Source organism: Argiope bruennichi, chromosome 11 (genome assembly GCF_947563725.1).
Source record: "Argiope bruennichi chromosome 11, qqArgBrue1.1, whole genome shotgun sequence".
Lineage (NCBI taxonomy): Eukaryota > Metazoa > Arthropoda > Arachnida > Araneae > Araneidae > Argiope > Argiope bruennichi.
This window is the reverse complement of record NC_079161.1, coordinates 33,685,048-33,973,405: the sequence shown is the minus strand read 5'-3', so window position 1 is coordinate 33,973,405 and position 288,358 is coordinate 33,685,048. Positions and strand designations below refer to the sequence as shown.

Genomic DNA, 288,358 nt, shown 5'->3' with positions numbered 1-288,358 from the left:
CATAAAAAATCTGTAATACAATTTTCTGCCTACACGTTAATGAATACAATGTCTAATTATTTGACAGATTATTTTAAAATTCTTCAGCAATAAAATGATAATAAGATAATAGTCTATTATTTTACAAGTAAACACATTAAAACAAATTTGTAAAGAAATAATTCAATAAATTATGAGGGATAAAAGCTCTCAAAACTCTTTTAAAATTAAAGTGATATGGAAAGGAGGAAGGAATATGAAAAGAAAATGTGAAAAACAAACGTTTGAACTTTAATTATACAGAAGCCGCTAATGCACCCATTACCTAGTTAAAATGCCGAAAACTTGATTCTGCACTCTAACGGAGCAAATAGAACCTCTATAACGATGAGAAGGACTGATCATCAATCATATGAATGCAGTCATTCTAGATGGCTGTACGATTTCGGATTTCTTGTCTTGGTGAGTGAGGCGCTGCGATCGCTTATCGTGCAGTACCTGAGTGAAACCTATGATTCTTTTCCTTTGAGTTTCAAACATGAAGACAGAGCCTTAATTTTCTTGGCACTAATGGAAACATGTAACACTATATTTTACGTTGATTGTAGCGTCATTTTTATTGGAAAATACAAATTCAACGGATTGTACGTCACTCTTGACGCACGTAAATGGAATAAATTCCTGCTCTTATAGCAACGATGTAAACACTACTATGCTGTTCTTTCATCCCAATTTTAGAAAAGATTATCTTTAATGGGTTAATTTCTTATGTATCAAATAATTATTTTTTAAATTTTGCTGAACCTTAAGAAAAGAAAAACTTTTCGTATTTGAGTTTTTTAAAGATTTCCAAAGAAATTGCGATGTTTTTATTCCGGCATTGTGAATGTTATTTTAAGCCGAAGAGCATGAATTCGCATCTTCGTAATACCAATCTTTTATGAATTTCTTCAGATTTAAATTTTCGTAAAATCTGCCTCATTTGTCAAGGAATAAGTTTTTTTTAATAGATTTTTATATGTTTTTTAAAACAGTGGACGAATCATTTTTCTGTAAATTTTATTATTTCATGTTTTGTAAATGAAATGTAAAGTGACACACTATCCACAAAAATAGCTAAAAATCATTGTTTTCCACATGTTAAATATGTTATGTATGTTTATTTGTGTGTCTATTCATTAAGATATTCGAAACGATTATAAAATATAACCAGAAGCAGCCGCAGTGCGCCACCTGTGGGATTGCAAATCAATTAATTATTCCTCTATGATTATTATTAAACGTTCATTACGCATATACCAACCGTCGTTGTTGCATAGAAGAAACGGGTCAAGTCTTCCGTCTCGCCCGAAATCCGTTTACAGAAAAAATTTATATTTCTATCGCCTTCACAAACAGAAATTAATTTGAAATTATATTTCACGCAGATTGAAATGAGATTCCAAGTAAGAATTAGCAAAAAAATATATCATACTGACGTGATGGAAATGGAACAAATTCACGTAATTCTGACTTACTTTTCCATTTTTTTTAATACATTAATAAAATTTCAAACATCTTATAAAGTATTAATTTAAGTTTACGGTCATTTGATTAAATTTGCTTATTTTATGTATAGCATGAATATTTTAATTTTTATCTAAAAAAATTTACAAGTTAAAGATTAATAAAACTTTAAGAAGTGTTGTTAAAATGGAATTGAAAGTAATATAAAGACGATGTTATACTCATAGTATTATTTCTTAAGTATCAGAAGTAATATATGTGATACCGCTAAATAAACATAAAATTAGCCAGAATGTAGAGATTCTTCATTAGTTCATTCTATTCCTTTTCAGAACAAACATTTTGCATTATAAAATATTTTGCATAGGATAGCTATGCGTATTTAATACTCATTGCATACAAAAATGTATAGAGCACATAAAATGGCAACAATTTTAATGCCATCAAATTTCATTTCCAAGTAACTTTATAAAATTAAAAAAGGAAGTAAACCCGGATTTTTTTTCTCGATCATTACTGCTTTTATTGGTGAATTTTTTTTCAATTGTAAGGATTTACGACAAAAATCTTTATTAGCTGAAAAAAATTCAGCACCACTTTGAAAATTCTTTGCACAAATGTTAGTATTTATTGGAATCTGTGGTGTATGGCTAACGGCTGGTTGACGGCGGTGTGGTTCTGGTTGGGGTCTTTGACCGCTTTAAAACGGCAATTCTCTTCGACTGCTTTGTGCAGCAACTCTCCGTGTCCTGTAGGTAACCCATGACACCCCTGCGGTGACTGGGTCAACAGGCTTCTGTACGCTCTACGCGGGCGAAGCCGATATCCCAAGACAATATTATAACTCTGATTATATCCCCCATATTCAATCAGAACCACTAAACGCAAAAAAACTCAAAAGCTCGGTGATCATACTGAAGCTGATCGGAAATCATCCTGAAGCTCAGTGATCCCAAAACTCTAAAGGCCTGTAAAGCCCTCCCAATAAAACCATTGAACCTGTAGCCGCCGTCAACCGGCTTTTTTGCAACAGAAAAATTAGAATTCTTTTTAGAAAATAACCGTGACTGCTTAACGTTTTAAATCGAAGTGTGATATTGTAAGTTTGAGGTTCTAAAAAAATTTACAGATGTTATTTTGAAAAACATATTATTCAATTAAATTTTTCATTAAACTTTATAGAACTATTATAAAAACACATATTCCTTTACCATTAATTCTGAATCATTTTCGTTTGCTATTTCTGGCAAACGAAAGTACTTAATTACAATAATAACTTAAAAGCTGAAAGTAATTTATCTGTTTCTGTAGACACAAAGGGGAAATAATGTAATTACCAAAACTAAATAATTAAGTAAATAAATCGAATTTCAGATTTCGACGACGTCTATGCTTCTAAGCATTCGAATCTGATAAACGCATTTTAGGTATCATGTTTGTCTACCTGCGAAGACGTTACTTCGAAAACGTTTAGAAGAGCTGAGATAAAATTTGGCACAGAGAAGGAGGGGACAGAAGTTTCACTTCAGCTTTTGGTTAACGATCGCAGCGCCGCCTCATCCCCACAATTCTAAGAGAACTACAAAAGACAACACGGTGACATCTCGTGTGTGACATATTGGATTTCCTCGAGTTGGTTATTCTATTGTTCTTTTTCTCGTCTCTGTGACCCTGCGTTCTCATTGCTCCTGAGATTATCTTTTATATTTTGCCTAGATATAATTTTGTATATATACTCTTTTCTGTTTGTGTGTGTTTTATATTTTTCAGGATTGCTATGGATGTGAACACCGCTGATGCCTGTCCGAAAATTAGATCCTTCATTATGTGAAACTCATGGACAAGTTTTATTCGGAATTAATTCCTCCAGATGAGGACAGTTATGATTTCTTAGGCAATTTGTATATTTATTTACATGATATGTATGTGCGAGGTAACTTTCGTTTTTTGCTTTTTTTCCAGCCAGTACATAATGTTCATCCTATGGATTAATATCTGAACTCGTATAACTGTATTTTACAATTTGGTGAAATGTGATGTTTGTTGATTGTAAATGCTTTATGTTATATTTTCCGAATACAAAAAAATGGCTCTCAGCCCTAAAACGAATCTCAGCTTAAGGCTCTCAGCCTAACATAAGGTACATCTTAAGGAATGCCAGAGTGTATAACAATCATTTCTCTGCTCCCTTTTTGTTCCATGTCAAAAATTATTAGTAGATAAAGTCAAAATCTTAGATAATCACGCATTTTTTTTTTGTTTACATTTGAAAGAATATGATTACGTTACATCTGGGTTAAACTGGCCAGTAAATGATGTATTTCAATATTTTGTAAAATTACATGAATTTTGCATGACTAACTTCCATTTATTTTATGAAAAGGAATGTATAAATAAAAAAATGTGCTGGTGTTTCGCGCAAAATATACATGAACTATATTAATAATCATGAAGAGCACAAAGAGAAAGTGTAATTATTTTTTCATTCTTTTTTTGTTAGGATGATGATAACACATAAAGTAAAAATGATGAACTGTGATTTAAAACCCAATTTAATTACATAAAAAAGGTGAAATATTTGTGACACTTTTTGGAATGGTCCTTATTTGCAATATTTTATTAAATATGTATGCTCAATAAATTAGTTTTATAGCATTTTAAGTCTGACATTTATTATAACAGTTTGGTGCAAAGCTAAATAACATTTTTTCCCTATGGCTACAAAAAATGATAGTTAACTATACAAATGAATTTGCTTTACTCTAATTACATTCCGTAAATTTTTATATTTTTAAAAATTGCATGAGAAATTAGGAAAAATGAATTTATTACTTCAATATATTCTGAATAGATAGTACAAAGTAAAATTGATTTTACTAAAAAAGTAGTTTCCTGAGATTAATTTATTATAAATTATATTTCAACAAAAAAAATTTTGAGATAAGAATAAAAGGAATTCATTCCAAAAATACTTTACACTTCTTAAATTGTTTATCCTCGTATTTTGAAATATTTATACTCTACGAAAGGGATTATTATTTTCCGTTTATATATAAAAAATAAATATGATTTAAAATAAACTTAATACTTTTTAAATGAAATTTCCACATGCTTTAAATTATTAGTTCTCTACAAAAAGTGAATCTCAAATAGTGAGGAATGGTTGCTGGATTGGAATTTTTTGATTATAGTCATGCAGTGAATTATTCACACAGATGAAGGAGAAGTAAAACCAGCTTAAGATTTCAGTCTGTCGATATCTAACAATAAAGTACATCCAATCTGTTGTACTGATCTCCAATCTGTTGAAAATTCCTTATATTGATGATTAAATAGTAAATTAAAATTAACAATGCATAAAAAAAATTAAGGCTGCTCCTAAATTTCATAATTGTCGAAACATGATAAAAATTTAGAAGAATAACGATAGCAATTGCAAAAACTTTTCACATCGTTGCCATGGAGAAAGGCAACCTTTCCTGCCATTTTGGTGTCACGATGGCGTAGCCGATTAGTTCAATTGCGGGAAGTTAGTGGCGCTACTGTCTGGGGGAAGCGCAGTGTTAAAAAAGTTGTCATTAGCGTCTATGAGATTGACACCTAAATTTCTCCTTCTCTGTGGAATTTGGTATGTGGACGTAGTACCAAATTTCTTTATTACTGTAAAATTTTGAACGGAATCCTTTCTTGTTAAATCTGTCTAGTCGGCTGTCCAAATAAAAGGAAAACACGATACTTGCAAAACATAAAGACAAAATTTGTTATGCACAGTTGGCACGTAGAGTGTAGATTCGATTAAATTTTGAAATAAACAAGTCAAATTTCGTTTGCACGCAAAGGAGAAAAGTATATATAAAAAAAATTCAAACAATTAGGTAAACGAAATTTCATGCACAATTTCAATAACTGAAGTGTATATTCGAATAAAATTTTGCTTCATATCCATCAAAAGATTAATCGTCTTTCGTTCTGTAGCTCTCTTCTGTGTAAATGCGATAATTAAATAAAATAAATACTTAAATGAATGAAATTCAGTATGTGGTTTTGTTCCTAAAATTGTAGTTCTGCCTCAGAGCTTGGTTTTAATTTTTAAAAAATTTCAAAAAATATAATCTGTTCTCTTTAATATATTAAGTAGCACAAAACTCTTATGTGCCTAACCGTGGAACTAGAAATCTGAGCTTAAAATCTGAAACTTGAAAATTCGTGATGTATTTGCATGGTTACTTGTAAATTTCATCTTACGTAATTATGAAATAACACATTTTTCACGTGATTATTCTTTCGAAATATATAAATGAAATTTTGAACAGCTTATGCATCATTAAAAAAAACTGTTGAAAGTAAAAATACATAAAAAAAAGTTTTAATTCCTGTAATCAAAATTAACAATTACGAATAGCAGAAAAAAATTCAGTTATTTCCTTCAAGCAGCAATGTTTCAAATTTTATCAATAAAATCTGCAAGTTAAAAAAATAATTAAAAACAAAATTGAAATCTGCTATCGCAAATTTCAAATTATCATGTGAGAACATTATTTTTTAAGTCACGTGGTATCAGTCCGACAGAAAAACGTCATGTTATCTATCACCTGGCTCATATTTCACAATCACCAACATTTAAAAAAGTTCGATGGTTCAATTGAGTTCTAAAAATTTTTTCTCGAGGCCAGAATTATTTTTTTTCATGAAAAATCCGTTTCAACCGGTTTTAAACAATCACATGACTATCAGATTACGCAAGGTGCTGATATTTAAGGGACGATTTATTATTATTATTATTTTCATCTCACAATCATTCTAGCTCCAATTTTTTTTTTTTTTTTTTTTTTTTTTCGAGGCCAGAAATATATTTTTTTCCTCCAAAATTCCGGCATAAACTGGTTTGAAATGATAACGTGATTACTGCGTTGCGCAATCATCGAATTTTAGAAGAGCGATAATTTTTTTTCATCTCAAAATCGCTTGAGCTCCAATACATGTTTTTCAGCTAGAAAAATGGAAAATTAAATATATATATATAGCTTTTGATATCTGGCCTTGCTGTTTTGTGTTCATTCCCATTTTGTTCTCTGGACATTCTCGGTCAATAACTTCTTAGGACTCTGCCTTTTGTTGGCCAGACAGGCGAATCGAGTACATGGCGGATATTGGAGCCAAGTTGTAACTTTTTATTGGCCATAAGTCTCCAAATGTGACAACTTGCTTTATTATTTTCGAAGAACCCTAACCTCGAAAAATGGATGTCTCAAAAGCGACAAATCACCAATTTTCTTTGGAGGTCTCAAAAACCTCCAAGCAAGACAGCGTCATATTCTCACATGATAAAATGCTTATACAATACTATCATCATATTTACAATATAATTATAAATGTATATTTTTTATTTACAGCAATATCTCTATATGAATAAATAATCTTTATCGAATATTAATATTGCTATTTGAAAATTCTTTACCTTGAACATATAACAATAAAAATTAATATAATATTAAAAATAATTCTTTTCAAATAAAATAGCTAAATTTCTATTCATATTTCAAATGAACATTGATATAATGCATAAAAAATCTGTAATACAATTTTCTGCCTACACGTTAATGAATACAATGTCTAATTATTTGACAGATTATTTTAAAATTCTTCAGCAATAAAATGATAATAAGATAATAGTCTATTATTTTACAAGTAAACACATTAAAACAAATTTGTAAAGAAATAATTCAATAAATTATGAGGGATAAAAGCTCTCAAAACTCTTTTAAAATTAAAGTGATATGGAAAGGAGGAAGGAATATGAAAAGAAAATGTGAAAAACAAACGTTTGAACTTTAATTATACAGAAGCCGCTAATGCACCCATTACCTAGTTAAAATGCCGAAAACTTGATTCTGCACTCTAACGGAGCAAATAGAACCTCTATAACGATGAGAAGGACTGATCATCAATCATATGAATGCAGTCATTCTAGATGGCTGTACGATTTCGGATTTCTTGTCTTGGTGAGTGAGGCGCTGCGATCGCTTATCGTGCAGTACCTGAGTGAAACCTATGATTCTTTTCCTTTGAGTTTCAAACATGAAGACAGAGCCTTAATTTTCTTGGCACTAATGGAAACATGTAACACTATATTTTACGTTGATTGTAGCGTCATTTTTATTGGAAAATACAAATTCAACGGATTGTACGTCACTCTTGACGCACGTAAATGGAATAAATTCCTGCTCTTATAGCAACGATGTAAACACTACTATGCTGTTCTTTCATCCCAATTTTAGAAAAGATTATCTTTAATGGGTTAATTTCTTATGTATCAAATAATTATTTTTTAAATTTTGCTGAACCTTAAGAAAAGAAAAACTTTTCGTATTTGAGTTTTTTAAAGATTTCCAAAGAAATTGCGATGTTTTTATTCCGGCATTGTGAATGTTATTTTAAGCCGAAGAGCATGAATTCGCATCTTCGTAATACCAATCTTTTATGAATTTCTTCAGATTTAAATTTTCGTAAAATCTGCCTCATTTGTCAAGGAATAAGTTTTTTTTAATAGATTTTTATATGTTTTTTAAAACAGTGGACGAATCATTTTTCTGTAAATTTTATTATTTCATGCTTTGTAAATGAAATGTAAAGTGACACACTATCCACAAAAATAGCTAAAAATCATTGTTTTCCACATGTTAAATATGTTATGTATGTTTATTTGTGTGTCTATTCATTAAGATATTCGAAACGATTATAAAATATAACCAGAAGCAGCCGCAGTGCGCCACCTGTGGGATTGCAAATCAATTAATTATTCCTCTATGATTATTATTAAACGTTCATTACGCATATACCAACCGTCGTTGTTGCATAGAAGAAACGGGTCAAGTCTTCCGTCTCGCCCGAAATCCGTTTACAGAAAAAATTTATATTTCTATCGCCTTCACAAACAGAAATTAATTTGAAATTATATTTCACGCAGATTGAAATGAGATTCCAAGTAAGAATTAGCAAAAAAATATATCATACTGACGTGATGGAAATGGAACAAATTCACGTAATTCTGACTTACTTTTCCATTTTTTTTAATACATTAATAAAATTTCAAACATCTTATAAAGTATTAATTTAAGTTTACGGTCATTTGATTAAATTTGCTTATTTTATGTATAGCATGAATATTTTAATTTTTATCTAAAAAAATTTACAAGTTAAAGATTAATAAAACTTTAAGAAGTGTTGTTAAAATGGAATTGAAAGTAATATAAAGACGATGTTATACTCATAGTATTATTTCTTAAGTATCAGAAGTAATATATGTGATACCGCTAAATAAACATAAAATTAGCCAGAATGTAGAGATTCTTCATTAGTTCATTCTATTCCTTTTCAGAACAAACATTTTGCATTATAAAATATTTTGCATAGGATAGCTATGCGTATTTAATACTCATTGCATACAAAAATGTATAGAGCACATAAAATGGCAACAATTTTAATGCCATCAAATTTCATTTCCAAGTAACTTTATAAAATTAAAAAAGGAAGTAAACCCGGATTTTTTTTCTCGATCATTACTGCTTTTATTGGTGAATTTTTTTTCAATTGTAAGGATTTACGACAAAAATCTTTATTAGCTGAAAAAAATTCAGCACCACTTTGAAAATTCTTTGCACAAATGTTAGTATTTATTGGAATCTGTGGTGTATGGCTAACGGCTGGTTGACGGCGGTGTGGTTCTGGTTGGGGTCTTTGACCGCTTTAAAACGGCAATTCTCTTCGACTGCTTTGTGCAGCAACTCTCCGTGTCCTGTAGGTAACCCATGACACCCCTGCGGTGACTGGGTCAACAGGCTTCTGTACGCTCTACGCGGGCGAAGCCGATATCCCAAGACAATATTATAACTCTGATTATATCCCCCATATTCAATCAGAACCACTAAACGCAAAAAAACTCAAAAGCTCGGTGATCATACTGAAGCTGATCGGAAATCATCCTGAAGCTCAGTGATCCCAAAACTCTAAAGGCCTGTAAAGCCCTCCCAATAAAACCATTGAACCTGTAGCCGCCGTCAACCGGCTTTTTTGCAACAGAAAAATTAGAATTCTTTTTAGAAAATAACCGTGACTGCTTAACGTTTTAAATCGAAGTGTGATATTGTAAGTTTGAGGTTCTAAAAAAATTTACAGATGTTATTTTGAAAAACATATTATTCAATTAAATTTTTCATTAAACTTTATAGAACTATTATAAAAACACATATTCCTTTACCATTAATTCTGAATCATTTTCGTTTGCTATTTCTGGCAAACGAAAGTACTTAATTACAATAATAACTTAAAAGCTGAAAGTAATTTATCTGTTTCTGTAGACACAAAGGGGAAATAATGTAATTACCAAAACTAAATAATTAAGTAAATAAATCGAATTTCAGATTTCGACGACGTCTATGCTTCTAAGCATTCGAATCTGATAAACGCATTTTAGGTATCATGTTTGTCTACCTGCGAAGACGTTACTTCGAAAACGTTTAGAAGAGCTGAGATAAAATTTGGCACAGAGAAGGAGGGGACAGAAGTTTCACTTCAGCTTTTGGTTAACGATCGCAGCGCCGCCTCATCCCCACAATTCTAAGAGAACTACAAAAGACAACACGGTGACATCTCGTGTGTGACATATTGGATTTCCTCGAGTTGGTTATTCTATTGTTCTTTTTCTCGTCTCTGTGACCCTGCGTTCTCATTGCTCCTGAGATTATCTTTTATATTTTGCCTAGATATAATTTTGTATATATACTCTTTTCTGTTTGTGTGTGTTTTATATTTTTCAGGATTGCTATGGATGTGAACACCGCTGATGCCTGTCCGAAAATTAGATCCTTCATTATGTGAAACTCATGGACAAGTTTTATTCGGAATTAATTCCTCCAGATGAGGACAGTTATGATTTCTTAGGCAATTTGTATATTTATTTACATGATATGTATGTGCGAGGTAACTTTCGTTTTTTGCTTTTTTTCCAGCCAGTACATAATGTTCATCCTATGGATTAATATCTGAACTCGTATAACTGTATTCTACAATTTGGTGAAATGTGATGTTTGTTGATTGTAAATGCTTTATGTTATATTTTCCGAATACAAAAAAATGGCTCTCAGCCCTAAAACGAATCTCAGCTTAAGGCTCTCAGCCTAACATAAGGTACATCTTAAGGAATGCCAGAGTGTATAACAATCATTTCTCTGCTCCCTTTTTGTTCCATGTCAAAAATTATTAGTAGATAAAGTCAAAATCTTAGATAATCACGCATTTTTTTTTTGTTTACATTTGAAAGAATATGATTACGTTACATCTGGGTTAAACTGGCCAGTAAATGATGTATTTCAATATTTTGTAAAATTACATGAATTTTGCATGACTAACTTCCATTTATTTTATGAAAAGGAATGTATAAATAAAAAAATGTGCTGGTGTTTCGCGCAAAATATACATGAACTATATTAATAATCATGAAGAGCACAAAGAGAAAGTGTAATTATTTTTTCATTCTTTTTTTGTTAGGATGATGATAACACATAAAGTAAAAATGATGAACTGTGATTTAAAACCCAATTTAATTACATAAAAAAGGTGAAATATTTGTGACACTTTTTGGAATGGTCCTTATTTGCAATATTTTATTAAATATGTATGCTCAATAAATTAGTTTTATAGCATTTTAAGTCTGACATTTATTATAACAGTTTGGTGCAAAGCTAAATAACATTTTTTCCCTATGGCTACAAAAAATGATAGTTAACTATACAAATGAATTTGCTTTACTCTAATTACATTCCGTAAATTTTTATATTTTTAAAAATTGCATGAGAAATTAGGAAAAATGAATTTATTACTTCAATATATTCTGAATAGATAGTACAAAGTAAAATTGATTTTACTAAAAAAGTAGTTTCCTGAGATTAATTTATTATAAATTATATTTCAACAAAAAAAATTTTGAGATAAGAATAAAAGGAATTCATTCCAAAAATACTTTACACTTCTTAAATTGTTTATCCTCGTATTTTGAAATATTTATACTCTACGAAAGGGATTATTATTTTCCGTTTATATATAAAAAATAAATATGATTTAAAATAAACTTAATACTTTTTAAATGAAATTTCCACATGCTTTAAATTATTAGTTCTCTACAAAAAGTGAATCTCAAATAGTGAGGAATGGTTGCTGGATTGGAATTTTTTGATTATAGTCATGCAGTGAATTATTCACACAGATGAAGGAGAAGTAAAACCAGCTTAAGATTTCAGTCTGTCGATATCTAACAATAAAGTACATCCAATCTGTTGTACTGATCTCCAATCTGTTGAAAATTCCTTATATTGATGATTAAATAGTAAATTAAAATTAACAATGCATAAAAAAAATTAAGGCTGCTCCTAAATTTCATAATTGTCGAAACATGATAAAAATTTAGAAGAATAACGATAGCAATTGCAAAAACTTTTCACATCGTTGCCATGGAGAAAGGCAACCTTTCCTGCCATTTTGGTGTCACGATGGCGTAGCCGATTAGTTCAATTGCGGGAAGTTAGTGGCGCTACTGTCTGGGGGAAGCGCAGTGTTAAAAAAGTTGTCATTAGCGTCTATGAGATTGACACCTAAATTTCTCCTTCTCTGTGGAATTTGGTATGTGGACGTAGTACCAAATTTCTTTATTACTGTAAAATTTTGAACGGAATCCTTTCTTGTTAAATCTGTCTAGTCGGCTGTCCAAATAAAAGGAAAACACGATACTTGCAAAACATAAAGACAAAATTTGTTATGCACAGTTGGCACGTAGAGTGTAGATTCGATTAAATTTTGAAATAAACAAGTCAAATTTCGTTTGCACGCAAAGGAGAAAAATATATATAAAAAAAATTCAAACAATTAGGTAAACGAAATTTCATGCACAATTTCAATAACTGAAGTGTATATTCGAATAAAATTTTGCTTCATATCCATCAAAAGATTAATCGTCTTTCGTTCTGTAGCTCTCTTCTGTGTAAATGCGATAATTAAATAAAATAAATACTTAAATGAATGAAATTCAGTATGTGGTTTTGTTCCTAAAATTGTAGTTCTGCCTCAGAGCTTGGTTTTAATTTTTAAAAAATTTCAAAAAATATAATCTGTTCTCTTTAATATATTAAGTAGCACAAAACTCTTATGTGCCTAACCGTGGAACTAGAAATCTGAGCTTAAAATCTGAAACTTGAAAATTCGTGATGTATTTGCATGGTTACTTGTAAATTTCATCTTACGTAATTATGAAATAACACATTTTTCACGTGATTATTCTTTCGAAATATATAAATGAAATTTTGAACAGCTTATGCATCATTAAAAAAAACTGTTGAAAGTAAAAATACATAAAAAAAAGTTTTAATTCCTGTAATCAAAATTAACAATTACGAATAGCAGAAAAAAATTCAGTTATTTCCTTCAAGCAGCAATGTTTCAAATTTTATCAATAAAATCTGCAAGTTAAAAAAATAATTAAAAACAAAATTGAAATCTGCTATCGCAAATTTCAAATTATCATGTGAGAACATTATTTTTTAAGTCACGTGGTATCAGTCCGACAGAAAAACGTCATGTTATCTATCACCTGGCTCATATTTCACAATCACCAACATTTAAAAAAGTTCGATGGTTCAATTGAGTTCTAAAAATTTTTTCTCGAGGCCAGAATTATTTTTTTTCATGAAAAATCCGTTTCAACCGGTTTTAAACAATCACATGACTATCAGATTACGCAAGGTGCTGATATTTAAGGGACGATTTATTATTATTATTATTTTCATCTCACAATCATTCTAGCTCCAATTTTTTTTTTTTTTTTTTTTTTTTCGAGGCCAGAAATATATTTTTTTCCTCCAAAATTCCGGCATAAACTGGTTTGAAATGATAACGTGATTACTGCGTTGCGCAATCATCGAATTTTAGAAGAGCGATAATTTTTTTTCATCTCAAAATCGCTTGAGCTCCAATACATGTTTTTCAGCTAGAAAAATGGAAAATTAAATATATATATATAGCTTTTGATATCTGGCCTTGCTGTTTTGTGTTCATTCCCATTTTGTTCTCTGGACATTCTCGGTCAATAACTTCTTAGGACTCTGCCTTTTGTTGGCCAGACAGGCGAATCGAGTACATGGCGGATATTGGAGCCAAGTTGTAACTTTTTATTGGCCATAAGTCTCCAAATGTGACAACTTGCTTTATTATTTTCGAAGAACCCTAACCTCGAAAAATGGATGTCTCAAAAGCGACAAATCACCAATTTTCTTTGGAGGTCTCAAAAACCTCCAAGCAAGACAGCGTCATATTCTCACATGATAAAATGCTTATACAATACTATCATCATATATACAATATAATTATAAATGTATAGAGATATTACAGCAATATCTCTATATGAATAAATAATCTTTATCGAATATTAATATTGCTATTTGAAAATTCTTTACCTTGAACATATAACAATAAAAATTAATATAATATTAAAAATAATTCTTTTCAAATAAAATAGCTAAATTTCTATTCATATTTCAAATGAACATTGATATAATGCATAAAAAATCTGTAATACAATTTTCTGCCTACACGTTAATGAATACAATGTCTAATTATTTGACAGATTATTTTAAAATTCTTCAGCAATAAAATGATAATAAGATAATAGTCTATTATTTTACAAGTAAACACATTAAAACAAATTTGTAAAGAAATAATTCAATAAATTATGAGGGATAAAAGCTCTCAAAACTCTTTTAAAATTAAAGTGATATGGAAAGGAGGAAGGAATATGAAAAGAAAATGTGAAAAACAAACGTTTGAACTTTAATTATACAGAAGCCGCTAATGCACCCATTACCTAGTTAAAATGCCGAAAACTTGATTCTGCACTCTAACGGAGCAAATAGAACCTCTATAACGATGAGAAGGACTGATCATCAATCATATGAATGCAGTCATTCTAGATGGCTGTACGATTTCGGATTTCTTGTCTTGGTGAGTGAGGCGCTGCGATCGCTTATCGTGCAGTACCTGAGTGAAACCTATGATTCTTTTCCTTTGAGTTTCAAACATGAAGACAGAGCCTTAATTTTCTTGGCACTAATGGAAACATGTAACACTATATTTTACGTTGATTGTAGCGTCATTTTTATTGGAAAATACAAATTCAACGGATTGTACGTCACTCTTGACGCACGTAAATGGAATAAATTCCTGCTCTTATAGCAACGATGTAAACACTACTATGCTGTTCTTTCATCCCAATTTTAGAAAAGATTATCTTTAATGGGTTAATTTCTTATGTATCAAATAATTATTTTTTAAATTTTGCTGAACCTTAAGAAAAGAAAAACTTTTCGTATTTGAGTTTTTTAAAGATTTCCAAAGAAATTGCGATGTTTTTATTCCGGCATTGTGAATGTTATTTTAAGCCGAAGAGCATGAATTCGCATCTTCGTAATACCAATCTTTTATGAATTTCTTCAGATTTAAATTTTCGTAAAATCTGCCTCATTTGTCAAGGAATAAGTTTTTTTTAATAGATTTTTATATGTTTTTTAAAACAGTGGACGAATCATTTTTCTGTAAATTTTATTATTTCATGTTTTGTAAATGAAATGTAAAGTGACACACTATCCACAAAAATAGCTAAAAATCATTGTTTTCCACATGTTAAATATGTTATGTATGTTTATTTGTGTGTCTATTCATTAAGATATTCGAAACGATTATAAAATATAACCAGAAGCAGCCGCAGTGCGCCACCTGTGGGATTGCAAATCAATTAATTATTCCTCTATGATTATTATTAAACGTTCATTACGCATATACCAACCGTCGTTGTTGCATAGAAGAAACGGGTCAAGTCTTCCGTCTCGCCCGAAATCCGTTTACAGAAAAAATTTATATTTCTATCGCCTTCACAAACAGAAATTAATTTGAAATTATATTTCACGCAGATTGAAATGAGATTCCAAGTAAGAATTAGCAAAAAAATATATCATACTGACGTGATGGAAATGGAACAAATTCACGTAATTCTGACTTACTTTTCCATTTTTTTTAATACATTAATAAAATTTCAAACATCTTATAAAGTATTAATTTAAGTTTACGGTCATTTGATTAAATTTGCTTATTTTATGTATAGCATGAATATTTTAATTTTTATCTAAAAAAATTTACAAGTTAAAGATTAATAAAACTTTAAGAAGTGTTGTTAAAATGGAATTGAAAGTAATATAAAGACGATGTTATACTCATAGTATTATTTCTTAAGTATCAGAAGTAATATATGTGATACCGCTAAATAAACATAAAATTAGCCAGAATGTAGAGATTCTTCATTAGTTCATTCTATTCCTTTTCAGAACAAACATTTTGCATTATAAAATATTTTGCATAGGATAGCTATGCGTATTTAATACTCATTGCATACAAAAATGTATAGAGCACATAAAATGGCAACAATTTTAATGCCATCAAATTTCATTTCCAAGTAACTTTATAAAATTAAAAAAGGAAGTAAACCCGGATTTTTTTTCTCGATCATTACTGCTTTTATTGGTGAATTTTTTTTCAATTGTAAGGATTTACGACAAAAATCTTTATTAGCTGAAAAAAATTCAGCACCACTTTGAAAATTCTTTGCACAAATGTTAGTATTTATTGGAATCTGTGGTGTATGACTAACGGCTGGTTGACGGCGGTGTGGTTCTGGTTGGGGTCTTTGACCGCTTTAAAACGGCAATTCTCTTCGACTGCTTTGTGCAGCAACTCTCCGTGTCCTGTAGGTAACCCATGACACCCCTGCGGTGACTGGGTCAACAGGCTTCTGTACGCTCTACGCGGGCGAAGCCGATATCCCAAGACAATATTATAACTCTGATTATATCCCCCATATTCAATCAGAACCACTAAACGCAAAAAAACTCAAAAGCTCGGTGATCATACTGAAGCTGATCGGAAATCATCCTGAAGCTCAGTGATCCCAAAACTCTAAAGGCCTGTAAAGCCCTCCCAATAAAACCATTGAACCTGTAGCCGCCGTCAACCGGCTTTTTTGCAACAGAAAAATTAGAATTCTTTTTAGAAAATAACCGTGACTGCTTAACGTTTTAAATCGAAGTGTGATATTGTAAGTTTGAGGTTCTAAAAAAATTTACAGATGTTATTTTGAAAAACATATTATTCAATTAAATTTTTCATTAAACTTTATAGAACTATTATAAAAACACATATTCCTTTACCATTAATTCTGAATCATTTTCGTTTGCTATTTCTGGCAAACGAAAGTACTTAATTACAATAATAACTTAAAAGCTGAAAGTAATTTATCTGTTTCTGTAGACACAAAGGGGAAATAATGTAATTACCAAAACTAAATAATTAAGTAAATAAATCGAATTTCAGATTTCGACGACGTCTATGCTTCTAAGCATTCGAATCTGATAAACGCATTTTAGGTATCATGTTTGTCTACCTGCGAAGACGTTACTTCGAAAACGTTTAGAAGAGCTGAGATAAAATTTGGCACAGAGAAGGAGGGGACAGAAGTTTCACTTCAGCTTTTGGTTAACGATCGCAGCGCCGCCTCATCCCCACAATTCTAAGAGAACTACAAAAGACAACACGGTGACATCTCGTGTGTGACATATTGGATTTCCTCGAGTTGGTTATTCTATTGTTCTTTTTCTCGTCTCTGTGACCCTGCGTTCTCATTGCTCCTGAGATTATCTTTTATATTTTGCCTAGATATAATTTTGTATATATACTCTTTTCTGTTTGTGTGTGTTTTATATTTTTCAGGATTGCTATGGATGTGAACACCGCTGATGCCTGTCCGAAAATTAGATCCTTCATTATGTGAAACTCATGGACAAGTTTTATTCGGAATTAATTCCTCCAGATGAGGACAGTTATGATTTCTTAGGCAATTTGTATATTTATTTACATGATATGTATGTGCGAGGTAACTTTCGTTTTTTGCTTTTTTTCCAGCCAGTACATAATGTTCATCCTATGGATTAATATCTGAACTCGTATAACTGTATTTTACAATTTGGTGAAATGTGATGTTTGTTGATTGTAAATGCTTTATGTTATATTTTCCGAATACAAAAAAATGGCTCTCAGCCCTAAAACGAATCTCAGCTTAAGGCTCTCAGCCTAACATAAGGTACATCTTAAGGAATGCCAGAGTGTATAACAATCATTTCTCTGCTCCCTTTTTGTTCCATGTCAAAAATTATTAGTAGATAAAGTCAAAATCTTAGATAATCACGCATTTTTTTTTTGTTTACATTTGAAAGAATATGATTACGTTACATCTGGGTTAAACTGGCCAGTAAATGATGTATTTCAATATTTTGTAAAATTACATGAATTTTGCATGACTAACTTCCATTTATTTTATGAAAAGGAATGTATAAATAAAAAAATGTGCTGGTGTTTCGCGCAAAATATACATGAACTATATTAATAATCATGAAGAGCACAAAGAGAAAGTGTAATTATTTTTTCATTCTTTTTTTGTTAGGATGATGATAACACATAAAGTAAAAATGATGAACTGTGATTTAAAACCCAATTTAATTACATAAAAAAGGTGAAATATTTGTGACACTTTTTGGAATGGTCCTTATTTGCAATATTTTATTAAATATGTATGCTCAATAAATTAGTTTTATAGCATTTTAAGTCTGACATTTATTATAACAGTTTGGTGCAAAGCTAAATAACATTTTTTCCCTATGGCTACAAAAAATGATAGTTAACTATACAAATGAATTTGCTTTACTCTAATTACATTCCGTAAATTTTTATATTTTTAAAAATTGCATGAGAAATTAGGAAAAATGAATTTATTACTTCAATATATTCTGAATAGATAGTACAAAGTAAAATTGATTTTACTAAAAAAGTATTTTCCTGAGATTAATTTATTATAAATTATATTTCAACAAAAAAAATTTTGAGATAAGAATAAAAGGAATTCATTCCAAAAATACTTTACACTTCTTAAATTGTTTATCCTCGTATTTTGAAATATTTATACTCTACGAAAGGGATTATTATTTTCCGTTTATATATAAAAAATAAATATGATTTAAAATAAACTTAATACTTTTTAAATGAAATTTCCACATGCTTTAAATTATTAGTTCTCTACAAAAAGTGAATCTCAAATAGTGAGGAATGGTTGCTGGATTGGAATTTTTTGATTATAGTCATGCAGTGAATTATTCACACAGATGAAGGAGAAGTAAAACCAGCTTAAGATTTCAGTCTGTCGATATCTAACAATAAAGTACATCCAATCTGTTGTACTGATCTCCAATCTGTTGAAAATTCCTTATATTGATGATTAAATAGTAAATTAAAATTAACAATGCATAAAAAAAATTAAGGCTGCTCCTAAATTTCATAATTGTCGAAACATGATAAAAATTTAGAAGAATAACGATAGCAATTGCAAAAACTTTTCACATCGTTGCCATGGAGAAAGGCAACCTTTCCTGCCATTTTGGTGTCACGATGGCGTAGCCGATTAGTTCAATTGCGGGAAGTTAGTGGCGCTACTGTCTGGGGGAAGCGCAGTGTTAAAAAAGTTGTCATTAGCGTCTATGAGATTGACACCTAAATTTCTCCTTCTCTGTGGAATTTGGTATGTGGACGTAGTACCAAATTTCTTTATTACTGTAAAATTTTGAACGGAATCCTTTCTTGTTAAATCTGTCTAGTCGGCTGTCCAAATAAAAGGAAAACACGATACTTGCAAAACATAAAGACAAAATTTGTTATGCACAGTTGGCACGTAGAGTGTAGATTCGATTAAATTTTGAAATAAACAAGTCAAATTTCGTTTGCACGCAAAGGAGAAAAGTATATATAAAAAAAATTCAAACAATTAGGTAAACGAAATTTCATGCACAATTTCAATAACTGAAGTGTATATTCGAATAAAATTTTGCTTCATATCCATCAAAAGATTAATCGTCTTTCGTTCTGTAGCTCTCTTCTGTGTAAATGCGATAATTAAATAAAATAAATACTTAAATGAATGAAATTCAGTATGTGGTTTTGTTCCTAAAATTGTAGTTCTGCCTCAGAGCTTGGTTTTAATTTTTAAAAAATTTCAAAAAATATAATCTGTTCTCTTTAATATATTAAGTAGCACAAAACTCTTATGTGCCTAACCGTGGAACTAGAAATCTGAGCTTAAAATCTGAAACTTGAAAATTCGTGATGTATTTGCATGGTTACTTGTAAATTTCATCTTACGTAATTATGAAATAACACATTTTTCACGTGATTATTCTTTCGAAATATATAAATGAAATTTTGAACAGCTTATGCATCATTAAAAAAAACTGTTGAAAGTAAAAATACATAAAAAAAAGTTTTAATTCCTGTAATCAAAATTAACAATTACGAATAGCAGAAAAAAATTCAGTTATTTCCTTCAAGCAGCAATGTTTCAAATTTTATCAATAAAATCTGCAAGTTAAAAAAATAATTAAAAACAAAATTGAAATCTGCTATCGCAAATTTCAAATTATCATGTGAGAACATTATTTTTTAAGTCACGTGGTATCAGTCCGACAGAAAAACGTCATGTTATCTATCACCTGGCTCATATTTCACAATCACCAACATTTAAAAAAGTTCGATGGTTCAATTGAGTTCTAAAAATTTTTTCTCGAGGCCAGAATTATTTTTTTTCATGAAAAATCCGTTTCAACCGGTTTTAAACAATCACATGACTATCAGATTACGCAAGGTGCTGATATTTAAGGGACGATTTATTATTATTATTATTTTCATCTCACAATCATTCTAGCTCCAAATTTTTTTTTTTTTTTTTTTTTTTCGAGGCCAGAAATATATTTTTTTCCTCCAAAATTCCGGCATAAACTGGTTTGAAATGATAACGTGATTACTGCGTTGCGCAATCATCGAATTTTAGAAGAGCGATAATTTTTTTTCATCTCAAAATCGCTTGAGCTCCAATACATGTTTTTCAGCTAGAAAAATGGAAAATTAAATATATATATATAGCTTTTGATATCTGGCCTTGCTGTTTTGTGTTCATTCCCATTTTGTTCTCTGGACATTCTCGGTCAATAACTTCTTAGGACTCTGCCTTTTGTTGGCCAGACAGGCGAATCGAGTACATGGCGGATATTGGAGCCAAGTTGTAACTTTTTATTGGCCATAAGTCTCCAAATGTGACAACTTGCTTTATTATTTTCGAAGAACCCTAACCTCGAAAAATGGATGTCTCAAAAGCGACAAATCACCAATTTTCTTTGGAGGTCTCAAAAACCTCCAAGCAAGACAGCGTCATATTCTCACATGATAAAATGCTTATACAATACTATCATCATATTTACAATATAATTATAAATGTATATTTTTTATTTACAGCAATATCTCTATATGAATAAATAATCTTTATCGAATATTAATATTGCTATTTGAAAATTCTTTACCTTGAACATATAACAATAAAAATTAATATAATATTAAAAATAATTCTTTTCAAATAAAATAGCTAAATTTCTATTCATATTTCAAATGAACATTGATATAATGCATAAAAAATCTGTAATACAATTTTCTGCCTACACGTTAATGAATACAATGTCTAATTATTTGACAGATTATTTTAAAATTCTTCAGCAATAAAATGATAATAAGATAATAGTCTATTATTTTACAAGTAAACACATTAAAACAAATTTGTAAAGAAATAATTCAATAAATTATGAGGGATAAAAGCTCTCAAAACTCTTTTAAAATTAAAGTGATATGGAAAGGAGGAAGGAATATGAAAAGAAAATGTGAAAAACAAACGTTTGAACTTTAATTATACAGAAGCCGCTAATGCACCCATTACCTAGTTAAAATGCCGAAAACTTGATTCTGCACTCTAACGGAGCAAATAGAACCTCTATAACGATGAGAAGGACTGATCATCAATCATATGAATGCAGTCATTCTAGATGGCTGTACGATTTCGGATTTCTTGTCTTGGTGAGTGAGGCGCTGCGATCGCTTATCGTGCAGTACCTGAGTGAAACCTATGATTCTTTTCCTTTGAGTTTCAAACATGAAGACAGAGCCTTAATTTTCTTGGCACTAATGGAAACATGTAACACTATATTTTACGTTGATTGTAGCGTCATTTTTATTGGAAAATACAAATTCAACGGATTGTACGTCACTCTTGACGCACGTAAATGGAATAAATTCCTGCTCTTATAGCAACGATGTAAACACTACTATGCTGTTCTTTCATCCCAATTTTAGAAAAGATTATCTTTAATGGGTTAATTTCTTATGTATCAAATAATTATTTTTTAAATTTTGCTGAACCTTAAGAAAAGAAAAACTTTTCGTATTTGAGTTTTTTAAAGATTTCCAAAGAAATTGCGATGTTTTTATTCCGGCATTGTGAATGTTATTTTAAGCCGAAGAGCATGAATTCGCATCTTCGTAATACCAATCTTTTATGAATTTCTTCAGATTTAAATTTTCGTAAAATCTGCCTCATTTGTCAAGGAATAAGTTTTTTTTAATAGATTTTTATATGTTTTTTAAAACAGTGGACGAATCATTTTTCTGTAAATTTTATTATTTCATGTTTTGTAAATGAAATGTAAAGTGACACACTATCCACAAAAATAGCTAAAAATCATTGTTTTCCACATGTTAAATATGTATGTTTATTTGTGTGTCTATTCATTAAGATATTCGAAACGATTATAAAATATAACCAGAAGCAGCCGCAGTGCGCCACCTGTGGGATTGCAAATCAATTAATTATTCCTCTATGATTATTATTAAACGTTCATTACGCATATACCAACCGTCGTTGTTGCATAGAAGAAACGGGTCAAGTCTTCCGTCTCGCCCGAAATCCGTTTACAGAAAAAATTTATATTTCTATCGCCTTCACAAACAGAAATTAATTTGAAATTATATTTCACGCAGATTGAAATGAGATTCCAAGTAAGAATTAGCAAAAAAATATATCATACTGACGTGATGGAAATGGAACAAATTCACGTAATTCTGACTTACTTTTCCATTTTTTTTAATACATTAATAAAATTTCAAACATCTTATAAAGTATTAATTTAAGTTTACGGTCATTTGATTAAATTTGCTTATTTTATGTATAGCATGAATATTTTAATTTTTATCTAAAAAAATTTACAAGTTAAAGATTAATAAAACTTTAAGAAGTGTTGTTAAAATGGAATTGAAAGTAATATAAAGACGATGTTATACTCATAGTATTATTTCTTAAGTATCAGAAGTAATATATGTGATACCGCTAAATAAACATAAAATTAGCCAGAATGTAGAGATTCTTCATTAGTTCATTCTATTCCTTTTCAGAACAAACATTTTGCATTATAAAATATTTTGCATAGGATAGCTATGCGTATTTAATACTCATTGCATACAAAAATGTATAGAGCACATAAAATGGCAACAATTTTAATGCCATCAAATTTCATTTCCAAGTAACTTTATAAAATTAAAAAAGGAAGTAAACCCGGATTTTTTTTCTCGATCATTACTGCTTTTATTGGTGAATTTTTTTTCAATTGTAAGGATTTACGACAAAAATCTTTATTAGCTGAAAAAAATTCAGCACCACTTTGAAAATTCTTTGCACAAATGTTAGTATTTATTGGAATCTGTGGTGTATGACTAACGGCTGGTTGACGGCGGTGTGGTTCTGGTTGGGGTCTTTGACCGCTTTAAAACGGCAATTCTCTTCGACTGCTTTGTGCAGCAACTCTCCGTGTCCTGTAGGTAACCCATGACACCCCTGCGGTGACTGGGTCAACAGGCTTCTGTACGCTCTACGCGGGCGAAGCCGATATCCCAAGACAATATTATAACTCTGATTATATCCCCCATATTCAATCAGAACCACTAAACGCAAAAAAACTCAAAAGCTCGGTGATCATACTGAAGCTGATCGGAAATCATCCTGAAGCTCAGTGATCCCAAAACTCTAAAGGCCTGTAAAGCCCTCCCAATAAAACCATTGAACCTGTAGCCGCCGTCAACCGGCTTTTTTGCAACAGAAAAATTAGAATTCTTTTTAGAAAATAACCGTGACTGCTTAACGTTTTAAATCGAAGTGTGATATTGTAAGTTTGAGGTTCTAAAAAAATTTACAGATGTTATTTTGAAAAACATATTATTCAATTAAATTTTTCATTAAACTTTATAGAACTATTATAAAAACACATATTCCTTTACCATTAATTCTGAATCATTTTCGTTTGCTATTTCTGGCAAACGAAAGTACTTAATTACAATAATAACTTAAAAGCTGAAAGTAATTTATCTGTTTCTGTAGACACAAAGGGGAAATAATGTAATTACCAAAACTAAATAATTAAGTAAATAAATCGAATTTCAGATTTCGACGACGTCTATGCTTCTAAGCATTCGAATCTGATAAACGCATTTTAGGTATCATGTTTGTCTACCTGCGAAGACGTTACTTCGAAAACGTTTAGAAGAGCTGAGATAAAATTTGGCACAGAGAAGGAGGGGACAGAAGTTTCACTTCAGCTTTTGGTTAACGATCGCAGCGCCGCCTCATCCCCACAATTCTAAGAGAACTACAAAAGACAACACGGTGACATCTCGTGTGTGACATATTGGATTTCCTCGAGTTGGTTATTCTATTGTTCTTTTTCTCGTCTCTGTGACCCTGCGTTCTCATTGCTCCTGAGATTATCTTTTATATTTTGCCTAGATATAATTTTGTATATATACTCTTTTCTGTTTGTGTGTGTTTTATATTTTTCAGGATTGCTATGGATGTGAACACCGCTGATGCCTGTCCGAAAATTAGATCCTTCATTATGTGAAACTCATGGACAAGTTTTATTCGGAATTAATTCCTCCAGATGAGGACAGTTATGATTTCTTAGGCAATTTGTATATTTATTTACATGATATGTATGTGCGAGGTAACTTTCGTTTTTTGCTTTTTTTCCAGCCAGTACATAATGTTCATCCTATGGATTAATATCTGAACTCGTATAACTGTATTCTACAATTTGGTGAAATGTGATGTTTGTTGATTGTAAATGCTTTATGTTATATTTTCCGAATACAAAAAAATGGCTCTCAGCCCTAAAACGAATCTCAGCTTAAGGCTCTCAGCCTAACATAAGGTACATCTTAAGGAATGCCAGAGTGTATAACAATCATTTCTCTGCTCCCTTTTTGTTCCATGTCAAAAATTATTAGTAGATAAAGTCAAAATCTTAGATAATCACGCATTTTTTTTTTTGTTTACATTTGAAAGAATATGATTACGTTACATCTGGGTTAAACTGGCCAGTAAATGATGTATTTCAATATTTTGTAAAATTACATGAATTTTGCATGACTAACTTCCATTTATTTTATGAAAAGGAATGTATAAATAAAAAAATGTGCTGGTGTTTCGCGCAAAATATACATGAACTATATTAATAATCATGAAGAGCACAAAGAGAAAGTGTAATTATTTTTTCATTCTTTTTTTGTTAGGATGATGATAACACATAAAGTAAAAATGATGAACTGTGATTTAAAACCCAATTTAATTACATAAAAAAGGTGAAATATTTGTGACACTTTTTGGAATGGTCCTTATTTGCAATATTTTATTAAATATGTATGCTCAATAAATTAGTTTTATAGCATTTTAAGTCTGACATTTATTATAACAGTTTGGTGCAAAGCTAAATAACATTTTTTCCCTATGGCTACAAAAAATGATAGTTAACTATACAAATGAATTTGCTTTACTCTAATTACATTCCGTAAATTTTTATATTTTTAAAAATTGCATGAGAAATTAGGAAAAATGAATTTATTACTTCAATATATTCTGAATAGATAGTACAAAGTAAAATTGATTTTACTAAAAAAGTAGTTTCCTGAGATTAATTTATTATAAATTATATTTCAACAAAAAAAATTTTGAGATAAGAATAAAAGGAATTCATTCCAAAAATACTTTACACTTCTTAAATTGTTTATCCTCGTATTTTGAAATATTTATACTCTACGAAAGGGATTATTATTTTCCGTTTATATATAAAAAATAAATATGATTTAAAATAAACTTAATACTTTTTAAATGAAATTTCCACATGCTTTAAATTATTAGTTCTCTACAAAAAGTGAATCTCAAATAGTGAGGAATGGTTGCTGGATTGGAATTTTTTGATTATAGTCATGCAGTGAATTATTCACACAGATGAAGGAGAAGTAAAACCAGCTTAAGATTTCAGTCTGTCGATATCTAACAATAAAGTACATCCAATCTGTTGTACTGATCTCCAATCTGTTGAAAATTCCTTATATTGATGATTAAATAGTAAATTAAAATTAACAATGCATAAAAAAAATTAAGGCTGCTCCTAAATTTCATAATTGTCGAAACATGATAAAAATTTAGAAGAATAACGATAGCAATTGCAAAAACTTTTCACATCGTTGCCATGGAGAAAGGCAACCTTTCCTGCCATTTTGGTGTCACGATGGCGTAGCCGATTAGTTCAATTGCGGGAAGTTAGTGGCGCTACTGTCTGGGGGAAGCGCAGTGTTAAAAAAGTTGTCATTAGCGTCTATGAGATTGATACCTAAATTTCTCCTTCTCTGTGGAATTTGGTATGTGGACGTAGTACCAAATTTCTTTATTACTGTAAAATTTTGAACGGAATCCTTTCTTGTTAAATCTGTCTAGTCGGCTGTCCAAATAAAAGGAAAACACGATACTTGCAAAACATAAAGACAAAATTTGTTATGCACAGTTGGCACGTAGAGTGTAGATTCGATTAAATTTTGAAATAAACAAGTCAAATTTCGTTTGCACGCAAAGGAGAAAAATATATATAAAAAAAATTCAAACAATTAGGTAAACGAAATTTCATGCACAATTTCAATAACTGAAGTGTATATTCGAATAAAATTTTGCTTCATATCCATCAAAAGATTAATCGTCTTTCGTTCTGTAGCTCTCTTCTGTGTAAATGCGATAATTAAATAAAATAAATACTTAAATGAATGAAATTCAGTATGTGGTTTTGTTCCTAAAATTGTAGTTCTGCCTCAGAGCTTGGTTTTAATTTTTAAAAAATTTCAAAAAATATAATCTGTTCTCTTTAATATATTAAGTAGCACAAAACTCTTATGTGCCTAACCGTGGAACTAGAAATCTGAGCTTAAAATCTGAAACTTGAAAATTCGTGATGTATTTGCATGGTTACTTGTAAATTTCATCTTACGTAATTATGAAATAACACATTTTTCACGTGATTATTCTTTCGAAATATATAAATGAAATTTTGAACAGCTTATGCATCATTAAAAAAAACTGTTGAAAGTAAAAATACATAAAAAAAAGTTTTAATTCCTGTAATCAAAATTAACAATTACGAATAGCAGAAAAAAATTCAGTTATTTCCTTCAAGCAGCAATGTTTCAAATTTTATCAATAAAATCTGCAAGTTAAAAAAATAATTAAAAACAAAATTGAAATCTGCTATCGCAAATTTCAAATTATCATGTGAGAACATTATTTTTTAAGTCACGTGGTATCAGTCCGACAGAAAAACGTCATGTTATCTATCACCTGGCTCATATTTCACAATCACCAACATTTAAAAAAGTTCGATGGTTCAATTGAGTTCTAAAAATTTTTTCTCGAGGCCAGAATTATTTTTTTTCATGAAAAATCCGTTTCAACCGGTTTTAAACAATCACATGACTATCAGATTACGCAAGGTGCTGATATTTAAGGGACGATTTATTATTATTATTATTTTCATCTCACAATCATTCTAGCTCCAAATTTTTTTTTTTTTTTTTTTTTTTTTCGAGGCCAGAAATATATTTTTTTCCTCCAAAATTCCGGCATAAACTGGTTTGAAATGATAACGTGATTACTGCGTTGCGCAATCATCGAATTTTAGAAGAGCGATAATTTTTTTTCATCTCAAAATCGCTTGAGCTCCAATACATGTTTTTCAGCTAGAAAAATGGAAAATTAAATATATATATATAGCTTTTGATATCTGGCCTTGCTGTTTTGTGTTCATTCCCATTTTGTTCTCTGGACATTCTCGGTCAATAACTTCTTAGGACTCTGCCTTTTGTTGGCCAGACAGGCGAATCGAGTACATGGCGGATATTGGAGCCAAGTTGTAACTTTTTATTGGCCATAAGTCTCCAAATGTGACAACTTGCTTTATTATTTTCGAAGAACCCTAACCTCGAAAAATGGATGTCTCAAAAGCGACAAATCACCAATTTTCTTTGGAGGTCTCAAAAACCTCCAAGCAAGACAGCGTCATATTCTCACATGATAAAATGCTTATACAATACTATCATCATATTTACAATATAATTATAAATGTATATTTTTTATTTACAGCAATATCTCTATATGAATAAATAATCTTTATCGAATATTAATATTGCTATTTGAAAATTCTTTACCTTGAACATATAACAATAAAAATTAATATAATATTAAAAATAATTCTTTTCAAATAAAATAGCTAAATTTCTATTCATATTTCAAATGAACATTGATATAATGCATAAAAAATCTGTAATACAATTTTCTGCCTACACGTTAATGAATACAATGTCTAATTATTTGACAGATTATTTTAAAATTCTTCAGCAATAAAATGATAATAAGATAATAGTCTATTATTTTACAAGTAAACACATTAAAACAAATTTGTAAAGAAATAATTCAATAAATTATGAGGGATAAAAGCTCTCAAAACTCTTTTAAAATTAAAGTGATATGGAAAGGAGGAAGGAATATGAAAAGAAAATGTGAAAAACAAACGTTTGAACTTTAATTATACAGAAGCCGCTAATGCACCCATTACCTAGTTAAAATGCCGAAAACTTGATTCTGCACTCTAACGGAGCAAATAGAACCTCTATAACGATGAGAAGGACTGATCATCAATCATATGAATGCAGTCATTCTAGATGGCTGTACGATTTCGGATTTCTTGTCTTGGTGAGTGAGGCGCTGCGATCGCTTATCGTGCAGTACCTGAGTGAAACCTATGATTCTTTTCCTTTGAGTTTCAAACATGAAGACAGAGCCTTAATTTTCTTGGCACTAATGGAAACATGTAACACTATATTTTACGTTGATTGTAGCGTCATTTTTATTGGAAAATACAAATTCAACGGATTGTACGTCACTCTTGACGCACGTAAATGGAATAAATTCCTGCTCTTATAGCAACGATGTAAACACTACTATGCTGTTCTTTCATCCCAATTTTAGAAAAGATTATCTTTAATGGGTTAATTTCTTATGTATCAAATAATTATTTTTTAAATTTTGCTGAACCTTAAGAAAAGAAAAACTTTTCGTATTTGAGTTTTTTAAAGATTTCCAAAGAAATTGCGATGTTTTTATTCCGGCATTGTGAATGTTATTTTAAGCCGAAGAGCATGAATTCGCATCTTCGTAATACCAATCTTTTATGAATTTCTTCAGATTTAAATTTTCGTAAAATCTGCCTCATTTGTCAAGGAATAAGTTTTTTTTAATAGATTTTTATATGTTTTTTAAAACAGTGGACGAATCATTTTTCTGTAAATTTTATTATTTCATGTTTTGTAAATGAAATGTAAAGTGACACACTATCCACAAAAATAGCTAAAAATCATTGTTTTCCACATGTTAAATATGTATGTTTATTTGTGTGTCTATTCATTAAGATATTCGAAACGATTATAAAATATAACCAGAAGCAGCCGCAGTGCGCCACCTGTGGGATTGCAAATCAATTAATTATTCCTCTATGATTATTATTAAACGTTCACTACGCATATACCAACCGTCGTTGTTGCATAGAAGAAACGGGTCAAGTCTTCCGTCTCGCCCGAAATCCGTTTACAGAAAAAATTTATATTTCTATCGCCTTCACAAACAGAAATTAATTTGAAATTATATTTCACGCAGATTGAAATGAGATTCCAAGTAAGAATTAGCAAAAAAATATATCATACTGACGTGATGGAAATGGAACAAATTCACGTAATTCTGACTTACTTTTCCATTTTTTTTAATACATTAATAAAATTTCAAACATCTTATAAAGTATTAATTTAAGTTTACGGTCATTTGATTAAATTTGCTTATTTTATGTATAGCATGAATATTTTAATTTTTATCTAAAAAAATTTACAAGTTAAAGATTAATAAAACTTTAAGAAGTGTTGTTAAAATGGAATTGAAAGTAATATAAAGACGATGTTATACTCATAGTATTATTTCTTAAGTATCAGAAGTAATATATGTGATACCGCTAAATAAACATAAAATTAGCCAGAATGTAGAGATTCTTCATTAGTTCATTCTATTCCTTTTCAGAACAAACATTTTGCATTATAAAATATTTTGCATAGGATAGCTATGCGTATTTAATACTCATTGCATACAAAAATGTATAGAGCACATAAAATGGCAACAATTTTAATGCCATCAAATTTCATTTCCAAGTAACTTTATAAAATTAAAAAAGGAAGTAAACCCGGATTTTTTTTCTCGATCATTACTGCTTTTATTGGTGAATTTTTTTTCAATTGTAAGGATTTACGACAAAAATCTTTATTAGCTGAAAAAAATTCAGCACCACTTTGAAAATTCTTTGCACAAATGTTAGTATTTATTGGAATCTGTGGTGTATGGCTAACGGCTGGTTGACGGCGGTGTGGTTCTGGTTGGGGTCTTTGACCGCTTTAAAACGGCAATTCTCTTCGACTGCTTTGTGCAGCAACTCTCCGTGTCCTGTAGGTAACCCATGACACCCCTGCGGTGACTGGGTCAACAGGCTTCTGTACGCTCTACGCGGGCGAAGCCGATATCCCAAGACAATATTATAACTCTGATTATATCCCCCATATTCAATCAGAACCACTAAACGCAAAAAAACTCAAAAGCTCGGTGATCATACTGAAGCTGATCGGAAATCATCCTGAAGCTCAGTGATCCCAAAACTCTAAAGGCCTGTAAAGCCCTCCCAATAAAACCATTGAACCTGTAGCCGCCGTCAACCGGCTTTTTTGCAACAGAAAAATTAGAATTCTTTTTAGAAAATAACCGTGACTGCTTAACGTTTTAAATCGAAGTGTGATATTGTAAGTTTGAGGTTCTAAAAAAATTTACAGATGTTATTTTGAAAAACATATTATTCAATTAAATTTTTCATTAAACTTTATAGAACTATTATAAAAACACATATTCCTTTACCATTAATTCTGAATCATTTTCGTTTGCTATTTCTGGCAAACGAAAGTACTTAATTACAATAATAACTTAAAAGCTGAAAGTAATTTATCTGTTTCTGTAGACACAAAGGGGAAATAATGTAATTACCAAAACTAAATAATTAAGTAAATAAATCGAATTTCAGATTTCGACGACGTCTATGCTTCTAAGCATTCGAATCTGATAAACGCATTTTAGGTATCATGTTTGTCTACCTGCGAAGACGTTACTTCGAAAACGTTTAGAAGAGCTGAGATAAAATTTGGCACAGAGAAGGAGGGGACAGAAGTTTCACTTCAGCTTTTGGTTAACGATCGCAGCGCCGCCTCATCCCCACAATTCTAAGAGAACTACAAAAGACAACACGGTGACATCTCGTGTGTGACATATTGGATTTCCTCGAGTTGGTTATTCTATTGTTCTTTTTCTCGTCTCTGTGACCCTGCGTTCTCATTGCTCCTGAGATTATCTTTTATATTTTGCCTAGATATAATTTTGTATATATACTCTTTTCTGTTTGTGTGTGTTTTATATTTTTCAGGATTGCTATGGATGTGAACACCGCTGATGCCTGTCCGAAAATTAGATCCTTCATTATGTGAAACTCATGGACAAGTTTTATTCGGAATTAATTCCTCCAGATGAGGACAGTTATGATTTCTTAGGCAATTTGTATATTTATTTACATGATATGTATGTGCGAGGTAACTTTCGTTTTTTGCTTTTTTTCCAGCCAGTACATAATGTTCATCCTATGGATTAATATCTGAACTCGTATAACTGTATTCTACAATTTGGTGAAATGTGATGTTTGTTGATTGTAAATGCTTTATGTTATATTTTCCGAATACAAAAAAATGGCTCTCAGCCCTAAAACGAATCTCAGCTTAAGGCTCTCAGCCTAACATAAGGTACATCTTAAGGAATGCCAGAGTGTATAACAATCATTTCTCTGCTCCCTTTTTGTTCCATGTCAAAAATTATTAGTAGATAAAGTCAAAATCTTAGATAATCACGCATTTTTTTTTTTTGTTTACATTTGAAAGAATATGATTACGTTACATCTGGGTTAAACTGGCCAGTAAATGATGTATTTCAATATTTTGTAAAATTACATGAATTTTGCATGACTAACTTCCATTTATTTTATGAAAAGGAATGTATAAATAAAAAAATGTGCTGGTGTTTCGCGCAAAATATACATGAACTATATTAATAATCATGAAGAGCACAAAGAGAAAGTGTAATTATTTTTTCATTCTTTTTTTGTTAGGATGATGATAACACATAAAGTAAAAATGATGAACTGTGATTTAAAACCCAATTTAATTACATAAAAAAGGTGAAATATTTGTGACACTTTTTGGAATGGTCCTTATTTGCAATATTTTATTAAATATGTATGCTCAATAAATTAGTTTTATAGCATTTTAAGTCTGACATTTATTATAACAGTTTGGTGCAAAGCTAAATAACATTTTTTCCCTATGGCTACAAAAAATGATAGTTAACTATACAAATGAATTTGCTTTACTCTAATTACATTCCGTAAATTTTTATATTTTTAAAAATTGCATGAGAAATTAGGAAAAATGAATTTATTACTTCAATATATTCTGAATAGATAGTACAAAGTAAAATTGATTTTACTAAAAAAGTAGTTTCCTGAGATTAATTTATTATAAATTATATTTCAACAAAAAAAATTTTGAGATAAGAATAAAAGGAATTCATTCCAAAAATACTTTACACTTCTTAAATTGTTTATCCTCGTATTTTGAAATATTTATACTCTACGAAAGGGATTATTATTTTCCGTTTATATATAAAAAATAAATATGATTTAAAATAAACTTAATACTTTTTAAATGAAATTTCCACATGCTTTAAATTATTAGTTCTCTACAAAAAGTGAATCTCAAATAGTGAGGAATGGTTGCTGGATTGGAATTTTTTGATTATAGTCATGCAGTGAATTATTCACACAGATGAAGGAGAAGTAAAACCAGCTTAAGATTTCAGTCTGTCGATATCTAACAATAAAGTACATCCAATCTGTTGTACTGATCTCCAATCTGTTGAAAATTCCTTATATTGATGATTAAATAGTAAATTAAAATTAACAATGCATAAAAAAAATTAAGGCTGCTCCTAAATTTCATAATTGTCGAAACATGATAAAAATTTAGAAGAATAACGATAGCAATTGCAAAAACTTTTCACATCGTTGCCATGGAGAAAGGCAACCTTTCCTGCCATTTTGGTGTCACGATGGCGTAGCCGATTAGTTCAATTGCGGGAAGTTAGTGGCGCTACTGTCTGGGGGAAGCGCAGTGTTAAAAAAGTTGTCATTAGCGTCTATGAGATTGACACCTAAATTTCTCCTTCTCTGTGGAATTTGGTATGTGGACGTAGTACCAAATTTCTTTATTACTGTAAAATTTTGAACGGAATCCTTTCTTGTTAAATCTGTCTAGTCGGCTGTCCAAATAAAAGGAAAACACGATACTTGCAAAACATAAAGACAAAATTTGTTATGCACAGTTGGCACGTAGAGTGTAGATTCGATTAAATTTTGAAATAAACAAGTCAAATTTCGTTTGCACGCAAAGGAGAAAAGTATATATAAAAAAAATTCAAACAATTAGGTAAACGAAATTTCATGCACAATTTCAATAACTGAAGTGTATATTCGAATAAAATTTTGCTTCATATCCATCAAAAGATTAATCGTCTTTCGTTCTGTAGCTCTCTTCTGTGTAAATGCGATAATTAAATAAAATAAATACTTAAATGAATGAAATTCAGTATGTGGTTTTGTTCCTAAAATTGTAGTTCTGCCTCAGAGCTTGGTTTTAATTTTTAAAAAATTTCAAAAAATATAATCTGTTCTCTTTAATATATTAAGTAGCACAAAACTCTTATGTGCCTAACCGTGGAACTAGAAATCTGAGCTTAAAATCTGAAACTTGAAAATTCGTGATGTATTTGCATGGTTACTTGTAAATTTCATCTTACGTAATTATGAAATAACACATTTTTCACGTGATTATTCTTTCGAAATATATAAATGAAATTTTGAACAGCTTATGCATCATTAAAAAAAACTGTTGAAAGTAAAAATACATAAAAAAAAGTTTTAATTCCTGTAATCAAAATTAACAATTACGAATAGCAGAAAAAAATTCAGTTATTTCCTTCAAGCAGCAATGTTTCAAATTTTATCAATAAAATCTGCAAGTTAAAAAAATAATTAAAAACAAAATTGAAATCTGCTATCGCAAATTTCAAATTATCATGTGAGAACATTATTTTTTAAGTCACGTGGTATCAGTCCGACAGAAAAACGTCATGTTATCTATCACCTGGCTCATATTTCACAATCACCAACATTTAAAAAAAGTTCGATGGTTCAATTGAGTTCTAAAAATTTTTTCTCGAGGCCAGAATTATTTTTTTTCATGAAAAATCCGTTTCAACCGGTTTTAAACAATCACATGACTATCAGATTACGCAAGGTGCTGATATTTAAGGGACGATTTATTATTATTATTATTTTCATCTCACAATCATTCTAGCTCCAAATTTTTTTTTTTTTTTTTTTTTTTTCGAGGCCAGAAATATATTTTTTTCCTCCAAAATTCCGGCATAAACTGGTTTGAAATGATAACGTGATTACTGCGTTGCGCAATCATCGAATTTTAGAAGAGCGATAATTTTTTTTCATCTCAAAATCGCTTGAGCTCCAATACATGTTTTTCAGCTAGAAAAATGGAAAATTAAATATATATATATAGCTTTTGATATCTGGCCTTGCTGTTTTGTGTTCATTCCCATTTTGTTCTCTGGACATTCTCGGTCAATAACTTCTTAGGACTCTGCCTTTTGTTGGCCAGACAGGCGAATCGAGTACATGGCGGATATTGGAGCCAAGTTGTAACTTTTTATTGGCCATAAGTCTCCAAATGTGACAACTTGCTTTATTATTTTCGAAGAACCCTAACCTCGAAAAATGGATGTCTCAAAAGCGACAAATCACCAATTTTCTTTGGAGGTCTCAAAAACCTCCAAGCAAGACAGCGTCATATTCTCACATGATAAAATGCTTATACAATACTATCATCATATTTACAATATAATTATAAATGTATATTTTTTATTTACAGCAATATCTCTATATGAATAAATAATCTTTATCGAATATTAATATTGCTATTTGAAAATTCTTTACCTTGAACATATAACAATAAAAATTAATATAATATTAAAAATAATTCTTTTCAAATAAAATAGCTAAATTTCTATTCATATTTCAAATGAACATTGATATAATGCATAAAAAATCTGTAATACAATTTTCTGCCTACACGTTAATGAATACAATGTCTAATTATTTGACAGATTATTTTAAAATTCTTCAGCAATAAAATGATAATAAGATAATAGTCTATTATTTTACAAGTAAACACATTAAAACAAATTTGTAAAGAAATAATTCAATAAATTATGAGGGATAAAAGCTCTCAAAACTCTTTTAAAATTAAAGTGATATGGAAAGGAGGAAGGAATATGAAAAGAAAATGTGAAAAACAAACGTTTGAACTTTAATTATACAGAAGCCGCTAATGCACCCATTACCTAGTTAAAATGCCGAAAACTTGATTCTGCACTCTAACGGAGCAAATAGAACCTCTATAACGATGAGAAGGACTGATCATCAATCATATGAATGCAGTCATTCTAGATGGCTGTACGATTTCGGATTTCTTGTCTTGGTGAGTGAGGCGCTGCGATCGCTTATCGTGCAGTACCTGAGTGAAACCTATGATTCTTTTCCTTTGAGTTTCAAACATGAAGACAGAGCCTTAATTTTCTTGGCACTAATGGAAACATGTAACACTATATTTTACGTTGATTGTAGCGTCATTTTTATTGGAAAATACAAATTCAACGGATTGTACGTCACTCTTGACGCACGTAAATGGAATAAATTCCTGCTCTTATAGCAACGATGTAAACACTACTATGCTGTTCTTTCATCCCAATTTTAGAAAAGATTATCTTTAATGGGTTAATTTCTTATGTATCAAATAATTATTTTTTAAATTTTGCTGAACCTTAAGAAAAGAAAAACTTTTCGTATTTGAGTTTTTTAAAGATTTCCAAAGAAATTGCGATGTTTTTATTCCGGCATTGTGAATGTTATTTTAAGCCGAAGAGCATGAATTCGCATCTTCGTAATACCAATCTTTTATGAATTTCTTCAGATTTAAATTTTCGTAAAATCTGCCTCATTTGTCAAGGAATAAGTTTTTTTTTAATAGATTTTTATATGTTTTTTAAAACAGTGGACGAATCATTTTTCTGTAAATTTTATTATTTCATGTTTTGTAAATGAAATGTAAAGTGACACACTATCCACAAAAATAGCTAAAAATCATTGTTTTCCACATGTTAAATATGTTATGTATGTTTATTTGTGTGTCTATTCATTAAGATATTCGAAACGATTATAAAATATAACCAGAAGCAGCCGCAGTGCGCCACCTGTGGGATTGCAAATCAATTAATTATTCCTCTATGATTATTATTAAACGTTCATTACGCATATACCAACCGTCGTTGTTGCATAGAAGAAACGGGTCAAGTCTTCCGTCTCGCCCGAAATCCGTTTACAGAAAAAATTTATATTTCTATCGCCTTCACAAACAGAAATTAATTTGAAATTATATTTCACGCAGATTGAAATGAGATTCCAAGTAAGAATTAGCAAAAAAATATATCATACTGACGTGATGGAAATGGAACAAATTCACGTAATTCTGACTTACTTTTCCATTTTTTTTAATACATTAATAAAATTTCAAACATCTTATAAAGTATTAATTTAAGTTTACGGTCATTTGATTAAATTTGCTTATTTTATGTATAGCATGAATATTTTAATTTTTATCTAAAAAAATTTACAAGTTAAAGATTAATAAAACTTTAAGAAGTGTTGTTAAAATGGAATTGAAAGTAATATAAAGACGATGTTATACTCATAGTATTATTTCTTAAGTATCAGAAGTAATATATGTGATACCGCTAAATAAACATAAAATTAGCCAGAATGTAGAGATTCTTCATTAGTTCATTCTATTCCTTTTCAGAACAAACATTTTGCATTATAAAATATTTTGCATAGGATAGCTATGCGTATTTAATACTCATTGCATACAAAAATGTATAGAGCACATAAAATGGCAACAATTTTAATGCCATCAAATTTCATTTCCAAGTAACTTTATAAAATTAAAAAAGGAAGTAAACCCGGATTTTTTTTCTCGATCATTACTGCTTTTATTGGTGAATTTTTTTTCAATTGTAAGGATTTACGACAAAAATCTTTATTAGCTGAAAAAAATTCAGCACCACTTTGAAAATTCTTTGCACAAATGTTAGTATTTATTGGAATCTGTGGTGTATGGCTAACGGCTGGTTGACGGCGGTGTGGTTCTGGTTGGGGTCTTTGACCGCTTTAAAACGGCAATTCTCTTCGACTGCTTTGTGCAGCAACTCTCCGTGTCCTGTAGGTAACCCATGACACCCCTGCGGTGACTGGGTCAACAGGCTTCTGTACGCTCTACGCGGGCGAAGCCGATATCCCAAGACAATATTATAACTCTGATTATATCCCCCATATTCAATCAGAACCACTAAACGCAAAAAAACTCAAAAGCTCGGTGATCATACTGAAGCTGATCGGAAATCATCCTGAAGCTCAGTGATCCCAAAACTCTAAAGGCCTGTAAAGCCCTCCCAATAAAACCATTGAACCTGTAGCCGCCGTCAACCGGCTTTTTTGCAACAGAAAAATTAGAATTCTTTTTAGAAAATAACCGTGACTGCTTAACGTTTTAAATCGAAGTGTGATATTGTAAGTTTGAGGTTCTAAAAAAATTTACAGATGTTATTTTGAAAAACATATTATTCAATTAAATTTTTCATTAAACTTTATAGAACTATTATAAAAACACATATTCCTTTACCATTAATTCTGAATCATTTTCGTTTGCTATTTCTGGCAAACGAAAGTACTTAATTACAATAATAACTTAAAAGCTGAAAGTAATTTATCTGTTTCTGTAGACACAAAGGGGAAATAATGTAATTACCAAAACTAAATAATTAAGTAAATAAATCGAATTTCAGATTTCGACGACGTCTATGCTTCTAAGCATTCGAATCTGATAAACGCATTTTAGGTATCATGTTTGTCTACCTGCGAAGACGTTACTTCGAAAACGTTTAGAAGAGCTGAGATAAAATTTGGCACAGAGAAGGAGGGGACAGAAGTTTCACTTCAGCTTTTGGTTAACGATCGCAGCGCCGCCTCATCCCCACAATTCTAAGAGAACTACAAAAGACAACACGGTGACATCTCGTGTGTGACATATTGGATTTCCTCGAGTTGGTTATTCTATTGTTCTTTTTCTCGTCTCTGTGACCCTGCGTTCTCATTGCTCCTGAGATTATCTTTTATATTTTGCCTAGATATAATTTTGTATATATACTCTTTTCTGTTTGTGTGTGTTTTATATTTTTCAGGATTGCTATGGATGTGAACACCGCTGATGCCTGTCCGAAAATTAGATCCTTCATTATGTGAAACTCATGGACAAGTTTTATTCGGAATTAATTCCTCCAGATGAGGACAGTTATGATTTCTTAGGCAATTTGTATATTTATTTACATGATATGTATGTGCGAGGTAACTTTCGTTTTTTGCTTTTTTTCCAGCCAGTACATAATGTTCATCCTATGGATTAATATCTGAACTCGTATAACTGTATTCTACAATTTGGTGAAATGTGATGTTTGTTGATTGTAAATGCTTTATGTTATATTTTCCGAATACAAAAAAATGGCTCTCAGCCCTAAAACGAATCTCAGCTTAAGGCTCTCAGCCTAACATAAGGTACATCTTAAGGAATGCCAGAGTGTATAACAATCATTTCTCTGCTCCCTTTTTGTTCCATGTCAAAAATTATTAGTAGATAAAGTCAAAATCTTAGATAATCACGCATTTTTTTTTTTTGTTTACATTTGAAAGAATATGATTACGTTACATCTGGGTTAAACTGGCCAGTAAATGATGTATTTCAATATTTTGTAAAATTACATGAATTTTGCATGACTAACTTCCATTTATTTTATGAAAAGGAATGTATAAATAAAAAAATGTGCTGGTGTTTCGCGCAAAATATACATGAACTATATTAATAATCATGAAGAGCACAAAGAGAAAGTGTAATTATTTTTTCATTCTTTTTTTGTTAGGATGATGATAACACATAAAGTAAAAATGATGAACTGTGATTTAAAACCCAATTTAATTACATAAAAAAGGTGAAATATTTGTGACACTTTTTGGAATGGTCCTTATTTGCAATATTTTATTAAATATGTATGCTCAATAAATTAGTTTTATAGCATTTTAAGTCTGACATTTATTATAACAGTTTGGTGCAAAGCTAAATAACATTTTTTCCCTATGGCTACAAAAAATGATAGTTAACTATACAAATGAATTTGCTTTACTCTAATTACATTCCGTAAATTTTTATATTTTTAAAAATTGCATGAGAAATTAGGAAAAATGAATTTATTACTTCAATATATTCTGAATAGATAGTACAAAGTAAAATTGATTTTACTAAAAAAGTAGTTTCCTGAGATTAATTTATTATAAATTATATTTCAACAAAAAAAATTTTGAGATAAGAATAAAAGGAATTCATTCCAAAAATACTTTACACTTCTTAAATTGTTTATCCTCGTATTTTGAAATATTTATACTCTACGAAAGGGATTATTATTTTCCGTTTATATATAAAAAATAAATATGATTTAAAATAAACTTAATACTTTTTAAATGAAATTTCCACATGCTTTAAATTATTAGTTCTCTACAAAAAGTGAATCTCAAATAGTGAGGAATGGTTGCTGGATTGGAATTTTTTGATTATAGTCATGCAGTGAATTATTCACACAGATGAAGGAGAAGTAAAACCAGCTTAAGATTTCAGTCTGTCGATATCTAACAATAAAGTACATCCAATCTGTTGTACTGATCTCCAATCTGTTGAAAATTCCTTATATTGATGATTAAATAGTAAATTAAAATTAACAATGCATAAAAAAAATTAAGGCTGCTCCTAAATTTCATAATTGTCGAAACATGATAAAAATTTAGAAGAATAACGATAGCAATTGCAAAAACTTTTCACATCGTTGCCATGGAGAAAGGCAACCTTTCCTGCCATTTTGGTGTCACGATGGCGTAGCCGATTAGTTCAATTGCGGGAAGTTAGTGGCGCTACTGTCTGGGGGAAGCGCAGTGTTAAAAAAGTTGTCATTAGCGTCTATGAGATTGACACCTAAATTTCTCCTTCTCTGTGGAATTTGGTATGTGGACGTAGTACCAAATTTCTTTATTACTGTAAAATTTTGAACGGAATCCTTTCTTGTTAAATCTGTCTAGTCGGCTGTCCAAATAAAAGGAAAACACGATACTTGCAAAACATAAAGACAAAATTTGTTATGCACAGTTGGCACGTAGAGTGTAGATTCGATTAAATTTTGAAATAAACAAGTCAAATTTCGTTTGCACGCAAAGGAGAAAAATATATATAAAAAAAATTCAAACAATTAGGTAAACGAAATTTCATGCACAATTTCAATAACTGAAGTGTATATTCGAATAAAATTTTGCTTCATATCCATCAAAAGATTAATCGTCTTTCGTTCTGTAGCTCTCTTCTGTGTAAATGCGATAATTAAATAAAATAAATACTTAAATGAATGAAATTCAGTATGTGGTTTTGTTCCTAAAATTGTAGTTCTGCCTCAGAGCTTGGTTTTAATTTTTAAAAAATTTCAAAAAATATAATCTGTTCTCTTTAATATATTAAGTAGCACAAAACTCTTATGTGCCTAACCGTGGAACTAGAAATCTGAGCTTAAAATCTGAAACTTGAAAATTCGTGATGTATTTGCATGGTTACTTGTAAATTTCATCTTACGTAATTATGAAATAACACATTTTTCACGTGATTATTCTTTCGAAATATATAAATGAAATTTTGAACAGCTTATGCATCATTAAAAAAAACTGTTGAAAGTAAAAATACATAAAAAAAAGTTTTAATTCCTGTAATCAAAATTAACAATTACGAATAGCAGAAAAAAATTCAGTTATTTCCTTCAAGCAGCAATGTTTCAAATTTTATCAATAAAATCTGCAAGTTAAAAAAATAATTAAAAACAAAATTGAAATCTGCTATCGCAAATTTCAAATTATCATGTGAGAACATTATTTTTTAAGTCACGTGGTATCAGTCCGACAGAAAAACGTCATGTTATCTATCACCTGGCTCATATTTCACAATCACCAACATTTAAAAAAAGTTCGATGGTTCAATTGAGTTCTAAAAATTTTTTCTCGAGGCCAGAATTATTTTTTTTCATGAAAAATCCGTTTCAACCGGTTTTAAACAATCACATGACTATCAGATTACGCAAGGTGCTGATATTTAAGGGACGATTTATTATTATTATTATTTTCATCTCACAATCATTCTAGCTCCAAATTTTTTTTTTTTTTTTTTTTTTTTCGAGGCCAGAAATATATTTTTTTCCTCCAAAATTCCGGCATAAACTGGTTTGAAATGATAACGTGATTACTGCGTTGCGCAATCATCGAATTTTAGAAGAGCGATAATTTTTTTTCATCTCAAAATCGCTTGAGCTCCAATACATGTTTTTCAGCTAGAAAAATGGAAAATTAAATATATATATATAGCTTTTGATATCTGGCCTTGCTGTTTTGTGTTCATTCCCATTTTGTTCTCTGGACATTCTCGGTCAATAACTTCTTAGGACTCTGCCTTTTGTTGGCCAGACAGGCGAATCGAGTACATGGCGGATATTGGAGCCAAGTTGTAACTTTTTATTGGCCATAAGTCTCCAAATGTGACAACTTGCTTTATTATTTTCGAAGAACCCTAACCTCGAAAAATGGATGTCTCAAAAGCGACAAATCACCAATTTTCTTTGGAGGTCTCAAAAACCTCCAAGCAAGACAGCGTCATATTCTCACATGATAAAATGCTTATACAATACTATCATCATATTTACAATATAATTATAAATGTATATTTTTTATTTACAGCAATATCTCTATATGAATAAATAATCTTTATCGAATATTAATATTGCTATTTGAAAATTCTTTACCTTGAACATATAACAATAAAAATTAATATAATATTAAAAATAATTCTTTTCAAATAAAATAGCTAAATTTCTATTCATATTTCAAATGAACATTGATATAATGCATAAAAAATCTGTAATACAATTTTCTGCCTACACGTTAATGAATACAATGTCTAATTATTTGACAGATTATTTTAAAATTCTTCAGCAATAAAATGATAATAAGATAATAGTCTATTATTTTACAAGTAAACACATTAAAACAAATTTGTAAAGAAATAATTCAATAAATTATGAGGGATAAAAGCTCTCAAAACTCTTTTAAAATTAAAGTGATATGGAAAGGAGGAAGGAATATGAAAAGAAAATGTGAAAAACAAACGTTTGAACTTTAATTATACAGAAGCCGCTAATGCACCCATTACCTAGTTAAAATGCCGAAAACTTGATTCTGCACTCTAACGGAGCAAATAGAACCTCTATAACGATGAGAAGGACTGATCATCAATCATATGAATGCAGTCATTCTAGATGGCTGTACGATTTCGGATTTCTTGTCTTGGTGAGTGAGGCGCTGCGATCGCTTATCGTGCAGTACCTGAGTGAAACCTATGATTCTTTTCCTTTGAGTTTCAAACATGAAGACAGAGCCTTAATTTTCTTGGCACTAATGGAAACATGTAACACTATATTTTACGTTGATTGTAGCGTCATTTTTATTGGAAAATACAAATTCAACGGATTGTACGTCACTCTTGACGCACGTAAATGGAATAAATTCCTGCTCTTATAGCAACGATGTAAACACTACTATGCTGTTCTTTCATCCCAATTTTAGAAAAGATTATCTTTAATGGGTTAATTTCTTATGTATCAAATAATTATTTTTTAAATTTTGCTGAACCTTAAGAAAAGAAAAACTTTTCGTATTTGAGTTTTTTAAAGATTTCCAAAGAAATTGCGATGTTTTTATTCCGGCATTGTGAATGTTATTTTAAGCCGAAGAGCATGAATTCGCATCTTCGTAATACCAATCTTTTATGAATTTCTTCAGATTTAAATTTTCGTAAAATCTGCCTCATTTGTCAAGGAATAAGTTTTTTTTTAATAGATTTTTATATGTTTTTTAAAACAGTGGACGAATCATTTTTCTGTAAATTTTATTATTTCATGTTTTGTAAATGAAATGTAAAGTGACACACTATCCACAAAAATAGCTAAAAATCATTGTTTTCCACATGTTAAATATGTTATGTATGTTTATTTGTGTGTCTATTCATTAAGATATTCGAAACGATTATAAAATATAACCAGAAGCAGCCGCAGTGCGCCACCTGTGGGATTGCAAATCAATTAATTATTCCTCTATGATTATTATTAAACGTTCATTACGCATATACCAACCGTCGTTGTTGCATAGAAGAAACGGGTCAAGTCTTCCGTCTCGCCCGAAATCCGTTTACAGAAAAAATTTATATTTCTATCGCCTTCACAAACAGAAATTAATTTGAAATTATATTTCACGCAGATTGAAATGAGATTCCAAGTAAGAATTAGCAAAAAAATATATCATACTGACGTGATGGAAATGGAACAAATTCACGTAATTCTGACTTACTTTTCCATTTTTTTTAATACATTAATAAAATTTCAAACATCTTATAAAGTATTAATTTAAGTTTACGGTCATTTGATTAAATTTGCTTATTTTATGTATAGCATGAATATTTTAATTTTTATCTAAAAAAATTTACAAGTTAAAGATTAATAAAACTTTAAGAAGTGTTGTTAAAATGGAATTGAAAGTAATATAAAGACGATGTTATACTCATAGTATTATTTCTTAAGTATCAGAAGTAATATATGTGATACCGCTAAATAAACATAAAATTAGCCAGAATGTAGAGATTCTTCATTAGTTCATTCTATTCCTTTTCAGAACAAACATTTTGCATTATAAAATATTTTGCATAGGATAGCTATGCGTATTTAATACTCATTGCATACAAAAATGTATAGAGCACATAAAATGGCAACAATTTTAATGCCATCAAATTTCATTTCCAAGTAACTTTATAAAATTAAAAAAGGAAGTAAACCCGGATTTTTTTTCTCGATCATTACTGCTTTTATTGGTGAATTTTTTTTCAATTGTAAGGATTTACGACAAAAATCTTTATTAGCTGAAAAAAATTCAGCACCACTTTGAAAATTCTTTGCACAAATGTTAGTATTTATTGGAATCTGTGGTGTATGGCTAACGGCTGGTTGACGGCGGTGTGGTTCTGGTTGGGGTCTTTGACCGCTTTAAAACGGCAATTCTCTTCGACTGCTTTGTGCAGCAACTCTCCGTGTCCTGTAGGTAACCCATGACACCCCTGCGGTGACTGGGTCAACAGGCTTCTGTACGCTCTACGCGGGCGAAGCCGATATCCCAAGACAATATTATAACTCTGATTATATCCCCCATATTCAATCAGAACCACTAAACGCAAAAAAACTCAAAAGCTCGGTGATCATACTGAAGCTGATCGGAAATCATCCTGAAGCTCAGTGATCCCAAAACTCTAAAGGCCTGTAAAAGCAATCCCAATAAAACCATTGAACCTGTAGCCGCCGTCAACCGGCTTTTTTGCAACAGAAAAATTAGAATTCTTTTTAGAAAATAACCGTGACTGCTTAACGTTTTAAATCGAAGTGTGATATTGTAAGTTTGAGGTTCTAAAAAAATTTACAGATGTTATTTTGAAAAACATATTATTCAATTAAATTTTTCATTAAACTTTATAGAACTATTATAAAAACACATATTCCTTTACCATTAATTCTGAATCATTTTCGTTTGCTATTTCTGGCAAACGAAAGTACTTAATTACAATAATAACTTAAAAGCTGAAAGTAATTTATCTGTTTCTGTAGACACAAAGGGGAAATAATGTAATTACCAAAACTAAATAATTAAGTAAATAAATCGAATTTCAGATTTCGACGACGTCTATGCTTCTAAGCATTCGAATCTGATAAACGCATTTTAGGTATCATGTTTGTCTACCTGCGAAGACGTTACTTCGAAAACGTTTAGAAGAGCTGAGATAAAATTTGGCACAGAGAAGGAGGGGACAGAAGTTTCACTTCAGCTTTTGGTTAACGATCGCAGCGCCGCCTCATCCCCACAATTCTAAGAGAACTACAAAAGACAACACGGTGACATCTCGTGTGTGACATATTGGATTTCCTCGAGTTGGTTATTCTATTGTTCTTTTTCTCGTCTCTGTGACCCTGCGTTCTCATTGCTCCTGAGATTATCTTTTATATTTTGCCTAGATATAATTTTGTATATATACTCTTTTCTGTTTGTGTGTGTTTTATATTTTTCAGGATTGCTATGGATGTGAACACCGCTGATGCCTGTCCGAAAATTAGATCCTTCATTATGTGAAACTCATGGACAAGTTTTATTCGGAATTAATTCCTCCAGATGAGGACAGTTATGATTTCTTAGGCAATTTGTATATTTATTTACATGATATGTATGTGCGAGGTAACTTTCGTTTTTTGCTTTTTTTCCAGCCAGTACATAATGTTCATCCTATGGATTAATATCTGAACTCGTATAACTGTATTCTACAATTTGGTGAAATGTGATGTTTGTTGATTGTAAATGCTTTATGTTATATTTTCCGAATACAAAAAAATGGCTCTCAGCCCTAAAACGAATCTCAGCTTAAGGCTCTCAGCCTAACATAAGGTACATCTTAAGGAATGCCAGAGTGTATAACAATCATTTCTCTGCTCCCTTTTTGTTCCATGTCAAAAATTATTAGTAGATAAAGTCAAAATCTTAGATAATCACGCATTTTTTTTTTTGTTTACATTTGAAAGAATATGATTACGTTACATCTGGGTTAAACTGGCCAGTAAATGATGTATTTCAATATTTTGTAAAATTACATGAATTTTGCATGACTAACTTCCATTTATTTTATGAAAAGGAATGTATAAATAAAAAAATGTGCTGGTGTTTCGCGCAAAATATACATGAACTATATTAATAATCATGAAGAGCACAAAGAGAAAGTGTAATTATTTTTTCATTCTTTTTTTGTTAGGATGATGATAACACATAAAGTAAAAATGATGAACTGTGATTTAAAACCCAATTTAATTACATAAAAAAGGTGAAATATTTGTGACACTTTTTGGAATGGTCCTTATTTGCAATATTTTATTAAATATGTATGCTCAATAAATTAGTTTTATAGCATTTTAAGTCTGACATTTATTATAACAGTTTGGTGCAAAGCTAAATAACATTTTTTCCCTATGGCTACAAAAAATGATAGTTAACTATACAAATGAATTTGCTTTACTCTAATTACATTCCGTAAATTTTTATATTTTTAAAAATTGCATGAGAAATTAGGAAAAATGAATTTATTACTTCAATATATTCTGAATAGATAGTACAAAGTAAAATTGATTTTACTAAAAAAGTAGTTTCCTGAGATTAATTTATTATAAATTATATTTCAACAAAAAAAATTTTGAGATAAGAATAAAAGGAATTCATTCCAAAAATACTTTACACTTCTTAAATTGTTTATCCTCGTATTTTGAAATATTTATACTCTACGAAAGGGATTATTATTTTCCGTTTATATATAAAAAATAAATATGATTTAAAATAAACTTAATACTTTTTAAATGAAATTTCCACATGCTTTAAATTATTAGTTCTCTACAAAAAGTGAATCTCAAATAGTGAGGAATGGTTGCTGGATTGGAATTTTTTGATTATAGTCATGCAGTGAATTATTCACACAGATGAAGGAGAAGTAAAACCAGCTTAAGATTTCAGTCTGTCGATATCTAACAATAAAGTACATCCAATCTGTTGTACTGATCTCCAATCTGTTGAAAATTCCTTATATTGATGATTAAATAGTAAATTAAAATTAACAATGCATAAAAAAAATTAAGGCTGCTCCTAAATTTCATAATTGTCGAAACATGATAAAAATTTAGAAGAATAACGATAGCAATTGCAAAAACTTTTCACATCGTTGCCATGGAGAAAGGCAACCTTTCCTGCCATTTTGGTGTCACGATGGCGTAGCCGATTAGTTCAATTGCGGGAAGTTAGTGGCGCTACTGTCTGGGGGAAGCGCAGTGTTAAAAAAGTTGTCATTAGCGTCTATGAGATTGACACCTAAATTTCTCCTTCTCTGTGGAATTTGGTATGTGGACGTAGTACCAAATTTCTTTATTACTGTAAAATTTTGAACGGAATCCTTTCTTGTTAAATCTGTCTAGTCGGCTGTCCAAATAAAAGGAAAACACGATACTTGCAAAACATAAAGACAAAATTTGTTATGCACAGTTGGCACGTAGAGTGTAGATTCGATTAAATTTTGAAATAAACAAGTCAAATTTCGTTTGCACGCAAAGGAGAAAAGTATATATAAAAAAAATTCAAACAATTAGGTAAACGAAATTTCATGCACAATTTCAATAACTGAAGTGTATATTCGAATAAAATTTTGCTTCATATCCATCAAAAGATTAATCGTCTTTCGTTCTGTAGCTCTCTTCTGTGTAAATGCGATAATTAAATAAAATAAATACTTAAATGAATGAAATTCAGTATGTGGTTTTGTTCCTAAAATTGTAGTTCTGCCTCAGAGCTTGGTTTTAATTTTTAAAAAATTTCAAAAAATATAATCTGTTCTCTTTAATATATTAAGTAGCACAAAACTCTTATGTGCCTAACCGTGGAACTAGAAATCTGAGCTTAAAATCTGAAACTTGAAAATTCGTGATGTATTTGCATGGTTACTTGTAAATTTCATCTTACGTAATTATGAAATAACACATTTTTCACGTGATTATTCTTTCGAAATATATAAATGAAATTTTGAACAGCTTATGCATCATTAAAAAAAACTGTTGAAAGTAAAAATACATAAAAAAAAGTTTTAATTCCTGTAATCAAAATTAACAATTACGAATAGCAGAAAAAAATTCAGTTATTTCCTTCAAGCAGCAATGTTTCAAATTTTATCAATAAAATCTGCAAGTTAAAAAAATAATTAAAAACAAAATTGAAATCTGCTATCGCAAATTTCAAATTATCATGTGAGAACATTATTTTTTAAGTCACGTGGTATCAGTCCGACAGAAAAACGTCATGTTATCTATCACCTGGCTCATATTTCACAATCACCAACATTTAAAAAAGTTCGATGGTTCAATTGAGTTCTAAAAATTTTTTCTCGAGGCCAGAATTATTTTTTTTCATGAAAAATCCGTTTCAACCGGTTTTAAACAATCACATGACTATCAGATTACGCAAGGTGCTGATATTTAAGGGACGATTTATTATTATTATTATTTTCATCTCACAATCATTCTAGCTCCAAATTTTTTTTTTTTTTTTTTTTTTTTTTTTCGAGGCCAGAAATATATTTTTTTCCTCCAAAATTCCGGCATAAACTGGTTTGAAATGATAACGTGATTACTGCGTTGCGCAATCATCGAATTTTAGAAGAGCGATAATTTTTTTTCATCTCAAAATCGCTTGAGCTCCAATACATGTTTTTCAGCTAGAAAAATGGAAAATTAAATATATATATATAGCTTTTGATATCTGGCCTTGCTGTTTTGTGTTCATTCCCATTTTGTTCTCTGGACATTCTCGGTCAATAACTTCTTAGGACTCTGCCTTTTGTTGGCCAGACAGGCGAATCGAGTACATGGCGGATATTGGAGCCAAGTTGTAACTTTTTATTGGCCATAAGTCTCCAAATGTGACAACTTGCTTTATTATTTTCGAAGAACCCTAACCTCGAAAAATGGATGTCTCAAAAGCGACAAATCACCAATTTTCTTTGGAGGTCTCAAAAACCTCCAAGCAAGACAGCGTCATATTCTCACATGATAAAATGCTTATACAATACTATCATCATATTTACAATATAATTATAAATGTATATTTTTTATTTACAGCAATATCTCTATATGAATAAATAATCTTTATCGAATATTAATATTGCTATTTGAAAATTCTTTACCTTGAACATATAACAATAAAAATTAATATAATATTAAAAATAATTCTTTTCAAATAAAATAGCTAAATTTCTATTCATATTTCAAATGAACATTGATATAATGCATAAAAAATCTGTAATACAATTTTCTGCCTACACGTTAATGAATACAATGTCTAATTATTTGACAGATTATTTTAAAATTCTTCAGCAATAAAATGATAATAAGATAATAGTCTATTATTTTACAAGTAAACACATTAAAACAAATTTGTAAAGAAATAATTCAATAAATTATGAGGGATAAAAGCTCTCAAAACTCTTTTAAAATTAAAGTGATATGGAAAGGAGGAAGGAATATGAAAAGAAAATGTGAAAAACAAACGTTTGAACTTTAATTATACAGAAGCCGCTAATGCACCCATTACCTAGTTGAAATGCCGAAAACTTGATTCTGCACTCTAACGGAGCAAATAGAACCTCTATAACGATGAGAAGGACTGATCATCAATCATATGAATGCAGTCATTCTAGATGGCTGTACGATTTCGGATTTCTTGTCTTGGTGAGTGAGGCGCTGCGATCGCTTATCGTGCAGTACCTGAGTGAAACCTATGATTCTTTTCCTTTGAGTTTCAAACATGAAGACAGAGCCTTAATTTTCTTGGCACTAATGGAAACATGTAACACTATATTTTACGTTGATTGTAGCGTCATTTTTATTGGAAAATACAAATTCAACGGATTGTACGTCACTCTTGACGCACGTAAATGGAATAAATTCCTGCTCTTATAGCAACGATGTAAACACTACTATGCTGTTCTTTCATCCCAATTTTAGAAAAGATTATCTTTAATGGGTTAATTTCTTATGTATCAAATAATTATTTTTTAAATTTTGCTGAACCTTAAGAAAAGAAAAACTTTTCGTATTTGAGTTTTTTAAAGATTTCCAAAGAAATTGCGATGTTTTTATTCCGGCATTGTGAATGTTATTTTAAGCCGAAGAGCATGAATTCGCATCTTCGTAATACCAATCTTTTATGAATTTCTTCAGATTTAAATTTTCGTAAAATCTGCCTCATTTGTCAAGGAATAAGTTTTTTTTTAATAGATTTTTATATGTTTTTTAAAACAGTGGACGAATCATTTTTCTGTAAATTTTATTATTTCATGTTTTGTAAATGAAATGTAAAGTGACACACTATCCACAAAAATAGCTAAAAATCATTGTTTTCCACATGTTAAATATGTTATGTATGTTTATTTGTGTGTCTATTCATTAAGATATTCGAAACGATTATAAAATATAACCAGAAGCAGCCGCAGTGCGCCACCTGTGGGATTGCAAATCAATTAATTATTCCTCTATGATTATTATTAAACGTTCATTACGCATATACCAACCGTCGTTGTTGCATAGAAGAAACGGGTCAAGTCTTCCGTCTCGCCCGAAATCCGTTTACAGAAAAAATTTATATTTCTATCGCCTTCACAAACAGAAATTAATTTGAAATTATATTTCACGCAGATTGAAATGAGATTCCAAGTAAGAATTAGCAAAAAAATATATCATACTGACGTGATGGAAATGGAACAAATTCACGTAATTCTGACTTACTTTTCCATTTTTTTTAATACATTAATAAAATTTCAAACATCTTATAAAGTATTAATTTAAGTTTACGGTCATTTGATTAAATTTGCTTATTTTATGTATAGCATGAATATTTTAATTTTTATCTAAAAAAATTTACAAGTTAAAGATTAATAAAACTTTAAGAAGTGTTGTTAAAATGGAATTGAAAGTAATATAAAGACGATGTTATACTCATAGTATTATTTCTTAAGTATCAGAAGTAATATATGTGATACCGCTAAATAAACATAAAATTAGCCAGAATGTAGAGATTCTTCATTAGTTCATTCTATTCCTTTTCAGAACAAACATTTTGCATTATAAAATATTTTGCATAGGATAGCTATGCGTATTTAATACTCATTGCATACAAAAATGTATAGAGCACATAAAATGGCAACAATTTTAATGCCATCAAATTTCATTTCCAAGTAACTTTATAAAATTAAAAAAGGAAGTAAACCCGGATTTTTTTTCTCGATCATTACTGCTTTTATTGGTGAATTTTTTTTCAATTGTAAGGATTTACGACAAAAATCTTTATTAGCTGAAAAAAATTCAGCACCACTTTGAAAATTCTTTGCACAAATGTTAGTATTTATTGGAATCTGTGGTGTATGGCTAACGGCTGGTTGACGGCGGTGTGGTTCTGGTTGGGGTCTTTGACCGCTTTAAAACGGCAATTCTCTTCGACTGCTTTGTGCAGCAACTCTCCGTGTCCTGTAGGTAACCCATGACACCCCTGCGGTGACTGGGTCAACAGGCTTCTGTACGCTCTACGCGGGCGAAGCCGATATCCCAAGACAATATTATAACTCTGATTATATCCCCCATATTCAATCAGAACCACTAAACGCAAAAAAACTCAAAAGCTCGGTGATCATACTGAAGCTGATCGGAAATCATCCTGAAGCTCAGTGATCCCAAAACTCTAAAGGCCTGTAAAGCCCTCCCAATAAAACCATTGAACCTGTAGCCGCCGTCAACCGGCTTTTTTGCAACAGAAAAATTAGAATTCTTTTTAGAAAATAACCGTGACTGCTTAACGTTTTAAATCGAAGTGTGATATTGTAAGTTTGAGGTTCTAAAAAAATTTACAGATGTTATTTTGAAAAACATATTATTCAATTAAATTTTTCATTAAACTTTATAGAACTATTATAAAAACACATATTCCTTTACCATTAATTCTGAATCATTTTCGTTTGCTATTTCTGGCAAACGAAAGTACTTAATTACAATAATAACTTAAAAGCTGAAAGTAATTTATCTGTTTCTGTAGACACAAAGGGGAAATAATGTAATTACCAAAACTAAATAATTAAGTAAATAAATCGAATTTCAGATTTCGACGACGTCTATGCTTCTAAGCATTCGAATCTGATAAACGCATTTTAGGTATCATGTTTGTCTACCTGCGAAGACGTTACTTCGAAAACGTTTAGAAGAGCTGAGATAAAATTTGGCACAGAGAAGGAGGGGACAGAAGTTTCACTTCAGCTTTTGGTTAACGATCGCAGCGCCGCCTCATCCCCACAATTCTAAGAGAACTACAAAAGACAACACGGTGACATCTCGTGTGTGACATATTGGATTTCCTCGAGTTGGTTATTCTATTGTTCTTTTTCTCGTCTCTGTGACCCTGCGTTCTCATTGCTCCTGAGATTATCTTTTATATTTTGCCTAGATATAATTTTGTATATATACTCTTTTCTGTTTGTGTGTGTTTTATATTTTTCAGGATTGCTATGGATGTGAACACCGCTGATGCCTGTCCGAAAATTAGATCCTTCATTATGTGAAACTCATGGACAAGTTTTATTCGGAATTAATTCCTCCAGATGAGGACAGTTATGATTTCTTAGGCAATTTGTATATTTATTTACATGATATGTATGTGCGAGGTAACTTTCGTTTTTTGCTTTTTTTCCAGCCAGTACATAATGTTCATCCTATGGATTAATATCTGAACTCGTATAACTGTATTTTACAATTTGGTGAAATGTGATGTTTGTTGATTGTAAATGCTTTATGTTATATTTTCCGAATACAAAAAAATGGCTCTCAGCCCTAAAACGAATCTCAGCTTAAGGCTCTCAGCCTAACATAAGGTACATCTTAAGGAATGCCAGAGTGTATAACAATCATTTCTCTGCTCCCTTTTTGTTCCATGTCAAAAATTATTAGTAGATAAAGTCAAAATCTTAGATAATCACGCATTTTTTTTTTGTTTACATTTGAAAGAATATGATTACGTTACATCTGGGTTAAACTGGCCAGTAAATGATGTATTTCAATATTTTGTAAAATTACATGAATTTTGCATGACTAACTTCCATTTATTTTATGAAAAGGAATGTATAAATAAAAAAATGTGCTGGTGTTTCGCGCAAAATATACATGAACTATATTAATAATCATGAAGAGCACAAAGAGAAAGTGTAATTATTTTTTCATTCTTTTTTTGTTAGGATGATGATAACACATAAAGTAAAAATGATGAACTGTGATTTAAAACCCAATTTAATTACATAAAAAAGGTGAAATATTTGTGACACTTTTTGGAATGGTCCTTATTTGCAATATTTTATTAAATATGTATGCTCAATAAATTAGTTTTATAGCATTTTAAGTCTGACATTTATTATAACAGTTTGGTGCAAAGCTAAATAACATTTTTTCCCTATGGCTACAAAAAATGATAGTTAACTATACAAATGAATTTGCTTTACTCTAATTACATTCCGTAAATTTTTATATTTTTAAAAATTGCATGAGAAATTAGGAAAAATGAATTTATTACTTCAATATATTCTGAATAGATAGTACAAAGTAAAATTGATTTTACTAAAAAAGTAGTTTCCTGAGATTAATTTATTATAAATTATATTTCAACAAAAAAAATTTTGAGATAAGAATAAAAGGAATTCATTCCAAAAATACTTTACACTTCTTAAATTGTTTATCCTCGTATTTTGAAATATTTATACTCTACGAAAGGGATTATTATTTTCCGTTTATATATAAAAAATAAATATGATTTAAAATAAACTTAATACTTTTTAAATGAAATTTCCACATGCTTTAAATTATTAGTTCTCTACAAAAAGTGAATCTCAAATAGTGAGGAATGGTTGCTGGATTGGAATTTTTTGATTATAGTCATGCAGTGAATTATTCACACAGATGAAGGAGAAGTAAAACCAGCTTAAGATTTCAGTCTGTCGATATCTAACAATAAAGTACATCCAATCTGTTGTACTGATCTCCAATCTGTTGAAAATTCCTTATATTGATGATTAAATAGTAAATTAAAATTAACAATGCATAAAAAAAATTAAGGCTGCTCCTAAATTTCATAATTGTCGAAACATGATAAAAATTTAGAAGAATAACGATAGCAATTGCAAAAACTTTTCACATCGTTGCCATGGAGAAAGGCAACCTTTCCTGGCATTTTGGTGTCACGATGGCGTAGCCGATTAGTTCAATTGCGGGAAGTTAGTGGCGCTACTGTCTGGGGGAAGCGCAGTGTTAAAAAAGTTGTCATTAGCGTCTATGAGATTGACACCTAAATTTCTCCTTCTCTGTGGAATTTGGTATGTGGACGTAGTACCAAATTTCTTTATTACTGTAAAATTTTGAACGGAATCCTTTCTTGTTAAATCTGTCTAGTCGGCTGTCCAAATAAAAGGAAAACACGATACTTGCAAAACATAAAGACAAAATTTGTTATGCACAGTTGGCACGTAGAGTGTAGATTCGATTAAATTTTGAAATAAACAAGTCAAATTTCGTTTGCACGCAAAGGAGAAAAATATATATAAAAAAAATTCAAACAATTAGGTAAACGAAATTTCATGCACAATTTCAATAACTGAAGTGTATATTCGAATAAAATTTTGCTTCATATCCATCAAAAGATTAATCGTCTTTCGTTCTGTAGCTCTCTTCTGTGTAAATGCGATAATTAAATAAAATAAATACTTAAATGAATGAAATTCAGTATGTGGTTTTGTTCCTAAAATTGTAGTTCTGCCTCAGAGCTTGGTTTTAATTTTTAAAAAATTTCAAAAAATATAATCTGTTCTCTTTAATATATTAAGTAGCACAAAACTCTTATGTGCCTAACCGTGGAACTAGAAATCTGAGCTTAAAATCTGAAACTTGAAAATTCGTGATGTATTTGCATGGTTACTTGTAAATTTCATCTTACGTAATTATGAAATAACACATTTTTCACGTGATTATTCTTTCGAAATATATAAATGAAATTTTGAACAGCTTATGCATCATTAAAAAAAACTGTTGAAAGTAAAAATACATAAAAAAAAGTTTTAATTCCTGTAATCAAAATTAACAATTACGAATAGCAGAAAAAAATTCAGTTATTTCCTTCAAGCAGCAATGTTTCAAATTTTATCAATAAAATCTGCAAGTTAAAAAAATAATTAAAAACAAAATTGAAATCTGCTATCGCAAATTTCAAATTATCATGTGAGAACATTATTTTTTAAGTCACGTGGTATCAGTCCGACAGAAAAACGTCATGTTATCTATCACCTGGCTCATATTTCACAATCACCAACATTTAAAAAAGTTCGATGGTTCAATTGAGTTCTAAAAATTTTTTCTCGAGGCCAGAATTATTTTTTTTCATGAAAAATCCGTTTCAACCGGTTTTAAACAATCACATGACTATCAGATTACGCAAGGTGCTGATATTTAAGGGACGATTTATTATTATTATTATTTTCATCTCACAATCATTCTAGCTCCAAATTTTTTTTTTTTTTTTTTTTTTTTTTTCGAGGCCAGAAATATATTTTTTTCCTCCAAAATTCCGGCATAAACTGGTTTGAAATGATAACGTGATTACTGCGTTGCGCAATCATCGAATTTTAGAAGAGCGATAATTTTTTTTCATCTCAAAATCGCTTGAGCTCCAATACATGTTTTTCAGCTAGAAAAATGGAAAATTAAATATATATATATAGCTTTTGATATCTGGCCTTGCTGTTTTGTGTTCATTCCCATTTTGTTCTCTGGACATTCTCGGTCAATAACTTCTTAGGACTCTGCCTTTTGTTGGCCAGACAGGCGAATCGAGTACATGGCGGATATTGGAGCCAAGTTGTAACTTTTTATTGGCCATAAGTCTCCAAATGTGACAACTTGCTTTATTATTTTCGAAGAACCCTAACCTCGAAAAATGGATGTCTCAAAAGCGACAAATCACCAATTTTCTTTGGAGGTCTCAAAAACCTCCAAGCAAGACAGCGTCATATTCTCACATGATAAAATGCTTATACAATACTATCATCATATTTACAATATAATTATAAATGTATATTTTTTATTTACAGCAATATCTCTATATGAATAAATAATCTTTATCGAATATTAATATTGCTATTTGAAAATTCTTTACCTTGAACATATAACAATAAAAATTAATATAATATTAAAAATAATTCTTTTCAAATAAAATAGCTAAATTTCTATTCATATTTCAAATGAACATTGATATAATGCATAAAAAATCTGTAATACAATTTTCTGCCTACACGTTAATGAATACAATGTCTAATTATTTGACAGATTATTTTAAAATTCTTCAGCAATAAAATGATAATAAGATAATAGTCTATTATTTTACAAGTAAACACATTAAAACAAATTTGTAAAGAAATAATTCAATAAATTATGAGGGATAAAAGCTCTCAAAACTCTTTTAAAATTAAAGTGATATGGAAAGGAGGAAGGAATATGAAAAGAAAATGTGAAAAACAAACGTTTGAACTTTAATTATACAGAAGCCGCTAATGCACCCATTACCTAGTTAAAATGCCGAAAACTTGATTCTGCACTCTAACGGAGCAAATAGAACCTCTATAACGATGAGAAGGACTGATCATCAATCATATGAATGCAGTCATTCTAGATGGCTGTACGATTTCGGATTTCTTGTCTTGGTGAGTGAGGCGCTGCGATCGCTTATCGTGCAGTACCTGAGTGAAACCTATGATTCTTTTCCTTTGAGTTTCAAACATGAAGACAGAGCCTTAATTTTCTTGGCACTAATGGAAACATGTAACACTATATTTTACGTTGATTGTAGCGTCATTTTTATTGGAAAATACAAATTCAACGGATTGTACGTCACTCTTGACGCACGTAAATGGAATAAATTCCTGCTCTTATAGCAACGATGTAAACACTACTATGCTGTTCTTTCATCCCAATTTTAGAAAAGATTATCTTTAATGGGTTAATTTCTTATGTATCAAATAATTATTTTTTAAATTTTGCTGAACCTTAAGAAAAGAAAAACTTTTCGTATTTGAGTTTTTTAAAGATTTCCAAAGAAATTGCGATGTTTTTATTCCGGCATTGTGAATGTTATTTTAAGCCGAAGAGCATGAATTCGCATCTTCGTAATACCAATCTTTTATGAATTTCTTCAGATTTAAATTTTCGTAAAATCTGCCTCATTTGTCAAGGAATAAGTTTTTTTTAATAGATTTTTATATGTTTTTTAAAACAGTGGACGAATCATTTTTCTGTAAATTTTATTATTTCATGTTTTGTAAATGAAATGTAAAGTGACACACTATCCACAAAAATAGCTAAAAATCATTGTTTTCCACATGTTAAATATGTTATGTATGTTTATTTGTGTGTCTATTCATTAAGATATTCGAAACGATTATAAAATATAACCAGAAGCAGCCGCAGTGCGCCACCTGTGAGATTGCAAATCAATTAATTATTCCTCTATGATTATTATTAAACGTTGATTACGCATATACCAACCGTCGTTGTTGCATAGAAGAAACGGGTCAAGTCTTCCGTCTCGCCCGAAATCCGTTTACAGAAAAAATTTATATTTCTATCGCCTTCACAAACAGAAATTAATTTGAAATTATATTTCACGCAGATTGAAATGAGATTCCAAGTAAGAATTAGCAAAAAAATATATCATACTGACGTGATGGAAATGGAACAAATTCACGTAATTCTGACTTACTTTTCCATTTTTTTTAATACATTAATAAAATTTCAAACATCTTATAAAGTATTAATTTAAGTTTACGGTCATTTGATTAAATTTGCTTATTTTATGTATAGCATGAATATTTTAATTTTTATCTAAAAAAATTTACAAGTTAAAGATTAATAAAACTTTAAGAAGTGTTGTTAAAATGGAATTGAAAGTAATATAAAGACGATGTTATACTCATAGTATTATTTCTTAAGTATCAGAAGTAATATATGTGATACCGCTAAATAAACATAAAATTAGCCAGAATGTAGAGATTCTTCATTAGTTCATTCTATTCCTTTTCAGAACATACATTTTGCATTATAAAATATTTTGCATAGGATAGCTATGCGTATTTAATACTCATTGCATACAAAAATGTATAGAGCACATAAAATGGCAACAATTTTAATGCCATCAAATTTCATTTCCAAGTAACTTTATAAAATTAAAAAAGGAAGTAAACCCGGATTTTTTTTCTCGATCATTACTGCTTTTATTGGTGAATTTTTTTTCAATTGTAAGGATTTACGACAAAAATCTTTATTAGCTGAAAAAAATTCAGCACCACTTTGAAAATTCTTTGCACAAATGTTAGTATTTATTGGAATCTGTGGTGTATGGCTAACGGCTGGTTGACGGCGGTGTGGTTCTGGTTGGGGTCTTTGACCGCTTTAAAACGGCAATTCTCTTCGACTGCTTTGTGCAGCAACTCTCCGTGTCCTGTAGGTAACCCATGACACCCCTGCGGTGACTGGGTCAACAGGCTTCTGTACGCTCTACGCGGGCGAAGCCGATATCCCAAGACAATATTATAACTCTGATTATATCCCCCATATTCAATCAGAACCACTAAACGCAAAAAAACTCAAAAGCTCGGTGATCATACTGAAGCTGATCGGAAATCATCCTGAAGCTCAGTGATCCCAAAACTCTAAAGGCCTGTAAAGCCCTCCCAATAAAACCATTGAACCTGTAGCCGCCGTCAACCGGCTTTTTTGCAACAGAAAAATTAGAATTCTTTTTAGAAAATAACCGTGACTGCTTAACGTTTTAAATCGAAGTGTGATATTGTAAGTTTGAGGTTCTAAAAAAATTTACAGATGTTATTTTGAAAAACATATTATTCAATTAAATTTTTCATTAAACTTTATAGAACTATTATAAAAACACATATTCCTTTACCATTAATTCTGAATCATTTTCGTTTGCTATTTCTGGCAAACGAAAGTACTTAATTACAATAATAACTTAAAAGCTGAAAGTAATTTATCTGTTTCTGTAGACACAAAGGGGAAATAATGTAATTACCAAAACTAAATAATTAAGTAAATAAATCGAATTTCAGATTTCGACGACGTCTATGCTTCTAAGCATTCGAATCTGATAAACGCATTTTAGGTATCATGTTTGTCTACCTGCGAAGACGTTACTTCGAAAACGTTTAGAAGAGCTGAGATAAAATTTGGCACAGAGAAGGAGGGGACAGAAGTTTCACTTCAGCTTTTGGTTAACGATCGCAGCGCCGCCTCATCCCCACAATTCTAAGAGAACTACAAAAGACAACACGGTGACATCTCGTGTGTGACATATTGGATTTCCTCGAGTTGGTTATTCTATTGTTCTTTTTCTCGTCTCTGTGACCCTGCGTTCTCATTGCTCCTGAGATTATCTTTTATATTTTGCCTAGATATAATTTTGTATATATACTCTTTTCTGTTTGTGTGTGTTTTATATTTTTCAGGATTGCTATGGATGTGAACACCGCTGATGCCTGTCCGAAAATTAGATCCTTCATTATGTGAAACTCATGGACAAGTTTTATTCGGAATTAATTCCTCCAGATGAGGACAGTTATGATTTCTTAGGCAATTTGTATATTTATTTACATGATATGTATGTGCGAGGTAACTTTCGTTTTTTGCTTTTTTTCCAGCCAGTACATAATGTTCATCCTATGGATTAATATCTGAACTCGTATAACTGTATTCTACAATTTGGTGAAATGTGATGTTTGTTGATTGTAAATGCTTTATGTTATATTTTCCGAATACAAAAAAATGGCTCTCAGCCCTAAAACGAATCTCAGCTTAAGGCTCTCAGCCTAACATAAGGTACATCTTAAGGAATGCCAGAGTGTATAACAATCATTTCTCTGCTCCCTTTTTGTTCCATGTCAAAAATTATTAGTAGATAAAGTCAAAATCTTAGATAATCACGCATTTTTTTTTTTTTGTTTACATTTGAAAGAATATGATTACGTTACATCTGGGTTAAACTGGCCAGTAAATGATGTATTTCAATATTTTGTAAAATTACATGAATTTTGCATGACTAACTTCCATTTATTTTATGAAAAGGAATGTATAAATAAAAAAATGTGCTGGTGTTTCGCGCAAAATATACATGAACTATATTAATAATCATGAAGAGCACAAAGAGAAAGTGTAATTATTTTTTCATTCTTTTTTTGTTAGGATGATGATAACACATAAAGTAAAAATGATGAACTGTGATTTAAAACCCAATTTAATTACATAAAAAAGGTGAAATATTTGTGACACTTTTTGGAATGGTCCTTATTTGCAATATTTTATTAAATATGTATGCTCAATAAATTAGTTTTATAGCATTTTAAGTCTGACATTTATTATAACAGTTTGGTGCAAAGCTAAATAACATTTTTTCCCTATGGCTACAAAAAATGATAGTTAACTATACAAATGAATTTGCTTTACTCTAATTACATTCCGTAAATTTTTATATTTTTAAAAATTGCATGAGAAATTAGGAAAAATGAATTTATTACTTCAATATATTCTGAATAGATAGTACAAAGTAAAATTGATTTTACTAAAAAAGTAGTTTCCTGAGATTAATTTATTATAAATTATATTTCAACAAAAAAAATTTTGAGATAAGAATAAAAGGAATTCATTCCAAAAATACTTTACACTTCTTAAATTGTTTATCCTCGTATTTTGAAATATTTATACTCTACGAAAGGGATTATTATTTTCCGTTTATATATAAAAAATAAATATGATTTAAAATAAACTTAATACTTTTTAAATGAAATTTCCACATGCTTTAAATTATTAGTTCTCTACAAAAAGTGAATCTCAAATAGTGAGGAATGGTTGCTGGATTGGAATTTTTTGATTATAGTCATGCAGTGAATTATTCACACAGATGAAGGAGAAGTAAAACCAGCTTAAGATTTCAGTCTGTCGATATCTAACAATAAAGTACATCCAATCTGTTGTACTGATCTCCAATCTGTTGAAAATTCCTTATATTGATGATTAAATAGTAAATTAAAATTAACAATGCATAAAAAAAATTAAGGCTGCTCCTAAATTTCATAATTGTCGAAACATGATAAAAATTTAGAAGAATAACGATAGCAATTGCAAAAACTTTTCACATCGTTGCCATGGAGAAAGGCAACCTTTCCTGCCATTTTGGTGTCACGATGGCGTAGCCGATTAGTTCAATTGCGGGAAGTTAGTGGCGCTACTGTCTGGGGGAAGCGCAGTGTTAAAAAAGTTGTCATTAGCGTCTATGAGATTGACACCTAAATTTCTCCTTCTCTGTGGAATTTGGTATGTGGACGTAGTACCAAATTTCTTTATTACTGTAAAATTTTGAACGGAATCCTTTCTTGTTAAATCTGTCTAGTCGGCTGTCCAAATAAAAGGAAAACACGATACTTGCAAAACATAAAGACAAAATTTGTTATGCACAGTTGGCACGTAGAGTGTAGATTCGATTAAATTTTGAAATAAACAAGTCAAATTTCGTTTGCACGCAAAGGAGAAAAGTATATATAAAAAAAATTCAAACAATTAGGTAAACGAAATTTCATGCACAATTTCAATAACTGAAGTGTATATTCGAATAAAATTTTGCTTCATATCCATCAAAAGATTAATCGTCTTTCGTTCTGTAGCTCTCTTCTGTGTAAATGCGATAATTAAATAAAATAAATACTTAAATGAATGAAATTCAGTATGTGGTTTTGTTCCTAAAATTGTAGTTCTGCCTCAGAGCTTGGTTTTAATTTTTAAAAAATTTCAAAAAATATAATCTGTTCTCTTTAATATATTAAGTAGCACAAAACTCTTATGTGCCTAACCGTGGAACTAGAAATCTGAGCATAAAATCTGAAACTTGAAAATTCGTGATGTATTTGCATGGTTACTTGTAAATTTCATCTTACGTAATTATGAAATAACACATTTTTCACGTGATTATTCTTTCGAAATATATAAATGAAATTTTGAACAGCTTATGCATCATTAAAAAAAACTGTTGAAAGTAAAAATACTTAAAAAAAAGTTTTAATTCCTGTAATCAAAATTAACAATTACGAATAGCAGAAAAAAATTCAGTTATTTCCTTCAAGCAGCAATGTTTCAAATTTTATCAATAAAATCTGCAAGTTAAAAAAATAATTAAAAACAAAATTGAAATCTGCTATCGCAAATTTCAAATTATCATGTGAGAACATTATTTTTTAAGTCACGTGGTATCAGTCCGACAGAAAAACGTCATGTTATCTATCACCTGGCTCATATTTCACAATCACCAACATTTAAAAAAGTTCGATGGTTCAATTGAGTTCTAAAAATTTTTTCTCGAGGCCAGAATTATTTTTTTTCATGAAAAATCCGTTTCAACCGGTTTTAAACAATCACATGACTATCAGATTACGCAAGGTGCTGATATTTAAGGGACGATTTATTATTATTATTATTTTCATCTCACAATCATTCTAGCTCCAAATTTTTTTTTTTTTTTTTTTTTTTTCGAGGCCAGAAATATATTTTTTTCCTCCAAAATTCCGGCATAAACTGGTTTGAAATGATAACGTGATTACTGCGTTGCGCAATCATCGAATTTTAGAAGAGCGATAATTTTTTTTCATCTCAAAATCGCTTGAGCTCCAATACATGTTTTTCAGCTAGAAAAATGGAAAATTAAATATATATATATAGCTTTTGATATCTGGCCTTGCTGTTTTGTGTTCATTCCCATTTTGTTCTCTGGACATTCTCGGTCAATAACTTCTTAGGACTCTGCCTTTTGTTGGCCAGACAGGCGAATCGAGTACATGGCGGATATTGGAGCCAAGTTGTAACTTTTTATTGGCCATAAGTCTCCAAATGTGACAACTTGCTTTATTATTTTCGAAGAACCCTAACCTCGAAAAATGGATGTCTCAAAAGCGACAAATCACCAATTTTCTTTGGAGGTCTCAAAAACCTCCAAGCAAGACAGCGTCATATTCTCACATGATAAAATGCTTATACAATACTATCATCATATTTACAATATAATTATAAATGTATATTTTTTATTTACAGCAATATCTCTATATGAATAAATAATCTTTATCGAATATTAATATTGCTATTTGAAAATTCTTTACCTTGAACATATAACAATAAAAATTAATATAATATTAAAAATAATTCTTTTCAAATAAAATAGCTAAATTTCTATTCATATTTCAAATGAACATTGATATAATGCATAAAAAATCTGTAATACAATTTTCTGCCTACACGTTAATGAATACAATGTCTAATTATTTGACAGATTATTTTAAAATTCTTCAGCAATAAAATGATAATAAGATAATAGTCTATTATTTTACAAGTAAACACATTAAAACAAATTTGTAAAGAAATAATTCAATAAATTATGAGGGATAAAAGCTCTCAAAACTCTTTTAAAATTAAAGTGATATGGAAAGGAGGAAGGAATATGAAAAGAAAATGTGAAAAACAAACGTTTGAACTTTAATTATACAGAAGCCGCTAATGCACCCATTACCTAGTTAAAATGCCGAAAACTTGATTCTGCACTCTAACGGAGCAAATAGAACCTCTATAACGATGAGAAGGACTGATCATCAATCATATGAATGCAGTCATTCTAGATGGCTGTACGATTTCGGATTTCTTGTCTTGGTGAGTGAGGCGCTGCGATCGCTTATCGTGCAGTACCTGAGTGAAACCTATGATTCTTTTCCTTTGAGTTTCAAACATGAAGACAGAGCCTTAATTTTCTTGGCACTAATGGAAACATGTAACACTATATTTTACGTTGATTGTAGCGTCATTTTTATTGGAAAATACAAATTCAACGGATTGTACGTCACTCTTGACGCACGTAAATGGAATAAATTCCTGCTCTTATAGCAACGATGTAAACACTACTATGCTGTTCTTTCATCCCAATTTTAGAAAAGATTATCTTTAATGGGTTAATTTCTTATGTATCAAATAATTATTTTTTAAATTTTGCTGAACCTTAAGAAAAGAAAAACTTTTCGTATTTGAGTTTTTTAAAGATTTCCAAAGAAATTGCGATGTTTTTATTCCGGCATTGTGAATGTTATTTTAAGCCGAAGAGCATGAATTCGCATCTTCGTAATACCAATCTTTTATGAATTTCTTCAGATTTAAATTTTCGTAAAATCTGCCTCATTTGTCAAGGAATAAGTTTTTTTTAAATAGATTTTTATATGTTTTTTAAAACAGTGGACGAATCATTTTTCTGTAAATTTTATTATTTCATGTTTTGTAAATGAAATGTAAAGTGACACACTATCCACAAAAATAGCTAAAAATCATTGTTTTCCACATGTTAAATATGTTATGTATGTTTATTTGTGTGTCTATTCATTAAGATATTCGAAACGATTATAAAATATAACCAGAAGCAGCCGCAGTGCGCCACCTGTGGGATTGCAAATCAATTAATTATTCCTCTATGATTATTATTAAACGTTCATTACGCATATACCAACCGTCGTTGTTGCATAGAAGAAACGGGTCAAGTCTTCCGTCTCGCCCAAAATCCGTTTACAGAAAAAATTTATATTTCTATCGCCTTCACAAACAGAAATTAATTTGAAATTATATTTCACGCAGATTGAAATGAGATTCCAAGTAAGAATTAGCAAAAAAATATATCATACTGACGTGATGGAAATGGAACAAATTCACGTAATTCTGACTTACTTTTCCATTTTTTTAATACATTAATAAAATTTCAAACATCTTATAAAGTATTAATTTAAGTTTACGGTCATTTGATTAAATTTGCTTATTTTATGTATAGCATGAATATTTTAATTTTTATCTAAAAAAATTTACAAGTTAAAGATTAATAAAACTTTAAGAAGTGTTGTTAAAATGGAATTGAAAGTAATATAAAGACGATGTTATACTCATAGTATTATTTCTTAAGTATCAGAAGTAATATATGTGATACCGCTAAATAAACATAAAATTAGCCAGAATGTAGAGATTCTTCATTAGTTCATTCTATTCCTTTTCAGAACATACATTTTGCATTATAAAATATTTTGCATAGGATAGCTATGCGTATTTAATACTCATTGCATACAAAAATGTATAGAGCACATAAAATGGCAACAATTTTAATGCCATCAAATTTCATTTCCAAGTAACTTTATAAAATTAAAAAAGGAAGTAAACCCGGATTTTTTTTCTCGATCATTACTGCTTTTATTGGTGAATTTTTTTTCAATTGTAAGGATTTACGACAAAAATCTTTATTAGCTGAAAAAAATTCAGCACCACTTTGAAAATTCTTTGCACAAATGTTAGTATTTATTGGAATCTGTGGTGTATGGCTAACGGCTGGTTGACGGCGGTGTGGTTCTGGTTGGGGTCTTTGACCGCTTTAAAACGGCAATTCTCTTCGACTGCTTTGTGCAGCAACTCTCCGTGTCCTGTAGGTAACCCATGACACCCCTGCGGTGACTGGGTCAACAGGCTTCTGTACGCTCTACGCGGGCGAAGCCGATATCCCAAGACAATATTATAACTCTGATTATATCCCCCATATTCAATCAGAACCACTAAACGCAAAAAAACTCAAAAGCTCGGTGATCATACTGAAGCTGATCGGAAATCATCCTGAAGCTCAGTGATCCCAAAACTCTAAAGGCCTGTAAAGCCCTCCCAATAAAACCATTGAACCTGTAGCCGCCGTCAACCGGCTTTTTTGCAACAGAAAAATTAGAATTCTTTTTAGAAAATAACCGTGACTGCTTAACGTTTTAAATCGAAGTGTGATATTGTAAGTTTGAGGTTCTAAAAAAATTTACAGATGTTATTTTGAAAAACATATTATTCAATTAAATTTTTCATTAAACTTTATAGAACTATTATAAAAACACATATTCCTTTACCATTAATTCTGAATCATTTTCGTTTGCTATTTCTGGCAAACGAAAGTACTTAATTACAATAATAACTTAAAAGCTGAAAGTAATTTATCTGTTTCTGTAGACACAAAGGGGAAATAATGTAATTACCAAAACTAAATAATTAAGTAAATAAATCGAATTTCAGATTTCGACGACGTCTATGCTTCTAAGCATTCGAATCTGATAAACGCATTTTAGGTATCATGTTTGTCTACCTGCGAAGACGTTACTTCGAAAACGTTTAGAAGAGCTGAGATAAAATTTGGCACAGAGAAGGAGGGGACAGAAGTTTCACTTCAGCTTTTGGTTAACGATCGCAGCGCCGCCTCATCCCCACAATTCTAAGAGAACTACAAAAGACAACACGGTGACATCTCGTGTGTGACATATTGGATTTCCTCGAGTTGGTTATTCTATTGTTCTTTTTCTCGTCTCTGTGACCCTGCGTTCTCATTGCTCCTGAGATTATCTTTTATATTTTGCCTAGATATAATTTTGTATATATACTCTTTTCTGTTTGTGTGTGTTTTATATTTTTCAGGATTGCTATGGATGTGAACACCGCTGATGCCTGTCCGAAAATTAGATCCTTCATTATGTGAAACTCATGGACAAGTTTTATTCGGAATTAATTCCTCCAGATGAGGACAGTTATGATTTCTTAGGCAATTTGTATATTTATTTACATGATATGTATGTGCGAGGTAACTTTCGTTTTTTGCTTTTTTTCCAGCCAGTACATAATGTTCATCCTATGGATTAATATCTGAACTCGTATAACTGTATTTTACAATTTGGTGAAATGTGATGTTTGTTGATTGTAAATGCTTTATGTTATATTTTCCGAATACAAAAAAATGGCTCTCAGCCCTAAAACGAATCTCAGCTTAAGGCTCTCAGCCTAACATAAGGTACATCTTAAGGAATGCCAGAGTGTATAACAATCATTTCTCTGCTCCCTTTTTGTTCCATGTCAAAAATTATTAGTAGATAAAGTCAAAATCTTAGATAATCACGCTTTTTTTTTTGTTTACATTTGAAAGAATATGATTACGTTACATCTGGGTTAAACTGGCCAGTAAATGATGTATTTCAATATTTTGTAAAATTACATGAATTTTGCATGACTAACTCCCATTTATTTTATGAAAAGGAATGTATAAATAAAAAAATGTGCTGGTGTTTCGCGCAAAATATACATGAACTATATTAATAATCATGAAGAGCACAAAGAGAAAGTGTAATTATTTTTTCATTCTTTTTTTGTTAGGATGATGATAACACATAAAGTAAAAATGATGAACTGTGATTTAAAACCCAATTTAATTACATAAAAAAGGTGAAATATTTGTGACACTTTTTGGAATGGTCCTTATTTGCAATATTTTATTAAATATGTATGCTCAATAAATTAGTTTTATAGCATTTTAAGTCTGACATTTATTATAACAGTTTGGTGCAAAGCTAAATAACATTTTTTCCCTATGGCTACAAAAAATGATAGTTAACTATACAAATGAATTTGCTTTACTCTAATTACATTCCGTAAATTTTTATATTTTTAAAAATTGCATGAGAAATTAGGAAAAATGAATTTATTACTTCAATATATTCTGAATAGATAGTACAAAGTAAAATTGATTTTACTAAAAAAGTAGTTTCCTGAGATTAATTTATTATAAATTATATTTCAACAAAAAAAATTTTGAGATAAGAATAAAAGGAATTCATTCCAAAAATACTTTACACTTCTTAAATTGTTTATCCTCGTATTTTGAAATATTTATACTCTACGAAAGGGATTATTATTTTCCGTTTATATATAAAAAATAAATATGATTTAAAATAAACTTAATACTTTTTAAATGAAATTTCCACATGCTTTAAATTATTAGTTCTCTACAAAAAGTGAATCTCAAATAGTGAGGAATGGTTGCTGGATTGGAATTTTTTGATTATAGTCATGCAGTGAATTATTCACACAGATGAAGGAGAAGTAAAACCAGCTTAAGATTTCAGTCTGTCGATATCTAACAATAAAGTACATCCAATCTGTTGTACTGATCTCCAATCTGTTGAAAATTCCTTATATTGATGATTAAATAGTAAATTAAAATTAACAATGCATAAAAAAAATTAAGGCTGCTCCTAAATTTCATAATTGTCGAAACATGATAAAAATTTAGAAGAATAACGATAGCAATTGCAAAAACTTTTCACATCGTTGCCATGGAGAAAGGCAACCTTTCCTGCCATTTTGGTGTCACGATGGCGTAGCCGATTAGTTCAATTGCGGGAAGTTAGTGGCGCTACTGTCTGGGGGAAGCGCAGTGTTAAAAAAGTTGTCATTAGCGTCTATGAGATTGACACCTAAATTTCTCCTTCTCTGTGGAATTTGGTATGTGGACGTAGTACCAAATTTCTTTATTACTGTAAAATTTTGAACGGAATCCTTTCTTGTTAAATCTGTCTAGTCGGCTGTCCAAATAAAAGGAAAACACGATACTTGCAAAACATAAAGACAAAATTTGTTATGCACAGTTGGCACGTAGAGTGTAGATTCGATTAAATTTTGAAATAAACAAGTCAAATTTCGTTTGCACGCAAAGGAGAAAAGTATATATAAAAAAAATTCAAACAATTAGGTAAACGAAATTTCATGCACAATTTCAATAACTGAAGTGTATATTCGAATAAAATTTTGCTTCATATCCATCAAAAGATTAATCGTCTTTCGTTCTGTAGCTCTCTTCTGTGTAAATGCGATAATTAAATAAAATAAATACTTAAATGAATGAAATTCAGTATGTGGTTTTGTTCCTAAAATTGTAGTTCTGCCTCAGAGCTTGGTTTTAATTTTTAAAAAATTTCAAAAAATATAATCTGTTCTCTTTAATATATTAAGTAGCACAAAACTCTTATGTGCCTAACCGTGGAACTAGAAATCTGAGCTTAAAATCTGAAACTTGAAAATTCGTGATGTATTTGCATGGTTACTTGTAAATTTCATCTTACGTAATTATGAAATAACACATTTTCACGTGATTATTCTTTCGAAATATATAAATGAAATTATGAACAGCTTATGCATCATTAAAAAAACTGTTGAAAGTAAAAATAGATAAAAAAAGTTTTAATTCCTGTAATAAAAATTAACAATTACGAATAGCAGATAAAATTTACTTATTTCCTTCAAGCATGAATTTTTCAAATTTTATTTGTAAAATTTACAATTTAAAATATGATTAATAAAAATGTAAAAATATCTCCTTAAAAAGGAATACCAATAAATACAAAGAATATACTCTCTTTCAATTATTTCTAAAACATTAGAAATAATAGGTTACAATAAATGAAAGTAACTTCTATCGAAGTGAAGAAATTATTCATTAGGTCATTTTCAGAACAGACTATTGGTGACATAAAACTTTTAACGAAAGATAAAGCAAAATATTTATTAGTATACTCATTCAAGAAATCACAACAAGTGACCAATTAACGTTATAAAGCAACATTGTTGAGATAGACAATATTGTTACGAATCTGTGATGCGGCTTCCCAGCATAGTTGGTTCCATAGGAGGTCCCAGAGCTTGGCGACAAACTTGGCGACCATTTGGCCACGAATTTGGCGACTTTTGCGCCAAAATAGATTATACACGAAACATCGAGAATTTCCCCGGCCGTCCAGTAGGAACGGAGATACGCCTCGAACGTTCCTGATTGGTTGAGAGGCTTCTAGCCCCGCCTCCTAAGACATATAAAAGGAGCTGCAGCTGCCGGGGAGGAGTGGTGAATTGAGTAGTCGAAAAGTTGGCGGAATCGATACTAAAGAACTGGCCTTCCAGAGAAAAGTGGAGCAGAGACGGAGTGAAGCTAGTGCTAACTAAGCTGTGCGCTACTGTCTGCAGTAGAGTCTTGTTATATGTTGCTGTGTACGCTGTTGTTTCTGCACGTCTCGGCTGAAGATAATCGTCTTCTGTGCTGTATATAGTTGTCGTCTTTGTGCTGGCCTGTGTGCCTTCGTGTAAATAAACGTCGTTGTTTTATTTTCTACTGCCGCCTGGTGATTAAGCGTTCTTCACACCATATAACTTCCACTGTCCAAACGAATCCCGGAAATTTCGTAACATTATTTAAAACATGCAGTAAGTATTTCTTACAGGAAAAGTGGTAAATATTTAAATACTTTAAAAATTAACTATTGATTAATCTATTGCTCAAAATTAAAAAAAGAATTAAGTATTTACTGAAATTTTATTTCCCTCACCCAAATATAATTAAATTTAAGATTGTCCTAAATTTTAACTATTAAAATCACGTAATTCTGAAACAACGTATTTCTGACTTTTCCATTTCTTTAATACATTAATAAAATTTCGAACATCTTATAAAGTATTAAAAAATACCCGTGAATACATATACATCAAAATATGTCGATTTAATCAATAAAAAATTAACTTTACGGTTATTTGATTAAATTTGCTTTTTTATATAGCATGAATATTTTAATTTATATCTAAAATATTTAAAAAAATCTACAATAATAACATTGAATTTTTATCCTGTCTTAAGTATTTATACATCCACAGTGTTTATTAATTTCACTGAATATAATAATTTCAAAAGATGTTTCAGGGATTTAAACATTGAATTCCGCTAACCAGAATGTCCAAATTGGAACCATTTACAGGGTTGTTTCATAAAGGACACCTCAAGTGGAAAAAACAGAAGTGCGGTATAATGAAGAGAGAAAGATCTAGAATTTGTTATACTTCTCTTTACAGAAAGGGCTCCAAGATTGATTAATAAATTGAGAAAAAGGAGCCCTATAATTATCCATCGAGTTCTTTAATTAATTGACGAGTTTTATTAGCTTTTAAATATCTAGTATCTAATTCTTTAGCGCAGTTTCATTCAACTAAATTATTTTGTGGGCTTTTCTTCAAGTGAATAATCAGCATACATTATTTTTGGCGCAGTGAAAGCAAAGGTGAAAACAATTTAGTGAAACTTTGTGAGTTTTTTTTTAAACATCGCCATCTTTTATCATCAAATTCCAGCTTTCTTCCAAAAACTTTAATTCTCCATACTATCTTAAATAATAATTTTTAAAAAAATTATTCAAACAAACTCAATTGAAATTTAACTGAAATTATGCAATGAATACGGATTCACTTTACACAATAATTTCAGATACAACTTACACAATGCTTTTGGATTCGTTTTAAGAATACGTAATGTACTTCAATCGATGAAGTAATTCCGAATGACACTACGTATTGATGTTTTCCTAAATGGTATCGTAATCTTTAGAGTGTGTTGGTATTTATTATGTCTATGATATAAAGTGATTACGCGAAATAATGTAAACGCAGATGCTGGAAAAAGCGGCAAAAGATTGTTTAAAAAAGAATTGAAAACTAAAACTAGAATGGAGAATCTTTTTTCTGGATTCGATAAACTAAAGTTTCTGTTTCTGTGATTTGTACTAATTATCTTCAGAGTCAAAAAATACGAAGTTTTTTTTCAAGCGAACGACTCGTTCGTGTGTTAGGTTCAGCAAATAGTGCTTCTTTACAACTAGAGCAAAAACATACAGAATCGAAATAGAAGTTTTATTCACATAGACAATAAACGAAACTCGTTCCATGTTGCATTATTTTCACTATAGCGCCATCATTCTTTGAAAATGGATTGAGCACGAAATGTATCATTCTTGGAACGAGGAAAAGAAACGAATCGCTGCTCTGATTATAAAGATATAAGAAGTAAACAGTATTTTTATTTAACTTCCCGAAGAATATTATTAAAATTGAAAACTGATGATATACTGTATTTATAATCTTAAACTCTGCAATTCTAAAATATTTTTTTTCTTTCAAAATTGTTGCTCTCTTTAACACGAAAAAAAATTTCGAGCATTTTGTAAATAAATAAATAAAAACCCTGACAAAATGTGGAATAAAAATATTTTGAAATCGGTAACTAAATATTAGTTAATATAATCATTAGATCAACTTTATTTATTTTATTCATTTTAAAAGAGCATGAAAAATCACCAAAATAAAAAAAAAATTGCATAAAAAAATATTTTGAAAATGGAATTGGAATCATTATAGAGATGTTCTTTTCATTGTATTATTTTTCAAATATTAGAAGCTATATAAAAATTTAAATAACTGTAACATTAACCAGACTCAAGAGATTCTTCCTTATTTCACTCCATTCTGTTTCATGTTAGACAATTTGTAATATAAATTGTTTTATGGAAAATATAGTTAAGATTTTTTTGGTACTAATTGGAGTACTACTATGTTATGAATAAAAAAATACAGTAGCAACTTTCATGTTATAAAATTTCATTTGAAATTGATTCCACAAAATTAAAATAATCGAAAAACAGTATCCTACTATCCAAGTATTTACAATGTAATTCTTAATGTTTGTATTACATCAACAGCAAAATAAAAATAGTGTAAGAAAAGTATATAATTCTATCTTGGTTTTCATCATACAATATATATACCTTGTTTATCTTTTATAAATGTTTATATTAATATAGAATTTGAATCCGATCTTCATTATGTTGATTAAATTTTTTGTTATCTTGAAAATATTTTAATAAAAACAAGGATAATAATATAAATCATTTTTCCGCATTAACAATCAAATATATAGGGATGACGAATATTTTACGAGCGGTTATTATGTAACCAATATCAAAAAGTCACAAATACAAGTGATCAATACTTTTCAAAGAAGGGTGTGATTCAAATCCTTGATACGATCTTACTAGTGGTATTTCGATTACAGGTTTTGGATCACGATAGAAAGTAACAATCGATAGGATATCACTGAAATTTACCGGAGCGGTGACTTCACTGGAAAGTAACAATCGATACGATCTGTCCAATGGAAGCTCTAGAACATAACAGAAAAGGAGAAATCTGTGAACGGATTGAAAAGTGAACGGACCGGTTATTGGAATCATCGTATCACTGAAATTTATCAGAGCGGTGACTTTACTTGAAAGTGTGAAGTCACCGCTAAACTTCATGAGAGTAACCGGTCTTACTGGTATTCGTATGTGTTGATGCACTGTTCCATACAAATCGTTCTTAATTGCTTGTGATTTGACTTTGCATATATTCCATTTACAGCTGGCGCCATCTATTGGTAGAATATAGAACTAAAGTAAACAATTTAAAGAAATGACATTTATATTTAATTCAAATTTTTCGAGAAGTGGTTTACTCCAATACAGAAATTAAATACATAGTTTTGAAAAAAATCATATTTAAGAAGTAAGCTGAAATAGATAAATTAATTCAATCACACGTTACTTAAATTAGTAAATTAAGTATTAATTACAATTAATAAATTTTATATTTAATATTAAATAATAATTTTAAATTAATAATATGATTGAAATAACAGATATCTGGAACAAATATTTAAAAATAACAATAGCAAAATTATTTGTTATTCAAAAAATTGTGGAATATGCATTTCTACAAATATATATTGACATTTTTTTAAATCATTTTTTTTACCAATACGCAAGAAATCTACGAAATTTTTGAGGGGATAATGAATTCTGCGATAATTTACATAAATTTTTTAAAAATTTCCCAGCACCGTAATAATAATAAAGTGGAAGTTCAAAAAATGTTGAAAGAAAAAATATATTAATTTAAATATTTTTTTACTTATGATTTCAAAAGCACTTTAACATTATCATCCTCATCTCGAAGTGTTTTGAAAGAAGATATGTACGACAGATTTAAGCAAATGCCAACGCCTTCCTTTTTGAAATACTAGTCATCTTTACTTAAAGATGAATCCCATCAAAATCAAAAATGAATTAAATATGTAATAAGGCGCTCTACTAAATATCGGGATGCTTACAGGTTAAAAATGTTTCATGCCCACTACATATCCGTAATCTTTTCTTTCAAATTTAACGATCATGTCACTATAATTGTTCACGGAGTAGGAAATATATGATTGCCCTATACTGCTCACGGAATTCGAACTACAGTACTTACTTATCATTCGCACACTTCTTTTCAACACTCTGGTATACAGCTATTAAATAACATCAAATGTATACTGTTCCAGTAACAAAGAAATATTTAAAATTTATTTTTCTTTCTCTAAAATAGTGGTCTATTTAGTAGGACGTTAAAGATGAATATGTTACCTCGTCATATCACATGACATACATGAAAATATTCTCTTGTTCGATTTAGATCATAGTTTTCTAGACTCTAAGAGCATTATGGAATAAGAATTGAGAACTAGAACAACAATGGAGAATATTTTGTTTTCGATTTCTTTAAATCTAATGCCTTTATTCTTATATTCAATGACACAGGGTGCAAAATTTCTTGAGGAGAAAAATTGGCTTGTGTGCTACAACTTTTAAATAGCACTACTTTGAAAAAGAGTAAATCAGTAGATAATGGAAGCAGAGATTTTATTCACGGATATTGAACATAGTAAAATGTTTACATGACAGCAAAGCTGGGATAGTAAAATATCAGAATCTTAAAAATTACTTCCATATCCGAGTAAACTTCTAAAATGTTAAAAGAGATTTCCGGCCAACGATTGAAAAAGTCTTTGTACGCCTATTTGTTTAAGAATTGAATATTCCTCATTATTTCCATCAATGCTCTCGCCGTGATACAAAATCGTCATTTGACGATCAGATGATTTTTATATAAAGTGTGATTTCCTTTCTTATCAAAATTAAATATATTTTATTAGTTGATAGAAAGGTGTAAAATATTGAAAAAAGTAGAATATTTAGTGTTCTTATTAGATTACTTAAGTTACAGGATTGCGATTGTTAATGAATCACATTTTGTCTTTCTTCTAAAATATAATGATCAATGACTACTAACGTTATAGAGGTTCATTGCAGTTCATTGGCCAGCCGGCGCCTTCAGCTGCATTGATGGAAAAGTTTTGACTTGAGATAAGTGAAATTCCGGAGAGTGCAGAAAAACAGGTGCTATGTGGAAAGCAGAATTAATTTATTTTAAAATGCCTAAAGTAAAAAAAAAAAAAAATTAAAATAGAAAAATTTTAAAAAATAAATAAGTGCTTGGAAAGATTTACTATAGAAATGATCGATTAAGTGATAAACTTTATGAAGAGTTTTTAAAACTTGATTTATGGACGTGTAAATAATGCATATTTATGAGTTTTTAAGCAAAATGTAAGCATTCATTCTATAGTTGAAATACTTTATATTTCATGGGCTATAAAGATTTTAAATAACAATGATAAAAACTGCTATATATTTATAAATGCCAATCAAATATAGTTACCAAACTTTTCTTTTAATATTGAAAAGCATTTTTCGAAAAATTAAAACGAAAGCCAGCTAATTTTTATTTTATATTCTGTTGATTGGAATGTATATGTGTTCACCAAACTGCGAATTAACTTCCAGGTCAAACCACAGTTGCGTGTTGATTCTTGCCAGTCATTCGTATTCTAAATAGCTAGTTCAATGACACACGTTTTGCCAAAGCCACCATTAGGTGGCGCTGAATTTACCCATTTCATTCTGAGATTTATCTATTATGAGTGAATGTAATGTAATAATGTCACTCATAATTTATCTATTATGAGTGAATAAATTTTCATTTAAATTTATAAAGAATATTTGATCATGTCTTTTAGAAATGCGTAATTGCATTTTTTCAAATTAAAGTACAAAAATTCGCATTCATACAAAGCATAAAGTTTAAAAACAAATTAATTTAATGTTTTGCTATATTTTAAAACGTAAATTTATAATGAAAATAACAAATGCCTTACAATTCATTTAGAATAAGAATCTTTTCCCCTACTTTAAATGAAGCTGCTTTTTTACAGATAAACAAATTAAATTTCACAGTTTTTACTCTTTATTGAATTTTTAGATAGCATATATGTACAGTATATTTTTGTTCATAGTAACTTTCGTTCCGAAAGGCTATCCCAAATGTTCAGCAATCTATTCAGCTCCAGTTGCTTACTTTGCATTCCAGTAGAAAGTTTATTTATCTCATATCCGATTTTTAAAAAAAATCGATTTCTTAAATCTCTATTTTTATCTCAGTAGTACAGGATGCAACAACAGAGGGCGCTTATTCCAGCCCAAATCCTTCAGCATTGGAAATGGCGATCGTTAATTTTTCTCTCAAAATATCCCTGTTCTTGTACCTCGGGAGTACTAGCTGATTGAAACAGGTGTGAGAAATGGGCAACCTAGAAGTAAAAAGAATTTTGAATTTGTCAACAAAAACAAGATTTTGATAAACAGCTGATTTTTAAAACATATTTTATACAGCAGGTAACGGATACACATTATTCAAGAATGATACTCGTCACTCGAAATGGTTGTTAAATAACAATGTTTCAAAACAGACTTTTAAAGGAAGCTTGGTGTTCCAACCTATATCTCATGATATTCATATACTAATTAGTTGCTGTGATTAGTAGCTAATTTTAAATGCTTTGTTAGGCAAGCAATTAAGTATGCAAAATATATGCCTTCTAAATCCACTTACTGAATTTCGATTTTTAATAAAAAAATAAGTATACGTATCTAAGTGCTAAGGTTTAGAGAATTTTAATTCCATTTCTTCTTTTCATTGATTTTAAGCTGACTGTCTTAAAATCATTGGTTGAATTGTACTTTAGTGTGTCCCCGCGTTTGTCGCCAATATAAGAATTCGACGAAACGATCTTACAGTAACCCAAATGCTATTTTGTTTACTACTTTTTACAATGGTTGAGTTGTAAATGAACTACAACTATTTTATCAAAAATGTTAAATAAAAAATAAAATATCGACTAAAGATTTAGTTTAGTTTTGTATTATAATTAAAAGTTTTTTTACTGCAAATAAGATACTGCAATGCTATTTTTAATGTGAATACGAACAGAAAATGTTTATTCTTTTGCCATTCTTAACTGGCGGCATGCGCTTGAAGAAATCGTCTAAATTCTTACTTTAAAAATCCTCTGCAATCCTTCAAAATGGATGAAGGGTGAGGGGAATATATATATATATATATATATATATATATATATATATATATATATATATATATATATATATATATATATATATATATATATATATATATATATATATATATATATATATATATATATATATATATATATATATATATATATATATATATATATATATATATATATATATATATATATATATATATATATATAGATTACGAGTAGATGAAGTTGGGAAAAGGATGCTTTGCATGGAGAATGTTTTGATTGCTTCTTCCTCTGTTGTTTCTTTGATTATTTACTGTTCCTGTTCTTCACACAGTCCATATACTCAATGTGCTAGTGTTATGACTTGGAATACCACTTTCGTTTTCGTAATCGGAATTTGATGAGGCTATTTACATAATGATGATAGAAACGTATCAGAGTATTTACAGATGAAGTAGACTGAAATTGATCAAACGATCCGTACATCAAAAAGGTCAAAATAACGTATCGTACAAAATTCTGTACTTGAAGCAAGCAAAACATATTCTACTTAAATCAAAACAGGGTTGACAGATTTCAAGCTGGAATAAAATGCAACGCAAATTCTAAAATGAAAATAACAGGAAATATAAAACTTATTAGGAGTGGAAAGTGGATACCCACGAGTCCCCCAGTTTACCCAAAATGGGTGTAAAACCACCAGAGGGGAAACGGGAAGATCCACCCCAGCCCACCGGAGATCCCGCGGGCCAAACCAGCTCAACGGACAGATTTATTTGGTTCAAAGAAAATTACAAACATTGCCCCGACATGGGCAGTATTTAATTACATGAACTGATTAACATATAGTGGTTTTTGGTAATTCACATGGCTCTACCCATCAATTGGGGAGATTAGACAATTGCCCTGTCGGGGCCAGCAGAACTGACGAACACAAAAAGCAAAACTGGCAAAACAAAAAAGCAGAACTGACAAAAGAAAAATAAAAGCAGAACCGACAAAATAAAATAAAAGCAGAACTGACAAAAGAAAAATAAAAGCAGAACTGACACAGCAATAGCAGAACTGACAAAGCAAAAGCAAACTTATAGCTCAAATAGACTAACAACAGTTACTAACACTTTTATGCACATGGGCAGTGGAGGAGGAGGAAGGCCCATCGGGCTCTTTTACTAACCAGATGGATGGATAAATGAATGAGTGATATTTTAAGTATTGCAATTAAGTTTACTTAGGTTGTTTGATTAATAATATTATTTTATACTGTTTTTAATATGTTTGATGCTTCTATTAGGTGGATAAGAAGAGAGGTATTGTATTGTTTGATTTTTTTATTACGTTATTAATTATTTCCTCCCCCCTAACTTCATCTCATTACATTTCATCGTACCATCGGAACCCCGGGTTTATATTATTCTTACTGTTTTTGATCTTTTTTTTCTAGGTGTGGAAGGGGACCGAACCAGCAAGGAGTCGGGGATCCCAAACTGCAGGTATAAGTGTAATTTTTTCTAATTTATTAATTATTAATATAATTTAATTAATATCCAACCCGCCACCCGGTCGGCAGTAGTAGCCAAACCGGGGGGCCTATTTTTTAAAAAATTTTACTGTCCCGTGTCCCGATGGACTTTGAAAAAGATGGCAGACTGAGACGAAGTCCAGTCAGAGGGTGGGATCCAGGCATCAACTTCTCCAACACGGCCATGCAGACTGTTGACATTACAACTGCAAAACGCAACACACAAAAATACGAAAAACACATCAAAATGGACAACACACATTAAAATCACATAGAAACACATCAAAAGTGGACAGGACAAAACACACTAAATAGAAAACGTACTTTAAAAACCCATACAGAAGATTAAAATATTCCCAAAATAAAAACTTACAAGATAAAAACCTATAAAAAAAGAGGGGAGATCAATTAGTGTGGTGCTGCCTCGTAGCTATCTCATTTTACTGACCTAGACAGTTGCGATTAAACTATTTATCTTGATGAAAATAAATGTTGTTACTTGTGGAGAGCGGCGTGTAAATATGTAAAAACCTATAAAATATTCTAAAAAACTTCCATGTAAATGTCATTGATTAAAAATATATATCATTAAAATAAAGTGAATGGTATGAATCTATTATACAATGAGTGTGGGGTGAGATATTTAAAAACAGATGAATTAGTAGTCCAATAAATAAGATTTTCCAGTAAAATACATACAAAGTTCAATTTTAAAATAAAAACATAATATTCGTCAAAAACAGCTAGCGAAATCATACTATGTTCCCGCTCCCGCTGCTAGCAAAGCCGTAGGATGTGTTTTTTTAAGTAAAAAAATTTTGCCCGGTGCCTTCTTCAGATGCCTAAGGTATTGCTTGCTCTAAATTTTTCTCTCTACACAACAGACCGGCGCAGCCGGTTTGCAAACCTTCTTTATTTCAAAATTGTTAAGATAAGCAGCGATAGTGATCCTAAAATTAATTAATTAATAAATAAATAACTCGGGAAAAAACTATGCTTATCAGTAAAGATCATCATTTTAATGCAGAAAGTGATAACTGTAACTGTTTGCAAAATTGTTTATTTTGTCCCCCACCTTTATTGGCGACGTGGCATCCTTGACGCAGCAAAGGGCACACTAAACTACCATTTTACCAAGTCATTATATGAAGGAATGCGATACCAGCTGTATCCTGTTTAGTTTGACGATTTAGCAGAATGAGTGATGAATATCCAAATGAGTGACGGAATAAATATTTGTCATAACATTGTCATATTTATTAAAAATTATTTATTAAATTTTCACCTGGGCTGTAACGCGTGTTAAATATTCTTACAAAAACGTTCATAAAATCATTGATAGTACTATTCGGCAAAAAGTACTTGTTAAAATTATGACAGAAATTAAAAGAATAAACAAAGAATTATGAAATTTGTTAACTTGCTCTATAATTATAGAATTTACAACAGTGTAATAAGTTTTAGTGGTAAATATAGTTCTTTGTGTTTTCGTACAGAATACTACAAATAATTAAAAATAATTAATACTATAAATAATTAATAAATACTATAAATAATTCCTTTAATAAATAATTTTGAAAATTTATGCAAGTAATAAGAAAGCAAATGCCACTTGTGCAGTGTAATAAATTTAATATGAAATAGGCAGGATAACATTTCAGAAATAAATTTACAAAAAAGCAGTTTTTACTTAAAATTTTAATTCCATTCTGTTTTCAATTCTTGTCTGTGTGCAAAGAAGGCTGAACAGTTTCATGAGCGATTGGGCTGTTCTTCACTTGGATAATCTAGAAGGTTTTTATATGAAATTTTCAAATGCTTCAGATTTTTGTTTGGTGGGTATGACATTATTTCTCATGAATTATTGTGCATCTATCATCACACGATGTTTCATTATATAGAATTCGAATTATTATTGCGAGATAATGATAGAAATAGTTTATGTTCATGAGGTTAGTGCAATGCACTTTTGATTAATTTCAGTTACAGCTTTTACTGCTATAAGCAAACACAGCAGAAACGCATAAGTTCCATAGGAGATGAATAAAAAGAAGGGGGAGAGAGTGGAAGATATCAGACAAGAAAAAAAAAAGACAAGAAATTATACAAAATACCTACATTTATCGTGAATATAAGGATTTTAACAACGCCAGTAACAGATTTCATAGAAAAAAGTTTATCATGATGATCTGGGTGGAATGAACCATTTAGTCGTTTTGTAAAGGAAATTGTAATTAGCATTGCTGTGAGCAAATAGGAAGTGACAATGAATGAGCAAATTCGATAATCTAAAAAGTGTGCAGAACAACTTTGTTCTATGGTCATTGTCTTTCATTATTCTTTTAGGGGTGAAAAAAAAATACAAGAGTTTATCTACCACTAATAATTTACTAAGACGTAAATATTTATAATATTGTACTAGCATGGCGAGCAACAACACTGTAGCATAGCCCAACTCCTAATTACCGTGGGTTCCGGCTCCGGTTATTTACACCGCTAAGCTCATGGAATATTTGTATTTTCTCTATGAGAGTTTGCATATGGGAAAACACGGCGGATGTGCAAATGCTGGTAGTGTGTCTATTCGGTGAGGGACGCCACGTTCTTAGTCCTAAACGAATAGTTCTTAGTCTTCTGATGAACTAGGGCATATTTGTAATGAGATTAAATTTGAATTACGTGTTTCTTGTAGCTGTTATCATCCCCCAGACAGGAGGTACATGAGTGAACATTGGCCTGATAAATATAGAAGCACCTTCTTTTTTATTGACAATATGGAATACTTATCTATCAAAGGTAAATTGAAATAAATTCTTTTTACAAAACTTTTTTTTTCGGTATATAATATATGCACTGAAAATATGAGCTTATTGTCCAGTTCCATACTAAGACATTTAATGCGAGATGCTTTTTAATAGGATTTCCAAACAAAATAAGAGAGTTTATAATTCATCTATTATGACTTTTTTAGAAAAAAAATGAAAAAGAAAGCCTTGATTTTATCAGATTTCTCAAAAATTTTGAAAATTCTAACAATTTTTCAATACGATTTAAAACCTTTTGTAATATTATTAGAACAAATGTTTCTATATTTCCTAATCCCAAAACAGCTGTATCATCTGAATAGAGGCAAGTAGGAAGGCATTTAGAAAATTCATGAACTGAAATAAAATAAAGAAGGGGGCCCAGAAAACTATCATGAAACGCTCCTACGCATATGTGCTGAATTTCAAATACAGTACACTCGCTAGTATCCAGTTCGCGACTATCCAGCCTAGTTTTCGTTTATCATAATTAAATAAAAGCAAGGCGTTGCATTGACAACATTGCCAAGGAATTAGAAGGGATGCTAATGGAAAGAAGGAATGGAAGAATTAGAAGGAATTAGAAGAAATGCTAAGTAATGCTACGTTCCTCCAACGTGTCGTCTGCAAAATGCAAGTTGTGACAAGAAAAGAGTAGCGTTTTGCTCATTGTTTATTGCTTAATAAGTGTGTAACGGACCTCACTTGTTGCCGGTGTTCCTGATTATACCTGTACAGTACTCGTAAATTGTTCTTGGGGTATGCATAATATTTTTTTTTAGTGTACCACAGTGAAGGTTACAAAATTTATGTTAAAATGTGAATGGTTTATATCCTTTAACCTACTTTTTCTCTAATAAATTCTTGAAACGTGTAGTACAGTATATAAACTATCAGTATAGAGCCATCTATTTTAATTCGACACGTTACCGGCAACTGCTTCTATGATTCACCGGGAAGCTGCCGCGTTCACATTCTACGTGGCTTGAAATAAAGGGAAGACCTGGTACTCAATAAGAAGTGAGAAAATACGTATTTTAACAGTGAGTCATTGTATAAAAATTTTGTCTTCAGATATTAGTTGGCCAAGAAAAGAGTTCATAGAACTCCGGCCTATCCGGATTTTTTATTATCCGGCCTGTTCTTTCATCACATTAGGCCAGATACTCAGGAGTGTACTGTAGCTTTCTTTTAAGACAGGCCTTTATTGTTTTGAATGAAAATTTGCACCTAAAAATTTTTGATTAGTTTGAAGACAAACTAAAGTCAAACTTCAGTCTACGAAATGCAAGATATTATGAATAAATCAACTTTCATTGATTTTATTTACATAAATCGAACAGTTTCATAAAAGTACACTGCAATCCACGATTATGGCATTGATTATATACACTGCAAGAATAATTCTGTTTTGCTGGTGATACAATACTTACATATCAGTATTGTGATTAAGGGCAGAGATTTTAAATGTCATCTCTCCCATTCCTCCAACAGGAACTCTGTCACTTCCAGTTGTAAATCTTAGGAACTGTTTTTGCAAATCAGGGCTATAACTTTTCAGAATTTCCCAAAACTCTCTGAAAGAAATTACTTAAAAATTAACGTTGTGAAAACTAAATAGTTAAAAAAATAAATAAACAACAATTATCACAGTTTAAGTTTGTAGAGATCAGTAAATAAAAAATAATGAACACACAGAAAAAATACTATTTCACTTCCAAAAACTAGATGAATAAAATAAAATTAATAAAACAAGTAAATTTCTAAATAAATCTACATTTTTATTGTACAGATAGCTTACATGAAAGGATGATTGCAATAAATCGATTTTTTTTCCTAACACCACTTATTATCAAAACCATGTACATCTAAGAATGGAAACAGAATTTCCTGATTATATATTAACTAAATTTTGTTTATCCTATTATTTTTCCATGAGAAATCTGTTCATGACATATTGTCTTACTGAATTTTAAAGTTTGTACGATTTTATATATGCAGATAATCCTTTTTGAACGTTTTAGACGCATAATATTTTAACATTCATTATTACTCTCAAATGGTTTGTTTTGTTTCCATATGAACAATACCAGAACAAAGCCCTTCCTTTTCCCTCTATTGTGTCATTACAGCAGCATAAAAGTTTAGTATCGTAATCCAGTATTGTTTTGCCTCTTTCGTCGACACTCCTCACCACAGAGTATATGTGTTTTCCCATTTACAGAGCAAAAGAATAGACTCGCCTACTATGTTTGAGAAGTAACAATATCCTTGTAGATATTTCAAAAACCAAGTGGTAGTCAATGCTATTATGCAACTTGTTGCTGACTATATTTTACATTAGACATTGGGTCAACGGAAGAAGAAGCAATTGCTTATGAATAACTACTCAAGTTACAGGAAGATATGTCGAACAGAAACTTTTTTTTCATGTTACTGACTTTTCATATTTATCTTGTGTTCTCAATGTAGCAAGTGCTGATGAAGACGGAAAAGCTGTTTAACCTTTTTGATTGACTTTTAATCAAACTTTTAAATTTAACTTTTAATTAAGAAAAAGTAAAATAAAATTTTGTGAAAATCTTTATTAATGAGCATCCACTGGCCAAGAAGTGACTTCGTGGAAACAGTTTCAAACGATTTTTACATCATGCATACCCTTCCTTACAGCTTATAAAAAATATCATCAGAAATTTACTTAATGATGGGCTCTTCTTCGTGGAAGCCATCATACACGGTGACTTTCCTTAACTCGTCCATATCGAGAGTTGGACAACCGCAAACAAGCATTTCCACTTCTTCAGGACGAAGCATCTAAAAAAATTAATATTGAGTAAAATTCCTCGACATTTAGTACTGTTTGGTTTAGTACGTATCACAAGTATCTTTAATTAACTATCCTTCCCAATTTATTAATGCAGGGGAGTCACTTCCTGCAGCTGGTTTACATAACCCTATTTCATTAGGATTAAATCCTAGTTCTCACGTTCATATTGTATTATGGACAACTATTTAATCTCACCTACGTGCTATCTGGAATATCGTGGGATTAGTTGACATGATTAATCTTCGAATGACTATGAAAATAAAGATCATATGCTTACTTTGGTAAAATCCTAGATGGGCCCACTCTTGGCGACTTATTTGAAATCTCGCCAAGTTGACTACTAATAGAATATTTCTTATTAATATTAATTTTCAACTGAAAAACGATACTTAAAGGCCAGATATAATAATAATATTTTTTTAAAATTTAAATTTTTTAAATAATTAATAAAATTTTTCAAATTTTTAAAAATAATTTATAATTATAATTAATACTATAATAATAATAATCTATAATATAATATAATAATAATATATAATAATAATAATAATTAATTAATAATAATTAAAAAATTTAAGATTCTATAAGATTCTAGACAGTTCTCCATAATCCGTGTACACATTGGTTGCCACATTGGCGACGTTATTGCCACTGGTTTGGCGAGAATTCAAAAAGACGCCAAGAGGTGGGCTGTGCAAGGATCCACCCCTTATTTTTAGTGTTCCATTCCATATTGACTGCATCTATTATTCTATTTGGTGTATATTTTTCCGAAAGTATGTATACATTTTGTATATGGGGCCACTTTTAAGTTTCTTTCACTTTTTTTCCTTTCCTTTCAGATTAATTTTAGAACTTTTTCGAATTAACATGATACGTGTACGCCACCCATTGGTGAAAAAATAAACTAAAGAAAAATTGATGCTTAAGTTAACTGTATTACATGCAACAGTACCAACATGACATGGATCGATTTAATTTTAAATAAATGAACGAATAAAAATTCGGTAAAACTTCAGACAATGAGCTAGTTTGGAATACGATTTGGGAATTAGTGATATCTTAGAATAAGTACGAGCGTAATAAGCCTTTCTAAAAACAAATATATCCCATTTAGTAAATGCGTTTTATAAAATAAATTGGCTAATTACAACTATTGCATTAGCATTTGAAACTATGAAAAAACATTTTTTTTAAATTGACACGATTCAGAAATTGGATGGTGATTATATTGGTATAACTTTTTAGGATTTTAAAATGGTGTAAAAAGTTTTTTTTTTGGACATGATTCCGGAATGATGTCATAATCGCAATTAAATTAAATTATGGAAACTTTAAAAAGTATTTCTTTACTCCAAATTAAATATTTAACAAATTCGAGAATTCCAGTTAAACGGCTTGGTCTGTAGTCTTTTATTGTCTGTAGAGAGAAAATCTAACTGGTTGTTATTGTTTTCAACAACTCATAAATTTGTCTTTTGATACTTTGTAACTAAAAATTTTTTAGCATCATGACCGATGAAGTTAAATGCAATTTTGAAACTGACCTCTAATATGTGATATTTTCTTTAGATACATTTGTCACGAAATTAAGACTTTATCAGTAACTACCACTATTTTTGGTTTAGGACTTCAAAAAATTATACACATGCAAAAAACGCAAAACAGTCGAGTGGGACTTCAATATACAGGGTGTTACCGAATTCGACCGACACATTCAAAGAGGTGGTAGTAGGCATCAGGTGGATAAAGAATCCCCATACAGCATGGGGTCCCAAACGACATTTAGGGGGTGAAATTGCGAAAATATAAGAAGTCGACAAACTTTTGGAAACTGTTAAAAATTAATAAAAAATAAAAAAAGGTGTTTCAACTATGAATTTTTTTTAAGTGAAAGCACATGCGTAAAGGCTATTTTCATGTAAGTAACATGCTGATTTGATGAAACAAGGGAGTCGTAAATTATTGAAAACAAAAAAGTGGTTTAGCACCCTTATCAGCAAAAATATTAAAACTTTAAGAAAAATAGAAGCTTGAAAATATAAGGAATTTTACTCTCTTTGATTTGATATAAGTCTGTAGTGTGAAAACTGAGGAGATTTTAAGATATTCACGAAAAACTAAAATGTTTGCCAGGAAACATCGCTGCAACATCGATAACGATGTTTCAGCGAATTCAGAATTAATAGTTGATAAGTTTCATTCGCAAACAACATGTCAAATTTCACAAATGCCGAATATGCGGATATGCATTTAATTTACGACCGAGCGGATGGTAATGGACGGCTAGCACAAAGAATATACCAATAGCAATATCCAAGTAGGCGTTGTCCACACCACAGCACCTTTGCAAATATTAATAGACGGTTGCGGGAGACAGGATCCTTCAAAATAACGAGGTCAAATGTGGGACCCCTTCGCGCCTTAAACATTGAGCAATTTTTATAAAAGTTTCTCATCGTCTCCTTTCTTATGTTAAAATGTCTGTGCTGTAAAATGTATGCTGTATCTGTATTCCAGCAAATAAATTTTCAACGTCATTTGAGACTTTATATTTCTTTGAAAATTCTTATCGCCTTGTTGCCTACTATTACTCCTCAGAATTTTTCGATAGAATTTTGCAGCACCTTCTGTAAACATCGGTGCCGATGTTGCAGCGATGTTTCCCGGCAAACATTCTATTTTTTCTTGAATATCTTAAAACTTCCTCAGTTTTCACACTACAGACTTATATCAAATTAAAGAGTATAAAATTCCTTATATTTTCAAGCTTTTATTTTTCTTAAAGTTTTAATATTTTTGCAACTTAGAGTTCTAAACTACTTTTTCGTTTTCAATAATTTATGACCCCCTGGTTCAACAAACCAGCATGTTACTTACATGAAAAATAGCCTTTAAAAATGTGCATACACTTTAAAAAAATTCATGGTTGAAACACCATTTGTTATTTTTTTATTAATTTTTTATAGTTTCCAAAGGTTTGCTGACTCCCCATATTTTTGCAATTTTCACCCCTAAACGACGTTTGGGACACCATGTTGTATGGGGATTCTTTATCCTCTTGAAACCTACTATCACCCCTCTGAATGTGTCAGTCGAATTCGGCAACCCCCTGTATAACGCTTATTATTCTTTATTCTTTAGAGGCAATTTAAATATAAGTAGATAAAATTCTAACAGTTCCTACTTGACAGCCCATTTTGGCTTTAGTAACATTGTAAAGACACATTAATTAGAATTTAAAAGATCCAAAAATATTTCCCATTGCAATTAGCAAGTAATCATTATTAATTCGATGATTAAGTGACCGATATAAAATGCATCTGTTTTATAATTTAATCTTAGAGCTTAGATGCGAAAGTGAAGAGATACTTACAATAAGAGCGTTTGATGCACATACGCTGTGAAATCCGAGATAAAACGCTTTGAAAGGTTGATATATGGCCTTGTTTAGAATAAGCTCCGTATACAACTGTACATATTCTGAAAAATAAAATGTCGAAAATATTTTTATATTAAACTTTCTTGGCGTTTGAATGTTGAATGCAAAATAAAACTTTCTTGTTTTGATGATTAAATTTATTATGTACTTCCATATAATTCGATTTGCTTTTTGACTTGTAATCATGTTTTCTCTGTCTTCTTGATATACAGAAGCTTTATATAGCCCTGAACCTTTTATAGTAATAAGAAAATTAATGCCAAGTTAATGCAAAGTTAAACGTTATACTCCTAGAGACAACAGAGTAAAATTGATATAAAATCAACGTTAAACTTTAAAAAGAAGTAACATCCCTAGATACCTTGCCTGTTTTCATTTGTTACAGGAATATTTTCCCCATCCGCCTTCAACACGTGAGTTTTCACACCGCCGAATTCTTCAACAGACACCTGAAAATAAAATAAATTGAATATTTTATCCATCGAGCTCTTCACAGAACACTTTACTTTATTTTGCGAGTCGAAATAAATATTTTCCGTAATTCTTCTAAACATCACATTCGCAATACTTAGCATATAAGTTTTCAACTCTAAAATAGAATGACAGGCCAAAAAAAATCATTAATTTAAAATTTTATATATCAAGTTTACATACTGATAGTGAGTTTAATTATATACTAAATAATGCATCTTATTTTGATATATAAGAAAGAAAGAAATGTTATTAAAAATATGATTTTATATTATATATGTGTATGAACCGACACACATGTAATTGTATTTCCATTTTTCTGAATCATAACAGTCGCTTTTTGAGAAATAAAATTTAACAGTTATATTTTAAGTGATTTTGCACTTACACTTACTTATAATCAGTTTTTATTTGAATAATGCACTTATATTCACTTACTTAGTTGTATTTACATGCAAACATTCACTTAACAGTTGCATCCAATTTTACTTAGACATACGTCCAATTTTTCATTTGAATAATTTTATTTTATTTAAAGTAAAACTCAAATGTCCTTAGTAAAATTTCTTGTTTATATATTTAAAATATTAAATTTCCTTATTATACATTTGTTTAAGTATTTTTTTTCTATGGAAGAACGCATTGTCCCACATCACACGGATTCCTGTGGGAAAAGAAATGTTTCGCTTAACGATTGTTTTGCTTTACGAGTAAGATTCGGAAACAAAGTATGCTCATGCGATGTTCCACTGTATTGTTTCGCTCCGTTCAAACTACATTAATTTAAAGACCTATGTATACTATCCTCTTTTCCTGCCCATGAATGTTATTAGTACACAAAAGTGGTTAATTGGTGATGAAGTTTCTAACTGTAAACTGAAATAGAATCTCCGAACTAGGTTGACAGTTTAAGTAACGAATCAAATGCAAATATTTTGATGTTGCAGCGTTAGTCAGTTTTTCGTTTCGCAAACGAGGCCTAATTTTAAAACAATAATAGGCGAAATTACGAGGCCTAATTTTAAAACAATAATAGGCGAAATTACGAGGCCTAATTTTAAAACAATAATAGGCGAAATTGCGAGGCCTAATTTTAAAACAATAATAGGCGAAATTACGAGGCCTAATTTTAAAACCATAATAGGCGAAATTGCGAGACCTAATTTTAAAACAATAATAGGCGAAATTACGAGGCCAAATTTTAAAATAATAATAAGCGAAATTTGCCGATTATCAACGCAAAGAAATTCTTAAAGCTCAGTTTGAAAAAACAACCATTTCATTTATTTTTATGAGTACATGAACACGTTTCCAGATACAGGTTATTATTTTGTGAGCAGATAATTAAAACGATTACGATAAAAATAGTATATGGATACGCAACGGTTTGCGTTTAATGAATCAAATCATCCATTAAACATCATGCAAAGTATTCAAGGAGTGGCATATGAAGAATCTTGCAGTCTTTTTTCATATTAGGAAACTTTTATGCTTTTTTTGTATTGTATTTAAACTCTATGCCATTGTTAAAATCCTAATTATTCTGTGACTCCCTCCTGGATTATTGGGATTGAAGTTCACGGTGCATGAATTTTAGTATTCGTCTAGGAATTTTGGCAACATTCCAAAATGAGTGTATGAAATTGTTTTCGTGCTTTAACCCTTTTTAGGGCCGTGGGAAGTATGTTTCCCACCAAATTTATCAATCTTTGTATGAAATTATGTAGGTTGGCATAAGTTCTGACAAATTTTTTTAGAAAGACAGAAACTTAGATGCTTCAGTTCTTTATTTCACACAAAATGATGTGTCTTGATTTGTTACTTAATTAATAATTCACCAAATTAATTAATGAATCAAATTAAATTTATCTAATAAGCTAAATGAATCCCTTTTCTTATTCTAATTTCAAGCCTGAAAATATTTTAACATAATATTACCAGAAAAAAATGGCCCTTTAAAGGGTTAAAGCACTTATTGACTGGGGTACAGGCACACAATAAAAACGAACGTTTCGGTGTGTCAGAATCAGTAGCATTTAATGTGTAAGTAACAAAAAATTTCTCTCAGAACACTATTTCCTCGAATAGGAAAAAGTATAAGTGATGCCCTGCCAAAAAACACCGATTTCACTATTTTTCTTGTTCTTTTCCAGGATGCGACTTTAGAAGTAGTTTCATTGTCGCGACTTTAACAAATATATCTATTACAAATATATAATTCATATCATTGCCACGAGGCGTAATTAAAAAAATATATATTTAAACAAAAATAATTCAAAAGTTTCTAAAAAGTTTATAATATTAAATGAAACAACTCAACTTATATTGAAATGATTTTTGTAACGTAAAAGAAGATTTATGTTTTATGTAAATGGCAATAGTGTGAATAAACAAATGAAATGGATGTCAAATTTGTTTGGTTGTGATTTATTTTAACTGATTTGTTTTATTATAATTTGGACAAACCATTCATCTTTATATAAAATTCTATATGGCCCACTTACACTTTTAACTTGTTTGTGGGGATCTAGTTAACTTTCATGCTTTTCCGAATCAATGAAAATCACAGAATAATACGTTATACAAGAATTTAAATTGAATTAAACGATGATGAATTTATAAAATAATTAATCTGATAAGTAAAATTTAAATTTATATAAGTGGCAAGTTTGGCATGCTTGTTCTACTTCATTCAATGTTATAGAAAAGCCTGTCATACTACAAGTTTTTGAAATTAAAATTAACTTAAAGTTTGCAAATATTATCAGAATAAATTTATCATCATCAGTCTTTTTAAGATGGCTCCTTATGTAAAATTACCAATCAAGGTAATTTCTTTCGTTTTTCGAAAAGCTGATGTAAATCATTAAGAATTCTTTATGCTATGGTATATTTTTAGATAACTTCTTAAACGTTTAAGTAATTTTATCTTATTTCTCGTATTGATATTACTTTCAAATACCTCCAATGATAAAAAAAAAATTTGATAATAGTTGCTTGATAATAGTAGTTGATAAATTTCTTGACAATAGTTCTAATTAATATCTTAAAAATCATTGAAACTTTCGTAGATAAAATTAATATTAACGGATATTTAAAGGGTAACTTTGGCATGAATGTCTTGTCTGATTCTTCTATTGTTTTCTATTCTGGTCGTATTGTCACCTGATTCTACTTGAAACAAAGCATTATAAAAAGATAATTCATTTGATTTTTCTACAATTTGCAGGTCTTTGAATAAAAATATTTGTTTTAATTACCTGAAAATTCATGCAGAAGTCTTCTTCAACATTTCCCTCGTAAGAAAGAAGTTCTCGAAGTCCAACTGCAACATCCTAAAAATAAAATTTGAGATTGTTTATTATATTTAATATTACATATTTGACATTTCATTGACATTTTTAGTTCTTCGGATTGTTTATCATTCATTCATAAAAAAAGGCATTTTTAAAAAAAATATTAATAATCTTAAAGAGTGGTGTAGTTTTACAAGTGAATTCATTCTTAATCCAGTTTTTTTCACTTTTCAAAGGCTTAAAAGGTGTTGTGTCATAGATGCACTTTACTGCAAACTCTAAGCGGCAAACAATTTCAGCCTTATGTGAATTTTTGGGGAATCTTGTGTTTCGGGCACGATGGCGCAACAGTTTGTATTGCCCTATGTCGAGAAACTGCTTCTTACCCACTTTGTAGGCGATTAGATAATTTCGAGACATTTTACGACCGCGTGGCCTTCTAGTTGTCTAGTTTAGTTTTAGTTATATTAAAGTTCCATTATAAAGCAACACTAGAACTATTTTGGGACGAACCTCATAATTTTGAACCCCGGTCAGATGACGAGGACGACACCTGAGCTGACTCCCACCCTCTCCACACCGCATGAGAGGGAGGACGTTTGGCCCTGAGGGATTTAGTGTGCAACAGCCGAGATCTGACCACCAGGCCACCGTTGCCCTGTTGTAGTTGTCTAGATTTGAATCCCTATGACTTCCGATTATAGGGATTCCTAAAAGATTGTGTCTATACAGAAAGTATACGGATTATGTCCGAATTAAAAGCAAGAATAAAACATTCTGTTGCTGAAAATCCTCAATAATTTTTTTGGGCTGCCTGCTATTGAACAAGCTAGAACACTCTTTGAATATGAAATTAGAGCACGCTGAATAAATGATGTATATGATAAATGATTTTGTAGATTTGTATTTGAAATTTATGTTTTTAATCGAAGTTGATTAACGATTTTTATTACAAATTTCTTTTTCTTATATATATATATATATATATATATATATATATATATATATATATATATATATATATATATATATATATATATATATATATATATACACATTCTCTTTGCAATTTTCGTTTAAAGCACAGTAGCAGATGATGACAAGCCTATTGCAATGGAAGATACTCACTGGCATGACTTCTGCAAGGTCATCGATGCCGAACTTCCAGACACCTACATTGGCATGTTGCAAATTCTGGGGGACCACTGGAGGGCTCAGCAACTTTTTGTAACAGGCAGTCGGGAAGTGCAAATCTAGAATGATGGAATTGTACACAGCCAAGCCCATCAGCTGGGGGAAACGGGATGTTAAGGTATGTGTGTTTTCTCCAATTTTGAATTTGCTATGGATATATTTTATCACAGTCACGTAAAATTCTTTTAAAAATTTCTACTTAGTTGTACAAAGATTTAAAGAAATGTAAGTAATATGGTTATCTTTGTGTCTATGTGTATAAGAACTCTTGATGCGTTATGGAATGAAATCTGATATGATAACACCAAATGAAATATGGAAATGTCTTTTTGGACTCCATTGCATATTTAGTAAAATAGATAAATTACGACAATCAAATATTATGTGTTGTATATGTCAGAACCAGACAGTAGAGGGCGACTGGAAGACATTTGATTGAACATAAACAAGCAGAACGAGTAAGAGTCTGGAGAAAGTTATATATATGCACGCGTTCTGATTAGTAGCGCAAGATGTCCAATATTGGCATGTGAAACTGTGTATTATACTCTGGGCTATCTGTCATTGAATGATAAACATAGTTCTGGTACCATAATGATATATACCCTAGTTAATAATAATTCTAATTTACATGTACTATGTGCATGTGTATGTGCTCTGCCCCATTAACTTGCCTTTCTTGTAGTAATAAACCTTTTTGGACTAATAAGAGTACTTATTGTCTCCACCCGTAATACTGTAGAGCAAAAGAGTAAAAGAAAGATGATATATGTGATTTTAGTTTTATCATGTGATTATGGCCTCATGCAAATCGATATCTAATTTGAAGTAAAATTATCACATGCTTACAAAACACCACGTTGGTTATGCTTTATTTGATCAGCACTTCTCTCTAAATTCATGAGTTAAAGATTCATTTTCATTCAGTTTTGTACTTTATAGTTCTTTAAGAGGGATAATTTGGGAAAGACAGGAGATAGAATTCTGACTTATCTTAAATCCATAGGGTTAAATTTTCTTTCTGTTCCTTATTTCCTTTGATCAACATTTCTCGCCAAGCTATTCATCTAATCAACATTTCTCATGATAAAATGTTTGGCATCTTCTAGACACTCCAAGAGAGATAATTTAGAAAACACATAAAGTAAAATTCTTATTTAAGTTAAATTTGTGGGGCTAAATTTCCTTCCTGAGAAGTTTGAGTGTAATCCAGCCTACTTTTGTGTTTCGTATACAGGGAAAAGTCAGGAAACTTTCACAAGTCAGCCAGTCTACAACGAGAATTCCTTGTTGTAATGCACAAACATTTACCTATTTTTTATATAAAATCCAAACATTTTTAATACGTTAGATATACAAAAGGATTCCTTTTTATACAATAATTTAAATAACTTTTATTGATTTTTTTCATTGATTACTATGTTGTGATCATATTTATCAGCTTATAAAAGATCTTAAACCAAATGCAATTCGTCATTCTTTGAAATTTCTTTCAACTCTTCATTGTGTTACAAGAAATATTTACATATCTTGTATCATAAAAATGTATGCACATTGTCCGTTTTAAATTTAGATTAGAAATAATAGAAAGGATACAACGCCTATGAGATTGTATTCCCTCAAATTGCCTGCCTGTGTGGTGCTGAACCAATAGCATCTGGACTTGTTATGGTACACAAACATACCTATAAATGAAAAAAACAAAACAAATTTGAGCATAAACATTTTTTCATAACACATATTTGAGTGTAGTAAGTTAAAAAGGAAGATGTTATGTGAAAATATTGATCGTTAATCGAAAACTCGGTGAAATTGTTGATTTAGGGATAAATCTGTTAGGACACAGTTATTGAAATAAAGTTAATGAAGTTACAGTTTTTTTGATTTGCCACTTCTAATTAATTTACCTGAAACATTGGGTGCATTACTCCTGTTTCTTTTTATCTTGCAACACTAAACTCGATTCTAAAACATGTTCGATATACTTTGATTTTTGAATAAAAATTATAATAATCACTGGGAAATTTAAGAGAAAAACATGTTTATGAGAGATTACAAATGCTTTATTCATATATTATGATTGCGTTAACTATTATAATGTTGAGTAATGTTTAATAGAAACTTCTCACCGTAGTCTGGGTCGAATATTTGTTTAATAAGCAGAAGAAACCACTCTTTGGTGAGTCCTCCCATGTCCAGGCCTGGCTCTCCAACAAAAGTCACCTTCAGTTTCTTTTTCAAGTCAGACTGCTTCCTTGCTATCTATGGAGGTCAAAATTTTGAAAACGACTTTATTATCGCCAATGTGATTTTTTTTTAAAACTTGAATAATGCATTTTACTTTCCAAAGGATTTGTATTGCTATCATTTTTCAAAACATGCTTTAACTACTTAATTTATTTATCAAAACATTCTTTAAATATATTCCTGTACGATATATATATATATATTTTTGCACTATTTAAAGTTGTTAGTCGCAATTACTGTCTATAGAAATTTTAATGTATATAAATATTCGTATAAGTCTTCGCCTGCACTGAGGACTGATGGAATGTTCTATTAGTCCAAATGACACAAGAATTGGAACTTCATAAAACGAGCTAACGATTTTTAAATAAAAAATAATACAACATTTCATCACCACTTGCCACTCTAATGAATATTTGTAAAAGTTACTGTAAAGATTTAATCCATTAGCGCAAGCTTTATATATATATATATATATATATATATATATATATATATATATATATATATATATATATATATATATATATATATATATATATATATATATATATATATATATATATATATATAACAAGTGTGGAGCAGTGGGTACAGTGACTCATTTATATATTTCTAAATTTTAAAACAGCTTTCCTTTTGCACATTTTTAGTGAATTGTTTTGTCTATGACCATATCATACTTTTACCTTTTTGAAAGTCTAAATATTTTTGAATGTGTGCTGTAAAAATTGTTTTGTAATTATTTTTGATGATTTTTAAATATATTTTTAAGTCTGTTTGATGGTGCGTGACATGCCCCGGACAACGTTGTGCGGGTACTGTTAATATATATATATATATATAAGACCTTATTTTTGGTATATATTGTTGCTATAGAGATCCAAATCCTTTTCGCCAATGGGCATAACGTGATACCATCATGCGCCCCTGGTTCCTATAACATTGAGTATCTACCCAGTAAGATGAGTACAAAATGGAAAGGAAAAAAGGGGAATAAAAAAGAAAGGAAGATACGAAAAACCATCCACGAGATCTTCACAAAGTATCCCATCGAAATCACATCCTGGATACCTATATTTAATGTTTTAGCAAAGTAACAATTAAATGAAAGGAACAAAAAGACAGAAAAACAAGTGGTGAAGATAGGTTGAACTTACACAAAAACATTAATATTCAAAGACCAACCATTTTTGAGGCTATTTGTGGGGAAACTAAATTGACCAATTAAAGAAAGAAAGAAAAAAAATCCCCCCCCCTCTTAAAAAGCCTACAAAAAATTGATGAATAACATTGTAAACAAACATCTATAGGACATATATAAACATATTAATAAATATTTCATTTAAAATTGAAATCTGTAGCCATTTAATGGACAGTAGTGTCATGATGCGTCCATAAATTTTTCGATTCCAGAACAACGCTGATGATGCATTAGAAAAGCAGTGATCACTCAAGAGTGTATTTTCTCACTTATTCGGCATCTTCAACACTTGCAACAGTCCCATTTCATAGATGAACGGAATATCAACTGTTATTTCACTATGGCTAGACAAAATCTCCACCCAGATCACACCTGATACTTCAAATCATGGTGTTTGTTAAAAGGCCAAATTTATCATGAAATTACTGAGTCTGTTTAGTTATTCGAATTTTCATTTTATTTATTTTTTATTAAATAAAAGGCAAGCTCATTTATTAAAGAACATATTTAAACTTCATAAAGTTTGAAATAATAGTATATTTCCCACAGACCTCTCAACAGCAGTTAATATTTCAAAATTCCAAGGAGAAATGTGTGCGCCTGTGAAGTCGAATTTTGCTCGGCACGTTGAAGCAAATGAAGTTCAATGCATCTTCTTTTGTACTTCATTATTAACGTAAAATCAGGACATGAAAACATAACTAAATACGCAATTTTAGAATTTCCCATTATGAACATTGGATGATACTACAAACTACCATTTAAGCAAAAACTAACCTCAGACAACTTAGAAATAGATATTTATATATGCAATATAAACGATTAAAAATAGTGGTAAGTATAAAATATAAAAAATTTATAATACGATTTTGTTACAAATAATAGTAAGAATTTTATGCATTAAAAGTAGTGGTAAGGATGGTGTGCAGCCACAAAACTCTTTTATGTTGTCATAGGCATGCATTGGCGAAAATTCAGACGTTTCATTTATGACAGCTGAAACCACAAAAATTTTAACACCAAGTTCCTGATCATATTCAGCACGACTTCCATTCACAGATGATGTCTTTTGCATGATTCCTCAGAAAAAAAGAGCAGGTAAGGCAATTGGAGTAAAGAACATTTGATGAAAATGCATTGACTGACCTGTATGGTTAAATGAAGGTTGTGTATTGAAGGAAATTATGCCCTTATTTAGACACATTCTATCATCCAGTGAAACACAGGTAATTATTTTTAAAACATCTTGTGTAAAGCTTCAAATAATATGAATTTTAGCCTTTACATTTCCATACCTCATTGAGAGAATCTGAAACCAGATGCGACCTTCTGACGTTTAGATTCAGGAAAAAGACGTCGATGTCTGGAGCTTGTTGATGAAGCGCTCGGCTCATCAGGCTGCGCTACAAGCAAACAACGGGCTATTAGAAGCATCCATCAGAAAATAATTTTTGAAATTTTTTTTATTAAAAAAACATAATGTAAAAAAGTAATGATTTTTTTTTGGTACTTTCAACCAAAGATTGTGCCCTAACGTCATATTATAAAATATTAGGTAAATTTTTTTTTGCAGAAAATTTTATCACTTTTTTGCCTTTTACGATAAAATATTAATGGAAATTATAAAAAGATGTTTCGGTCCTGAATATCTGAACGATACTAAAAGGTTTTTTGGTTTATCAAAACTGATATTTGGAGTTTAAATTAAAAATCAAATTTCCTTTGCTATTGTATTGTATATTTCTTGAACATAACAGAAGAGTTTATAAACAATATAGGAAACATTTTTAAATTCTAAAATTTTCTAATTAAAAGATATTTTCCAAGCTTGATTTTATTTGTAATACTCAGATCTCGCACTGTTTCCGAATTCAATACTGCAGATACTCAGTTATCGAAAAGATATTAGACCATACGACTGCCAGCTTAGAAACAATGTCAGATTGGCATTAAGAGAATGTGTGAGAGCAAAGCCTATATTTTCTTTGTATAATATTACGATAGATAGCAAATTTAACAAAATTAACAATAGTATATTGGAAATTTTATGAAATATAGTTCAAAATTCTTTTCTAATCTTGTGTTAATGATATATCAAACTATTGTGGTCAACGCAGAAAGAATGAGCAAGTGTTCTTGACATTGGTACTCCTTTATTGCATAAATTAATCACAATTGCAATTCAAAATCCTATTGCTTATGTCTGATCAAAGTCACTGGAATCTATATTTTGTGACTTATTTTATTTTAATTCTCCCCATACACAGTCCCTTCTTATAGCATTGTACGTTATTAAATTGAATATTGAATTATTAACTATACAGAAATTTCAAAAATTGTTCAATCTGTTTATAGAAATAAAACATTTATTGGTTTAGTACAACAACGTTCCGCTTGATGAACGTGTAACCTTCCTCATGAGCATCACTCATCCTCATGTTAGTGTGATGAAAATTTCGGTGATTACAGGACCAACTCAAGTTTTAGCCTAGTCATCAAATTGATATTGCAAGGTATGTGGCTAATCTCTAACCTCGAACTAATTATAGAATTTGCCTCTAAGTTCAATTCAAAGAATAAATTATAATATGAAGTTCGTCTATCGGTTTTAACCCTTATGTTCATTTTGTATAGTATTCCATACATACAACTTTATAAAAATATATTACCACTATAAAATAATTTTTAAATTAATTTTATGAAATATATGGCATTTCTAGTTATTATTTAGTTTTGCCATCTACAGGAGATAGCTTCCCTGGAAGCGGGCTCTCCTTCAACCACCACCACTCATTCTAGATATTATTATAAAATACACATGCCTAATTGTTTGTTCTTACACATTTTTATATATGCATATCTATATACATTTTTTTTTTTTTTTTTTGCTTTTCTTCAAAAAAGCAATCTTGCCACGATAAGGGTTAATTTGTATGACACTTTTTCTCTTTTTCAGTTCCGACTTAAAATTTCTTACACATGATTGTTGATTTTGAGTGATAATTTCACATGCATCGAAAATTGGTATGACAATGCCTTGTAAGAATACAAAGCAAACATTAAAAGTTAACATGAAATGTTTTAGCAACTTAAAAGTTCAACGTAATATTTACTTAACACTCTTACTTATTTTAAATTGAAATAAAAATGCAATTAATTTACTTCAATTTTAAACAAAATCAACTTTTAATTTCACCAAGTCTTTATCTTCCCTTTGCATGATTATCAGTTTTGAGTGGAATTTTTACATTATTACATATTGCTGCAAATGCAGTATACGTTATAAAATGTGCACTTTTTTGATTAAATAAAAAAATATTTACCTCAAAGTCTGCAAAAATTAGGCGAATATATCAAAATGAGGGTAAAAAAAATATTATCATTTTTTTAATATAATTTTCATAGATTTTTAACACATTGCTAACAATAAAGGATTTTACTGTTATAAAATCAATTTTTTACTAATTTTTTTTTTCGAAATTAGCGATTTGGAAATTAACATCTGGACATTCTAATACAGAAATAAACTGTTTATTGGTATTGTTTTATTTAATAAATATAATAATAACATATATAAACATAATAATAATTTCACTGAGAAATGTGATTTAAAACTGTGTGACTTTCACCTCTTCCTTGAATTGATTAGGCCTAGAAGAATAGGTCTAGAAACGTGGTCAATCGATATGAAAAATGCCTGGATTTTCCCGACGATTATGTGTTCGTAGTAGACATGTTCGTTCATAACTTTTGGAAATAAATTCTTTTTGTTCTCTATTCTTTTTATGATCCATCAGAACTTTAAAAAAGGCCCTTCTATAATTAATTGATAAAGGAAATTACCCCCAATACAAACATTCTGCATTCCATGCTAATTATACTTTTATTTTTAGAATAACAAATGTATCTCTGTCTTTGAGTTCCAAAATCTTACCGAAATTTTGCACTGTATGTATATGTTAGACCCGATTTTTAATATACACAATAAATCATTATAATCTTAATATACACAATTCTTATTGAATTTTTATTCAATTATTTTCTAACTCAAGGATAGAATAATTCTCACAACAAACTCACTCTGGCATTGAGAATCATCTGATATGTTAGATCTAATTCTTAATATGCACAATAAATCATTATAATCTTAATATACACAATACATTTTTATTCAATTATTTTCTGACTCAAGGATAGGATAATGCTGACAACAAACTCACTCTTGCGTTGAGAATCATCTGCTGTTCAGAATCTCGTTGCAGAATCATCTTCTTGGCTACTATGCTCAAAATAAAAGGATATTGACAGTAGGAGAATCTGTAAATAATGACATTTAGATTATACATAATACAGGGTTAATATTATAAAATTAATATCAAAAGCAATACATTAGAATAATAGTTATAAAAGGCAAGCATGTTGATATTTTAGTCCATAAAGATGACTTTTTAGTTAATCATTATTTTAATATAAAAGGGAGAGTAAAGAGAAAATAAAAACTTTATATGAAGTTTTTTCCCCCTTACTCGCCTTCCTTTATTGTGTTTTTTTAATATATTTTATTGTGTTTTTCCTTGCTTCTTTTACTGCATTTTTCTTTGTTTTTTTTTATTATGCACTTCTCTTATTGTTAACTTATTTTAAATGTGTTTTTTTCTTTGGAAGAAATAATACTCTTTCTCGTATGTACACGAATATCGACTATTTTACATCAGTTAGTTGAATCAGAATTCCTATGTTATAATAAAGTTATTTTTACTACATTATTTGAAGTTTTTCACCCTTACTCGCCTTCTTTTATTGTGTCTTTTAATATATTTTATTGTGTTCTTCCTTGTGTCTTTTACTGCATTTTTCTTTGTTTCTTTTATTATGATCTTCTTTTATTGTTACCTTATTTTAAATGTGTTTTTTTTCTTTGGAAGAAATAATATTCTTTCTTGTATCTAGACGAATATCGACTATTTTACATCAATAAGTTGAATCGGAACTCCTATTTTATAATAAAGTTATTTTATTTACATAAAATGATTCTTTATTACTCATTATGGTATGATTGAAATGTAGTATCGAATTCAGAAATATTTATTCTGCATGCTAAATATTCCTATACATCAGACTACTATTGACACGATAACTGGACCATTCCAGATACAGATGTTTTCTTATACTTTTAAAATCAAGTTTCTATAATTTAATTTCCTCCTTTAATGCATTTTGTATTTCTGAAGTTAGATTAAAGCTAAAATGTCTATGAATCATATAATTTTTTGTCGTTTAAAAATTAAATAAAATTACGTATATTTGAAGTTAAATCTATTAGTGCATGCTTTGGTTTGTAAAAGAAGAAAAGAAATGTAAAAAAATTGCTTTAATAAGATTTGTTCTTTTTATCATATAATCAATTCAGTTTTTTTTTCTGCGTTAAAAAATAATTTATTTGCATCTATTTTCTTTTTGTTAGAAAAATTAGATGAATATTAAACTAATACACTATAAATTTCTGTAGAATCCATTGTTCTAAAAATTTGATTGCACCTAAAGCAATTGCAAAGGTTTAAGCAATCATTAATTGCTTAACCTTTGTTGTAACTTGCTTGGATTATATAACTCAGAAGAGTTTATCTGAAAATTTAATGTCAAGGCATCTTTTTCCTTATGATATAAAGAATGACGAATCCATTCCTGAGTGCATATTTATCCTTTATGAGTGGAACTTTCTATTTATTCCACAGGGAAAATAATCAGGTTTATTCCATACCATTGTTGCATCGCCTGAGGGCACCTAAAAAATTACCGATAAGTTCCCGACATGATGGTTGGTTCTCGTCTGGTGGTTATAATAATGACCGATGACAGGATGTACCTTCAACAGAAAGAATTGTACCGTGGCCGGTGATGACCCTTAGGATTCAACCATAGTTACCGCCAATATTACTGAGATGTCCTGATCATTCAATATATCCACATGCCTTCTAATGGGACGGGGTAGCTTTAATATGACTTATCCATAACGTTTATTTATTTTTTATTTTTTTATCATAATATAAATCAAATATTATGATAAAGGCAGTAGTTTCTCAACGAAGAAAATAAATGAACGGAGATAAGCTGTCAATTATCAGATGCATTAACACAACATAATTACATTTATTTAATATTATTAAAATAAAAATATATTTGGCATTTTATGTATGAATTGGTATGTACTGACTTAACCCTTTCGGGACGGGGGGCCTCTATCCTAGATGCACACACGGGATGGAGCGTACGCGAAAGGAATCATCCTACAGGACGGGGGTTTTGCGTCGCTAAGCCTAATATGGAAAAAAAAAATCGCAAAAAGTAAAGTTTAAGTCCTAAGGTCGTCATTTTTTCTACCTTTTTAGATTATTAGTTGATTACTACATAACTGACTACAATAGTACAGAATACTACAGAACTGACGGTAAAACCCAAAAAGACTAGCTCCGGTTGCATAGTAATAACAAATTAAGAAGAACAGAATTCGGAGTGAGATCAGGAAGGCGAATGATTCTATCAAGCGGAAAGTTTAACAACCCAACTCTGTTTGTTTACATTACTCTTCCCTCCGCCCCCTCAACAGCTGAGGAGTAAAATATCAAAGGCTGAACCTAAGCAAATTGGTCAGGATACTAAAAGTATATTCATTTCAAAGGTAATGGACACAGGGAGCCATCTAGTGGCGTTTAAAAATTGTTCCAGCTTAAAATGCACATATGCATAACCGTCCCATGAGTTCGATTTCTAGAAATGCACGGATGGTACGCCTGGCTATGAGAGACTTTCGCTGGTGATGCATATATGACACGCCCATCGCGAAAGGGTTAATTGAAGCTAAGAGACGTTCTAGTAATTTTTAAGCAGCGTTTCTCATTTCTTAGTTGACAAATCGCCACTGTATTTACAAATATATTTGAAAAGAAATGTTTTCTATGAAATTCATATTTGTCTAAGAGTATGAGCAACATAGAATATATAAAAATATGTTTTAAAATAGTTATCGATGTAAGTTTCATGCGTTGTAGAATCAAAGCGGCAGTCTTCAAAAGGAAACGGATTATCAAAGATGTAAAGAAAAATGGAATGATATATTCTAACAATTGTTTCAGATTATCGCATAATTCATACTACATATTGTCAATGGGCTCAAAAGAAACTGGATAATTTTATATGATAACAATCAATGAAATAAAAAAAATGGAATGGTAAATCTCGTCATTTGCATATAAAAACCTAGTAAATCTAGCGAATAATCTAAAAAACAAACAAACTGCGGTATGCTATACCACAATTTATACAACAAAAAAAAATTGTAATTATTACTCGCTTCTTAAAAGTGAGCCCTAGAAAAAAATCCAGTTGTGAGATATTCCTGTAGCAGATATGGGATAAAAACAGCAACTGAATTCCTAAAATTGAGCCAAAAATAAGATAAGGAGCAACAGAATTCTTTCTGCTACAAATATAATAAATAGAAACGGAATTCATCTATGCATCAAATAATGGAAGTGAAAGCCTTCAGATTTGCCTCTTATTGTGCAAATTTGTTGAGGCATAGCGCATTTTATGCAATAAAATAATAGATAATTCTTACTTATGATTTTTTGTCGGATTTTGCCACCTGTAGTATTCTGCCATAAGATTGATATGATCGAGGGCGCTGTTGTAAAATTCTGTATAGGGTATCAGATTTGGGGAGTTCTTGCTATTTGCTGTGTCTGCAAACGTAAACGAGATATTTGAAGAGCTAAACTGATACAAATTCAAAGGCATTTATGTAGCAAGAAGGCATGAATTTGTAAGCAGGTTACTAACTTATTAGAGCAAGAACTCTTGTGGCACTCGGTATCCACCATCGACTTTTGCTGATAGATGGCAGCTTGTGACCGTTCGCTGGAGGGAATTCTCGAATAGTTATAAACTGCAAGATCCTCTTTACAAGTTGTCTTAGTCTTTCTGGATCCGTCCTGGAAGAAAGCAGTGATACTCACATGTTCGTATTTTTACCACTTTGTACGGCACATTAAATAATGAAATAGTTTTTAATATAATCATTAATCAAAGGGGACACTCTCCCATTGTGATTACGGAAAGATTCCTTGAGAAAGTAAACTCAAAACTGCATTACATTCTTTAATTGATCAAAAATATGATACAATAAAGTCATATCAATAAAGGGTGAAATTTTTATTTAAGTGAAACAGACATTAAAACATTCATTTATGCAAATGCTAAGGATTTTTGAAAATAACTTTTAAATTAAACATTGTTTTGCTACCATAATTTCACTAATAGCAAATAATTTTTCATAAACGATGTAAATAAAGTAATTTTCATAAAATCATGCTTAAATTTAAAAAAAAATTTGAAAATCTGATAGAGAACTAGTTATAACTGAAGAATTCAGAGCTTTAGAATTAGTTACCCTTTTTCTTAAGTATGCAACTTATATATATTATATCTACTATTTAATTCTATCCTATGAAGTGAATTTACAAAATTTAATTTATATTTATGCTTGATATTATTCTTGAAATGTATAAATTGGGATTTTAGCAACAATGTCGGTCATCCCCTAATGCCGAAGAATCACAATTAATAGAGTAGAGTTACAGTGATCGAAGAGAAATTCGATGATGACGCTTATGAAACGCATTTTTTTTAACATAATTTTAAGAGACGAAATTTATTGGTCATTTTAGTCATTAAGAATGCTTCTGGGAAATATCCAGTAAATATTTCTGTACAAAATGTCATGCACATGATGCTTTAGTAGAGAATTGCTTATTCTGCTCGTGTTCGCTGCTAGAGGTTTCTTAATTTTTTTTTCAAGTGAAAACAAAGATGGACCTATTTCTCCTGAAAATCTTGAAAGAAGGAATAATCATATCCTGGATTTAAATCTCTCGAACTACCTCCAATAATCTACTGTTTATTATAGTACCCTGACTTATAAACTGGACTAAATATACTAGGCCAAAGGGAATGAAACTTCTTTAGGAAGAATACAATGGAAATCAAACCATTAGCATTAAAATATTACTTTTAGAAATGAGCACTAGTCCTGAACTTGGATATTTTAATAATTTTATTTGTTTCAATGTGTGGTGTTTACATTGAACAAATCAATGACAGGTAGTGGTTTGCTTAGAAGATAATCTTTGGCCTTTAGTGAGGCAATAAGAAATTAAAGAATACTTCACAAGTTTAAATTCCTTTCGATATGATTCCACCTTACACTCCTACGCTTATTAAAAGGCGGAAGAGCTCAGGTGAAGAGAGCAGGTAAGTGCACAGATTTCATTAAAGAGCTTGAGGCAAAAGTCCGCTTGCGGTTATCATTATCAAAAATATTGCATGATTCGAAAAAGTCAGGCCAGGAAGACACATTGCAGCATTCAACATTGCAACTTCAATGAAAAGCTCCTTGCTGAAAGTCACCAACGTTTCATTCCTATAAAATTTAGCACGTCAGTGTTTTTTATTTCCCGGATGTTTTAGAATGTGACGATTTCTTTTTCAAGTGACAAGTAACAAACGTGTGAATGTTTATTCAAGAGTAATTATATCCTAAAGTATTAATGACTTTTAGATTCCATCCTCTAAATTTAGTTTCCCATTAGAGACGATCCTCGAGTACATAACTTTCTTGATTTCGTGTGCACTATTGTCTTTTCTCGTTCATCCCTTCTTTTTTTTAAAAATAAATCTGTATAAAAATACATTTTAGTAAGAAGAAATTCAACAGGTAGCCCGTCGTACATAACAAGATCCTAATGAATTTGTATTGCACCATATACACTCTATACTCAAGTCTACATAAAATCTACATGTACAATCTATATTGATTTTAATAAAAGAATTAATAAAATATTTAAATGTGATAAAAACCTAAATTTCAAAGATAATTTGGTGACTAAAGAGCTGCTTACATCACATTCAGATTCAAATAAAGTAGATGTTAAATTCTTTTTCTTACCTTGCAAACCAATTGATGAGCAACTGGTGATCGCCGCTACTGAGGGCGACAAGTCTGCGGAATAGGTGAGCAAATACCGTGTAGGATGACTGATTACTAAACAAGGGATTCTAAAAAAGAAATAAGTTATCTATCGGAATGCTGTAAATCTCTCTACAAATTTTTATGAGGACTTCAAATATCTTTGAAAAATAATCAACAATTGCGGATTCTACAAAACAAAAAGTTAATAAATCTAAGTAAAAGTTAATTAAGTAATTCTAAAAAAACAGAAAAATAAGTTAGTGATTATTTTCTCTAATATAAAATCTGACATAAAATTTTCAAGGCACAGAAATCAGATTAATTTATTTACCCAAGTAGATACTAGGAATGTATGTGTTCAATGACACATAAGATACAAATTTATTTTTACATTATATCAATGAATTAATAAATGATTTATTTAAATTAGAGGAAGACTTAATACTGAAAGAAATGTTAAAATACTATTAATAAAAGGAGTATTTTATTCTTTAAGTATGGAAATATAACCATAATATCTGCATAAAGAATGCTACTAAATGGAGTAAATTTATGTTTGTTGTTGTTGTCGTGTGAAAAGTGCAATAAAAAATAAGAAAAAAAAACGGGAGAGGGGGGGGGGGACAATTAGATTGGGCCGAAAGCATGCAGAACAGCCCTGGTCACATCTTCAGCTTTAGTGGAATAAAGAATATCCCTGTGTAGTCAATGTCTATTTTGAAGAGGGCTGAAATAATAGAACGGCCTCTAAAAAAATGTTGGGGATCCTATGTTTGTTAATCAATAAATAATGAAAAGTATAGAATGCCCTGAAAATGTATACATATTTTGAGAGGCATATAAATCAATATCAATAAAATGCACTAATCTTTTACGATACATAATGTAACAGAATTCATATCAAAGATCCTCAATAAATTAACATGGGATATGTATTACCTAAAAATGTATCTTGATGGATATTGGGATTTTGGAATTTATGTTATGATTAATAGAAAAGCCGATTAATCATTTGTTAATAATTAATCATTTTACTGGTTATTATTAGTAATTAGCAATTAATCATACTAACCGCAACCTATATATATTATTACAGCTAAGTGATAACATTAAAATCTCCTCTGCCCCATTCTTACAGAGGGATATACTCCTTTTGAGATGTCACCTATGATATAACATTTATTCCTCAAAATTAGAAGTAGTTGAATAGTTGAAAGCTGCTATCAACAGAGAATGCGTCCAGATATTAATTGATATATTTAGTGACATTTTAATCTAACAGCCTTTTCAGTCGTGCCTATTCAATAAATTCAAAGACAATGCATCTAGATATTAATTAAAATATTTAGTGATATTTATAATCTGATAGTTTTATCCGTTTCGCCTGCTTAATAGATAAAAATGCAATGAACTCAGATGCCAATTAATATACTTAAGGACCTTTGTAATTTAACGCTTCATTACTTGTATCCAATAGACAGGATTTTCATCAATTCAGATAAAAGAAAAAAAATTCTTTGTTTAGTTTAATTTGAGTTATGGGACTTTGTTATATATGTTTAAAGCTTTAATTATTCAAAGTGTACTTTTATGTTTTAGGGGTGCATTGTTTTGCAAAAAATAAATTTAAAAAAATTCTGTAAAAGAAAGTAATACTCACATGTAATAGAGCAAATAATGCTTTTGTTTCATCTTTAGCTTTTAGCCTGGAACATAAATATCAGCTCATAATCATTATAAAAATGAAAACTTAACACTTATTTCACATGTTTTTAGTCCAGAAGTTTTTTATGGAAAGGATGAATAACATTAATAATTTACTTTTGAATTAATTAAATTTAGTGAATTTACAGTTACATTTGAATTTTATAATTGAGATTTTGGATACTTTAGAGATTTTTTAGAGCACCTTAATTGATACCTATCGAAAATAACAAATTCGTGTATCCAGTTTTAATCAAAATATTTAAACAAGATGCTCCCAGAGCAAAATTATTAAAATCAGTAGGAACGTAAGAATATGGAGTAACTACCAGTAGAAATGTAATTACACAAATTTGTTTATATATATACAAGGAACTTCTATTAATATTTTTATTATTTTACTCCTTGTTAAGAGAAAACTCCAGAGTTCTCAAATAAGCATGTTTATTGCTCGGGGTATTTACAGAAGTGAGCCAAGTTCAAGAAACAGTACGTAATAATGAAATGAAATGAAAGTGAATACACACAGCACCATCTACTCCTTAGACACTGTAATGCATAATTTATTACTTTAATTAACATTGGTATATCTCTATGAAAGAGTCATAGTGAATGCATGCAGCGCCACCTACTCCTTAGGCACTGTAATTCGTAACAATACGGAATTCATAATCAATATTCCACAAATTATTAATTTAAGTAGCATTCGTATATTTCTATGGAAGTCATAGTGAATACATGCAGCGCCACCTACTCCTTAGACACTGTAGTTCGTAACAATACGGAACTCATAATAAAAATTCAATAATTTAATTAGCATTGGTATATCTTTGAAAGTCATAGTGAATGTATGCAGCGCCACCTACTCCTTAGACACTGTAATTCGTAACAATACAGAACTCATGATCAATATTCCATAAATTATAAATTTAAGTAGCATTCGTATATCTCTATGGAAGTCATAGTGAATACATGCAGCGCCACCTACTCCTTAGACACTGTAGTTCGTAACAATACGGAACTCATAATAAAAATTCAATAATTTAATTAGCATTGGTATATCTTTGAAAGTCATAGTGAATGTATGCAGCGCAACCTACTCCTTAGACACTGTAATTCGTAACAATACAGAACTCATGATCAATATTCCATAAATTATAAATTTAAGTAGCATTCGTATATCTCTATGGAAGTCATAGTGAATACATGCAGCGCTACCTACTCCTTGGACACTGTAATTCGTAACAATACGGAACTCATAATCAAAATTCCATAAATTATTAATTTAATTAGAACTGGCATATCTTTATGAAAGTCAGTGAATATATGCAGCGCCACCTACTCCTTAGACACTAATTTATAACAATATGGAATTCATAATCAAAATTCCATAAATTATTAATTTAATTAGCACTGGTATATCTATGAAAGTCATAGTGAATGCATGCAGCGTCACCTACTCATTAGACACTGTAATTCATAACAATATGAAGCTCATAATCAATATTCCATAAATTATTAATTTAAGTAGCATTCGTATATTTCTACGAAAGAGTAATCATATATTAGTAATTTTATGCGCTATACAGAAATACTCACCTGACGTTGTTTGCTAAAACAGCACCAATGGTTGCCTTGAGCGCCGCTTTTGTCACATAAGTAGGCTTCAGAATAAAAAAAGTTAATTTTTTTTTAATTATAAAAAAATGCATATATCAAAAATGGCAAAAACATTAGGTTTCAAAGTATGTTCATAAAAACTATATTATAAATAATTAATACTTTATAGGTGACATGACTGAGATATCCCTCCTTATATAGTGAAATTATCGTTTTTCAAGTTACACAAGAGCAAATTTGAGATAGACTTTATAATTTTGAACCACAGTCAGCGTTATGACAGAAACGTTATCGCACTCTTTAAAGTTCGACAGCATTTTAATATGAGAAATGTCGATCAACGGCGACAATTTTAACGTGAATCAGGCTCGCAAACACAGCAAATCTTTAATATAATTGACTCACGAACTTAAAATTAATAATCAAGACCATAGCGGGCCTTGATATCTTTGGTATTTTGAAACAAATGCAAAAATTATATTTAATAAGAGCTCATTTTTGTTAAGAAATACAAATAAGTGTAAGTCAATTTTTCCTTTCTTTTTATCAGGTAATTATGTTATATTGACTCCTCGTTTTGATACAACGTGAGGTCTGTTTTGGGACAAATCTCGTAATTTAGAACTATGAGCAAACGCCAAGAATGACTTCAGGGGATGTACTTTCCTTTTTCAACTATCTACGTCATATATGCAAGATACTGAGCTAGAATGTACATCAGATTTAAATTGAAGTAGGCCCACAAGCGTATCTAATATTATCGGTAGAATCGAATTTCAAAGCTGGAATTCTCCGATTCTGATGCCTAGATCATACACAAAGCAATCGTAATTCCTTACTTTTTATAGGTATTAAGAGCAATAAAACTGACAAAAGAAAAAAATATCATTAGTAAGAAGATAAATGATTAATTTACAAGTTCTAACCTTAACTGAGATAAAACTATTTGGTGCACGTTACAGGAAATCACTAGAATTAAATTTTTAATTATGTATTTATATAAATTAAGAAGTGAAGCAATATCCCGTTGGTTTTTAAAATCACTATCTCTGAAAAGCTGATTCATCATAGGTAGTACTAAATTGTTGTAGGGTACGTAACGAATAAAATTATTTTTTTTAAATAATTTATTAGAAATTATTAAAATTATTTATTATTATTAAAATTTTATTAAAATTAAGCAATAAAGTTAATTTTTTAGTAATTTATTTAGATTACTGCTATAAATTATTAAAAATTTATTACAATTTACTAATAAAATTGATTTTTTAATAATTTATTAATTTGTTAGAGAACTATTAATTCGAATTTTCGTCCAGTTGTAGTATTATAAACAGACGCATTACCGTATCTGCTAGATTGTCATAGGCTTCGTAGAGAAAATCCATCCTTAATTCTGGATCTTCTGCTTTGGCACCTTCCGAATCGGGATTTATCTGCCTCAGGAAAAACATAATCTTTATAAGATTTAAATATTCTGCAATATTTTAGAAAATATACACACATAATATATTTTTTTTTCTAAATCTGATATTATCCTATACCGAATTACCATATTCGAGCTTAGCAGGCTTAAAAGCAAAATGCAAGCTACATGAGGTTTGCACTTGGAGTATAATTAATAAATTAAAGAACTAAAGCACGTGCTTATAAATATTACAGAAGCTTTTACAAGTTTTTGGAAGGATGAATTTTGAATGCCATTATCAAGAAAATTGTACAATTTTGAATATAATCTAATATATAAAAATGAATTTTTGTTTGTTCGTATTCTATGCGCTACCGTACCGTTTACCCGATTGTGATAAAAGTTTGCCAACTTATTGCTTTGAACCTAGAAAATCCACGTTTTCCATATAGCCATTTGTATAACGGAATATTTCAGTCCACGTAAATTTAAACTCCAAGGATGGAAGAAAGAAAAATTTCAAGTGTAGAATGGACTTAAAAATTCTATATGCTGTGAAGTTATTTACAATAGTTCCTTATTATTTGTAGAAAGATCGGGGGAAACACACACAGTGTGATTTTATTTCATGGAATAATAAAATAAATATTTAAAAGATGTATATAATTGTAGCTATTTGAACTTAATTTCCAGACAATTTCAATTTATTTAATTCTTTCTCGGGTTTTTTTTTTCTTTCTTCTTTTAGACATTATACGATATCTCCAGGACGTTCGATCTATTGAAAGCCTTGAAACATAGTGAAAATATTGAAACAAAATTATAGAATATTTTGTGTTGTTGGAGTAAACATTTTATTCGATTTGTGCGCATTAACTTTTGTGCATTCTCTATTATCAGTTTATCATTATAAGTTAATAGATAACAATAAAATAAACGCAAAACAAGCCACTCTAAAAAGAATTGATGAATTAAGGCCAATTGGAAAAATAATTTTGAAACCAATACATGAACAATATAACTTTTAACTATTTGACTTGCATTTTCTATATTGGTAAGGAAATAGTAATCTATGTTACCCATAAATTTAATATGACAGAAATCGTTTTCAGTCCCGGATGCACTGCCTGATGCACAATATTGTACAATCTTGTGCAATATTATATGTTATTAATTAATATTCCACAATACTATACAATATTCCGAATATTGATCAATGTCATATAATACTGCACAGTATTTGTGTGCCACTGGTGTTTAGGACAGAGAAAAAACGCAAAGTATCAAAAACGTTGTATCTTAATGATAACTGAAATTAGAAAGAAAAACTTGAAATTTTGAACATGGTCAGAATCATTAACACTTACCTTAAATGTGGCACATATGTCTAGGAGAGAACCGAAAGTGGTCTCGTAAAATTCCTGCAGTCTCATGTAGTCACCAGTTATCTTGGCTTCTTCTATATCTTCCCTAAAATAGACAAAAAAGAAATTAAAGGCTTAAATCATTATGAGAACTTCATCTTTGAGACTTCTTAGAAGCTGCTAGGTAAAGGCGTGGTATGACTGATAAACTTAAATAGGAAGAAAAGGTCATAGTTTGTTTTTCTACACTCATGTCCATAAATTAAGGATAATGCAAGTTCAGAAAAAGAAAGTCGGAGTCAGAGAAAAAGAAAAAAGAGTCAGAAGCAAAACAAATTTCACTTATTTGTAAAGCCTATTTATTAAACGAAAGATAAAGAGCAAAAAAGATGCTATGTTTGATATCATTAATAAAAATTGCAATTTTTTGCTACCTGGAGCAAAAAAAAAAAAAAAAAAAAAAAAATTACAAAAACCAATATTACATGGTTGGTATGATGGTTAATACATAGTATGTCTCCCAGACGATGAAATACAGTCCGTACAGGCATGCTGAGTATCAAATTATCGATCTGATCTTAGAGGATATTACACCACCATCAAGCAATGCGCACTGAAATTCCGGTAGACATGTAGGAGGTGGTTGACGGGCTGCAACTCGTCGGCCAAGCATATCCCACACATGCTGTACTGGATTCAAATCCCGTGAGAATGCTGGCTAGTCCATACGGGTGAAATTCTCCGATCGAAGGCATTCGTTTACGCTGTTTCCACGGTGAGGACGGGTGTTGTCATCCATAAACACAAATTCTGCGTCCATGGCACCCTGAAACAAACGTACATGTTGTTCCAAAATGACGTCCCGATAGATTTGGCCCGTCATGGTTCCAATTTGAAAATGCAGCTCAGTTCTGGAACCCAGAATAATCCCCCCCCAAACGAGCAATCCTTCACCACCGTAACGGTGTCGTTCAATGATGTTCTCTTGGTGGCAACGGGTACCTGGCACTCTCCATATGAAAGTCCGTATGAAAGAATCAGACTGCAAGCTAAAACTGGACTCGTAGGAAAACATCTCACAAGCTCACTGTTGAGGTGTCCACAATGCATGCTCTCTACTCCAGAATAACCACAGACGACAATGAGCTGCAGTAAGTGGAACACATCTGACAGGCCTACAAGCATATAGACCAATCTGCGCTAAGCGTCTGCCTTGAAACTGTCGTACCAGTGGCTGAAGAGAGCTGACGAGACATGTTGATGCTGTGCTCCGTCTGTTTCTTTTGGCAGTAACTGCCAAATACCGGTCCTCATTCGGTATTGTAACTCGGGGGCGACCTGTGCTGTACCGTCTACTCTCATTACCATAGAATCGTTGCCAAAGCCTGGAGATAACACTCTAGGCAAATTTACACTCTGAGCAAACAAAATTAGACTCCCAAATTGACCTTATATGCTCCAAAGTTTGGCGTTACAAAATATGAACCATTATCTTGTTATTATGAGTCCTTGATTCATGAGTATACGACGCAAAATGGTACAAGAGCCACAACCAAGAAATTAATTCATTACTTATTGATATTCAAAATGGCATTAAATAACATTCTAGAGATGGAGAGAGAAAATTTCCTTCTCATTTAATATAAAAGCTACAGTTAAACCATTGTACTAAAATCTGAAGCTCAGAGGTTTGTAATTTAAACTTATATCTGAAAACATTACGTTTATTGTATTTATCTTTCTGTCTTATACATCTATTTAGTATTAAATTAATTAATTATTAAGGAGGAAAATAACTAAATGGTATTATATTTTAACTTGGCCACTCTATTACAAATTTGTCAATTATTTCAAATCAAATAAAGTAATGGGAAAAGTCTTTCATTTTTTTTTCTCTAACGCTCTGAGAGCGATGAGCTTATGTATGCATTTTTGAGCTTACGTATGCAACACAATAAACGACTATTAAGAGATTCATACAGATTTACATTCAGGTAAGTAATAAGAACGTAAAAATTTCACAACATTTTATTTGTCAGACTGACGAATATTTGTAAATAAAACCAGGAAATAAAAGGACGATGATGAGGCGAATTTTATTGATATGATTGATGATGAATGAATCTTATTTACATTTTAAAAAGGATATCTGAAGTGGATTTTTTTGTTTGCGATTTTTAAAAATTCAATCCCGGTGTCGCACCAAGCATGAAGCTAAAAAGTTTCTTGATATATAAGAAAGCTTTCAGTTTATCTAGTGTGATACAGGATGTGACTAGTTAAGGATCCCATTCTCAAAGCGGCTTACTATGATTGCAAGAGACACATTTGAAATTTCTTATATTGTTGGTACACTCTTAATATCAAAAGATGCCGTATCCCTAATAAGTAAGATAGCTGCTAATAGAAATATTAAAGTGTAAATGCCATTATTAAAGATAATAGCTGTTTTAAGATAAATCCAACTTTCACTTTATGAAAATTAATTTTTAACCTTTATGGCTCGTGTTTGCTATGTTTCTTTCAAAGGTTACAAAGAATTTCCTAGAGCTGTCAGCGCAGGTTTTTATAAAGGAGAAATATATCAACGTCCCTCGAGTTCCCTCTATCCTTAAAGTGACCTACTGTCTCTATTTGACCTGACATCTTATATGCGTTCCGAATTGTTTTTAGTTTGAAAAAAGGTACATATTACAGTTTTACTAAATGCAGGAGCAAAATCTAATGCTTTCATTTATAAATTGAAATCATTACAAAAATGAAAAGATGAGACAGTTTTGACAGGCAAAATTGTCTTATCAATGTCGCTGCCTCATTTTTGTTTTATAGAAATCTTAATAACCTTTAATAAATTTAAAGAAAATGAGCGATGACAAGTGTCTGTCCAATGGTTTGAAACATGATCGTAAATTTCCCGATCATGGTACCCTTTTTAATGCCCAATTTTAGCAGCTTTGCACTTTTGACATAAGAAAATTATATGAAAAAAGTATGTACCTGAGTTGCCGGAGGGAGGTCTCTTTAGTAGGATAAAGAATGAGCGTTGATTCGAGATCCTCCAACATGGGACTCTTGGTGGAAGGTGAAAGAAGGGGGCTGCGTCCTCCAGGAGCCACATAAGCTTCCCTCCGAGCCTCTCCCCTCAGAGTGACCAGTTGTCCTTCTCCACCCTGGCTAATGGGTGGCAGAGAGACATAAACAGGAGTGGACTCAGGAGAGGTCGGTGGTAACAAGAGACCTGTGATGTAAGTGTGAATGACGCCAAGGGTGTCTGTGATGAGAGGACCAAATCCAGTGACTTGGACAATCTGCCTACTGCCAGCGTCTTCCTGAAAAAAAAAAGAACTTAGGTTTAAGTAAAGAGTGTCGTTTTGATCTACAGTAAAAGACATACCAGATGATGCACTGAAAAGTAATGAAATTAATATATTGTTATGAAAATTCAGGGTTCTTTGCGATTTGTTGGTTGACGTAGAAACAGAATCTACAATCCTTTAGTAACGAACGACGACTTTTAATAAACACGAAAAAAAGAATACACAGATGACAAACACACATAACATAACATAACGCCATCCTGTGCCCCCGGTACCTATAACACTAAGTTATCTAACCAGTTGGATGAGCACAAGATGGAAGGAAAAAAAAAAAAAAAAAGAAAGAAAGAAAATGTTGGTAGAAAGAAAGAGACGACAGACCATCCAGGGTTCTCCAGAGAGAATCCCAACGGTGTCAAATCCTACACGACTGTATTTAATTTTTTGGTGACGTAATAACCGAATAGAGGGGACAAGGATACTTAAACAAATGGTCACTATGGGCTCAACTTACAGGGAAACGAGATTACTAACTGAAAAAACTGATAAATTACATTGAGAACATCTATATCATATGTATAAGCATATAAATTATCACTGAAAGGTCAGAAATCTGTAACGTCCTTCTGAGTCCTGTGGTTTTGATTTCCCTCGTCAGAACTGCACTTTTGAGGGACTTTTGAAGTTATAATTTCGGCTGATTTTGATAAGTGGCATTTTGGTCTCAGCTATTGTGTTGTCTTGAAGAGGTCTTGGTATTTATGAATATGGTTTACTATGGAGTGGATCTTGCCGCGTGAAAGGGTATTCGATGCAACTCTCCTGTACCATTCTTCCTCGAGACTTGTTTCTGGCTTCCTCATGTGCCATGAGAGAGTTAGTAGGCATTCGGTGGCATAGTGAATTGGGGATCCTATCTCCCCACAGCTACAATAAGGAGAGTTGGCCAGGTGGAATCTGTGTAGGTATGTCGTGAATGGGCCGTGTCCAGTGAAGAAAAGGACATCCGCTCTGTTCCAGTTGGTCGCGTAGAGAGAAACTTTCGGTATTATGTTGAATGTGGAGCGGCCTGTTTCGCCTTCTTCCCATTCCTTTTGCCATCTTGTCATCATATCGGTTTGGAGGATGTTCTTCAGATGACATCTTGGAAGCTTCATTACATTCCGATCTTGATTAGCATTAGCCGCTGTTTTGGCTAGTTTGTCCGCCGCTTCATTCCCTTCATAGCCTACATGTGCCTTGATCCATGAAATTTTAATGTGAGGATTTGCAAGAAGAAGGGTGAATGTATCTCTTGCTAATTGGCTATTAGATTTTGGTGAACTTGAGGCTTGTATACTTGCTTTATTGTCGACGTAAATTGTGATGGGATCTGATGTAGGAAGAGAAGTTGCGTATTTGACTGCTCTATTGAGTGCTAGTAATTCAGCTTGGAAGACCGTATTTTCTTTCAATAGGCTGGTTGACCACTGGTGTATAACCACTGCATCCTGCACAACACAAAATGCAGCCCCAACTCCTGCTGAGGTCTTTGATCCATCGGTATAGATCCCGAGTATTAAATTCTGAGATCCACCATCCTCCAACGAAATTTGATGTGCTTGGAGATGTTTGGAAGGATGTGACGTCCATCCCGTAGCTCTGTGTTCATATTCGTATGAGCTGATGTGTGGCATATCATGTACGATTCCACGAAGTCTATACAGTTCAGTCATTCTTGCCATCATCTGAAGCTGCAGATGAAGTGGTGGCAAGCCAAGGATAACCTGAAGTGCTGCGGTAGGCGTGGTCTTGTATGCTCCCGTAATTGCTAGCAGAAAGCCTCTTTGGATGGAAGAGAGCTTTCTTGCTAATCTAACCGTTGGGTGGAGGCACCAAACTCCTGCTCCGTGTGCAAGCATCCTTTCAATGACTGTCTTGTACAAAATTTTTCTGTGTCGAAGTGTTATTCCCCAGGATTTGCCAGCTATTTTGAGAAAATTGAATTGTTGTTGTTGCGCTTTCAATGCTAAATGCTTGAGGTGGGTATTCCAATTCAATTTATCATCAATATGGACACCTAGGTATTTAATGGCGTGAGTCTGCTTTATTCTTTCTCTCTGCCAATAGATTCTGGGTCCTGCTACCCATTTACTAAACAGAATAAAGTTGGATTTCTCCGTGGACACTTCTAGATTGTTTATGTCAGCCCAGGATACGAATTGTGCTATTGATTCTTGAGTATTTTGTCTTAGATTTTCTTTTGTTTTGGCTTTAATGACCAGAACAAAATCATCGGCGAATGCTTGGATAGTTGTATGGGCAGGCCAGATTTTACTAAGCAGATCGTTCGCCACCAAGTTCCACAGAGCTGGACCACTGCACGATCCTTGGGGGCAGCCTTGCTTCTGTTCTCTTATGGCCCAGCCTTCTTGAGTGTTGAGGATTATTTTTCTGGCATGTAGCAAGTTTTCAAAGATGTTTCTTAAATTTTGGGGACATTGGAGTTTATCTAGATATTTAACTATTGAATGGTGTTGGATATTATCAAATGCCCCTTTGATGTCCACTGAAAGTACCAGAATATTGTCTTTTTCCCTTTTTTCATCATAAATTTTTTCTACAAGCTTTTTAAGAGCAGCATCTATAGATTTTCCTTCACGGAATCCAAACTGGTTATTGTTGATGAGTTTATTTGATTCTAGAAAATAAATAAGACGTTGTGTGAGTAATTTTTCTAGAACTTTTCCTATAGTAGGTAAGAGAGCTATTGGTCTGTATGACGTGGCTAGTTTAGGGTCTCTTCCAGTTTTTTGAAATAGGATGATATTGCTTATTTTAAATGGATCCGGGAATTTTTCTAGTGAAAGACATTTATTAAAATATTCTTTGAAGAGTGTTGGAAAATTTTTGTTTATTGTTTTCAGAATTAGATTATCGATACCGTCATATCCTGGTGCTTTTCCATGAGGGAGATTATCAATGACCTGTGCTATTTCTTTTTCAGTGAAAGGGCAATCATTAGGGGTGGTGGTGATTTCATGTGTTAAAGATGGGGTTGAATTTGGGAATGGAAAAATTTGTTCTAATATATCCTGGGCTATTTTTTGGTGTCCTCCTTCTGGACTGATATTGTTCAAGACTGTTAGTTGAGATGGATGAATTGTTTTCCTAAAGGCAGCTTTGAAATGTTTCCCATATGGATTTGCAGCTTCAGTGCAAAGATCTTTCCAACCATCATTTTTGGCTCTCTTGACTTTCTTCATATATTTTTTGGCTTCTGTCTTCCACTGCAAATATTTTTCTGATCTTTCCTCCGAACTTGATCTTTGGGCCCTTCGCCTCAATGCCTTAATTCTTTTCTTTTCTATTTCTAATTTGCCTGTCCACCAAGTTGGGTTTTCGGTCAATGGCTGTTTCTTTATTTTAAATGTTTTATTGCAGGCTTGAATTATTGTTGCTTGAAGAAGGGAGGTAAATTCATTTAGTTCTTGTTGGGTATTGCAGTTCTTGATTATGTTAATTAGTTTTTCGACATGAAACTGAAACTGCTTCTGGAATTTATTATGGTTTCCATGGAGGGTTTTAAACCTATTGAAAATGTGGCTAGTAATTATTGTTCTTATTGTTGTCTGAATAAATTGGTGATCACTAAACGATGGTTCTTCGAGAACTTCCCAAGAGGCTACCTTTGTGATCATTTCCTGCGAACAGAATGTCAAATCGGGCCAACCCACATCTGTATTTCTCGTGAAGGTAGGTGGGGCATCTGACGAATTGTTGATATAAAGGTTATTAGCCAGTAGGAAATCCATTATTGCAACACCTCTGGTGTTGGTGCGATGATATCCCCAAAGAGGATTGTGACCATTCAGATCGGCTCCTACAAGGAAGTTTTCATTTGGTAGCATTCTTATAATATCCTGGATCTCTTGTAAAGTTTCATTGATATCCGCTATTGGAGATGACAAACACACAGCCGAGACGAACACAAGTAAAACACAGCAGCACATTACAACAAACAGTAGTTCACAAGTAGTAATCGGTATTAATAACAAACACAAAACACAAAGCGTCCATACAGAATTCAGCAGGAGGAGGGAATCCACGTAGCTCTCTCCAAACGCCTGCAAATCTCGACTGTCTCCTCGATTTAGCTGTATCCAACTGCCGAAACATCACTACACGACTGTTACTCCACACACGACTCGATGCTGCTTCTACAATAAACACTAGGACTCGGCACACAACTCAATTCAACAATCGCTTGAGCTCCATTCAACATAACATAACGCCATCCTGTGCCCCCGGTGCCTATAACACTAAGTTATCTAACCAGTTGGATGAGCACAAGATGGAAGGTGGGAAAAAAAGAAGATAAAAAGAAAGAGACGACAGACCATCCAGGGTTCTCCAGAGAGAATCACATTGGTGTCAAATCCTACATGACTATATTCAATTTTTTGCTGATGTAATAACTGGATAGAGGGGAAAAGAATACTTAAACAAATGGTGACTTTGAGTTGAACTTACAGGGAAATGAGATTACTAACTGAAAAATTGATAAATTACATTGAGAATATCTGTATGACATATATTAGCATATAAGTAATCACTAAAGAGTCAGAAATCTGTGGCGTCCGTCTGCATCCTGTGGTTTTGATTTCCTTCGCGAGAACTGCACTTTTGAGGGACTTTTGAAGTTATAATTTCGGCTGATTTTGACATGTGGCATTTTGGTCTCAGCTAATGTGTAGTCTTGAATAGGTCTTGGTATTTGTGAATATGGTTTACTATGGAGTGGATCTTGCCACGTGAAAGGGTATTCGATGCAACTGTCCTGTACCATTCTTCTTCGAGACTTGTTTCTGGCTTTCTCATGTGCCATGACAAAGTCAGTAGGCATTCGGTGGCATAGTGAATTGGGGATCCTATCTCCCCACAGCTACAGTAAGGAGAGTTGGCCAGATGGAATCTGTGTAGGTATGTCGGGAATGGACCAGCTCCATTCAACACCTGCATTTCACTAGACTGATCCAACGACATCGCTATTGACTCTTTCCATGAGTCTGTAGACGACTCAATACACGACTGTCTTCGGCTTGAGACTCCCAAATACTGTCTTCGGCCAATTATAGTTCCCGAAGCTGGCCAAAGAAAGTTCTGGAACAATCAGGCATGTCTCGATTCCTATTGGCTCTATCACCAAAATAGAAAATTCTGGAAGAATCCTGGATTATCTGTTTTGCTACCAAAGTCGTCAAACTCATCTCCAAGTCGTCAAGTTTATCGCGAAGCCCTGAGATCACTGATTCAACAAAGCATCCAACAAAGCTGATCGTACAACGGTCTTTACAGTAATATAACGGTCTTATAGATTTGTAACATTATAATAAAACGGAAAAAGAAAGATACTTTTATAGCAGAAATAGAATTAAAAAAATCTTTGCCATAAAGACGTTCTACATATTACGACGTCGGAAGTATTCGCCGTGTATCCATCTTCTTCGAAATACCTTTATCCGTGCTGGCAATAATACTCCTTATTTGAATTTCTCAAAACAAGTTTCTTTAAATATTGATGGCATAATTTGGAATGATCCCTGAAACTATTCTTGCTGTAGCAATGGATGAGTACGATGCCCTTCTTACTATTTTCTTGATGCTAGTATTAATGTTCTTTATTTTAAATCTTGTGGCAATTTTTTTAATTGTTTGTTTCATTAGTTTAGATGATTCCTACATCAGTTGTTATTAAACATTGAAAGAAAAAGTCTCTTAGATATCAAAAGACTGAGCGATAAGCAACATCCGCCACTAGATCTGCGTAGTTTCTCTAATTATTTCTTCTTAGCAACGTTGAAATCCCCGCAAAAGGTGGAAGTAATTCTTTTGTCCTACCCCTGAAACTTTAAAGTGTAAACCTGTTAAGCCTCGTCCGCATGGCCTGTGCGCGCCTTGAGTCCGGCGCATTTTGCTGCTCCCCCCCCCCTCACTTGTGGTTTTCTGGGATTATTTGATATATGTTCATTTTACCGACAAGCTCTCGGTAGATTTCCGTAGGTGAAAGTGGTCCTACAATGGGTCAGATGGCGAATTTACAACCGCATCCGTAAAGGCAACAGCTCATGGGAACGGAGCTTTACTCAGACTTGACGCATTCGGTAAGTATAGCAATCAGAATGCTGAAGGTAGGAGGGTTAAAACACAAATATTTGGCATTCTTTAGTATCGGTTCTATGCTAATGACATTGTGCCTTTCTCAAATAAATTTTGAAATCGGTTTACTAACGTTTTGATGGGAGGACTTTGGAGAATTTTTTACTAAGTTGTATCCCTTTTTATTAACACAGCCCATTCATGCTTCTAACATCAAGTTTTCGTCAAATATTATACCATCAGTACTAAATTGTTGCAGTTATGGTTCATAATCCTATTACTTTTAGCCAAATCCTTTTAGTTTCTTTTCAGCAAATTTGGTTTATACTGCTTGTTTGCTTCGATGTCTAGAGTTACTTTTCACTAAAGTTGCAACCATCTAACGAAACATCTAAAAAAGCAATTAAATTGTTAATTATTACATGTTCTTTCTCTATAAAGCATGCGAATATATTTGCTGTATTTTGCAGATAGTGTAATTTTTTTATTTGAAAAAAATAGATTCTTGAGAATAAATGAGTAACAAATTACCGATGATTGAAACACTCTAATAAAATATCCAATTAGGAACATTAGATTTTTAATTTTATTATAAGTTGCGAAAAATTTCATCTTGAAAGAAATACCTGAATTATTAAGAGTAATATTCCATAAAATTCATGAACCATTTCTTTTAACATATAATTCTCATAGGTGGTTCATTCTATTATTTGTCACTTATTTCATTTAAACGTGTGCCCGAATATGGGTTGTTTATTCTCCTGAAAATAGTTTATATGAATCTTTATTTCACTACTCATCTTATATTAGAAAGCAATAATAAAATATATAACGTACAGCGTTATAAAACGCAGAAAAATAACTTTAACTAGTGGAAGGGGTCTCCCAAAATCTTTCTCGCTTATTCTCTAAAGACGGTGTTATTCCAGCGATTCCATTCTTGCATGGTATTGGCGTTCAATAATTACGAAGTATAGCTTTTGCCGCGAATTTAGCATTTTTATTGAAGCTATCGTGTGACCCTTGATGAGTTTTTTTGGCGATTAATCTATGGCATACGTTAATAGTACCCAAAAATCAAATTTATATTTTAAACGCATGGTTCCAAACCGATTAAAACAAAAATATGACACAAAACTACATTTGTAGCCTCAAAATCATATACCAAATTTGATATATTTAAGTCATTGCATTTTGGAGTTATCGCGGATATTTGAAAGTACAGATCGACAGATGGTCAGCCCCTTGCCAGGTTTGGCTCAAAACTTTGAAATGTGTCTATGCTATAGACGATAAATAAGTGTACCGAATTTCGTTTTGTAGTTATCGTATTAAATTATATTAGAACAACAGAACAGAAAAACTTCTTCAGAAAGGAGTTTGTCAATATTTGATAGAAATCTATAAATTTGGTATAACAACTATAAACCAAATTTTAGCCGCATAGATCAAAGCGTTTTTGTTACCTGTCAAGAGATAGACCGACAGAGATTTTTTAGGAAGATCTAAAACATGTAGATTCGTCAAAATCTCAAGTCTGAATTTTTTTAACGATTATATTTGTAATACTTTCCCTATATACGTATACAAGGCAGTAATATATACAAGGCAGTAAAAAAATAAAGCAATATTGGATTTAAAAGGCTAACAGCTATTTTCGTTTTGTTGTGTTAAAAATGCTACAATATTCCCATTGATATATATACAATATTCATATGTTGATACAATAATACATTATATATAATATATTCATATGTTGATACCCATTGATATACTACAATATTCATTGTTGCAATTTTTGATATTTTCTTGGTAGTAATAGTATTTGTTCAAATAAATACAAGTATAAAAAATTCATATAATTTCATAATATGCATGTGCAAAATTTTGAATGACGCTTTTCTTTCTTTGAATGTCCTGTAATTCACAAACAAAAGTTTATCTCCATTTAAGAGGGCCTACCTTTAATACTTCAGTTCTTTTTTTTAAATCTCTGATTAATAATTCTCTCTGACGAAAAATATGTTGTGTTTTGTAGAATGTTGGATTTAAATATTGAAATTTTTCTTAACAAACTGTCAGCGAACAAATCTGTTGATATTATTACAAAATGAAGCATAAACTTGACTTTTTTGTCACATTTAAAACATGTTTTAGCAAAAACTATTAAATTCTCTAAGCACATAAAGACTTCGCTTCATTTTTTTTTTGCCGTTTATTTGTAGAATTTATCATTAAAGGTGATATAGACCACTGTGGCTGCGCAACATCGTTACCACTACTTTTAATGCAAGCATTCTTAGCATTATTTTATAACGAAATCAAATTTAACAATTTGTGTTTTAAATTTACCACTATTTTTAAACATTTATGTTTTATATATACATATCGATTGAAATGTATTGTGTTGACTTGCGCTGCTAGAATGGTATATATTAGATAGCTGCTCATCTAACCAAAATTTTCTTGCGCAATACTTCGCATGTATTATCTTAGATATTTGTTATGGATGGATACTAATAAACACATGTGCAATAAGGCCTCCTTTCTTCTGCATGAATTTATGACACTCGTTCTACACCTAGAGCTCCAAAAATGCACAGTTCTTTTTTTTCTTCATATCTGTGAATCCCTCATATCAGCATTTTACGCTTTAAAGTACAGAGATGAAAACCGAGTATGCATTTTGGATGCCGATTTTCAAAGACCGAAATTTGACACGAAATCATAATTTGTTACATTTCATTACTCTATCTTCTCTTTTGAATAATAGATGGCGATGCCTGATTGGGTACGCATCCCATGGTGCATTGTGATTATTATGATAATGAGATGCCATACTTTTCTGAAAGGTGTGCGAGTGTTAATGTTTTGTCTTGTCTTTCGTGTTTGTTTTGTGTAAAAATATGATCATTAAAGAAATGTCCCTGAAAACATACGTTCTCTTGATTTCCACTGCACGGATCATAATGATCTTCATTCCACCACAAATTTTTGAATCAAGATTATGAGTCAAATTCGATCAATCAAATTCTTTGAGTTACTGAATTATCGTGAGAGTGTACAGGCTTGTAGACAGTCAGCCCGAGGATGGATTTGGTTAAAAATTTGATCAAATCTACGCTGAAGATGTTAAAAAATATAGCACCAAATTTTATCCATCTATGCCATTACGTTTCAAAATATCAGTTGACTTGTACTTGAACTGTTCAACAAATATCTTGTGAATGGATTTCGTTTAAAATTTGATTCTATACTACAAATTTTGAGCAAATATCCACCAAATTTTATCACCTAAACGTGTTTCTGAGATATCGTGTTTACGGATGGTCAAGATGATAGACAGGTATAATTCCAAAAACGATCTTTCCTAAATCTAAAGGTTAAATCTGAAATACTAAAATCTAAAAGGCTACAATTTGTCAAAAATTTGAATTGGAATTTTTCAACAATTACACTAATTTCTCTTTAAATATTTAGTACGCGAAAAAGTAAAAAAGAATGAAAAAGTTATATATATATGTGTGTGTTCAAACCTCAAAATAATAATAAAAAAATACAAAAAAAATCACACACACAAAGCATAATTAAAGTTAAAAATAGCACAAAAACTGGATACATAGATAAAACAAGAAAGGAACTAAAAAAAACGTGCTGTGTACTTAATGCTAAAAAATGTCAAACATCTAAAAAAAAATACATTGCATATTAAAATATGAAATTATAATGAAAATAATAATGAAAAAATACTGCGGGAATATATTATAATAAAATTTGATAGAAAAAAAAATAGTAAAAAAATTGATGAAGTTGTTGGCTTTTTAATTAACTATGGGACATAACTTGCTATACATTCATCGAATTATTCTTTATAATTTTATTCTTTGAAATTATGTTATCTGTCACTTTCTAACCAAAATCAAACAAGTGTGATTTAAAATTTTAACTTAGTGAATTAGGACAACTGTGATTGATACACAATATTTTCCTCAGATCTCAACAGAAAAAAAAATCCGCACATTGCACGTTTTACCTTTTCTTCAGAAAAATAATTTTATAGAGGTTTAATTAATATTGTGTCTTTTATCAAAAAAGTACATGAAATACACAAATGATACATTGCAGGTTACAATTACAGAGTAAGAAGACTTGATGGAGAGAATAATTGATTTGCATGTTTCATAAGTTCCTTTCAAAGAATTTCTTTTTTGAATCTGTAAAAAGACTTTATGGGCACTCCACACTGTAATTCTATGGAATTCATTTCTTTAAAGAAAGTATCCATGTATAATAATTTGGTTTGAAATAATGATCTATGGAAAATATACTATGCTCGTTTTTGGAAAGTATTTTACTCAATAAAATTTTGGAGAAGATATAATGTCCCTGAAAAAGTTTCAATCACAAATTGTTTTTCTAAATGTATTTTAGTTCGAATGCAAATTTAGTTTATGTCAAAAGTATTTCTTTAAACAAAAAATTCGAAAAGTATTACTAAAATATATATTTTTTATTGATCAAGAAACAAATCATTTCCTAAATGAACCTCATGAGCTGACAGTCTTCAAATCAGATATATATTAGCATATAAAAATAATGATCATATTTAAAACATTTACAATTCACTTGTTTATTTATTTTCGTTATTCATGGCGCATGCGCAGTTTTGCAATGAATGCAGTTCTGTTTTTCTAGGGGGAAAACATTCTGGGAATCAAAGGCTACAGTTTACCATGACGAAGGACGTTGCCAAGGGTAACAGCGACTAAATAAAAGCTTCCTAGGGAGCATTTGAACACAAATCTGTTGTCCGACACCTTATTTTTAGTAGTTTTTCCAAGTATTGGCATACGCTGCTTTGTTGCAAAATCAATAAAAGTTTGACAGTTGTTTATCCCTACTGGAAACATTTATCATTGCAAAAATGCTTCTAAATACGTTGCCACAAAGGGCGTTTGAACATACTGATGGCTTTGGAAATTTAATAAAACTTAGAAATCGTTTCGTAAAATATTTTTTTTTATGAATCGGCAGTAAAAAAAGCAACTTAGTTTTCAAAATTTTCTTTAAAATAAAGAATATTCCTTTCACTTTTGTTGCAATAATACAGATCTTTTAATGAAAGATTTTTTAATATGTAAATATAAAACTCCTTCGAATATATATATATATATATATATATATATATATATATATATATATATATATATATATATATATATATATATATATATATATATATATATATATATATATATATATATATATATATATATATATATATATATATATCACTGTGTTTTTTTATCTTAATGAAAAAACTAAATCTAATTTTTTTTAGAATTTTAAATAGAAAGTATATTATACCTATCTTGAAAACCGTAAACTATCTTTTTAATTCCCACAAAATATCTGCACCCTGAAATTTAAGGCTTTTTGAACTGCTATGAAATTTCTCGTCAAACTGCACAAAGTTTTCTCTGCATATACATTTGGATTGTTTTATTTGATATTTTATTTAATCTGACGTGCTTCATATTTGTTTATGTGTAGTTCTGAAGCGAATTTTTCGCTCATTTCCTTATGTACCAAAGTTCTGGATTTTTTTTGCAACTGTATTCACAATAACAATATAATAGTTGAATATTTTCAAACTTAATTATCAATTAATCGATTACTTCCCAAAAAATTGACTTTATATGAGTGACATTTTAATAATGAAATATGAAGTGCATTAAAGACAAAAACATAGAAAAGAACAAAGGTGAAAAGTTTCTAAAAACAGGCTTTTATTATTATAATAAAAAGCAGGAAAATACGTATTAAAAAAGATTCTACAAAATTAAATATTAAACATATCAAACACTGAAAGCAATAATATAAAGAAAATTTGCTAAAATAAATATTGTATATAACTAAATTCTAAAAATTCCTCATAAATTGAAAAATAATGTAAACACGAATAAAATTCCATTTTACTTAGAATATTATTTTTATCATCTAACATTTAAAAAAATTTCTTTTGGTATTCATGCGTTTGATAAATAAAAATTTAAGCTTTTTATTCTGCTAATAAAAATTCGTATTAAAACTATTTATTTCTTGTTAAAATTGGAGACGTCTAACTATTTCCTAAAAAACGCATAAAATAATTTGATTACAAAAACACTTTTAGCAATTATTTTGTAATTATTATTCCTTTGAATTTTCCTCTTCATCCTATTGTCTAAAATATTAAAAACAAAGTCAAAATCGTGGAAATGTAAATGTGACCAATATTTTTTAGAAAATCGAATTTATTTTTGCACAAATGAGTTCAATAAATTGAAAATTAATAAAATTTTATTACCAATTATTATTTAGAATTTTTTATGTCACTAATCTCCATGCTGCCGTTCCGGCCCCATGACCAAAAGAAAGTGAAATGAGGAGATAGGAGTAGTTGCGTAGAAGTCGAGTGGAAGATGCCGGTGAATATATATTTTTATAGGAGCTCCAAAGTTCAAACTCCAAGATATGAATTTTAAATTTGAATCTTAACCATACCTATGTAAATAGTCATTCCTTTCTCGAGATAATATCATAAATTAATTTTGTTAAACCAAATGCAATTGCCTGTGTCAAGACTCACGGCAAGGATACTAAAGAAGGTTAAGAAAATAATTTCTATTTGAAGGGTGTCATCAAGTAGCCAAGTTCGTAAAATAATCTTATCTATAAGCAACTGCAAGGTTTATGTGAAAAGTCCATGCAAAAACTAAACAAACATAATTTTTTTCTATTATGCTTCCTTATAATTGGAAAAAGATTATGTTTGTAGCGGTTACTTAATTCTACTGTCTTCTCTTTTGATACAACAGATGGCGTTACCTGATGAACATCAAATTACATTTCCCATGATCCTTCTTGGGAGGGATTATTAGAATTATTATTAGAATGTATTCTAAGTGAGTGTTATGTATTTTTGTGTTCGTGTTTGTTTTGTCTTGTGAAATGTGGAACTCAGAAAATAAATAACTGTTCATGAAAATCTTTTATTATTTTCATTTACCTCATGATGAAGTTATAAAGAATCTAGTTTCTCAGCATGATTTCTTTTTTTGTGTGTGGTAAAATAAGCGAAACAATACTTATTTGTGAACATAGTCCGTGCAAGGTTAAATATAAATTAGAAAGTTGGTAAGTTTCGTCCAACTTTTCAAAGTGGGTTCCGGAAATCGGTTGTCTCATTCGATGAAACTTATTTCTTTCATAATGGAAGAGTTAGTAATTCGAAAGAACAAAATTGGGAGAAAAAGTTGGATGCCGAAAAACTTGGTAATGCAAATGACGTAATTTTGCACTCACAACTGCAGAAATGCGAGCCATTGTATAATCAAAATGAAAAATGCTCCCCCCCCCATTTCCTTATTTCAATGATCAAGTGAAGAAGCACACTATTGTCCGATAATCATTTTACTATTTTCGAAAAATGACTCTGGTAACATTTTTTGTTTATTCTTTTTTGACTTTTAATGCTGAAACAACACACTATCCTTGCAGTTAACTGAATAAATACAATTTATTTAGCTTTGCACCATTCATATACAAACACTTCTAGAACATAAAGCAACAACTTACCCCCTTGACTAACTATTACTCCCCTGAGATAACTGTCGCGCCCGAGATATCCGAGAATGATGTCATATAGATCAAAACTATAACTTTGTTATTACTTGCATGGCAACATGACGGTTGTAACGGAAATTTCGTTGTAAATAAACTTGGAGTCGTTCTACGCTACGTCTTAGTGTGTGCTGTATATGATTATCAGAAATTATTATATGTTTTATATACAGCAGCACGCAATAATAACATAACTAAGAAATTGTATTCACATTTATTCTCTTCAACGAATAAAAAAAAATTCTATCAAATTCATACTATGAGAGTGGTAAATCAAAAATTTCCATTTATGCATCTTCTTTGGTAATATGATTATTTGCAATTATATTATTATGTTATGAATTACTGTGTCAAAGGAATGGATGATGCTGTATTTACTTTTATTACTTTCTCTCATACGAAGTATAGAGAAAGTATAGTAATTGTCAAAAAATTCGAATCGAGATTTTGATGAATCTCTACATTCCAGACCTCTCTTTCAATTACATTTTTGAAAAATGTCCATTCTGTCTGTCTGTGATAAGGGTAACTCATAAACATTTTCAGTTAGACGGTTGAAATTCGGTATACAATCTTAAAAACAAATTCAAAGATTTCTATGAAATTTTGAGTAAAATCTGTTCAGAAGAAGTTCTGCCTGTCTGGTTGTTTGAATATTAATTAACATGATTATTACAAAATGAAGACAGCTAAATGGATAAAATTTGGCTCACGCATACATCTATAATGAAGACGTCTATCACATTTTGACCCAAATCTAATGAATGGCTGACTGCCTGTTAATGTATTTTCAAAAACATATAAACGAGATAGCTCAATAATGAATGAGTTAAATATATTTAAATTGGTATGGTATTTTGTAAATAGCTTTTCCGAAATTTTTTGTTTCAATCAATTGGTAAAAACGCATCTGAAATAAGTTTCTATTTTTGAATGTTATTAGCCGCATGCCAAGGATTGATTGCTCAAAAAATTTGCTAAGGATCAGATAAAAAATTCAGTAAAAATGCTAAATTCACGCCAAAGATTATTTCGAAACTATTGCACGCCAATACCATGTAAGGCGTTCTCTAGCATAATACCTATACTAGCGAGTGTGAGAGAAAGTTTTGGGGTGACACTTCCGCTAATTTCTATATTGCTTATACAAATAAATAGCATTGTCACTTTTATTTCCATTCTTGTATATTGTTCACTAATGTACTCAGTGAACATGCTTGTTTCAGAACTCTGAAGTTTTTTCTTTGTCAGGAATATCATAATATGCAGGCTAGTTACAGGATGTGACTCCCCTACAGCAAAACATAACTAACTACAAATACTTTCATACCGAAACTTTGAATCTTTACAAAAGAATCCATTTGTGATCTCTTTATTCAATGACTAAACCTGCATAGCTTTTATTTCCAAATGGTTATAAAACGCACAAACAATCATATTTATTGAGACTCTATCTGAATTTCATTTTTTTCAGTCGTTTCTCCACTTAAAATACTTTTATGATGTGGTTTCGTAAGACAAAATCACAACCAGACTGACTCCATTGATTTCCGTACTAAAGAGTAAAATATGCAGTTCTATTTACATAGATGTTGCCATTCTTAAAAAAGGAAACTTAATTTCTTGCTCGACAAAACTTAATTTAGGCTTTGTGCCAGTGGCACTTGTGACATTATTGGAACATTGAAAAATCAGCATTTTCTTCAAAGATTCTCACGTGACTACAATATTAAAATTGCATGAAATATCAATGCTGCATAATTGATTAGTCAAAAAGTTGCGATGACTGCAGTAACATTAGCAAATGTTCGTAGAATATCCGTCATGGAAAGTCAATGTGATAATTAATCTCTTATGGAACCCAAATTACAACAAAAGCGCCTGTACCTTACTACAATATTAAAATTGCATAAAATATCAATACTGCATAATTGACTAGCAAAAAAAAAAAAAAAAAACGATGACTTCAGCAACATTAGCAAATATTCTTATACTATCCGTCATGGAAAGTCAATGTGATAGTTAATCTCTTATGGAGCCCTAATTACAACAAAAGTGTTTGTACCTTACTGCAATATTAAAATTGCATAAATTGTCAATACTGCATAATTGACTAGCTACAAAAATACGATGACTTCAGCAACATAAGCAAATATTCTTATACTATCCGTCATGGAAAGTCCATGTGATAATCAATCTCTTATGGAACCCTAATTACAACAAAAGTGTTTGTACCTTACTGCAATATTAAAATTGCATAAATTGTCAATACTGCGTAATTGACTAGCTACAAAAGTACGATGACTTCAGCAACATTAGCAAATATTCTTATACTATCCGTCATGGAAAGTCCATGTGATAATTAATCTCTTATGGAACCCTAATTACAAAAAAAGTGTTTGTACCTTACTACAATATTGAAATTGCAAAAAATATCAATACTGCATAATTAACTAGTTACAAAAGTTCGATGAATTCAGCAACATTTTCAAATATTTTTATACTATCCGTCATGGAAAGTCAATGCGATAATCAGTCTCTTATGGAATCGAAATTACCACAAAAGCGTCTATACCTTATCTGGCAAACATTTCCAAATCTTTAACTACAAGACCGTCGAATTTTCTATTAAACATTATTCCTAATATCTCTTTTAAAAAAGACAAATTTTGACTTCAATTCTGAAACGTTTCAAAAACAACCACTGTAAAGTCAAAACGTGTCGACTCGAAAACTTTGTCATTTTCTTGGCTGATTCACTGGAGAAAGAGTGAATCACGTCGCCAACTGTTTTCGTGTCCGGCCGTTCACATGCAGAGCACGTGAGTCCAATCCATCAAGGTGACGCTCCATTTCACCGGAGTCATTACGGATTGGGATTTCATTTCTTCGAAAAACACAAGAAAAAGAAGAAATAACATTTTCCTCCGAACACGAGGGTTTTTATCGAAATGAAATTGCCTCCGTGCCACTAACATGGTTTCTGGCACTCGTCTTTTATAGGGCTATCGATCCGACGTGACGAGCACGGACAAAAGACACGTCACTCAATTTAAACGCTAGTTCTAGATCTTTCTTCTGTCGAGGGTCGGTTTTATCACATTCGCCGTGAAGAGATGGTCGATAACTGCAGTGTTCAATTCATTTATAATCTTCGGTCATCTGAGGCTCTCATTTTTGAAGATTTTTTTTCTTAATGAATCTGATACAATGAATTTTGAGTGTATTTTATTTAGTTATTTCTGTGGCTTAAGAATGAGAGAGATTTGCTACTTTTAAAGTTCTTTTGTAATCTTTCCTAATTAATAAATAAATAATTGTTCAATTAATGGCTCCCTCCAAAACCAAATCACACTGGACATGGTGTATTTTCTGTACACCAAAGCCGTTTCTTTGACCAAAGTTCGACTTGTCGGTGTGGCGCCGAAGAAAGCTCTATAAATCACGTGATCAACGCCTGTGCACTATGGTGAGAACGCAGACTCAAATGGTCAAGAAATTGGATATCTCTTGACGTCGAAGAACTCTTAAAAATTCCAGTCATTAAATCTTCTATTGAGGACGTTTTGTCAAAGCTCTTGTCTTTAGTTCTCTTCACATGTAAATACTTAACGTACATTTAATGCATTTTTAATGTTACCACAATTTCATATGTAAAGTAAATTGCAATTTTTTTTCTGTTCTTTTTTTCTTCTTTTTCTCTAGAGGGTCCTTTGTTATTTGGAAGTGTTTAATATCATCAAGTGTCGTTTGTTAATATCATCAAGTGTGGTTTGATGGGGTTGCTCTTCGACGGCTTCTCGCTCGGTCGGGGTATTGCTTGCATGTGCTAGTATTAATGCTTTACAAGGGGACTATTGATCTCAGAATTCCAAAATTTGGCAGGTATATGCTTTAAAAAGAGGTAATGTGCATCTTCTTGGGGTGAGGGTTTTAATTAAACCATTAATTAGACTCTAACTGGAATTTTGGCGGCTTTTTTTTCAGAAACTTTAAAACAAACAGCAAACGTCCGAGTATTCCGGTCTAATGTGGAGGAAGGGCAGGCCGGATAACAAAATATCCGGATAGTCCGGAGTTCTATGAACTCATTTCTTTGTCCACCAATATCAGAATATAAAGTTTTTATATCAAAACCTACTGTTATAATACGTATTTTCTTACTTATTATCTAGTATTCATGTTTTTTTACTTTTATTTCATTTCCTCTAGCTGGTGCAACACACCACTTTCAATTTCTGCTCGATTTTTTCTCCAGTCACCCACTGTTCTTTTCCCAGTTCCTAAACCAAAAGCTATATTTTTTGCTGTTACACCAAGGTCTAGTCGCTATATAGAGTGTGTAATTTCTAATCCACAGTCACTACAACTTTTTCCTCGTTTATTATCATTTTGAAATCTTCGCTGTGGTACATTTAAAAATGCATTAAGCATGCCCCAAGAAAAATTTACGAATACTGTACGTACAGGGCAGTTATAATCAGGAACAGCTGCAACAATTGAGGTCCGCTACACACTGACGAAGGAATGACGCAATGTTGCCAATGCAAGCCTTGTCTTTCTAATTTAATTACAATAAAAGAAAACTTGGTCAGATAGTCGCGAACCGGATACTCGAGAGTGTACTGCATTAAACGATTTTTTTAAACAAACAACAATCTTAAAATCCAGAGAATTATTTTTCCAGTAACATTAAAATGGGATTTTTATTTTCTAATACTTAAATTTCTATTTCTTTAATATTTAATTTTTTCAAAAAATTGGCATCAACAAATTTATCCAAATTTATCGCTTCATTATATCATTCAATCACACCTTTTTATTGTTGAACTTATTAGATTAAATTACTTTCTTTCAAGCTGTTTATTTATTTATTTGTCCCATAAGTGCTTTGTTTATTTTCTTAAAAGAACGTTTCTTAGTAAAATTTTGTAAGTTTTTAATTCTGAAATTAATACCGTCGTAATAAATGGAAGGATAGCCCTCTAGCGGCGATAGAGAGAAATAAATAGTCAACTGCTAACTGTCGGAAATGGAGCGTCGTTAGGATTCATATGATTTTATATCTTAATTGTGTTGTATCTTTGTGACTGTAGCTCATTAGAAATTAAATATATTTTGTTTGATCTAGTCAGATCGGTCATTCTTAAATCACTCAGTCACACCGTTAAGGTTGATAAGAAGTAACAAACAATAAAAGGAAGACTCATAATTCATGCATTTTGGAACACAACTGTTACATAGTATTATATATTTCTTGCATAACTCTTTCAATTTTTTTGGTTTACATTCTGATTTTAGTTAACTGATATTTCATTGCATTTATAAATAAAATTTCTTTGAGATATTAATATAACTATTAAGCATAGCCAGTACACACAATTTAAGTTTTATAATTGCGTTTCTTTAAAAAGCTGCTTCCATCAGGGGTGCCTCAGAGAAGGGATGAGAAGTTTCCGATATGATGGTTGGTTCTCGCCACTCAGGTGGGTAGAGAAATGATGGGGGTCGACTACCTCTTATAGATGACAGAACGCATTTCCCACGGAAAGGGTTGTACCGTGGCCGGTGATAACCCATTGGATTTAAACACGATTCCCGCTAGTGTGCAGGCGCGGTGGTCCGGTCATTTAGTTTTTTTTTTGTGTGTGTCTTAGTTGCGGGTCCGAGTGGCCTTTTCTGGTTCTCTAATCAGGTGTTTATTCGTTGCATTTCATATCAATTGTATTTTAGCATTCAATTCAGAAATTTCACTCATAACTTCAAGTTATAGAAATTCCTGATTTTAGATTCAAAAGTAACATGAACACAAAAAAGAATATCCACAAGCTTCCTTAAATTCTATGGATTCAATATTAATTACAGTGTAGAGTTTGAATACTTGGTGGAAAAGCACAAACAGTGCAAAACACTGAATTGATTTGAAATACCATCAAAATTCATGGGCACTAAATTGGTCATTACAGGCAACTAATTTAGCAGAAAGCAATATTGTTAATAAGATTTTATTTTTATTGGTTTTGATTTTCGCATTCATAAGATCATTCGAATTCAAGTATCTCAGAATACTGCAACATCTGAATTTCTCCCACAAAATTAAAAACAAAAAAATCTATATTTCGCTTTTTCTTTTCAAAAATAAAGAATTTTGAGAAGAAAAAATTTTGAATTTTTGAAAGGAAGAATCATTTTCTTAAGCACATGTCCATAAAGGGGTGATATATATATATATATATATATATATATATATATATATATATATATATATATATATATTCTGATTTCCTGATGGTTATTGAACAAATATATTTGATTAGTCTTACACTTGAGATGCAAATATATTCTTATCAGTTTCTTATCTCTAGCACAGATATGTTGATTTCCAAAATCAGTTTCTGACATACACATGAATTGAACGTATGATATCTATTATGCATGGATGGATTTAACATGCGTTATTTGATGTGCTAATATGGATTTCGCGCACATCCAGTTGGATTTGAGATAAGATTTGCAGTAAATGTGGTATTAAAGAACTGATGAACTAATTAAGAATGATATGAAGCAAAGATAAATCATAGCGAGTAAAACTGCGAAAAGTAATAAAGTACTGCAGCAATTTCCTAGTTGTCATGAATAACAATCATTATATATTTTATAGAAAAAAAGCATAAATATCAGATCAATTTGTTTAATTAAATTAAACAAAATGTAATCGCAATTAATATATTAATAATCATCACTTAATAAGCCACTTTTCAATTTTGCAATGAGAAAAGAAAACTAAACTTTTCATATCAAGTAATATATATTTCATTTCAAGTAATATATTAGAGATTTTTTTTCGCATTCGACATTTAATTTTTTTTCCATGCAAAAAAATCAGATCAAGGCATTTTTGTGCTTTAAGTTTTTATCGAATTATATAAATTTTTTTTACTTAAATTGAAGTTTTATTTTTTCCATAATGAGCTTAATAAACTTTTTCATGCATAACTTTTACTTATATTATCATTTAGAACTTTCAGATTTTTCGAAACTCCTAGGCAATAAGGAGTACAAACATGTTATATGAAGCATTGAAGTAAGATCAAAAATTGTCGCACAATAATCTACACCAACTTTCAATCAATCAATTCTTATAATCTAATTATTCTAATGCTCATATATCTCTACATAGTTTGAAAACAATAATTGAATTTTAAAATGGCCTCTTATTATAAAAGTGCGAAAAATCAGATAATTATTGCATATTTTGAGTATTATACATTTCTTATTGTATACGATTAATGTGAAAAAACGTACACTTTTAATATACTGTTTTTCATCCATTTAAATTGCTTTAAAAAATTTGAAATAGAAATAAATCCTTGTTCTAAAATCGACGAGTCTTTAATAAGTGCAGTTCACCTACATTCTTTATTAAGATCATCGACTTTTTCATAATGTGCTTGCACTTTCATACTAATAAAAAATAAATTATGAATTCAGAATGCATAGTCCTAACAAAGAAATTCTATTTTGTGCATACCTTAATCGTCGCGTTCATATATTTTAATTTAAAATGGCAGAAATAAGTTGAATAAAGGTAGTTTCTTAAATCGAAAGAATACCGAAATTCACTCTGCTTAGACGAATGCTACATTCATCACTGCCTTTTGTTTTCCGTGTACACTAACATGCACATGCACGACAAAAGTTGAACAATCCGATTAATCGAGGAATCTATAAAGCGACAAAGCAAGATCTTTATATAATGATTATTTGTATATTATAAGTGGATTTGAATGTAAGACTATTGAATGTAAGACTATGATTAACTGTCAGGTGCACAAATGCCTCGGATGAAAGACAATCGTACGCCTTCCAGCAGTCAGACATTACTGTGGAACCCGGAAGAACCCATTCTTTCAGTACCGAAATCAAAGTTTCACTTGTTCGATCCGGTACCACAGCCATTTGTTCGAATCCTTTTCAACAAATCCAAAAACCCATGCACCCTCAACCCTCTTTCCCTTATTATACTTTCGTTTCCCAAATTTTGATTCGTCAATCTCAACAATTTTATCCGGCCCCCCAAGTGTAACACTTTCATTCACAAGCAAGCAAACACATACCTCCCTACAAAAACTCATCCAGTCTGTCGTGGTTTGCCTGGCGATATCGGCCTCTTCCATAATAAATGAATGGGTACAACCCTTCACCCACATGGCCGTTGCCAATAAAACCGTCGACAGATCCATCCGAGAATTTTCAAACCATGAATTAGCCCGAATACTTAATTTGCAATAATGCCCTTCCCTTCTACAAACCCAATTAACCCCATCCCCCCGATCTTTCCTTTCTGTTAAAACCATATCCTGCCCGCATTCACCACACTTCTGTCCATCAGCAATTAAACCCATTTTCATGCACCATTCAACTCACGCTTTCGCTCCTAAACGTTCTAAATCGAAAAAAACCCCTCAATTTAAGGGATTCCTCATTTGTCACATTCATACCAGCCATTTTACACCACAAGAAAAATCGAAGAAAGTAAGAAAAAAAAATAGTTTACAAGACTTAGAGAGCAGAAGAAATCAGAATAAATCCAATCTTCGGAAAGATTTCCCACGAAAAGCTGCCAACACAAGAGAAATCGAAGAAAGTAATGAAAAAATACGTTACAAGACTTGAGGAGCAGTAGAAATTAAAAATTCCCCGCGAAAAGCTGCACTCATACCTAATTGGTTGATATTCAAAGTCAATTCATACCTGATTAGTTGATAATGACATCACCCCATTCTCTTCACAGGGTTGCCATACATTGGAAGCGTAGTGGGGTTGCCATATTGGCAACTTTAGATTGAAAATTTGGCGCCAGACTTGGCGGTACCCGTCTCTAGGATTTAGCCTTTACTTTTGATTAAAAAATCTTAAGAACCGCAGGGAATTTTAAAAAAATAATGAATTTTAAAGTTATAAAAGTTTATTTTTTTTAAAGTTATGTCGAGTTTTGTGTACTGCCCTGTATTACAACGGAAAATTTAAAATTTGTCATAAATCATATATTATAATCAAAATATTTAATAGGAGTTGTGATAAAAGACAACGATAGCTATTTTACGAAATTGCGAATTAAATGAAATTACGAATCTAGCAACACGACATTACTACACGATATCAATCATACTGGCGTTTCGAACAAATTTGTCTTAGCACATTGCTCAATATTATTAATTTTTTTTTCAAATTTTGTTCTTTTAAGAATGTATTATTTTGATTTAAGGTTCCTCTCTAATAATATAAAATAATACCAAAGTCGATAAAAGTTCTACCTTATCACAGGAATTAGAGCAGGTAGTACAGGACATTGAATTCATAAACTGAATAACAGCCATAAACAAAAATGGTAAATTCAGAATTGAAAGTAATAGATTACAGGTCAATGAGCTCCAGTTCTTGATTTCAAACTTGTCGCTATTTGGAGCCGAAAATGAAGGTTTCTGGAACTACTGGAATTTTGGCAATACGAACTTGGCGATACTTGACATTAAGAACAAAATACATTGTTCTTCTATAAGCGCCTTTGTCTGTCACTGAAACTTTAAAAACGTAAGAGACAGAACTAAAGCCAGTTAATAGCCGTGTGAATTCGCTTTCTGGAGTTTTCACTGCGTGCCTTTTGCTGTTGTGACTGTTTAATAACGAATTGCTGCACGCTACTATTGAATTCCGCAAACTCTGATTCGCCTTCGTTATTTTGCGCTTGTTATCTGTATTTGATATTTTGGTCTAAAATAAAGTGTCTATCCGTTGTTGAGCCTATTGAGCTCTTCATATTAACACACACAGAACGGATATTCCGAAATAATATATATAATCTCTCTGTGTTCGCGGGATTTCTTCGTTTTGGAATGGCTACTTATCTCAAATCTGACCACATTATTATGGATAATATCCCTAGAGCTTATTTAGGACTCACGGGTAATACATTAGGAATATATTTAGTTCTCTGAATCGACTTAAAAATACGTCGTTTAGCTCTTATATTGTCAGTTTTAATTTTTGCTTTCTTTAAAATTGCTAGATCATTTAAATACATGAATCGTTGAGTGCAAAAGCCGAATTCCCTGCTCCATTTCTTTTATTTTCTCATATGCGAAGTATATAGAAAATACTGTAATCGACAAAAAAAATTCGAATTCAAAATTTTGGTGAATGTCCATGTTTCAGATCTCCCTGAGTTCTAAAAACGTATTGCCAGCATTATGCTCATGTGCCTGCCCATCCGTTTGTATGTGACAACGATAACTCTAAAACACTTCGGGCCAGGTGAGAAAATTTTGTTATATGGATTTCAGACAGAATTTGTAGATTTCTGACAAAGTTTGAATGAAATCCGTTTAGAGGAAGTCTGTCCATCTGGCTGTTTGCGCACAAGTTAACTTAATAACTTTATAATTTAAAGAGACAGATATATAAAATTTGGCATGCAAGTTTAGCATCGAATATTTGAAATTCCTGTCAAATTTTGAACCATATCTGCCTATGCATGTAAACGCAACAAATTCATAAACTTCTTAATATAAATCAATAAAATTCATTATGTAGTCTTGTGACTACAGCTGTCGATCCATGTCAAAATGTCGCTACAATCTATCGGGAAAAAGGCGTCAAAAATACGCTTTCTTCGATAGATTCAGCTAAAATGCTAGATTCATTCTAAAAATCTATATTTCATAACTATTGATCGCCATTTCCAGACAATACGTTCATTGCCTTGCCTAATATTCACAATTTCATGCTGGAGGAGGAAGAAATTTGTTGAGTGTTTGCGAGAAAGTTTGTTGGAAATCAGATCCGTTAATTTATGAACCTGTTCGAAAAAAGTAGATCTTAACATTGAATGTAAGATATGCCTTTCCTTTTTTTTAAACTTTGAACGAATAAAAGAACAGTTCTTTACCAATAAGGCCGCGGTGGCTTGGTGGTAAGGTCTCGGCTTCCAAACCAGAGGGTTTCAGGTTCATGACCCGATTCCACCGAAGAACCGTCGTGTAAGGGGGTCAGTTGCACGTTAAATCCGTCATGACCAAACGTCCTCCCGCTGGTGTGGTGTGGAGATGGGGTGCCAGCTCAGGTGCCGTCCTCGTCATCTGACCGAGATTCAAAATTACGAGGTCCGTCCCAAAATAGCTCTAGTGTTGCTTCAAACGGGACGTTAATATAACCAAACCAATTCTTTACCAAATTTTGAATTTCATCGAATTTTCGATACACATTTAGAACTGTTCTTCACATTGATTGAAATTGTCTTTAAGCTTTGATGGACATTTTCTGTTATTCGTAGGTGAAATATGATAACTAATTTCTTCTCCATTTTGTTATCCATAAAAAATGACACATGGAAACAGTATAATAAAATTATGTTTTTAAAAAATCCTACTGCAGTTGTAATATTGCCCCATTTCATTTAAGAAAGCATGCTTACCTCATCTGAGGATCGGACGCTTCCTCGCAGGAAAAATTCTGGCTGAGATCTCGGAGGGTTGTTTCCCTGAAACACAAACCACAGATTATCTTTTTGTCTTAATACGATTAAACAATAAACATTGTATATTGCAATACTTGAAACAATGTATATTTCACGTTATGTTTTTAACGATATGCAAGATAGTTATAATATTTTTTTTGTTTTTGTTTTTTTGCATGTAAAGCATGTGAAATCATTGCAAGCTTCAAAAAATTCAGACATGAACTTGTGATGAATAGCATATAAGCCAGTTAACAACTACGCTACACGAGCATCTGCTTCTGTATCCTGGTCATGTTACTGGACTGCGAGCCATAAGATCTTAGGTTCTATCCCTCGCTCCTCGCAAATCCGTCCCATTGGTGACCCGGACGTGATTTGAACACGCAATCTTCTGATCTGGAAGTCAGACTCACTTGACGCAGCAACCACTCACTCACACACGATCGCCATAACGCTTGGCGCTACTCAACTGGGTGCAGGCCTATTAGACAATAGCTAAAATGCATCATCATTCAACAGTCATATCGTTCGTCTCACCTCCGACTCATTAGAGGGAGAGTCTGTGGTGAATAGCTTATAAGCCAGTTAACAACTACGCTACACGAGCATATGCTTTTGTATGCTGGTTATATTACTCGACTGCGAACCACAAGGTCCCAGGTTCTATCAATCGCTCATCGCAAATCCGTCACAAACTATAAGACGAATTTCCACATTTTGATCTTTTTTCAAGCAGGTCAGTTGTGGAATTATCTCTATATATGTTGAAACAGTAATTTAAAATCGCAAAGAGCTGGAGGGATGGAATTTGATATTCGTTTCTCACACCAAAACATCATTGTCACGTTTTCGATACTGTGCTTTGACGAAAGAGGACTTTTTAATTTTATTACTATGAATATTATTATCATTATTAAATACGCAGCTTACTTATTTTCGCTATAATTTAAAATAAACTAAGGTCATTTCATGTTTACAGAGATTGCTCATGCTCGCTTGAATAAAATTCGTTTTGAATTAAATAATCATTTACTTCTTTCATTTATTATATTTACACCTATTCGAGTTCCATGTAATATGTTACAAATGATTTTTAAGTTCTGTGTTTATGCACGTATTGTCTTTTCACTCAGTATAAACACTACATATTTTCGGAGTTAAAAAAAGATATCAGAGATAAAGCATCACGATGAACAAACTAACATTATTAAAGAAATAAATTATTATTTTCAAGACAACGTAAAATTTTTTTGATGTGAGACCCATTTCAAAAAACATCACATGTGCAGATAGGTATGTGACGTCATCACGCCAAGTCGCCACACACACACACACATGTAAACTTATTATTATTGTTTTGTTCCGTTCACTTGAAGACAAAGTGCTAGTTATTTATGATAATTTTTCTCAAAATAAACTAATTGGAATTTTGGTAAAGAAACTGACCACAGGATTTATCAACCTGCATGCATATAATTGTAACTGCTCATTATGAGGAGTTTGGCCATTCCGCTCGTAACTATTTCTATCTTAAAAGACAATTTTGTAAAGTGAAGTTTCATAAAGGTTGAAAGAGATGCGTGTTTTTTTTTAAATATATAACATTGTTTTGATGAGTTATCCATGTGAAATTTATCCCTTTGCAAAGTCCACACATTGGTGAGACGTAAAAACTTGAAGAATGGTATGCCAACCGGTTCATGTGTTAACCTCGACAACAAAAGGAACAGCCGCAAAATAGCCCCCAGATATCTTAAGAGGGACTCTAATTTAACAAAATTAAAATAACTAATGTTTTATCTCTTCACGAATTAAAAATTAGTAAAATTTTAAATCAAGAAATTGAATAATGTTTTTTTTAAAGTACACATTTATACTAAAAGGAAAAGTAGGGTTGATTTTTTTAAAATTTCAATTACTTTGTTTAGGCTTCTATACATTATACATTATTTTACAAATTATGAAATTTAGGACTCGTTTTTTTCTCATATTCTTTAGTAGAAGGCCCTCAAAATATCTTCTCAAAATTAATTTAATGAATCAATCAACTAGTGATTAGAATATGAAAATATGTAGTTACCGAGAATAGAAAGGAAAAGAGCAAGAGATTTTCCGAACTCCGACACAGTCAGAAAACAAAATGATTGCAAAATTTCATCTTTATGAATATGAAATAAATGAAGTTAAATACAAGAGTACAAATGTAAATTTCTTTGGATATTTATATCTGTGACCTTTCGTTGTGATCTCAAAATAAGATATTTGCTCTGATCATAAGGAAGTGATCTGTAACAACCACAAAATTTAATCGAATCTTATATCCAATTACAGTTTAATCGATGTGAAAATTTTCAACTGTATTTATGATAATATTTTTAAATAAACAATGAACGGTTTTCTCTCATTTCGATGTCATTCTTGCAGCCATATTTCAGACTTTCAACGATTTTTTTAGTCAAGCCTAATTCCCATTAATTTTTTACTCAAGCCTAACCCATTAAGATATCCAACATGATGTAGAAATCTATTTGTTAAAAATAGTCCTTTTTCTGGGAAAATGAACGAACAAAATTTGGCAACAATATTTTAAGATATTATTACGAAAAAAATCAAATGTTCGATTCAGTGGGTTATAACGAAATAATCCATCAGACTTAATGACGCTTTTTTCAACACGAACAGACAAAAAATACACAGCTGAAACGTACACAAGAGCAATACTTGCAGTAAACAACAGCACATAAGCATAAAATCAATAGTAATTAAGCATAATAGAATGAAGCGCTTAGGAGGAATTCTCAGGAAAGAGGATTCGCACGACTATTGATGTTTCTCAAATCGTCAATAACTCTCAATTGATTACTCGCTTGAGCAAAACTCTTTGTCAACCATTGGCTGACTGCATCTCTGTCTCCCAATTTCTTATAATTTCCATGACAGTGCAAAGAAGCTTCTAAAAAGATAAACATAATCGCATCCTAATGGAACTACCAACTTGGATTCTAGTTGCACCTTGAATCTTCTATTTCCCGCCAAAAGCTCGAAATTCATTGCCAAATCGCAAAATTCTTGCTTATATTGTCGCGAAGGCGGTAGGGAAAAATCTTTGATAAGCAATATTACTACTTCGAAATAATGTGCAATAATTGTTTTCTGTTTGGAAGTGAAAGAAAGTTGAGGCGACAACTTTTCTGCAGGTTTCAACAGCTAATCATTTTTTATGCATTCTTACGGTTTCTTTTTCACTTTCTCATATACGTAGTATTCAAAAAATATAGTAATCGTCAAAAAATTAGAACTCAAGATTTTGACATATCTCCTCATTTAAGACCTTCTTGAGTTCGAAAAATACATTTTTTTTTTTTTTGAAAAATGTTCGTCTTTCTATTAGTGATAACTGAAAAATGCTTTGATATAGACGAAGAAATTTGGTGCACCAAATTTATAGGTACACAAATTGTATCTACGATTCTACAATTTTTAGGTGCACAAAATCTACAATTTTTTGGTACACAAATTTGTAGATATCTATCAAATTTTGAGAAAAATTCGCTCTGAGGAAATCTGTCTGTCTGACTTTTGGAATATAATTTAACATGATAACTTCCAAATGAAAAGAGTTATATGGATAAAATTCAATACACAGAATCGATATCTACAGTCTAGACACCTTTCAAATTTTGAGACAAATCCAATTAGGGATAGACCGTCTATCAGGGTGTACTTCCAGAAATACTTATCTTTTATTGCCAAATTGTAATTTTCTTAATAATTAAACTACCAATTAAGTATTTTTTTCATGTTATCATACAAAATAAACACACAAATATTCGCTTTCTTTTTACGCTTCTAGAAATTGTAACAAAGTAGGAGGCAATGAATCAACGTGACTGACGAAGTGAACCTGTTGTGTAATAAGCTAATAATAGAACATTCCTTTTTTTCACTCTCTGCATGCTATTATTATCAAGTCCAAACAGAAGCATAAGCGTTATTGAACTATCCATCAACCTTTAGTAATCAAACAAATGGCATATACTACCTCCCCCAATGCGCAATGTCTCCAAATACTAATAAATCTTTCATTTTATTTTATTTTTTTGGCGAGAACTCGGCACATCATGTCAAGGTAATCAAAAACACTCTACAGTACTCATTTGGATTTAATTCGTCCGATTGCTCATAACTATTTCTCAATCATAACTATATATGCTGTTAGTTTTGGAGAAAATGTGGTTTATTTCGATGGTTCTAAGCTATTTTCATGAGAGTTGAAATAGTTTTACTTTATCACTCGCGAATAAATTCACCCAAGTGTTTATTTATTTGTATATGAAGTTATGTAAGAGTGAAAAAACAAACAAATAATATAAAAAAATTAATTAAATTTCTACTTACGTCAGCAAAGAAAAGTTTTATTTTAGTTGCTTTTTATTAAATAATTATCAAAAAAATTATTGATTTTCTCAAGAATTGAACTCGCATTCTTCACCTTCACGTGAAAAAATACTGAAATCCTACACATTTAATCGATTGAGCTACTTACTACCTATTGATTTCAATTTGCATTAAAAACTACTAAAACTCTATTTAAAGTATTAAAAATTAATTAAATTTAATTAATGAATTAATATTTGAAAAATCTGTATAAACATCAAGTGTTATCCCTGACAAGTTTAAGAAAATGTATTTAAACTTGAGTGGATGAATAAAAAGTATTTTATTAACGATTGAAAATTTGAACAAGATATATAAATATACAGGGTGTTCATTAATTATTGTCGGGGTTTCCGTACCTCATAACTTTCGAATAAAAAATATTACGCAAAAACCCATTACGTATTCGTAAATTACAACTCAAAGAATTTTATTAATGATATTAAAGTGTAAAGCTTGCACAATTTGCACTTTGTAGGTATTCAGCTGAAGGCGATTCTTTGAGTTGTAATTTACGTATTCATAATTCTTTGAGTTGTAATTTACGAATACATAATCGCCCTCAACTGAATTATTTGAGTTATAATTTACGTATTCATAATTCTTTGAGATGTAATTTACGAATACATAATCGCCTTCAACTGAATTATTTGAGTTGTAATTTACGTATTCATAATTCTTTGAGATGTAATTTACGAATACATAATCGCCTTCAACTGAATTATTTGAGTTGTAATTTACGCATTCATAATTCTTTGAGTTGTAATTTACGAATACATAATCACCTTCAACTGAATGCCTACAAAGTGCAAATTGTGCAAGCTTTACACTTTAATATCATTAATAAAATTCTTTGAGTTGTAATTTACGAATACGTAATCGGTTTTTGCGTAATATTTTTTATTCGAAAGTTATGAGGTACGAAAACCCCGCCAATAGTTAATGAACACCCTGTATATAGAGAGAGTGTGAACTAATAGTAGGAATTGAAAAATAAAAAAGAGTCTTGAACTTCTGATGAATCTTCTCGTTTTCAGACTTTGAATCTGAACCGACGGGAGTCATCTCCCCAAAATTTTCCCGCACATTCTTCAAAAAAAGTTCTTACCCTCTCCCCTTCCACTGAATAAAATTGGGGACCTTGGGTAATGCCACGATTACCTTACATGCCATTGACGAAAGAGAATTGCGAAATATAGATCGTTAATGTGGATCTAGGTTTTTAGGGGAACTGCTGCGAGATTGTGTATTTTGCAGCTCAATTGGCCACAAAATTTGACATTAAATACAATCGCGGTCACAAGATAATATATCGATTTTTATTGATTTTAGACATTGCGTTTATGAGTTGTTGCATTTTACACGCATGCGAAAGAGCAGACCGATAGGCGGTCATCCGTTTAACGAATTAGGTTCAAAATTTGTATCTATATTGTAAAATAAGTATCTATATTTTAGATGTTAAACCTGGTGTCCCATTTTATCTACCAAACCTTTCGCATTTAGTAATTATTGAAATCACTCGAACTCAAACACCCATACAGACAAACTTATTGCAAATGGATTTGGTTCAAAATTTCATTAAAATCTACAAATTTAGTGATAACTTCATATACCAAATTTCAGATGTCTACCTCAAAGCGTTTTTGAGTTAGATGGCTCACAGACAGTGTCAAACTAACATAGTGTTACTGAATAACATAGTGTCAAACTGACTACCATAGTGTCAAAAATGTGCTCTTCGAACTCTAGAAGCTCTGAAACGCAAAGATTCGTCAAAATCTCTAATTCACATATTTTCGTTGATTGCATTACTTGCTCTATACTATGTATACAACAAAAGTAAAAACAGAGTGATCTAGGCTTGAATGCTGGCATGTGGTTTTCATGCCAGAATTGAAGATTTATATCGAATTTTATACTCAATTCAACTAAGTAAAGTCTGTCTATTCTTTCGTCCGTGGTGATGCGAGCAAGATAATTCAAAAATGAAAAGAGCTACATGGATGAAATTTAGCAAATCCTTTTACATCTAGCATTTTTAATAGTACATAAAAGTGTGGTCCAAATTCGTCATAGGAATAAATGTCTGACAAGGTCTGTCTATTTTTCTTCATACAAAAATTATACTGAATTTAGTGCATGGTCTTGACACCAATACTTTAGATCTAAGTCAAATTTTGATTTCAATCAAATGAAAAAACCCACATAAAAGTGCAAATTTAATTTTTTTTCTTTTTGCTATATTAAAAATCGTAAAATACGCTGTATCTAATTGTTAAACAAGAAAATTCGTGGAAAAATCATTCGTGTTAGTTTGTTTTATAAATTTTCTGCTACCATCTACAGTTCTTTAATTATCTAGCAAATAATTTTACTTTTCTGTTTCTTTGTTAATGAAGAAGTGATACAATATATCTACTCTGCAGAACTTTAATTCCCCGATTTGCTATTTCTTCCTTTCCGAAAATTAGATGCTAAATTTTCAAATACCCATCCATTTATTTATTAATTTCGCAGTGTATGAAAAAGTTCAAAAATGAACTCGATGAAGATATATGATTGGTGTGAGTATACGAGCAAATGCTCCATGTAATTTTGTTGTATCCAACTGCTTCTCTAACCAAAGTAAATAGATACATAAGAAGCATTAAAACTGAAAAGAAAACTGTGTAAAAATTTTTTAATTACCGAGAAAAGCAATAAAAAAAGAGGAAAAAACATGCAGAGATAATAATTAATTTGAGAGATAGAGATTTTAACAAGATTTCAACTTACAATTATTAAAATAATTTTTCCTGAAATTTTTGTACCACAACAGCAAATTTATAACAATTTCGTTTAGTTAGTTCATTATGTTATTGAGGAATCATGTTACCACGCTCAAGGGCAGTCAAGTTAAAAGCGTCTTATTAACGGATAAATATACAGTTTGACGAAGATCTGCATGATATTATATGCTATAAAGGGATCATCTGAACTATTCTTCTTCAAAGTCATGACTCTCACGTGCACTTAAAAAGACAGATCAATAGATAATCAATCTTTTGAGGAATATGGCACAAAATCGGAAGCTTATCCACAATTCTACAAACAAAATGTTTAGCGGAATTTTGTACATTTGGCTTGTTGCCTCATCGAATTATCGTATTCACAAACTTAAACAAAGCGCAGAGAAACTTTCTTTTGACTCTCTTTCTTTAAAACTTTTAACTTTTTCATTCAGAATTTGTCACAAACCTACAGTTGTGGAAGGGCCGGGTTAGCCTGGTTGATAGGGCAATTTCGTTGGGTTCGTCCCTTGGGTTGCGAGTTCGAGCTCCGCTGGCCAAAGACTCTCCGTGTGTGTGGCGGATGGCGTATACATAAACTGGCCATAGTCACAAAGTCCTCCTTGTCGAGAGTACTACGTCTGGAGTTACTTGATAAGGAGTGCTCGTTCTCTGATTTAGGTCTAAATTACGATCTGTGAAGGAAGTGCATGAATGAAGTCAGCCCCATAAAAAGGGGTGTGACGTGTGTGTAGCTAAGTCACACTCTTAACCCTAGATGGCGCTACTGAAAAAAAAGAGGCGCACCCTTGGCTTATAATCACTGACTTCTAAAATCAGTGGGGCTTGTCTCTGACAAGTGCCATTAGAAACAACAACAACAACACAGTTATGGTGAAGTGACGATCAAACAAATTCTTCCATGTCTAGTCGGTTATTCCTTAAACTATCGCAGTCAGGCGCAATTCCAAAAATAGTATTTTTAGACACAGGGAGATCTAAAATGTGGACTTTGGCTAAGATATAAGAGTAAAACTTTTCAGCAATTTCAGTATGTTCTCTTTATGTGATTCTTATCCAGGTACATAAAAATAATAGGAGGGAAGTGAAGATGGGAAAAAAGAAAAAGAAAAAATAGAACCACACAAAAAAGTATTGTGAACTGTACTGTCTGTAAATATATAGTTATTTAACACACAAATTTACTAAAACAGTAATTTTCGAGTGAAACAGTCAGTGCGTCAAACGTAAAAATAAATGTTCCTCAATTAATAAATAAACTGTAAGTGATTCTAATAAAGTAGTAGCAATTATAATTAAAGTTTTCTAATAAATTTTAGGGTAATTTTTAAATATATAAAATATACAAAATTGATAAATAAATAGCATACATAAATTTGGATACAAAAATAGCTCAATAAAACTTCGGACATTTTTTAAAAAAATATTAACAATTAAATTTAATATTTTTTTAAAATTATTTTAATGGAAGAAATGTTTTATTGCCTTCTGTAGCCGTAAATCCCTTGTAAGAATTAAAGATTTTAAACAATTATTTACATATGGCTGTTTAGGACAGAAAATATGCGATTTTATGACTACTAAGAACAATTCAGAATTAAGAATTAATAATTAATTTTCAGCTGCAATAAATCAAAATAAATTAGTATTACAGATATTATTTCTATAAATTTTTGAAATATTCAAACATGAATCTCTTGTAGAACAATTTTAATTAAGAAACTCAAAAGACGAAAGAAAAATTCATATATAAAAGTTTTTAAAGTAACCACATGTAACTATATCTCTGTGAAATTGTTTAAGTATCTGGATTTGAACTTCTAGCCGAAAAATGCTAATAATAATAACTGAAAACTAAAAGGACCATATAAAATTTCAAATTTATTATTTCAGTAATAGGGATAGAATTTATAGTACAAGGACAGTTATGTTTGGAAAATTCAAGAGACACGGCAAAAATTGTATTATCAACAAAGGTGAAATAAAAACTTTCGAATAAGTTCTATTCTATTTCTGTATAAATTCTTTAAATATCATGACATGAATTTCTAGCAAAACAATGCTAATTATGTTAAGTGGAAACTGAAAAGGCCAGAGAAAAATTCGAATTTATTATCTTAGCAATTTGGCTGGAATTTTTATCAGTACAAGTCCAGCTACTTTTGATAAGTTCAAAGGACACGAGAAAAATTCGAATTACTAACCAATTCAAAATAAAAACTTCCGAATAACTCAGTTTCTGTTGTATTTCTTTATAGATTCTTTAAGCGCCATGGCCTGAACTTCTAGTAAAACAATGCTAGGTATTTAATTGAAAATTGAAAAAACCAGGGAAATTTCGAGTTGCTGACGAATTGTAGTTTTTCGATCGACGAATATAAATACGCTGTCTAATTATTAAAATTCCTAATATATGCGAGCAATTATTTTTGGAAAATTGCAGGGACCAGAGAAATATTAAAATTTCCAACAAATTGGAATTTAAAATTATAGAATTATTCAAGTTATATCGAAGGATTTCAAATTTCGATGCTTCTAAACTGAAAATTTAAAAAAAAGAAAAAGATATTAACTTACATTGTCAACCAGCTGCGGCAGTCTTACAGGATCCCCAGAATTCCGCCTTCTCAAAGTAACATCGTTGTCTGCTGCTCTGTTGTAAAAACTCCCACAAAAGGGGCACATGGAGCGGGCCCGAGAGGGCACAATGCTGATGCGGCATGAGGGGCACGTGATCGAGGGGCCCCGTGGCTCATCCATATCAGAAGCGCCCCAGCACTGGACGAAGAACTGAAAGCAGCGAGCGGCGACCTTCGTCGCCTTGGCAACAACGCGACCACAACAAAGAGCGAAAAAGGGCGCGAATGAAAATTTAATTCGACATTCATTCGGGTGCAGTCGGCCAAATCGGAGGTGTCCCGAATCTGGTCGGCGTAACGCGAACGCGCTGCATTATTTATTGAGTTCGACCTTTTTGTTATTTTTCTCATCTCGGATTTCATGTCTAAAATCGCCACCGTTATATTGTTTACTCCTGAAAGATATCTTTTGTTAAATTCTAAAATTTTAAAAGTATGCTTTATTGTCGTTTTTTTTTTTTTTTTTTTTTTTTTTTTTTAATGAGCGGAAACCAGAAAGCGAAGGGAGGTCTCCGTTGATCGGAGTTTTAATGGAAATGGAATTTCACTCTCATCTTTCCAATTACTTCTGTAATTTAGCATTCAGATTTCCTTAGGGCTTGGGACTTACTTTTGTCTGCTTTTGCTTTTGGTTTGGAAACTTGAGCGAATTTTTTTCATTCTTCCATTTTCATTGTTTCTGATGGTGGTTGACAGGGTCTTGCATTCTCTCCAAGCTACGAAGTAACCTTTTTCTCTGCAGTTTACACAAATTGACCCTTCTATCATTTCTTTTACTTGTAACGCGCCTGCCATTGCATTTAATGTATCTTGGCATCATATGGCAATTAATGACCGAGTCATATATAGTTAGGGTCATAGTCTTATTCGTGCTCTGATTTTTATATCAATTTTTTACTCGCTATTTGTGATGGAATGAAGATGATTATGATCCATGCAGTGGAAGAAAGAGGACGCATGTTTTCGGGAAAATTTGTTTAATGATCACATTTTGCACAAAACAAACACAAACACGGAACAGCATGTCACCTCATTATAATTACAATGGCAATGCGCTATGGGATGCGTACCTAATCAGGCATCGTAATTATTATCGTAATCTATTATCCAAAAGAGAAGATGGAGAAATGCAACTGCTACATATTGATGTTTTTCTTGATCATTTCTGATCAACTAACAGATGATAAAAATCAAAAGAAATGACTGAAAATAAAGGCAAGTGGGGAAAAATTGATTTAGTAACTTGCAAAAGATGAATTTAGAATTTAAATTCTATACAAAACAATTTTTAATGATTCTTAATTTCCTCACTGGTCTCCCTGTCAAATCTCCGAAGAAGTAAAACTTCTTTCATAGGATCATCCGTGAATTGGCATTAAGAAATCTTTTAATTCACAAGGAAAATGATTAATTAATAGCCAATAAATCAAAACAATTTGGACGCTCTTCTTTTAAATGAGTTAAATATTCAAGAAATCACCTCAAAAAATTTGAAAACAAGGCTTGCAGATGCAGGAATGTATACCAATTCTTAAAATCTTTTCTAGAACCGTGACTAATTTTAAACATTCTTGAAAATCTAGTACATTATATTAGAAGTGAAAATGATGTTTTTTCACTGTGCATAGATTCACCTCTTCCCAAAATATATTGTATGTCCTCATCCAAAATCACACACACACAATATATATATATATATATATATATATATATATATATATATATATAACCAATCTAAAGTAAGAAAAAGTTTGAAAACGAAACTAAAATGAAAACGAAACAAAACAGTTTCGAAATCGCAACTAAAATTTATTACCTATTTAAACTAAAACCAAAAAAGAACTTCATAGTATTTAGAGAGCGCAATTGCAGCTACTTCTAAAACACAGATGAATTGATACAAAAGTATTAGAATCAAGTTAATAGGAAAAAAAAAATTAAACCAAAAAATTATAAAAAATATAAAAAAAGAATCCGGCCTGAAGACTTTTTCAAGGGTCACCCTCAGGCAGGGATTCAAAGAAAGGGATTTTTTCTGTGAGGAAAAACAGACATTGTCTAAAAATGATTCCTCGTGACCCGAAAATCCCCTGAAATTATGCTCAAGAGATATACCATTTTAACAGAAAGGAAATATAAAACAACAAATAAGAAGAAATTAACCACAACAAAGTAAAAAAACAATAACAAAAATAACAATAAAAACAAAAAATAGCACTAAAATTAAAAATTAAAAACGAAAAGGCCAGTACATACCATTAACAGTCAAGAAAACTTTAAACTATTGATTGTGATTCCCTGTTTTTAAAAAACTAGCGGTAAATTATGTAAACAGATGTAGGCTCCCAGCGCCATCTATTGAATAATCCAATATGCAAGGAAAGTTCTATTTTTATTTAAGCCAAAGGATTAATCCCAAACCATACCTTGTTTAATTAAAAAATTGACATTACAGTAATTTCTAGGAAATTCATTTTTAATTAAATTTTTAAGGAGGTTGTTTGATGCTTCAATATAAGAATTTTTATTATTGCAAACCCTTTTGATCCTGTTAACTTGTGAGAAAATTAGATTTTTGAAAATTTTAGAGTTTAGATTGGAATGGTAGTTACATAGTTTTGTTATTTTAAAGTTGAAATCATCCCTTTTATCGTATATACCAACTATTGTTTTATCATTAGCAATTTCGATTTTTAAATCCAGAAAGGTAGGGGAACATATTATTCTCTCTAAATGTAGTACGTTAAAAGGCAGCAAAATTTAACAAATTGCATCAAAGAATTATAAACTAGTTTCACTCTCTTTGATAATTTGGCAATTTATTAAATTTAGTATTTTGCTAAATAGTATCATAATTTCATAAAACGAAAAAGGAACCCATTACTAAATATAACTAATCCGTGTTACAAGATGCAGAATCAAGAAGCTAAATAATAATTAGCTGCTTGTTGCATTTTTATTTCGTTTTCCTAAGAAAGAATAATCTTTTTTCATGTATTGTTTATTTAAAAACTCAAACCAAATAAAAACTTGGTTTGAACTTGAATAAACTTTGAAATATAAATTTCCTTTCATATAGAAATTAAATGTAAACTTGCGACTACGTATAAAACGATAATAAATAATTAATAAGAAATAAAATTATTACTCTAACCGATTTTCAGCAATGGAAGAAAATTTAATTCCAACTTTAGCTTTCGATGCAAAATAGTAAATAAAACTGTGGCGACATCTATATGCAGGAAGTGGTAATTTTTTATCAGAATCTTTTAGTGGAATTGCTTAAAAAAATAAATAAATAATATAATGCAACACTTTTGAAATTTTATCGTTGATTTTAATCGACGTCAAAGCAGCCGAATTATTAAAATGTCTTAAGATTCTAATTTTAAATATATTATAAATAATTCGGGTAATTTGCGTAATTTCACATAGATGGTGGCGCCATCTCATTTGTCTCTTTAAATGGGATATAAGCTAAATTTTTTCCAGATCATGTATCTTTTTATAATATTTGTAAAAATTATTCCCTCCACGAAACACATCTATATTTATAATTAAAACTATTTTAGAAAAATTTAGAAACAGTTCATTATTTAAATAGAGGAAAAAGTACTATAAATTAGTGTTGTAAATAACTTTAAAAAACGATAACATTCCTTGAGATATATATTTTTTAAAAAATGTGTAGAATTATGTACGAAATTAGAACAAAGCTAACATGACGAAATTGCAAACAATATGTAGGGGCAGTTTAAGAATATGCTTCAAAAAATATTTAGCAATGAAAGTTAAAATCCAAACAGTTTTTTACATGGTTAGAATATAAATGGTAGAAAAAATTATTAAGTCAGATAACGAAAATCGATCCATGCCGTGCAGCATTTTAATGCAAACGTTTAAATGCATCAGTAAAATAAATACTCAAATTACTGTTCTTTTACGAATTAAATTTGAGAAAGCTGACCAAAAAGTTTTAAACATAATAAAGTTATTAGTCTTGTTCAGCTAAGTAAAACACTTAGTCAAAAGCAGAGATATTATTAGTGTCGGAAACTAACCCATTTATTTTGTAATCAACATTTAATGATACAACAATTGGCTTGATTCTTGATTTTGTATTCCATATACATCTTGACGGACTCGAAGCATAAACCTACACAGTGCTTGCTGCCTTTGACACATTATAACGAGAGCGGGATATGGTCCAAACACATGAAACTCGTCGCCAAATACTAGCATCCGGAATCACACAGATGTTTCTTCGCTGCATTTGTATACTATATCAAGAAATCAGCATCAGCAACGTAAAGTATCTTAAATATATATAAACTTAATAGCTTAAAAAGTGGAAATTATTGATTTTCATTTTCTTATTTTTTAATAATAATGCTGAATGTAACATTGCTTCAACAAAACATAGAGAAATAAAGTTATTCAGAAAATGATTAATAAAGGTTTTGTAGTAGTTGCATTACTCTATCTTCTCTTTTGGATAATAGAAGGCAGTGTCTGATTAAATACGCATCCCACAGTGCCTTGCGATTGTTATTATAATGGGATGAGATGCTGTTCTGTTAAGGTGCGTGCGTTAACGTACGTCTTTCATATTTGTTTTGTGATAAAAAAAGAAACGTTCCCGCAAACATGGATCCTCTTACTTCCAATGCGCGGATAGTAATGATTTTCATTCCATCACAAGTTTTAAATAAAGATAAATTCAATTAGCAATCGCATTTCTTCATTAAGTGGGAATGGTGGAATTTCTGGAGCACCCGCCTTGCGTAGCAAGGCTATCTCCAAGATCTTGGTTAATAAGAAGCCTGGCGTCATATAATGCCCTGAACTTTGAGCATAACCGATGGGTTAATTAAGTGGGTAATTTTCTTACAAATTTAAATCTGAAGGAACATAGGACAGATTGGTACTACAAAATTACTATTTTGCGCTTTGAGGCTTAAGATTGATTAAAAAACTCACTTAAGAAAGTAAACTTTTTCCCCCAAGAAAACTATCACATAAAAGTAATTATTAGATATACTGCAAATGAATCATATCAGGATATTTTTTTAAAAATTTTCATAATGACTGTAATAACTGTATGTTCTAATGTATAGACCTGTAAATAGCTGGAGATATTTTATCAAAAAAAATGACGGATAAGCAAGCAATAAATAATCAGTATATCAGAGTATTTCGCAATAACTAACATATAGGAAAAACAACAAAAGGATAGTAATATTTGCATATTTTCATTTTCTTTTGTTCGCTAAGCAATAAAAAAATGTAGTGTCATTTCAAAGAAAATGTTGCATATTTTGCACTTCTTAATTGTGTTCGTATGATAACATTGATAAGAGTTTTTTATAATTAGCTTTAACCATATTGTTTTAAAAAACAATTTATTTTCATTGAATAAATCAATTTGTCGGATGAAAAACTCATAGTTGACATATTGTTAAAAGAACATATATCTCTCATGTGAATCATTTTTATAAGACTGGTCTCTATTTTTCTTTTTTTATTCTGAAGTACTTGCATTTGTATTTACCTCGTATTATTTTGTTTATCATAAATTGATTCTTTAATAATATAGTAAATTTTTTTCCTTATTTTCTATCACAGTAATTTTCTGTCACGTTCACAGAACACATTAACTCACATGTCCTAATTGTACTTATTATACTTGTAAGAATCTAATTATGTTCAAAGACATATCAAGAAAGAAATAGTTTTCCCTGATAACCCGTCCAAAAGTTTTCGGATAATAATGTAGAATACGAAATTGTTCGAAGTTATTCTTATTTATATTTAAGTAAAACTACAGGAATATCGAACAAATATAAAGAAAAAAATTAACAGTAACTAACATTGTTTTTAAATTTCCTCCAGATCTAATTAGATCGGCAGGGACATCAACAGTTATTAATATTCCTAGCTGAGTTTGTCGATATTTTTGATATCTATATTTTTTTTACTGGAATTTCTTTCCTGAATTAACTACATTAAACTACATAAGTGCAAATGTTGAGGTGTATTTCGGATAATCAGCTCAACTTTAACCAGTTAAATTGTTGTTATGCCTTTTTTTCCAGAATAAAAAATACAATTCGATGGGACTGCGCATGGCAAGAAGAAAATCTTGCTCCTTATAGTAGCTCTAATAATACACCACTCAAATTCACTTGCACCTAATGGTGTTTCCATTCTTAGTCACATTTGATACACGTTTAATCAATGCTGGCATTTTAATATGGTGATGCTTTCAGTCTTGCATTCTTCATGTAAACTGTTTGATGTAAAAATCATTATCAAATCAATCACCATATTCAAACTATTGTCATGCATTTTTTTCTAGTAAAAAAATACAAATCAGCGTGACTGCACATGGCAAGAAAAAATCTAGCTCCTTTTAATAGCTCTAATAATCCACCACTCAAATTTTTTACTTGCATATAATGGTATTTCCAGACTTTTGTCAAATTAGATATACATTTAATCAATGCTTGCATTTTTAAATGATAATGCTTTCAGGCTTGCATTCTTCTTGTTAACTGCTTGATGTAAAAATCAATACAAGTGCGCGAGCATACAGTCATGGCCTGTAGTAAGGCGGAAAATTGCCACAGCTGCACTTCTAGGAAAATCTCGGATCAACTGTGTGTTCTCAAGCAGTCAGGCCCATAGATTACCTGCAGAGTCACATAGTGCTTCTCTCTGCTTTATCCTGGAGGCATATCTTCTTTTAATCAGGAGTCTGACTGAATGAAATGAGAGGCTTTTTAAAGGTCACTGGAGGACTGTTGCTCCTCTTTAGGTCAATAAGTCGGCACCCTCTTTCCCAGGAATCATTTATTGAATACTGCACAATGCTCCTCAAAGCAACAATTCTCGAAAACTGTTAGAAACGAAAGATGAAATAAAGGATAATAAAAAGAGCTTTATTAAAATGTGTATATTTAATTAAAACTATTATGAGAAACAAGCGAAAAAGAATAAAAACAGTTCACGGTTCTACTAAACTACCACAATACTTCGCATAGAAGCAAAGCATTTAAAAACCTGTCTGAAAGGGAAGAGGAAAGAAATGATGAAGTGAAGTGATATAGCCATAATCTAATTAAATATGTAATTTTTAATATAAAATTTTGTGGTGTTATAAAGGCACGTATTCGTTCTTTGTAAATTTTATCAAGTTGAATTGCCTATAGCGCATAGCCTGCTACGTTCTAATATGGCTTTATCAACTTTTATTCTAAATTTATACTACAAACAAGTGATTTTAAATTATTGGCTCTCTATGTGATATATTATCTTCCTTTAGTATCATATTTTTTATTTCTGTATATAGTTTTTAGTTTTCTTGTATGGCAACATTGTGCATTAATTTCTGTTTGGAATTCTAGTAGTTTGAGTAAAATGGCAGACATTACTTCATATGTTTTGAGATCATCGTATCTGCAGATTAATAATATCGACCTCTATTTTCTGTTATAAAAGTAAAATATAAGATGTGAGCACGTAACATAGTCATTTTACATCCTGAAATTGTAAGATGATATAAAAACTTTTTCAGCAAAAATGTCTGACATAAACGCCAAATCTGCAGATAGTCTGGAGATGTAGAGTCAAGAGAAAAAAACTCCTAGCGACTTAATCTTACAGTTCTGTCTTCCGTCGTATATGTAAACTAACAGTTCTATTTTAAACATAATAAAGTCTGTTAGACGATTTTGAAAATAAAATGCGTACAAGGGATTATCTGCATATTTAAAGTAGCGTAAACTTTATATATGTTTTTATAAATAAACATTAAATAAAGTTTTTAAAGACAACAACTATTTCTGAAGAGAAAACTAGCTTCTTAATTGAAAAATTACCAGGACGTGCACCATACACGATGGTTCTTCAGTGGAATTGGGTCTCGAACCTGAAACTCTGCAGTTTCGAAGCCGAGGCTCCTCGCAGAATAATGAGAAAGATTTGGGAGGGGGGGGGGGAGATTATTTAACAATTAGTCATCTAAGATGATTTAACGATTAATCTTCTAATTGCAATAAAAAGAATTTGTCAAACTTACCAAAGCTGGAAATATTGCCTTTGATAAAGCTTCTGAGACATTTAGTTATGAAGCTGTCACCAAATCAGGGATTATTCAAAGCTTGAATAATAATATAGATGGAATAAGGATTCCAAAATGTGTATGTGTGTGTGCTTGTCATTTAAAATAATTCTTTAGATATCATGAATCATGTGTTGGAAACTTTACAAAAGGTTTCGTATGCATAATGTAAATGCATTAATCTACTATAGATACTAGCTGCACATATTTGTATAGGCCAAATCCTGTTCTCAGTACGATGCAAAATGATAATTAATGATAATTTTTTGATATTACATCTGAAATCTTTTTTAGACTATTCAAAATTTGAAAAGTAATATAAATAGAATAAGGTTGTCAAAATGGTTTTCTTTTTTGTCATTCAAAATAATTTTTTAGATATTGTGCACCATGTTTTAGGAATCGGGTAAAAAGTTTCATTTACAGCGTGTAAATGAATTCATTTACTTTTGATACTGGCTGTACGTATTTGTGGGGCTCAAAGCTTGTTTTCAGTATATCACAAAGTGATAATAATACATTTATTTTAGGTTTTCATTGAAGTCCTTTTTGGACTATTTAAAATTTGAATATAGATAGAATATATATATTGTCATTCAAAATAATTCTCTAGATATTGTGCACCATGTGTTAGGAACTGGGAAAAAAAGTTTCATTTACAGAGTGTAAATGAGCTTTTGATACTAGCTGTACATATTTGTAGCTTATTTTCAGTATGTCACAGAATGATAATTATAATTTTTTTTTAGGCTTTTATTGAAATCCTTTTTAGACTATTTAAAATTTGAATATAGATAGAATAAATATTTCAAATTTGATTTTTTTATCATTCAAAATAATTTTCTAGATATTGCGCACCATGTGTTAGGAATTGGGCAAAAAGCTTCATTTGCAAAGTGTAAATAAATTCATTTACTCTAGATACTAGCTGTACGCATTTGTCCCCAGTAGCACACATATATTGTACAATATTATATGATATTTAACAATATTCTCAATATTGTATAACACTGTGAAATATTGAATGATATAATATGTTATTGTACAATATTATTTAGCATTTTATGCCATCAGGAGTGTGGATCAAGACTTGTTTTCAGTATGTCACAGAGTGATAATTAATAATACATTTTTTGATGTTATTATTGAAGTTTTTTAAGACTATTTAAAACTTGAATTGTAATATAAATGGAATAAGGATTCCAAAATTATTTAAAATAATTCTCTAGAAATAATAAATGCTGTGTTCAGGAATTGTACAAATAATTTCTGATACGCAAAAGTAGTATCTTGAATTCATTTACTCTAGATACCAGTTGTGCGTACTTATATAAATCAAAACTTGCTGTCCGTACATAGCAGAATGATAATTAATAATAATTTTTTAACATATTATAATTGAAATCTTTTTATAGAATTATAGAAAGATTGTCAAAATAGGTATGATTGATCTACAGAAAGTGAAGAGAAGAGCAAGGGTAGTATTATCTTTTATTAATTAAAAAAGTAAACTGAAAAAAATCCTCAAATACTTATATCTTTTAAAAATAAATTAAAATGTCATCTCATGTTTTTCTTCAAACAAATATCAAAATTCATAAATATTAAATTTTAATTTTAAAAGACCATTTTTTTTTTTTTTTTTTTTTTTAGAATTGAAGTGATTTCTTTAGACAGATTTCGCTATGTCAAGAAAAAATAGGCATAGCCTAAATTATTAGGGTATCCCAAAAGTTTCTTTCTCATCGCGCTCGAATAGCCTTATCTGGCTCTGCTTGTGCAAACATGCTGACTTATCTATTAGTCGTCTATGCCATCGGTTTCAGTCGTATCAGAGATCTTTTACAGTACTTTTCGTTTGTGCCAGGACTACACCTGAAAAAAGTTCTTTTGCTCGTTTGGTCGAATTGGGAAGGCATAATTTTCTATGAGCTCTTTTCTCAAGGTAAAAAAATACATTCTACGAAATACTGTCAGCAACTGGATCAATTAAAAGCTGCCATAGCAAAAAAAAAAAAAAAAAAAAAAAAAAAAAAAACGCCCATAATGAATGAACCGACAAGGCGATGTTTTTCATCATGACAATGCGAGACCACATATTGCATTAGTCGTAAGAGAGAAGTTCTTATAGTTTGATTGGACTGTTCTACCGCATCCTGCATACTCTCCAGATCTCGCTCCATCTGATTAATACTTCTATCTGTCCTTAAAAAATTCTCTTCGCGATAAGCGCTTTAAATTCATCAGGGAATAAAAGCGCACCTGGAGGATTATTTCTTTCCCAAAACACAACGATTTTGGATAGAAGGCATACTGAGGCTTCCAGAGAGATGGAAGAAGGTAATACAGCAAAAGGGTTCTTCTATAACAAAATAAATAATATCTTAAACAGTAAATATTTTGTATTCATTTCATATTAGAAATAGGAAACTTAAGGGACGCCCTAATATTATTTTGTTGCTAGGAAAAACTGTCTTTAGTGACTTTAAAACGTCTCATACTAATACATTTTATCCGCTTTTCCTCAGGCCTCTTCTGTTTGCGTAGAATAAAACCATCCTCAAATATCTCTATTGGCTGCAAAAAGATTACCAATATATACAAAAAAAAAAAAAAAAAAAAAAAAGCACTCCACCTATAGAGGGGGAAAAAAATCCCCAACCTTAGCCAACTTTATTCTGAATTGCTCTCATCTTTTCAGCGCCAACTGTTAAAATAAAAAAAAAATCAAGAAAAGAACATACTCAGAGGCAGAAAAAGTTAGTTTATCTGAGAGAAAAGAAACGAAGAAAAAAAAGTTTCTCAGTGAAAAGAAAGGGAATCATCCAATTGACTCTGGGTGACGTCACCACCCCTTGATGGGTGAAGTCACCGCTATCCAACTCCGACAGTCGGAAGAGTCATGTTGTTAGGGAAAGGAAGGACACTCCGATTTCTCTGCGCAATCGCACTGCTTGCCGTACACAAGGGGGCAACAGGTAAGTCCATTGATGACGCTTGATCCGGATGAGTTCATTTTCCCGATTGGTTGATTCCAGAAGTTAGTTGAAGTTAAGGTCTTCATATTTTATAGAGTCCAGTTTTAATCTGAATCAAAATTTCTGCAGTTGAATTGACAATAGAATTCATAATCTATATTTTACTGTTTTATAATTGATTTTAAAATTTCATTTTGCTATGTTAACTAATTTAAAAATTTAATAATTTGAAATGATCTTAGTTACAGTTTTAACTTTGAGTTTTTATTTATTGGCTAGGTAAAATTGATTTTCTTTCTTCAAATTCGGCACTGCCAGTTCTATAGAAAAAATTCGATTTTTCCAAAAATTCAAATTAAATTATAAAAAGAATAATAATAAAAATTCCTAATAGTAAATAGGAATTTTTAATCAATATATCTTACCCGAAGATTTCTTTTTAATATGTAATACATGTAAAAAATAGTACATAATTAATAAATAAACAGAAAGTAATTTTAATAAATATTAATGTAACAACAATTTTTACTAAATTTCAAAATAATTTTAAGATTAATATTCCTAATAAATGAGTGATTTTAAGGAAAAGTATTTAAAAGTTTTTAGAAAGTTAAATATTTTTAAATGCTTTTATTTTTTTGGGCACCTTGTGTAGTTGTAAAATTCTGGATTAAATTAGACTTTAAAAATTATTTATTTTTCATCACTGACTAAAAATGAAATTAATTAAAGGAAAAAAAATCAGAATTCAAATTAATTTTCACAATTTTCAGTTTTAACTTAGAATTAATCAAAACGAATTGGAATCCCAGATTACGTTTTATAATGATCTTAGTCGAAAATTTCAGGAATCAGAGGAAAATTAGAATTAATAAGGAATTCGAATTTGAAACATTCGAATAAAATTCTATCGTACAGACTTCTTTGATGTTTATGTTATGTTATTGTGTTCCTTTAATTATTTGCTTCCAAATCTGAACTTTATTATTCTAGCTGTTATTACGCAAACAAAATTGCAATTAATTTTCATACTGACACATTAACAAAAATTTAGACCTATGAAACAAAAGGCGTGATTAAATATGTAGCAAAATTACTCAGATAAATAATACGGACTAGAATCGATTCGGAAAATTAATGGAATGAAAGTTTATTTCTTATAAGGGGGAGGGGAGGAATTTGATTATAATTTATTAATTCAATGACTATTATGTTATTATGACTAAAAATATCATTATTTACATTTTGTATACTTAATACTTTTTGGAAATATAATTTCTTGAACATATCAATCAAAGTTTCAACTAGCTTTAAACGTTTTAGAAGAAGAAAAAAATTTGATTATTTAAAAACGATTTATCTCTACATCTATTTGAAAGAGAATACATTAACTGAAAACAAAACAAAAAAAAGCAGCGACATGATTGATATTAAATGGAGCTAAGCATTATCATTAGATCCGTACCTAATTCTCCAAATAATAAGCTGTATGAGCGATATAATCGTATAAGCTGGTCTCGTGGATATTAACTCCATCAGAGACAAATATCCTCTTGCTGGAGTAGGTGCAGAAACTTGGAGAGGTTGATATCAGCTCAGGCTTCATCCTCGTCATCTAACCACGGTTCAAAATTGCGATATCCGTGGAAAAATAGTCCTAGTGTTACTTCAAAAGAAATTCGTTAATATAACTTAATTTTTTTTTTAAAAAAACTTATTAGCTAATTTCGATTATATTTTATACACTCAAATATTTTATGCCGATAATTTTTGTTACAATTTAACTTTGTCTTTCTGCCTATCAGGGAATTACTCCATAGGTTTCGTAGATTAGATGACTTTGTTTTTTCTTCCATTTTTTAAGGGTCGCAATGGCCTGGTGGTAGGGTCTCGGCTCGTGAGCCGTAGGGTTTCAGGTTCGAGACTCGATTACACCGAAGAAGTGTCGTATAAGGGGGCCCGTTGAACGTTAAAGCCGTCAGGGCCAAACGTTATGCCGCTGGTGTAGCGTAGTGTCAAGAGGGGGGTGCCAGCTCAGGCGACTACCTCATCATTTGACGGTGGTTCAACATTACGATGTCTACTTTAGAATTTCTGTCATAGATTAAGATAAAGTCCAGTAGATATTTCAGCATAAAAAAAATATATTAATAAAAAAAATTTATATTTCATCTTGAAATAAGTTCTTTTTATTGTAAAATGTTTTTCGATATATCAAATCCAGTGCGATTACTAATTTTTCTATATTTCTTTGAATTGTCTAGCCAAAGAAAATTGGATAAACTATGCTTGTATTTAATTAATTATAATTACCTACTTTTAAGTATAGCATTTTCATCTTGCATTAACTAATGTATGCCTTTCTCACATGATTTCAATAATTTGGTGCCACAGATAATTTTAATTTTACCCCAAAGTTTTATGTGCCTCTTTTTCCTTTTTAGTGTATAAAATATAGGGAAAGTATTATAAACAAACTTGAGTTATTGAAGAAATTCCCCGTTTGAGCAACCCTATGTTTGAAAGACACATTTTTGGCATTATGCCTGTCTGGCTCGGTCTATTTGTATATCTGACTTTATGTGAACACGATGACTCAGAAACGCTAGACAGGTGAAATTTGGTAATGATCTTTACATCAAATTGCAAATTTTGGGCGAAATGCATTAAAAAAAATCAGTCCGTCCAGCTGTAAAAACAAACAAACTTAACACAATAATTACAAAATGAAAAGAGCTGGATGGATAAAATTTTATCAACAAATTTATTATCTCAAGCGCAGATATCTTTCGAAATTTGGAGCCAAATCAGTAAAAGGGGTGACCGTCTGTCGATCTATACTTTCAGAAGCATGTAAATGCCATAACTAAAACGCGCAACATCTCAAATATATATAAAAGAATTTATATGTGATTTTGTGCCTACAATTGTAGTTTTGTGCCAAATTGTGGTTTCAATCGGTTGGGGGGAAAATGCTTCTAAAACCCCAATTAGATTTTCGGATATTGTTAACCACATGTCAGGAATACATCGCCAAAAAATATCCACTGAACTAATGATAGATTCAGTAAAAATGCCAAATTTACGCCAAAGATCAATCTTTTTAACTATTTTTGGGCAAGGGCAAGCAAGTCGTTGGCAGCCTTACCGAAGGATTACAATTTTATGCGGAGGGAATAGCTTCTTTATTGGAGCGTATGCGAGAAAGATTTGGTAGACTTCTCCCACTGGTTTTGGTCTCATTTCCGAAATACAAAATTTAAAACAAATTATATAAGAAGAAGGTATCATATTGTTAAAATAAATGGGCAAATATCATATATGGTTTCTGAGGATAAAACGGCCAGTGTTACTATTAGGATCATTTGGCGGTTTCAAAATTAATTTTAATTTTTAACTATCTATCGTGAAAGGGGAATTAAGAATATTATATATCAGTTTGGCGAGTTTAATAAATAACCTTTCCAGTCGGTGAGAAAATCCATGCTTGCTTTTTTCCTTTACCCTTTTTCAGTCATTTTAATCTCATACGTTCATCGTTTCTTTCATATAGATATCAAAGTGAAGAAAAACAATCTGTTACAGTATCTCATAGAATTCTCGGTGCTCTTTAATAACATGGATAGATTTTCTCAAAACTTTTATAGTTCTTGCATGAATAGAAAGAGATTTCATAAAACTAGTTGTTGTGATACAAGGTTACTAATGGCCGCATTACTTTGAGGATCGTCTTCCTTCAAGATTTATTAGTTTTTTTACTTTCTCGTACGCAAAGAGAAAATATTGTAATCATCATAAAATCCATCCTCGAGATTTTAATGGAACTCCATGTTTCACATCTAACCGAGTCCAAAAAACACATTTTTGGAGTTACGCCTATCAGTCTTTGAACTCAATAACGTAGAAATTCCTTGAATGACATGTGTGAAATTTGGTATCTAAAACAAAATTGTAGATTTTTATCAACATTTCAAAGCAATCCATCCATTCAAGGATGTGTATTTGTCCAGCAAACCGAATATAACGCAATAACTGCAAAAGGAAGGGGTTTAAATAAAAAAGCACAGGTGTACCATCTAAAATATAAATATATATTAAATTTATAACCCAGGGGTTGTCCATCTGTCGATCTCTACTTTAAGAGGCATACAAATCCGATAACTCAAAAAAGTAAAGACTTAAATGTATGGAATCTGGCATGCCCATTTTTGACTAAAATTGTTGCTTTGTGGCAAGTTTTGATTTTAGTCGGTTGGAAGAAGAACGTTCAATATATATATTCAGTTTTCTTACTTGTGTAATAAACGCATCTCAGCGAATAATCATCAAGAACATCCGCCATGGCTCTCTCGTAACTATTGTTCACCAATGATATTCGGTTAATAGTGTGTGCGATGAAGTTTAGGAAAGACCACTTCAGTTGGCTTGGATTACTATTAATTGCATTATAGGTTGGGTTCAAAAAATTTATTACAGTTTCTTTTGGATATTTTTGAAACTTTTTTTTCAGAGAGTATCCGAGAAATTTTCGGGAGAATGCTGCTTTCCTGTGCTGATTTTTATTAAATTATTATTCTGTACTATCTCATTATATTACAGATGAAGTTTCAAAAAATTTGTGACAACCTTTTGGATATTTTGTGATTTTTTAAAATTTGCATTCGAATTAATTTTAGTGATATAAATAAAAATCATCAAAAATCAAAATGAAATGTTGAAATCATGAAATCATGTTCGTTTATCATGGCATTCTATACTTAGTTGAAATAAAATACAATAATATTGGAATTTTCAAGAAAATTTGGAAAGTAGCCGAATCACTTTCATTGAATATTATCATCACAAATTTCTGTTTGAAATAAGAGGAACCATATTGTAATTAGAACCAAAAGCCATACCATTAATGATAAATTTTTAACATATTATAATTGAAATCCTTTTATAGAATTATAGAAAAAAATATTAAAATAGGTATTATTGATATACAGAAAGTGAAGAGAAGATCAAGGGTAGTATTATCTTTTATTAATTAAAAAAGCAAACTGAAAAAAATCCTCAAATACTTACATCTTTTAAAAATAAATTAAAATTTCATACCAATGAACCATATTGAAAACAATTTCATAGATTACAACAAGTATAACTTACTTTCAAACAAAGACAGGAAAGGAAATTTGAACATAATAAAGAATGAAACTTAAAGCTCCGTTTGTGTATGAAATAATGGCTCTATGTGATTTCCCTTGGTCACATGGGCAGCATCATTAGTATAATCCATTCCTCTACAATGCTGTGGTGGATTCCCAAATAAGCAGCCAGGCTGAGAGGAGACCACCAACAGGTTGATTAAAAAACTTTATTTTCCAAGTTATTGAATTAATAAATTTATATTAAAAATTATATATTATTATATTATTTATATTTTATTATTATAAAATTATATTTAAAAATACATATTCTGTTAATGATAAAATATTATGATAATATTACGATTTTTTCAAGTATAATTGGTCAGGATATTATATGTTTCATTGCATTCGCTAATTTATTATAATATTTGTAAACATCGAACCTCAGCTGTAATAATATTGTGTATAAACGTGGATATTTCGTAGTATGATCAAATTGGATAAATAAAAAAATAAAAAAATATTTAATCATTAACTTAATAAAAATATTAACATAAAATAAATCAATTAATCAATCAAAATATAATGAATGTAAAACTAAATCTTTATTTTATAGAAAAAGAGAACTTCCGTAATGCTTACTGATTAAAGCCATAAAATTCCTAACTCAGCCTAAATATCTAAATAAAATTTTACTCTTAATAATGGCAACAACAACATGTGCATTATAATTGTATTTGCAGCTGTTCAAAAAGTATTTGTATAAAGGTAGTTACTTAAATAATGGAAAGCAATGTTGTCAAATTTACTGAGGAAACATTTTAAAAATTTTATTACAATAAAGGAAAAAAGTACAAAAATAAAAATAATATCGCATAAAAGTCAAATTTTTGAGTTTCAATAATAATATTTTTCGAAAATAATTTCAATTAATTTTTAATTAAGAACCTAATATAAAGAATATAAAATAATATTAGAAACAAAAAAATTAAATATAATATAATTAGCATCAAAGATAATAAAATTAATATAAATAGTTTAGCAAATATTCACTACCCAAGAAATAACTTCCTGTCAAATTTGGCATCTCTAAGCCCAATAATCTGCTCTATAGAGTGTTTCGCTTACTTTTCATTCTTATATGCGGCATGACAAAATTTGCAACTTTTATGACAATCTATAAGCTTTATCCTATTAAAATATTTTTGGAATTATTTCCGTCAGTCTGTGAACACAATGACTTAAAAGAGGGAAATGTTAAGTGAATAAACTTTGGTATGTAATCTTTACAACAAAAGTTAAGAAGTTTTATAATGATTGTACAAGAAGAAACTCTTTACAAGAAGGCGTTCTATCCATTTGTCTTAAAGCAAGTGAATGCGCTAATTTAAAAGCAGAAACTCGAATGATTAAAATTTGGCATATAGCATTGTCACCAAAATTGTAATTCTTTGTCTAATTCCAGACCAAGTTCATTGTCTGTCGCTCATTCGCGTGTTTGTGAATATGATAATACAAAAAAAGAAACACGATAGACAAATTAAATCCGATATGTGTATTCAGTACTTCATCTTCATTTATTCAATCATGGAAGCACGCCAGCGGGTATGGTCTCCCTAAACCTTTCTCGTATACTCTCTAATAAAGGTGTTATTCCAGAGAACGCCTTGCCTGGTCCTGGCGTACAATAGCTACGAAATATTCATCTTTGGATCTTGAATTCAGCATTCTTACTGAATCAATTGTGTGATGCTTGGCGAGTTATTTGGCGATTAATACCTGGCAGGAAGTTAATAATACCCGAAAATCGAATCTGTGTTTTCGATGAGTTTTTCCCAACTGATTGAAATAAAAATTTGACACAAAATCAGGCATCAAATTTGATATATTTAAGTCATTGCGACTTTGAGATGTCCTGTTTACATGTTTCTAAAAGTACAGACCGACAGACGGTCAATCCTTCGACGGATTTGACTCAAAATCTGATAAGTATCTAGACTATAAATGTTAATTCTGTGCATCCAATTTTATCCATCTATGACACTTCGCTTTGTAGTTATCGGGTTCAATTATATTCGAACAGCCGGACAGACAGACTTCCTTGAAGCGGATTTTGCTCAAAATTTGATAGAAATCTGCAAATTTGGTATAAAGACCGTTTACTAAATTTCATCCGTCGAGATCAAATCATTTTTGAGTTATCTTTGTTACAGACAGACGGACATTTTTCAAAAATGTGCTTTTCGAAGTAAGGAAGATCTAAAATGAGGAGATTCATTAAATTCTCGAGCTCGAATTTTTTTGACGATTATTATACTTTTTTTATACTTTACGAGAAAGTAAAAAAAAACGCAAATCCTTATTTTTATATTTTGAATTACATATAAAACACTTTTTTTTGGGGGGGGGATGTATACGGATAAGTTGAGGGGAGTAAAACCTTCTGATTTAAAGAAATATAGATTGACAATATATATATATAGACAAATTAAAAATATAAGAAAGGGTAAACGAAATAGTATGGTCCAACAGAATAAGTTGTATAATGTAATTACGACGCTTTTTTCCCTTAAAGATTCTGAGCATTCCAACATAGCTCTAATGATGATAGCTCCAGGATTCGTCGAATCATTCCATGAGCATTGCAGCCACATTTTATCTAAAAATTAATTTACTGCACTGATTCACAGTGTCGGTAAATTCTTACACAGGCGCGTTTCCTTTGCGCCATAATGTCACAAATAAAAGTTGAATGAAATCTTTCCGAATTAAAGAAAAAGTGCAAGAAATTTGGCAAGTTTCCAAACGTCTTCGAAATGCGGAAGTAGCTCTTCTTCACACTTAGTCAACTGTTTTGTTTACATTTTATAGCATATCACTTCGGTTTCTTGTTAAGTACAGGCATCCTATATAAAGAGTATGTGTGTACATGCCGCAATTGTTGCCAATAAATTTGACAGAAAATATAAATACAAACTGTGGATAAAAAGACTGAATATACATAGACAGTGGAATGAGAATTCAACTTTATTTCATTTAGTTTAGGATATTAATGGGTTATATATTTATTCGATTGGCCGCCTTGATTACTTACAGATTGGCCGCCTTTGATAATTATATAGATCGCTGAGAATATTGGTAGGGCATAATTTCAACTAAATCTCTTATGCATAACTTCATATTCACGATTCTTTCAACAATTATTTATAATTGTTTTCCATAATAATAGAAAATATAAAAGGGGATAAAATATTTTTTAAAAAAATTCAAAGAACTTTGTTGGTTTTATATATTTCAAATTTTTAAAAAAGAATGATAATCAAATTTCGCTCAATTTTTCTTTAACAGAAACTTCAAATGATAGCACATGTATCCTTGAGGTAGTGATCGACTCGTTAACACAAAGGTGGAAAACAAAAAGAAATGACGAAAAATACAATTGGAAATAAGAGTTTAAAAATTTTGTTATTTCAAAAATTTGATATACGTTCTAAGGAGTGCAGGACAGATAAATTCAGGATACTCAAAAATAATTTTCACAATGGCGGAAAGCACAATCAAGAAATGAAGGAATAAAATGTCGAAAGTTATTGGAAGTCTTTTATTTTATAAAGTTCTTATAAAAGATAAAAGTTATGCAAGCCTACTTATTGATTAGCAATGAATCGATGTTCAAGCTTACATACTGACTATAGATTATCAAGAATTTAGTGTTAAATAAAATATTTGAATTATTTTATAAACACAAAATTTGCGGAAAGAACAATTCGTTTATATATTAACAGTAGATATCGCAATGAGATACAGGCATTACATTATACTTGTCATTTAAGCCTAATTTTTAATCTTAGTTTGAATTAAGCCAAATTTAAATTAGTTAATCAAATTTTTCATGAAATCCGCCTAATGCATTAAAATTTTCTTCTGTTATTTTAGTTGGCTATAAGTTAAATAATGCGAAATTGTTTCATTGCTGTTTTACTTGTCAAAGAACAAAACTAATAATATTTTAAAAATGAAATAAAGTGCAAAATAAAAAACAAATGTTATGAAATTATTTCCAGTTGCTTAATACTTAGTTAATTTAAATCTTTAAGGCTATTACTAAAAACTTCTTTGAGCGAATAGGTGGTTGGATAAAGGGGTGGTGGTGACAGTACGGGATATTCAAAAATAAAAAAGATTAATTAAAGCAACATAAAAAAAAGAAATAATAGTTGAGACTTACTGTTCTATATGATTAAGTTTTTAGCATCAGTGTGATATGTGTACAGGGGAACACTGTTGTTGAATTGCCTTTATTGGTTTGATTTTTTCTCCTTTGATTCTATTCAAAAGTATTTTTACCCCTTTACTAATTAATGGGATACTATTTGAACCAAATGAGAAAATTTCTGTTTGAATTCAACGTATAATGATTGAGCTAGAATCTAAAATCAAGCGCCATAGCAATAGGCAATGCCATGTTTTTTTTCCCTAATTGAAACAAAATCGAAATCTACACTATTTTTGCTAAAACTAAAAAAAAAAGAGAAAATTTAAAAAAAAGTTTATTATGATAAAAAGTATGAATTTTAATTTTTATAAAATAATCTAAAACATAGCAGTTCCATTTTGTTATCTTTCAAAAAATTCAGGAAAGAAGAAATACCCATATATTGCAACTCGTTAAATGATATTTCAATAAAATTGCTGCAGTTATTACCACATATTTCAATTATTTGAAAAGAAAAGGGATCTTTTAGTAAAAAAAAATATTTCAAATTAATAATTACCGCCTTCAACATTGGTCGCAATTAATAATTGTGACCAACTGTTCATCCATGGAATTAATAGCAATAATTTAATTATGTCAGCTATCTTTGATAAACTACATCATACCAAACAAAATTATTTCAAAACGTGCATTATAACATAAAGCATTCTGATTGATTTGCTATTGTTGCAAAGTTGTAAAATTAATTGGCAAATAATAATTAAATGACAAAATCGGTCTAGTTGTTAAAGCTGTAATTCATGTCAAGGTTTTTATCTTACAATACCTGTAGGAGAGACCAGATGATAATTGACGACCTATCTCATTATAAGATGTTCCACATGAAATAAATGTTAGCGAAATCGGTACAAAGGTTAGGTTAGGGCCTCTAATGGGTTTTTTCCCCTCCATACAGAATGAATAGGGAAATAGTTCTTTAGAGATTTCATTCGAAAATGAGATGGGTGAAGATCAGGTAATCATTGATGATTTATCTAGGAGTAATATGCTTTCATATGAAATGAAAATTTTCAAAATCGGTGCTACAGTTGGGATTAGGAAACTCTGTTGTAATTTTTTTCTTTATAAATAAGGCTGAATGCAATAGGCCTTTTAAAATATCTCTCGAGAGAATGGACAGAATGGACAGGAAAGGGGCAGGTAACCATTCATTTCATGTTTAGGGGTCATATGCTTCCATCTGATATAAAATTTGTCGATGTTGGTACTGAATTTGGGAATTGAGAACCTGTGATTTTTTTGGCCCATAAATAATGTTCAACGAAATCGTATTTTTTGAGCTTTCTTTGGGGAATAGATAATGATGGGGGTAGGTAATCATTAATGATATATCTATGTTTTCATACGACATCGAAATTGTCAAAATCGGCGCCGTAGTTGAGATTGGGGAACTCTGTTGTGATCCCCTCCCCCCCATAAATGATGCTCAATGAAACATAGTTTTTGAGAATTCTCTGGAAAAAAGCATTAGCATAGGATTATGCGTCCGCATAGGATGTAAGAATTGAAAAAATTGACCTAATTGTTTGAGCTGAGGGATTCATTCTTTGTTTCTTTAAATCATTTTAAATAAGCAGATCATCATCATAATAATAATATAGTCTAAGAATGAAAAAGCAGCTCGTAACCAAAATAGTTACGAAATCTTATTGAAAGATAAATCTATACCTTTACACCGTATAGTTAAGTTAGTAATTTGTCGCATATTAAAGCAAGATTGGATAGTACGTGCTGTCGTTAATACATAGTTTTGGAGCGGTCCCTTAAATGATTCTCTAACGAGTTTTTAATGAATTTCAATTGAGTCATTAAAGGTTAATTTCTTAAAGGAATAGAAGTTCTCGGGATGACGACACACCTACAACATAAGATTCAGATGAATACAATCAAGATGACAGAAAACAAACACAGGAAGTTTGAACAATTTTACATCTTTCACTAGAGAGTTTCCTACCTGGCCGGAAACAGAAGACTGATTGGACTGTTGGCAGACGCATCTGATTCATCGGTTCATCTGACATCCCTCGGGTTATAACAACGATGACGGAATAGGCTTTAAATCAAGCGGCTTTTTGTGTAATATTGTGGGCGAAAAAATTTTTTCCCTCTAGAAGAATTTTTTTGGCCAAGGAAGTACTTTCAAAGCAGTAAGAAAAATAAATATGCACGGGTTTTCTAAGGAATCCATCAATTGTTAGAGCTCAAATATCTACGAATCTGTCTTTTGCACGTCGCTCATCAGTACGTCGTTTATAATTCAGATTCATTTTTATTTATTTCGATGTGTCATAAATTTATTTTAAAAAGTATGCTGTCAGACTTCACTTAACATTTCGGCAGAAATTTTTTTAAAGAATATAAATTCAATTCACCGAGATTTAAGAGAAATCCAATATAAAATAAAGTAGATGCATCTGCTTCAGATCTTACAACAGCTATGACTGAAAAAAAAAAAAGCCCCCCCCCCCCTAAAAAAAGCAAATAATAATAATAGTTTAAACTATCGTTTACCCTTGATTCATATTCCTTTCTATTTATTTAAATGAATAAAATTTAAAAAGAAGTTGATGTTTTTCCACTTAAAATTTTAACAAAATTTTTTTAAGGATATAGATTTAATTCATAATACTTTAACAAAATTTCAATCTATACTTATAATAAAACTCATTGAGTGTATGTATTGGCGGTCTACAGGCCAGACCGTTCTACCTACAGCTACCAAATTTGGTACATATATACCTAGGAAGTAGGGAATATGAAACTAGGAGCGAGTTTTTTTTGAATTATTAATTATAATTTTAATTAATTAAAAATTAAGCGAAATGTCCGCGTTTTTTCGCGATAACTTCCGAAAATACTATCGAACAAACATGATTTTTACATCAAGATACAGATTTTTTAAAAAAAAATTAGATTTTCAATGATACCAATGATTTAACATATAATTTCAATTTCTATTTTTAATAAATTTTTTAAAAAAAATATTTTAGCCACCTATTTCAACAATTTATTTTGTGCAAAATAAAATTTGATCTGCACGATCATAGGGAAAAAAAGCTTTTATCAACGCGTTGCCATCACATTGATAAAAATTCAAACTAAAAACAAAAAGTTAACTGTTATTGGAAATTAAACAAGAAAATGTTAATTTTCAGCACATGTCTGCACGAAATGAAATATATTTTCTAAAAACTAAATGCAAGGAACATTTTTCTAACTTTTTTACAGTATCTGTATTATTAATTCAATAAATGAGTTTTATTTAAGGCAAACATGTTAATATATACAGGATATCCACTCTAATCAGGGCCCAATAGCTACTTGGTAAACCTGTAATAAAAGACATTTCTGATAACAAAACGATCTAAATGAAGTAAATAATTATATTTTTTACTTAATTTGAGTCAATAGATGAACTGATGAATTAGGACTTTTAAATTTTACATATATCCGCTGCTCGGTGAATCATATTTAACAAAATATTCTGAAGACGCTAATATTTTAAATCAAAAGAGTTACATTCCAATCAACTAAATCAATCACAAAAATGATTGAATTACGAAAATCTGAATATTACTATTTTATAAAAACTGATGATTTTAGATCACTTTATAGACCGTGTCAAAGATGATTATGTCAATCATCTCCCAGTGTTTCTCAAGAGTGATGGGCTAAAGATTATGAAAATGTTAATTATTCTAAAATTGTAATATTTAAGCTTCAAAACTCGACTAGATTTGATAGCAGAAGATAGAAATGTTTATTTAATTTTTTAAAACTTAGAGTGCCAAGGGTATTTCGCAGAATATAATTCCTTAGGATCAAAGGAATGTCTAAACAATTAAATTTCAGCATTTTTTGAAGTATATTTATAGACCGAAACAAGCTAAAATATTATGATTGATGCCATTTAAATCTTTTTGAAAATAAAACTAAAAACTGAATTTTAAGATAAATTAGAGAGATTTTTGTTGAATAATTCTTTGAGATATTATATAAATTATAAAAATTATTCTGTAACTGCATATAAAATTTCAGTGTCGACTGACTCTGATTTCAATTATCATATTTTTAAAAAACACGTTTGGTATTAGTAAAAAATGCTTTTATATTAATTTCAGTTTAACATTTACATTTTAATTTAAACTTCAAACTTTACGGGCAAAAGGCAAAAAGTACAGAGATACGTAGTGAAATGAACAGAAAGGTTTAAGGCCTACATAATAGAATGACTGAATTATATGGCCATTAAATTTGAAGTTTAAAAGTAATTTGTTGAAGAAGTTGTTAAGAGAGCAAGTGGTGTAAAATATTTAATTGAAACTTTTAGCAACCATTATTTTGGCGAACTGGTTATTCGCCAAAGACGGCTAGTATAAAATATAGTTGATGCATCATCTTCAGTTGTCATAGCTTATTTTCATTAAAAATACACAAGTTCAAAAAATTTCAAAGCTATAGAATATCTGGAAATAAGGAAACACCGATTACAAAATTTTGTCTTTTAGATAATTTTTACTTAGATAAAATAGTATTAAATGACGCTTGATTTATAACTTTTTCATCATGGCAGTTAGGACGTGATTGCCAGATGAGCTTATATAGAAGATGCATTTACCACATTTTCTATTGGATTTTTATTAAATCATTGAAAAATCAATTTATACTTTTAAAAAGTTTGCTTTCAGAAGTTTGTTACAAATTATCAAATACATTTTTTTAAATTAAACATTAAAATAAATAAAAATGAACCAATATAAATGATAAAAACGACGTTACACAGTTTTCATCAATTCTATTATATTTCAGATGACAACTGAAGATGATGCATCGAGTTTTTTTATTTAAAATATTAGCGTCTTCAGAATATTTTGTTAAATATGATTCACTGGGCAGAGGATATTTGTAAAAATGTAAAAGTCCCAATTCATCAGAGCATTTATTGACTTAAATTACATAAAAATATAATTATTTACTTCATTTAGATCGTTTTATCAGAAATATGTCTTTTATTACAGGTTTACCAAGTAGCTATTGGGCCCTGATTAGAGTGGATATCCTGTATATATTAAATCCATGTTTGCCTTAAATAAAACTCGTATATTGAATTAATAATACAGATACTGTAAAGAAAGTTAAAAAAATTTTCCTTGCATTTATTTTTTGAAAAATATATTTCATTTCATGCAGACATGTGCTGAAAATAAATATTTTCTAATTTAATTTCCAATAACAGTTAACTTATTTTTTTTAGTTTGAATTTTTATCAATGCGATGGAAACACGTTGATAAAAGCTATTTTTTTTCCTTTGGTCATGCAGACGTCTTTTTTCAAATTAACTATTGTTGTAATGGTACCTATTTTTTAAAATCACATTATAATTCACTAACAAAGCTTCGTACCCTGTAAATACGTTCTTTTGAATGACTTATTTTTGTATACTTATTCTTGTTTTACTTACTTTCTGACAATTATTGTTTGCTCATATACTTATTCTTGTTTTATTGACTTACTTATAATTATTCTTTGTATGACTTATTCTTGTTTTACTGACTTACTTATAATTAATCATTGTATGACTTATTCTTGAATACTTTTTCTTGTTTTACTAACATTTATAATTATTCTTTGCATGCCTTATTCTTGTATACTTATTCTTGTTTTACTAATATTTATAATTATTCTTTGCATGACTTATTCTTGTGTGCTTATTCTTGTTTTACTGACTTGCTTATAATTATTCTTTGCGTGACTTATTCTTGTTTTACTGATTTATTTATAATTATTCATTGCAGGACTTATTCTTAACAATTTGATCAAAATTTAAAATTTATTAAATCATTTTAGGAATGTTTAGTGTATTAAATTCAATGGAATATAGAGATGTAAACTCGCTACAAAAATATTGGCTGTAATATAAATGTTTATAATAATAAATAAGGTTTCTTTTAAATACTTGTCAAACTGATTGATTGTGGAAGAGATAGATGTTTATTACGTAGTCTATATTACAGTATTAATTTTCTGACAAATTTAAGAAAACAGAATAAGCGACATAAATTCGAGTTTACAAATTTTTGTATAACTTTTAATTTTTTATAACATAACTCTGATTGAAAGAGCCCGTCCCACTTTCCCATTGAGTAAACAAACATAGCAAACGACTTTTCCATCTGCAGTTATGAAACCATGCGGCAGAAGGAGGAATTCCTCTCAACTCATCATCTGATTATCCCTCTATTTGAAGCGGAAACTGTCATCTTCAGAGGAGTATCCAAATGGAACTTGCTGTAAAAAGAAAAGGGTTGCTCAATTTTTTTCCCCTCTGCTTTTTCAGCTCTGACTTGCTTAAAATAGTCTCAAATATTTGGGACCGATGCCTCCTTTTCTTTTCTTAACTCTTCTTCTTTGCGACTTCTTCTTTTTTTCTGTTTTAGTTTTTTTTTTTTTTTGCTTAATTCAGCAGTTGATTTATTACCTTTCCTTGTTCATCTAAGTTTACATATGTAAGTTTACACGGAAGATACCAGACATAGTTGCAGTTTGTTGCCCTATTTGTTTTCATTTTATTTTTTATAAAATTACTTCCCTGTGAAAAATTTTGGTACATGACGTCATGGAGAACTGAAATATAAAATTAAATTTTGGAAATTTTTATTTTTTAAAGGAGCGTCATAATAAAAAATACACCTTTTTCAGCTTTTATTAAAATGATAAAGTTTATAGTTAGTGCATTAAATTTCCGAAGCAGACGATTTTAAAGAAAATAAAAATTTAGGTTGCACAGAATATTTTTAATATAGTACACTCCCGAGTATCCGGCATAATATGGCAGAATGGCAGGCCGGGTAACAAAAAAGCCGGATAGGCTGGAGTTCCATGAACTCATTTCTTTAAAAAAAACCAATACCAAAAGACAGAGTTTTTTATACCAAAATTTAGTGTTACAACATGTATTTTCTTATCGAGCACTAAATCCTCCATTTATCTCAAGCCATGTAGAATGCGAAGGCGACCGCTGTCCGGTGAATCGTAGAAGTTGTTGTCGGTAACGTGTCAAATTAAAATAGGAAGCTCTGTATTGGTAGTTTTTATCTGTTTATATATTGCACTGCCCGTTTCAAGAATTTATAGGATAAAAAGTAATTTGAAGAATATAAACTGTTCACATTTTAACATAAATTCTGTAATGCCTAATTTAAATGCTGGAAAAATAAACAAAATATTAATGTTAATGGTAGATCTAATTCTTAAGAAAATTGAATAAAATTAATTTTATTTTTCACTGATACTAGGACATGAAAAGGTAACCCTATGATAAGAGTCAAAACTTACAGTTTTTAGTTTTTGAAAAATCAGGCCTGATAATACGAAAGCCGGATACTTGAGAGTATATTGTATAAAAATGAGGAAAAAAATGCCCATTTCAGTTATTTGAGATAAAATATTAATTAAAATGTGAATAAATATAATCACACCTAATTTATATTATCTCAATATTCCTCAAATTCATAATAACAATTAAATATCACCTTCAGACAATAATTATTACCTCTTCATGTTTTCCATATTGAATATAAGAAATAGACTTTAGATTTTAGATATAAAGAACTTTATATAAGCAGCACTAATACATTTATAAATTTATAATCATTATAAAATACATTTATATGTATTATATTCATATATGTATTACATTACTATTAAATTTTTAGTATCATTTTTAATAACTTTGAAGGTGAGGTACATACAATATTCAGCTTCAAAATTTTGTCATTTTTGTTTGAATTGAATTAATACTGCTTTATTATTTCTTCGAATCAAAATGATGTTGCCATATCAGTTCTTGAATAAGAATGATAGTGTCTTATCATTTGATTAAATAGTAATGAATCTATGATATCGTTTGCTCGAATCAAAAGATTATACTTTATTGCCATTTACTTGAATGTAAATAATTTTGTAATATTGTTTACTTGAATCTAAATCTATGACACCGGTTGCTTGAATCAAAAATAAATATACTTTATTGACATTTACTTGAATGTAAATGATTTATAATAAGGAGTTTATGGGGTTTTTGCTTGAATCAAAGTGGAGCTTATATAGAAAATTAGGCTAAGATTCTACTTTTTTAATGCATTGACAGGTAATCCTTGCTCTTTTTATTGCATCGCTTTGCTTTAGTCCTGTACACGCCAATAGCGGTAGCACAAGTCACAAGAGTTGTGCAACGAAATTATTTTTAAAGCGGAAGATATTACAATATTTGGATGGCAATGAAAACTATTACTGTTTTTAAACTCTTTAGAACGATAAATGTTAATGAAAAAGAACAACTACATTATTTTAATGATGTAAAAGTAAAAATAATACAATCCTGCTTAAAAGTATTCGAAATTTTATCCCGAAATAGTTATTTCCTTTATTTTAATAATCCTAAATCGTTCTTTATCATTTCAATGCATATAAAAAGCTCCTTATTACATGGTATGACACTAAAAAGTATTGGATAAAATATTTTAACGATACTAACTGAATAGACAAAGATTTAATAAGAGTATAAATCAAACTGTATCACAAAATAGCAAAATATATCGATAAAAATTAAAATATGAGCAATTATTTTAAATCTCAACAAAAAAAAAACCCTATTACTCAAGAATATTTTGATAACTAATCGATTTTAATTTCGACGTATTATTAAAAAATATTTTTTTAGGGCAATATGACCAAGAATGAAAATTACATTCGGTTATAAAATTTACGATAAAAATTGAACAAATAAATATCTTTAAATAGATATCTTAGAAACGCTATTGCAATAAAGATACTATATTTTTATCGTTGCTCGATTAGTTTTTAAAAAATTGGAATTTCTTTATGACTTTTAAATATTTAAAACTCAATTATTACTTATAAATAAAATAATCTCATAAAATGATTATGAAATATCCTTATTACTAGGCCTATATTATTATTTTGTACAGTTTAATAATCGTTCACATTAAAATTACTTATTAAAAGGCAATATGTTCAAAGATCAGAATTACTTTTGATTATATATCTTACGATAAGTATTTAACAAATAAATATCTATAAATAGCTTTTCTGGAAAGCTATTGCAATAAAATTTATTATTATTGTTCGAATAATTAAAAAAAGTTGGAATTTTTACAATTTTTAAGTGAGCAGATTATTTTGAAAGTGGGGCAAGTCCATTTTTGAAAAAAATGGAGATGATGGAAGTTATAGATAAAACTTGTTATGATCTTTTTATGCGTAAACAATTTAAAGTCAAATAAAAAAATAGATTCTAGTATTTTGGAGATGGAAATTTTAGCTCTTAATAGTATTGAAAATCTGTTTATTTTGAAAGTGGTGCAAGTCCATCTTAGATTGAAATTATTTCTGACAGAATATATTACGGCAAAATTTAGCTCCGGTTGCTCTATGGTGAAGCAAATGTGGCAGTTTGATATCATGTCTGAGATCTAGGGTGTTTCTATCTATCTATCTTTGAGAATGAAAATGGATGGTTGTACAATGTTTAATAAATAATAAAAACTATATCATAATTTGGCTTTTCGATCATAATATGTTTACTTCCAACACCGATTGTTCAGTCCAGTGACAACGAAATAATTTCATTGAAATTCTTAATAAAACTGAATTGTTTTTTGTTATGTTATATTTTCTACAAAAATATTCTTTATTTTGTTTCACTTTTTATCAAATGATTAAATATTTATAAAAATTTGAATAGTATTTTGTTTTTATTATTAAAAAAAGACTGACGTAACTGAAATATTTCCAAATTAAATGAACGTTTACAATAATTCATTAATTTTGAAAGTTTGGCAAGTCCATTAAGTTATAATAAAACTCTTATTTTTTTTAGTCATCACTGTAAACACTATTGGATTATAAACTTACATTATTTGGTACCACAAATTATTTACATTATTTGGAACAAAAAATATATATCTTAATACTTACCAATGTTTTTAAATTTATTGAAATGCAAACCTTTAAATATCTCACAATAACAAAAAATGGACTTGCCCAATTTTCAAAATAAATGGCTCAAATATCTTAAGCTCATTTTTACTTAAAATTATAAATAAAATAAGGTCATAAACGATTATAAAATGTTATTAATAGTTGCATAGTTTAATAATAATGTTTTTCATTATAGCTTCAATTATACATCGGTTTCTAAATAACGAATACATCGTTTTCGTTAGTTCATGTTAAGAAAATATCCCTTAAATAATAATTAAAGAGGGATTTTCTTGTGTCAAATATTTTCCAAGAGTTAAAATCTCATGTACATTAGTGATTTTAGTTCTAAGTTGTTGCAAAAGAAACCATCTTAATAAATTTATATATCCTTATATCATTCTATTGCTATCAAAATTTTGCAACATAATGTTTTTCCCATTCTCTGGAGGGATACTTTCTTATCTAAATGGATGCATTAGATGCTATTCTAAGTTTCCTAAGCGCAACCGATGAGTTGAGTTGGATGTTGTTTCAAGTTTCCTAAGCGCAAGCCGATGATTTGCAGAACATAGACGTCAGTCGCGAGTGAAAGATTAAAAGAGAGAGAGAGAAAAAAGTAAAATAGAATTAATCCTCGTGTCAATTGAAGTCAATTGGTCGTTCATTGTGCTTAGAAGGGTAGGAACGACATTTCTGAGCCGGAGTTTGGCATTCTGACAGGAAAAAGTTTGTTCGTTTTTCTCCACGCCTTTTCTGATTTCGAAAGAGCTGGAACTGATTGGAATGATTCCTTTTTTTCACCTCGTAAGGTCGATTTCATTTATTCAAACTAATGTACGTCAGGGAGAATATCATCGTGCATGGATGAAATCGTGATATTTTGGATGCATTCATAGCCTTTTATACTTTTACTTATATCAAATATACAAAGTGAAAGTAGTATGATCTGCTGAAAATTTGCCTTCGTAATTCCCACGTTTCCAAGAAAAATATATTTAGAATTATGTATATCAATAGTTCAAAAAAATTGCTCTCGGCAAGCTGGAGAGCAAAGGCAGATAGATTTCTTTACATCTGAATTACCATCTGGCAACATAAATTATTAATATTAGAAACAGTAAAAAATTAGAGACCGAAAATCACTTTTCAATTCACTTTTTTAGGGACTGAAAATCACTTTTCATAACTTCTAAGATATTGCAGTTATCGGAAAACATTATGTACAAATGTTGTTCATCTTAATGAGAAGCTAATTTAGCTAATTGAATTTATTTTTCTATCTTCAATATTAAAAATGTTATAGCGAAATTAAAATTTGAACCCACCACCATTTCCACTCCCTTTGAGCTAGATGGGCCATTTGCGAACTCCGAGATTTTTACATTTCTGATAACATATTCCAAGTCATTTAAAATCAAAGCAAAATTACTCTAGTTATTCTGTTCAGAAAATAACAAACAACATCGGTAAAGAACTGACGAAATTTTCTCGGATTCTTGTAATGAGAACATTTATATAGGTAGTCTTCCTATAGGAATCTAACTAAAACACAACAAGGTACTGAATGAAATTTGATATGTGGACTTTATAATAATATTGAATATATTTTTTTGAAATTTTTACCAAATTTGTAAACGTTTGTTTATCTATAAATCCACATTTGCACAGAAAAACAAACAGCTATAATTATAGTGGAAAATCTAACGACTTAGAGCAACCAGAGGGAATAGTCTCCTTTAAACTTTCTCTCATTCTAATGAATTTCTCATGCCAAATATCACCTTGTATGACACTGACGTACAGTATCTACGAAATATTAATTATTGTCATGAATTTAGCATTTTTACTGAATCTATCGTGTCATCTTTGGCGAGTGTTTTGGTGATTTATCTCTGGTATACTGTTAATAGCAATCGAAAATCGAATTTCAGCTTTAGTTACATATTTCTCAATCAATTAAATCAAAAAGTTGACACAAGATTGCACTTGTAGTCACAAAATCCAATATCTAATTTGATATATTCAAGTCACTGCGTTTTTGAATTGTCGCAATTACATGCTTTTGAAAGTACAGACAAATAGACAGTCAACCTTTTGTTGGATTCAGCTCAAACATTGTTAAGTGTCTGCACTATAAATTTTATCTATCTAGTGTACCAAATTTTATCCATCTAGCTCTCTTCATTTTGCAGTTATCGCGTTAACTTATATTCGAACAGCCGGACAGATAGATTTCCTCTGAATAGATTTTACTCAAAACTTAGAAAAATATGAAAATTTGGTGTAAAGACCGTATATTGAATGTCAGTCAGCTAGTTATTGTCAAAGTGTTTTTGGGTTATCTTTATCACAGACAGTCAGACGGACATTTTCTGGAAATGTGTTTTTCGAACTCAGGGAGGTCTAGAACGCGGAGATTTGTGAAAATCTCGAGTTCGAATTTTTCGATGATTACTGTACTTTTTCTATACTATGTATATGAGAAGTGAAAAAGAGGTATGTGATCTTGAAATAAAATTGTACCTATTTTTAATACTTATTTGTACGTATTTTTAATTTGAAATAAAATTGTGCATTATTTTTTAAAAATAGTGATGGGGTATCCACCTATATTATGTGAAGAAAAAAAGGCTAAGAAAGACCCAGCGAAAATCTGCCAATTTGAAAAGAAAAAGCTGATTGTGCAACTGCTACATTGACCATCTGGAGGTTCTATACTTTCAGAAACATGTAAACGCGATAAATAAAAAACGCAATTACTTAAATACATCAACATTAGTAAGAGATTTTGCGACGCCATGCCATGTAAGACAACTTTGAACATGTGCCAACATGCCATGTAAGACAACAGGGAGGACAAGTTTATGAGAGAGTATGTTTAGGGAGATTCGGCGAGAAAGTTTAGGGAGACCACAGCCACTGGGTTTTTTTAGAGATTTTTTTAAAGACAGGAACCATAATGTAATTAAAGTTACAATAGCAATTTGAAGTCAGTTCTTTTTTCTTAAACTAAAGAAGCCTTCTGATTTATGTACTAAATTCGGCGGATTTGTTTCAGAGAAAATGATGGGGATGATATAGTCAACCTAATTTCGACTTGGGCATTGGTCCATAATTACTTGGAGAAGGCATTTAATTTATATTATTGTTTAACAACAATAAAAAAAGATTTGCTTTTATATAGAAGCTATCGTACAGGAGGATTGGAATCAGCATGAACTGAGATTGTGGCACCATCTATAGTCAGCTTTATCCAATCAAACAGAACATATTATCTGTTTCATATTTTTAATCGTCAAATTCAAACAGAGCAAAAGATGTATGTGAGCTGGTCATCCCAGGTAATGACTTGGATTTCTAGGCCATAGCATCTTGGACGGAGTTCTTAGTTTAAGATATAATTTTTTAAATTTTTGTCTAACTATAACAAAAATAAAAACAATTTTATAAGAAATGTACTTTGACAACAGAAACGATCATACAAGTAAGACTGTGATACCATCTGATGTCGATTATTTACACTGAAACCAAAAAAGATTTTTAATGTTTCTTCTGATTTATATCTTTGCCTGAAATTTATATCACCTTCACATATGACATCATAACTTTTACCACCAATAAAGGTAATTGTTTTAATGAAGAAATCGAGGAAAGAATTTAACCTTTTAATGACGTTAGGTAATAATCAGAAATTTCCTTTTCACACAGGAAAATAGTCTTAGTAATTTTCGCCATTCAAAAATCCAATTCATTCGCAAAAAGTGTAATAAAAGATATTGTAAGGAATGCCTTCGAGGACTAAATGATATCGATTCTAGTGAATATTATTAAGCATTGTTTAAGTAATCGTTTTTTGACAAGTTAAACGATTGTATGTCAATTAGTAAAATATTTCTTAAGTATATTTTACAATTTTCACAAAAAAAAAGAAAAAAAAAGGCCTATTCTTTATACTATTAGGTGTACAACTACTCTTCTGCCATTTTAGAAAGATAACTGCAGCGGTAAATGTTGGTGGAAATAAGCAGATCAAAACTCTCACATTGTAAACTTGGAGTCATGGCAACATAAAGAACGAATGTTTGTTTGCATCATAAATTTATTCTAAATCAAAGTTGTCATTTTTTACAAAGCTAAGCAAAGAAACAGCGCTTTAATGAAATCATGATGATACAGAATGTTACCTTCAGTCACAAGTGTTTTGATTTACATTCGCATTCGCTAGTTACGATCCCACGTAAAAGAGAGTTATGTCCATAGTCATCAAATGCTACACCTTGAAGCACTAGACCATAACTCCCTGGGTAGCGTTCATATTTTAAGTTACTGATTGAGATATAATTACATAACACAAGCAAAGGACAGATTCAAAGCAAAGAAATCATGATAATAATTACAGAATGTTAACTTCAGCCTTTTAGACAAGTTTTTGATTCATGTTCGCATTCGCTAGATACGATCCAATGTAAAAGAGAATTATGCATCTAGTCATCAAATGCAACAACTTGAAGCACTAGACCATAACTCCTTGGGTAGCATTCATAGTTTAAGTTACTGATTGAGATACCATTACATAACACAAGCAAAAAACAGATTCAAAGCAAAGAAACCATGTTGATAAATACAGGATATTACCTTCAGTCTTTTAGAAAAGTGCTTGATTCATGTTCGCATTCGCCAGATACGATCCAATATAAAAGAGAGTAATGTTTCTAGTCATCAAATGCTACACCTTGAAGCACTAGACCATAACTCCCTGGGTAGCGTTCATATTTTAAGTTACTGATTGAGATATAATTACATAACACAAGCAAAGGACAGATTCAAAGCAAAGAAATCATGATAATAATTACAGAATGTTAACTTCAGCCTTTTAGACAAGTTTTTGATTCATGTTCGCATTCGCTAGATACGATCCAATGTAAAAGAGAATTATGCATCTAGTCATCAAATGCAACAACTTGAAGCACTAGACCATAACTCCTTGGGTAGCATTCATAGTTTAAGTTACTGATTGAGATACCATTACATAACACAAGCAAAACAGATTCAAAGCAAAGAAACCATGTTGATAAATACAGGATATTACCTTCAGTCTTTTAGAAAAGTGCTTGATTCATGTTCGCATTCGCCAGATACGATCCAATATAAAAGAGAGTAATGTGTCTAGTCATCAAATGCTACACCTTGAAGCACTAGACCATAACTCCCTGGGTAGCGGGCATATTTTAAGTTACTGATTGAGATATAATTACATAACACAAGCAAAGGACAGATTCAAAGCAAAGAAATCATGATAATAATTACAGAATGTTAACTTCAGCCTTTTAGACAAGTTTTTGATTCATGTTCGCATTCGCTAGATACGATCCAATGTAAAAGAGAATTATGCATCTAGTCATCAAAGGCCACAACTTGAAGTACTATACCATAACTCCTTGGGTAGCATTCATAGTTTAAGTTACTGATTGAGATACCATTACATAACACAAGCAAAAAAAACCGATTCAAAGCAAAGAAACCATGATGATAATTACAGGATATTACCTTCAGTCTTTTAGAAAAGTGTTTGATTCATGTTCGCATTCGCCAGATACGATCCAATATAAAAGAGAGTGATGCGTCTAGTCATCAAATTCTACACCTTGAAGCACTAGACCATAACTCCCTGGGCAGTATTCATATTTTAAGTTACTGATTGAGATATAATTACATAACACAAGCAAAGGAGAGATTCAAAGCAAAGAAATCATGATAATAATTACAGAATGTTAACTTCAGCCTTTTAGACAAGTTTTTGATTCATGTTCGCATTCGCTAGATACGATCTAATGTAAAAGAGAATTATGCATCTAGTCATCAAATGCAACAACTTGAAGCACTAGACCATAACTCCTTGGGTAGCATTCATAGTTTAAGTTACTGATTGAGATACCATTACATAACACAAGCAAAAAACAGATTCAAAGCAAAGAAACCATGATGATAATTACAGGATATTACCTTCAGTCTTTTAGAAAAGTGTTTGATTCATGTTCGCATTCGCCAGATACGATCCAATATAAAAGAGAGTGATGCGTCTAGTCATCAAATTCTACACCTTGAAGCACTAGACCATAACTCCCTGGGTAGCGTTCATATTTTAAGTTACTGATTGAGATATAATTACATAACACAAGCAAAGGACAGATTCAAAGCAAAGAAATCATGATGATAATTATAGAATGTTACCTTCAGTCACTAGTGTATTGATTTACATTCGCATTCGCCAGGTACGATCCCATGCAAAAGAGAGTTATGTCTATAGCAATCAAACCCAATGACTTGAAGCTCTAGACCACAACTCCCTGGGTAGCAATCTTAGTTTAAGTTACTGATTGAGATACCATTACATAACCCAAGCAAAGGACAGATTCAAAGTAAAGAAACAGCGCGTTAAAAAAACCATAATGATAATTACAGAATATTACCTTCAGTCTTTTAGACAAGTGTTTGATTCATGTTCGCATTCGCCAGATACGATCCAGTGTAAAAGAGAGTGGCGTGTCTAGTCATCAAATGCTACAACTTGAAGCACTAGACCATAACTCCCTGGGTAGCATTCATATTTTAAGTTACTGATTGATATACCATTACATAACACAAGCAAAGGACAGATTCAAAGTAAAGAAATCATGATGATAATTATAGAATGTTACCTTCAATCATTATTGTTTGATTTACATTCGCATTTGCCAGGTACGATCCCATGCAAAAGAGTTTTATGTCTATAGTGATCAAATCCAATGATTTGGAGCACTAGACCATAACTCCATGGGTAGCATTCTTAGTTTAAGTTACTAATTGAGATACCATTACATAACACAAGCAAAGTACAGATCCAAAGCAAAGAAACAGCGCGTTAAAGAAACCATGATGATAATTACAGAACATTACCTTCAGTCTTTTAGACAAGTGTTTGATTCATGTTCGCATTCGCCAGATACGATCCAGTGTAAAAGAGAGTGGCGTGTCTAGTCATCAAATGCTACAACTTGAAGCACTAGACCATAACTCCCTGGGTAGCATTCATATTTTAAGTTACTGATTGATATACCATTACATAACACAAGCAAAGGACAGATTCAAAGTAAAGAAATCATGATGATAATTATAGAATGTTACCTTCAATAATTATTGTTTTGATTTACATTCGCATTTGCCAGGTACGATCCCATGCAAAGACTTTTATGTCTATAGTGATCAAATCCGATGATTTGGAGCACTAGACCATAACTCCACGGGTAGCATTCTTAGTTTAAGTTACTGATTGAGATACCATTACATAACACAAGCAAAGTACAGATCCAAAGCAAAGAAACAGCGCGTTAAAGAAACCATGATGATAATTACAGAATATTACCTTCGGTCTTTTAGACAAGTGTTTGATTCATGTTCGCATTCGCCAGATACGATCCAATGTAAAAGAGAGTGGCGTGTCTAGTCATCAAATGCTACAACTCGAAGCACTAGACCGTAACTCCCTGGGTAGCATTCATAGTTTAAACTACTGACCGAGAAACCATTATTTAACACAAATGAAAGACAGAATCTACATCAATAAAAAACTTTCTTCGAGAAAATAAGCCAACTGGTTAATAAGATCACGATTCCATCTTAAATCACACATGTTTATAAGATCACGATTCTATCTTAAATCGCAATGAATAGTTCAAAACAACTATCTTTCCACTCGCAATATTTGATCCAGTGCTTAATAAAAACATCATTTTTACATCGTAAAGGGTGTTTTAAAGCACTAGGCAGCAACTACACGGAGGATCAAATCAATTTAATTTATTGTATTAGAGATTTTCTAAAAGAATTTCAATAAAACCGATGCCAGTATGAATATTAATTACAGCTAAATAAATTTTGTTACCAAGACGAAAACATTGAATTGAACGTATTATACGATACTAAATTTAAGAATATGCCAATTTACCAGATGGAATCACTACTGCTACTGAAATAAACAGAAATCGTTTGAAAAGAGCGTTTTGTTTAATTATATTAAAGGCTCTCTTTAAAGCAACACTAGGCTATTTTGAGAGGGACCTCGTAATTTCGAATCACTGCCGGACGGGAACTATACCTGGACCTAACGGATTTAACGTGCACCAGATCCGGTTATTCAGTGGAATCGGGTCTCGAACCTGAAAACCTCCGGTTCCTAAGCCGAGACCTTACCACCAAGCTACTGACCCCCTATGTTCGAAATGAGAGATCATTTAAGCAAAATTTTGGTGTCAGGTTCTAAAGTCTTAGTCTGTAAAGCTGGCTGATTTAGCTATCCGGAGCAAAACGCAATTTGTAAGTACTGTAAAATAAGACATGGAAACCCAGATCATGTTTACTTGAAGAATTATTATTATTATTGTCCGATATATGAACAAAAGGGATATTAAGTATAATTTAAATAATAAATACATTTAAGGCTTTTTTTAAAAAATAAATTCCATGATCGTCATTAAAAAAAGAGATATTTCGATTTTCTTTTATAAAAAGCAATAAATTTGACTGAAAATTTCATGAAGCACAAAAACAACATTAAAAAAATTCTTCCGTCTGAATTGTTATCTAGAGGCACTATCGATAAACGGTTTGATCTAAATTCTCCAGTTTAACTCGCCAGTAAGTAAAAAAGGATGGGTCAGGGCATTGGCTTCCACAACATAACCCTAAAACATCAGACAGAACTTTTAAATTAAACTATGTCTAAGAAATTATAGCTAAAAACAACAGAAAAAGATGAAGTTTCAACAATAAAAAATCCTTGAAAGAAAAAACAATCACCGCGCTTGTGAGAATATGCTTTTATCGAATGTCTGTTAAATATATGCACAGCGAGCAGTGCTACCATTTACTTGCCGCAATCTACAGTTCCGATCAACCAAAGAGAGTAGCTGCGACATCTTGATTGCAGAAGACGACTTAGACAACTAAACACACACACAAACTCGGCAAAGTGATTCGATTTAAGATACAGTTTTAAAAAATTTTATTTAATAGAGTAGGTAAAATGGATGCCAGATACAACATAATTATAAGTATCTGAAACATTGTTTTTTCAATAAATTCAATAGTCTAAATGTACAATAAATTTTTTACTCTAAATTTAAGTTACCATTATTTATGTATAGTATAATGACGACTTTTGAATTGATCATTGACCAATCCATGAGTGAGAAATATGAAGTTATGCAGTAACTAAACTCTCTTCATAAAAACAGTTTCTTTTATATATATATATATATATATATATATATATATATATATATATATATATATATATATATATATATATATATATATATATATATATATATATATATATATATATATATATATATATATTGAAAAATGAATTTAGCTTGTTTGTCAGATTATGTTTTCATTTAAAAATCCTTATGTGTACTCGTATTTAAGAGGGAATTGTATTTACTTTCATCAATATCTAGTTTTGATGTACTGAAAAAGTAAATGTCTTTTAATTTGGTTACCAAAGGCAAATTATATATCTATATCAAACCGCACCCACCTGTCGGTCGAATTTAATTTTATACACAGGCGTCAGAGATTTTTGCCTATCAGCATGAATAAGACTGATGCCAAATACGATACAATTATAAACATGTGAATCAATATTTCATAAATAATATGATCTTAAAATACCGCAAACAGATTGATCCAATTTTAAATTGCTACTATTTAATAATAGTACTATGAGAATTTTCGAAATTGTCATTATAAACATATTCTGAATGAAAAATACGGAAAAATATTGAAATCTGCTATCGCACATTTCAAGTTATCATGTGGAACATTATTTTCTTAAGTCACTTGGTATCGATCGGAAAGAAAAACATCATGTTCTCACATGACTCGTATTTCGCAATCACCAACATTTAGAAAAGCGATGTTTTTTGACCATGTCAAAATCAATCGAGTTCTAAAAATTTCTTTTAAAGACCAGATTTTTTTTTTCGTGACTAGTTTAAACCGGTTTTAAACAATCACATGACTATCAGATTATACATGCGTCGATATTTAGAAAAGCCAAGTTTTTCTTTTTCTCCTATCACAAAATTGTTCAAGCTCCAAAACTTTATTATCATATATATATATATATATATATAATTTCGATACCTACTCGCTGTTTCGCGTTCATTCCCATTTTCTTCTCTGTTCTTCGGATGATAACTTTTTACGACTCTGCCCTTTATTGGCCAGAAGAATTTGGTACGTGGCGGACATTCTCGCAAAATTGTAACTTTTTGTTGTCGATCAATCGCTAAATGTGAGAGCTTTCTTTACCAATTTCTGATAACCCTAAAAGCAAGTAAAGACCTCAAAAGCGATAAATCACCAATTTTCTGCCCGCACATTTTGAGGCTTCAAAAATCTCAAACCAAAACAACATCATAATCTCACATAATAACAAGTTTTAGCTCTCTTCATGAAATCGATTTTGGGGAAATTGTTGTTTGAGAATAAATATCTCGAATATCTTGTAATAAATACCATAACCTTATTTCTCTTTAAGAGAGAAGAAAAGGTGAACCCTTTGGCTTACACCATTCCTTTATTTTGATCCATTGAAAAAGGTAAATGTGGCATTTATAGATAGTATAACATAGGGTATAACTTAAACCATTATATCACCCCTACCTGGCTATAGAATTTTATTTAACCTATGGTTATCGAAATCCATGTTTAATCCTTTCGTAAGCTATTTATTTTTCTTTTGAACTCTCCCATTTTCATGTTTTCTTATTATCATTTAAACAATATCACTGAAGGAAATATATTTTATTTATCCAAATTTTAAATTGACATTTAAGTTTTAGGGTTGAGAAATATAATTCCCACGGAATCATTTAATTTATTACAATATGATATTCATTATTATTTATTACATAATTATTAATTAGTAATATACTAAATTGAAAAAAATCAATTTAAATAGTGATAATTTGCCATGGAAAGATGAGAAGCATGTTATAACGCACAAGGATTCCTCACATTCTGCAGACATGTAACGGGTCTTGTTACATTTGCTACATTTCCTATATCGTCTATAATTCTAAATCAGCTTTCGTATATGGTTTCCCACACTGGTTAAGCATACATCTTTCGGTACCACACACTTTTTTGTTTGGTAATTAGTAGGAAGTCATTTCCTTTTATTTGAGGAATATTCATCTATTAGCTGACGTTTTTACTCTATACGGAATGATAATTGGTCTAAACGTCTGTTTCATTTGTTCATTTGCCACAATATAAAACTATGTACGATACAAAGGTAAATAAGAAAAATACGGCATCACTAATCTTTAGTTCTCCTTCCTATTTGGTATCTTTCTTTTTTAAAAAAAATAAATATAAATTTATTTCGTTTATCTCTGAAACGGCTCGAACGATTTGGATCAAATTTTATATTTAGATAAGATTTTGCTTTTTAAATTTATCAATACAGGCACCTTTCCTGGAAAAACCAGATTTTACACAATTTTTTATAAATAACTATTATAATAAATATATTGAACTTCCGCTTCGAAATGGGGGCAGGGTCGCGGTGGCCTGGTAGTAAGGTCTCGGCTCATGAGCCGTAGGGTTTCTGGTTCGAGACCCGATCCCATAGCAGAACCGTCGTGTAAGGGGGGTCTGTTTGACGTTAATTCCGTCAGGACCAAACGTCCTCCCATTGGTGTTGTGCGGTGTGGAGAAGGGGCTGCTATCTCAGGTGTCATCCTAGTCACCTGACAGCGGTTCAAAAATTACGAGGTCCGTCCTAAAATAGCCCTAGTGTTGCTTGACAACGGGACGTTAATATAACTAAACTCGAAGCATGGGCGGTGCAGTGTAGTGGTCTGAACATTGTGGCTTGTTGCGGGTCCTCGGTTCGATTTGCGTTCTTTACTTTATTTCCTTACTTATGCATTTATAATTAATATTTTTTCTTTTTAAGTTTATCTAGATAGGTATCTTCCCTGAAAAAAAAAGCGATTTTAAACAAACATTTTTTTTTTATAACTAATGATTAGAGCCTTTTTCTATCTGCTGTCATGCTGACAATGCCATATAGCGCCCTCTCGAACCCGATTTTGCCATGATAAATTTGAGTGTAGATTCAAAAATATAAGTAATGATTGATAAACTGTAAAATAAATACTGTAATGTAGCAGATTGTTTCGAATAACATGTTAAATTAAATGAATTCATTATTTTTTAATTTTAAATAATCAGTTCATATGTAAATAAGATTGAAGGATATTCATATATAAATCAATATGTGCTTCGTATCTAAATATTTTTTCCGAAAAAACGCGATTTTACAGAAAAAAAAACATTCAGAGCTAAACTCGGTCTTCCAGATATAATAATCTAAACTTGCAACAAATTATTTTGATCTGAACTATAATTCAAGTATAGTATAACGACGATTTCCGAATTAGTCATTGTACCATTTTAAAGTGCCTAATGTACCATCAAACTATACAATATTTATGCTCTCTTCATTAAAGTGAATTCAGTTTTCATGAAAAAAGCTCGTTTAATGAAAGAAGACATCATGCTTCTTTTAGAGTCCGTTGTCTATACATTCAATGAAAAGATATTTTCACTTATCTGTATATATACGTTCAATGAGAAGATCTTTCCATTTATCTGTTATCTATACATTGAATGAAAAGATCTTTCCTTTTATCTGTTATCTATACATTGAATGAGAAGATCTTTGCATTTATCTTTATCTATACGTTGGATGAGAAAATCCTACCTTTTATCTGTTATCTATACCTTCAATAAGATCTTTCCATTTATCTGTTATCTATATGTTGAATGAGAAAATCTGTCTATTCACTTTTATCAATCGATTATTTAAATCTTTTAAAATATTGTAAACGCAAAATTCAATTCACAGAAGATAACATTAGACCACTAAATAACACCTATAAAATTTAATTTAAATTACATTATAAAATAAATTTTTGATAAATAATATAATGGAAATTTTAAATTTGTCATAATATTATTTTTGACTCAAAAATACGTCAACAAGTTATCAAGTAACTGTGCTGTCTTTGTAAAAACGAATTTGATTTTCATTAAAAACACTTTTGAAGTTAGAATCTATCATACTTGTGATATTATGATTTAATTCAAATATCTATTATCTTTATACGCAGTGGAAATGCCTTTCAATTAACTTTAGCCATTCCCTAATTTCGATCCATTGAAAAAATTATGCGCGACAAATGACCAAAGGAGCACAACTTAGACCACAATGCCACACTTAACCTGCGGCGGAATAGGATTCAGAATAATTTACTGATATTCATTTAACAAAAGTTTAAATAAAATTGATATCAGATACAAAACAATTATAAACATCTTAAACAGTGTTTCAAAAGTAAATTATACCGCTTATTCTTACGATAAATATTTGCATCTACAGTGAATCAAGAATAATATAATGCGATTTTTCAATATGCCATTGTCTGTTTTTAAATAAATAATGCACCAACATGCTACAGATTAGCGGTGATCTCTTCAAAAAAAACGAATTCAATTTACATGAAAAACATTTTTAAGGTAAGAATTTATCATGTTTGAGATATTATGATCTCATTAAAAAATCTTTTATCTTTTTTCGAAGTGGAAATGTCTTTCAATTAACTTTGCTTATTCCCTAATTTCGATCCATTGAAAAAAGAAAGTGAGATTTGTGATCACGACTTAGACCACCATGCCACACTTAGCTTGCGGAGGGATACGATTTATAATACGACTTTAGAGACATTCATTTCATAGTTTGAATAAAATTTATGTCAGATACAAAACAATTATAAACATTTTAAACAGTGTTTCAAAATAAAATTATATGATTTATTCTTACGATAAATATTTTCATCTATAGTCAATCAAGAATAACATAATGAGATTTTTCAATATGTCGTTATCTGCTTTTAACTAAATAATGCGCCAACATGTTACAGAGTAGCGACGATCTCCATATAAAAACGAATTCTATTTTCATGAAAAACATTTTTAAGGTAAGAATTTATCATGTTTGAGATATTATGATCTCATTAAAAAATCTTTTATCTTTTTTCGAAGTGGAAATGTCTTTCAATTAACTTTGCTTATTCCCTAATTTCGATCCATTGAAAAAAGAAAGTGAGATTTGTGATCACGACTTAGACCACCATGCCACACTTAGCTTGCGGAGGGATACGATTTATAATACGACTTTAGAGACATTCATTTCATAGTTTGAATAAAATTTATGTCAGATACAAAACAATTATAAACATTTTAAACAGTGTTTCAAAAGAAAATTATATGATTTATTCTTACGATAAATATTTTCATCTATAGTCAATCAAGAATAACATAATGAGATTTTTCAATATGTCGTTATCTGCTTTTAACTAAATAATGCGCCAACATGTTACAGAGTAGCGACGATCTCCATATAAAAACGAATTCTATTTTCATGAAAAACATTTTTAAGGTAAGAATCTATCATGTTTGAGATATTATGATCTCATTAAAATATCTTTAGTCTTCATCCGAAGTGAAAATGTATTTCAATTAACTTTGCTTATTCGCTAATTTCGATCCATTGAAAAAGATAAACGTGGCATATGATCACGGAGCCCGACTTAAACCACAATGCCACACTTACCTTGCAGAGGAATAAAATTTATAATAAGACTTTACAGACATTCATTAAATAGTTTCAATAAAATTGATGTCAGAGACAAAACAATTATAAATATATTAAACAGTGTTTCAAAATAAAATTATATGGTTTATTCTTACGATAAATATTTGGATCTACAGTCAATCAAGAATAATATAATGCGATTTTTCAATGCGTCATTGTCTGTTTTTAACTAAATAATGCGCCAACATGTTACAGAGTAGCGACGATCTCCATATAAAAACGAATTCTATTTTCATGAAAAACATTTTTAAGGTAAGAATCTATCATGTTTGAGATATTATGATCTCATTAAAATATCTTTAGTCTTCATCCGAAGTGAAAATGTATTTCAATTAACTTTGCTTATTCGCTAATTTCGATCCATTGAAAAAGATAAGCGTGGCATATGATCACGGAACCCGACTTAAACCACAATGCCACACTTACCGTGCAGAGGAATAAAATTTATAATAAGACTTTACAGACATTCATTAAATAGTTTTGTATAAAATTGATGTCAGATACAAAGCCATTATGCACATCTGAAACAGTGTTTCAAAAGAAAATTATATGGTTTATTCTTACGATAAATATTTGGATCTACAGTCAATCAAGAATATTATAATGAGATTTTTCAATATGTCATTGTCTGTTTTTAACTAAATAATACGCCAACATGTTACTGAGTAGCGGTAATCTCTTCATAAAAACGAATTCAATTTTCATGAAAAATATTTTAAGGTAAGAAGAATCTATCATGTTGAGATATTATGATCGCTTTAAAAATCTTTATCTGCAGTGGAAATATCTTTCAATTAACTTTGCTCATTCGCTAATTTCGATCCATTGAAAAAGGGAAGTGTGAGTTGTGATTATGGAGCACGATTTAGACCACAATGCCACACTTACCTAGCAGAGGAATAGGATTTAGAATACGACTTTACAGACATTCATTTAATAGTTTGAATAAAATTGATATCGAATACAAAACAGTTATAAACATATTAAACAGTGTTTCAAAAGAAAATTATATGCTTTATTCTTACGATAAATATTTTGATCTACAGTCAATCAAGAATATTATAATGAGATTTTTCAATATGTCATTGTCTGTTTTTAACTAAATAATGCGCCAACATCTTACAGAGTAGCGGTGATCTCTTCATAAATACGAATTCAATTTTCATGAAAAACATTTTTAAGTTAATAATCTATCATGTTTGAGATATTATGATCTCATTAAAATATCTTTTATCTTTATCCGCAGCGAAATTATCTTTCAATTAACTTTGCTCATTCGCTAATTTCGATCCATTGTAAAAGGGAAGTGTGAGGTTTGATCACGGAACACAACATGGAACACAACATAGACCACAACGCCACACCTTCCTTGAGGCGGAACAGTATTTAGAATACGACTTTACAGACATTCATTTAATAGTTTGAATTAATACAAAATAAATATAAGCATTTAAAACAGCGATTCATAAACAAATTATATAGTTTAGTCTTACGATAAATATTTCGATCTAAATTTAATTTGCAATCAATTAAGAATATTAGTATTCAAGAATTTAATGAAAGAATAAGAATATAATGAAATGAAGAATATAATGAATATAAATACGAATCAGGCATCTAATGACATTTTTCAATTTGGAATTATACTCTTTTTGAGAAAAGAAAGTAACGACAAGCTTTAAGGTAATTAAACTTTCTACAAAAAAAAAGTTTTTGTGAAAATAATTTTTAAAAGAAAGAACATAATAGACAAGTGGGATTTTGGCCTATAGTCATATTTTTACGCTCAACGAAGAGGCCTTACCAATTATCTACATCATTCCAAGGAAAAAGGTAAATTTGGCAATCATTTTCAGAACTTGCCTGAATGCCGGCGTTATGGCTTAGGGGTAGCGCGTTTTGCCCGTGAACTAGGCGTCACGGGTTTAAGTCCTGGTTCAGGCGTGGTTGTTCTTCCCTATCTGTGTGTGAGGTGTGTGAAAGTGACCCCCCCCCCCGTAAAAAACAGTTGTGAAAGCGAGTGTGTGAGTGTCCTCTTCATATGAGCTAGAAGTCAGAGCTTTTGTCCTCTGGTGCTCAGGGGCCTTTACTCTCAGAAGCTTCTACACCAATTCGGCTGAAATCGCTGACTTCGTCAGCAGACTTGTCTATGGCAAGTGCCATAAGTAACAACTCAACCGAAACCATTATGCTGCACCTACTTGGCGTTCAAGTTTTATTTGACCCTTATGTTTATTTTGTATAGTATACCATACAACTTTATAAAAATATACTATTTTTTATTATTTATTTATTATAAAAATATACAATTTTTCGCTTTTCTTCAAAAAAGCAATCTTGCTACGATAAGGGTTGAGCTATAGTATTAAAAAAATCTTTTTTAAGTGCTAAAATAGATTTCAGGTATAGTTTATAGAAAAATCTGAATCAGTCTTCCATGAATAAATTGCATGAATTAAAGTTACCATAAATACTTTGATCAAAATTTAAATTACAATCAACCACAGATTGTACAATGACAATTTTTGAACGTAGCATTGTACTTACAATTTTTGAATGAAAAATATACCAATATGTTTTACGGTGGCTATACTTTCTTTATAAATACGAGCTCAATTTTCTTCAAATTTCTTGTTTTAAAGAATGATGGGTTTTATTAATGCTTTTGAGATTATAACATCTTTTAAATTCTGTTATACTTAAGCGTCATTCATTCCATTAACTTTCAGCATTTGCAAATTTTGATCCATTGAACGAGTTCAATTTCCGATCCATTGATTTTGACAAGGAAATCCCATTCCAGAAAACGATTTAGACTACTGAACCACCCTTACCTGTTCGCGGACTTTAATTTAAGCCACGATGTTAGAAATCTTTTTTAATAACATAAAATTGATTCTAAATATAAAATGATTATGAACATATAAAACAACGGTTCTAAAATATATTAAATTATTTATTCTTATGATAAATTCTTTAATAGAAATTTAAATTATTGCCAACGAAGGATAAGACAATGTAATTTTTCAATTTGTCACTGAATTATACTCGAGTGAAAAATGTGCCATTAAATTATACCATAATTATGCTCCAATTTCGATTCATTGAATAAGATATGCGTGGAAATCCAAACCCAGAAGACGATCTAAACCAGTGAACCACCTTTACCTGTTTATGAAGTTTGATTTAAGCTATAATAGAAATCGTTTTTCAATAACAGATTAAATTGATGCTAAATGTAACATGATTATAAACATTTAAAACTGTGCTCCTAAAACAGATTAAATTATATGATCATGTAATAAATTCTTTGGTCTGAACTAATTTTCAGTCAAGTAAGGCACAGTGTAATTTTTCAGTTTTTCACTATACCATATTTGAATGGAAAATGTATCATTAAGTTATACCGGAATCATGCACTTTTAATAAAAACGATGCCTAATTTCATAAAATATGTTTTTAAGGAAAGCACTTATCATGCTGATAACATTATGACCTCACTTATACTTATTATCTATCACACTAAAAAGGGCTTTTATTTCTTACCTTTTTTATACGTTCATTTCGATCATTTGAAAAAATAATGTTTCAGCCTTAAACACCAATTTAGACCACGACCTGGAGACCGAATTTATTTTAACCCTTAACTGGGGACGTACGGTCTGTGAGACCGCTAGCGATGGATTTTCTATCACCCCTATTCTATTTTTAGCTCAATTGAATGGATTGACCCTATAGATTCCTGTTTTGTGACCTTCAATACACGTGCACTTTTTCAACCGATTTCAGCGGATGCTTTTTAAAATAATTCAGTTATTTCTTCGAGCGCGGTCTCTAAGACCGCAGCTCCCTGCTAGTGTCCCAGTGATAAACAAGGCTTAGAAGATGGCGCTAAAACTTTGGCCCCGAAATATCATCCAGTTTACTGATCCTATTATGAAGCAGTGCTCCAGACTCTTTTAAATGAAGCAGAAAGTGGTTTTAGTGATAATGATAATTATACAGAAGAGTTTTTCGATGAAATTTCGCATTGAACTGATTTTGATATGTAAGTTCAAACAGAATCAATTTTTTTAGTAATAATGTATTTTGAAAAATTTATAAAATATATTAATATACCAAGAGATATAGATACAGAATTTATAGGTTGATTTTTATACTAGTTTTTAATCTGTATGTTTAAAATGCGTAAGAAAACAGTGCTATGAAAGTCACACAAGCCGATAAAAAAAAGGCCAATTTTACCCATTGTCATTTTTTTTATTTTTCATATAATTGTTGAATTTACATTATATTGTCTTCTATATACCTTCATATACTGTAAAAATAAATATGATTTAAAAAGTAAAAAGTAATATGCTTTTTCAAGAATATTATTTATTGTAACATGTCATTTGAGAAGAAAATGTATGTTCCAATGCATTTACTTTTTTCAATGACAATATATTTTGAAAAATATCTAAAACATATCTATATATCAAAAAAAAAATGTGCAAAATATATTGGCAGTATTTCATATTAATACATTCATTAGAAAATTTAATTTGAGTCTAAATAAAATGCGGTTTCGTAGACCGCACCCCCCAGTTAAGTCCTAAAATTTCACCTCCCCAGTTAAGAGTTAAGCTACGGTTTCCAAATCTTTATTTAATAATGTAGAAATAGATGATCATTTGACACCAAAATCAGTATAATATGAATATCTGAAATGACAAATATTTTTTATGGTTTAAACTTAAATAGTGCTTTGAATTTGGCATTGTACTATCCTTAAAGAAAAAATTAAGCTAGCACATCTCCGATTCTATCTTCATAAAATTCATTCATTTTAAACGAAAACAAATTCTTTAAAAAAAATGAACACGTTTAGAAGATGGTGACTCTATTTAATCTCCCTTATATATTTTTTCATATAAAATCTTTAGTCAATATCTGCACTTTTTGTACTAAAACAAATGCTGTTTTGATAGGGTTTTAAGTAAAAGCTGCATATAAATAATATAAATATGCAATGCAGTTGTTGAAATATGCATGATTTGATTTCTGTGTAAACATCACCTCGGATATTAACATAAGTAATCCATCAAACGAACTAGATCCTTAGAAAGGCTATGAGACTATGCTTACCTATATTCGTTATCCTGTAGGTTATGTCAAAAATGAAAGTTTAAAAATGATTCGATGTGGGAGATTTTGATACAACTAATATATAATTGATGCAAAATAAAAATAGCATACTAATGCCTAATGTGTAACAATACAAAATAAACATAAAAATCGAAAATAAATTTACACAAAATAATTATAATAAAGCCTACAAGTCAGATAAGAAATATTATAAATGTGTTATCTATGCAGTTGTTTTCCTTTTTTTTTTTTAATTTCCCATAATCAACCTTATTTGTCCAAAAGATGTAACGCTTGACATATGGTCGGCGGGCAGATAAATTTCCAAAAATGGGAAATTACCCATTTTGGATTGGTAGTAAATATAAATAAAATGCAGGAAACCCCAGCCATGGGGTTGAGCGAAAAAAAGTAAACAAAATCAGGGATCTGCCTCCTACCACCCTAAATATATGTTTATCAAAAAACCATCAACAAAGATTCATTAATATATTACTATCAATAGTATTTATACTTTCAATATCGATTCCAATGCTGTTGTCTTAAGATAATTAGTTAGTAATTATTTGAAATAAAAGTATTTTATGTATTAATTATTTACGTAAAGTAATATGCCAATCCAAGATTCATCCCCCATCATGCATTGAGAGAGCCAGATTTAATTCGTGTCTACACTCATTGCAATCACTCCATTTAAAAGAACAAGAAGACCGGGATAGCTTGGTTAGTAGGGCGTTGGATTCGCGTCCCTAGGCTTGCGAGTTCCGTCGGTCGAAGACTCTCCGTGTGTGTGGTGGCTGACGTGCGTATAAATCTGTCGTGGTCACAAAGTCCTCCATGTCGAGAGTAATACCACTAGGGGTACTTTATCAGGGGTTATTGTTGTCTGATTCAGGTCTAAATTATCTCATTTTTTCTACATATTGCAGTGAGTTTTCCTTTTATAATAGGTATTGATAACAATAATGCTATTGTAGCAAATTGAATGCGTTTAAGATAAGGCTCTGCTTCGGAATAAATAAGTACTGAACAGTCCAAACTTTTCAGACCTATAGGGTTAACTTCTCTATTAAGATTTTCTTCTTTAATATATTGCTAATTAATGCATAAAGTTTCAAAGGTACTTTCTTGTTCTTTCAAGATAACTTTTTTATTGTCTTTGAGTCAAATAATCTATAGCCATTAAACGCTAACGCACAGGGCCCAGAAATCGCTCTTATTACTTATTGTCGATTGGCAACAGTGAAATATAAACAAAATATCGTAAGAATTTAAGACTGCGCTATTGAATATATTTATAGCTGCTTTGAATTGAGCATTTCGATTCATTAAGATAAAGGAGCTGCAAAATATTATTAAATGTTTTGGAAAGGATATCCAAAGTCACCAAAGAAATCCATTTATTCAACTGAAAGAAGACAAGAAATGAATTTCAAGCAGAAAATTTAATAGAGCGCTAAAATAGGTTTAAACATCATCAAGTATCTTACAAAAAATGTCTTTACATACTTTTAGGATTAAAAAAAAATTACCCATTTAATGAAATTAATTTTAATAATATTGTTCAATTTAATTTCATAACAACATCTAAAAAATTTATACTTAAATGTAATTTAGTTTGGTTTGATTTGAAGGCACAAGGACCAGATTTGGTCATTCTGCCCCAAACATTATATTGTATACTGTAATTTAAACGCATCTATAAAAATATTCAATCGCATGCTTTTACCAATCATTAACTCAGCAATAAAGTTTTCATTTCCGTTTTTATTTCATAATACCTACACTCTTTAATTTGCAGTAAATTGATTCAATTTTATTCATATTTTACAGTTTGTATCAAGTAACAACCTAAATTTTTTTTTTTAAAAAAAGACATTCTGTATTAAAAATTTACAAGCTAAAATATCAATACTGTAGGAGAACAAGTTGGTAGCCAAAGGCGGTTGTATTATTTTAATGATCTGTTGATTATTAATAATAGTCTCAATTACCTCAAAACTGAATGATTGAGCACCTGTATTTCATTCCAGAACAATCGGAGGATGATAGCATACGAATGCTCTCCACTTCAAGTAACTTGAATGTCATACAAGGTTCTACAGTCCTGCTGCCATGCAATGTGCTCAATCTCGGTAAGTAACCCTCTTCTCTCGTCCAAATTGCCAGTAAATGCAAAAACTGTCGCGACTAAAGCAAACACAAAATTATATAAAGTAGAACTCAAAACAAATGCAAACTTTAGGATATTTACATAATAATAAGGAATCTGTCATAGGATCAGATTCTACATCTGCATAATTATAAGGAAAGGCCATCCATATTATGGAACTTGAAGAGAAATGGAACTCACGTCATGTAATGAGTTCAATCTCGGCTAATAATCTTTTCTTTCACAAGAAATGTAAATAAATAAATAAAAAATATTACAATTGAGTTCCTTATGATTTTATTTAAATTTGAACTAAATAAGAATGCTCTTGGACTAAGAATATCTAAATAAAACCAACAAGGAGTTCCGAATTCTGTCCTTATCATTTTTCAGGTTTCTATGACCATGTTATTATGTAACTTAATTTATTATAATGAGAATACCTAACTTCTTTTGTTTCATAAATTGCTGTTTGGGATTAATGGAAGACTTTTACGCTACGAGTTTTTTCGTACTCCTTCTTCCCATTGTATTGATTTAATTTTTTTCGGATATTTCACAGAAATAGTTTCAGGTTTTAATTTCATAGAGTGATTAGGTGGTTGCCAAACAACTTCCTAATTACGTATCAAACTACTTGGATAAAATTTAAAAAATTGGAGCACTTTAGGAAGTACATGATTCCCAAAAAAGGATGCGCGAATCCCCCCCAAAAATACGCATTCCTATTTTTCTCACTGTCTTATTGAGCAGCTCTCATGAGGGCAAATATTTCCTACATTATAATCTTGCAAAGCATGATAACCAATCTCTATTTTTATAGCTCAATCAGCAAAATTATATCTGCTAATCTTTTCTCTCATTGACCTATACTCTACATCCTGTTTTTTCATTTTTCAGATCGAAAAGTGAGAATCTGGAAACACCTGCCATCCCGGATATTATTCTCTGGGACAATATCAGTGTCCCGAGATGCAAAGATCCATTTGGTGAATGGTTCCTCACTACGCATTGACGATATAACGCCCCAGTATGCTGGGGAATATGTTTGTCTCATTAGTCATCACCATTTCCTTAATGTGACTCATAGAATACAAGTTTTAGGTGAGTAACTTATGCAGGAGAAATTCTCACATCACAGTTGTTTAGATACAATGAAATCTTGATAACAAAGAAATATCGTTGCAGAAAAAAAATACTACACTTCCTTATCAGGTCAGGCTGCATGGTCATTAATGCTGTATGCATGGATTAAATGATGTTTTATGGTCATTAATGCTGCATACATGAATTAAATGATCCTGCATATTCATTAGTTCAATATGATTTAAATGATGCTGAATAGTCATTAATGCTGCACGCATGAATTAAATGATGTTACATGGTCAATAAATTAAGGTCATTAATAAAATCTTTTACTAGTATGATAGGGAACGAAATGCATTGTGATCTATAATAAGTAGAAAAGTTCACCTTTAGAAAAAGCAAAGGGCAGGTAATAAGGAAGCCTTTCAGAGGTTAATGAATTTTTGGTGAAGAATGTCCAGGCAGAAATATACGAAATATACTTTTCATCCTTATCAATGTTGTACATGCTTGAATACCAGATTGTAACTATAGATATGTTTCTTTTGATAGATAATGAAATTGATAGTGATTTTCTGATGTCTCCTTCAGGAGAAAATGAGAATGAATAATGATGGCATCTGTCATAAGCTGGTGGAGTTTTCAGAGGAACATCCAGACAGTAATTATCTCTTGCACTTTTTTTAACCAGAATTGTATATTCTGGTTAAGACGGTATTTTCGATATATTCCTTACTACAGAGAATGATGTTAACGATGTTCTCCTGAAGTCATCATAAGAAAAAAGAATGAAGGAGATAAAAGTTTTAGTTTGGTTTGTTTAATGTTTGGTGTCTTTTGGCACAAGAGCCAACCTTGGCTAAACTGCGCCAATCACATGTTAAAATATGAAACCAATTATATTAGTAAAGTTTTTATGATAATAAAACCAGTACTGCATGTAAAACACGATTAAAAAGCAAATGAGAGATGAGATAGTTCAAAAGGAACAAACGCAAGGAAAGTATAATGGAAATAGAAAATTGGAAAATAAACGCAAGGAAATGATAATGGAAATAGAAAATAGGAAAATCCTAAACGCAAAGAAAGGAAAATGAAAATAGAAAATTGAAAGTAAATGCAAGGAAAGGATAATGGAAATAGAAAACTGGAAAGTAAGCGCAAGGAAATGACAATGGAAAAAGAAAATTGGAAAGTAAACGCAAGGAAAGGATAATGGAAATAGAAAATTGGAAATTAAACGCAAGAAAAGGTTAAGTGCAAAGAGAAAATTGAATAGCTTTTAAAAATTTAAAAATATTTGGATGATATTTTTCACTCACCAAATTTTGTAAGGTTAGAGACGATGAATGAAAATAGTGGTCACGATGAGATTTAACAGAAAGGCAATAGGACAATCAATTAAAATGTGATGCATACGAAATGCAACATGACACATGGTGCCCTCTCATCAAAAATGAGAAGTATGTAATTCATTGTCAATGTCTGTAAATGGATGATAGAGTTTCCTTGAGAAATATTAGGAAGAAATATAATTTACACGTCTATGTCGGTATTGTATATGCAACCCGAATATTAAATTGTGACTGTAGATCGTTTCTTGATTACAGGTAGTGAAATCGATGAGATAAACGCTCTTTAAAGTCCTTTGTAGGAAGATGGTATACGATTTGAAAAATCTATAAACGGCGAGTGAATGTAGTGAAGCTACTTTGGTTATAAATCTTAAAATAAATTTCAACAATAGAATTTATCATAGTGTCTTTATTTGTGTTTGAGATTATTATCACAAATGTATAAAAAGCAAGGTATTGATCAGGTTTTTAAACAGTTTGGGTTCATTTGGGGATATGTAAAAGATTATAATTTAACTCCTATAACTATAAAATGGTTTAATTTTTGCACTAATGACAAAATGTACAATCATCGGTAAGATCAGTTCGATACAGAACAGTAGTTACAGGAAATAAGGACCTTCATCGTTTTTTCATTTGCTACCCAACTTTCCACATCAATTTTAATTACACATGCCATTATTAATTTTTGTTGAACTATTCATTTTTTTTACATTTTAAATTTTTAACATTAAAATATCTCCTTATTAAAAATACTATCTAAGTATTCTAAAAGCAAATTTTTACATTTTTTTCAAAATCCAGATTCTAAATTCAAAAACATATATTTATAATTATTTTACGAATTTAATTTTTTTTTTCTACATTTTTCCAGTTTCTCCTTCTATAGAGCAGGAACCACCAAACGGCAAAGCGGTAGTTCGGAAAGGTAATCAGGCAACGATAACCTGCAATGTATCTGGAATTCCGAAACCAGTGGTCACGTGGACTCATGAGCACAATGGAGTTCAGGTGAGAAATTTTCTATAGAAAAGTCCTTATTTCTTCGACATAGATTGTACGAAAATATATTGATAAATGTTCCGCTTAATATCATAATGACCATTAATGCTTAGCATTCTTGCTATTAATTTTTCTTCCTATATATCAAGCCGAAAATGGAATAATAAAATGGATGCTAAATCTTCAATGGTTAATACTACCTTGAACTTATTTAACCTACATAAAAGAGCAACACAGACCATTTCACTGTAAAGTTTTGAGTATTTATCCAATTCAATGCTTGATGTCAAACCATATGCTTGGCGCAGTATGGCCAAAGAGGGCTCTTGCGCCATAAAACTAAACCAAACAAACAAACCAATTCAATGCTAGGAATTGGATATGTGCAAAATCTATGTATATAGCACGTTCAAAACCGTCAACATCGCAGAGATGGAAAGAATAATATATTATGCACCAATGGAGCATATAAATAAAAAATTGGACTAAATCTATACTTATAATAAAGCTCAATGTGTGTGTGTGTGTGCGTGTGTGTGTGTGTTGGCGCTCTACAGGCCAGACCGTTTGACATACAGCTACCAAATTTGGTACATGTATACCTTGGAGGTTGGGAATGTGCACCTGGGGTTCCTTTTTTCGAATTTTTAATTAGAATTTTAATTATGATTAAAAACTAACTTTCCCGCCAAAAAATCTTCCATTTTCCCCACCGCCAACTTTTCCGCCAAAAAAATCTTCCATTTTCCCCACCGCCAAACGAGAAAGGCTTCAGTTTTTATTTCTCCCAACAGTAATGAGGCTAGGGTTAAAATTTTTCGGCGGATTATTTCAATCGATTCTGTTTATTTTCTTAATGTTTGATGCATTTAAAATTAAACATTGTTAATGAATCGATCTTTCAGATTCATTCTGAAGTACTTTTAAATTAAAATAAAACAGAATAAAGGAAATTAAAAATTTCTAATCCGCATAGCGTTACCCCAACTGGCGTAGAAAAAATCACGTATTTGCGTTACGTAACCGCCGAAGAAAATTCACGCATGCGCATTCTGTTCTGATTGTTGCCATGACAACCGTTATCAATGGATGATTTAAATTATTTTTGGGTTAGTTGCATGCTTTTGTAAGTAAATTGTATTTATGTTAGTTATATATTTTTTGTATATGCTTATAGTTTTAAGTACATCGTTTTTTAAGTAGTTTTTTTAAAACCTGTTTTGAACCGTTTATTTTAAGCGATTCGTTTTATTTTCTTAGTGTTTGATGCATTTAAATTTAAACATTGTTAATTAATCGATCTGCTCATAATGAATCTAAGAAAATTTTGTTGACCAACTCTTGAGATATTACATAAATTTAAAAAGATATTCTTTAGTGCCCATAAAGTTTAAACGCTGAGTGACTCTATTTTCAGTAATCAGATTATAAAAAAAAATGCTTTGTTTCAGTAAAAAAATATTATTATATTAATTGAAGATTAATTCTTTCCACTTTAATTTAAAGCATAAATTCTACGGGTGCTAACAGAAAATGAGTGAGATACATATTACGTTATGACTGAAGGCCTTTATAATATTATGAATGAATTATATGATAATCAAAATTTGAAGTTTTAAAATATTTTGATGAAGAAGCTATTAAAGTAGAAATTGCATAAAATATTTAATTATTAAAATTTTAACGAACATTAAGATTGGCGAACCGGCTGGTCGCCAAAGGCGGCTAGTTGTCTATAAAATAAGTTTTAAAACTATTTGGAACTGACAGGATTCAGTATCGCTACTGATAATAAAGATCAATACCAAATCTTTATTATCGCTGCAATAAAAACCTTTGCCTAATTGAAACATGTTCGTTAAGATATTTTCTGCATCATATTACCAACACTGTAATTTTAAAATCTTCCTCAAACCGATTTGACCAAATATACAATATAATCAAGCCGTTAGTATTACAGTAGAGGTTAAACTGACCTTTACTTTTCCTTAATTATAGATAAACCACAATATTTGGTAGATTTGAGCTAAAAAAATTTGTAGAAGTATGGAAATTAATCAAGGTAGTAATCACACAAAGAAATGCCTTCATAGTTAAAGAGTGTTCTTCAAATCGAAAGGTTATATACATATATATATATATATGTGTGTGTGTGTGTGTGTGTGTGTGTGTGTGTGTAAATTTTGTATTTTAGAAGGTAATAGCAATATTTTGCAGATCTCTTCTAACTGTTCTCTTGAATAAATATGAATATATTGTAACTTCCACAAATTTAGTTATGGTAACTTCCACAAGATTGTGTACTATGATTACCATATGTATGATTTTAATTTCTTGTATATGAATAGAGTTTTCCATTTCAGTCTCCACAATTACCTAGCGGAGTGCGGCAAGTTCTGGGTGGTGCGCAGTTGCAAATTGCATCAGTGGATGTTCACCATGCTGGCGTATACAGATGCACAGCGGACAACGACGTCGGGGAACCAGCTGGAGCAGTTTTCAGTTTTACAGTGCTTTGTATGTATCCTTCATTTTTTCCAAAAAAAAAATGCTAAGTAATACGTTAAAAAGAAATTACGGAATTCTATTTAGATTAATTAAGATCATCAATCATCAGTATTTAATTAATTAACGATTAATTTATAAAATGAAGTATACTTACTATAATAGGGGACGACTCAATCTAATAAAGTGTTAAAAAGATATGATCAACCTCATTTCCCAGCGCAGGATATAATACATATTACTACTGTTCATTCTTGGATTCGAAAACCCTCAGCGCTTTTGCTCATGCGCCAGGAAAAATTTATGTCTCAAAAAAGGGCTGAAGGGAAAATTGGAAAAAGAAGATGTTTTCATTTAGCAATAGAATGAACTTAGATTATTTTTGGGAGAAGCGTAATAGCCTCTCATCTTTCTGCGTATCACCCCTTGGCGAAGTATCGGTGTCTAAAAGTGTCAGTCTCGGAGTTATGAAATGAACCGTGTGCGTCTAAGAAATAAAGAAAATATTTAATCGAGTCGAGTGACTTGTCGAAACACTTGTCGTTAAATCATATAATATTCATAGTTTCTCTTTTACAAAATTCTTTTCTAACTTCGAATGAATTTTTACTTTAAATTCAGAACTAGATTTCTTACTCTTAATAAGGCCTCCAAGCGGAAATCTACAAGAGCGGAAAAGAATTTCAGCTTAATTGAAAATACAATAAGAACGCTTGCTAAAACTTCACACAAAAAGAGCGCTGAAGTTTTAGCTTCTATGAAACATTTTTAATTATTAATTTAATATTTTTATATGTATTTGTATATTGAAAATTTAGCCAGAGTTCATTACCAGCTTTTCCAAAATATCAGCTATGTTCAGCTAATTGAAATTTTAACGCATCCCACAGATGCTCCTGAATTGACTGTCAAGCCGGAATGGATCCATGGAGGTGAGGGCGCCACAGTCGAATTCATGTGCACATGCCATTCAGCTCCTCCCTCTCATATCACATGGGTCAAAGGTGACCCCAAGCAAGACACGCCTCTCCAAGCCAATGATCGTATCAAACTACGTGAGAAACTTACTGTGCCCACAACAACAGAATCCTGGCTCAAATTGACGCGGCTGCGTAAAGAGGACCTCGGTTCCTATGCTTGCGTAGCCAAAAACCAAGTCGGTCAATCTTTCAAAATGGTGGAGTTATCAGGTATTAAAGGGCTTTCTAATTATTAAATATGTTGCAGAATATCCATGAAATCTTTTTATAACTATAAAAAAAATCAATATTATGCGTTTCTGTATGTTACAACGCTGTTTGTTGCTCTCGTCTCAAGAAGTTCAAATGGTAATTATTGCAGATGGTTTCTGGCTAGTTCCACTGTTACCGGCAAAGTATGAAATCCGGCATTCTATAGAATGCCTAGACATTGTATATAATGCCTAAAATTAGCCAGAAATTTATGAAATTATTTATATTTCATACATTTCCTAGGCCTTCGATGGAATACCAAATGAGAAACCAATAAAATATGAAATATATCTATTTTTTTGTTCCCTTTTCTATTTTTTGAATAAAATGTATGCTATTGAAAGTAAAATAAATTCTAAAATCAATCTGGAAATACAAGTAAAAAATTAAATGAATTCAGAAAAAAATATTTCCCAATGCTTCTTTGGGAACTACTGTTCAATTTCCTATTCTTGAGAGCCGCGGTGGCCTTTTGGTAAGGTCTGAGCTTCGGAACTGGTAAGTTTCAGATTCGAGACCCGATTTCACTGAAAAACCGTCGTGGAAGTGGGTCTGGTGCATGTTAAATCCGTCAGTTCCAAATGTCTTTCCACTGGTGTGGTGTGGAAGTTTGGAAGAGGGTGGTATAAGCTCAGGTGCCGTCCTTGTCATCTAACCGTGTTTCAGAATTAACGAGGCCCGTCGCAAAATAATCCTAGTGTTTCTTTAAAACAGGGTGTTAATATAACTAACTATATTCTTGAAGTCGGCAAGGGGTGACATGATTCGTGCAATATATTGGCAATTGTAGACAGAGGATAGTTTCTACAGACTTGGAAACTTTAAAGGACTTTTAATACCAGTATCTGCGAGATTACAATTCACTTTATGTGCTAAAAGCTTCCTTAGAATGGAAGATATTCCTGAAAACGAAATTCCTCTCCGGTCAGTTGCAATTGCTCAGTCCAGTGGAAGCGGCCAAAGATTCGTCAATTGGATGTGCAAAACAATGTGCCAATATATGAAATGTCTTTAACTGAAAAATGTGATGAAATGCAATTCAAAATGTCATTCAAGCCTACCATGCTGCAATAAGTAAATTAATTTTAATATTGTAAGAGTAATGCAATAAAATGGGCTCTTACAAAAGAATTTATTATACAACTACTTATACAAAAACACTGCACTTACAATTACACACATTTAGTCAGCGTTTATATTTACAAACTTGCGATTGTTAAGTTTTACCTCCTTACGTTCTTGCGGCCAGCCTGGTACTGCCACACTTTTGATTGACGAGAAAATTGGCGCTTGGTTGGTGCAAAGGCAAAATTTTTTCTCCTAATAAGAAAGGCATAAATTTTGTTTTGTACAACTTTCATTTTTCTTTATGTATTTTGAATAAATTCTTTAAATGGCACTGTAATAGTTGATTATTCAGTCAATTAATTTGTTAATCAATCAATTAATTAATTTGAGATTATTTATGAATGAATATAAACTGATTTCTCCTGAAAAAATCATTATTACTGTTAATTTACGGTCTTTCACAGAACATCAATTTGAAATCTTGTACAAAAATACATCTTGTACGTCCAAAGAGCGTCAATACAAATCAATCTTTGTCCGCTTCCACTGGACTGAGCAATTAAAACTGACCCGAGATGTCTGATTTTTTTTTTTATGAAAATTTTTTCTCTTAATAAGAAAAGCATAAATATTGTTTTGTACAACATTCACTTTTTTTGTATAATGAATAAATTTTTAAATGGCACTGTACTGATTGATTACATTAATGATTAATTATTCGATCAATTAATTTTTGAATCAATCAATCAATTAGTTTTAGATTATTTATGAATGTATATAAACTGATTTCTCATGGAAAAAAAATCACTGTTCCTATAAGATTACAATCTTTCGCAGAGCATCAATGTGAAATCTTTCAAAGTCGCTTTTCGAAAGCCTCAACAGGAAAAAGCTGATTCGAAGTTAACACCTGTTGCAGGCGAAAAAGAAATAATTCGAAATGTCATATGTAGGAGTCATAAAATATTCATGAAAGGTCTCGAATGTCACTCACCGCTTTCCGCTTCTCCTCAGAATGATCCGACTGATAGAGCTCGGTTCCAGTTACTAGCCTCAGGGCACGAGAACTAAAAACACTTTGTTATTGTTCTTATTACAATCAAACTCTACATTTGGCGTATGCTTCTTCCTGTACGAAAGTAAAAAATAATGTGTTGTATATTATTTGACATTGAGAGGTTAATGAAAACTTCTTTGACCGACTCCGAAACAAACACTTTTATGATTTTGTTTATATGTCTGTCTGCTTGCGAAATCAGAGAGAATGGTCCCCTATAAACTTCCTTACTTATTCCCGGAAAAATGATGTTAACTCCTCTTTCTCTTCAGCATAAAATAGTGGACCAAGAGCAGGTCCATGAACTTCATGCGTGCTCAGATTTTTATTTGCAGAATACGTACATATGCATTTCGGACGAAATATTTTTCAGCCGACTCAGAATTGCAATTTTAGCATCAAGATCACAGACCGAATTTCATTTAATTCAATCATTGCACTTTTCATTTATCAATTACTATTTAAAAATGAATTATTTAATAATGCTACAAATAAATTAATTAATGAATTCTTCAATAATGTTAAAAATTAATAAATTAACACTAGGTTTACCATGAGTTGGCATAAACCTATTTTACCAAAGGGGTCAAAATGATCCTTTTCGGTATTTAAGTTGGAAAAAATATAAATTGACTATCTATTATGAAGTTAAAGTTAAAAAAAAAAAAAAAAAAAAAACTTTAATATTTTCAATATATTTCTTGAGATGTGGTCTGATGAAAAGACAGTTCCTCTTTGTTTGCTTGTTTGCACTTTTGTATGAGTGAATGTTTTGGTAGAGATGATAGAAGAAGAGATGGTCTTGAAGACCTAGATCAGGAAACAAACATTCTTTTTAGTAAAGTGTTTATTTTCTGATCCAGGTCTTTAAGACATTCTGTTCTTCTACCAAAACATTGATTCACATGTCTTCTTACCAACAACCTATAATAGATTCTATCTGAGTGACTTTCGGCTTCGGCTTCTTGCTTCCTATATACACACATTTTAATAACACATACTTATTTCTATTTTATACCTACATCTACGTGCGTCCCTATCAAGCCGAATACATATTTAAATATAAATGTATATTTGTTTGCACTTTTGTATGAGTCAATGTTTTGGTAGAGATGATAGAAGAAGAGATGGTCTTGAAGACCTAGATCAGGAAATAAACATTCTTATTAGTAAAGTGTTTATTTTCTGATCCAGGTCTTTAAGACATTCTGTTCTTCTACCAAAACATTGATTCACATGTCTTCTTACCAACAACCTATAATAGATTCTATCTGAGTGACTTTCGGCTTCGTCTTCTTGCTTCCTATATACACACATTTTACTAACACATACTTATTTCTATTTTATACCTACATCTACGTGCGTCCCTATCAAGCCGAATACATATTTAAATATAAATGTATATTTGTTTGCACTTTTGTATGAGTCAATGTTTTGGTAGAGATGATAGAAGAAGAGATGGTCTTGAAGACCTAGATCAGGAAATAAACATTCTTTTTAGTAAAGTGTTTATTTTCTGATCCAGGTCTTTAAGACATTCTGTTCTTCTACCAAAACATTGATTCACACGTCTTCTTACCAACAACCTATAATAGCTTCTATCTGAGTGACTTTCGGCTTCGACTTCTTGCTTCCTATATACACACATTTTACTAACACATACTTATTTCTATGTATATATCTACATCTATGTGCGTCCCGATCAAGTCGATACATATTTAAATATAAATGTATGTATTCTCAACAATATTTATTCGAATGGTCAAAATGACCCCTTCGGTAAAAGTAGGAATACTGTATACATTCCTCCGAAACTAAAAAAAAAAGAAAAAGATAATATTTGAAATTATATGTCTTATAAATGTAAGTAAAAGTTAATAAAAGTATTCTCATAAAATATGGCAATAATTTTCTTGCAGAAAATTAACGAAAAGTTTTCTCAGATGGGTCAAAAAGACCCCTTAGTAAATCCAGTGTTAATAATGAATTATTTAACAATGTTAAATAGTTTAATAATGAATGTTATCAATGCCGATGAACATTAGAATCCTAGAATCCCAGAATATTTGCATGGAGAATGATAACATACTTAAGAGCCTTGCAGAAGTTTTGATTTCATTGACATTATTTTTTTTCTTTGCTTTTATTTATTAATTTGATTGTGGCATGAATTAGTTATTCCCGAAATCAACCAGTTTGGATAGTTTTCTTTTCAAAATAAAACATTTTTTATTTCAAAAAAACTTTCTGAAATTGAGTATCATTCTGTTTATTTGGTATTTCTTTGTCATTGACGAAACATTTAAAATTTAAAAATTAGAAACCTTTTCCACCTTAAAGTTTCTACTTTATTAGTGCAAATTAATTAATTGAAAAATTTTGAAATTTGTAGCTGCAGCGTTTTATCAAGAATAATTTTTCTGAAAAGAAAAATTCATTAAAAAGAAACCATGCATCGATTGGAAAGGAAATTGACAGAAGTTAAATTTCCTTTGTAATATCTTTCTTCTCAAAGAATATATATATATATATATATATATATATATATATATATATATATATATATATATATATATATATATATATATATATATATATATATATATATATATATATATATATATATATATTATTTTTATTATTATTAAGAATATAGCACAAGTTGATTTGGCAAAAATGGCATTTAAGGAGATTTTTTTATGGAATTTTATTTAAAACATCAGTAACATTATTAATAAACTTGCTTAACCCTAAATTGAAGAAACACATGAAATTTGGAATTTGAATAAAAATCTGCTCGCAGCAAGAAAAAATTGCTATTCTTAGACTTAAAATGGCAAGAATATTTATTTTTAAATGTTTAACAGCATATTATTAAGCATATAATAAGAATATTATTAATAATTTAATAAATTTTAATATATAAAGTTGCTAATAGTTTAAGATGATATTTATTGTAATTAAAAACAGTAATAATAGTAATAGTAGAAATTTTAATAAAAAAACAACGATGAACAACTTTTTTGAATATGGCAACTGTGCAATATTTTTTTTAAGCAAGCATCACATTTAATATAATTTAAAAAGGAAAAGAAATTTTACTGTTAGTATTATAAAATAAATCTTTCATCAATTAAATTCTTGACAGAATTAAGACACTCAAATTTTGTTCACTTTTTTTCACACGGTCATATTTATCAATGTATTCTATTCCAAAATGCAAACAATAATTCTGAATTTTGAATTCAATTTGACGAAAATAACGAAAATGAATTTTAAATTCTATTTTTAAAATTGTGAATTTTTATGGGACGAAGAATTGAAACGGTTGAAAAAAAACTAATTGATGACTAATCGAATTAAAAACGTTACACTTTAATTAGCAATATTTCCCTGTATTTTCGTTTATCAATCTGACCTAAAGTTTAAAATTGCTGTGCATGCGTTTCACTTTTATATTTAATCCGTATCTTTAAAAAAATGTCTGGAATTTAAGGACATATTATTTCAAGAACAAAATTTTGCTACTTTTCAATCTCTGCCTGAAAAGTAAAATTATTGTGCATACGTTTGCTGTTTATATTTACACTGTTTCCTAAATAATGTCTGAATTTCATTAATAAAACGTATTGTCATATACTGACTGTTCATGATTTACACTGCAGAATTCTGACTGTTTAAGAATATAATTCCTACGAAAAAAGTATTGAACGCAATCGAACTTTAAAATGGGAACACTAGTTTCCGAGACACTGAATGATTCTAAATCCTCAAATCAAAACAATGAATTCTAACATTGGTGTTTTGTGTCGTAGCCGGAAGGCGTGATTTATTCGATAGCTTCATATTATAGCTCGTCGCGTGTGGTGCACAGTTACGGTTAGTATACAAATTGGTAATATAAATCTCTTTGATGATCATTTTCAATACATAAAAAAACGGTTATTTTATCATCACTCAATAAAACATTTAATTTGAGTAGCCATGAAGTAGAATGTGGGATTATGTGCAACTTCTACATCAGAGATTTTTATGAGCACTTTGGAATCCGTGTTCAAAACTTCAATTTCTGATATTTCAAATTATTTTCCTTGAATCTTATGTATTGATATTTGAAGAATAGAATGTGCAACTTCTAATGTCGGTGATTTTTCATCTCTTATGCATGTTTTCCATTAATTGTTTATTATTTGAATTATTGATATTCTGAAAATTATCTGAAAATGAAATGTGAAATTTAGATTTAAAAAATTATTTATCTAATCCAGAAAAAATATATTTGAGTTACTTGTAAAATTAATTTTTATTGTATTTTAGATATTTGAATAAAGGCTATAATAAATGTATGAATAAACTAGATGAAAGGTTATTAAATGATAATTTTATGTAATTAAAAAAAGCATAACTAATTTCAGATTTCTAATAAGAAAAATCGTGAATTAACTATAATATTAATGACAGGTATTTTGTTTCATTATTTTTACAGCAGTATCAGTAATATTCTGGGTTGTATAGCAAAAAAAAAAAAGTCTTTGATTTTAATAGTGATTGACGTAATTTTAACAATCGCTTTGAGTGTACTTGAAGAATTCTTTTTATCTATTTATTTGTATTCGTATTCTTGATTTGTTAAAAGTTCGTTAAGAATGCTTAAATGATTTTATTCTTCTGTTCGTATTTACTTCATGAGAGGAATAAAAATATATCTGGCTACTAATCAAGTGTTGTATATTTTTCATCATTTACTCTTTTAGTATATTCCTATATATATATATATATATATATATATATATATATATATATATATATATATATATATATATATATATATATATATATATATATATATATATATATATATATATATATATATATATATATATATATATATCGCTCTAACTTCCTTACTTTCTATCATGAAATGTTATAGTTTGCATTTAATTGAAAAAAGAATATTTGCAAACTATTGTTAATGTTAATTTCTTCAAATATATTTAAAAAGCAGGCATAACCTTTCAGTTCTTGCTTATTAACAGAAGTTTTGTGGCACTTGCTAAAAATTTAATATAAACTTTGATTAGACTTTATATTATTTTTTTTAATATTTAAAATTTGATATTATTTATTATTCTTTAAATACTGAATTGTTTGATAGGAATTTAAGTATTATTGCTTCAATGTGTAATATTTCATTTTTTTCCTTTAAACGAATTATAGAGTAGGTAATGTAATCGTCAAGAAATTCAAATTCGAAATTTTGATGAAATTTTTCATTTCGGACTTCCCTGCTTAAGAAAAACATATTTTTAGCATTATGCTGTCTGTCTGTCAGCCTGTCATTGACAAAGATAACTCAACACCGCTTTGAGGCAGATAAATAAAATTTCATATAGGGTCTTTTTACTAAATTGGAAGAGATTTCTTTTAAATCTTGAACAAAATATTTTCAGAGGAAGTCTATCCGGCTCCATGAGTACAAATGAGCTCAATAATTACAAAATGCAAAGAGCTATGTAAATGAAATTTAGTATACACGTTTAAGATCTTAAATAGAGATTCATATTGTAACATTCCCCGTTTCCCAGTACTGATAAGACATTTACAGCCAGCTGTGTCGTCGCTGTTAAATACTAAACTCCTTGAGATAGCCAGATGGTGAATTTTTTCATCTGGGTGATTTCGCATCTGATTATTAGCGACTACAGTGAAAGACCACATGTGGGAATTCCTCGTCCAAGAGATATTGATAGTACCTTCAAAGAGAAAGGGGTGCCCAAACATCTGGAAATGCTAAATGTTTCTAATTGTGAAAGGACTATGAAAAGGACTTTCCCACGATCCACTGGCGCCACTGAGGGAGCATATTGCTGAACCTCAATCGGCCGAAAGAGAGCTCAAAGGACCAATGTAAATTAAGAGGTGGAGATTGTCGCTGAAATAAAGTGCGGAGATTTTTTTTAGGGAGAGGAGAAGAAACGAATTGCAGGCAGATTGTTGGACTACGCCTACGTGATTGGAGTCCGAGAACTACCCCTGGAGTGGTCGTGTTGACTAACAACCTGTTAGTTCCCTGTGGTGTTGTTTCTTCGTATTGATGGAGAACTGAGTTTCAAGATAAACCTTCAACTTCGACTGTTGTGTCTCCTACTACAAATGTAAATAACTATTTATTTAACCAAAATTAGAGCAATTTGTTCTTTTGTATACATAGGGCTGTAAAATAAAGAATTGTCTGGAAATTCTGTTTTGTTATTTGATCAGTCTAGATCAAGACATTACAATATCAAATTTTGAATCAAATCTGTCAAGCGTTAACCCTATGTAGGTCTGTACTTTCTCATGCATGTCAACAAGACAATTCATAAACTGAATGACTTAAATGAATGAATTCTTTAAATTGTCTTGTGGTTACAATTGTAATTCCGTATATCAAATTTTGATTTGAATCGGTCTGCAAAACAGCGTCCAATACACATATTCTCAAAATAGATTCAATAAAAGTGTTAGAGTCATGCCATTGTAGCTATAACCAGGTCTGTAATTTGTAATATTTTGCATAACATTGGTGAATGCTATTCAAAATATTCGTAGAGAAGGGAGAAAATTAATTGGATGGTATGTGAGAATGATTCGGGAAGACCATTTCCCATACCTTTGTCAAAGAATTGAATGGATTTGAAAATAGTAACTTAGATGAAAATGAGTATATTACCTACCTATCAGCTTGCCGAGAGGAATTTTTTACGGCATCGTCGACAACCAATTTCTGAGCTCTATAATTCTTTCTTCTTGCAGGATTGGCAGAGCCTGTTCAACTTCGAGGTGACGAGACAGGAGAAACTAGCTTTTTGCTGACGTGGACGGCCAAATCTTACAGTCCAATCATAGAGTACCAGCTTAAAATACGAAGACATAAGGTAAATTAAAAAATCTAATTAAATGTATGCTAAAAACGGGTGGTTTTCTTGAGAGAGCACACTATCAATGCATGATTTTCAGCTACCACTTTTTTAGCAGTAATTTTAAATGATAATAAAATCATGAATGATAATAATGTTCATTTTTGATAATATAATTTATATCCAAAATGTATAGACCGTCTTTTTTGCGCTCTTGCAAAATGCTTTAATAAATTTGGGAATGATAAATGTAAAACAGTCATTCTCACAAAATGGCTTATTTTATTGCGATTTGTCGAATATCCATTATCACCGATAATGCACAATAAATATTTTTGATACATACAAGATGTTCATAAAAGTATTTGCAACGTCAATTGAAGATAATGATACAATCAAAGTTAAGAACAGAGATTCTTTCTATATTTAAAGTGACAGCCGAAATGTTGGGCAATAGCTAGAATACCATTTGTCATTCTTCGAGTCCGAGTCATGGATGTTTTTCTTCGAGTCCCATACAAAAGATGTTCACAATGAAAATATAAACGTCTTTAGAATGCATACAGAAGGACGGGATATCCTGGTAAGTAAGGCGTTGGATTTTCATCACTTGGGTTGTGAGTTCGAACCCAGACGGCCGAAGACCCTCCGTGCGTGTGTAGTGGCTGGCGCACGTATAAATCTGTCGGGGTCGCAAAGTCCTCCATGTAGAGAGTAATACCACTGGTGGTACTGATTCAGAGCTGCTCGTTCTCTTATGCAGGTCTAAATTACGATCTGTGGGGGGATGAACGAATGAAATGTATGAATGAAGTCCGCCTTGTAAAAAGGGATGTGACGCCTGAAGTAGCTAATTCATACTCTTGGCGCTACTGAAAAAACAAGAGACGCTCATTCGGCTTAAATTGCTGACAGATTACTGTCAGCAAGCTTGTAAAGTGTCATAAGTCACAATGCACGCAAAATACATAAAAGAAAGTAAATATGATAGTAAAATTTTATATTCAGTGAAAATCTTTGTTACCAACCTGTATTTTAATGTCAACAGCATAAAGTTACATAAATGTACTGATATTTATTCGTCCGTTATACAAGGTTTTATATCTAGTTGATTCTCAAAATTCTTTGCAAGCTATAGTTTAATTGAAAGGTATTCATGGTATTGGTTTTGTCTTATTTTCAAAAACAATGACTAGATATATGCATGACACTTCCAATCCCTTCCCTTCCAATAATTGTTTACAGATTTTATTATGTAATTCATTGAAAAAGTTCATGTCAATTTACCAATAAGCTAAAACGTAACTAAACCATATTTTGGGCAGTAGTGTTTGTAATGCAAAATGCTTGATCCTTATTCTTGATCATATCCTATCAAAACCATATTTCGTATTTAATAAGTCATAATCATATCTCATTTTTAATAAATCATAATCATATTTCAAACCATTGCTGTTGTTTTCTAGCTAGTTTTTCATAGAATTCTATAAATTTTTTTACGTTATCGCAAGCCTTTAAACTTATTTAAATGGGTTCATTGAATTGTGGTAGTTAAAAAATAAATGGAAATATTCTTATATTTTAATTTTTAGGCATGCAATATAAAGCATTTTAACTTATTTTTGTAAAGATAAAAGAGTTTTGATTTTATCTATTATTATAATCAAGTCTTTAATGAGATAACTGAGCTAGACAAAGTACTTACACGCGTCGCCTTTGCATGATACGGACTTTGGACAGACAGACTGAAATCTTGAAGTAGTCTAATCTATCCATAATCGTTCCTTGTTTTCAATATCATTTACAGTATAAAGATTCATTTAGCATTACATAATGTTGTTGGGAAAAAAAATTTTTTTTTTAGATTTTTTTATATTACTTGTAAATTTACTCTAAAGCGATGATTCAGTACGTGTTGCTGAATTTCTAAATTGCTGTAGTCTATTTATTTAAGATAAATCTTTTTAATAATTTTAATTTGCTGATGTTTATTAAGTTTAAACAAGGGTTTTTTCACATAATCTTAAAAGAAAATTTCAAATATGGAGGCATTCAGATACAAGTGACCGTCAAGTAATGACACACTGAATATGCTTAAAACCGAACTTTTATCAGTCTCATCACTTTTTAAGATTTTGTATGCTGTCTGTAAAGAGATAAATTTCGGTATGTGTCCATATATGAGTACCAATAGGAGATATTTCACTACAATTCTTAGATTCCTTTATTACATAGTACAAATCAATGTAGCAAGAATACAGCGAATGAAAATCTAATTATGAATCTATGATTTGGATTTCGGAAAGAGGCAAATTACTCACACTTAATTTGTGTTTTTGTATGATTCCATATATGAATATATAATGTATTTCGGGAAGAGGCGAATTTTTCATGTTTGATCTGTGTTTTTGTTTAATATGGGTATTTGGGTGTAATGTATTTTAGGAAGATTTGAATTATTCATACTTGACCTGTGTTTTTGTATGATTATGTAAGGGTATATAATGTATTTCGAGAGGAAGTGATTTACTCATACGTGATCTATGTTTTTGTACGATTTGGATAGAGGACCTATAATGTATTTTGGGATGAGGTGAATTACTCATACTTTATCTGCGTTTTTAGATACATGTAATTTTTTTAATTATGAATGAATATTAAAAATTTGATCTAGATATGGTTTTGGCCCGTATAATTGTATTTATTTTAAACCAAAATGTAATGGATTATTGTCAAGTAATAACCCATACGTATTAAAAACTTTAACTAAATCTAAATTAGTAAAGTGCAAGCAATATTAAACAAAATGGATTCGTTTTATGTTCAAATTTCAAACATCCGTTTCAAAGCCTAAATTCGTAAAATGAGACAAGCATTCTTTAACCCTGCACTCCTTTCCTATATTCATTTGTGCATGAATTTCAAAACATTTAAACATTTCTACACTTCTTTTAAATAGAATCTGTTGTTTAAAGAGAATCCTCTTCAACATCGGACTGTAAGTTTTTTTCTTAAGCGATAAATTACTTTTTTTTTCGAAAAAGATTTTATGAGCCAAAAAAGGAACTTTGGTATAAACAAAAATCTGCACTCCTTCCTTATGTTCATTTATACAAGGGCTTCAAAACTTTTAAACATTTTTACACTTTTTTTAAACCGAATCTATTGTGACCTATTTTAACATCGGCACTATGATTTTTTAAAAGAAACAATCTATTTACGTTCTTTTCGTAAAACGTCTAATGAGTTGAAAAAGGAACTTCGGTGGAAAAAAAAAATTATTATTAAATATAATTTTTTGGAAAAATATTTGTGATAAGTAGCTTAATGAAGATTTTAAGCCAAAATTATATATTTTTTCCCAATTTTAGAAAGATTCCTATACATTCTATATGTTGTCTATCCGCGCATTATGGGCGCGGTGTCCTTATGGTAAGGTCTCGGCTTCGGAACCAGAGGGTTTCAGGTTCGAGGCCCAACTACACCGAAGCGATGGGTATAGTGCAGCCAAGGCCACCAGGGTCAAACGTCCTGCCGCTGGTGTGATGTGAAAGTAAATAGAGAGGAATGCCAGCTCAGGTGCCTTCCTCGTCATATAATCGCGGTTCAAATTTACAAAGTCCATCCTTAAATAGCCCAAGTCTTGCTTTAAAAACGGGACGTTAATACTGTAACTAAACCAAACCAAACCTATGCACCTTTTGGGAATTCTTGCTTTAGTAGATTTACATAACTGTTATGGAAAAATAAAAACGAAGAAGATATGTAATGTTGAACAGAATTTTAAAATTGAATTTGGATTCGGCTATGATTCGTTAATTGTACGTATTTTAAATCAAACTCTAATAGATTATTTTCCCAAGTAATTAATTGTAACTAATTATACTATTTCCATGTATTATTGCGCATTTTTGCATGCTAATAGAAATCTTTGTAAATAGAAAACATTATTATAGAAAATATTATATATAGCTAATAGAAATCATTATTAATGAATGGAAAAAAACTTCTCAGAGTGACGATGAATGGACGGATGTCATGATTCCTGTATCGGAAGAAGGTTTGAAGCAGTCTATGTTTTTCTCTCATTCCTATAACGTCACTGGACTCGAACCGGGAACCCGTTACGAGGTCGTCCTCCAAGCGCACAATGATTACGGGTGGAATAGGCCTTCGGAAACTTTGATCTTCAGCGCAGGTATGGAAAAGTTTTGAAATTTGTAAAATATATCACTTTTTCGTTCACATTGTCACCAGATATTATTTACAATTAAGAATAACAACGCTTGCAATAGTTATTCGAGAAAGAAGTTCTTCAAGTATTATCACTTCCCCTTTTCAACTAAAAGAGAAAAGTGAAAAAAAAATCATGCTATTCAGTTTTAAAGCATCAGAAAAATCTCTTAATGTTTGTTTTACTTTCAAAAAAGTATTCAAATATTTATTTTGCTGATTCTTTGGAAATGGAACTCTGAAATTATTAAAAAGTGACAAAAATTATACAGTGGACTCACTTACAACGTAAGGAATATGTTCTGCGTGAAATAAAGTATGTTATACATTGTTGGTGAAATTCATACAAGTTTAAACATATCTCTAACTTGTAAATACGCGTATAGCTTGAGAAATTTTACTCAATAAAGAAAAGAATGTTAAAAATCGAAAAAAAGATTTTAATGAAAAAAAAACGCTATTTTTTTATATCTTAAAAATATATGAACCTAGAATATTATTCTGATTATATAGAAGTGTAATTTTCTTAAGTTGTCCAGCAGAAATAAGAGTTACAATATTTCAATAATCCACTCGCTAATTTGATCGTGAACACTGCATAAGAAATATGCAGTCCCAACTGTCAATCTCAAACCAACATTTGAAAATAACCTGAAAAAATTTCTTATACTTTCTCAAATTATGAAAATTTATGCGATATAGAACCAACACTTTGCATTATTTTATGATATAGGTTTGCTTGAAAAACAGTAAATATAATAGCGGATTTTGACAATCTGAAGCCACTATAGTAAAATTAATCCGATGTCCGATATGAAATCATAAATTCATCATAGGTTTTAAAGTTGCTATACGCAAAGAGTACGTAATTAATCTACTCAAAACTGTATCTATCTATAACTATTCTCCTAAAAATTATGAAATTTAGAGAATTTTTGAAACGAATATAAATGAAAAAAATTTAGCTAAAATATTTAGTTGTAAAAATTACTTTTAGTGTGCATGACAGATTACTATAATTATTCAACAAACTGAAAGTGTAAAACAAATCGTGTTTAGCATGTTATTGACCATAATTTTAATAAAATCTTTAAGGCCTAAAGATAATATGTTCAGAAGTCATGTGCCTTAAAATCTTGGTAAATATTGTAGGAGTGGCCGTAAAATACTGTCTTTGAGTTCGGGAAAAGTTTTTGAGTTACCAAGAATAACTCTTTTCAGTTACATCAGAGCCAAAACTCACAGGGATTTTAGCCTGAGATGGTGATTAAAAAGGACTTCGAATAGCAATATTTTATAGCTAATTATTTTTATTTAAATATCTTTCGCATTATTTTTATTAAGATGATTGCTGAATTTCATAACCTACAGATGAATAGTTACGAATATATAAGACTCTGAATAGGTTAACTTTTATTCTATAGGCATAAGGTGAGCATCTCCCATGCCTGTGAGAAAAAATAACATAGAATATAGAAAAACCTTGCAATTCAGCATTTCTTTTAAAGAAATATGTTACAAGTATACTCTGTGTAAAGGATAGGTGTTTTTGTTTTGTATTTATTTTTTAAATGTGTTTAGAAAATTGGCAAAAAATAGTAAAATATGGTTTGGAATTTTTTTTAAATGAAAATCATTATTGATAGCATAACAGAATAGAAGTATTCGAATTTAAAAATAATTTTAGAAACTTTCTTTTGTTGAATTTATCAAAATTCACATAAATATTCCAGATGGAAACAAAACATAGAAATGATGATTTTTATTTTGATAGTTCTTCGCAGGATTAAAGGCTTTCCACTCATTGAAATGAATTCAAGTTCAAAATCAACTGTCGTTACTAGAAAATTCCCCCGCAAATATTTATTGCTTTTATAATTTCAGTTTTGTCAGCATTTTTTGTCAATGTAAAAGTACTTTAAGGTCTTAAAATCTAAAGGAAAAATATTAGAAACAATGATTTACAAATCATGTTAATACCAATATGCTATAAAAAGGCACAAGACTTGCTTAGCACTTTAAGCACCATCTAATGAAAATTGTATTCCTTAGATATAGGTGGCACTTAAGGTTTTAGATTCTTAGAGCATATTTGTATGCCACCTATTTCAATCGCTAAAATTTTCTTAAATAGGCTCCCCGCCTGTAACAGAGCCCGTAGAAGAATCTACAGAACCTACCGGCCTACCTCTGTACGATATAGAATTAGATATCACTGGTATGAGACTTTTAATATTCTTATTAATATTTGTACGTGCTTGTATTTTGTTTAGATTATAAAAGAACAAATCGCGATTCATACATTTTTACTATTCTCTGTCATATAATTCGAAAAAAGTTCCATCATTAACCATCAATTCATATGTTTAATATGTGGAATTTTAAATTTTGTGTTTAATGAATTCAGTTTCTTTTTATGATTTCAATAAATGCATTTCAAACTATAAAGAGAATTTTAATTCTTGTTAGTATAGCTATTTTAAAATTATCTAGTTGTTATAGAATCAATTTTGGATCTTTTTTTAACCATCATGTTATAACACAACTTCTTAATTATGTTTCATTACTGATACCCAAATCGATTTTGAGTTCCAAAGTCATTTTATAAAATTATTTTATTGTTTTATGTTGCTTTATTACCAATTACTAAACCTCATTGTTAATGATCATAAAATTGTCGTATTATTGAATCGTCAAATACGAAATCTTTGTTTGATTCTATCAACTTTTTACTTACTCGTATACGTAATATAGAAAAAGAATGTCTAACATAAAAAAATTCGAACTCGAGATTTCCACGAATCTCCACGCTTTACATCTTTCTGAGTTCGAAAAACACATTTTTGGAAATTATCTTTCTATCTGTCTGTAAAAAAGATAACTCAAGAACGCTTTGATCAAGACGGATGAAATTTGGTATGCGTCCTTTATATCAAATTTGTAGATTTCTCTTACGTTTTCAGCAAAATTCGCGCAGGGAAGTCTCTAATTTAGCATGATAACTGCAGAACAACGGGAGTTAGAAAGATAAAATTCAATACACAGAATTAAAATCTATAATCTAGAAACCTAACAAAATTTGTGCCAAATCCAACTAGAGATTGGCAGTCTGTCGGTCTGTGCTTTCAGAAACATGTAGACGCGATATCTCAAAGACAATATACATTTTTGGATATTATTAACCGCATGCCAGAGATTAATCGCCAAAAAACGCGCCAAGGATGGGACGACAGATTTAGTAAAAATACTAAATTCACACCAAAGGTTAATATTTCGAAACTATTGTACGCCAATAGCATTCTCTGGGCCAACACATTTATTAGAGAATATGCGAGAAAATTTTGAGTAGACCATTTTTAATGGGTTTTATTTAGATTATTTTACTTCTTTGTGACAATTCGTGGAATTAGAATAAATTCTGTCTCTATAATCAATGATCTCAAAAACAATTTCATCATTATATTTGATAATAAGTGATTTTGATACTAAGTGATTTTGATCCAATGCCATTCTATAAACTAGCGTATTAATTAATTGCCAATTTTGCTGTTTGATTAGTGTTTGTAACATTTGATTATCAGCCATTAAATCCCATCATTTAGTTTAATCATTTTTGTTTTGAATTCAGATATTTTACTTTTCTGTAAGACAATTCGTTTTAATAAAAACCAAGTCTAACTTTTATCAATAATCATATCATACATCAAAACTTTTAACTACATTTGATTACTGATGTCAAGCAATTTTAAAATGCGTTGTTATTTTATAAAAACATCATAATATATAATTACCAATTATTGAATCTCATTTCAGATCCCACATACCTAATACAAGGCTCATCCAGAATTTTCCACTCTTACCCATTGATGTATATCTGCTTCCTGATTGGCCTATGGATTCTGTGACGTCATACAAGATCCTGTTATTGTTAAGCGAATTACCTCATTGAAAAGGAAACGTGAATAGAATGATCCGTGAACTGCTGAAAAAGGGATTCACGCTTTATCAAACGAGGTTCATCTTTAGAGAACTAATTGTTGACGAACTTCTAGATAAGTTAAGAAAACACATCTGCCGTTGTTTCTCAAATCAAATTTTGTGTGTCACATTTATTTTTGTATAGTTGTAAGGCTCAAACAATATGTTTACTCCTGGAATTAATTAATCCGTCAAGGACATTGTGACAATGTTCGTATAAACGTTCAACAAATACTCAGGAATAACTGTCTATTGTTTGTCTATCACTCCAACTAGTACAGAAAAAGTCTATAATGAGACGTCAAATTTACCTACTTTTGTTTAACTTGAATGTCTCATGCTTGTAAATGTGGATTTTGTTATTATTTTTTATTTCTTTCTTTTTTGTGTGTGATAGGATTCTGAAAATTTTTACAGTTTGTCCTCTCGACTATTATGTTAATATTTTTGGAATTTGGTTACCAGTTAAACAATTAATTTTATTAAATTATAATTTTACATGAGTGGCGCCATCTCTTAGTGGATATCAGAAAGAAATGCTATCAAAATTCCATAATATTTAAATGAACCAAAAATTAGAGTAAAAGATAAAAAATAATGAAATAAAAAATATTCTTACTTAAATGAAATTTAAAAAATATTAGTCTAAATTCTGATAAAAGTGTACCTTAAAAATTTATTTTATTGATTCATTTTACAATTGGATTTTACAACTGTTCAGCCAACCAAATGAAACTGAATAACTGAAACACTATTTCTAGATTGGTCGTGGTAGAAGGTGTAATTTTTGATAATCGCTGATTATATTAATGAAAAAGACTTTATCTCGATTATTAATTGAATATATTTATCAAAATTGATTTTTTAGTAAAGACTTGACGTCTGTATTAGTTTTTGACGTCTGTATTATATATATTAAGACTATCAAAAAAGTTGTGAACTTTTTCAAAGATCTGAAATCACACAGATTTATACTGTCTTCAAGGAACTCTCATCTCATCAATTACGATAATTGATCATTTGTCGTAATATCTCTTTAGACTTCTATTTACTGCATATTGTAATCCCCATTGCAGTTGATTATTTATTCTATGTAATGGCAGCTACATTGAATGCATCAGCTGTATTTCGTAGCAGTTGAAGTAGTCATTACCATATGGAATTTGTTATTAAAATTTTACTCATTTCTTTATTTGCTAGAATTTTGAAATTTTGTACAGTTTTGTCACCTCGATCTGAATATTTTCAGAATTTGGTTATCAATTAAACGATTAATTTTATTAAATTCTAATTTCACATGAGAGGCGCCATCTGTTAGTGGATATCAGAAAGAAATGCTATCAGAATTCCATAATATTTAAAGGAACCATAAATTAGAGTAAAAGATAAAAAATAATGAAATAAAAAATATTATTACTTAAATATTATTATAAAATATATATAATACTTAAAAATATTATTACTTATATAAAAAATATTCTTACTTAAATGAAATAAAAAATATTCTTATAAAAGTTGATAAAAATATGCCTTAAAAATTTATTTTATTGATTTATTATACAATGTTGTTTTTCTTCTTATTTTCATAAACTTTTTTTTTCCAAATTTTTGGTAACCTTCCATTTCTTGATAACGCTAAAAAGGCTCAAAACTGATTAGATTTAATCTGGTCTTAAAATAGTATCCTATTAACCGAGCGGCAGAAGCGATACAATAGACCTAAAATCTTTGGGGGGGGGGGAACGTATATCTAAAAAAAAATGAATGCCCACTTTTGCAGCTGCATGCACAATTTTAATGCATTAATGCTTGTTAATAAATTATTTGAATAATGACACCAATTTGGCAATAAAATGTCACTGATCCTGTAGGTCCCTATTCATCGGTATGTCAGACTGACGTATATTTTTGCTAATGGAAAGCAGTTTTATTGCATTGTAGATATAGTGATGAAAATGCAACATGATTATAATACTCATCAACGGAAATTAGAAATCTTTCTCTTTTTGAGGAGTCATCCGTGAAAATGCTAGTTTAGACAAAATTCGAAGCTGTTTAGTTAAAAGAAAATTTAGATTTGTATGAAAATTGTGAAGGCTTAACACCCAGTCATCATCATCATCACCTCCTCGTCTACTTCAACAACTTTGTTACTGCTCTCAGCAGTAAAATTTATACCTTGATATACTTCTCGTTTCAGTATCCTGAGACGACCATTTTTTGACATTTCTATCTCCTTATCTTTTTAAAATTCTTACAATTTTTTTTTAATGAATGATACATTTTTATATGGATATTAATCTGTCCATCTAATAACATATTAGAAATGAGCATCGTATTGTTCATCGCATTGCCATCCTTTCACATAATACTCACATTAATAATAAGTAATAATGAATCCACTTTTTGAAGGAGTGAAATTTAAAAGCAGAAGTCATAAAGCAAGCGCAATTACATAATTTCAGACTTCCCAAAATCGCTCACGAGGCCTGAAAGGATGCAGTTCGCCACGCTTCATTGTCGTTGGAGTTAATCCAAGAGATTTTTTTAAACGGAGTAGATGTTAAGAAAAACCGACTTTTTTTTCATTCATTCAGCTCAGTTAAATGAATTTCACAGATTCATCTTTGGATTGAGTTCAACTCTACGGGGCAAACACATCAGCGAAAGTAAGCAAAGCTGAAATGGATTCTGTTAATTTCTATCTATTTTTTTAGGTTCCATTCCACAAATACTTGATATTAAGCTTTTTGACAATAGCTTTTTTTTTCAATATGTATAAAAAGTTTTATTATATTATTAACTGTCCTTGATGACCAGCTTGTTCGTCCATAATATTGGCCTTCCTTTGCCTTTGAACCAGTTATACTGAATACTTTTATTTAACATTTCACCTTGTTGTTTGAAGAGACTAAACAATATCAGTTTAATAGATATGTTCTACTACAAATTAAAAGGTTTTAATATATACAATGAAATAAAGAAGAAAAAGTTATTTCGGAGTCAATTCCCAGGAAAATTATTTGTTATCTCAATTTTAACATTAGCAAAAGCACGCAATTGAGTAGCTTGTTGGAACAGAGAAAATAATTTGAACTTCATGATAATAAAAATATTGCTACATACTATGCATCCAACGGAATTTAAAAATTTTAAATTAGATAAAAAATTAACTTAAGATAAAACTTAAAATTAGATTTTTAAAGACAGCTTGGTTTTCATTAGAATTTTAATTATTCGAGTTTTAAGATAATACAAAAGCCATTTTTGAGATAATATTTTCGATTAATTCGCATTTTAATTAACTGACATTTTTGAGATAAAATTTTTTGAATTTCTTAATTAAATGAAATTTTAATTAACCGTTTGGACTTAAAAAATTGCTTTTTTAAAAAGAGCTTTTTTTTTTGTTCGTGAAGAACAAGTCTAGAAAATTTTGTCAAAATTGGATTAAAATTTTGGATACACATTAAAAATATATAAATAAAGGTATGTTTGTTTAAGTTATTGTTATTAAAATATTATTATTGTTATTAAATGCATTTGTCAAAATTATGTACCGAAACAAAAAGGGATAAATACAAAAATTTGGAAAAATAATGCGGAAATATCATTTTGATGATAGGAATTGCAAATGTGTCACAAAATTCTGTAGATAGGTTTTTTTTTTTTTTTTTTTTTTTTGTTATAACTACTGGTGCACTTAAGAAAAATAAATTCAATTCATTTTTTCGTGTTTCCTATTATTACTCTTTTTTCAGTTTTTCATGCGATAGCAGTTTCCAACTATGCATTCCAGATTCATTAATTCACTCGAACTATTAATTTGGTTCACTCTTTGAACTGATTTCCGAAACATTTTTTTATACATAAATTGATAATTCGATAAACAATTTTTCAGCTTTTCGAATTAAAAAAAAACCTTTCTTGTAATTACAACACAAAAATAAAATGAAATGAAACAACATATCTTTCTGTTATACAGTTCTAGATTTTAACCAAATTGCTATAGTGTGTGATACAGTCTGGCTCTAACGAGTTGGCGGGTGTTGAATCAAAGTTAGTTACATATGGATGGGTTCCTCTTTTCTTAATACACGATTGAAGATATATTAATAAGAAAAAATTCTGGGAAAAAATCGTGTCGGAGTTTTATGGAATTGCATACATTCAACCATATTATTACTTCTCTAACTCCTTATGTTTTCATACCATTCTTCCTTTCAGTAAATGCATTCAAGCGTCTCATCAGCCTCAAAGAAAAAATAAGGATTTAAAAAAACGTTTGTAATGTTTATGGTCACTACGCAATGCTGTAAACAATATAACAAATTTTGCAGTGAGTTGGTTGGTTCTTTCTTTTTATTTTCTTATGTAATTTTTTTTCTTCTGATTTTTAATTTATGCTTTAAACCATTTTCATTTCATATTCTTCAAAAGGAATCATTTTTGGATGTTGTAAAAGTGATATTAATTTTCAAATCTGCAAAATGTTTTTCTCAACAGATAGCGCTGGTTGTGAAAAATTACATACAAGTTGTCTTTTTTTTTTTTTTTTTTTTTTGAGGGGAAAAACAATTTGTATGTTTGTTTATCAATATTGTTTATATAATAATCCTTTGATTTGGTTTTAGGGAAAGACAACTGGGAATTCTTTCTAAATGGGTATCAACTATATGACATTTGAACATGCCATCATGAAATAATACCAAATGTATATATTTTTTGTGATATTTCTTTGTTTTAATATTTCGTAATTTTCAATAAGCGTCATCAAAGTGCATAAAAATATTGACAAGTAATTCGCTTTTTCTCGGAATCAACATTTTTTTTCTTCTTCTTTTTAGCTTTTATTCATAGCTAAATTTCTAGGAAATGACACATCACTATTTTGAGTGCAAAAATTTACTTCTGAAATTTCTTCTTTTTGAGCAGAGAGTCCTGTTTAATTTTAATTAATTTAATTTTTATTCTGTAACAGATTGTAGGCATATATATTTTATATATTTTTAAGTGGTTAAGAGGGGATATTAATTTTATTTTATCTTTACACAAACTCAGCAATTTCGAACTCCTTATTTCATTTCCTTTATTCCCTTTCTCTAACCTTGAGACTTAAACATATTTTTATCTGGGTTTTTCCCCCTTTTTTCCTGACAAGTAATTTATTTCATTGAAGATAAATTGTTAAAAAGCATTAAATTATTTAATATCAGATGCAAAATTTGATACAGTTATATTAATATGAGATGCAACGTGCATTTTATGTGTGCATCTGTGTGTGCTTATTTCAATAACATTTCAGCCATTATCATTGTTTAATGAAAATACGAAATAAAGTTGATATAAATATTTTACTAAAAAATTACAGTATCAGAAATATTTAAAAATTCTTATTGCAATTTTCATGTGTTTTTAAAATTGAAGAAAAAATAAATGATTAGATTAATATTGTAATGTTTCAACTTTTTCCTCACATGATAATTGGCATTCCGATCAGATGCAATGTCACCCATTTCCCCACACATAGTTAAGTGTCTACGGACTGCCAGATGGGGATCTTCTTCACCAGTAGAGCCATTGTGTCTGATCTTTTGTTGTATCCAGATAAAGAACCACAAATGTGTTTCGTTGTTTCAAAGAGATCCATCATATCTTCAAGGGATAAGAACGTCAAACCATTCAGACGTTAAACTTTCTTTTCCATTATGAAAGGACTCCTCAAGTCTTCAGGAAACGATCAATACCAACAACCGTTTTCATTAAGTGTAGAAGTCAGGTGGACTTTAGGCGGTGTTAGCTCTGAATTGATTATAATTAACATGTATTCGGGAAGAGTCAGCCAAAAAGATGGATCCTGAAGAGATATTTCCACGATCGACTGGAGACCATTGAAGAAACATTGCTGAGCAGCTATTGGGTGATACAGAACTCAAGTACATCAAAAAGAAATTCAAAGGCGGAGATCTTACAGAAATAAAGCGCGGTATTTTTGTTTTGAAAAAAAAAGAAAGAGAGAAGAGCAGTGAGAGGCGAGGAAGGAGAAATTCGGAGAGACCTTGGTGTTCGAAGAAGGTGTTCCTGATTTTATGAGAAACTCCGTGTGGTTCAGGTTTCCGTGTTAGGATCCACCCGATAAAGATCGATGGATTTCTGGAGCTGCCCTCTTGGAGTAGCCGTTGGAGCTAACAGACTATTTACATTTTTTTTTTTTTTTATTCTCCGATTTGATTGTGGAATTATTTCTTGGTTAACTTTCAATTGTTGAATGAATTTTGTAAATAATATTAACTTAGATGAGAATACGTTGTTTTTGTTTACATATATAAGGCTGTAAATAAGAGAATTCTTTGTTACGCAACTCTTATTTGATCGGTCGGCATCAAGGTATTACAGAATCTTTGAATGATATTTTGCAATTTTTCCAATCCATGATCATTTTGGAATGGGGAACATGGAATTATACATGTCATCCATGAGCGTCACATTATAGAAAAGTAACTGCCTAAGTGTTTGTACCAAGTGCCACTTCCTGTTTCAATGTATGGTGTCGCCCCCTATATCCTGTTAAAAAATACTTTACTTTACCAGTCCTGCTCATACAGAGTAGAAGTGCTTTTACTTTCCTTGTAATTTCTGATCCTTTATTATGAGTGTTAATAGTAATAAATTCATTTTTATAGTTAATATGGATTAAGTCCATTATTCTCGAACTGTTCACTCGACGAATTTACTACCTCCTGGAATACCGCCATAATTAGGCCTACTGCCGCCGTAGCACTATTTTTTTTTTTTTTTGTAACTCCGAAATTGAAATACCCTTAATTAGAAATGAAATTTATCTTACTGTTAATCAGGATGTAGATACATTTGAAAAAAATAAATATGCAGTCTTCAAGAAATTTTACAAGAAAATTTATTCAGCAAAATTTTTAGCAACTTTATTTCCTCAGAATAATGATAAACATATTTAATAAATACTGATTATTACAATGAATATAAAACAATTATTCTAAGAAAATAAACAATCTAATTATTTTCTTAGATGATTTATCTATGTTAATGCAAAAAGTATTAAAGTTAATGCCCCAGAACTTGTGATGTGTGAACAATATGATTTTGTCAAAAAAAATAATGCTCAACTTTATTTGTTAAGATATCGAGTTGAATATCTTAACAAATTCTTCATTTCCACCATTCATGTTTCAAGTCCACCAATGGATCATGATGTTCGGGAAATACTTGAATACCCAGCCTGCAAAATAGAGAATAATCTAATAAATAATACCAATTAATTATATCAAAATAATAATAAAAGTGCGAACAGTTCATTATTAATTTTACATATGGAACCAAAAATAAAATAAATAGCTGTTTCTATTCATCTAATCAACAATCGAAATAATTGGATAACATTTAGTTATCCAGCTTAGACTAGTCAGATAATAATTACTACTGAATGATTAATATGTAAATATTATTGTTAAATAAAGGTTACGAGACAGATATAGAAATAAAGGTAATCCTAAATCCCTTTTTACAATGAAGAATGTAATGACTTCATTCTCAGTTAAAGATAATAGGAAAAATGATAAATTAAAAAATATATGATATTAATTATATTCTAATTTAGGGATATTTTTCTAGCTATATAAGCTATTGATTCAAATAATATTATACTGAAGCCTTCTAACTGAGTGATTTTAAAAAAAAATAATGGATGGATTATGCACGCACATTTACACCGTCTAATTAAAATATTAAATCCATCTAATGATCCTGTTTACGATTTAACGTGAATTTAATTCTTGAAAAAATAACATTTTGCATCCTAAAATAGATTAAATGTCATTAAATAAAAGCATTATTGTTGTTTCTAATGACACTTGTCATTGACAAAACCACTGACTTTAGAAAATAAAAGCATTAAATGATACGAAAATGAGATGTATTCGGATTCAATTCAACTATGAAACGTGCTGCCATCTATTGGAAGTTTAAAAAACAAAATCGAAAATTTCAACCTTATTACAAGAAAGTAATATTTTGTTCAATCTTTTTAAAAACAAATTTCCATTTTTTTCCCTATGAATATACTTATTTAAATAACAAAATTAATGATACATTTTAATTTTGAAAATTCAAAGTATTTAAGCAATTTAGCGAAAAATTATTTATATTTTTTATTTTATTATTTTTATATTATTTATACTATCTTTTTTTGTTTTATTTTTCCTTAAAAAAAATAAAAGAAATTTCTATTCTTTACCTTGCAGGTCCATCCTTGTCTCTTTTCAAAAACATTTTAAAAAATCTGAAATAAAAGATATGAATGGTAAAAAAAGTTATCAAACCAGATAAAAATCAAAACCAATGCAAATATGAAGAGATTTATTGCAAACTAATCTACATCATGTGTCTGAAAACAGACTTAAAGAAAAGGAAAGAAATAAAATAAAGTAAAGTAAAGAAAGCAAGAAGAAAAAGGAAAAAAGAAAGGGAAAATGTACTTTTAGGTAGTTCATAAAATTTGGTTAGTAAAATCTGTAATATTTGAGAAAGCTGTGTGATTTATAAAATGTTTGCTGAAAATTATATTCTCATTCTAATTAAAAGTAAAGTTGAAAAGAGGATTTTGAGCATTATAATATTTAATTTAAAGCATTTTTGCATTAAAAATGTTCGATATTTATTTAAAAAATGATATTTATATATCCATCACTGACATTTCATCATGCTGTAATAGATAATATATTTTTATTTTCTCGCAATACACCATATAACCGCCAAAAGCTGATTTGATAAGTGTTAACTGCGATCGCTATTATGTCACAAATATTTATTATATTGCAGATAATTTAAATTTTTCTGGCAATTTCTGAAACCGAAGGAAGGTTTTAGTAATAAGTTCGTACCAATTTATTAAGTAATTAACTTTTTATCTTATAATTTTAGAGAAGGAATTCTGGTATATATAGATATATTTCGTGTAACTCGGAAACGGCTCTAATGATTCGGATCAAATTTTACATTTAGACAAGGTTTCGCTTTTTAATTTTATCTATATCGGCGTTTTTAATGAAAAAAAAAAAACGATTTTACACAGAAAGAAAAATTGATAACTAACTATTAGAACATTTTCTATCTGCCCTCATGCTGACAATATCATCAGCGCCATCTTGGACCCGATTTCACCATGGTAAAAATGAGTGCAAGTTCAAGAATATAAGTAATGATAGATAAACTGTAAAATGAATACTATAATACTTCAGACTGTTTCAAATAACATGTTAAACTAAGTGCATTCATGATTTTTTTTATTTAATTGGCCAGTTCATATGTCGGTAAGATTGAAAAATATTCACCTGTAATCAGTATGTGATTCGTATCTAAATATTTTCTCCGAAAAAAAAACAAGATTTTATAACAACAAAAAATTTAATAATTGAAATATTTCAGATATTTAATAATTGAAAGGCATGAAAATAGTTTAATTTTGAAGAACGATGGCTATATCTGCCAGTACAATATATTTAAAAAAATTGTAAAATCTTTTAAATATCTTATACTCTTCCACACCAAGTATGATCTGACTATAATTTCAACCATGACCTTCAAAAAATAAAATCATTTATGCAAAATTTATACCATTTAGCATTAAATTTACAATCTCATTATTTTAGAGATCTCAATAAGTGCATAACGTTACCATGGTACTTACGGTACACGTATGCGAAGATCCAACGGTTTTCGGTACCTGGGCACATAATCGTGCTTTTTCTTTTTGTTCTCATGCTCATCTTCTTCATATTCATCGTGATAATCATCTCCAGCCCGGACAATTGTCAACAGGATGTAAAATATTAGTAAAATGATGAAAATCAGCTTCATTTTTAAGTCTAAATCGAAAAAGACACAAAGAAAAAATAATGAAGCAAAAATTATTATTTCTTAACTGTGCTGAATGAAATTTTATTTAAACCCTTTTTATTGTAAATTTGTCCTCATATATTTATTTTGAAGTCATTTTATAAAATTCAATCACTACTGATGTCCATTAAATAGATTTTTTTTCAAATACTATACATATGAATTATAGTAGTTATACGACAAGAAAATCTATGAGTCAACATTTCTCTCAGTTTCCAAGCGCGCTAACATAAGTATCTCAGATCCTTAGCTTCAGATTTAAGTTTTTTCTACCCACACTTCTAATGCCGATGAATATCCTTTTCCTTTTTATTTCTAAGCAAAAAAAAAAAAGTAATTAAAGAACTATTAACTATTTTAATTAACTATAATTAAGGAACTATTCTACTCACATTTCTAATACCGATGAATATCCGTTTCCTTTTTCCTTTCTAAGCATGAAAAATGCAAAGTAATTAAGGAACTATTAACTATTCTAATTAACTATAATTGAGGAACTACTCTACTCACATTTCTAATGCCGATGAATATCCTTTTCCTTTTTCCTTTCTAAGCATAAAAAATGCAAAGTAATTAAGGAACTATTAACTATTCTAATTAACTATAATTGAGGAACTACTCTACTCACATTTCTAATGCCGATGAATATCCTTTTCCTTTTTCCTTTCTAAGCATAAAAAATGCAAAGTAATTAAGGAACTATTAACTATTCTAATTAACTATAATTGAGGAACTACTCTACTCACATTTCTAATGCCGATGAATATCCTTTTCCTTTTTACTTCTAAGCAAAAAAAAAAGTAATTAAGGAACTATTAACTATTCTAATTAACTATAATTGAGGAACTACTCTACCCACACTTCTAATGCCGATGAATATCCTTTTCCTTTTTATTTCTAAGCAAAAAAAAAGTAATTAAGGAACTATTAACTATTCTAATTAACTATAATTAAGGAACTATTAACTATTCTAATTAACTATAATTAAGGAACTATTCTACCCACATTTCTAATGCCGATGGATATCCTTTTCCTTTTTCCTTTCTAAGCATAAAAAAGGCAAAGTAATTAAGGAACTATTAACTATTCTAATTAACTATAATTGAGGAACTACTCTACTCACATTTCTAATGCCGATGAATATCCTTTTCCTTTTTCCTTTCTAAGCATAAAAAATGCAAAGTAATTAAGGAACTATTAACTATTCTAATTAACTATAATTGAGGAACTACTCTACTCACATTTCTAATGCCGATGAATATCCTTTTCCTTTTTCCTTTCTAAGCATAAAAAATGCAAAGTAATTAAGGAACTATTAACTATTCTAATTAACTATAATTGAGGAACTACTCTACTCACATTTCTAATGCCGATGAATATCCTTTTCCTTTTTATTTCTAAGCAAAAAAGAAAGTAATTAAGGAACTATTAACTATTCTAATTAACTATAATTAAGGAACTATTCTACCCACATTTCTAATGCCGATGAATATCCTTTTCCTTTTTCCTTTCTAAGCATAAAAAATGCAAAGTAATTAAGGAACTATTAACTATTCTAATTAACTATAATTGAGGAACTACTCTACTCACATTTCTAATACCGATAAATATCCTTTTCCTTTTTATTTCTAAGCAAAAAAAAAAATACAAAGTAATTAAGAAACTATTAACGATTCTAATTAACTATAATTGAGGAACTATTCTACCTACATTTCTAATGCCGATGAATATCCTTTTCCTTTTTCCTTTCTAAGCATAAAAAATACACAGTAATTAAAGAATAGTCATTGGATTTTGATACAAAATAACTCTGAAAATATTTATTATACTCCAAGGGAAGATAAATTAAAAATTTCTGCAAAATGCATAACACCCGATTCAAATATCATTCAAAACTGTCCCCAAGGTAGATGTTAGTACTTAAGAGTTATCAATTTCATACGTAGTTATTTCTTGAATAGTAAATCAATAAGAAAGAGGTTCAAGGAAATTCTATTGGATTTTTAATTAATGAAACATTTATCTAAATATTGACCTTTTTCTTTGATGATTTCGTAATATATTACCGCATAAAAATTAATGATATAAATTTTATTTCAGGGTATATTTTTTCTTTAATAAATTGTTCACAATTAATATTAAAAGCAATATATCGGGTGATTCAAAAGTCCTATAATATTTGAAAATTCAATAATTTACGGAATAATGTAGATAGAGAAGTAAAAATTGACACACACATGATTAAAATGACATGGGATTTATTATCACCCGGTATGGAATATAACAATGCTTATATTTTATTGTTTCATCAAATCTTCCGCTCACATACTCTCAATATGATGATTATAATTCAGCTGGAGGGGTGTCCCAGAAATTTTCTTGAATACTCACCAATTAAGGTCCTACTAAGGTCATTTAGTTAGTTAACAGGTAGGAATTCATGAAATGTCTAAAATAATGCTATAGCTAAATGAACGTCTAATAAATGGCGCTTCTTATTATCCCAGGAACGAAGATACCACTTTCAATAAACAGCTATTTTCTGAAACATGATTCTGTTACAACTTGATGATTTTATTCAAATATTCTTATAAAAAGAGAATGGATCAATAAAAAGTGCTAAAAATAATGAAACATATTTAGCGGAAAGTTTCAAATCTTTTTTCCGATATTATAGTTTGATAATTTATAAGAGTGAAATAACGAAATTAGTAATAAAAGCGATTCTGCTGCGTCATCTTGGAAATAAAATTTAAAGCTACTGGCACTTTCTACATGATAACTATAAAACGGACAGAGCAAGATGGGTACAATTTGGCATACACTTTTAACATCTATTGAATAGACATCTACCAAATTTGGAGCCAAATCCAGCAAGGGATTGGCCGTCTGTAGGTCTATACTTTCAGAAACCTGTAAACACAATGATTCAAAAACGCAATGGCTTAAATATATGAAATTTGGTATGGGAATTTCTGCAGTGTAGCCTATTAACAAATTTTATTTTGATGGATTGGGGAAAACGTATCTGGAATACAGATTTGATTTTTGGATATTTATGGCTGTATGCCAGTGATCAATCGCCAAATAACTCTTTACGGATGAAGCGATAGATCCAGTAAAAAAATTAAATTCACGCCAAAGGTCAATATTTCGTAACTATTATACGCCAATCAATGTGAGGCGCTCTCTGATATAACACCTTTATTAGAGAGTACGAGGGAAAGTTTTGGGTGACCACTTCCGCTGGTTTGAAATAAGAATGCACTGAAAGGTTATTTATCATTTTACAATGTAAAGAGAATGAACCAATAATGGAAATGGATATCAAAGGCATCTACGCCGCTTGTCATCCTGAAAATAAAATGTAAAGCCATTCCGAGTTTCAGTTAATACTTTTTTTAAATCTGAATCCGCCGTAGATTGATGATTTTATGACAAGTGTCATTACAAGAAGAGATTGATCCAATCACAGACGTTAAAAATAATGAAACATATCTAGTAGAGCTGTAATTGATGTGGAAGGTCACTAACCGGTAATGACGTCATCAAGATCGAATGAATGAATGCGAGAGAAATTCTTGCAGAATTCTTGATGTCAGGTGTCGTTGACATGTCATTCGTTAGAAGGCATAGATTCTTTTAATATTGACAGGAATGAAACTTATTCCTTATCGCCTTTCGTTACAAAACATTTAAAAATCATTAAATAATTTAAGATTTGAAGATATCTGTACAAGATTCGAAGAGACAAACTATGTTCGAATTTTAAATAAGATAAACTTGCAAATTCGTGCTAAATTTGAATTTGTACTTTTATACAAATCTTTAGAAACTCATTTTTCCTTTCTCTCTAAATCTTTTTTCCTTAAAATTATGATCTGTCTATTTATTTGTGTTTGAATCATCTCATGCAAGATGCAAACACAGAGAAAGCATTGTAATCATGGTCAAAACTTCAATCTCCTGTTTTTGATGAATTTTCTCATTTCAGAATATCCTGAATTCGAAAACAATAAAGAAGGGAAAGAAAAATCATTTTGGGAATGATATCTGTACAGTCTGCGAACACCGCTATTTAAAAAATGCAGTTAATTATGTTGATGAATTTCATGTGCGATCTTTGTATCAAAAGTATATCTCACCGGAGGACAAATTCGTGGCTGCTTTAGTTTAGTTATATTAACGTTCCGTTGTAAAGCAACACTAGGGATAATTTGGGACGGACCTCGAAATTTTGAACCGCGACCAGATGACAAAGACGAAACCGGAGCTGGTACACCCCTCTCCACACCACACCAGCGGCAGAGCGTTTAGCCCTGACGGACTTAACGTGCAACAGACCCACTTACACGACAGTTCTTCGGTGGAATCTGGTCTTGTACCCGAAATCCTACGGCTCACAAGCCGAGACCTTACCACCAGACCACCGCGGCCCTTCGCGGCTGCTATTTTGCCGTATAAGTAAGCAAGATCTTACTTCCTTTGTGGACATAATAACATTGTGGGATAAACTTACTTCCGTTCCAATAACTGTAAGTACCTGCCCAGGGTAGCACTGGGCTGTGTGCAAAGGTTCAATTGTGATGATTAAAACTTTACACTCGTTTTCCGCTTTCTATCGCAACGAAAATCATTCTTTTAAAACCCTGACACCAAAAAAATGCAAAGATATTGATTTTCTTAGTCAATCATTGTCACCTGTATTGTGGATTTCAATCAGATTTTCAACGAAATACATCTATGAGAAGTTCATGAATGCGTCTCCCTTTTCTTATATATATATGAAATCGAGAAATCCCAAAACAGGGGGGGGGGGTTGATGGAATTAATCACATACTTTTATTACAAGAATTGTAAATATCTGCCAAATGTGCCATCAAATCTTTAAGATAATATATGATTAAATTCTACAATATGACTTTGATACAAGATTGTAAAATTGAGTATTAATTTTTGACCAAATTCTCAATCTGCTAACTGACTGTCCATTTGTTGCCAATTCATAAATATGTAAACACCAATGCACAGAAAGTCAACAAGTTTGATAAACGATATTTGATAAGTGGTTTTTGATTTTTAAAAATTTTTGGTCCACATCCAATTTTGGACTTAATCAATTTATTTTGCATAATATGTATTATAAAACAAAACTCTGAATATATTTAATGTGTAGATATCTTGATTTTTAGAATTGTTCCTCCGTTTTTCTATTGTTGAACAGACTATTTTTTAACAAATGCAAGTATTGTCAATAGGCTCATTACTTCAGAAACATTAAAATAAATGCAATGAAACCTGGACTAATAAATTAATAATGCAGTATATTAAATTTACATGATACTTCAGTCGTGATTTTTAACAACTTACATGCAACGAAGAACATAAAAAAAGATATATAAATGTTTAATAAAGCAATTTTGATTGACGCATCTTGATTTTTTACTCGGTTTTTCTATTACTGAATATTTCTCTTACAAATACAAGCATTGTCAACATGCCTGTCACTTCAGAACACATTAAAATTAAACTATTAAATTAATAATACAATATAGTAAATCTGCATGATATTTCTGTCGTGATTTTTAATAACTAACATGCAACGAAGAACATAAAAAAGATACATAAATGTGAAATAAAGCAATCTTGATTTTTTGCTCAGTTTTTTTTCATTGTTTAATATTTTTAAATATATTAACAAGTATTGTTAACATATTTGTCACATAACATTAAAATATATGTAATGAAACCGTGACTATTGAATCAACAATACAGTATATTAAATCTACAGTATACATAATACTTCTGTCGCAATTTTTAATAACTTGTATGTAACGAAGAGAATAAAGAAGGTACATAAACGCTTAATAAAGCAATTTTGATTTATGCACCTTGATTTGTTACTCGGTTTTTCTATTACTGAATTTCTTTTCTTTACAAATGCAAGTATTGTCAACATATTTGTCACATAACATAACATTAAAATAAATTTTATGAAATCTTGGCTATTGAATCAGCAATACAGTATATTAAATCTACAACATACTTAACATTTCATAAAAATAAAAAGAACGAAAAATATTTAAAAAAATGCATAAATATTTAACAAATCTACCCAAAACGCACAGAATAAAATTAACCTTCTAAGCGACATAATCCATTAGCCACTGAATTATAAAACTCAAGCATAAACTTACCTTGAGAAAAAGCTGAAAGTTCGAGCTGCTTGTCAGTGGAAGATCAACTCAAATATAACAACTGAGATGTTCTTTCACTGAAGGACATCATATTTTGCGATAGGAGAAATTTCCCCTATTATTATACGGAGCCCATTATTCCGGTTTTAGTAGCCATGGGATTGTTTTTTCAACCTGGCAATCAAACCTCATTGCACGTGTCATCCTTCACTGCAGAAACGCGCATGCTCACACCCGCACTGCTCCTGAAATTAATGTTTTTGACAGAATGAGAAGTAATCAAAAGATTTTGCTTTTGGTTAAGTATATGAGATGCTGAGTGAATACAAAACAACTTAAATAAGATAATGCTTGTAGGTGGCACCTACTATTGTATTTGTAAATTTCGATATGTGTGGTTAAAAACTATGCAAAAGACTTTAAGGCAACTGCTTTTTTTTCCCTTTAAAACATCAAACTTTGATTAAAGTTTAAGAAAGGGGCTATTTATTACTGCAATAAAAAAAAACCTTGGTACAATGCCATAAAATTTTACAATAATTAATCTTTAAGTATTATTATTATTTTAGCTCTTTCTTATCTGGTTTCAATATTTATTAAAAAATATTTAAAATATTTTGCATTGCCTTAAAGTTGCATTGCAATAAAGTTCTTACGAATGCGCTTCGCAGTAATCCATACCTATAATGGCGCTCTACAAGCCAGATCGTTCTGCGTACAACTGCCAAATTTGGCACGTTAATACTTTGCAGGCCGGGAATGTGCACCCAGGAGCGATTTTTTTTTTTTGAATTTTTAATTAGAATTTTAATTAATTAAAAATTAAGCGAATTTGAACATTTTTTCGCTATAGTTTCCGAAGACATTACAGCACAAAATTTATTTTTACATCACCTTGAAGTTAAAAAAAATGATCTTTTTAATGATTCTACTATTTTAACGAATCAATTAATTTCCATTTTTAATGAATTTTTTTAAAAACAATTTAATTATATTTTTTAAAAATTCATTTCGTGCAAAATAAAAAAAAATTTAAGTTGCACGTTAATGAGAAAAAATTAACTTTTATCTACGCGTTGCCGTCATATTGACTAAAGCTCAAATTAAAAAAATAAATTAACTATCATTCCAAATTAAATATATCAAAATGTAATTTTCAGCACGTGTCTGTATGAAATGAAATAAATATGAAACACGATATTTTTTTTTTAAATAAATGCAAGAAAAAGTTTTTTTATGATCTTTCACAATGTCTATATTACTAATTCAACGTTTTTAATTAAGGCAAATATGGTTTAATATGTACAAGATATCAAATCTAATAGGAGCCTATGAAATAAATAATCATATTATATATAATTTGAGTCAATAAATGATCCGATTAATTATGCATTTAAAAATTTTACATATGTCCTCTGCCCTTTGAATCAAAAGAGTTGCACTCCTATCAACTAAATCAATCACTTAAGCTGAACCGACTTCTGAAAATTTCAACATTACTATTCTATAAAAACGTGTGATTATAGATCACTTCGTCGACCATCTCAAAGAAGCCAATCATTTCCCAAAGTTTCTTAAGAGTGATTGGCCTAGATTATGAAAATGTTGATTGTTGTAATATTCAAAATTTGAGAATTTGGTTAAGCGCAGAAAATAGAAACCTTTTATTTATTTATTTAAAAGTTGTAGAGCTAAAAATATTTTTCAGAATATGATTCCTTGGCACAAAAAGACTGTGAAAGACAGAATTTGCTTGCGTGCAAAATTTTTCAGAAAATAAATAATTTATATTAACAAATTTTAAACAATTTTATGCCCAAAGAACATAATAATCATACTTAATAGATTTACTGGAGTTATTTTACTCTTTATGTTGTTAAAACATGATAATACTTTTTTAAAAATACTTTTAGCATATTAGCACGCACTGAAAAAAAAGTATACATAATAACGTATTGATTTTGAATTATTTTCTTTTTTATGCATTTATTAGCATAGTTAGAAAAAGTCATATTGATACTATGAGCCATTTCAGTTTAATCCTGAGCGGAAGCTCTGAAAATGAAGTATTGAGAAAAATAACTTTAAAGTAAACAGTTTCTGAGTGAAAAGTCAACAGTGACCTTCACGTTTTGACTATATCTTTTAAACTAACACATGTGCAATATCTATGCACACATGTAAATTTTAACGTGCACACATGGGCAATATCAAAAAATGTCCAGAAGAATTTCAGCTATCGAATGAAGTCATAAAAACCTTTCGAAAAATTAGCGCCTTAAATGTTCTAAAGCTCCTTAAGTTTCTTTACTTCTATATGCTGGTAAGTTCCTTGAGTCTGCGCACTGGTGCAATTTTTACCATCATTTACGTCATCTGAGATTGCAAACGATTTTTTTCGCCGAAGCCTTAATTGTTTTCAGGAGTGAAAGAGACTATTAATGAGGAGGGGTTCCAAATATCCGGTTCTTTCTTTTTCCTAATACGCAATGCCGCGTCTATTGAAAATGTAAAATGAACCAACTATTAATCATATGAATTGTTTCGGCAACAGGTTTGGTTTTAGAATCGTATATTATTATTTCTTTTGCAGATATATGCATTTATATATTAAAGCATCAAAGCATATACAACTATTTGCAGAAAATTTTAGCAAAAAAAATTATAAACAATATGTGTTTTTTAATTGAAATAAATTTCATAGGAATTAAAATTTTAATAAAGAATGTCTTTTATTAATTCGCCATTGCTTACAAAGTATCACTTAAAATCTGAATGGTTATTTTTTAGAATTCAATCATGGCCATTTGACTGACGATGTAAGCAAGCATTTCGAATATCAAAAATGCTGCAATCAACGCCTACTGATGATGATGTCATCGGACAGGAGATTCAATCCCTCAGATATTGAGCTGTGGCGGTTTTTGACATAAAAATTTTGTCTTAACTAATTAATTTTAGATAATTAATTATTAAACATTGAAAAGATAAAAAGATTTTCGACTCCATGTATATAAATTTTAATAAAATAAAAGAATACATTTTTAATTACTGTTTAGTTAAAACACAACTTTAAAATAAGTTTTATTGACGTTAAAATAAATTAAAAATAAAAGATTTAAATTATCTTACATTTCTAATCGCCGTTTGTGAGGATTTATTTATTTAAAACTGAATAATATAAAAAAAATCCTAAAATGCTAAAGATAAAATAAAAACTAGACTGAAAATTTAATTTAGTATTTATTTGTAATTATTTATATTTATTATTTATTTAGCTTATTTTTATCGATAAATATCCTTTCTTGTTTATTTTTACATCCAAATTTTAGGCTGATGAAAAACATTTAAAGCCTCATTTATATCATCCTTGGAAGCTAAGCCAATGCTAGCGTTGACGTTAAAATAAATTTACAATAACTGGTTTTCATGAATTTTCTTGCATTTCTTATTGCTGTTAGAAGGATTTATTCATTTAAAGCTGAATAATCACAAAAAAAAAATTTTAATGAATGCAAAATAATAAATAAACACAACTTTAAAAATCTAATTTTCCTCTTTCTTTTGTGCAAATTTATAATTAATACACATTTAATTAACTTTTGTTCAGCCTTTCTTGTTTAATTAAACCCAAATCTAGAGCTGATGAAAAACATTATAAACCTCATAAGTACTACTCCTGGAGGGCAAGGCGGTTCTATCTCCCGGAATAATATGTTCCTCCCTTTACGAATTAAAAAGTGGTAAGAAAGTGGCTTTATTATAACGTTAGAAATCGGAGTCTAGAAGAACTAGTAGAAGTTTTCGCTCCACGAATTGAGGCAAATAAAACACCTTTGCATTTCCTTGGAATATTGGTAGTCTAAAAATATTCTGTTAAACAAGAATACATTTATATTTTTTTAAATTATCGTTTGCGTTGTTCTGCTTCATTTTCCAATAAGGAATTCTAAACGGAGCCGTAATTCTAGCAAAATATATATAGACTTTTTTAAAGGATCTTTTGCATTCTGATAGGCAAATATACTGAAAGTGATGCCGAATCTGAAAGCTAAATAACATCTTTTTTTTAAAGCCGCTTTTAAGAATAATTTATATGGTCTGTTAATGGCTTTAGATATCACAGACAAATTTAGTGATTTATATATAGAAAAAAGTTCGAGTTGTTACAATTCCTTAATGCCGAAGCAAGAGTCACCTCCGGAAGCAGTACAGTTTTTTTAATATTATTATATTATAAATATTTTTTTAATTTATTATATTTTATTTTATTTTATTTTTAAATATATTATAATCAAATAATTTATTGAAAATAAAATGTATATTAAAAAAAAAAACTATTAAATTCCATAACTTGTCGCCGAGGTTCCACCGAGGGTTTCTTTTTGTTGTTTTTCTCAAGTTCCATTTGCTTTTTTATTTATTTTTATTTTTTTACGAACTAATATACACGGCGTTACTCAAGACAAAAAGTATTTTCGTGCATAATAATTTTAATGTAAGAAAATAATTTTACACAAAATATTATAAAACACAAAATTCTCTAACTTTCTCTGAACAGATTTTACTCAAAATTTGATAGAAATTTGGTGTAATGACCGTATATCAAATTTCAACTGTCTAGCTCAAAGCATTTTCGATTTATTCTTGTAACAGACAGGCGGGCAGACGGACATTTTCTAAAATGGTGTTTTTTTGAAAACAGGGAGGTTATAAACATGGAGATTCATCAAAATCTGGAGTTCGAATTTGGACAATTACAATACTTTCTCTATACTACTAGTACGTATACGAGAAAATAAAAAAAAGACCCCAACAAATAATGATAATAAAAATGATATACTAGTGTGACAAATATTATGTCCCAGTCGCCATTTACCAGTGATATGAAATTGCTTGCATGCGCTGCTATTATAGAAAAGCGACATTTGAATTGCTCATTAATTAAATTAATTAACATGATTTCTTTTGCAGTGATGAAAAATTAAGTGCGTTATAATCTTAGAAATACTTTTTTTTTAATTCTAACATTTTTTAGTGTTATTTATCCGTTTTGAATAAAAAATCACCAAAGCAGTGAATAAAAAATGTATTTGAGGTATTGGCTGATGGTGTTGTCTCATTATAAATCAGCACTTTCTAAAATTTAAAGTTTTAATTCTCTAAATGCTTCTATTCAATCCTAGATAAAAAAAAATTCAGACAGATTTGAAGAGGCTATATAAAATTGATTTTCATTACCGTTTTCGCAATATATCACATGTAAAGTAAGCACGGTTTTATGAAATATATTTACCACTATTTAAAATATATTTAAAATTATAAATTGTTTAATAATCTTATAACCTTGTACTTTAAGTAATTTTATATTGTATTTAACTGTGGCGTTGGGTAATCTAGCGCCATTATTTGTTTTCAAATCAGTTAAACTAATTCGTCACGATAATTTCACTACGCACACTTTTAACTGCTGTAGTGGGAATTTTAGTGTTTATGCATGCAATACAATCGCATAATAAAACAAGAAATTTAATCTGGTATCTTTCATCATCTTTATCTTTACTTATAATAAAGAAGAAGTGTGTGTTGGCACTCTACAGAACAGATCGTATGACGTAGAGTACCAAAATTTATACATATTTTGGGATTGTGCACCTAGGAGCAATTTTTTTTTGGAAATTTTAATTAGAATTCTCATTAGTTAAAAATTAAGCGAAACTTTGGCATTCTTCCACCTTAATTTCCGAAAGTATTACAGCACAAAAACGATTTTCACATCATCTTAAAATTCAAAATATTATCCTTTAAATGATACTAATTTTTTAACCTATAAATTAATGTGATAAAAAAATTGTTATTAACACATTCACAAAAGTCAAATTTAAAAAAAAATTAACTATCATTACAAATTAAACCTAGAAAAGTGTAATTTTCAGCACGTGTCTGCATGAAATGAAATAAATGTGAAATATGATATTTTCTAAAAAATAAATGCAAGAAAGCGTTTTCTGTGATCCTTTAAAATATCTACGTTATTAATTCAATAAATCATTTTTCTTTAAGTTATCATTTTTCTATGGTATAATATAGACAGAATATCCACTTCAATCATGAATCAACAGTTAATTCGTAAACCTTAGTAATAGATATATATCTGCTTACGAAATGGTCTAACTGAAATGAATAATTACTTTTTATGTAAATTGAGCCAATAAATGCTCTGATTTTAATTCTGATGCTGGTGTAAATTATTATTAACAGATGTCTGTAATTAATGAATTATTTAAGCAAAAAAAATGATTTATTAAAAGTAGTGATAAAATCAAGCATGAGGGTAAAAATGGTAATGAAATAGCAATGTACTCAAAATGTATCTTTCCCCCAATTTTTTTTTTTTTTTTTTTGTGAAAGTTCTGTAGAAGTTTTATCGGTGTATTAATTATTCTCATATGTTTGCGGGAATTGGATCATGCAGTGCAAATAATTTTAAAAATACTTTAAAATTCTATTCAGAATTGACAAATTAAAGATTTTAAGAAACTTTTTGAAATGAGAATTTAGAGACAGACTTGAAGGAAATTATATAACGTAACGTAATTTACACATTAGTCTCGTGTCTCAAACTTTTAAAGATACAAATTCAAAAACTTGCTATCTAATATGAACGAATCACTCAATTCGCAATTGAAGGCATATAAATATGTGTGAACTTTCAAATACGTAAATGTTCAAAAAGTATTAAGTAACATTTGAGTAAATATTTTGCTACCACATTTGAAATGTCACTTTTAGTTATAAAATTTTTTAAGCTTTGTTGACGGTGTAATGCAGTACCCAAAGCTTTTTTCATACTATAAAGCCTAGCTGTAAAGGTGGGGAAAATAATGTTGTGAAACACAGTAAGAAGTTTCCTAGCATTGCTCTTTGTTAGAAGTAACTGAAATATTGTTATTTCGACTTCCTGTATTGCCTACACATTATGTAGTGTGTACAATATGTATGTGTAATCTACTGATAAGAATGATTAGAGGAGCGTTGAACTTTCAAGATTTGTTATAGATATATAAATGATTATATACCAAGCTAAATACTAAATGTTATTGAACCAACATGATATCTGTTTAATTTATCCTGTCCATATACTTAAGGACAGACAGAGTATTCGTTGGCAGATTTAGTCCGAAATAAGACATAGGTACATTATTTTGATATCACTACCATACGCTAAATACGATTCGTTTTTAAGTTACTGTGATCATAAAAACATAATAATAAACAAATCGATAGACAATTAACTCATATACCAATTAAAGATTTGATACTGGTACAAAATTTTAGTAAAAAATTGTGTGATAAATTTCATTCAATTATAATATTGTGTTTCGCGATTATTGTGTTCTCATACACAAAAGACTTTCCATAAGTAGATTTTTACATGAAATCTTTCGAACATTTTCAAATTTGGAGTCAAAAGTATATACGAAATCTCATACATTTAACTGATTCCGTCTTGAATTTACATTTTCATTGACGGATATGTCTGAGTGTTTTAGAAATGAATGTTTAAAACTCTAGTGGATAACAGTTACAAGAAGAGCAGATTCATTCAAATTTGAAAATCAATAGGTTAATTCTTTTCAAGATTACAATGTATCTCTTTTACATCCTTTATTTAAGGGAGGATTTAAAAAATCGGAAATCCTTTTTTCAAAGTAATCTATACTTATAATAAAGCTCAATGTGTGTGTGTGTGTGTGTGTGTGTGTGTGTGTGTGTGTGTGTGTGCGCGCGCGTGTGTGTGTGTGTGTGTGTGTGTGTGTGTGTGTGTGTGTGTGTGTGTGTGTGTGTGTGTGTTGGCGCTCTACAGGCCAGACCGTTTGACATACAGCTACCAAATTTGGTACATGTATACCTTGGAGGTTGGGAATGTGCACCTGGGGTTTCTTTTTTCGAATTTTTAATTAGAGCTTTAATTATTAATTAAAAACTAACTTTCCCGCCAAAAAAATCTTCCATTTTCCCCACCGCCAACTTTTCCGCCAAAAAAATCTTCCATTATCCCCAGCGCCAAACGAGAAAGGCTTCAGTTTTTTTTTCTCCCAACAGTAATGAGGCTAGGGTTAAAATTTTTCGGCGGATTATTTCAATCGGTTCTGTTTATTTTCTTAATGTTTGATGCATTTAAAATTAAACATTGTTAATGAATCAATCTTTCAGATTCATTCTGAAGTACTTTTGAATTAAAATAAAACAGAATAAAGGAAATTAAAAATTTCTAATCTGCATAGCGTTACCCCAACTGGCGTAGAAAAAATCACGTATTTGCGTTACGTAACCGGCGAAGAAAATTCACGCATGCGCATTCTGTTCTGATTGTTGCCATGACAACGTTATCAATGGATGATTTAAATTATTTTTGGGGTAGTTGCATGCTTTTGTAAGTAAATTGTATTTATGTTAGTTATATATTTTTTGTATATGCTTATAGTTTTAAGTACATCGTTTTTTAAGTAGTTTTTTTAAAACCTGTTTTCAACCGTTTATTTTAAACGATTCGTTTTATTTTCTTAGTGTTTGATACATTTAAATTTAAACATTGTTAATTAATCGATCTGCTCATAATGAATCTAAGAAAATTTTGTTGACCAACTCTTGAGATATTACATAAATTAAAAAATATATTCTTTAGTGCCCATAAAGTTTAAGCGCTGAGTGACTCTATTTTCAGTAATCAGATTATAAAAAAATGCTTTGTTTCAGTAAAAAAATATTATTATATTAATTGAAGATTAATTCTTTCCACTTTAATTTAAAGCATAAATTCTACGGGTGCTAACAGAAAATGAGAGAGATACATATTACGTTATGACTGAAGGCCTTTATAATATTATGAATGAATTATATGATAATCAAAATTTTAAGTTTTAAAATATTTTGATGAAGAAGCTATTAAAGTAGAAATTGCATAAAATATTTAATTATTAAAATTTTAACGAACATTAAGATTGGCGAACCGGCTGGTCGCCAAAGGCGGCTAGTGTTAAAATATTTTCAGAAAAACAGATTTTTCCCTAATCCATTATAAGCCTAATCGTAAACATAATATTCCCAGAAGATTCATTGCTATCTATTACGTTTACATATAAAATTAACTAACTGCCAAGGGAATGTGTTAAAAATTAAGAAAGACGTAACGGATCAAACAGAAATATTACGAGAAGGGATTATTTTGAAGAAATTGACTTTTTCCATGAGCATATGTTATCTATTGCAAATTTGAATGAGACTTATTTTGGAAAATCTTCCGATGTTTAATGCGGAAGTTTGTTTTGTCAGCAATGTAAAAGATCAGCAAGTAAATTAAGTTAAGAGTTACTTCAAAATGAAACTTAAAACAGATTCAGGGGAATTAATTTCTTTATCAACGAATTCGCATGGTCGTTTAAAGAGTTGGAACCATTCATTGAAGCACCTGCTTATTTTATGCCGGGATCTTTCTTGGTTCACGCGAGAAGAAGCAGAAAAGTAGTTTAGTTTGTAAGTTTTCAGGGAGATTCTTGAAGCTAATAAGGACATAATATCATTATTATGGATCATTCCTTAATTGAAATAATACACTTATAGAGGAGGTGGGTTATTGTGTATCCGTTTGTAATGGCACTGATCATCATGCCTTCATAAAGGATGCCCCAAAATTAAAGCAAGATTTGAATTGTCACCATTCATGCAGTAAAGTGTTGGCAACCCTATTAAAAAAACCACTTGACAGCTGGAACTAAAAATGGAACATTACACAACAGAACATGTTAACGCAAAATTTGAATTAAATTTTAAAAAAACACACATTTTTTTATATTTTTATTAAAAATTTATTAATTTAAATTTTTATATTTTTATTGGATTGTAAAATACATAGGAAAGGGTTATGTATCGAATAACATATAGTCTTCTACAGCTTTGCTGGCACATACGCACTCTTTTGTCGCAATTTTCCATGACATTAAATGTGGCAGAATTTAGTTGATGCAGGGTTGAATTTCTTCCTTTAATGCACACTTGCTTATGGGCTTGACCTTTGACTTCAAATAATCCCATAAAAAGAAATCAAATGATGTTAAATCACACGATCTAGGGGGCCCAGTTTTCAAATTTTCGAATCGTGGCCGCCAGACTTTTATTATTTTTGAAATATTGTTCAACAATGAAACACGTTATTCTATTATTTAACGCTCCGTTTTTACTAACCCTAAACTATCAGCTGTCAAACGTTTTTTTAAATAACACTTTACTAACAAATGCCAACACTTTACTACACGAATAGTAACAAATTCAAATCTTGCATTAATTTTGGGACCGCCAATACATTGAAAGTTGAAAAAAAGTTGTCGAAAGGAAATTACCGCTTTTTATGAATGGTCAAGTTATATGTTATAACTACTTGATTTTGATGCATAAAAAGATAGAATTTTAGACTTTTTTTTTTCTCTCACTTCTTGATGTGCTAGATTATTGAAATTTTATACATTTCTATATTCTCGGCGATAAAACTGTTTTAGCATTTTCAGAACTTAGCAGTTAATGAATTAATGTAAATGAATGCTCACTTTATATGAGGGCGCCATCTGGTGATAAATGCGTGAAAACTATTTCAGGATTCCGGAATATTAAAATTAATGAATAAAATTAAAAATAAAAGGTAAAATATAATTTAGATGAAAAATTTGGGAGGGGGTTTTTAATTAAAGTGTGTTTGTAATAAATTTATTTCTGTTTGCCATTTTTTGCTCTATTTCTCTGTTCTTGTAAACGGCGTAGCCATCAATGCTAAAATTGTCTTGGGTAACATTAATTCAATAACTTTTTCTAATGGACTAATGTTAATAGTTCAATGGAATAAATAATCAAATGAGTCTTAAATTTTTAAATAACTATCTTCGTTCGAAAAATTCAAAGAAATCCGTTCGTGTTAGCGTCCTCTATCAGTGACTTTCTGAATTACATTTTTATTAAATTATGGGGTTTTTTTGTTGTTGTTATTGTTTATATATATATATATATATATATATATATATATATATATATATATATATATATATATATATATATGTGTGTGTGTGTGTGTGTGTGTGTGTGTGTGTGTGTGTGTGTGTGTGTGTGTGTGTGTGTGTGTGTGTGTGTGTGTGTGTGTGTGTGTGTGTGTGTGTTACAGGGTAAACCCGAAATCAGTCAAACCCTATCGCTATATAAAAAACATCGCTAGGTATAACCATTTTATTCATGTTTTGACTGATTTGTTAGACAAAATTATTTGCATCTATCCAAAATTATTATATTAAATTATACTTAGTAAAACAGTATTGGAGGAAAAACCTGTCATTGAAGAAAAAATGCTTTATTTGGATATTGTATGAAGCAATACCGTTATTGCAAATTATTTATTTCGGCAAGGCAAACTACTGTGACACTTAGAATTGCAAAGAGAACCATTTTTCATACAGAATCATTTCTTTGAAGAACAGTAGAAGAATCCTTGTCCTGTTCCAATAGATCCTTTTCTTGCTGCTGTTCTCAGAGATATTTCCTGATTCGGTAATTGTTCTTTAATCAAGAAAATTTGCTGCGATACATCGAATTCAGATCTATAGTTTTAAGATATATAGCCAATAAACATGCCTTTTACAGCAATAAAGAGAAACTAGCTATGACATAATACAACTACTAAGTCTCTAATTAATAAAAAATGTACTTGTCCTGCCACTTGAATGGCTGTATAGAATAATAGGACAGAAAACTCTCTACTAAGAAAAAGAAGCTGCTTGTAGATTATACCATGAAAAAAAAATCACTTCCGTATTTAGAAAGAATTGGTAAAATTCACGGCTAGAGATCAAGCAAAACCTAACAAAAGTTCTAATGTATAAAGCTTAATTTTTAAATATATTTAAATATTAATAATAGGAAAAAATGAAATATAGAAACCCCTTTTACAGATTGAGAGTGCAATTTCATATATCTTGATATTAAAATAAGTTTTGGAGACTTCAAAACTCTGGAATATAAACTTTCTAAATTTTCTTAGAATCCAGAGATAAAATCTTATGCATCCCTTAATGTATGGAAATAAAGGTGATCAATGCGATTATTGCAAACGTAAATTAAGTTCATTTAAAGAAAAATGCATAAAAAACTTTACAGATCTTCAATACCACAGGCTGTAAGAACTACTATTAGATGTATAATATTTATGAAAGCGAATAATTTCTTCTGTTCTAAAAGAAGAAGAATAGATATTTATCTTCAAATATTCATGAAAATAATCGTAATCGCGATTTCACTGTAAGTAGAAAATAAAATAACAGAAAATAGAAATTAAATGTCAAGAAGAAAATATTGAATTTATTGATTGTTATTAGTTTTATTTTTTATTTAACATGAGAAGTACATTGTTCGTTAAGATGTGATTTTTTCATCCATTTTTCATTCACTTCCCAATGTACAGTAATTCAAAAATTATGTACACTCGTGCATTCTAATGACAACACAACATTTTACAATTTTCAGTACTTAATTATGTGTTATTTGATTTATTATGTCTAGACTTGATCCATACTTGGACTCGACTTGGTAGTGAATTTAAGAAAAAAAAATTTTTTATAATTTTCCTTATTGTTTATTGAAATGAATTATAAAATTAAAATCTAAAAAACTAAAAAAATGATAAAACTAAAAATAGCTTGTTTCTAGCGTATTACTATATATTTCGGACTGGAAATTCGAATGTTCGAAATTTTTTAAAGTGCGTTCGAAAACTGATAAGAATGGTTAGTTCAGATTATGCATTAGATTAGAAATTAGGTTTTTAAACCAGATTAGATTTTAGATTAGAAATTAGGTTTTTAGTTCATATTAAATTTAAAAGATCAGATTAGGTTTTTCTTATTTAAAAAAATGAATTTTATAAATTTTTTTTCAGCTACTGGATTTAGGATTTGTATTTTGCTGGATTAGGAAATAAAGTCTATCACAATTGTTTAATATAATTCAGCATTTTTATAAAAGAGAATTTGATTTTCCTAATCAATGAAAATAGACAAATAGTTTTCATAATCCAGTTGAGAAATTTTGTATTTAAAACTACTACTAGATGGCAGCACAACTGTTATGAAAAATCGTTTTTATGGTTATAATTTTTTTTTTTTTTTTTTTTTGCTTCTAAATTTGTAAATTAAATTAAGCCATCTTTCTACATCGGTTGTCATTCACTACGAACAAAGTTTATCGCTCAAAAAAGTTGAACAATCAAAAAAGCCTTCTGTCTTAAAAAACAAAATACTTACTAAAATGACTTTTTTTTTCATCTTTTATTAAAATATTTGGCAAAAATAAAGGAACATGATGAAGATTTTTTTGTTAATGCCAGATCGTGTCAAACAGTAAAAATATCGTCAAATATTAACTTAAAAATGCTGTTAGATTATTATATTTAACAATTTATAGCCTTAAAACAATTACAATTTCGCAATTGTAGTTTAACCTAATTTTCTTAATGAAAAAATATTGATCAAACATTTCTAATATTGTTTTTAAAAATATCACTTGTATTATCTTATATTTTTCTACCTTTTTTCATCCACTAAGCTGTAACTTTTCTTATATTTTAGAGAAAAAAGTAACTCTCTAATCGCTTCGCCAGTTTGTAAAAGAATTTATAATGTTTTGATAAGTTTTCCCCCACAAACTGCTCCATAACATTAATAAATAATTTTAAACATTTGCATTTTCCTATAACTGGTGAATCTGGCAGACTTATTTAACGATTTTCAGCTGCAACGCAGAAACAGACTGTGGCCTCCTGTCTCAAGGGTGAGAAAAGCAACGAGCAGATCTGATAAAAAAAAATTCATCGATCTAAATGCAAAAAAATTTAGAATTATATACTAGAATAATGTCAAAACTTTTTCAAGTACTAATGATCATATTTCTATAAGTACAAGTACGTTCACTCAGTTATTACATTATATATTAATATTATATATGAATTATTATTAATGACTTCCGTGTTTGTCCATAGCATTATTTAAGCATTTAATATATAATGCAATAACTAGGTTATAAATAATGCTAATAGATATATCAGCATTATATATACTTAGTTTTATATTATATATTAACTGCTTAGGTAATACTGTGAACAAACTTCAGAATCAACAAATAATTAAAATTCAAAATAACAAATAATTAAAAATATGAATTTTTTCAGAAATAAAATTAATCTAAAATAAATCATTAACATCTTGAATGGCTTAAAAATGTGTTGAAATATAAATTAATTTTAACAATTTATTAAAAGAGAAACCTCATAATACTCACAGCCTAGAGTAACAAATTGCTTAAATTTGTGAATTTTTCTACATTCTAATAGAAATTCAGAAAAGCTCCCTTGAATACCTCTCAGAAATTAGAAGACGAGTCTTAATGTAAAAAACTGATCCTATTATTTATTTTATTGAATACAAAATTTCTGTTTGCACTCTATATTATAAATAAACTATTGTTTTCGATTTAAGCTCCAACGTTGCTTTTGGGTGCATTTACTTTTTGTTCTTTTTTACTTCCCTTATTTCTTAATAAAAGCCATAGATGTCACAGTGGGAAGGATTGAATGAAGACGGATCTCTTATAAATGATTTTGAGTCCTCTGCTGCAGGAAAGGATTGGATCAAATTTACGCAATGTTGTGTACATGATTTCCTGCTTGAAACTGATAATATTTTGCATTCAATCTCTGGAGGGCGCTACATTTGGTAAGGCATTCCACCCCAACACCGTGCACGAAGCACATCGTTGGCGGGGAGGGCGCTACAGTAAGGAATGGGATGGAGTAATGACGTATCGGTAGGAATTGTGCAATTTCAAATGTCCGTTTCTACCGGATGTTTTAATGATATGACTGTGTACGAAAAATTCTGTGCCAAATAGTTGAAAGAATATGAGAGGAATGCGCTCATTATAGGTCATATCATGTTTGTAAAGATGAAAAATCGATGCTCAAAATGAATCTTTTTGCTCTTTTCCTGGTGTATAGGGTTCTAGAAAGCATAGTTTTGTGTTCTGGATTATATTACGATATTTTTATAATTTTTTTGTCCATGAATTAATAATTTTAATTAAACTTTCATTCCATCTGGAAGACTGCTGTCTGGTAATAGTGATAAAGTTGCTACATAACATACATTATTTACTTCCTAATTCAACTAATGCCATCTTTAAAAATTTTAACATCATTACTTTAAAATAGAATTTATAACAGCTGAAGTTGCATATTAAAATTTCGATTATATTCCTTTTTATTTATTATTCTTTTTGCGCACAGTTCCTTGTAATAGTGACGCTGAAAAAAATTAATCAATTTAAAAATAAAACGATTATAAAAAGAATAATTCAACTGAAACTTACAGGTTTATCTTATGATAGTTAAATAATTATCACTAAGCTGTTTTTATACGGATTATGAAAATAAAAATTACTGCTTTAATTAATTTGTAAATTTTAGTCTATAAATTTAAAATTACAACAGAAGAGATAAATAAATAAATTCTGATAAACAACAGATGAGATAAATAAATAAATTCTAAAGTCAAGATAAATAAATTCTGAAAAAAATAGAACTAAGCACATGAACGTTGAAATAATGGAATGTTGGAACTAGACACATGAATGTTCGTCAAAAAGTTACTGAGACTTAATGTTTTATATAAAAAGATTATGAAAAAAAAACCCAAGTAAGTTTCAATATCAATCCCTTCTTTTAAAATAAAGAAAATTAAATTGTCTACATCAGCAATGCGGACAAAGCAAATCAAAGGGGCTAAGTGATCAGTTGCAAATCGAAATCAAGAGCTCTTGATTACTTTTTCATATTGTAGTTTACAATATACTTTTATATGACTCTAATTTAAGATAAATATCTATAACTAAGTATGACTGGTGGGATCGGAGGACAATATAAACAGTTCAAATTTGTTTCTACAAAATATAAATATGATTGGAAAAACAATATATTTATTGTCAATTTTTTTCTGAATTGTAAGTAATTGTCTGAATTTTGTCTGAATTTTAAGAAAATATAATTTTCTAGAAATATATTTGCCGACTCAAACGGAAAATATATTTCTTCCCGTTATTTAAAAAAGAAATCCATTTGGAGTTATAAGTCTGTCGCTAACAGTTTGAAAAGTAGCTAATTGGGTCATAATTAGATTGGAAGTTCTGTATAATGCCTTCAATAAAAAGGCATTATACAAGACGATATTAATAATACAGGATAAAATATATATTAATACAGGAGAAATTTTGATATTACTAAATACTAAGTGTTTTTTCTTTGTATTTTTCATTCTTCAGTCCCGGTTGTATTATTTTCAACCAAATTTTATACCCATTTTACTATTAATTTTAAAAACGAATAGGTATAATGTTGATTAATGTTAAAAAGTGAAAAGTGGTTAAAAATAGTACTATAAGAACCATCTTCCTAGTGATATCAATCTAGTTATAAAAAATTCTAAATTTTAAGTTTTTTAAATAATTTGTTGTAATTCAATTTAAACCATTTTCCCTTTTTCTACATATATTTAAGTGCGTATGTTTCTATTATTATTGAAAGAAAACAAACGAAGTTTTTGTTTATCTTTTTCATATTATTCGGCATTCTCAGAATAGAGTTTCACTTCTTTATTTTATTTTATCCATTATTTTTATGCAAACAAAATCTTCTGGAAAGGCAAGTACTGAATCTACCATATCTAATAATTATAATTGCTATTTTTTAATATTTTTAAATCGATGTTTAAGCCCGCCATCATCATCTGCACGTGCTCGTATATAAACAAATAAAATGTGACGCAACATTTTAGCATCGGAATTTACTACGCATTTTCTATGAGGAAAAGAAAAATGAAGGTAAAACAACCCTATAAAAACCTGAAGTTCGACAACACGGACACTGACATTTTTCGTACGATTGTGACACCATTAACTTGCCTTCATTAGGGGAAGTTGATAATTTCATAGATAATTGACACCTAATTAATAAACTGGTGTAAAATAACGAAAATAAGACGGCTTAAATATTTAACTTAAAAATTAAATAAATCTTGGCCGAGGATATCAGTACCAAATAAATTTATTTGAAATTAAACATTTCCAATATTTCAGTTTAAAAAGTAGGTTGCCAAGAATAAATAGTACACAATGAATCAAAACAAAGGAAAAGCAAAATGTGATACAGATATTTGTTTTCCTGTAAGTCCAGACGGAAAAATAGCACTTAAATAACTAAAAGAAAATGTAAGGACAGCAAATTACTGAACATTTGATTTAAAACACGAATGTGAAAATAAATGCTTAAAATTGACCCGTTTTATGACGTCTTTCTCACAGTTGTTTGTTTTTATTGTGGATGGTTCGGTCACGTTTTTGAAAAAGAAGCGAAATTGTCTAGACTGTCAAGTCTGCTATGTATTTTGTGTGAACTCAGGTCTAAGTCTAAAGTTTAGATAAAAATAAAACGCCGATTTTCACATTTCTAGCTTGTGTTTTTGAATTCATCACGTTAATATGCACACGAAAAAGTAGGCTTTCTTTAACTGTTCATTATTCGGTAGATATATTGATAGATCATTGTAGATATTGTAAATATTGTGTAGCTGGCTTCGTTTTTGCAGTGGCGTGATTCGTAGACAATGCTAAAAATAATATTTTTAGACAAGGAAAGCGTAAAGTGTAGAAATATTTCAAAAACATGAGATCTGATATTTTGATGATTAGAGTGTTTCCTCTTTTTATAATTCTTATATCAGATAGTAAAAACAGTAATAATAAGGAAATTAATATATATTGATTGCTGTTTTTCATAAATTAATGTTTTTAGACTGATATATTATCTGAAAATTGTGTAATGGTGATGAAAAAATAGTTCAAAAACTATCTGCAGGACAGAGTAGAATTTAAGGATATAAGATTTGTATGTAGTTATTTGTATCTATCTACTTCTTAAATTGTAAGTGCCCATTATGAAAGAATTTTTCAAAATTTTAATTAATTAAAAACAACCAAAATTTTAAAGGTTTTTCCTTTATAACTTGGGAGCATATTATCGAACAAACACTATCTTTATACCAATTTAATTTTTTTAAAAAAATCAGATTTCAAATGATACCAATCCTTTCATAGATTTTTTTTCGTTCATTTTTAATACAAATATATAATTTTTTGATTCCGAAGCAATTGCTGATTAATTAGATTTTTACCATTTATTCATTCATTTCTGAAATATACAAATGCCATTTAAATGCGGAATCGATTCTCACAATCCAACCCTTAATTAAAAAATTAGTACAATTGTAATTCATAAGAATTTAATTTTCGATTTTTTTTTATTATTTTCAAACATAAACTTCCGTTTTTTTACTTTAAATTTAATGGAACCATCTAAAATTTTGCATTATTTTAATATACTTTTGCGAATTGATAAATTTGAAACAACGACGAAATAATATCATAAAAACAGAGAAACAGAGTTTTTCTAAAAAAAAAAATTCTTATAACGAAAATATTTCAGGTTCACATGAATGATATTTTATAGGACAACTCTCAACATGATGTTCCTCAAAAAAGAGTTTTAATCTTATTCAAAATAAAATTAAATGGCATTATTCAGCAAAGTACCATAATATGTGTGTAGTAAATTGAATGTAGGTGACTTTTATATTCTCTGCCCAAGCAAAATTATTTGATACATTTACCAGATATCAACATAAGTTTGCTTCAGACAGGAGCAAGAAATATTCTTAGCTGACAGTAATGGATTTATTTTTTCAAATCAAAACCTGACTTGCATTCTTTTTCCAAAGTCAGTACTTATATTGAATTATTTTTCATAAAGTCTTTGCTATTTCTATGGTGTAATGGGATAAATTTCTTCAAATTATCATTAGGAAAAACTGACGTTTAAATCTTGCATTTTAAATTTGAAAAGAAAATTGGTCAAGACGAGACTTTTTAAACTCTTAACAAATACTGCTTGGGTTGCAGATTTTCAATCTTTTCTAATAATTTACAAATTTCTTATATTGTCAAAATTGGGTTATTGTTAGATAATTTATATGTTTGCTTCCAAATTAGTATTGCAAATATCGGATCTTGTACGACGTCATTTAAGACTTAGGTTTCAATTGGGGGAAAAAGTATCATGTTTATAGTTCATACGTCATTTGAAAAACATCATATTTACAATTTAGATGACATAAACGTTTTCTTAAATATCTCACGCCCAAAGATGACAAGCATTTCAACCCTCATTTTAACACATTTTATGCAAATATGCCGTTATATATTCTCTCATTCGGGCACAGAATGCGTCTTATATTACAAGATTTAATTACGAAAAATGTAAAAATTTTATCAAAGAAGACAAATTTTTCCTTGTACAAAATGAGATATAAAAAAGTTTGATGATTTTGGCATTCATTCTAGGTTATCAACATCTGACTCAACTTATTTTCGATTGTCTTATCTTGTCCAGACACAGTACAGTATTTATAAATCATCTTTTACGTATGTGTCTAAAACCGGGAACAGTATTGGTATTGTCATTGTTTTTGGCCAAATTCCAAATAAGCAGACTAGGAAGGTGCCTAAGGCTATAAGAAGGTCGAAGGTCAATAAAATACTTTTGCTAGTCGCCAAATAAATAATTTTGCAATACCTTCTCTATACGTCATTTAACATGAAGTAAAAATGAAATATTACATATTGAAACAACCATTGTTTATATTTTTATCTAATGATTTAAAATTTATTGCAAAATAAATAATATCAAAGGGAAAATATTATAAAAATAATATGCAAATCTAGGCTTGTTACAAAGTTTATATTATTGAAAAGCTTAGAAGTTTAAAATAAGTATCAAAAGTTTGTATTAGTCTTCAAGAACTGAAATTTTATTTCTGCATTTCAAACCTATGTGAAGAAATTAACTATCGTTTGCAAATATTGCTTTTCCAATTAAATACAAACAATAATAAAAAGTATTAATTTATCGCTTGATTTTTCATTTATATTAAAGGTAAAAAATCGTCTGCTTTTCTTAATTAATATCGCAACTCAGATTTTGTTGTACATTTAAATACTTCAATTATAACTATTAATTGAAGTAAAAGGAAATTTATCATCAGTTTTTTTTAAAATATTCTGTCGCAATATTGTATTTATTATTAACTGCATGCCGTTAGTAACTTTTATCATGTTGCCATTGGTATGATATCTTTGCTAATCTTTTTATCTATTAATTGCAATTAATCAGTTAATAAAAATATAAATATTTTAATTAAATCCATAATGATTGTCTTTTATTCATACAATATTATTAATTCAGTGTATTCTTAGAGCGGCAAACAGCAAACCAAAGGACCATGAAATTAACAAAAGTTCCGGAATAGCAAGATTCATTTAAATAAATATATATATAACAATGAAAAAACACGCAGCTTCTGGAAATTTTTAAGCTGATCGTTTTTATATAATGTTGCCATTAAAATTTTCTCTTCTTTATTTCAAATTAAATACTTTTATTCAAGTTTATAAGTTTTACACCATGTGCAAGTAAAAAAAATACAAATTCTACGAATAAAAGAATATTACGATAATATTATCAGTTATCAAATATAATTGGTCAGGTTCACATATCTTTCATTATGTTAGATTATGTTAGATCATTATGTATGTTAGATTATTTATAAAACTGAATATTTTCAAAAATATTGTGTACAAACGTGGATGCTGGGCAGTCTGATGGTCATTATAAATAAATAAAAACAATACATATTAATAAAATGAATGAAATAAAAGATATATTGATTTCAAATAAATTATTAGCATGTTAAAAAGGTGCGGAAAAGGGAAATTAATTTGATCATTTTATTAAAAGAAAAGCCTCATATTGTACATAGTCTAGGTCAGGGGTGGCGAACTTTTATGGATCAGAATACCATTTTTTCTAGAGAAATGTTTAATGAGGTATAGATTCAGAAAAAGACAAACATAATGCCCAAAGTGTAATTTCCGAATTCTGGGTGCTCTGAAATGTGAAATTCGAATTTTTTGACAATTTCAATACTTTCTCTAAACTTCTTATACGAGAAAGTAAATATAGGCTGCACGAAATTTTGATGTTTGGAAAGGGCTTTCGTTTTAAAAAAAGTCATAACAATTTTATTTTAGAGAAAACATGACAAATTCAAAAGTTAAACAGAAAAAAAAAGTTTTAATGTTTCTTACAGTTCAGGTAAATTTGAAAAATGATATGTAAAATATTAAAGGGAAGAATCATAAAATTCTTTGACCAATGAAAGCATAATATGGTTTACAAAAATGAATCATTTAAACGTTGTTACGATAAATGCCATCATTTTAATACATATCTTTCATTTTCTCAAAAATCGAATTTTAATTTCATGCCTTATCTGATTTTTGTTTCTTATTTCACATGATTAAAAAAATTGTTGCTTCTATCTTCTTTTATATCCCGCTCTTCTTCATAAGCATGGCCATTTTCTCAACAAAGAGATTTTTGCCACCCGATTTAAAACAAAAATCTGAATACACGTCCCGTTTCTATAATCAATTTGTTTTAATAACAAGAACCTTTATATCGCTGTACTCTGAAAATTGAATCATGTTCTCACTTTTTAAAAAAGCAAAATAAATAGTTTCTTTTGAAAAATATAACTTTATGGTATTTTTATTCGGTAAGCTCAAGAAGTAGATACAAGAAACAACATTAAATATTCACAAGATATGTACAACAGTGTAGGCTGAAAAATAAGAGTGTCTTCAACTATAGAGTGAGCCAATTTATTTTTTCATGGCACAATATCATGACAACGTTACTAGTTTATATGGAATATAATGAAGAAAATAAAATTGATTGATACCTTCCACTTCAGGACTGAAAGTCATTAAGAAATAACGAAAAAAGATGACTGTTTTTCATTAATTTTTAAAAGTTTTAAATTTCTCGCAACCAACTGTTACTTTTTATTAGCTGTTGAATAATCAACATTTTAAAAGTAATAAAATTTAATTTCTTAAAATCGGTCCGTAACTCCTAGTCATGTTTCCCACTCAAAGTAAACAACAAATACGTGGAATTATTTCAATATGTAATTTTATCTCTTAATCATTATCACAATCGTCGATAATCATTATCATAATCGTCGATTTCTTAATCATTATCATAATCATTCTTTCGAAAAATCATAATAATTCGAACATATAAGTATAACAAAAAAGGTACCTGTCGGTTGTAACGATAATCAAAAAGCACCAAGAAAAAATGTAGCTAATTTGGCGATTTATATCATCAAACAATATAACATGTGATACGCAGGTTCAAATTTTGTCATAATAAATAATAACGCAGTTAAGTATATTTTTATCATTTGGCGATTTTTTTCTTGGCGCATTTTGGCCGCCGTTTTCTTTGTTCACTAATGATGTTTAAATGATATATTACTTGTTAATAAAGTAAGAATGGCAAGAAGGTAAGAAAGAAAAAAAAGGTAAGAAAAAAAGAAGGTAAGAAAGAAATGGAAGGTAAGAAAAAAATCAAGCTGACAAACGCGATTCTGGCAACTGATACATTTGAAGTGACTAGTAATAAAATATACAGTTCTCAAAATAAAAATAAAAGCTATTTTTAGACCGTCTACCCTATAGATAAAATACGATACAGATCCCGAAGCGTATACTTGAAACCTTTAAAACAATTCGTTACTTTTCTGGAAACTTATTAACTCTGTGAACGAATAAAAATAATTTTCTTTGTCTTTGCTGCAAATATTATGTTGATCATGACAACAAAGAACTAGGTATGTTTAATAGCAAATAAGTCAATCGGATAGAAAAAAAATATATAATTACAATTTTTAGGACGAAGCTATTTTAAATATTTCGATTGTGAAGTTATTCACTTTTTTATTTGACAAGAGTTTTCGTTGGCGCAAAGTAAATTTAAAATTTATATTTCTCTAACCGGAAGGTTGGTTCGTATATTGATATCCCGATTTTTCTTTTTCGTTGGGGAATCGTATTTACAAAACTAAAAGAATTTTTTTAAGAGGTGGAGGGGGGGGGGCTCCATTACATATTTTTTTCCAAAGCTAAAAAGTATATTCCTATTCACATCCAAGTATCATACGAAACAATCTGTAAAAATAAGTACAGAATCGAAGTTGCAGTTCATAAAGCTCATGTTAGTATCAAATGGAAAAAGATAGAGTAAAATGCCTTCTCAAAACATTTAAACATTACAAGATTCATCAATAACTACAGAGTTCCACCTAGGGAGGACCTCGAAAAAGCGTGCCTCCCACGGAAAAAGTTTTACTGTGATCGGTGATCGCCATTAGCACTCAATCATTAATTTAACCGCACGCCTTCGAGTGGGTTGGAGTTTACGAAGTGTGCTTAATAGCTGAAGAGTTTTCTTTAAATGTCTCTTAATTTTATTATTTTCTCTATTCTATATAATCGGTCTTTGCTGGTTAATAATATTCTAGTCTTTAGAGTTTCGTTTTGCAATTTTTGAGTACATAACAGCTAATGACATAAGATACGTTTTAAAAATGAATGAAAAACAGTCGATTTTCACCCACTTTATATGACTTTTAAGCTCCATACCGTATAGAATATATCAATAAATTTTAATAATTTTCTCTCATTATGCTTTTCACCAATTGCCAGTTTTCTCCTGGTATAATGACCTGCTTTTCACCAATTGTCAGCTTCCTCCTGTTATAATGACAGGAGAAAAACATTTTTGAATTTTTTTTGACCCACCCTAATATTTATCCTTAAAAACGGCATGGATGAAGTTTACGTCGAAAAAACTCAATATCTTTCAATTTGTTAAATATTGGATAATTGACAATTTTTGGGTTTAGTTTATGGATTAGATCGGAAGTATCCATTTTCACAGATCTGAAAGACACTTTTTCAAGTTTCACAGCACTTTCCAATAACAAATGGAAGCCAATCCTTGACAGCTTGCACGCATGGATTCCCGCCACTTTCAGCTCCGATAACGGATTCTGCTTTAGAATTTTACACAGGAGGTCATCATCTAAGCACAAAGCACAATCTAGGAACATTTCTGTCAAAAGAGGACATCTGGAAAGCATATACATCAGACTCCCCTCGTTCATGCACATCAAAAGTAAGCGTCTTAGATGTGGTAAATTCGGGATGGTAGAAGTTGCTTCAGCAATTGTTGCTTTTCCACGAATTCGAAGACTTTCTAGATTAAAACAGTTATCACAGATAACATTCAATTGAATATCACTCGACTTTTCAACAGAGAGGTGCTTAAGCTGTGGACCTATTTCCTTTAGTACCGAAAACCAGGCGGGCATATAGTCGCTATCACAATAATTAAAGTTAATGCTCAGAAAAGTTAAATTTTTTAGTAGACACAAATGTTGTAGGCATTCTTCATGGAATACATTAATCACCAGTTCTTCAGTACATGGGCAAGATAAGACGGCCATTTTGATTATTTTAGAGAATCCTTTCCTATAAGTGGAAAGCTTTTTGGTATTTGCAACACGTAGATAATTGTCATGCGATATCCCCCAAAAACATCGCCGCAGCTTGAAATGAAGGGAGAAGGAGTTCCTTTGTGTTTTGAGAATGAGTTTCAAAGGCAGAGAAGAATCTGCAAGACCCACAGAAATTAAATTGGGGAAACCAAGAAGAACTTTTGCCACGAATTTACTGGATTGAAAACTGTCCTCTCCAGCGCACACAGCAAAGGCCTCAAGTGTCTTCAAGGCGTGTGAAGAAAGCATAACTTTACGAAGTGAATTATCAGCAATTTGATTCATTGGCAGATGAAATCTTAGATTACGTAACTGATGACAATTTTCAAGAATATCTAAATCAAACTGTAAAGCAGAGTGCACCTCTTCCAGATTGGTACAGAAACGAAGAACAATTTCTACTAATGAACCATCAGCGTCTCTCAAACAAGCAGGTATAGAAAAAGATCGCAAATTCTTGCACACATTTTCAGACATCATCTTCAGAAACATGTTAGAATCTGACTCCAAATCATGATGGATTAAATCCAGTTCTGTAAGTCTGCCACTCGTTATAAGATACCATAATTCAGTTATTTTTGGTCGTTCGTGGAAAGGTTGAGATAGCGCAAACTTCGTCAAATCGTTGACGATAGTGGATGGTAAATAAGAAAAAGGATTTGTGTCATATCTGTTCCATAGTCCTGTCCTCAAAATAGATAAAGTCTTTTGAAAGCAAATAGTATATAGAGTCGGTGGTTGCACTGGATTCATTCTGCAATCTGAAAGATAACAAATGTAATATTTATTATCACAAATATATTTATTTATTGTCAAATATATTTATTAACACAATATTAAATCTATAACTAATCACAAACAAAACATTTTCGCTCGCACAATTAATTTTTATGAGCAGAGGGAATGGCAATGAATGTTTTGTTAGGCATTGACGAAAACAATTACTATATATAGAATTACTATATATAGTAATAGAAAACAATTACTATATATAGAATTACTATATATAGTAATAGAAAACAATTACTATATATAGAATTACTATATATAGTAATAGAAAACAATTACTATATATTACTATATAACCTATTGTGAGTCTAGCATTTATTTAATCTATTGTAAGAATCTGAATATGCATTTTGTATACTTTGCCCCGACCGATGGCAACAATAATTTGATACATATTTTCAGTTGTAGTCACTATATCATATACTGAATTTCATGATTTAAATCATTGCGTTTATGCGTTATTGCGCATGCAGAAATACAGATTAATAGACGGTTAGTCATATCACCGGTTAGTCAATTATAATTATATTGAAAAGAGGTTAAAATTCCATAGTAATAGAATTTACAGCTCAATGGGAAGTTATATCACTAACTCTCCATCCCATCCGAAGGCACACGGATAAAAATACTGAATGACCGGACCGCCGCAACAGCAACACTGGCCATCTAAGGACCATCACCGGCCACGGTACAACCCTTCCCGAAGGAAGTACGTCCCGTCATCGATGGGAGGAGCCAAATCACCCACCTTTTTTGTGTACCCTCCATGGTCGCGTGATCCAACACCATACCGGAAGCATCTCATCCTCATTTCGAGGTGCCCCCCCCAGGAGGTCTGATAGATGGTTAATCCTTCGGCAGGTTTAAATCCCAATTTGATAAGAATCGACAATCATCTACACAATAGATGCTAAATCTGTGCACTAAATTTTTATCAATATAGCTCAAACAGATTTACCATGATTGGATTTCGTTCAAAATTTTATAAAATCTACAAATGGAATAGCCAGATAGACAGATTTACTATGAATGGATTTCACTCTAAATTTGATAAAAATTTACAAGTTTTGGCGCATAGACCGCCTGCCAAATTCCATCTGTCTTCTCAAAACAATTTTAAATTATCGTGTTGACAGACAGCCGTAATTCGAAAAGAATTTTTCAAAATTTCAATTTCATTTATGAATAAAATTTAATAACATTTTTTTTAAAAAAAATTCTTCTAGCCTGAAACATTGTCAGGCTACGACGTTTTTTAATTACAGTTTCAAACGCCCTGATTTTATTATTTTTCTTTTGTTCTCATTTCTTTTACTGAACTATTAACCGTCTTTGGCTACCAGCTGTTCCGGTAGGATAATGTTTCCTAAAATTCACAATTAAATATTAATATACCTTAGTCTTTTTATAGGTTCTTCAACAAATTATTTTTGATTCAAATTTCGATAATCACATAAGACATATTATTATAGAAGCCTTACGATATTTTGCGCTTTGTACTTTATACCTCTCTAATTTGCTGTCAGCTACCGTAAGATTTAAATTTGAATTTGAAATGGAAGTGGACTTCGGAGTGGGATCGGACTTCGATAAATCCGAAAACATTCTTTGCTGAAACCAAACATATTTTTCAAAAATATGACTATAGAAAAACGAAACCTTATACATTGTAATATTATGTGTATATGTTTTTTTTATAATTCATGCAAAATTTCAAAGAAATATTCAATAAAAACTTCTCTGATTCCTCATAAAATTCAGTTTTAAATTCAACTATATTAAGTATTATTTTATTTTAAGTATTATTTTATTATTAAGTATTATTATTATTTTATTATTAAGTATTATTATTATTTTATTATTAAGTATTATAAGTATTATTTTATTTTATTTCAATTAATTAATGTATTTATATGTCTATTATGAAGTCTAAATTTCATATAATCCTTCGATACTATAAATCATATTCAGTAAAATTATCTTCACAATATAACGTTTCAATGTTCTGCGGTTAATCCTGCCCGAGTTATAAGGCTTCGAATATTATTACTTTAGGACAATTAACAATTTCATTGTTTTAGATAATCAGTCTTAGAGGAACTCCAAGCGCTTATTGGCATATTTTCTTCAAGACGATCGGTGGAGAGGTCTAAAATCGCGCATTGATATACTAGAATAGAGACATCTAAATTTTCACAACTCATTCAATTGCAAAAGAATGTGTTCGGTAAATATCATAATCTAAATCTGTTAATAGACATTTAGCAGACGATTCCTTTTCAGACATTTTATAACTGCTGCCATTTTTATTTTGTTAAAATATTATTAAAAAAGTAAAAGCAAACGATTTTTTCTATGTTAACATATTTTGTTAATATTATTTCTTTTATTTTTTGTATAATGAAAGAATAAAAATGCCGAAGGAATTCTAAATTGCTTGGAGTATTATTTTAGTTTCAAGAATTTAAGATGGATGCTCTGCAAGCTATAGTTAGAAGCTTAAGAAAACGGGTAGTTTTCTAGAAAGCATACAAAAGAATGGGACTTTTTTTAATTAAAATATTTTAGAAAACATGAGACACAGAACAGAGGACCTGTATAAAATTTTAAATTCATAACTCATCTGAACATTGACTGATTCAAACTGAATAAAATATAATTATTTATTTCATTTATATTATTTTTACTGCATATATACGCCAATTAGAAACTTTTAGAAATCAGCAGTTGGATTATGAATAGGAGGATATTTTAAATGTATTAAACTACGTATACCTTAAATAAAATTGAATATTTGAGTTAATAATAAAGATATTTTAAAAAGTCACAGAAAACTTTTCTTTGTGTTTAATTTTTTCGGAAAAATCATATTCGGTTACAGTCCGTTTCATTTAAGAAGTGCTGAAAATTGCATTATTCTATGTTTAATTTGTAGTAATAATTAACTTATTTTTTAATTTGAGTTTTTATCAATGTGATGGCAACACGTTGATAAATGCTAGCTTTTTTTCCCATGCACTCATAACATGCTCGTGCAGGTTAAATTTTATTTTGATTTTGTGCGAAATAATTTATTGGAAAATGCGATCAAAATATTTTTTAAAAAATTCATTAAAAATAAAAACTTAATTTATAGGATAAAAAATTGGTATCATTGAAAAGATAATTTTTTTGAACTTTAAGATGATGTAAAAACTATTTTGGTGCAGAAATATTTTCGAAAGTTATCGGGAAAAGATGACAAAATTTCACTTAATCTTTTATTAAAGTAAATTCTAATTAAAATTTCGAAAAAATCGTCCAGAGCTGCACTCTCCCCCCCCCATCCAAAGTATGCATGTGCCAAGATTGGTGATTCTAGGTCAAACGGTCTAGCCTGTAGAGCGCCAACACACACATACATATTCATCTTTATTATAAATAAAGACAGATATAGATATATTTTTAAAATATATTTCAAAACATGTTCCTATATTTTTTATCCATAAATTGCAGCTCTTAAATTACACAGTTTCGATTTGAAAAATTACCACTTTGTTATTATTAGGTGCATTGTAATTATAACACAAAAAATCTGAACAGAATATAAATAGATAAAACAGAGAGCAACCGAACTGACTTTGGACAGACAAAATGTAGATGTAATATCATAAGGCAATTAACCTCTTTTTAATATTCCATTACTGCGATGATAAGAAAGAAGAGCACAGACGAATGACTCTATTTAAATTCACAACAAAATGAAAGCTATCACTTTGTAATAGGATTTCTTTCCTTTTAAAAAAAACATGATAATGTTTTTAGATGGAAAACTGTCTATAAATTTCAGATCAAACAAACAAAAAAAAAACCGTGAAACGTGATCTTTACTTTGGTGGACCTTTGCACTTACAACTACCTGATGTGGCACGTGGCTACTTCAAAATAAGTGCATGCTATGAAAATGTTTTTAAAGAATTAATTTTTATTTTTATTTCATTAAAAATAAATCACGTTTTCATAATTTTACTTTCTTATTTTTACGATATCTCCGTATTTTAGATTTCCCTGACTTCGAAAAACACATTTTTGGCAAACGTCCGTCGGTCGGTCTGTCTGTTACAAAGGTAACTCAAAAACACCTTCAGTTAGATAAATGAAATTTTGTGAGCAGTCTTTAAACCAAATTTGTAGATTTCTGTCAAATTTTGAGCAAAATCCGTTCAGAGGAAGTCTGTCTGTTCAGTTGTTCGAATATAGGTTAACATGATAACTACAAAAGAAAGAGAGCTGGATGGCTAAAATTTGGCACACGCATCTAACATCTATAGTGTAGATATGCATCAAATTTTGAGCCAAATTCAATGAGGGGTTGCCCGTTTGTCGATCTTTCAGAAACATATACACGCGATAAATCAAAAATAAATGAGTTAAATAAAATAAATTTTGTATGGGATTTTCTGACTACAAGTGTAGCTTTTAAGAAATGTTTGTTTCAATCGATTGAGAAAAACGCTTTTAAAATGCAGATTCGATTTTCTGATGTTATTTACAGCATACCAGGGATTAATCACCAAATAACTCGCCAAAGATCCAACGATAGATTTTTGTAAAAATTCTAAATTCACGCCAAAGGTTAATACTTTGTATCTATTGTATACCAGTGAATTGTATATATTGAATATATCGTGCAGGCTTTGGCGATTTATCCCAGGCACGCGGTTAATACCCAAGTACCTGAAAATTGAAAATGTATTTTAGACGTCTTAAAAACCAAAATTTGACATAGATTTATAATTGTAGTAATAAAATTGAGAAATAAATTAAATTTATTTAAGTCATTACATTTTTTGAGTTTACATGCATACAAAGGTACAGACAGATAGAACAAACGACCAAACCTTTGGCGGATTTCGTTCCAAATTTCATTCAGATCTATATTTTAGACACTAAAACCTGTTAAACAAATTTCATCTAACTAGGGCTTTACTTTTTACAATAGATAAAGTGTTCATTCGTTCTCAGATAGACAGACTTCCTGAGAATGAATTTCTATCAAACTTTGATAGAAATCGATAAATTTGGTGTAACAAATAACATACATCATTCGCCTAGCTCAAAGCGTTTTTGAGTAGCCGTGTTTATAGAGGGACAGACAGGCATATTGCTAAAAATATGCTTTTCGATCTCAAAGAAATCCGAAGCCAAAAGGTTCGCCAAAATCTCGATTTCAAATTTTTTGATATTTGCAATACAATCTCTTTGTATATGAGAAATTAAAAATTAACTTTCCGTTGATCATTTTAAGGACCTTGCGAATTTTTTTTTTAAATTTCAATATATTTTCCAATTTTAATTTTAATAAATTTTCCAAAAATTCTTCAAAATAGTTTGTAACAATGCATTTCATTATTGCACTGAGATTCAAAATAGTATAATATTTTATTAGAAATTTTATTCGCGTGTTTCTACCGCTGTTAATTTTAAAAGGAAAATAAACATTTTTTTAAACATTAATTGCAAAACAGAATGTTTATTTTAGCCTTTATTTATGATAATTATTTTAGGCTCACATTCTTTTTTGTAAATTGTATGCTATAAAAATTGCAGCGCTGCTAAAAATGTTCAGACTGATACAATCAAACAAAATGAAAACACGACAGACAAATCAAATCTAAGACACTGTCATGGTTACAGTTCTCCAGACTAAAGGTTCCATTTTTTAACATATATTTTGCAAAAACCTATGAATGTGTTTTGCAACGTTTTTCCTGAAGTAAAGCCAGATTGATCAGTCTACATATGACGTTTCTTCTACATATGCATGCTATAATGTTACCATAGCAATCTGTTATAGTTAATTGACAACTTTTTTAACCATTTGGCTTATCTATGAGAAGCTCAGTACATTATAACTTACACCTTTACATTTCAAAAAAAATATACACAATTTTGCGTGCTTTGCGTTAAAAAAATGGTAATTTATATTATGATCGTTGTGAATATATAGAAAAAACAAGTAGTTAAAAACGAAAGGAAAGGAAAAATGAAACTGAATTAATTAATTAAAAATTAAACATATGACTAATTAACTGTTCATGAAATAATATTAAGAAAACAATTTATTTATTTCTACAAAGACTCGGTTATTACCATGTGAGACATGATTTTGTTTTGGTTAGGGGTTTTTGAAGTTCGAAATTGCGTAGGTAATGAATATTGAAGCTCGAAATCGCGTAAACAATGAATAAAGCATAATGGCAATTTTCATCATCATCTTTTAATGGCATATATTTTTTATCTGCTTTTACCAGTATTGTTTCATTATTACGTATGGTTCTTTGACAGCAGATGAGTTTTTAAAAGGTTGACGTGGAACTATGACATCATAGCTAGCTAGTTATTTCGATACTGATTCGAAAGTTATACGTGACATTCTTAAGTACATTCCTATTTCAATTTTCAAATTTAATTTATTCTTAAGATATTTAATTAAAGAATGAAAATTAAGATATTTTTGCCTTTATTTTATGAAATATTTATGGCACAAAAATTGATTTTACACTATCTTAAACAGCGAGAGTTGTCTCCGCAAAACTTTCTCGCGCTCTTTAATGAAGGTGTCTTCTGTCTGTCCTGAGAATGCTTTGAATGGCATTGGCGTACTATAGTTACGAGATATTAACTTTTGGTGTGAATTTAGAATTTTTACTGAATTTTTCACGCCATCCTTGGCGAGTGTTTTAGCGATTAATCCCTGATATGAGGTTAATAGTACACAAAAATCGAATTTCGATTTCAGAAGCGTTCCTCCCCATTGATTGAAACAAGAATTTGTCATAAAACTACAATTATTCTCAAAAATCACATATCAAATTTGATATATTTAAGTCAATGAGCTTTTAGTTATCGCATTTGCATATTTCTGAAAGTACAGACTGACAGACAGTCAATCCTCTGTTAGATTTCGCTCAAAAGTTGATAGGCATTTATATTAAAGATGTTAACTCTGTGTACCAAATTTTATCTATCCAGCTCTCTTCATTTTGTAGTTATCGTATTAACTTATATTCGAAAAGCCGGACAGACAAACCTCCTCAGATCAAATTTTACACAAAATTTGATAAAAATCTGTAAATTTGGTTTTAGACCTGCATACCAAATTTCTTCCATCTAGTTCAATGCGTTTTGGGGGTTTCGTTGTCACAGAGAGACAGACGAACATTTTCCAAAAATACGTTTTTCAACTCAGGTAGATCTGAAACGTGGAGATTCGTCAAAATCTCGAGTTTGAATTTTTTGATGAATACTATACATTTTCTATACTTCCTATACGAGAAAGCAAAAAGCCATAAATTATTTTTTACTGATATTAATTTCATCGCGATAATTATTTTTCTAGTTTTAATTCAACCTTCAAAATTCGTCCTAAATGAAAATTATGATGGTTAAATTCAAATTAACTTATTATTCCATCAAATTCATCATTGGCATGTTTTTTGTTACTATTAAATTTACGCCAAAAAAAATTTTCCTTTAAATTTAACTCCAAGATAGAATTTTTACTTCCACTTTATATTTCACACCTTTTATAAGCGCATGAAACTATTAAATGATATTAGTTTGATTTCTATGTGATTTTCCGGATTTAGTTTTTATAAAATTTTAAATAATCCTAATTAGTGTACAAGATATTCAAGTTTACAGAAACCTGTTCTTTACATGGTAAAATGCGCCTGTGAAAAACTGTTTTATTTATTTTATAGGAATAGTCCTATATAATTAGTGATTTTTCTTAAATATCTCAAATTATTTATTTTATAAACGCCTAAAAGGAATAGGTAAGCATTTAAGCAAGCATAACTTGTCACAATGTATGTAAACTCAAGATTAAAAAAAATAATAAAGTGAATTGCATGCAAATTCAACAAGATGAGAGCTTTCTCGAATAACGATGTTTTGCTATTCCTCTTACTCTGTATAAAATTATAGACTTATGAGAAGGCTCTGAACGCCACGAGTGCTCAAATTTTTATTTTCAGAGTTCCAAACATGATCAATTTGTGCTCCGTAATTTAATGAAGAAAATCGAGTATATTTTAAGCGTCTTCTTTTTTCGACCGATTCAAACGAAATATTCACATAGAAAAACAATTTCTGTATCAAAATTACAAACCAAATTTCATTTATCTAAACCGTTGCATTTTTATCACATTTATACGACTGCGGAAGTGCAGACCGACAGACAATCAACCCTATGAGGGATTTGGTTTGAAATCTGATAATGATTTACACTTTAAATGCTAAAATTGTGTTCTAATTTATTTTTTTTTATGTAAATCATTGGGATTTTGATTTATCGTGTTTGCGCATATGAGAACATTACATACATATAAACGATCAATCCCTCGACAAATTTCAATGAAAATGTGATGCATATCTACTATTTAGACCCGTAATGTGTATACCAAATTTTATTCATCTAGCTTTTTGAATTTTAAAATTATCGTGTTCTCTTGTACCTGTACAGCCAGCCAGTAAGTCAATCAAACTTTCGTTCACAATTTGAAAAAAATCTATAAGTTGGAAGAGGGTATGTATCCAATTTCATTCATTTAGCTCAAAGAGTTTTTTAATTATTGTGTTTACAGACGGACAAAGCGACAAACAGACCGAATTCCAAAGGGGGTTGGTGGGGCGATCAAGGAGATCGGAAAGAGAAAAATTAATAAAAATCTCGAATTCGAATTCCCTGACAATTACAACAATTTCGCTGTGTATACTTTTCGGAAAGAGAAAAATTAATAAAAATCTCGAATTCGAATTCCCTGACAATTACAACAATTTCGCTGTGTATACTTTAAACAAAAGAAAGTAAAAAAAAAAAAAAAAAAAAAAAAAACCTCCATAACATTTTTGTTTATAAAGTTTAAATCCTTCATAATATATAAATCCTTGTGCTTGTTTCTGGAATCATCAGACTCCAAATGAAAAATAAAACTTTGCATTCTGTTCTTTTCTAAAAATCTATCAAGCAATTGTAATCCTCCATCAGCTCTTCCAGCCGCCATGTATTTCCCACACTAGAATATTACTCAATCCCACGAATATTTATCTGTTTACAAGTTTACTTTTCGTAGAAACTGAGAATCTCGGAATAGTTGATTCTCTCAAATAAATATCTCTCCTATAATGGTTCACTCTATCTTTTATTAATTGATTCCGAGAATAAGCATCTCACCGATGATGGTTCATTATAGCTTCTATCAAATGATACCGGGAATAAACATCTCTCGTATTATCGTTCACTATATATTTTATTGATTCATTCCAAGAATGAACATCCTTCCGATAACAGTTAACAATATCTTAATAATTGATTCCGAGATTAAGCATCTCTCCGTGGCTCATTATAGCATCTATTAATTGATACCGAGAATAAACATCTCTCATATTAGGGTTCCCTATATATTTTATTAATTTTACCTAAGAATAAACTTTCAACGGAACAAGCATCTCTCCTATTATGTTTTTTTTTTTTTTTTACATATTTTATTAAGTGATTCCGAGAATAAGAATCTCTCCGATTACTGTTCACTATGTCTTTTATTAATTCATTCAGAGAATGGTTTGGTCTGGTTTTTTGGCACAAGAGCCATAGATTTGACCATGCTGCGCCAGACTACGTAAAATTCTTTGATTCAGAGAACAAACACCTCTTCTATTATTGTTTTTTACATATTTTTTTATTTAGTGATTCCGAGAATAAGCATATGTCCCATTATGGTTCACTATATATTTTATTAATTGATTCACAAATGAACATTCCTCCGATAATGGTTCACTATATCTTTTTTATTGATTCCGAGAACAAGCATCTCTCCAATTATGTTGTGTTTTTGTGAGTGTGTGTGTTTACATTTTTTTTTTATTAAATGATTCCGAGAATAAGAACCTCACCGATTATGGTTCACTATATCTTTTATTAATTGATTCAGAGAACAAATACCTCTCCTATTATTGTTTGTTTGTTTACATTTTTTACTAAGCGATTCCGAGAATAAGCATCTGTCCCATTATGGTTCACTATATCTTTTATTAACTGATACCGAAAGTGAATTTTGATAGAGAAGAGTTGATAAATATATTTCGTTCACTTTTTTCTAGCAGCAGATGATTAAAGATCAAAACTAATTTCAGAGCTCAAATTCCATGCTAATTCTGTTTACATTTTCTTATACGAATTCAGAGAGTACTGTAATAATCAGAAAATTAAATCTCGAGATTTTGATGAATCCCATGTTTTTCCATTTAGACATTAGTGAATCCAAAAAATACATTTTTGGAAGTACATGTGTCAGTGAATATAGTAACTCTAAAAATCTAGATGGATGAAATTCGGTAAGAACACATAAATTTCATATATCCAGACCTTATAAGTACATATAAATTGTACATTTTTTTATGCAGTCTTTCCATTAAAATTGTAGCTTTCTATCAAGTTTTAAGCAAGTCTGTCTATCCGTCTATATGTATATGTACCTGTGAATACAATACCATAATATACAAGGACCTAGATACATGAAATTTTGCAAATAGCTTTATCTTTAAAAATGTAGGTCTGTATAAATTCCAACGAAATCCGAGTACATAATTATTGCCTGATGGTCTGTCTATTTGTATATGTATTGCGATAATTTTGAAGTACAACAATCTAAATATGAATTATGTATGATCTTTAAACTGATATAATAGATCCAATTTTATATACAGGGTATACAAAAGGACTTTAACATATGGTAAGCGTGTATGGGTAGATACTTTTTTTTATTAGTTATTTGTCTTTTTTTATTTAACAACATTTCATCCGACTGTGAACAAGATAATAGAATCAATACGAAGTGCCCCCCCCCCGGATATTCTCGCATATATAACAGAAAATACAAAAATTATCCAAGAGAAATTGCATTTGAAATATGGCTTAATTTCTAGAATTGTAAATTTACATCAAATCATGTATTAAATATGTAACTAATCTAATCATTTATTTCTATAATCGCATGTATGTAAACACATAAAACTCAATAAAAATGCAATATTTTGTTTACATGAAAGTTGGTTTGATAGCTTGTCGCGAAATTTAGAGATATTAATTATATTTTAGGTCCATTCTGTTAAAAGGTACAAAACGTTTACATATTATGTAAGCCATAGATTGACTCTCCGACCCGCCAGAAGGCACACGGATAAAACCTGAATGACCGGACCGCCACAACAGCAACACTGACGGAACTGTGGTTGAGTCCTATGGGCCATCACCGCTACAACTCTCCCCTAAGGAAGTACATCCCGTCATCGATGGGAGAAGTCACATTCCCGCCTTTTCGTGTACCCACCAAGGTGGCGAGAACCAACCACCATACCGAAAGTTTTTCATCCTCAATTACGATGTGCCCCCGGGGGGGGGGGATTACATATTATGTAAGTAATAAAGACTGTTGAGTGGAGACGCAGCCGTTGCTTGAACGGTAGGTAGATCGATTCCCCAAAATGCAGCAGCAGAAATTTTCGCAACCCCTACTGTCTTTTTTCTTTTCAAATTTTTTCTAAAGGAAAAGGATTTCTAAAAATAATTTTCCTCAATAGTTATGAGAGAGAGAAAATGTTTCAACCCCCCTATTAAGAATTGCAATATAATCCACTTTCACACATAAAAAAATATATATATATACTGTGGTGGAATGAAGATCATTATGATCCGTGCAGTGGAAGCAAGATGACATATGTTTTCGGAAACATTTCTTTAATGATCACATTTCACACAAACACAAAACGCGAAAGCCAAGACAAGTCATTAACGCACGCACCTTAACAGAACAGCATCTTATCTCATTATCATAACAATCGCAATGCACTGTGGGATGCGAACCTAATCAGACACCGCCATCTATTATCCAAAAGAGAAGATAGAGTAATGCCACTACTACCATACATAATTAATTTTTAAAAATTATCTATCTTTTTCGATGTAATTTTTGCATTCAGAATTGGTACATGTTTAATTTTATTGAATTAAATATTTATTTAGCATAAGTTTAAAAAATAAGAACAGCAGAGAAATTATTTATTTATACTTTTTATTTATTTATTTATTTGCTATACTATTGTTTAGATAGTACAAAAGGTATCATCACGTAAAAACTGAACACATCAAATATTAAAGATAGACTTGTATGGAAAATAAAATTTTAGAAAAACTAGAATTTTTATACCTTTATAATATTTTGAAAAGAGCAGTATAAAATAATAAAAAGATTTTTTTTTTTTCATTATTTTTCGCAGCTTCTACTTTTTATTTTGTTTCGAATTTTTTAATAAGGGTATCAAAAGACTTCCAAAAATAAATTTCCTCAATAGATTTGGGATTAAAAATCCGCGATCTTATATATATATATATATATATATATAATTTGTAACAACGATCTACCTTTTTAGATTTAGTTTTTGCATTTAATTTTTATTGAATTAATTTCTTTTTTCTAATACTATTTATTAGATAGTAAAAAAATATATAATTTCCTAAAAACTATACACATCAAATATTAAAGGTATGTTTATGAGAAAAATAAAATTTTGGAAAAATTAGAATTTTTATATCATTATAGATATTTTAAAAAGAGCAGTATAAAATATCGGAAAGATTTTTTACTATTTGATTTTGCTTTGCAAGTGTATTGAAAAATTAAATTATTTTTCATCAAAAATATAATTTTAAAACAAAGCTAAATGTGTGAAGATGTGATGTAAATAATTTTATTCAATTGGAATTTTAATTTTAATAATAATATATTTTATTTTTAAAAGAATAGGAATTTTTTTCATGATTTCTTTGTGGTTTAGTTTTTCAGAATTTCTATTAGTTCCTCTTGCGATTTTTATACATTTATTATTTTTTGACATCCACATTTATCACAGAATAATTTCTTTCAGAATACTTAATAAATGTTTCTTTTTCTTTCTTTCTTTTTCTTTTTTTTTTTTCTTTCCGGTTTTTTTTTTTTTTTTTTTTTTTTGTAAATATTTTCTACTTCTTGATTTTTATATATTTCTAATTCATTTTTATAAATGTATGAAACTTAATAATCCATTTTTTAAAAACATTTAAGTGCCAAATACCACCAATTATATAGAATCAGACTTTAATAAAAATGAATCAACTTACTGACATTTAAATTTTGAAAGTTATAAAATATTTAGTGTTATCTAAAATACATAAATTTCAGAACTCTAGTACTTCAAAAAGTGAGTTAAAAACGATTACAAAAAATTCCAATTTTAAAAACATTCAAGAAATGAAATGAAATAAAATCACATAATTAAGTAAAGTTAGTGTTTTAAAAATATTTTTATATGAACTTTTCTCTCAATTTTTAATTTTTAAGTTATAATCAAAATCAGAACTAATTTAAGACAAAAAAAAATCGAAAATCGAAATTATCCCGGATAATTTTGGACATCTTTTAACTTTCTTACAACCGAAATTTGCCAAGGAAATTTGAAAATGCCCATTCCTTTAAATGTATGCCTGATATTCCAAACACAAAACAAAACAAAAAAATCCTCAGGAATAAAAATAAAACATTAGGAACAAATTATACTAAATACTTACTCGTAAAATACAAAGCAATATATCGATTTTAAAACAGTGCATAAGTCATTTTGTTTTAAAAAGAGACACTTAAAATGGAATAATTTTAAAAGATTGGCCAAAAGTGCACATGTAAATCGTCGCTCTTGCCAAGTTACTCTGAACTCGTAATACGCAGAGAAAGTAAACAGCTTGTCTCTAGCACGTGACGAAGCTAATCACGTGACATGACGTAGGTAATAAGCTAAAGTTCGCCGTAGGAGGCGCGGAATAAATAAGTTCTAGTTGCACGTAGTAAAATAAGGAGATAAAAATGTCTAAACCCAACTGCAAAAGAACGCCTCACTGTTCATATTTATATCGCCTTCCGTTTCACTGGTAAATGGGTGTTTTTAATGTTGTTAGATACTATCGGATAAAAGTAAATGCATTAGTTTGGTTAATATCTGTAACTTTCGCAATACTTGACGAGAAAAAAAAGTTATTCAGAGTGCTGAAAGCGCCAGATCGATGGCGCTAAAATTATTTTAATTTGGCATAATTTATTTCTTGGGTAATAGAACGCTTTTTAGGTTTTTTCGAAATTTTAATTCTACTTTAAATCGAAATTTATAGAAATTTTCCTTCAATTACTCCGTAGCGTATTATTGCACACAAAAAATAATTTTTATGCCAATTTAAAATGAAAAGGATTAATTCTCTGTGATATTAATTTTTATTCACACAGTTACTTTTCTTTAATCTTAGCTCATTTTTAAAATCATCCTTAAGTATATTTTACAACAATATGTTTCATTATTTTAGTTATTGTATCTGTACGTCCTATGAGATGATGTTAAGGCATGCAACTACGTTTAAGGTGAAAAACGTTCGAAAATAGTTATATTTTTGAATATTTGCATTAAAGAGACAGAAAAAATATCTATGAAATTAAAATATACCAGTTAAGTAGCAAAATTATCTTAAAAATTGGTTATAAAAGGACTTTATTTTTGCTAAAAAGAGGTATAGTGCAAAAATCTTCTAGTTTTGAAATTTATAAAATGATTTGCTAAAACTTTTTACAGATATATTAGGTAGTTCCTAAACTAAAAACTAAATAGCATATCTATCCATTCTTTAAATATTAGGTTGCTCTAATAAATAACAAGATATTTCCTTTTTCTTCCACATTGCAAAGTATTAAAACAACAATAAAATATTTCTAAATGATCAGATTACTTATTATATATTTCAGGAACTGTAGTAGAATATATGCAGAAATTTTTATACCAAATTTGAACAAAAAATATGCATTAGATTTTAATTTATGAGGTTTTCAGAGAAAAAAATTCTATTAAAGATTAAAATTTGAGAAAATAGCATTTAAATTATGTAAAAAAGCATTAAAATATATGTAAATACAAATATAAAAATCAGATTAACTTCCCAAAAAGTAGACTTAAGAACAAAATTCTAAGAGATAAAAATTCTAAGAGATATTTTATAAAAAATCCTGCTAAAAGATTAAGAATATTAAATGCAAGAAATTTTCATAATTTCACACAAAAAAATCAATTTTTACCTTAGTCACTTACCTTTCAATTCAATTGTGTGTGTGCGTCTGTAATCGCTGCTATGTAATTAAGAACAAATTTTTAAAAATAACATAATGAAATCAAACTTCAGACATTATCATGCAACTTTGTGCTAGAGGATAGAAATATTATTGCTAAAGATGCTTTCGCAAAAATAACATATCAGACTTTAAGAATTTCTGTTTCGGAAGATGTAGATATTTTAAGTGGCGCATGTGCAGGTTATAGAATAAGATCTGTCTATGCCTTTGGCGCCAAAGCTGTTCTACATCTATTATGTGGTTCAGCGGTTTTAATTATCTATGATCTAACATCGAAAATGTATTTTCTAACTCTCAAGAATCAAAGATATCACTAAGCACAGAAGGACATTTAGTGACGAACCCGAAAACCAACTCTAATTAGACATTACAAGTCTGAATAGCTAAGCATAAAAAAAACGTATCTAAGTTCTAGAAAAAACTGCGCATGCGCCGGTTTCCATGACAACCACAGCTGGAAAGGGGGAAAAGCGTCTCCATAGCGGAACAGGAGTAAAATAATTTTATTTTTTATTATTAACCTTTAATGCTATTTTTAATCGATTCAATATAAAAAAAAAGATTTTGCAGAAAAAAAATTATAAATTCTGCGCATTATAAAATATTAAAAGTGCGATATCTTTTTATTGTGAATCATTACAATTGTCATTTAATAAATTAAAGTGCAATTGATTACTTATTTGTAATGAATAGCAATACTAATTAATCATATAGAGAGCTATATATTATTTTACTTGTCAGATCTTGTGAAATAATATTTTTAATATTTTATTTTATAAAGGTTTATTATTTTCTTATAATATCTTTCGTACATAATTATCATAATTAATATCATAGTATAACTGCGATTAGTTTTTTTACACAATTTTACTGCGTTGGCCCTTTTTTACTTTCTGGTATACATAGTATGGAGAAAATATAGTAATGGTCAAAAAAATCGAACTCGAGATTTTGACGAATTTTCGCGTTTTAGAGCTCCCTTAGTTCGAAAAACACATTTTTGGAAAATATCTGCCTGTCTGTCTGCCTGTGATAAATATAGCTCAAAAATGATTTGAGCTAAATGTTTGAAATTTGGCATACGGTCTTTCCACCAAATTTTCAGATTTCTGTCAAATTTTGAGGAAAATCAGTTCAATGGAGGTATGCCTGTCTGACTGTTCGAACATAAGTTAATACGATAAATACAAAGCAAAGAGAACTAGGTTGATAAAATTTGGTATACAAATTTAGCACTATAGTGAAGATACCGTTCAAATTTTAAATCCAACAAAGGGTTGATCGTCTGTCTGCCTGTACTTTCAGAAACATATAAACGCCGTAACTTAAAAACGCAATGACTCAAATATATAAAATTTGGTATGTGATTTAATGACTACAATTATAGCTCTGAGTCAAATCCTAGTTTCAATCGCTTGAGAAAAATGAGTCTTAAACCCACATTTTATTTTCAAGGCTCTATTAACGCCAGGCCAGGAATAAATCGCCAAAACACTCGAGAAGAATGGCACGAATGATTTAGCAAAAATGCTAAATTCATGCCAAAGGTTAATATTTTGTAGGTATTGTACGCCAATGTCATGCAAGGCGTTCTCTGACATGACAAGTTTATTAGAGAGTATGCTAGAAAGTTTTTGGTATAATATATTCTAATATATAGAATATATATATATATTATTCTATATATTAGAATAATATATATATATATATATATATATTATTTTATATATATATATATTATATTATATATATATATATATATATATATATATATATATATATATATATATATATATATATATAAAATTAAAAAAAATTAAGTAACTCATTGCCGATTCAGTTAAAAATGTACTGAAATATGAAACTAAATTGACAAATTGTTTAAAAAGGGGCCATATTATTACATTGCCTCCTGGGGGGTCGCAAAATGTCCGAATCTGCCACTTCCCAAGATCTACAGGATCGTGATTATCAAGTCTGTTTTTCTATATATTAGAAATTGTTACAGGATAATGAAATCTAGCCGAATTTCTATGATGCAAATCTTCTCCAAAAAATGAGTAGTAATAAATTATTGGCTGCATTAAAAGTGTGTCTGTTGTGTGAAGCAAATATGATTATCACTATATGAATTATGGAAGAGTAAGTATGTTAAATACGTTTATATAGTTGGATTATTACAATTTTAGCAAAATGGATGAAAGAACAGTGCTGGATTTAAATGTTTATTATTAATAAATGTAATTAGAAATTGTCATTATCAAATTATAAAAAATTGAAAAAAATAATGAGAATTGATAAATTGACATTATTGACAATAGAAAGATAAAATTATAAATAAACTTTATTGAACTTTTTTTTTTGAATAAATTCCATTATTCTCTTTCTTGGCTTCTCCTGTAAGAACAATTTACAACAATATTTATTACATACAAATTATTTCACTGAACAAAATAGCGGACAGGATATGATTTGTTTATAAGCGTGTAAAACGTTTGCAAATCATTCATGTCACGGCATAACATATTTTTCAATGTAACATATTACATCGGAATTATGTTATATCTCAGCTTTATATATTTACTGCCCTAATGAATCATATGTATACCTTCAATCCAACAATACAGAAAGTTTGTAAAGGTCGCGTGAGGCGCCCGTGACTCAAAGATTAGATAAAATAGAATCAAATTTTTAAAAAAAATCATGATAGAGCATGATTTTATTCCATATTCGACTAATCATATATGAAAAAAGAAAGAATGATAAAATGCAAACAGTTCACCGGATCATCAAACTTTCATCATTTCGACGGTCAGATAGTGGAATTGAATGCTTGGAATTGTTTTGTTTCAGCTGCTATTGAGCCGAGAATGCTTTACTAAAAATGATTACTACAGAGGATGAAAAAAAAAAAATGTCTCTATAAAACTAAGATTTCGGAATTTTTAGAAATATATTTATTAATTCAAACAATTTAAAATACCTCTTTTGAAATTATTTAGAGCATTTTTCAGACTGGCAGATTGGCCATTTTTTGGCACTATTTTTGTTTCAATACAACCCCATGTCATTTTAAGCATATGTGTCAATTTTTACCTCTTTCCCCAGATTACTCCATAAACTATTAAATTTTCAAACAACAACGGACTTTTCAATTCCCCCCCCCCACTTCAACAACAATACACACCTTTAATAAGACAACTCAACCTTTAACAATCACAAATAAAGATAGAAGATGATAATTATTATGATCTGATGCTGAAATTAAATCTGTAATAAACTGGATTTTGATAAGTGATTATTTCCAGGTCGATTCAATTATTATGTAATATATTTATTTTGCTATCACCGCTGGATTTCCGCTCGTCTAGTTATAGCAAACGTCTGGATCCGGATGCACGAAAATACATCCTTTCGCTCAATGACATTCATTCGCCATTTCCTCATCGCGAGGAAGCGAGAGATTAGAATCAATGCCATTTTTTTTTCTCGTCGAATGTTTAGCTACATATAGATTAATCAATATCTTATATAAACCATATTAATTAAAGCTTATAATTTTTTGTATACAATTATACCTATCAAATATTAGAAACCAGTATAATTTTTTAATATTTTATATCTATAGACAAAATAAAATAAATATTATTTAATCGTAATGCCACCCTTTATTTTCTTGTACACTGACACAAGAGGGCGCGTTTTTTACTTTGTTACATAAAAGTGAAAATCCAAAATGCAATTTTCGAGCATACCTATCGACTA

At 30.1% G+C, this 288,358-nt stretch overlaps 3 protein-coding genes across 3 annotated transcripts; 1 reads left to right on the top strand and 2 right to left on the bottom strand.

Annotated features, from left to right (window-relative positions):
- Nucleotides 1-76,058: 76,058 nt before the first annotated feature.
- LOC129957212 (probable E3 ubiquitin-protein ligase HECTD2) lies at nt 76,059-150,916 on the bottom strand. Its single transcript, XM_056069435.1, has 21 exons — nt 150,734-150,916; nt 140,883-140,948; nt 115,287-115,618; nt 112,293-112,395; nt 110,864-110,953; nt 109,497-109,561; nt 107,854-107,899; nt 106,170-106,279; nt 104,006-104,157; nt 103,785-103,908; nt 100,387-100,483; nt 97,462-97,569; nt 94,845-94,977; nt 94,312-94,400; nt 92,650-92,811; nt 91,486-91,560; nt 88,116-88,203; nt 87,689-87,795; nt 84,184-84,299; nt 82,919-83,062; nt 76,059-76,397 (listed from the first exon to the last, which is right to left on the bottom strand). Exons 1-21 carry the CDS (start codon nt 150,914-150,916, stop codon nt 76,277-76,279), a joined length of 2,511 nt encoding a protein of 836 aa, XP_055925410.1. The 3' UTR covers nt 76,059-76,276.
- A 10,897-nt stretch (nt 150,917-161,813) lies between these two features.
- Nucleotides 161,814-228,965, top strand: LOC129957214 (limbic system-associated membrane protein-like). The gene is made up of 10 exons (XM_056069436.1): nt 161,814-161,895; nt 203,240-203,341; nt 204,259-204,462; nt 206,674-206,810; nt 209,165-209,318; nt 210,197-210,496; nt 219,459-219,580; nt 223,577-223,760; nt 225,930-226,013; nt 227,609-228,965. Exons 1-10 carry the CDS (start codon nt 161,820-161,822, stop codon nt 227,698-227,700), a joined length of 1,455 nt encoding a protein of 484 aa, XP_055925411.1. The 5' UTR covers nt 161,814-161,819; the 3' UTR covers nt 227,701-228,965.
- A 36,721-nt stretch (nt 228,966-265,686) lies between these two features.
- LOC129957363 (uncharacterized) lies at nt 265,687-283,127 on the bottom strand. Its single transcript, XM_056069652.1, has 2 exons — nt 282,997-283,127; nt 265,687-269,320 (listed from the first exon to the last, which is right to left on the bottom strand). The coding sequence occupies exon 2, from the start codon at nt 269,310-269,312 to the stop codon at nt 267,816-267,818; it is 1,497 nt and encodes a 498-aa protein (XP_055925627.1). The 5' UTR covers nt 269,313-269,320; nt 282,997-283,127; the 3' UTR covers nt 265,687-267,815.
- Nucleotides 283,128-288,358: the final 5,231 nt, after the last annotated feature.

Bases quoted from the DNA above. Each gene is read 5' to 3' on its own strand.
- LOC129957212 (XM_056069435.1), bottom strand. From the start codon at position 150,916: ATGGATGAGCCACGGGGCCCCTCGATCACGTGCCCCTCATGCCGCATC. The intron at 104,158-106,169 runs GTAAGAAAAAGA...GCTTTCTTCCAG, and splicing joins CTCATCAATTGGTTTGCAAG to GACGGATCCAGAAAGACTAA. The intron at 91,561-92,649 runs GTGAGTATCTTC...TTTTATTTTTAG, and splicing joins ACCTTGCAGAAGTCATGCCA to GATGTTGCAGTTGGACTTCG.
- LOC129957214 (XM_056069436.1), top strand. From the start codon at position 161,820: ATGTTGTTAGGGAAAGGAAGGACACTCCGATTTCTCTGCGCAATCGCA. The intron at 206,811-209,164 runs GTGAGAAATTTT...TTTCCATTTCAG, and splicing joins ATGAGCACAATGGAGTTCAG to TCTCCACAATTACCTAGCGG. The intron at 219,581-223,576 runs GTAAATTAAAAA...AAAACTTCTCAG, and splicing joins TTAAAATACGAAGACATAAG to AGTGACGATGAATGGACGGA.
- LOC129957363 (XM_056069652.1), bottom strand. From the start codon at position 269,312: ATGAATCCAGTGCAACCACCGACTCTATATACTATTTGCTTTCAAAAG.